The sequence below is a fragment of the Hippoglossus hippoglossus genome, chromosome 5 (genome assembly GCF_009819705.1).
Source record: "Hippoglossus hippoglossus isolate fHipHip1 chromosome 5, fHipHip1.pri, whole genome shotgun sequence".
NCBI lineage: Eukaryota > Metazoa > Chordata > Actinopteri > Pleuronectiformes > Pleuronectidae > Hippoglossus > Hippoglossus hippoglossus.
The window spans coordinates 19,068,569-19,314,154 of NC_047155.1; the positions used below are offsets into that span (position 1 = coordinate 19,068,569).

The 245,586-nt window shown below is 41.3% G+C and overlaps 6 protein-coding genes across 13 annotated transcripts; 5 read left to right on the forward strand and 1 right to left on the reverse strand.

Annotated features, from left to right (window-relative positions):
- The first annotated feature begins 78,957 nt into the window (after positions 1–78,957).
- dlgap4b (discs, large (Drosophila) homolog-associated protein 4b) lies at positions 78,958–194,084 on the forward strand. Of its 6 annotated transcripts, none has more exons than XM_034585695.1 (15): positions 78,958–79,436; positions 111,604–111,671; positions 150,948–150,996; positions 167,019–168,280; positions 168,452–168,663; positions 170,031–170,132; positions 170,841–170,991; positions 172,798–173,053; positions 173,409–173,561; positions 182,898–183,337; positions 184,027–184,115; positions 184,839–185,323; positions 187,436–187,527; positions 190,839–191,046; positions 192,507–192,697. In XM_034585695.1, exons 4-15 carry the CDS (start codon positions 167,093–167,095, stop codon positions 192,548–192,550), a joined length of 3,420 nt encoding a protein of 1,139 aa, XP_034441586.1. In that variant the 5' UTR covers positions 78,958–79,436; positions 111,604–111,671; positions 150,948–150,996; positions 167,019–167,092; the 3' UTR covers positions 192,551–192,697. The 6 variants fall into 6 exon arrangements, with proteins under 6 accessions (XP_034441586.1, XP_034441581.1, XP_034441583.1 ...); XM_034585690.1 differs by having other exon boundaries at positions 78,959–79,436; positions 190,839–191,009; positions 192,507–194,084; XM_034585692.1 differs by lacking the exon at positions 170,031–170,132 and having other exon boundaries at positions 78,961–79,436; positions 190,839–191,009; positions 192,507–194,084.
- A 4,870-nt stretch (positions 194,085–198,954) lies between these two features.
- LOC117762293 (flocculation protein FLO11) lies at positions 198,955–206,534 on the forward strand. The gene is made up of 3 exons (XM_034586883.1): positions 198,955–199,318; positions 201,670–201,911; positions 202,721–206,534. The coding sequence occupies exons 1-3, from the start codon at positions 199,300–199,302 to the stop codon at positions 204,287–204,289; spliced, it is 1,830 nt and encodes a 609-aa protein (XP_034442774.1). The 5' UTR covers positions 198,955–199,299; the 3' UTR covers positions 204,290–206,534.
- Positions 206,535–207,649: 1,115 nt separating this feature from the next.
- myl9b (myosin, light chain 9b, regulatory) lies at positions 207,650–212,574 on the reverse strand. Its single transcript, XM_034586888.1, has 4 exons — positions 212,488–212,574; positions 209,808–210,011; positions 208,659–208,820; positions 207,650–208,570 (listed from the first exon to the last, which is right to left on the reverse strand). Exons 2-4 carry the CDS (start codon positions 209,989–209,991, stop codon positions 208,395–208,397), a joined length of 522 nt encoding a protein of 173 aa, XP_034442779.1. The 5' UTR covers positions 209,992–210,011; positions 212,488–212,574; the 3' UTR covers positions 207,650–208,394.
- A 1,954-nt stretch (positions 212,575–214,528) lies between these two features.
- LOC117762292 (phosphatidate phosphatase LPIN2-like) lies at positions 214,529–227,619 on the forward strand. Its single transcript, XM_034586882.1, is given in 21 exon segments — positions 214,529–214,685; positions 218,287–218,487; positions 218,585–218,680; positions 218,790–219,058; positions 219,871–219,978; positions 220,132–220,182; positions 220,184–220,241; positions 220,464–221,238; positions 221,347–221,440; positions 221,895–222,082; positions 222,174–222,267; positions 222,370–222,439; positions 222,634–222,726; positions 223,050–223,108; positions 224,078–224,228; positions 224,333–224,481; positions 224,604–224,690; positions 225,167–225,319; positions 225,611–225,725; positions 226,593–226,696; positions 227,227–227,619. Coding segments are annotated over 20 exon segments (3,057 nt in total). The 5' UTR covers positions 214,529–214,685; positions 218,287–218,295; the 3' UTR covers positions 227,378–227,619.
- Positions 227,620–229,322: 1,703 nt separating this feature from the next.
- trim107 (tripartite motif containing 107) lies at positions 229,323–232,261 on the forward strand. 3 transcript variants are annotated; one of them, XM_034586884.1, is made up of 3 exons: positions 229,356–229,450; positions 229,690–229,744; positions 230,218–232,261. In XM_034586884.1, the coding sequence occupies exons 1-3, from the start codon at positions 229,371–229,373 to the stop codon at positions 231,790–231,792; spliced, it is 1,710 nt and encodes a 569-aa protein (XP_034442775.1). In that variant the 5' UTR covers positions 229,356–229,370; the 3' UTR covers positions 231,793–232,261. The 3 variants fall into 3 exon arrangements, with proteins under 3 accessions (XP_034442777.1, XP_034442775.1, XP_034442776.1); XM_034586886.1 differs by lacking the exon at positions 229,690–229,744 and having other exon boundaries at positions 229,323–229,450; XM_034586885.1 differs by lacking the exon at positions 229,690–229,744 and having other exon boundaries at positions 229,389–229,441; positions 230,202–232,261.
- A 412-nt stretch (positions 232,262–232,673) lies between these two features.
- On the forward strand, positions 232,674–244,545 carry tpra1 (transmembrane protein, adipocyte asscociated 1). The gene is made up of 11 exons (XM_034586887.1): positions 232,674–232,856; positions 233,984–234,167; positions 234,291–234,423; positions 235,460–235,546; positions 236,449–236,521; positions 236,647–236,726; positions 236,858–236,968; positions 237,069–237,129; positions 238,653–238,755; positions 239,041–239,121; positions 242,400–244,545. Exons 2-11 carry the CDS (start codon positions 233,995–233,997, stop codon positions 242,668–242,670), a joined length of 1,173 nt encoding a protein of 390 aa, XP_034442778.1. The 5' UTR covers positions 232,674–232,856; positions 233,984–233,994; the 3' UTR covers positions 242,671–244,545.
- Positions 244,546–245,586: the final 1,041 nt, after the last annotated feature.

Here is a 245,586-nt window from a genome sequence, read left to right on the forward strand (position 1 = left end):
TTAGTTTTTTTTCCCTCATTGTCGAGGTCCGGCCCAGTCTGGACTGTCTCCCCAGCAAAAACGTGATGGTGAAGCCGAGGCCGACCAGGATGAAAGCGCGCCACAGCTCCCTCCTTCATGAAAACCAGATGGGCTGTGCTTCTAAGCCGACAAAGAGCGAGTGGAGGCGGGTGGAGGGGGTTTGCTCTGTGCTCTGTGACTCAGTGGACGTGGAGATAGGATCCTCTTAAAATTGCAGACGTAAACACGCATAGGAAGCATTGAACAGCGAAGCAGACAAAACTAGACAGGGGGGGAAATGTACACAGAGATAGAGAGCAAGAGTTCCACTGCCAAAGCCAGGAAGTTTAGAGAACACACCCACACGGGTTCATTAAGCAGCCGTATAAACACGCACATGTACGGCAATTTCTTCAATATAGACATAAACACACATGTTCACACACACTTGCACGCAAACGCAGCAGGATGGGACCCCGAATGCTCCGTGTCTAATTCCTTCCTTGTGAGTGGGAGACCCCTACGGCAAGTGAACAGAACCCCATCAGTATTTACTTCAAACCAACACTCACCCACATAACCTCCCGTGAACACTTAGACACAGCAGCCCCCAGTCTATAAAACATGACTCACAGTGAGTCCACACAATAACTGTCGTTACGCAACTGGAAAGCACCAACTCTCCTCTTGGCAATCTACCCCCTGCAAAACGTCTTGGATCAATTACCTGACTATTTGCTCCCCGAGCCCATATTCATAAAGTTTATGTGTCGCGGCTTGTTTTCATTTAACGCAAGGGGAGAGGAACAATGTTAGCTGATTTCATTGAGTGTGTGCTGCTCTGGGATCAGACCCGAACACCTACAGCACGACTCTGTGACATTATTCTGACGTTTTCTGTCTCAGTGACGAGTGTCTGAACAGCTTTCTGCTGTAATCACCTCCGTCTTGATGGGACGAGGAAGAGAAGACAAAGGGGTGATCTGTCCCTTCTTTCACTTTCCCAGGGAGAGCGACCTTATCAGTGTCTGGAGATCTGCTGCTGTGACTGTGACATCATTTCCTGCCCCAGCCCGGGGCTTGTCAAGATTAGGGGGCCCTCAGGCTTGTGATTTAGACACTTGGTTGTTTCTTTCAACAAACAAAAGGCAAAGAACACCAGGTTTCTTCCCCTGTTGGTATCTGTCTACACCACAGATGTGTTTTTGTGTGAGGTATTTCTGGTTGTCTTTACAGAGAGGGTTTGAGGCGTGTTTTGAGTAGCATGTCAGACTGTGGAGCACTTAAAAAAAGAGTAGGGTTTTGTGGAGAAAGGCTGTACACTCGAGGACATTCCAGCAGGGTCAGAGGGAATCTGTGCATGTGTGTGCATGTGTTAACTCGTCTTTCATTGTTCATTCAGGTGCTGTCGAGTGATGCATCGTGGCATGTTCCCCAAATGTTGCCTGCTTTTAATTGTCCATCCATCAGTGTATTGGGTTCTCTGTATCATGCTCCATTTTTATGGCTAATAAAAGACGGCATAGAGACGCCCTCAACACTTTAATTTGCTTTCCATCTGTCCCAATTTAACAGCTTTGCTCCCGCTGAGGTTTTATAATGAGACATCACGTTTTAATACTGAGAGAAGATCTTGCTGGGTACGCTCCTTTCAGTCTCGCTTCCTCTCAGAGGACTAAAACATGACAACAGATCAGATTATTACAGGTTATCATTAAGGTTTAGAAATAATGTCAAATAACATGGTTGTGGCTGAGAGGGTAGAGCGGTCGTCCTCTAACCAGAAGGTCGACAGTCCAATCCCAGTTTTCCCCAATCCACATGCTGAAATGTCCTTGGGCAGATTCTGAACCCCAGAATTGCCCCTTCTCATATTCATAGTGCTGCATATAGATGCAATGCATGAATGTGTGTGTGAATGGGGTAATGGCAAAAACTGTTCTGTAAAACGTCTTGAGTGGTCATCAAGTCTAGAAAAGCACTAAATAAATGCAGACTATTTAAATACTCATTTGTTGGGTTGGGTACTGAAATCCAGTGCCAACAGGCAGCGGTTCCTATGTGGCTGTTACCTACTGGACCGAATCCCAATGCAGTTTTCAGTGCCTCATTTTGATGTCTCATCTTTGTACTAAAATTACATTCAAATTTCACTTAAATCTCACACTATCTACGTCTCTCTGGCAGCACGTAGCCTCAGCCTACATTCAGCTAAACATGACAGCAAAAAGCCTGAAGCTAAACAGTTAAAAGCGTGGCTGTATTTCCTGTGAAATGATTACGACACCCAGGACGAGCACCAAATGTTTAAAAACAGTTCTGTGTAAAAGTAGGAACATGACAAACAGCGTTACGGACACAAGGGATGCATTGTGCAGAGGGATGCAGTGACTGAATGCTTGTGTGATCCCATATCAAGCACATCAGCCCGCAGAGTGGAGACAATTGATGACGAGTTTGGAGCTGGACATTTTATTTGTAAAATGATTTAGTGTTAAATTATTGTAGTTGGGTTAGGTCTATTTATCATGTTATTTTGTTATGTAAATGTGTAAAGAGTTTTGCACTTATTAATACTGTCACAGCCCAAATGGTCTCCTCATTGGCAGTTTGCATGGCTGTCAGGCTTGAGGGGTGGGCTTACCGATTCACACACGACAGGGAGTTTTGAAAAAGAGGTGTATGTATCAGCTTCATTGGGAAGGATTGAGAACAGCTGGTAGACACACGTATCTCAGAGTTTTGTCTAAGTATTGTCTCCGTGTTAATGTCACAAATGAACTGTAATTAAGGAACCAACGCTAGGTGAAAACAAAGAGCGAGCAAGCCAGCGGGCCTGAGATTGGGTCCATGCCGGAAAGAAGACGCCGCCGGTAAGCTCGCCCGTCTTGTCCCTGGGCAGCCATGCCTTTGAAGCCCAAGACAAGGCTTAGAGCATCAAATCCCAGAGGGTTTGTTGCCATGATAATATTTGTATATTTAGTATTCTTGAAACAGAGTTAATTCAGTTTCCAATGTGCCTTATCAATACAAAAATTAAAAAATCATAATTTTTTTAAGAATAATATATCGTTCCGGCACCGTTTAGGCCCCGGAACTGTTTAAAAAGTATCGGTATTGGAAAAAACCCAAATGATACTAATCCTACTCATTTGTTGTACAGTGTAATGTATAGCGCAATTTACAAAATTATGGTTTTAAGAAATGAGCAAACCATTCTCCCAGAGGGCAGCAATGTGTATGTGCAGTAAAGTCGGGTTCATAATCCTCAACCTTAGATATCCTCCTGGTTGTGCTCTCCACATCCCAGATAATCCTCTCATCATAATGTTATATGGTAAAAATCCTGTTTATAGCAAATCCACAATATGATCTTCAATCTCCTGTGGAAAACAATGTGCTTTGCCAATGACCCCCACTCTGCCACAATCCAGGATATAGCCTGAGTCTATATCTGTGTGAGAGCTGAGTGGATCATATGCTGGGAATAATGGAACGTGCACGCTCTGCAGGAGAGGAATAATGCATTAAAGGCACATCTCAAACTGGAAACATCTTTACCATAACTGGAAAGAACAAAGCATATTTGTGTTGGTTTGTTTTCTGTAGGCTTTAACTGGACGATCAACTGGGTAATAATCGTATGTGAAGTAGTTTACAGATATCAGATCAACTTGCAGTGTAATAATGGGAGGCTATACTGTGATCTGAAGAGTCATCGTTTCTCCTGAGACAGTTTTGTCAAATTAAATGAAAGACGTTTCTGGCTCTGTGGAGTATGTGTCTGGCAGAAGTAGCCACTCAGATGCACTATTGATTATTATCATATGTTAAATTCTCATGGTCGACCCACTGAGTGATTCCACATGTTTTGGATAGTTGCTCTTTGTCTTGATGTGTTTTGCTGAGAGCCACAGCGCTGAGAGGCTCTAACCTCAGCTGGTCGAGTGTAGGGAGCAGGTGTTACATTCACAAGAGCAGACGAGCCAGAGGAAAAAATGGCTCTTGAGTGTGAGAAAAATGTTGTGTTTTCTTTTTCCCTTACCCGTGATTTACAAGAGTAAACGTCTAGACTCATACACACACACCTCAATGTGATGCTCATTACACACAAGCAAACAACATTCTTGTGGCGAGGATGAAAAATGAAAAGGCATTATTATCCATAGATCCTTTCTAATACTGGGTAAAAATGTATGACAAATAAATGAGCCAGGACTTCATATATCTTTTCAGGCCCAGCTCTACATTGCCATATTTCATTCATAATGCTGCAGTCGCAACAACCCTAAATGAACCAATCCAAATTTGACCAATTGCTGTCGTTTGAAGCGAATTTCACGAGTCATAGCAGTTTGCCACGCCAAACGTCGAGCCATGCACATGAACGTCACCAAACTCACTTACTTGTTTCTTGTTTTGAAGAGGCAGACATGTGTAACACTAATGTCTCACATTTACAAACAAAAAATACTTGTAAAGATCCTATTAACAATTCCCAGAAAGCTCAGGTGTAAACTATTTTATGCCATGTTTAAAGTTGTGGTAATTTTTCTATTGTTTTAATTTGCTGTATATATTGTGCATGATTTTATATTAGTATTGTGTTTTTTGTGTTTAATGGTGCTGGAATTTTCTCTTATGTATTTTTATTGTATATTTTACTTCCTCCTGGAGTATTTCCAGGAATCATGTTTGCTAGTCTGCACCTCTAGGAGATTTTACCTGTAAAAAATAAATTGACCTGTTAACCAATGAGAATGCGAGAGCAGTGGCAGCTGACCAATTGGTGGCTGCAATGAGGGACTCCTGATATCATTGGTTGCTTTACCCTTGTTCCACCAATAAGCTTTTGTCATATCTCTGGTTAAACACCTGCTCACCATTTTATTTACACCCCCCAACCTACATTACATTAGCATTCAATGTTAGCATCAATCTGAAAGTAGCCCGTCTTACCTTTTCCTTTATTCTTGTTTTATCTTACTCTATGTGTTTAAAACTTAGTCAGTTAGAGTTTATAGAGGTAACTTATATTAATATATATTTCATGCTGAACCAACAGATCATCCAACACTGCAGAAACTGCCACCACAATAGCATGGATACAAAAATTAAGAATGAACAAGAAAAGACATGAGTTCTATTGGTTAAGATCAACTTCATCTAACAAAATGCACACAATGAAAACATACAACCTGTGCAAATTCTAGGCAACTCGTTTTACAGTAAAATCATATATATTTTTAAGTCTTTCACCCTGAGAATAGTAATTATAATAATAATAAACTTTATCTCTATAGAATAATTCATGCATTAAGTGCAACACAAAGTGCTTTACATAAAAGCAATATATAACATTTAGGAAAAAACTAAATAAAAAACAGCCATCGGGTAAAACAATTTCAAATTTAGCAGTATGAGATAAAACCAAGAAACCATAAGGTAAAAAAAACATCAGCAGATAGCTATTGTAAAAAGTGTCTCAAGATTTTTTTGAAACTTTTAATTTTTAATGTAGACCTTCGGGAACACTGTTCCAGCTCTGGGACACGTTTTAAGTAATCATTAGGGCGCCCATGAACACAACACTGAGACAGATTTTAATTGTTAACTCTTACTTGTGTAAGCAAAGCTGTCGACACAGTGGTGTTTTGGGAAGTGTGGTATATGAAAACAATGCCTGCTGTCGGGCCATGGGAAACACAGAGACCCAAACATGCAGCTGAGTCAGAGATAGACTGCTGCACACACACTGTGTTGTTTCAGGTGAAGTGGGGGACAACAGGTGTGTGTGTGTGTGTGTGTGGGAAAGATGAGCGTAGAGAACATATCTTGATGCGTCTTACTTATATACTTAGTTATACACTGTAGTATATTGAGATTGTAATGTTTGATTATCACTAGATCCACTAATAAACAGACATAACTGAAAATGAGAGACAGTGAAAACTTTATTTAACAAGGCCACAGTGAACAGCACCAACAGCAGTTTCATGGTGTGATTCACAGACTTGACGTGAGTACAAAGGAGTGTTAATTCATTGTGGAAAGCCAGAGACAATAAGATAATAATTATGTGAGCTTTATTAAAATACCACTGCCACCACATGTCTGTGTGAATCTGTTCTGTCAGCTATCCCCACTCCTCTTTCCCCCTCATCTCATTCCCAGTATCTGTCTCATCAAATGTCTCCGCAGCGTCTCCTGGGACCATTTTGTTCTGACTGCCTTCCCCTGCTTTGATGTGATGCACTCATCCCTCTGTGCTCTTCTCTTTCTGCTATTTCCTTTTCCTCTGTTTCCCCCCTGAATGTGTCTTGTCTTCGTTCATTCATTCCTCCTGCTACTCTCCTCACCCTCTGTGTACTCCTCATCTCGCCTGAACCCGTTGTTTTTTGCTGTCTTGTCCCTGCTCTTCTCCTCCCTGTTGCACTGTGGGTTTAATTTTCCTACAGTGAGTCCAGGAGCAGCTGTTGGGAGGTAACTGTGTCTGAGTGGAGATAATCTGTCTGATTTATCACTTTGTAACTGGAACTTGAACTGGACAAAGTTGATAATCCTTTACTTGAAATTCTAAAGATAAAAAAAAGAAAATATACTGTATGTTTATATACAAATAATTTTTTGGTCTCTTTCTTGTCAACCTTTCTCAGATTCCTAAGATCATTTCTATTTTCTCCAACTTCCACATCATTTTAACGTCAACTTTGAAGTATTTATGGTAGCAAACACGGTGTTTAGGGCAGTTGTGTTCCGTTTCTCCAAGTCTCAGCTGCGTCTGCCTCCCTTGCCTTCCTTGAAATGTGGTTGCGGGCGCAGCAGATGTTTTGGTTAAACCATAAAAGCCGCAGAGTGATGGGTTGACAGTCTTAGGGACCGGCCCAGTGCTCCACAGGAACATAATTTACTGTTCCTGTGATAGAGATCAGGGAACAAAAGCCACGCAGAGCTAAGGGACCATATGAAAATCACTGGGAGGGAGGGAGGCCGTCAGAAATAGTTCCTTTGAAACATAGGATAGCATAAATATAGTTACACAAACAGTCACATCAAAGAAACAGCTTTTACTCTGCACTGTGGGTCGTAAACGTGCACCTTGCCATAAATCCACACTTTACTTATGTCAACATCGGACTTCACCACATAAATACTGATTTATCATTTTGTTATGTTTGTTTTTTATTTTTCTGGAGGGTTCAAAGTGAGCCCCATGGGGAGAGAACAATTTTCAGACCATCCGTAAATTGAGGCAGAGAAAAAAACACCATAATTTAAACTTGCATTTTATCAAAGCAAACAGTGACAATATACAACAGGATATGTGGACATGGACACTTTAACCCATCAGTGTGCCTGTGTCCTCTCCTTGTACGCACTCCCTTCACTGTGAGAAGCTGCAGTGTATGTTTTAGACCACTAGGTGTCACCTTTCATCAACTGTCTCACTTGTGACTGTAACTTGAGAAGCACAGATTGTAAATTCTCTGCTTCTCCACAAGACCACAAACGAGAGAGCTCTACATCCCCCCCCCCCCCCCCCCCCCCCCCCCAGTGCTCTGTTCAGCATCCACATTATCTCCTGACTTCAAAGCATCTGAAATGAAAAAGAGCTGACAAGAGTGGATGAGCGACCTCTCCTAAAAAGGACACGATGAATCGAAACAAGACGAAACCAAACAAGGACTTATGTTAAGTGTGTATTTCCTGCTGCCAGGTGAAGGCAGTCATTTCCGCCAGCGGGATAAATTGACCCAGATGTGACGTGGACGAGCAGCTAACAGCCTCATGACCTGCTCCTCACCTGCCTCCTTCTAAGGTATCATCATCACAAGACCAGAAAACATCTGGCTGACCTCGAGGTCTTCACATCTGTCCTCATACAAAGATGTTCCAAGTTTGATAGGAGTGGCGGACTAAAGTGGAACTCAGGGTGTCACGTGGTGGTACATATGGTAAAGAAAGTGATACAGTGTCGGAGCTTCACAGTATTTCAACCAAACCAGGAAAAAGTGAAATCAAACGGATTAAGTTCTGAAGTTTTAAAAACATCACACACACAGAAGTTGTCTCACGTCGTGTGTGTGTGTGTGTGTGTGTGTGTGTGTGTGTAGACACTCAAGTAGGCAGCTGTGTAAGCAATCGCCCTGACAGAAAGACATTAGTGGCAAGGAGCCCAGTCTTAAAACATGTGTTTACATACTTGCAGGCACACACACACACACACACACACACAGATGCATTCGCAGCATAGATCTTCTAATCTGTTAACATGATGATTGAAAACTAATTTCTCAAAATGTCAGGAAGTGAATAGCAACCTGATGAGAGGTGTTAAAGAAAAGCTGATATAAAATAATAAGTAAACACGATTGGCACTCATCAGAGCACATACCCTCGCCAAGTCGCCTTAACTTCAACTCATAGACATCAGTTCCATAAATGTGCCAGATTTTTTATTTTTATCAAGATCCATGAATGATTTCTTGGGAATTTGACGCCCCAACTCGCAATGTTGAAGACAAAGTGGATCCACCCCTCAGTGCGGATCAGGCGCAAGAGGTTCTTTCTTGGCCCATGTCCCTCCACCAAGTTTCAATAAATCAGTTCAGTAGTTTTTGCAAATGCCAAACAGCAATGAACACATAACCTCCTTAGTGGAGGTAAAACTGTGAATAAATGAATAAAGAATCATTTCTCACAGAGATTTTTTATTACTTATTTTATACAAGAAATGTCACATCCCTAGTGGAAATAATTTGGAATTTAAGTTGACTTGTCATTTGTCATCACACTGTCAATCTTTCTGGCTTGTTTATGTCTGCAAATCTGAAATCTGACACACAAAACTAGTTTCAAACAACTACACATGTGTTTCTTCCCTTTTTGTTGTTTCCTTGATGGGTTTACTGACACACCTGTCCGCCTGCGCCTGTGTTTGTGCAGGATTGCGAGGCTTTCCACTCAAGATGGCGTTAAATGCTTTTACGTTTGAAATGTGAAACATGCATCTGCTTGAAATGAAAAAAATAATTGACTAATAATAGAAAATCCAAGATTAATATAGTTCCTGCATCAGAAGTAAGGCAAACACAGAGGGTTATATAAATCCAAGGTACAGGCTGAGGTTTGGCTTTGGTAACTCAGAATTTTTGTAGCTTGAGTTAAAATCTGTTTGTTTTTTTTGTCAATATACTGTTCTGAATATTCTACTTATTAAAAGAAGGTTAGTTTCAGAACAGAAAAGGAAACAATTTCCAAGTAAATTATTTTTCTCTCACTGATTAAGTTCACAAATGTAAATAATTAGGAGACACAAAGCAGCTCAATTGCAAAAGCGACACTGTTCTTATGGGTCATATTGCTCAGGTTGTAAAAGGCTAATGACAGCTCAGCTCATCACAGAATACCCAAGTAAAGACTCAGGCACCAGGCAGAGGCAGCTGACCCCCACACTGGCCACGGGAAGCTATTAAAAGGTCACGACCTTTACTCTCCAGGGCTCGACATATCCCACAGCTGGAGAGAGGAAACAACAGGTACACATACTCACACGCTCATCAATGTCAGCGGCCAAACATCAGTGAGACAGCTTGGTTTGTTTGTAGGTTGACAGGCCTACAGGTAGGAAATGTGACCTCCGAGATCAAATGAATGGATTTTAAAATACGTTGCCCTACTTTGTACGACTGGCTTTGTCTAACAGTCCAACAGAAACAGCTCAATGTCATACCTTACTTCTAAGCCTCTAAGATATCAGCGAGTATCACATTTCTAGCACATTATTTCTCACACAATATTTAAATGTATTTTTCTAAGATGACGCAAAATGTTTTAATGGACATTCAGGGATGTAGCCAAAAGAAAAACTTGCTCGCTGTAATTCTTTCATGGGACGCTGAGAATAACTAAAGCCTGCACACAGACGGCTTCAAAGCAAATCCTTGGAAAGAGCTTGTCACAGACAGAACATGCTCTAACTGGAGCCACTCTGTAAAATGAAAGATTTAAAATGTAAAAAGTCAAAATGTGACATAAAGAAAATAAATGCAAGTGTTTGATGACATCTCTTTAGTTAAAGGTTTTGTCTGAAAACTAAAACTCAAGTAAAATCTAATATTTCAAGCTTCACAAATTCTGATAATATTTTGACTAACTTCAATTCTAGAAAGAAAAACCCTTGCATGGCACTTGGCTGAATTCCCTGGAGATGTGATGTCATCAGTGGTAATTTAAATGCTGTATATTATAAATATTGTATATTATATGAACTTTAGAGAACATGTTGCTTTTCAGGACACTTTTACAAAATAATAGCAATGTGGTAGCAACAAAATTTATATATATCCTACAGCTACAAGATGTTACAGACACGGTTAAAGGCTTCATCTGCTTGTATGTTTCCTGTTTGCAAAACTTTATTGTGCCCGTAACACCTCACAACCGAGATGTGCTTCAAATATTAAGTCTCTGCTCTCGGCTGAAGCACAGGAAGGTGTGAGCCTAGTCGTGCAGACTGGCGTTCAGGAACTCACACATTATTGTTTTACACACCTGGAGGCCAAAATAAAGTTGTCCTAGTTTATTCAAACTGGGTTAGAAAACCCCAAATTACCTCCTTAGTTGGTCTCTAAGAAGTAGAATTAAAAACATTGTTGGAACATACCTTGTGCTGTCACTTGATACTGTTTTCCATCTGCGCGTCCAACCACCAGAGGAGAATCATCCCTGTGCTGTGTGAAATCTGCTGCAACAACGCACCATGTCCTGTGCAACAGGTGTAGCCTCGGAGGAAGGGTGGAGGAAGAAAAGGAGGAGGGCTGGATGGTTATTTGGGGCGGAGGCAGAGCAGAGGCCTGTGGTCATGCTACAGCAAGTTTTCATCATCCATTTATTTACAGGCTTTTATTCTGTGTGTGGAGCTGTAAATAGGACACACTGCACAGTTGTTGTCACTAGAGGGTAGTATCATGTCTCAATTCACAATAAAGAATGTGGTGAGTATTTATGAGGCAGACTGTGCAGGTCAGGACGGATCAACACTTGATTTTGCTCTGATAATAATTCCATATTAAGGTCTTTTTTATACAAAGAAAGAAGATTATTGTAATTGACACTTTTCCAATTAGTCAAAACTATTACCTTGGTTGTGGACCTCTAAATCACCACCTATTTAGATTTAAATAATTTAGATAATTATAATTAAGATTTTAGAAAAAATTCATAATTTTGACTTATATAGCTGAATTTTGACATTGTCAGCGAAAGATTCAACTCAGTGTCTCATGTGTTTGACTGAGACTGTCATAATTTTGACTCACCATAAGATATATATTCGCTCTTTAAATCTTTAATTATTGACAGTGGTTCAGAGGCAGAGCTACAGACCTGATGTTCTCTTACACAGGATGAACCCAGGGGTTAAACTGAGCAGCCCAGGGGGCTCAGCCTCCACACTCAGGCTCCTATGTGTCCTGGTGAGGTGCAGATAACTCAAGTTAACGACAAGAACGCTCATTACCGTCAGTGCAGTAAAAAGTAAGAGGCCAATATACCACTTTTACCAAACCACCTGTTCATCCAAAATGTAAAATAACAATGATTTCAACAGTTTTCACAGTCTTGTGTTTGCACGTTTTACAGAACCACAAAAGAACAACATCACAAACTAATATAGAGAAGCTGAAATGAAATCGATCTGTATAGTCTGGTGATTATCTTGGTTTTTCTGAGTGGGATTCAGAAAAAACTTTAATGACAGATTAAGAAACTTCATGAAAATCACTTTGTCGCAAGTTAATCATTCAGAGAGGGAACAACACATCTGTGAAGAAACTAAAATAATATGCAGCTTCACATAATAATAAAAATGTGTTCTAATTTTATCTCAAGTCCCAGGTTTAGCACTTATCGATCCCACATGACTTTATAACCCCCAACATCCTCTCTCCTGAAAGAGGGAGCCCCTCAGGAACAGCAGCAGATGAGGGGCCCCTCTTTCAGAATCAGAGTAAACTGAAACAATTGTGAAATTACAAAATATACGTGTGAGTCATGACTCTGTCCTGGATCTTTTGAACGACTTCTGGACTTTTACCTTGTTTCTCTTGTGTTTGATTTTGTGGATTTGTGTCTCTGTTGTTTGCACCTTGAGTGAAGTTGTGTTTTCTTCTGTTACACATTCAGTCATTTCCTGTTTTATTTTGTTACTTACCCTTGAGTGAAATTCCTGTCTTTGACGTTTTTCCCTCCTTCACTGATCGCCTACACGTCCCCCCCCCAATGCTTAAATTGGTCAAATTGTCCCCCCCAATAAACTGAATTGTAAACTAGCCGATGAATAATAATAATAAAACTGTTATACTATGACGTCAAGCCAAAAAGCATCGCAGTCCGAAATAGTCACTATGAAACTTTGAACGATTAAGGAATTATGGTGTAGTGCAGCTCATATACTGTTTGAGCATGCAGTTTGTCCAATATCTCTTTTCCACCAAGGCGAACCAGGTTCCAGTTCCTGGTTGGTGCTAGTGCTGGTTCGCAGTTGCTTTTCAACAGGCCAGTGCCATTCAAAGAGCCACGTCATGACGTCACTGTATACGTCTGTATACGGCTCTGCTCTCCCAGCTAATAATAATGCTAACTTTAAGCACAACAACAAAGTGTTGCTTGTGCCTTTGCCTTTTTGTTTTTGAGCATACACAGACATCCAAACACCGATGGTCCAGCATATTTTTGCTGCTCATCGCGATCGCTACAGACGGCAATCAACCCTCAGAAATGTTGGCAGTCATTAACATTATTTGTTTCCATGAATTATATTCGCTAGTTGCATAAGACGCTGTTCTACTACTTCCGGTTTGAGGACGGTGGGCACAACTGTTTCCGGTTCAGGACGACAGACAGTGACAAGAAAAAAAACAAAATGACTGTCTATACGCGGTGTCTCCAGGATGTACCAAAGTTCACAATTAAAAACACTCATGTTCCCTGCTATTGCTAACGTTATACTACCGCTATCGCGATCCAGGTCTTTCAACCGCAAACAGTTAAGCTCATGTTCATCAGTATTCGGTTTTTGACAATGTGCATCATCCACCTACTGCAGTAGACTGGGTTCCTATTCTCAGAGAGCTGGTGTCCGTGGGGCTGATGATCTTTGCCCTGTGTGTCTCCTGCTCTTTGTCTCTTCTTACCATTTGAGCAAGGTGGCATTTTTACCGACTATTAGTGACAGTGGCTCTGGGAGTGCTGGCACTGGTCCCAGTGTTTCTCGCCCGCTCAGGACTTCCAGCCAAGAAGAACAAATGACACTTAATAGCCTGCCTGGTGAAGCAGATCAATAACTTCCAGACTCTGAGTTTTAGGGATTTTTCCACCTTGAACTTGGACACTTTTCTCACCTTCTATGATGATTATTTCTATCACACTCAAAACCTGCGCAGGCCGGAGGTGAGTATCATGAGGTGAACCTCTTTCCATTATGCATACAGACTATGGACTCTATATTATTCTGGACTTTTGCCTTCTGAATGAAGTTTTTTCATTTTGATTATTGATTCCTGGTTTATTTTGCGTTTTCCGGTGTCTCCTTGTGTTTATGTTTGTATTTGGATATATGTTTTCTCCCTGAGTTGTGTTTCCTGTTTTATTTTGTAGTTTCTGCTCTTGGTGTGTTTTCCCACCTCTACTTCCTGTCTTTGTCCTGTTTCCCACACTTGTGATTGTCTGCACCAGTTCCTCATGTGTTTCACCTGTGCCCAATGACCCCTGCCTCCCCTGAGTATATAACTCTCTGTGCTTCCCTTTGTCCTGGTCAGTTCGCCTTCATGCTGCTTCATGTCACCCACCTCCAGGGGTCGTAGTGGGGGGAAAAGTGGAACTGACTCCCTAGGGCCCCAAAGGGGAGGGGGGCCCTTAAAAAGCTTGAATGATTTTTTTAATTAACATTTTTTGATTCATCTTATTCATTTAATTTCTAAGTACTTAATGAAAATGGCTGAAACTGGCTGAATAAATCGATTGATTTATGAAATTAGTATCCTAATAGGCTTCCTGAGGTCACCTGTCTCACCCCTACAAACAAATGGTTTAGTCTTTGCCGCACGCGATCTATATATAGTCTATGCACACGATCGAAGTGATTGTTGAAATGTCGGTCAGAAAAGTGCAAGTTAAGTCTGGGAGTCTGGAAAGGAAAGAGAAAGAAAGGAAATGGAGGGCAGACAACTCTTAACAGATTTATTTTCACAGAAAGGTGAGTGAGCCCAACTAGTAATGACACAGTGTATTAGGACCGGGTCACACTGGCTGCGCCGCGTTTGTGTGTCGCAGATTCTCAGTTGTCTGATGTTGTCGCCGAGGGTTTGATTCGCCGTTACTGAGAGCTCATAGTAAAATAAGAATGCGAACTTGAACTGGGACGTGTCCGTCTATTTTCCCACATCTAGTCAAATCCCGCTCAAAAACAACTACCACTTCCGTTGGCGACCCTTCACAATAAAAGTCCTATACAGATACACTGGTTATGATGACAGGAAAACACAAATAAACTGACCAACCTTTCACGATAAGGCAACTAACTAAAATACCTTACTTGCTTTCACACTGGGTGATGATCCACCGCGGAGCTACAGCTGAGTTTATACCGGTTTATACCGAGGGTTTATATTTAAGATGGACATAAGTGTGTGATAGAGAGACAGGTCGAGCAAGAGAGGGAGACTGAGCAAGAGAGAGAGAGCCTATTGCCCTTAACCTGAAGTTTTTTACATTATTTTTTAAATATAATTACAGCCTTTCTGAGGTTTCTGATGTGATCACTGTATTTCCTTGTATAAAAGTAGTCCTATACACTTAAATAAATACCAGTACTATACAGTCCTATACCGTATGAAGCCATGCCTTTTCCACTCATGCAAACATTTCACACTAAAAACATTAAAAAAACTAATGAATGGATTCAGTCAACAGAAACGCTGGAGGTGAGATTACATTCTTTCATAAATTAATACTTTAGGTTCCATACGGCAAGATTTCATATTTACCTTTACAGATGTATGTATTGTTCATTAGTGACTACCCCAACAAACACCAGAGATTCATTTGTACAGCTGACTCTGTTATTTGTAGAAATTTATTTTTAAATATGCATGAGGGACATCATGAATCGAGAGAGGAAGGGGGCCCAAAGAGACTGCTTGTGGAAAGAGAAAGAAAGGAAACGGAGGGCAGACAACTCTTAACAGATTTATTTTCACAGAAAGGTGAGTGAGCCCTTTAAGTAACACTTGGTATATCATATACCAAGTGTTACTTAAAATGTATTGCAACTTTCAAACATCTGGTTATGAAAACAATGTCATATTGCCTTCTACAAATTCAACCCAATGGATCTGGTATTGTGGAGTAATGGTAGTAATCTAAAGCATTCATAAATCTAAGTTCAATCGTAAACCATCCTTAATTTTAGAAAACAAAATCAAACTACGTAACACACTCCAAAAATAAGGAAGCTCTCAAAACATAGAATTTCTCTCACTGAAAGACACAATGCATGGACGATGATTCGATGCTAGACCATAGACTGTATATATAGATGGACGTAGGGCCTGTGACGTCACCCGTTGGTTTCTGAAGAGTGAAAATGAAAGTCTTTAAAAATAGATCTAAAAACAGGGCTCATCAAAAAGTTACTTCAGGTTTCTGCCCAGATCTATATCAAATTACGAAAGAGATAAATAAATGTCTTTCTACGACTGGGATAAATCACATTAGACTAGAGTATGATCCTGGCAAAAAACGAGTCTCTGTGCTACTAATAGGAGACGTATTAGTATTTCACGGAAACTTGCTCAGATTTCAATCGGTTGTATCCTTTCAAACTCCAGAAGCTGGCATAATAAATTATCAAACTGAGGGTGATTTACTCAGTTTAAAGTTGCAAAAGTCTGCGGGAAAGGGGTATGTATCCTTTGATACTCCAGACGAGTCCATCTTGAGTGGAGCCAAAACATCTTCTAGAAGATCACAGGCTCCATATCCGGCTGATATAAATAAGGTGATATACAATATGTTTGTCTATACCGACATTATAGATTATCAAACTGTGAGTGACAGCTATGCTCCCCTCTTAAGATTGGTGCATATTTCAGATTCAAACAATCAGTGGATAGCAAACAACTTACTACCGCCCACACTACCTTGGACTCTGTAAAACGCACATCGACAGCATTGAGATATCGCTGAAGTCGGACCAGAATCATCACATTACTTTTACCTACAGGAAAGTAAAATATCAATTTAAAAGAAATGGCCATGTATCAGCCATATGTACACAATACAGACAAATACATTGCATACTAAACAGCACAAGTGGGTGGAGATTTACCGGGATACAGCGGTCTTGGTTCACAAAATGGCACCGTTCTTGGCAGTATTTTTCGTAGATTGTTTAGAATTGCATTTCCCTTTTTTGGAAAAAGGACTTACAGTTGCACTCCCGCATTTAAAGACAGCTGCTAAAAACATAATTTTTTTCTGATGTTATTACCAATGCTGTGAACAGCAACAGGGGCAACAAGAGGGCTCTGGAATAATATCAATGTCGACCAATAAAACGCCCACCAGGACAAAGGGGGGAGTATCCAACAAGCTAAGCACAGACAAAGAACAAATAGAAAGAGCATCACTAAGACAAGAAAAAATTGCAGGATTACGTCACGTACTCCTGTAATTTTTTGGGTTTGCTCAGTTCATTTTAACACCGAATACTTCCTCAACTTACAGCAATACAACTCCGGTTTCCGCAAGAGATTAATCATAAAGGATACAGCAGTCCCCACACTCCTCACCCCGGTTCAAGATTCACAAATCGTAACTAAACGGATTAATGATTGATAGTATTTCACAAGGAATGAAGCAGTGGGCGACACACTCCTTGCTCTTGTTTTGGTTTTTAAATGCTAATGCTAGTGCGTTGCTAAGTGTTCGCAGAGTAAGCACAGAGCAGCTTCACTCTGAACATGTTGTGAACCATAGAAACAACACACGTAACGTTATGTACCGTCACCGTTTTGTTCCTCACTGTGGTTCTTAAAGTTCTACTTCGCTGCTGTTTGTACGACTAGTGTCTTTCCAAGCTTTGTTTTCGTCACATGTGCTGCTGCTGCACCAGCTGCCTCGTGGCTAAACAAAGGACACAAAGAGCTGACAGCGTAACACAGTTCAGGAAGCTCATGTGTGTGTTATAACAGCATTTACATTGATACTGACTTGAATCACACAGCCAACACACTGTTAATGTGCTTTCAGCGTGTTTGTGGTTGTTAAAAAGTGTATGTAGGTAGCGTCATAAAGGATACAGAAACGGTAGCTCATATCTTACCAGAGACAGTCTTTCAATGTGCTTGTTAGAATAACAATGATCCCATCTACAGACGTGTTAGATAGAACAGCACATACAAGATTTGTTTTCTAGCAGAGGCTGCTGTGTCTTTGTATTGACTTTACACAGCAGGTATAAATCCCCTATAAACACGTGGGGATGCAAACAGACCCTCCAGCTACAAGACCAGTTTTAACAGAACTTTCTCTGGGGACTCTGAAGGAACATGTGAGAAGCAAAGGTAAGTAAAATTGCCAGGGTAATTAATACACATTTACAACTCTCAATTCAATGGTAAAAATTGTGCTGCAGAGTTTATGTACAGGCACAGATGTCCAACTCATTGTTGGTAAACATGTAGAAAAATTTGTATTATGTTCAATGATTATATTCATTTCTTTCTCAAATTACTCTGTTTTTACATTGGTCTTATTAGGCACACAGGCCACAGTGACTTGCAGAAAGATAGGGGTTGGCTCGAGTACCTTTCTCCACACATTTGGGGAGTCTCCAATGTCTTCAACACCAGTCAGAGAGAATGTAAGCTTTATCCAAGGCAAAAGACCACGCGTAGACACTGGAGGGAAGAGGATGTATCTTTCAACATTCCTGAGCCTCACGACTCGACATTCAACCCAAGACTCTGTGACCGCTGTTAGAGAGACGTCACAAATTTCGTAAGGGTGCTATAATTTCTGTTTTGTTTGGGGAGGTAAAAAATTGTCATTCACATTTCATAGTTGAACATGTGTCAGATTGTATTTTCAGAAGAGAATTTGATTTGAAGATGTAATGTAAACAAATGTAACTATGTACTAGAGTCCTTCCTATGGGGAAGAAAAATACATTGTCTACGAAACCTGCCTCCTTGAGCTTTGAGAGCTGCCCAGTGTGCCAACGGGTGTGTGAAATCACCCCAAGAAGTCGAGGAACTTCCTTTACCAATGATCAACTCTGCCAATACTGCAGCTTCTTTAGACAATGGAAGAGCCAGCCAGTTTGTGGAAGCACCCCTGCAGGGAACATTCACCTGTCTGCTGCAATTTACTTCTTTGGTGCGTCTTTCTTCAAGCTGGAGAAGGTACTTTTATATTATATATTAACATGCAAAGAAAGAGTAATTATTGTTATATCTTTATATTTATATTATAAAGGCAATGCACATCTGTGTCTTCCAATACAACACATTCCGAAGACATGCACGCATGTACAGTACCTGGAAGCCAGCATATTCCATAAATTGAAGATGGCCCAGGAGGTACTTCCACAACAGCTTAGCCAAAAAGACAGCATCATCATTGGAGGTGACATGAGGGCGGACTCAACAGGTAAGATATATAGACATGTCCCTGATGTTTCTTCATATATATGAAAGGCAAAGACTGGAGAATGTCTGGACCAAAATATCGGGACACTTCATGACTCAAAAGGTTTTTTCTTTTGTTTGTTTTTTTCAGGTCAGCATTGTGGCCATGCAGAGAGGGAAGCAGCTGATGCTTTTTAAAACCAAGTCAGGAGACACTCTGGAGATCCTGTACCAGAAGGATCTCTGTGCAGAGGTCACTGTGGACTCTATTTCCCTTCTTCATTGCAGTTGTTCTGGGAAATTTTCGCGAAAGAGCACCAGCACAAGCGTTTTGTCAGGGTTTAATATTTTCCAGTGCGTAGTTTCCACCATTTCCAAGGTGTTTTCAGTTATTTAGTATCTCCTCCTGTTTCATGTTTTCACACTCCGTGTTCTGTTTCGTGTTTTATTTTGTAGTCTCTGTTGCTTGTGTGTTCTTTCTTCACTTCCTGTCTGTGATTGTCTGCACCAGTCCTCATGTGTTACACCTGTGTCAAATTGCCCCTGCCTTTCCTGTGTGTCTGTATTTAAGCCTCGGTTCTTCCCTTTGTCCTTGTCGGATCGTCGTCGTATGTCTCTGGTCGTATGTGTTCTCGTGTCTACCCGTATACCCGTCCTTATCTCCTGTCCTCCTGTCCGGATCTCCTGCCCTGCTATCCCTGTACTTCTGTATCCCGTGTCTCCTGAGCCTCTGCACCTCTGCACCCCCCCGTGTAAGCTTCCTGTATTTTTTCCCTTTGTGCTCCCAGTTTGGTTTGTTAAAGATTCGTTTTGATTAAAATTATACCTTTGTAAGTTTAAACTCTGCGTCTGGGTCCAACTGCCCCCCACACCGTGACACGTTTGATGACATGGGGTCTCACGGCTGCAGGATGGGTCCTCATTTTCATCAGTATTCGGTTGTTGACCATGCGCATCATCTACATACTGCAGTGGACTGGGTTCCTGTTTTCAGAGAGCTGGTGTCCGTGGGGCTACGGATCTGTGTGTATATATATATATATATATATCCCCAGGGCAGCTACAGTGTGATGCACCTTGAGAGCAACACAATAAGTGACATCCAACTGGGGCAGGTGAGTGTCAGATAAATTGGTCGACCAGTTTCCACAGAAAATATTATTTGGTTGGTATATATATATAAAGCGCATAACACAGCGAACATTATACATTTAGCAAGGACAGGTAATGTTGCGTGATGCAATGACTCTTTTTTTACATTACTGTTCATGATGCATGTTCATAACATGTAGGACAAACACTGTTTGTGTCTTTTTTGTTGATGTAACAAAGCTGTGCAAAAGACAACAACAAAAATATATTTCCTCAACCCTTAGATATGATACTCTAATGTGTTGTCTCCACCATCAGAGCAACAAAGTTGGCGGGAGTTACCAAATGGAGCTTGAGGGCCTAAAAAGATCCTAGAACACCTCACAGAAAAGGGTATAACACTGGAATACATAGTCACAAGTCCAGAAATACCTAAAGGACAATGACATCAAGCAGTTTTATGAAATCTGGCATTTAAAAAAAGTTGAGGTTGTGTGTACTGTTGTGTTTTTATCGAAATAGGATTTGTTTTGTATGGTTATTTGTGAGTTCAAGTGTCATTATATTTATCTATTTATCCCTTTCTCAACCTTTACAATTTAACAAGGCTTATCAAGGAAGCTTGACAAGATAGCCAGGTACAAAGACTGGAAGTGACAGCGAAGTATCAAGACCCATGTGTACTGGACTGCTACATCTTCAAGCTCTTGTCCAGAGAATGTGGCTTAGTGGATGTCTCTTGTAAACCACCTTCAAGATGTCCACACACATGAAGACCCCATCTTCCCCAGGTGTGAACATCTAGTGACGCCAACAACTGAGTCAACAAATTGTGTGCATTTAATAAGAATCAGAGGAACAAAAAGTACAAAGATAGACCTATGAAGATGAACAACCAGCTTCACACACACACACACAACATTGTTTCAGCGTTTAAACTTCTATTTAAATGGTGATTTAGGTGTTGCAGGATAAATGACATTGAATGTGTGCTGTCACCAACACCATAATGAAAGAAAAGTCACATACTATATGTTTATTGAGAGGTAAAGTAATGATTTAAGTGGAATAGGTGCAGAGGAGTTTATTTCTTAGACAGAAAATTGTTGGAGGAACAAGCAAAAGAGAGGAACACATCAGAGTGTGACATTCACAAGGAGTACGAAGCCAGAATAATGACACATTTGTGCACATCATTTCAGAACCTAATCTGCTGAGTGTAGCGGTGCATCGTCATTAGCGCTTAAATTGATAATGAATCATCTGGGAACAAGTCAGTTCCTCGGGCCCATCAGCCATTGGTGCCCGTGTGGTACTCGCCCTAACCGCTCTGCCCAGGTCGCACCCTGATCCCCATGCAATCCTTTCTCTGCCACGCAACTTCAACGTGCATGATGCACAAAGCAAATGATAAACCTGCTGTGTCAGATAAGAACAAAGGTGCAGTACATTCATGCTACCATAATGGAAGGCTCCTTTTGCAGCCATGTTGAATGATTTAAGTGGTAGCATAATAGCTTCTTGTTGCCATGTAATGTTTTCGTCTTTTTTTGCTTTTGAGGAAATTATTTTAGGTCAAGGCGACGCCAGGTCAGAGGCAGCTTTCTGCTGCTCTTCAACAATTCATTTGAACACTTTAAAATTGCCATTTATCCCTCTTGTAGTTTTGTGGTTGTTTCCAAGCTAGCCACCCATCACAGCTCAGTCAGATTGATCTTTTCCCAGTCAAACACAGGCTCCGGTAATCTGTCCGCCACCATCAGTGATTGTGAATCTTTAAAACAGTGTGCTTCAATAACTGCAATCACAATCAATGGAGTATTTCACACTGGGCAACCTCTTATACAAAGTCTAATTTTGGGAGGAAATGTTTGTGTGTTAATGTGAAAAATCCACAAAGTAGCTGTTGGGATGCTTTCAATCAGCAGATGGATTATTCACGTATATAAATTTCCTTTTTGTCTCAATTTCTTTCCTTTGACTATTGAGTGTTTGTTTTCAACTTCAGAATTAACTCTCAACCCTCAATTTTCTTATTTTGATACTGTTTTGTTCAGGACGTGTTTTCTTTTCTGTTATTGGGTATTAACAAAATATATTCAGGTCCCTTATTTGACTTTAAACTCCAAGAATAATGAGGCAAAGACTGTCTTTGACACGTTTACTCTGCTGCAGCCGAGTTCCACACAGACTGTTGGTATTGGAATAGTTTCATTTTTTTTCGCTGTTGTTGCAAAGTGTTACTCAGGTGCTAAGGATCTACTTTGGTATTCTTATTTTCACTTTTGTGCAGTATTATGAAATCTGTGTGTGTGTATGTTGTGACTTGAAAGCGACACAACTATGGAAAATAATAGCAACATTTGAAAATGGGCGTAGTCAGACTCATGAGCAGTGAGTCATGTGATAATGTAGAATAGACTGCAGAGAAGTCGTGGGTAAAAAAGTCACCGTGTTGGCGTGCGTAGCGGCTAGTGTGGTGACATCACACGAGTATCTCAAGTGTTATCAATGTTTTATTGTTTATTGTTTCCATCATTGGCATTTTAACAGTTTATGCTTCGTTTAATTGAAGTGCGCATTGAAAGCGTGTCTGTCATTACACTTGCTGACTTTTCTTCTTCTTTCTCTTCTCCTCGTCTCCTTTGCCCGCCCTGTCTCCTCATTGTCTCCTCATTTCCTTCAGTACGTCCATGTCTGAGATTCAACTACTCTCTGACCTGAGAGTCACTCATCTGTGGTTTTCTGACTGGAGGCTGAGCGGGTCTGAAATCAGACACATGAAAATTAAGAAACATGAACTGAAATAAAGGAATAAACAACATGCAGTAAAATATATGAGGTAGGAGAATGTAAGGTGTGGGCGAAGAAAGGGAAAGCAGTTTTTACTCTGACAGCCCTGCATTTTTTTTCATTTTATAAAACGTAATTTGAAAGGAAGTCATACATGGAATGTAATTCCGTAAAAAACACCCTTATTTAGAAATATACTTAACAACTCTGTATTATTCTGTCGTATATTATTATGACAAGACAAATGACAGCGTGGTTAAAAAACTTTGATAATTATTCCAACCTCATAGAGAAGCTTCTCCAGTTTGTCCTCCAGCTCCAAGAAGTCGTTGGTGCTGACCATACCGCTCTGGAGTGTAGAGTCACATTCTCTGGCCAGCTCAAGCAGCTGTAGGTGAATGAACCTCATGGTGGAACACTCGTAACTGTTTTTTGTTGTTGTTGTTTGTTGTACAATGTACTTTTCTGTGGCTGCTGTAGCTCCATGGGGCAGGATTTCAGCATCCTCCTTGCTATCTTCTTCTTCAGAGGTCATGTCTTCCTCCTCATCAAGGATTCCAGCAGCCTCCTCAACATTATCTTCACTGCAGGACCAGAATTCCTCCTTATCAAGGCTTTCAGCAGCCTCCTCAACATTATCTTCACTGCAGGTCCAGAATTCCTCCTCATCAAGGCTTTCAGCATCTTCCTCGCTATCTTCTTCATCAGAGGTCATGAATTCCTCCTCATCAAGGTATTCAGCATCTTCTTCCTCGCTATCTTCTTCATCAGAGGTCATGTCTTCCTCATCATCAAAGCTTTCAGCAGCCTCGTTGACATTTTCTTCACTGGAGGCCATGACGTCCTCCTCATCAAGTCTTTCAGCACACTCCAGGATATTTCCTTCATTGAGGTGTAGCTTTGAGGACGAGTGGCTCTGCTTGAGCGGTGTAGGTCTGTCATACGCCTGAAAGTTTAAAAGTAAAACAGTTAGACTAAACACTACACTCAACAGTTACATTTTTCTCAGTCATTTTTAATCAGTGAGTATCTAATATTAAGAGATAGTTTCAACTTCTCTCAAACAGCAGTGGATAAAAACCTCACCTTTCGGAAGCGGAAGGCCACATAGGTGAAAGATTCATAGTTTTCTTCATCTTCAGGTTTTTCATCGAGCAGATTCTTCTCCTTCATTTGATTCTCTATCGTTCTCAGAGCAGGTATCCCCATACTCCAACTCGGGGATGTACAGAGGAACCTCACTCAGGAGGTTGTTCATGTCGAGTTTCTGAAAAAATGGATGGTCCATCACCTCATATGCTCCTCCTGGATAAGAAGAACAACAATCAAACATTTTGTTTGTATTTCAACACGTTAGGCCTAGCTTAAGATGTCACCTCCTTAGCCCCACTAATATCTTCCTTTGTTCTAAGAACACACATTCTTAGGTCTAGATTTTTCTTTCTCCAGACCTCGTCCATCTGTTCATGACCTTTTCTTTGAGGTCCACCAGACTAGTCTCATTCCTGTGAGATGTAGTGCATCCCAAACCATGAGGTATTCATCCACATGTGAATCATTTGTGAAAGCTGCCACTTACTTGTACCCAGGCGCTCCGCAGGGTTCTTCTTCAGGAGAGAGGTTATGAGGTCCTTGGCATCATCCGTCACATCATATTTTTCTTCTGGCCAAGTGAGCTTATCTAAAGATGATACAAATATTAGTCATGTGATCAAGTAATGAAATGATCTCTGAAGCTGCAGGGACTGGAAAATGCTCGAAGTAGATTTCCTTAAAAAAATTATTTAAAATTTAATATCGATAATCTAATCACAATAGCTGAAAGCTGCGTGTCAAGAGTTTTATGGACAAGTTAAATCATAAAATAAGGGGGATATTTTTTAATTGTCTTTAAGACACAGAAATGTTGAATGAGAACAGCTAGAATTGTAAATGTACAGCGGATGAATATGACAAGATGCTTAATTAGGGCCCGAGCACCTCCGGTGGGAGGCCCTATTTGCAGTCGTTGAGATCAGATTTTAAATCATATAGATTGCTGTCTTTGATTTGAAATGTTATCTTATTATTAGGGCCCGAGCACCGAACGGTGGGAGGCCCTATTGTATTTCGAAGGATTTGTATTTCCCTTTTGGGGCTTTTTCAGGGCCTAGACATGCTCAAATTGTTACCAAAGTGTGCAGGGATTTCAAAACCCCAAAAAGTAATTGTATTCTGGAGTAATTTGAAATGGGCGTGGAAAAATGGCTCAACAGCGCCATCTAAGGAAAAGACCCTCAGTTAGCTTTCACCGATCTTCACAAATATCATAGCCCAGGTGTATCATGACCAGACAAACAAAAAAGGTCAGAGGTGCATTGGGAAAAAAGCAACAGGAAGCCCGCCATTTTGACTTTAGTGGCCATATTGGCCATTTTCCAAATTTTTACTTTGATGTACTTGTCCCAGGGCTTTCATCAGATCAACTTCATATGGAGATGCCTGTCATCACAACAAGATGGAGATGAAAACTACCTCAAAGATCGATTTTTCGTCACACGGTGTGACCGTGGCGTGGCGTGGCGTCAAGTCAAAGTTTGATTACACGCCATCAAAACACGAGGTTCTGTATCTCGGACATACATGGACCAATCGAGTCCAAACTAGACATGTAAGACAAGAGTCCCGGCCTGATGATATCTATACAGAAATTATGACTTCAAATCACAGCGCCCCCTGGTGGAAACAGGAAATGTCTTGTTTTTTGCATGTCTTACACTTGGATGTATTCCTCCTCATCCACTGACCGCAACCATGTCAAACTGTATCAAACGGGTCTCAAGACATTGAAAATGTAGGCATAAGATTACTGGGACTTTTCGTCAAACGCCATTGATGGGGGAACAATAGTCTGTATGGGGGGGGGGAGAAGAGGAAAGAAGGGGAAGAGGGGGGAAGGAAAAAGAGAGGAAATGGAAAGAATAGAGAATTGAAACTGATCCTGGTGCCTGTCAGATGTTGTAGGATGCATTTGTTATTGTATTAATTAGAGTAATATGACCAAAATGACACTTTGCTGGAGTATGGCATAAGCAGCTGTGGATCCGAAGGTTGCTGGATCAATTCCCGTCAGCAACATGTGTCTATTTACCCAAACTGTTACCAAGTATTATGAATCTCGTAAATGTCACTTAGTTACTTTATATTGGTCAAATGGTCAAACATTGTGTTTGTAATGCTTGCATAGAGATGTGATTGTTGTTAATGAAATAATATTAATAAATCTTGTTTTTATAGCAATGTAACTCACATTATTAACAATCAGTAGTTGCATCAACACATATTTTATTATTATTTTCTTATTGAATAGATTAAGCTAATGTTAACTGTATATATATGTGTTATACACAGTTAATAGCTAAAATATGCTATATCTTTGGGAGAAATAAACAAGATAGTGCTGTAGAAAAAGTATACACATTTATTATAAAATACACTGGAAATCCTGACACAAAGAACCCCAAACAACAGTAACAACGAAGAAATGACTGAAATAAATGGACCAACAAACAGACTGGAGTGAAAAAATGACCTCTTTGTTGGAGGTAATAACAAAATAAATACAAAGAATGAAAGAAATCCTCATGTATTGGCCAATAAACATACAAAAAAACTAAAACCACCAAACATTAGAAGATAAAAAATACTGAACTATTGCAAAAACACTTTCTTTTAAAACTATATACATACATTATTTACACTCCAGAAGAATGAAATCATTTCTTTGCTGCCCTCTTCCTCCGCATGTCCTCCATCCACTGGTCATGTGGCATGTCAGTGTTAAAAGGACAGTATACATAGCCATAATATTGACGATGGCCATTTTCAAGATTCTGGGGCTGCTGACACTGACTGCATTTGTTTTTTTCTGTTGTCCGAATGTACCGTCTTTGGGCAGAAGATGGGGAGGGGAGGGGGCCAGCAGGAGCAAGCAATTTGACTGCAGGGCCTTGTGGGGGCAAAACAACAATTGGGCCACTGACAGGGCTGGATTGGGGGACAATAGGCAAAGGGGGCAAAAAAACAAATGGGCCACTGAAAGGGCTGGGTGGGGGGACAACGGGCATAGGGGCAGAGGTATGTGGACGTGTCTGCTGGGTGACCAACTGCCTCAGAGAAGGCAATCCTGGGCAGACAGCCTTTGGAGGATGAAGGTGTTGGGCTGGAAGAACAGACTTCCTCTTGTACACGGCCTTTCCTGCTGTACTCTGTGGCAAGTGGTATTGATGTTGGGGGCCAAGCTGTGGGGGTGCAGGGTTCAGGCACTTGTTGTGCCACTGGATGAGGGTTGTTTGATTGACTCAAACAACTGTAATGTAGTGCTCTGCATGACCACACCATTACCCAGGACCAGCTGCCTGATTTTGCTGTAGTCTTTGAGGATGAGAGTCCATCTTGTCAGAGCATAATTGCCCTGGTTTTTAGGGCTCTTATAGAGGTTGCACAGTTTTACAAAGATGGACTCTGTCAGGCGACAACAGTCTGGCCACTGTGCAGGGGATCCTGTTGATCCTACGACACAGCGTGTCATGCTCTCCACACCTGGTGTAAATTCTGCTCTCTTTTTGGAAACCCTGTAGCGTCCTGTTGTCAGGCGACTCTGGTTATTATTATTATTATTTTATTTTTTCAGGCAAATGAATTGGCTTTTTGAGGGCTTTAATTTACATTACAACTTCGAACCTGAATGTAATTCAGTTAATTCTGGAATATTGTTCAACTTTTATCATTTTCACTATTGTCAATATTATCATTGTTATAATTATTGTTGCTGTTGTGCGTCTCTGTGGCTATAAATAGATGCAAATAGTCAAAGGTTTATATCAGACAAATATTGACCAGACAACATTTTTCATTGATATTGAAACATTTATTTTGATTGAATCATGTGAACCACAGAAGCAACATACATTCAGAAACATGAGAAACACTGAAAAAACAATTACTAAGTTCTTACTTTACTAAATTACTAAATTCTTTTCATTCCTCTTCTATGGTTTGAGGTTTGGAACAAATGTTGTCTCCTGGAGGTTTCAGACTGGAGGGTCGGCACCAGTGGGTTTTTATCCTCTTCAGTTGAGCTTCAAACCAGAGATGTCTGGGACCTCGGGTTCAGGTTCTGGGACCTTGGGTTCAGGGTCAGAGACGTCCAATTCAGGGTCCTGGGACCTCGGGTTCAGGGTCACCGACGTCCACTTCAGGGTCTGGGACCTCGGGTTCAGGGTCTGGGACCTCGGGTTCAGGGTCACCGACGTCCACTTCAGGGTCTGGGATGTGGTGGTTGCATTCGTACATCTCTGTAAATGCAGCCTTGAGCTACAGATAAACAATGTAAAAAACCTTGCGTTTATGTTTACCTAAAGAAATTTGGTTTGATTTATATTTAAACTGTAACATATCATGCCACTATATATTTCTTTGCCACCAAAATGAAACTACACTGTTGCACGGTTGCGATAGTTAGGTTAAGTTCAGTTAAGGATATCAGAAAGATATCCTGGGTATGTTGAACTCGCTTGTAGTACAGGCCCCTGGAGAGGAGTGAGAAAAAGAGATGTTCAACACCACTTTGGCCATAAACAGATAGTGAAGTAGGGAGAGAGGAGGGGTATGACACTAAATGACAAACAGGAGAGCTGCTGCTTGAGAGCATGTATGTCTATGTGGTGCCTTCACCATCAGGTTGCCCCACAAAATAATGTATTTAAAGACCAAATGATCTGATTCATAAATTAATCTACGGATGCAGTAAACATGTCATCGTTAATATTCTTATAAGCAGCCATTTGTTGGTGTGAATAAAAATCAGTTATCAGTTGACTGGATCTTAGCACCTTGAAATTGTTAGTGTTCAGGAACTCGTCGATGATGGACTTGGACTTCCTCTCGATCTGCTCCTCAGACCAAGCAGGTTTCTGTATCGTCGGGACAACAGGCTCAGGTTCACTGTCAAGGCCAAATAAACAACAGTGTGTGTAATGGCAGAGAGTGAACGTGTCAGTATTATCGCCATGTCTGTCCGGTGTTGGGCAGCACCGTGCGTCTCACCAGGCTCTCGGACTCTGCTGAGCTCTGGCTCAGGTTTGTCCTCGGTGACCCTCGGTCTCCGGGGCTTGGCTCCCTCTCGCTCCCAGTCTCTTCACGGCTCCTCCGGGGTTTGACTCTCCCGCAGCTCCTCTGAACTGCTTCCCCTGGTTAACGGACCAGGCCGAGACGATGGCGGCGCAGCGAGAAGCTGCTGATCTCTGCCTGTACTGCTGCGACTGACGGGGGACTGAGGTGGGGGGTGGGCCAAGACCATGTAGGGAGACTTCCAGTGCCTTGTTACGACACAAAATCCAGGAAGCTCAATCGAGTCGCTCAAGCATGACGTTTCTGACTTAGAGGAACCATAACAAAACGCGCAAGTGTTTTTTCCCCAGAGTTTTTGGGTTGGTAGACATGCCAGATACCCACATTAACCTGTAGAAGCACTAACAAAGTGGAATTTGCATGCTATGTCCCCTTTAAATCATATAGATTGCTGTCTTTTTGATTTGAAATGTTATCTTATTATTAGGGCCCGAGCACCGAACGGTGGGAAGCCCTATTGTATTTCAAAGGATTTCTATTTCCCTTTTGGGGCTTTTTCAGGGCCTAGACATGCTCAAATTTTTACCAAAGTGTGCAGGGAATTCAAAACCCCAAAAAGTAATTGTATTCTGGAGTAATTTGAAATGGGCGTGGAAAAATGGCTCAACAGCGCCATCTAAGGAAAAGCCCCTCAGTTAGCTTTCACCGATCTTCACAAAACTCGTAGCCCAGGTGTATCATGACCAGACAAACAAAAAAGGTCAGAGGTGCAATGGGAAAAAAGCAACAGGAAGCCCGCCATTTGGGATTTAGTGGCCATTTTCTACATTTTTACTTTGTACTTGTCCCAGGGCTTTCATCAGATCAACTTCATATGGAGATGCGTGTCATCACAACAAGATGGAGATAAAAACTACCTCAAAGATCGATTTTTCGTCACACGGTGTGACCGTGGCGTGGCGTCAAAGTTTGATTACACGCCATCAAAACACAAGGTTCTGTATCTCGGACATATTTGGTCCAATCGAGTCCAAACTAGACATGTAAGACAAGAGTCCCGGCCTGATGACATCTACACAGAAATCATGACTTAAAATCACAGCGCCACCTGCTGGCTAAAGGAAGTGACATGTTTTATACTTTGATGAACTGCTCCTGGCTGCTTTACAATATACAGCTCAAATGAGCTGAGACAAGTCATAGGATCATGGTCAGAATTGTGACATTCCTCAAACCGTGTAAACATTGAGGTGCGGCGAAGGTTCATCCTTCGCCAAAGGAGACGATGTTGTCATAACTCCAGTGTGCTTCGTCCTATCACTGCCAAACTGATGTCTCATGATCAGAGACCAAGCCTGAACAGCTCTATGTGTCAATATTTCCTCAGTGTCATAGCGCCACCTACTGATTCGCCATGAAACAGGAAGTACTTTGTAAATCCACTCTGCATTATCCAACCGGCTCCGAACTACTGACCTATGATCACAATCCTGACCTGAACACATCCATATATTAATATTAGTTCAGGGTCATAGCGCCACCTACGTTACGTTACTTTACGTAACTTTTCGTTACTTTTCATTACTTTGTAACTTTTCGTTACTGTTAGTTACTTGTCGTTACTTTGTAACTTTTCGTTACTTTGTTACTTTTCGTTACTTTCGTACTTTTCGTTACTTTTGTTACTTTCGTACTTTTAGTTACTTTTAAGTTACTTTTGTACTTTTAGTTACTTTCGTACTTTTAGTTACTTTCGTACTTTTAGTTACTTCCGTCTGTCCGTATTTTATTATTTTTTTTGGACAGACAGACGGACGGATTTTATTTAATTTTTTTAATTTTATTTAATTTTTTTTTTTTTCGTCCGTCTGTCTGTCGTATTTTTTTTTTCGGACGGACAGACGGACACTTCATATATTAATATTAGTGCAGGGTCATAGCGCCACCTACTGATCAGTGTGATAATTATGTTGTTGTAACATTGTCCAATTGACACAAAATTGCTCACGCTACATCAGAGCCCCTACTTGAACAGATCTATTAGTCTGGCAACAGGATGTAAGCTTTGTTTTACAACTATCATTCGATTTACATAAAATGTTCACAGTGTGATGTGCAATTGATAGCGTGGACTGTAATGAGCAATTAGCAGGCAAGGATCGACATCGCGTGACGGACGCAGGAAGTGAAGCGTTTATCCTTGCCGCAGTGCGCAAAACGCATGTAACGCGGAGACGTGCGCTTGGTCATTGATTGCTCTCTCCACTAACCGCAACAGGCTTCAAAATGCGTGTGCTCGGGCCCGTTAGTGCTACAACGTAGCCCTAGTTGTGCATTATTTTTTGAATTTGAAATAAGTTGTTCTTCTCATTTGATCTGTTCTCAGCTTGGATGAGTACACGGATCAGTGAACGTGAAAAAGACAATAAAAAACAGATGGCTCTCCGCTTCCAGGGTGACAACCATTTCTACAGCCCAGAGGTGGCAGGGGGGGAATTGAAGGTAAATTGTACTAGAAGCAATGTTTACTATATTTTCTTTTTTGTATTAAGAATGTACAAATGAGTTAAAAGGACCTCTGGACCAGGAGACTCACACAGGCACGGGAGAACATGCAAACACAAGACCCAACCAAACTGGGGTTCGAACCCAAATCCTTCCTGCTGTGAGGCAACAGTGCAAACCACTTCTTACCACTTCCGCTTCATCAAATTCCTACCAGTTTATAACCCGGATTCAGACCTGGATTTATTGTTTAAAGAAAAAATATCACGTTTTCTTCATCTGTAGTGAGAATGCACTTTCATCGTGTCATGACGGAGGTCGAGGAGTTAAAAGCTCATTCAGTTTCATAAGATCTCATATATAATCAGGAGCTGGGTCATGAAGAGCTTTAAAATCAAACATTGAGTCAGTGTGACGTGGCTGAAATGAGTTTCAGATGATTCTGGAATTAATTCAAGATAAGACACAATTAGATAAAAGTTTATTGATCCACACAAAAGGGAAATTCAGTTGTTGTCAGTCATGATATGGAAGACAAGTTAATATAAAAAGGCAACTTGACTTAGACCATCTTCTTAAGGCCCAATCGCATTTCACCCCTTAGCCCTTCCCCTTTGTTTTCCCGTGTTCATGTGTAGGGGTAGGTGTCCCCAATACCTGTTGGGACTGAGGCGTAGGAACTGAGATTTTTGTGACCCTCACTTCAAACCTAGGGGTACCCACAATGCCTTGCGAATCACCGGCAAGCTGGGACCTGCATTAGCACAGATGTTATTTGGATATTATAGGTTTGTCACTTTAGTAACTGCAAACAATAGCATTGGTTTATATAAGATCTCAACATTTTTATTACAATGACATCCCCGGCAAAACTTTTGACTCGTCTGTTTACATTGACCACTACTGATGACGTGGCAGGTTTCTTGAAGGGCAGTCCCAATTCGTAGGGGAAGATTTCAACCACTACCCCTTGTGACTCTGTTTCAAGGGATAGGGCCAAGGATTGAAATGGGATTGGGCCGAACCAAGGTGTAGTCGGAAGAGATGTGTTTTCAGCCTGCGGCAGAAGATGTGTAGACTTTCTGGTGTCCTGATGTTAATGGGGACAATGAGATCAACGGACTTCTGGCCGTCCCCGACTGTGCCTGCTGTTTGGGTGGGTGCTGAGATTTTGAAGCATTTCGCGGAAAGTAGAATGAAAGTCTCCATGTTTCTTTTGCAGGTTGTCAGAGGTTGTGGAGGGATGGACTCAAATGCTGCCGCTCCGGCAATTTTACTTGATTGATCTTGGCTTCCGTGAGCTCAAAACTTTATCTCTTACTTGTGGCCCTTTCTTTTTTAAGAGCATAGGCAAAATGAACGGTTTTCTTCTTTTGTTTTTCAAGAGTGGAGGCAGTGTTACTAACTCTCTCCTCCAAGACGGCCCTTTGTATCTGCTCCTGATGTAGGGTGTCTTCAAGTTGGGCCTGTTTCCTCTTGCTCTCTGACTGTTGTGCCCTGAGCTCATCGACTATATGTTGGAGCTTAGCATTGATGGCTTGATTCTTCAAGATGGCATCATCTTTCTTTGGCAGGACTTCTTCATTCCGCCGATGGTGAGCTCTGTCTCTCTGAACTATTAGGTCATATTTGGCCTCCATGGCCTCTAACTTACACGTGATATACTTGTTCTCCATCCTGCGTGTTTCCTTGTCATACATCAGTTCCTCTGTGTCTGCTGGGCCTCTCTTTAGCCTCTGTAATTTCTTATATGCTCGAAAGAACCAGGCTTTCGCCTTCTTCGCTTGTTCCTCCATTTCACCTTGTAGCCTCTTGTTCTCAGAAGCCAGCTGTTGGTTTTCATGGGTCAGATTGTCCAGTTTATCTGCATCCTTCTGCTGATGGTTTAGGGAATCTTCAATGTGGGCCTTTTTTCTTTCTCTGTTTGACCGATGTGCTGTTAACTCATCGAGCGTATGTCGGAGCTCAACAATGATGGCTTGATTCTTAAAGATAATATCATCTTTCTGTGACACGGTTTCTATAAATTTTGCTTCCATGGCCTCTAACTTACCTGTGATATCATTGTTCTGCAGGCTTAGTGTTTCCTTGTCATACATCAGTGCCTTTATGTCCGCTGGGGCTTTCTTTAGCCTCTCTAATTTCTTATATACTCGTAAGAATCTGGCTTTCTCCTTCTTCACTTGTTCCTCAAGTCTGCTGCAAGCTTCTCTTTCCTCCTGGTGCTGCCGTACAGCATCCTCCAGTTCACCTTGTAGCCTCATGTTCTCAGAGGCAACTTGGTCATTTTCACTGGTCAGATTGTCCAGTTTAGCTCTGTATTCCTGCTGCTGGGACATGGCAGCCTCACGAGCAACGTATATCTCAGTTTGAGCATCTTTCAGTTCACCTTGTAGCCTCCTTGTTCTCAGAAGGCAACTTGTTGATTTCTCCTCGTCAATTTGTCCAGTTTAGCTCTGTATTCCTGCTGCTCGAACATGGCAGCATCACGAGCAAGGCATATATCATTTAGAGCATCCTCAAGTTCACCTTGTACCCTCTCGTTCTTGGAAGCCAGTTGGTGATTTTCCTCAGTCAGATTGTTCAGTTTACGCTGCTTAGAGATGTCTGCCGCATGAGCACGCTGTCTCTCACGTACAGCATCATCAAGTTTACTTTTTAGCTTATTGTTCACAGAGGCAACTTGTTGATTTTCACGAGTCAGAAAGTCTAGTTTATCTCTGTCCTCCCATTGCTTGGAGACGGCGGCGTCACGAGCAAGCTGCATCTCACTTAAAGCATCCTTCAGGTCGCCTTGTAGCCTCTTGTTCTTTAGCCTCTCTAATTTCTTATTTACTCGCAAGAACCTGGCTTTCTCCTTCTTCACTTGATCCTCAAGTCTGCTGCAAGCTTCTCTGTCCTCCTGGTGCTGCTTTCGGGCAAGCTCTGTCTCGTGAAGGGCATCTTCAAGTCTACTTCTTAGCATCTTGTTCTCAGAAGCCAGCTGGTGATCTTCATGATGCTGGTGGTCTTCCCCTGACCTGTTATCAGCCATTTCTGCCTTCATGTGCTCAATTGTTGCTTGCAGACCGGATGTTTGAGCTTGCTCTTGCTTCAAAGAGAGAGTTTTTGGGAGAGCTTATTTTTCTTTTCGCTCCTTCTTCAGGTCTTCTTCCATTCGAGCTCGATCTCTTTTTACACTGTTCACGTTCACTTCAAGAGCAGTTCTGGCTCCCTCTTTCTTTCAGGAGGTCTTTTTGGAGATCAATTTCCACTTGACAGCTCCAATTCACTGAAATGTGAACTGTCAATTTCTTCTTCAATTTCCTTCTTAATGTCCCGAAGAGAAGAGTCTAACGAGCTCAGCGAAGCCTGAAACATAAAATAATTAAATTAGAGTATTTATCAAACCATTAACATGTAATTTTACTACTATTATTGAATTTGAGTAAATAACACATTGAATTTAATGAGATCAGTTACACGTCTAAAGAAAACTGAATGTTATTAACCAAAGATAATAATTTACTAATTAATTATTTGTTTTATAAATTAATTCATAATTTATACATTTTCTAATTGTTGTCATTTCAAGTCTAATGTATGCAGCTGTGTTTAAGTCAAAATAAATAATTATTCTTGTGTATGAATTGTTTATATCTTTTTGTATCTGAAGACACACACTAACCTCATCAAAGTCAATTTCCTCTTCAATTTCCTTCTTAATGTCCCGAAGAGAAGAGTCTGACGAGCTCAGCGAAGCCTGAAACATAAAATAATTAAATTTGAGTATTTATCAAACCATTAACATGTAATTTTACTACTATTATTGAATTTGAGTAAATAATACATTAAATTTAATGGGATCAGTTACACGTCTAAAGAAAACTGAATGTTATTAACAAAAGATAATAATTTACTAATTAATTGTTTGTTAAATAAATTAATAAATAATTTACATTTACATTTTCTTAATGTAAATGTTGTCATTTATAATCTAAAGTCTGCAGCTGTGTCTTAGTTGAATTAAGTAATTCTTGTGTTACCTCATCGAAGTCAGAGGGATAGTCAAATTCCTGCAAAGTTTCCTTTTCAATGTCCTCTTCAATCTCCTCAATATCCGTTTCATGCTCCTCCTCAAGTTCATCTTTAATCTCCTCATCAAGTTCATCTTTAGTCTCCTCAAGTTCATCTTTAGTCTCCTCCTCAAGTTCCTCATCAATCTCCTCCTCAAGTTCACCTTCAGTCTCCTCCTCAAGTTCATCTTTAGTCTCCTCCTCAAGTTCCTCATCAATCTCCTCCTCAAGTTCACCTTCAGTCTCCTCATCAAGTTCATCTTTAGTCTCCTCCTCAAGTTCCTCATCAGTCTCCTCCTCAAATTCATCTTTAGTCTCCTCCTCAAGTTCCTCATCAATCTCCTCCTCAAATTCATCTTTAGTCTCCTCCTCAAGTTCCTCATCAGTCTCCTCCTCAAATTCATCTTTAGTCTCCTCCTCAAGTTCCTCATCAGTCTCCTCCTCAAATTCATCTTTAGTCTCCTCAAGTTCCTCATCAATCTCCTCCTCAAATTCATCTTTAGTCTCCTCCTCAAGTTCCTCATCAGTCTCCTCCTCAAATTCATCTTTAGTCTCCTCCTCAAGTTCACCTTCAGTCTCCTCCTCAAGTTCATCTTTAGTCTCCTCCTCAAGTTCCTCATCAGTCTCCTCCTCAAATTCATCTTTAGTCTCCTCCTCAAGTTCCTCATCAGTCTCCTCCTCAAATTCATCTTTAGTCTCCTCCTCAAGTTCCTCATCAATCTCCTCCTCAAGTTCATCTTTAGTCTCCTCCTCAAATTCATCTTTAGTCTCCTCCTCAAGTTCCTCATCAGTCTCCTCCTCAAATTCATCTTTAGTCTCCTTCTCAAGTTCCTCATCAATCTCCTCCTCAAGTTCCTCATCAATCTCCTCCTCAAGTTCCTCTTTAATCTCCTTTTCACTTGACAGCTCCGATTCACTGAACTGTGAAACATAAAATAATTATAAGTTTGTTGTTCATTCCTGTTCATTCTTAAACAATATTTGTAAATTAGCATATGTATCAAACCATTAACATGTTTACTTTACTCGTCTGCTTGTGTAGCTGAACAAACTAGACAAAATTACCAGTAAATAATACAGACAACACAGAGTTATTGAATTTGAGTTATTAATACATTGGATGCAATGAGATGAGTTACACGTCTAAAGAAAACTGAATGCTATTAACAAAAGATAATAATTTAATAATTAATTATTTGTTTTACAAATGAATTCATAATTTATAGGTTTTCTGATTGTTGTCATTTTAATTTTAAAGTCTGTAGGTGTGTCTTGTACGAGTTGTTTATATCTTTTTCTATCTGAATACACTCATTTACCTCTGCGTCCGACTGATAGTCAGATTCCTGCAAAGTTTCCTTTTTAATTTCCTCTTCAATTTCCTTCTTAGTGTCCTGAAGACTGGAGCTTCTGAAATTATGCGTAGCCATCACTGTTGATTTGTTTTTGTCTTCTGTTGATTTGTCACTTTTTCACCGGGAGATATTTGTTTTGTTTAGTTGTTTGCGTCTGTCACGTGTTAGTAGCGCTATCAACCCCGCCCCCCACTCGCTCTCGGTGAATCCAGCCTGCAGCATCCAGCATGCAAACACCTGCGTGTTTGCATGCGTGTGTGTGTTTCTGTATGTTTGTATGGAGGACGATACATGACTTAAGTATAAATAAATAAATGTATAAATAAATACCTAAATAAATGCATAAATAAAAAAGGAAATAAATACATAAATTAATAAATAAATACATAAATGTATAAATAAATGTCTTAAATATATTTACACATTTATTTATTTACACATTTATTTATTTCTGTATTTCTGTGTCTGTATGCTAATGAGAAAGGCGGGCCTAACCTCAGTCTCATGCAGGATTGGTCACAGGAGTGTGATGATCCAGTCCTACTACTTCTGCCTTTCAATGCTGACTGGTGTCCAGTAGCTCTTTTGCAGTGTTGAGCCAGTTCACACTTAAAATGAACTAGTTCAAGTTCAGAGGGTTAGGGTTAGTTACGCTTATTTTTTATTGGGTTGTTGACGAGTCATTTTTCATGATGTTTAAATGCAGCCTCGTAAACTCTGGAGCGAATCAAACAAACACTAAGTGACTTCATGTGCTGATCAGGTCCTGATAACTAGTGATGAGTGTTTATTAGTTGTAGTGAGAGCAGAGAGGAGGAGGACACAGAAACTCCAGCTCAGTACAAACCACCTGCAGCTTCTGCTCTGATCATTGAGCAGCTGAGACCAGAGAAACTCAGTGTTTTCACTGTTTCCACTGTTCTCCAAAGTCACTGAGCGGCTGCTTCACGGATCTCACTGCGTGTGTCCCTGGCTGGCCGGATTAATTTGTCCCAGCTGCCATTGTCCTTTTATTTAACTCATTATTGATTTTAATTGTGGCTTCTCTCCCTGCAGGCCAGATGAACAGGCATCGTGATGCAAGCTGCACCTTTTGCACCTGGATCACTTATTCTCTGCTGCTCCCATGTGGCCTTACTCTAGTGCTGCCTCTCCGGCTAATGTTTAATTCAAGATAATAACTGTATTTTCAGCAGGTACAAAGACTTACAAAGACTTTGTCCTCAGCTGTCATGTCAGTAAATCAACGTGAATTGAAGGAATGTTGAGCTGCAGGGAGAGAAAGAGGCGACAGTGATACTAAAGTGTGTGCGTGTGTCTACATTTTAAGCATAGACCATTTTGACCAGTCGTCACCTTTTCCAAGACTTGTTTGAGGGTTAATACTTGGTTTTGGGGTTAGAATTGGGTTTGGGTCAGGGTAAGGGTGAGGGGCTCGGGAACGCTTTTATGCCAATGAGTGTGCTCCCTAAGAATAAGAAGCACAAGAAAGTGTGTGTGTGTGTGTGCATCTCTCAGCAGTTCAGCTCTGTGGAATCGAGCTGATCATTTGCTCCATTCATGCATGGGATTATGATGACGCTGTGTCATGCGCGTAGAAATTGTACAGTTTGCCTGAACACACAGTGGAGAGCATTCCTTACACATGGCAACACTGGCTAAAAATAGCTCAGGGGCGACTCATTCACACACTATAGGATATTTCGCTGGGATCCCTGGACTCTCTGCTCCAGATTTGCCCCCCCCCCCCGTTACCTGACACATCTACATGCATCAACAACCCTCCTCTCATCAACACCTCTGTCTTCTTTGACCTGTTTCCTTGCCTCCTCCCTGTCTTCTTCTTTGTTTAGGTCTTGCAAACCAGCGACTGGTGGATTTTTATCGGACAGGCTGAGCAGGAAACCAGGCAGGAGGGAAAACCCTTTCACCAGCACAGAGACTCGCAGTCTCTCCTCTTCCTCATGCTTATACTCACTCTACACAGACACTGGAGTATTTCCCTGTTCACTCATTCTCACTGCATCTCAGAAAGGTTTTCACAAATATAAGCATGAGCCTCTTTATTGTATCTGGCTCTCACACGTGATGTTCTGATGATTATTTCTCTTCTTGTGTCTTCAGAGACTGAAGACGATAAAACATAAAACCCAAAGACTTGATAAAGTCAGAGCAGAAGTCAAATTTTACAAAGGTTCTCAAAATGCCAAATTAATAAAATCAATAAAGGCTGCTTGACCAAACTATCTCCGCAAATTCCAACACCTGATGCTTTTATCTAATGAGAAACTGCACCGAGACGATACTGAGGTGGCTCTTAATATAAAACAAGTCATACAAAATGTAAAGGGCATCCCAGGTTTACCCCACCTACAGTCCTACCTCGCAACACATTTCTACGTTTTTTAAATACTTAACAGGTTCTTTTTGAGCTGTGTGGAGGTGCAGTGGACAGCTGTCACCTCACAGTAAGAAGGTTCCTGGTTCGAATCCTCTCCAGGTAATCCAGCTTCCTCCCACAGTCCAAAGACATGCAGGCCTGGGTTATAGGGTAATTGAAGACTCTAAATATGTGTGAGAGTGAATGGTTGTTTGTTTCTATGTGTTGGTCCTGCGATACACTGGCAACCTGTCCGGGGTTTACTCCAGCCCCCCACAACCCTCAAAGGATAAGCAGGATGGATGGATGGATGGATGGACAGAGACATGTTCTGTAACGTCTCAGGCAGGAAACATGATAACTTTTCTACAAAGAAATCCTCCTTTCAGGTTTTCCTCGTTTATTCACGGGTCCTGGATGGTGATTGGCCAACTCAGTCGGAGGGAACTAATGAGCAGGCATGACTGGAACGCTGAGGTGGAGGACAATCAGTCCGCTGTTATTGAGAAGACAGGAGGGACAAACAAAGAAATGCAGAGGAGGAAATAAAAACAAGCAAGAACTCAGCCCCTTCCTGACATTAAACATTTCCTTAATAGTGAGGCTCTACAGATCACAGATGCATCCTGGGTAAGTTTGACTAAACCTTAGATGCACAACCTGTGATGTGAACGATCACAATAGATTAATGTCGGGTTTGGGTCACACGAGATGGAGAGAAGAGTTGGCTGTGTTTTTAAATTACTGTGCAATGAGTTCTGAAGTTCTGAACCCTCCAGCAGACGGTTGTGTTTCCTGTGCTGCGACTCACTGTACACAAGAAAACCCGAGAGATAACGGGTTTTTTCTCACGCCCATCAGTTCCCTAAATCTGGCATATTTAGGGAACTGATTCTACGAGTGTGTGAAATTTGTGACAACTCGATTTAATTCAACTTTACTCTGAGTTTTAATGACGATCTAAAGGAGGATGTAAATCAGGCTAATGCAGCAGCTTGGTCATGGTGGCGTTAATAACTATATTCCACACTCAGTCAAAGTCAAAGGTTAAATTTCTTTTAATGGAACTATATCTTTTTTTTTTTGTTTATATCGAAAACAGAATATAGAATTGGCAGAATCTTTATTTACCCCTAAATTGTTAGATTTTGTGGCTACAGCGCTACAGGCCCGCTCATTTATTCTGCAATACCTCAAGAGCACCCCTACACAACCCAGAAGTCGTGAGAGAGGAAGTTCTCCCTGTATTAGAAGTGAATCGTGGATATGTGTGTGTTGCTGTGGGGGGCAGGTGTTTTCAGCACCTCACCACCTCATAGAGATCCAACCCTCGGCCTCCACTGGCTCTCGCCTGCTCTACATGATGGATGGGCAGCTTAGCCTGGCTCATATCTCTGGAGCGGGCCATCAGGACACCAGGGCCATGAGAAGTAATCCTGTCTTTCACTGGCACCCGGCTCAGTGTGGTATTACGTGCACTTGAGCTGTCCTCTCACACACACGCACACACACCCTGCATTATTTTCCCTCACACACTCGCACATCACTGGGCACTCGGAGAGGTCACAGAGGCCACGTGTGACACAGAGTGCAGGGGGCGGTGCTTGTGTGTGTGCCTGTGGATGAAATGCGTGCAAGTGCACTTGAGGGTAATGAGCGGCGTTTGTTCGCCTGAGGATAAACAGATTGTGACAGCAGTGGGTTTAGCATTGCTCACAGGGGCAGCGTGGATCACAGATTGTAGCTGCTGACGAGACTGGCGAAACAGGTAACAAGAAAACATGCAACACTTTCATTTACGTCAACAGAACGATTTGGTGGTGTGCGGTTTACGTGGGAGGGCGTTGCATCAGTCAATAAAGATTGCTTAATGCGTTAATCCTGCTTGTGGTTAATGACAGATCCTGATGTTTGGAAACAGTACGGTCAGTTTCATTTGCTGTTTCTGTTTAACTCTATATTTCAAAACAATGCGTGACGTCATCGCATCAGTCGGTTTGCACGTTGAGGCAAGCTCAGCATTTCTCCGGCCATGGGGTTAGCCTTCTTTTTTTCTCAGTTGTGCTGCATAAGCATCACGTTAACTGATGTATTTACTGTCATGACGTGAAAAGTGAGGCCAAACCTATCGTGATCGCCCCCTGGTGGCTGGCTGCAGAACCTCCATGTTCGAGGGTCATACATGGCCACTAAAAAGTCTAAATTATTATTTATCCCAGTTTAAAAAGTTCTCATCACACGGATGTTTGTCCAAGTGTTCATGTTTCTGATATGTTTGGTTTTAATTAGTTAATTGATGCTATAGCAACGGGGTGTATCAGCGGGAACTCTATACCCTCACCCCCCGATCACTCAAGCTTCAAATGACGTCAAAAACACAAGCTGGACTTGTGTCCCTGATATTTTAGCCAAATTTTTGTCCAATGGAAGGAAGAGAAGATACGTCGTCCATTTTTATTTTTATTTACATTCATCATGCATTAGTGTGAAGCTCCAACAGCAGGTTGTGTTCTCATTGCACACAGATTTAGTTTGAATAGATTTTTACTGCAAATTGCTGTCACGTGTTTATAAAAGCTTTATACTATTGTATTGAACACTAAATATCGATATTGGACGATTCTGCCCCTTGTTCCTTACGTCCTCTGCCAACGCGTCAGTGCACAAGGACAGAATGAGTTCACACAGGAAAATCTAAAATGTTTATACCTGAATGAAATGCCCAAACTCGAGGGGGTATAAGGAGGGGGGGCATTTGTTTAATGCTTGTGTATAAAGTAAGAGGACTTGAATGACACTTGACTGCAGCTGAACAATTGTCTGTCACAGTGTCTTTAGTGATGGGTTTGAGAGCTTTTCCTCTGTGTGTGACAGCAGACAAGACGCCCCGGACATTTCCCCCTGACCTTCCTCTGAATGAGCTTTGACAGACTGCAAACAGCTGGGAAACTTTCAGTGCCTCTAAAATAAGACCCGCCCCCCCATCAAGCCCTTCACATATTGCCCTGCTGACCTGCACCACGTAGGCCTGAGTGCTGCAGGGTATTTTTAGGGTCCAGGCAAACCTCGAAGGATACACCATTTTTAATTCAAACACTTTGTGCAAGCAGGACTTTTGCAGTATTTTGGTGTTCGTATGCTTGGTTTCTATTTTGTTGATGTTCTGATGAGTGCTTTTCAGTTTTACACTCATTTACTCTGAGCTTCATTCTGAGCTTTTCTACCTTTGAATCTCAGAAATAGTGTAAAACTGTTCCTTTGACTTCACTTTACGTATTTAGCAGCTCACTAGTTTAGTTTAAGATGCGATAGTAAATAGAAAATCTGTAGATTACGGACTTTGTCTCAAAAATCAGGCAACATGAAGAGGTCACCTTCATTTTTGTTTAGCATTTCTTAGCCAAAATGATTCACCAATTGATTCTGAAAATAATCTGAAGGTTGATGAATACATGAATAAAATGAGCGGATCCCAAAAAACTCCTAACGAAAACTGCGACCTCCAGCTGGACAGATTATAAAAGACACCACACTTCTCCTGAGCAAAAAACTTTTTTTTTCTCGTTGAAAGGAACTTGGTAGAATATTACAGCAGAACACACATGACTGAAACAGCTGCCATTTCACGTAACACAGTACAGGAAGAAGGATGTAGTTCAATCTCATGTGTAATATTATATATAATATATTTATATCAATAGAAAAGAAAGAAAAAAATATATATTGCTCCCAGATATTGAGTATTTTTTTTTTTTTTTCATATGGCATTTCTCTGCTGTGTTGAAGTGGGTAAAGTAAAATTCAACGAGAGATTTACACACCAAAGGAAGTGGGACAATGAAGGTGACATTCCCCAAAGCACGGGAAGTCTGTGGCTTTTTTAAAATTATTAGGCTGAGAAGTAAACTTTAAACCTTTTTTTTCTCCGTTGCAATATAGAAATAAAACTTGAAACCGCTCTCAAAAAATGTATGAAAAAGAAAAGAACACAAGGCAGCTCCGCGCAAGAGCAGGCATGCAAAAATGATCATATTTTAAAAAGGAGTACTAAAGACAAAAGGTTGATGACTGCGGGTGTTTATGTTTGCGTCGTATGGCAACTGATGGAAAGCCAGTTTATGACAAACATGGTAAAAACGTGTGGACTGAAACGAGGGGACAACTCGATGCTCTGTAAAGTGAACTGGAGTCCTGAGTGTTTGCTGACAAACCACTTCAATGAAGTTGTTTCTAGAAATTGCTATAACATACTGGGTTATCAATTTGTTGTACTCTCTTTTTTTGTTTTTTTTTTGTTATTTCCTCTAAGGAATGAAAGAAATGTTAGGAAAAAAGCAGGTATGAAATATCACCCTGGACAGTTGCATCCAAGTTTAGTGTTTTAAATAAGCCACTTTAGGCAGCGTTATCTTATAAATGTCTCATGTTTCTAAGATATATTTCAATATATCTCTTTTGAAAAATAATTCTATCTATACTTGATCTTTTTAGTAAGTAAATCTCTTCCAGTAAATATTTTTCTATAAGTACAGCACCCCACTGTGGGTTGTGTGTTTTCCAAAAGCACCACATTTTTCTTACAATCAGACTGAATGTTACTTCAGTCATTAATGGTCTGAGTTCAGGATTAAAAGGATCCAAATAGCGCATCCTAAATAAGTCAACAAGGTCAGTTCGCCTTGAGACTGTAACTCAAGCCCGGCAATATTAAGCTTTAACTCGGAAAAATCGTGACCAGTGCTAAGAGGCCCGAGCTCGCTGCATCCCTGTCGACCAAAGGGTCACAGGGGTCAAACGAGGCCCTGCATCATCTGAAACATCATCAGTTGCCACAGACGTCTCAAACGCAGCGACTGGCAGAACCAGATCTGCACCCAGGACCTCTAGAAAATGCTGATACACCCCCCAGAAATACAGACGGGACTTGCCACGTGTGAGCAGGCCTCACCACACTTCAGCTATTGGAGCAGGAGGTCAGCACCTGAGGGAGGGAGCGAGGGAAGGAATGAAGGAGGGAGGGACATCATTTGGACTCATCTGGAGTGTCCATCGGTCTTTCACTGTTTGACCGATGTGCTGTTAACTCATTGACCGTATGTTGGAGTTCAACAATGATGGCTTGATTCTTAAAGATAATATCATCTTTCTGTGACACGGTTTCTATAAATTTTGCTTCCATGGCCTCTAATTTACCTGTGATATCATTGTTCTGCAGGTTTAGTGTTTCCTTGTCATACATCAGTGCCTCTATGTCCGCTGGGGCTTTCTTTAGCCTCTCTAATTTCTTATTTACTCGCAAGAACCTGGCTTTCTCCTTCTTCACTTGTTCCTCAAGTCTGCTGCAAGCTTCTCTGTCCTCCTGGTGCTGCTTTCGGGCAAGCTCTGTCTCGTGAAGGGCATCTTCAAGTCTACTTCTTAACAGGAGGACGGGGGAACCAGCCCATCTGTTAATGATGCACCGATGTTTATCTACAGACAGAACGAAGCACTTAAAGACAAGGTGCTCGTCCAGCTCGTCTGTGATGAAGGTGTTTAGCCTTCACCAGTTTGTCGCTGTTCAAATATCAGTGAGAAAAAAGAAAAGTGTTATCCTGGTAAATCTCCATCCAGGCATTTTAAGAAATGAGCTGGTCAAGTGTGAGGGTTTCTCACACACAGGACATCTGTATTATTTTATCAATTCAACTATTGTGTACATAGTAATGTCAAATAAATGTCTTTTTTTAATACCTATCTATAATATGCTTTAATGATCCTTATCTAACGTCACTACACCACAGGGTGTCACTGTTACGTTACATTTAGCTGACGCTTTTATCCAAGGCATTCCACAACAAGTGCATTCAACCATGAGGGAACAAACCCAGATCAGCAAGAATCAATTACATTAGCTTCAAAAAGCCAAACTACAAATGCAACACATAAGTGCAACTAAACTTACGTTTTTTGGTTGTTAGACATCATCTTCTTAACCAAGGTGTAGTCGGAACAGATGTGTCTTTAGTCTGCGGTGGAAGATGTGCAGACTTTCTGCTGTCCTGATGTCAATGGGGAGCTCGATCCACCATTTAGGAGCCAGGACAGCAAACAGAGTGGTTAGCTCGCAGTGAGGGAGCAGCAAAGAGGACAGTTCAAAAAATACAGTGAAAAAATATCAGTAAAAGTAATAAGTAAACATGCAATATCAATGTTTGTACGGTAGTGGTGACTAATGTACGATGATCATCCATTTCCTGTGAGTAACACGACGGTGTTGTAGTCTGTAGGTTCACACATCGTTTCACAGAAATAATACACTGTCAATCATCTTTTATATGTCTTTATTCCTCATGAAATCATGCAGTCGCGCTGAGATTATGTCTTTTCTAAGAGAGACATAAGTACAAGAAACATTTACAAAAACAGATTTCCCTAAAACAACATGGTCTAGACACTTCCCCCGGACATGACCACAAAGATAAAAGGGGGGTGATGACGGTGCCTACAGGTGGATGTGGGGGGGCTGAAGCAATACTGCGAAACTGGCATCGATACTGACGTCAGCAAACGGGAAAATTGTCTCTGCTGAAATAGATAGTGCCTGATAGTGTGGGTGAGTATTGTAGATGACTGGAGAGTGAGCCATGTCACAGGATGTATGTGACATTGATTCACATTGAGTGACTCCTGTATCGCGTTCATGAAAATGAATCAGTCCGTCTCGAGTGAATTTTCTAAAGATTTGGCCAAAAATGGTCCCTGGGACTCAAAGACGAACTGGTTCGATTCTGGTCACTGTAACCTCTTAAAGGGATAGTTCAGCCAAAAATAAAAATACCTTCACGTCACCCACACCTCCAGTGACATGGTGAGGAGATAATGAAGTAGTTTCCCTTTCTATTAAAACATGATTTGACTTGTGTGAATTCTGCTGCTCGAGGGAATTCTTTCATTGTTGGCACACGTGGTCACTTGCTCACAAATGTATGCAGACAAGACTGTTCTGGTTAGAGAGAGGTACAGTAAACACCGGCTGTACCGTATTTCTAGTTTTATGTGTGAATTACTTACTTTCCTTTTTTTGTCCTCACTGACACATGTAAAGTGTCCTTAGGTCTCTTAAGAGGCGCTAGTTATTATTATCATTATTATTATTATAAGAATAAGAAGTCCTTTATTTGTCCCGCAATGGGGAAATTTGCAATATTACAGCAGCAAAAAGACATCAGCAGTAATAAGTCAAAATAAAATATATATTGTGGATGATGGTGGCATCCGATCGTGATGGTGGATCCTGATGGTGGTGGCTGCTGACCGTGGACTAGGATTACAACAAGACTGCTTGATGTACAACATGTCTACTCAGATACTTTACCATTACTGACAATAATCCATCAATTCATTTACCTTCCATTATGCTACAAAGTGTTTATTCTCATAAATGCTGCAAACACTCTTATCTTCCTGATGTTCTCCGTCACACGTGGCATCTATTGCACGTCTGTCCGTCCTGGGAGAGGGATCCTCACATGTGGCTCTCTCTGAGGTTTCTACCTTCTTTTTACCCTGTTAAAAGGTTTTTTTAGTAGTTGTTCCTTACTCTTGTTGAGGGTTAAGGACAGAGGAGGTCACACCTTGTTAAAGCCCTATGAGACAAATTGTGATTTGTGAATATGGGCTGTACAAATAAAATTTGATTGATTGATATAAGAGAAGTATATAGAAATATAGAAAAATATGAATTGAGTTAAACTAGAGAAGAGAATATGCACAGTGAATGGATCGCACATGAACCGTTTCGATTGCACAGACATATGATTATGGCACAGTGAATATTGCACAGTTGAGTGTTAGCGGGGATCAAGCTGGGCCGGATAGGAGAGAATTCGTCTCGTTCTCCTTGTTGAAAGTTTCTTGCCCTTCTGCAGGGATGAACAGCTGAGGAGCAGCTGTGGTTATGGATCTGGGAAAAGTCTGTGGATCTCGGCCTGCGAGTGAAAGACTTTTGCCGCGGTCTTTTCAAAATAAAAATCATGTGAAAGAGGAAGTTCACAAAAAGAAAAACGTAAACTTAAGGTAAAAATAAAAATACAAACGTCTGGATGGTTGCTCCCTTTTAGCGGCTGGATCGTCTGGAGTAACCGGGAGAGGTTGTGGTCAAATCTTCAGCGCCGGGAATAAGCAATGAGTTGCAGGGATTCTCCGTATTTATTACCTGAGAGGTGTCCGGCCTCCCTCCAGGGGGGGCCGTGGGGTCTGTTGGCTCTCAGCCAATGGAAGGCCCGAGTTTAAACTTGGGCGGTGGTTAAAACCATGGGGGTCCCCAGAGGCATTCTATAATAATATTATTTTTTTTTTATAATTATTATTATGTGCACTAAAATGTTGAGGAGACAGGAGTTATTGTGTAACTCTCACTTGCTCACCAGCTCATCATGAACTTTAGCTGTAAATATCCTGTCTTTCGTGTCTGGTGCGCATGCGTCTTCTGTGCAGCTCTGGGATACTTAAGGAGTCTCCCTCGGCTCCTCTGCAGCGAGCACGGACTTCAGCTCTTGAGTTCATCGACACTTTCACTGAAGGTAAGTGGCAACTGCATCATTTTCAATGTGTTTCATACACAGGTAGATTCAAGGTGCTGTGCAGCAGGGACATTAAAAACAACACAGAGACAAAAGAAAACGTTGTGTTTCTGAATCATTGAGTGTTTACTTCCTCTTTCCTCGTGTCAGAACGTCACTGAGGAGACAACATGGTCCACGTCTTCACCAAATCCACCATGTCCACAGGAAATGGGCAGTTTATCCTCTTCAAGAATTTAAACAATTCATGGAAGATGTGCACTGATGACCAACAAACTTCTGAGGAGAAAGGTACAGCTCTTCTCTCATGACCTTTCAAAGTTCAAAATTGATCCTGCTAATGAATTTATACAAAGATTCTTGTGACTAAAAGAAACCAGAGTGGATCAAGTCCAATGTTTTCATTGATCCACGTCTGACACAAGCAGAAAGAATGTTCTTTACTGTGACAACTTTATACATTTATCCTCAAACAAAACGATGGAAGTGATTTACTTAATGAAAAGTCATCACAATTACACTTCATCCCGATTGTGTCTTTATCTATAGGCCCATTTGATCATTTGAATAATTGTGCATTATTTTTTGAATTTGAAATAAGTTGTTCTTCTCATTTGATCTGTTCTCAGCTTGGATGTACATCAGTGAACGTGAAAAAGACAATAAAAAACAGATGGCTCTCCGCTTCCAGGGTAACAACCATTTCTACAGCCCAGAGGTGGCAGGGGGGGAATTGAAGGTAAATTGTACTAGCAGCAATGTTTACCATATTTTCTTTTTTGTATTAAGAATGTACAAATAAGTTAAAAGGACCTCTGGACCAGGAGACCCACACAGGCACGGGAGAACATGCAAACACAAGACCCAACCAAACTGGGGTTCGAACCCAAATCCTTCCTGCTGTGAGGCAACAGTGCAAACCACTTCTTACTTGGCAGTGTGTGGAGCTCTCTCGGCCTCTGTAGTTCTCTCTATTGGCAGCTGATTTCTACAAGACGAAACAAACTACAGACATTTCTTGTTCAAAATATATCAACTGAAATCAACTTATGATTAAGTTAGGTTATTAGGTTAGGGCAAACTACAGAAGTGGTTGAAAAATGAATGTTGTTGTATGAGCTCATTCCTATGAATGAAACTGTTCCTGAACATTGTGTGTTTGTGTTCACAGATGGAAGAAACCTCATCCAAACCAGCCAGCTTGGGTGATAGCTACTGGTTTGAGAAGGTGGACCTCGGAGCCGGTGAATTTTACGGCCTGCAAACTGTGAGCAAACCAGTGCTTTACCTCTGCCTTTTAGGAACGAAGATTTCCACCAGCGGTAAACGTGAGGATTCTTTACATGTCACAGCGAAAGAGATCTGATTTATAAAGGCTTCATTCTTGTACAATAGGAAAAAGTCTGAAAGCAGCTTTATATGACCTAAGTTTAGTTTGAGAACATTATCATTAGACCTGATTTCTCTTCCTCAGAGTGAGTAGTAACTATACAAGTGTTTTTAAATGCTGAGAAGTACTCCACATACTAGTATACTGATATTGGGTTTTATCTATGGGTTTCCATAGATAATTTTTATTTGTTGGAATTTAACTGGGGCGGGGGGTGTTTTCTTTTATTTATGACTCCTGTATGTACTGTGAACATGTGCATTCATTTTTACAATTTATTTATTTTCTAAAAATAATTATATATTTTTATTTATTGAATTTTTATTTATTTATATTGTTGATTTAACTTAAATGTCTTTGCTTGTATGTGAGTTATATTTTATTTATAGTTATTTAAAATAAAGTTTATGTGTAACTGAACACTTTCATCTTCGGAATCTTTGCCTTATTTTTAAACAAATATATTGTATTGGAAATTCTTTACTAATATATGTCAAAAATAAAATCCATATTGTTCAGGCTCTTATGCAGATTTGTGACTTTTCTCTCAAACAAATTGTTTATTTTGACAATAAGTTAGATGATTGATGCTTCAAACCATCGCTTCTCTGACTTCAATGCAGCGATATTCTTTGTAGTGACCCAGCTTCATCAAATTCCTACCAGTTTATAACCCGGATTCAGACCTGGATTTATTGTTTAAAGAGTAAATATCACGTTTTCTTCATCAGTAGTGAGAATGCACTTTCATCGTGTCATGACGGAGGTCGAGGAGTTAAAAGCTCATTCAGTTTCATAAGATCTCATATATAATCAGGAGCTGGGTCTTGAAGAGCTTTAAAGCTATAAAATCAAACATTGAGTCAGTGTGACGTGGCTGAAATGAGTTTCAGATGATTCTGGAATTAATTCAAGATAAAACACGATTAGATAAAACTTTATTGATCAACACAACAGGGAAATTCAGTTGTTGTCAGTCATGATATGGAAGACAAGTTAATATAAAAAGGGAATAGAATAAAAAATAAAGAAAAAGAAAAAAATGCTGAGTGTGTACATTATATACAACAACGTATAAGTGTAACTTGACTTAGACCATCTTCTTAAGGCCCAAACGCATTTCACCCCTTTTCGCTCCTTCTTCAGGTTTCTTCCATTCGAGCTCGATCTCTTCAAGAGCAGTTCTGGCACCTCTTTCTTACAGGAGGGCTTTTTGTAGATTCACTGAACTGTGAAACATAAAATTATTATTAGTTTGTTGTTCATTCATGTTCATTCTTGAACGATGTTTGTAAATCAGCATATTTATCAAATCATTAACAGATTTATTTTACTCGTCTGCTTGTGTAGCTGAACAAACTCGACAGATTTCTATTGATGCTGCCTGGATCATATCTTCTAAACATAATGAAGAAAGCATAAAACAAGTGGCGATGCGGTGTTTTAGTTTCATGCTTCGTGAAGCACGGGTTTCAGTCTTGGTGACTAGTGCAAGAGGAATAAAAGAAAGTCTGGTCTGTTCCCTGTGAGTGACCTTACACTATTGTTGTCATTTCTCAGCCGCCAACGCAGAAAGAGACATGAAGTAAGAAAAAAAAACTTTCGATAGCCTAAACATTTGGCCTTTGAAGCAGGGATCTCATACACGTCTCTTACAGCCTTGATCAGCAGGAACAGTGTCTGAGTCTGAATCTTCGTCATTTTGTCGTCAAACACATTTATAATCCGCTTCAATATCGCTCCCCTCACTTAGATCCTCACTGTCTGAAACTTTACTTTAAAAACATGTCAGGCTAAGTGTGCTCACAAACAAACTACATTTCCCATAATTGCCCATAACAATGTATTTCCTCCATCACATGTCTTGCACCTCGATCACTACCGTGCAGACTCTGACTCTGTACAACTTTGCACATCTTAATTTACATTCTAAAGTACGTGGGCAGTTACGGTTGTTACACATTTCAGAAACAGTGGTAGGAACGAATTCTCATACTAATGGAAGAATTGTTTAAGAGGCTGGATAAGGTGGAAATTCAGATTTAGTTTTTATTTTCCTTCAGTGGCCCTCCAAGCCAGAAGAGAGAACCAGCATGGGTCAATGGCCAGGAGGTTTGATTTTTCACTCCGGTGAGACGCTCGGTGCGAATCCAGAGAGCCTTGCTCCAATATCCCGCCGCCCTTCAGGACCACGACCTCTGCGTGGCCTCCTACAATGACCTGATCTCCGAGGAGGATAAAGACAAGAGCGGGGAGCAGGAGGACGGGGGAACCAGCCCATCTGTTAATGACGCACCGATGTTTATCTACAGACAGAACGAAGCACTTAAAGACAAGGTGCTCGTCCAGCTCGTCTGTGATGAAGGTGTTTAGCCTTCACCAGTTTGTCGCTGTTCAAATATCAGTGAGAAAAAAGAAAAGTGTTATCCTGGTAAATCTCCATCCAGGCATTTTAAGAAATGAGCTGGTCAAGTGTGAGGGTTTCTCACACACAGGACATCTGTATTATTTTATCAATTCAACTATTGTGTACATAGTAATGTCAAATAAATGTCTTTTTTTAATACCTATCTATACTATGCTTTAATGATCCTTATCTAACGTCACTACGCCACAGGGTGTCACTGTTACGTTACATTTAGCTGACGCTTTTATCCAAGGCATTCCACAACAAGTGCATTCAACCATGAGGGAACAAACCCAGATCAGCAAGAATCAATTACATTAGCTTCAAAAAGCCAAACTACAAATGCAACACATAAGTGCAACTAAACTTAAGTTTTTTTGGTTGTTAGACATCATCTTCTTAACCAAGGTGTAGTCGGAACAGATGTGTCTTTAGTCTGCGGTGGAAGATGTGCAGACTTTCTGCTGTCCTGATGTCAATGGGGAGCTCGATCCACCATTTAGGCTATGTACCAATATTACAGTATCACAATATATTATTATTATTTTTGTTTTTTTCAGGCAAATGAATTGGCTTTTTGAGGGCTTTAATTTACATTACAACTTCTAACCTGAATATAATTCAGTTAATTCTGGAACATTGTTCAACTTTTATCATTTTCACTATTGTTAATATTATCATTGTTATAATTATTGTTGCTGTTGTGTGTCTCTGTGGCTATAAATAGATGCAAATAGTCAATGGTTTATATCAGACAAATATTGACTACACAACATTTTTCATTGATATTGATATTTATTTTGATTGAATCATGTGAACCACAGAAGCAACATACATTCAGAAACATGAGAAACACTGAAAAACAATTACTAAGTTCTTACTTTACTAAATTACTAAATTCTTTTCATTCCTCTTCTATGGTTTGAGGTTTGGAACAAATGTTGTCTCCTGGAGGTTCAGACTGGAGGTCGGCACCAGTGGGTTTTTATCCTCTTCAGTTGAGCTTCAAACCAGAGATGTCTGGGACCTCGGGTTCAGGGTCTGGGACCTCGGGTTCAGGGTCAGAGACGTCCACTTCAGGGTCCTGGACCTCGGGTTCAGGGTCAGAGACGTCCACTTCAGGGTCCTGGACCTCGGGTTCAGGGTCAGAGACGTCCACTTCAGGGTCCTGGACCTCGGGTTCAGGGTCACCGACGTCCACTTCTGGGTCTGGGACCTCGGGTTCAGGGTCTGGGTCTGGGAAAAACTTGATCTGAATAGTTATCTTACTATTGTGATTAAAAACTTGATCTAAAGCTCAATTCTAAGGCTGTTCTGTAAATAGTTTTCTAATAAACAATAAATATAGCAACTTCTGATCAACCCATATCCATGTCAGGCTTAATTACCCACTTCCGGTTTATGTCAGAGTACGGATACGGATCATTTAGCTGGTTGAGAAGATACAGATACAGATGCAGATAATGGTGTACTTGCTCATCCCTAGTTGAAGTGTTGCTGGGGTAATGTAACAAATACATTTTTTCCGTTCATGTTGAAAAAGACAACACGTCTTTGAATGCTTCCGAAAATCCTTACGGTAGTTGAATGAGCAGTTTATTTTTCAAAATCCAAGAATTAAATTTATCTGGTCATCCAACCCACTTGCCTAATACTATGTTTTGCCCCTGTCTTCTCTTTTTGGCTGGATAAAAGCTTTTCTACTTAGAAAGTTTTGTTTTTATCCACGATAAATTTTTGTAATCCATGTTCGGAAAATGTTCCTTACAATATTTCACCCATCGTAATCTTTTAACCTGTAGACAATTTATCAGACTGCATGTATTTCCCATTATCCTTAATTTTCTACTTCCCACTCCAAATGTTTAGAGATTCTTGAACTACAGTGTTCTGTCTTTTGTTTCCACTAGTTAGCTGTTTAAGCCTTGCAGTGAGAAATGGTGTAGTCAGTCACTTATGCAAAACAGCCTCTGCAATCTCTCGAACATTGGAAGATGACGACGCACCAAGTCCATACAATACACATTTTTGTGCATTTGCATAATTTTCTGTAAAAATCTCTTCTTTAATTTCTTCCATATGTCCTTCAAGACAACGCAATGTGAGTATATCAATGCAGGAGTGTCCTTGTCCTTTGTGCCGCAGAGATTTGTATAGATAATAACCTATTGTTACCTCTATAATTTCATGAACCATGGGGTCAGATGGTGTATCGCATTTAAAGTAGTCACGTTCCTCCTTATCATCCAGGTTGTCCAAACAGTCAAGATTAGACTGCGCATGTTTACAGCAGTCATCTTCTGGTTTCTCTTCGGGAGTAAGGAATGTCAGATTTCTTTTCCCCAACTCTGCATCAAATTACCCATCCAGGAGCTGAGTTGAACTCAGAGTCTGGAAGTTATTGATCTGCTCCACCAGATTATTGCAATGTTAAAGTAAAAATAAAATCCTGGATCTGCCCCAAAATTAAAGCCATTCTTCCTTGACCTATACCACATCCTTTTAAGATACAAATCCACAGGCAGGGGTGCAATGATAACCACTTTGGCAGAGGTAATCATGTCAGTCTGTACTTCAGCTATTTGTTAGTTACTGGTTGGTACATATGCCACTGCTGATATTTCTGTGATAAGCTCGTATTGTTCAGGTTTTAATTTCTTGGACTCTGTGCTGCTGCGCTAAATGGATTGCAACACGATCAGAATCAGATTTAGTGTCTATAATATACACTCAGCATACATGGGAGCAAAATGCTTTTTGTTCAAGAAAGAAAGAAAGAAAGAAAGAAAGAAAGAAAGAAAGAAATCAAATCCTATGCAGTTTGCCACAGTACGTCACGTTTGACAGTATCAGGAAGTTCTGTGATAATCATCACCTCAAGAGTCATTTGTTCTTCTTGGCTGGAAGTCCTGAGCGGGCGAGAAACACTGGGACCAGAGCCAGCACTCCCAGAGCCACTGCTGTATGTAAATGAGCGTGCTTGGTCAACAACCGAATACTGATGAACATGAGGACCCATCCTGCAGCCCTGAAACCCCATGTCATCAAACGGTTGTGCTGGTGCTCTTTCGCAAAAAATTCCGAGAGACAACGAAAGTTGAATCTTTCCCAGAACAACAGCAGTGAAGAAGGGAGATATAGTCCACAGTGACCTCTGCAGAGAGATCCTCCAGGTACAGGATCTCCAGAGTGTCTCCTAACTTGGTTTCAAAAGGGACCAGCTACTCCCCTCTCTGCATGGCCACGATGCTGACCTGTTTTGAGTCATGAAGTGTCCAGATACTTTGGTCCAGACATTCAGGTCATGATGCAAAATGTTTTAATGGACATTCAGGGATGTAGACACAAGAAAAACTTGCTCGCTGTAATTCTTTCATGGGACGCTGAGAATAACTAAAGCCTGCACACAGACGGCTTCAAAGCAAAGCATTGGAAAGAGTTTGTCACAGACAGAACATGCTCTAACTGGAGCCACTCTGTAAAATGAAAGTTTTAAAATGTAAAAAGTCAAAACGTGACACAAAGAAAATGCAAGTGTTTAATGGCAATTTGATGGCATAGCTTTTTGTCTGAAATTAAACTAAAACTCAAAAATATATATATTATATAACATGTTACAGACACGGTTAAAGGCTTCATCCGCTTGTATGTTTCCTTTTAGCAAAAACTTTATTGTGCCCATAACACCTCACAACCGAGATGTGCTTCAAATATTAAGTCTCTGCTCTCGGCTGAACACAGGAAGGTGTGAGCCTAGTCGTGCAGACAAAATAAAGTTTATTATAAAGTTTATTCAAACTGGGTTAGAAAACCCCAAATTACCTCCTCAGTTGGTCTCTAAGAAGTAGAATTAAAAACATTGTTGGAACATACCTTGTGCTGTCACTTGATACTGTTTTCCATCTGCACGTCCAACCACCAGAGGAGAATCATCCCTGTGCTGTGTGAAATCTGCTGCAACAACGCGCCATGTCCTGTGCAACAGGTGTAGCCTCGGAGGAAGGGTGGAGGAAGAAAAGGAGGAGGGCTGGACGGTTATTTGGGGCGGAGGCAGAGCAGAGGCCTGTGGTCATGCTACAGCAAGTTTTCATCATCCATTTATTTACAGGCTTTTATTCTGTGTGTGGAGCTGTAAATAGGGCACACTGCACAGTTGTTGTCACTAGAGGGTAGTATCATGTCTCAATTCACAATAAAGAATGTGGTGAGTATTTATGAGGCAGACTGTGCAGGTCAGGACGGTTCAACACTTGATTTTGCTCTGATAATAATTCCATTTTAACATTTTTTTTCTTTAAAGTCTTCTGTGTTGACAGTCAAACACACTTCAATCTGTGCAACAAAGAAGTGAGTGTCCTTTTGAAGACTCCACAGAGATGACACTGGACTTCATAAGAGCTCAGCTGGTGGCACAGGTCGCTGAAGGTCACCTCTTTTGAATAAATATAGCTGTGTACTGTCTCGTGCACGGCCCGACCCTGTTCTCGCTGCGCCCACTGTGCCTGCTTTCCTCCCAGCTCACAAAAATGGAGCTCTGAATTTGGGTCAAACGGCCCCAGGAGTTACACGGCTGTCTTGTTCAGACTGCAGCATCATTACATGGATCATAGTATGCCTTCTGCAACATGTATCCTGATCACACGCTTCTCTTCACCTCTGTGATCATGTTCTTCGATAACAATGTTACTCAGACTGAAAACTGTTGCATAGGATGAGAGAAGAACTTCACCGTGTTTTGTTAGTGCAGCTTATACAAGCAACAACTGCTCCTGACATGGAATCATACACACACAATTGAAGTGCATTTATCTAAACAAAGAAGATTGTTGTAATTGACACTTTGCCTCAACACAAGTCTCATTTTAATCCAAACTTGTGATAAATTTTCCATTAATTCACACTGAGAGCAGTATATTTTGTTTTCCTTTCTGTTAAAAATAATTATTAATATCACATTTTCCCTGGTGGAAATGTGCTTTCATACATTCACAATCTCCATCCAGTTAAAGTGCTGTGGTCTGAGAAACAGATGGTATGTTTTCAGACAATTAAATATTTGGATTTATTGGCTTCATATGCTCAACCAGTCAGTTTACTCCATACTCCATTGCTGCAGTTCACTCTTCTGAGTCAGTCTCAGCATGACTGTGCCTCCTCCTATAGAGAAGATGTTATCAGCAGCTCCCTGCTGTGTGGTTCATGCAGAGATGTAGGCTGCAGTTTAAGTCTGAGCACTAATCATTCGCTCTTTAAATCTTTAATTATTGACAGTGGTTCAGAGGCAGAGCTACAGACCTGATGTTCTCTTACACAGGATGAACCCAGGGGTTAAACTGAGCAGCCCAGGGGGCTCAGCCTCCACACTCAGGCTCCTATGTGTCCTGGTGAGGTGCAGATAACTCAAGTTAACGACAAGAACGCTCATTACCGTCAGTGCAGTAAAAAGTAAAAGGCCAATATACCACTTTTACCAAACCACCTGTTCAACCAAAATGCAAAATAACAATGATTTCAACAGTTTTCACAGTCTTGTGTTTGCACGTTTTACAGAACAACATCACAAACTATTATAGAGAAGCTGAAATGAAATCGGTCTGTATAGTCTGATGATTATCTTTGTTTGTCTGAGTGGGATTCAGAAAAAAATGGAATGACAGATTAAGAAACTTCATGAAAATCACTTTGTGGCAAGTTAATCATACAGAGAGGGAACAACAGATCTGTGAAGAAACCAAAATAATATGCGGCTTCACAAAAATGTGTTCTAATGATCAAGTTAATATTAGAAATTTTATTTCAAGTCCCAGGTTTAGCACTTACCGATCCCACAACATCCTCTCTCCTGAAAGAGGGAGCCCCTCAGGAACAGCAGCAGATGAGGGACCCCTCTTTCAGAATGAGAGTAAACTGAAACAATTGTGAAATTACAAAATATACGTGTGAGTCATGACTCTGTCCTGTGTGGATCTTTTGAAAGACTTTACCTTTTTTCTCTTGTGTTTGATTTTGGGGATTTGTGTCTCTGTTGTTACACATTCAGTCATTTCCTGTTTTATTTTGAATTCTTGAGTGAACTTCCTGATTTTGTCTGTTTTCCCTCTCTCACTAATCGCATGCTCCGCCTTGATTCTTTCCACCTTACCTGTGTCTTGTTAGTTTCTCTGTTTAAACACTGTGTTTGTTAGTTGACAGTTGGTGTTGTCAGTTTCCTGTCAGAGTTCCTCCTGTTTTCCCTCATGCTTTACTCATGTAAGTTCTTGGCCATGTTTTTTTACTTTATTACAAGAATAAAGTCGCAACTGAGTAAAGACATGAGCATGTTTAGGAAATAGGCAGTTAGGAGAACCTGTGATTGCCTGAGTTCCACTGCTTCTGGGTCAAAACATTTTGACCATTCTCATTGTGAAACTAGAAAACTATGAAAACCCTTTAAAAAATCATCGTCGTAACCACCAAAGTTCAGCCGACCACGACCAAACATTTCTTCCTCCACTAAAGAGGCAATTTCGTCGAGGTCAATTTTTTTCTTTGGAATTGACAGTTTCTTCAGAGTTGTGATACTTATGATAATGTGGAGCTTTAAAGGTTCAGTGTGTAAGATTCAGGTGAAAGGGATCTATTGGCAGGGACCGAATATAAAATAATCCTGGTGATGTTTTCACTAGTAATCATCTAAATTGTATGAATTGTTTTCTTTACCCTAGAACGGACCCTTTATATTTAAATACTTTATTTTTAAAGTATTTAAATTCTACACACTGAGCCTTCAAGTGTGACGTTATTTGATCTATAGCAAAGTGCAACTTAAGATGCTCCATATTCCTTATGTTAACTCAGGGGACAGGCTCTTCTTCTCATATTCACACTCTACAATGACAAAGACATTTATTTTGCAATATTATGACTTTATTCTCAATATCTCATACTTTTTTAAATTTCAACTTGGCTCTAAAACTCCGGCGACCTGACTTCCTTCCTGTGTAACCTTTTGTCTAAAGACAGTTTTTTTTGGGGATCTTTTCTCAAGTGTGACATCTGCATTTGGGTCATGTCATGTTGTAACAGCTAAGTGTTGCCATAAACAAGTAAAAAAAAATTGGTTAGTACTAAATAACTTGTTTTTCTGTTTACTGCCTCACCTTTATTCCACTTAAAGCACAGTGTACATGTAGTGGCAAACAGCTGCTGGTTATCACAGTCAATCTGACAGTTCAGCTTTCAAAGCTAAATTTACTCATGTTACCTTTTCCTCCCAAACATGGAGGAACTTGCTCGAGGCATTCAGAGATTTCCATAAAAAGAAACTACTAATGAAAGCACTTGATATTCGTGCAGAGCTGAGAGTCACAAACAGAAACTCTAATGAGCTGGGTTTTCATCGTCCTATGAGCTGTGGGTCTGAGACCGAAGTGAAAATATTAGGAATTCAATATATGTATGTGTTGCCTTTCAGATCTTATCGATGAGATATGTGGTGTGTGCCGATACCCACACATGACTGCACTCCTCCACAGGAATACTACTCATCCAGAAGCTAACTCTGACTTCAAAGGTGTGTATTTCTGGCAGAAATTGTTTGAGGGAGAAATACTTTTGTGTGTTGTATTAATGAAAAAGAAGCCTGGGTCTTCTAGACAATTGTAGTAAAACCATACTGATGATACTATGTTTTACATTTCATTTAAATATACAGCATGAAAGCAAAGCGAGGTTAAAAAACCTTTGGTCGGCTCACATCCGGCTGCAAACCTTCATCTTAACCTTTAAACAGCATCTCATGAGAAATGTTTGTGTGTGCATGGAGTTCGACCGTCGTGCATGTTATGAAAAGCCTCACCGCAGGCCCGATCAATGGAGACTGTCCTGCTGTGCAGGACAATAACTGGTGCGTATGAAGTGCTTGGTAATCAATTCGTTCAGTTGTCTCACCGATCTCCTGGTGCCAAACCAATACAAGCACAAATTACTCAAGTGAACACAGCTCAGCTGTAAGATGTTCGCCTTGACACAGTCTACAATTTAGCAATATTTAATTAAAACATCTTTAGCAGTAGTTAAGGCCCAAGTACAACAAGAGACCTAGTCAGTACCAGGATTATCTACCTAATAAATACACAAACATTTGTCTGTATGTGTTTGAAACTCACATCTCGCAAACCATTCATCTTATCAATTTCATACATGATATGTGTATTTCTAGTGGCCCAAAGAAGGGCAGTATTGAAGTTGGTGCAATTTTGATACATATGTTCAATATTAATACAAATTTAACAAACTGTAGCAGTCAGTGGAGGCAGGGCCGTTTGTCTTCAGTCTGTGGACCGATTTGAACATGTCTTCCTCTATGTCCTCTGGGAAACTACAGCAGAGGTTGGCAACTGGGTCAAACTGCAGTTTAAAATCGTCAATTTAGTTAACAGATTATTTGTATTTCACCACATCGGACTGACACAGACAGAATCACTTCCTGTTTGTCTTCAAAGTAAAGGTGTTGCTGTAATGCCTTATATCAAGCATTTATTTTGAAATAGCCAACATAGCAGTTCAGATCAAACATGTTACACAGGTGAACAGAAATTTCATTTTATGAAAAACATTTACAAAAAATGTGTGTAGATAAACCAGGTAGGATGAAGTTTTCTAACTTCACTCTGCAACTTAGACTGTTTATAAAAAGCTCTGCACGCAACATCCCGCACACAAACAATAAAAAAGTGACAGTATATTGTAGAACTGTATGAGGACTCACCGATGACAAGGAATAATTCTGAAGTAGCTCTGGAGCATTAACATAGGCCATTAATAGGCATAGGCAAGAAAACAGCCCATTCCAAACCAGCAGGTTGACATAGGCCACTGCACTAGTAATGTAAGTTGAAGCATTTCCTCAAACATCTTCCACTGCCACTACCCTAAAAAACGATCACAACAGGAGCAGTGACTTGCAGCCTGTGAGCGCGACTAAAACAACTTCAGCTTCATGAAAATATTGCACTCTCTCTCCTTCACCTCAAATACGCTTGCTTACCCACACAATATAATGCATCCAGACATCGAGTATCTCCTTACTTGTCAATACAAGTTTTTTTTGTATTTATTTAACCCAAGATCTCAAATGACAGATTTAACTCAAAGGGCTTCAGATTCATACACCACATGATATCCTCTCTCCTTAGACCTTCAATTCAGATAAAGAACATCCACAGGAAAAAGTCCTAGTAGAACAAAAGGTGACTTGAGATAGAGTTGATAAGATTCATCTAAAACTAGATAAATATTTCATAATTTTTTGTTGGTAGATGATAATAATTAAGGATCCCCTTTCAAGCTATGAAAGATGAATCTCTTCATTCTTGATGTTGTTAAGTCAGCTAGGTAAGGAATGCAAATTTAAAAGCTAATTTGTCTTTGGCATTTTGAACTAAGCAAACTGAAATGCACACTCTTTTCCAAATTGGAACAGTTGATCCAAAGCTTCCAAATATAAATGACATTCCCACTCTTACACTTCACACAATTCTCTGTCTTCCCACTCTCTCTCTGATACAACCCTGAATGACCCTGTCTGCACTATATCTGTATCACTTCATGAGCATTACCCAAACAATAACATAACATTTTTAATGGAAGCCTGTTCTTATTTCCAGAAAGTGCACGGCTGCCTCAGTTACTTTACCCACAGTAAACCGTTCTTTGTGGAAATGGCTGCTTTGCTCAAAAAGTGCTGAGCTGTTGAATGTTGTTTTTAGAAAGACCAGTCTTGAGTAATTGCAAACGGAGGGAGGTGATTTATGAAATCTGCACAGGCTAAAAGAAAAAGTAGGTGCTGAGTAAATGACAGAGGATGCAAGTTAAATCTGGGACAATGCAAAGGTGTGTAATACATGAGCAATAGCAGCCTCTAGTGGATCACAGGGTCTGGGTGGGTGGGCGGCCACTTGGTGGATTGTTGAATCACGTATGTGTGTGTGGGTTTGTGTGTGTGTGTGTGTGTGTGTGTGTGGGTTTGTGTGTGTGTGTGTGTGTGTGTGTGTGTGTGTGTGTGTGTGTGTGTGTGTGTGTGTGTGTGTGTGTGTGCGTCATGCATATACTGTAAAAGTGTGGGTGTGAACCTCCACAGCTCAGAAAATGTAACCTAGAAATGAGGCTCCACGCACCATGTGCATGTACACACACACGTGTGCCGGCTGGAGGTGGAGAGTATTACATTTTTGAGTCTGAATAAAATTTGAAAGCATTTGATTTAATTTGCACTCAGTACTGTACTCAGTAGGTTCAGTACTTTGGTTGCACAGTATGTGGAACTGTCATCACTTTCTCTGGGATGGAACTTTTTTGAGCCCTTCTCAGCAGATTCAGTGTTAATTGCTGTCCCTGACATTTACAAATGCAGATTTTAGAGGTTTCATCAGAAGACGACTCTCAGCACGCTAATGACTTCCAAAATGTTAACGTGTTAATTTATTGTATGTCACATGTATGTGACTCATATCTCTGCAGCAGAGACGGTGGAGTATTGAATGAGCACATATACACACTGCCAGCTGCAAGGCTGTGAGGAGACATGACTGATGCACTGAGATTTCATTTCTATCAGACGTCTGCTCCTTTTTTCCTCTGAAAATTTAATATTTCTCCAGACAGGTGGAAAGTAGAAAAGGAGACACAAAAGAAGATGTGGGGCCTGGAAAGGTAAGGCAATCCTATTTATATGGGCAATTTAATATTTTATATTAAAAGCCATATAGCAACATGTAATAAGTCAAAATTTTGTGCTAACGTAAATGTAACAATAACAAACCAACACATTACAACCACTGATCTGCCCAAGGCAAACTGAACATGCACAAATAAAGAGACACATACATGTAGAGAAACTAATTATGAAAGAGCAGAACAGTTTTCAGTTGACAAAGATGTAACAGAGATCAAAGTGAGAGGGAAAGATTGTGTGGGAAAAAATGTTCATAAAAAATAACAAATTCTCACTGGGATTCTTGTCTAAGATTTGAAGTTGCTGTCTGGGATAGTTGTAATGTCTTTTGTACAGTGTCCAGGCCACCACTATGGCAGCAAACCATGTATATACCTAAATCCAGAAAAACACAAATCATGTATTTTTGTCAAACTCAAACAAGGCAAAATATTATTTTGTAAAACCCCACCCAGTAAAATTCCAGATAAAAGTGTTTTCTCTGATCAAATCAGAAAATCATACACACAGGATTAGGTAACATCAATTTGCATATAATCAGAGGTTATCATTTTGAAATGAAGACCTGGATATCACTGAATGAAAAGGAAAAACAAAACAGATGGAATGACATAATCAAATAACTGAATCCCTGGGTAGCTACCAGCTAAATGCAGACATCTCATTTTCGCTGAAGAGAAGTGTTCTTTTTATTACCTGCCAAATCGCAAGCAAACCTGGCTTTTACAAGTAATGAAAGATGACACTCTGATTGGTTTATTGCATGCTGCATGCAAAACACACTCACTACTAATTAAGAGAAAAACCCTTTTGAAACCTACGTCTGGTGTAGCGACCTTTTTCCCCGCTGTTATACTAGCGAAAGCAGATTTGGACGGTCGCTGTGTGCTCTCGATCGATATGAGCCTCTTTAAACTCTACCAGAGATGGTCACAAGTTAATTGTCAGAAATAATCTTCACAGACTGTGACACTCACCTACCTGCATTTCAAGAGCTCCTCCAAGGTTGTTATTTTTCCTACTATGCAAATCCCCTGTATAATTTGAGCTCTGCCAAAATGTTTCTTCATTTTAATGTATTATCTATTTAGATTCACAAATTCCCCCAACACACACAGGATTAAACAAACATAGATGAGTGTTTCAAGATATTATTAAATGCCGTTCACCTGCGGATGATTGGTGAGTGTAAAACTCTGAATATGCACATCATGGCGAGGGAAAGTGATGAATTATCGCTTCATACTGAACACACTGTCCATAAATGTTGCTTGAGTTGACATGTTAACATTTTGAATGTAAATAGTGTGTTTTCATCAGTGGTCAGGTCCAAATTGAAAAGGGAACCTCTTCATTAAAAACCAGTAAAGCAATATATGAACAAGGTTCCTCTAAATGTCTCAAATGGGAGCTGAAACGTTAAGTTCATGGACACATAGCTTACTAATGCTGGAAAACAAATTAGGATTTTCATATTGAAATAACATTATTTGTTGTGCCTCATGAATGCTGTAAACACCAGACTGTTCTCCTCAACACAGCTGTCAAATGGACAGTTTCCTGTAAAACAACACACAGAGGCTTATTTAACACTCACAAAATAGACTAGACAATCCAAACAATGACTAAGCCAAAAATATAATTCCCTAAATTGTCTTCTCTTTAATAAATATCTATGATAAATGTCTGATTAACACATTTTTTATAACAAACACATTACCAGTCACTTCCATTCAGCTAATAGTGTCTTGGAAAGTGTACTGCTCTTGATAAATCACAGATTTTTGACTTAAAGGGGACATAGCATGAAAATTCCACTTTGTTAGTGCTTCTACAGGTTAATGTGGGTATCTGGCATGTCTACCAACCCAAAAACTCTGGGAAAAAACACTTGCGCGTTTTGTTATGGTTCCTCTAAGTCAGAAACGTCATGCTTGAGTGACTCGATTGAGCTTCCTGGGTTTTGTGTCGTAACAAGGCACTGGAAGTCTCCCTACATGGCCTTGGCCCACCCCCCACCTCATCCCCCCCGCCCCCCCACACTCGTTACGCCGGGTTTACACCGGAGGCAGCGAGGCTGCGAGGCAGCGCAGCGCCGTTCCCAAGCACGCAGCCGCCTGGCTGTTCACACGGGACGAGCATTTCTCCGCTGGTCAGCCCGCGATTCACTCACATGTGGCATTTGTCTGGATCGTTGGGACTGGGAGGCTGCAGCAGCTGCTCGGGCGCGACCGCTCGCTCTCCCGTGCGTGAGCTGGAATTTGTGTCAACGCCACACAGCCAGCAGTGTGGAAGACTTCCGCAGTGTTCAGCACTACTGTAACCCCGGCCAAACACACCGAGCCCCCCCACTCGTTACGCCGGGTTTACACCGGATGCGGAAGCGCCGCTGCGAGGCAGCGCAGCGCCGTTCTCAAGCGCGCAGCCGCCTGGCTGTTCACACGGGACGAGCATTTCTCCGCTGGTCAGCCCCATAGACTGTATATATAAGGTCAGCCCGCGATTCTGCTTTCTCCGCTTGTTGTTGTACCCGTTGAATGTCGGGGTTCGGGGGTAAATGATGGTCTTCATAGCCCCCCCCCCCCCACCTCTCTTTCTCTCTCTGTCTGTCTGCTTGTGTGCTTGTAGTGGATGGGCAGAGGGGGACATTTAATTATGTGATTGGGAAAATTAAAACTCCAGGACAACAGAAGGGGAATACAAAGTATGGGATGCATATTTGATAATTTATATCATATAAAATATGTAATTTATATCGTTTAAAATCATGGGGGGGAGGGGGGAGGGGGAGCTGGCTCATTAGCATTTAAAGGAACAGGCACTCAAAACAGGTCACTCTGTGGAGGGCTGTTTTATACAGGGTAAAAAGGGTGCTGTTTGAAATGATCCTTGTGGTATGTTGACCAAAGTATGTTACAGACATTTCATTAAGACCCCAAGGAACCATATCAACTTGTGGTAAAATGGGCATGCTATGTCCCCTTTAAAACAACTTCCTGGTGTCTAAAGCCCAATTCATGCCTCTGTGTCAAACGCGTAGACGTGTACCCTACACAGAACTCTACACCCTACCCTGATGTGCACCCCCCCAGAAATGTAGCAGCGTGTCGAGGCAACGCAGACCGAAAAGGCTGTGATTGGTCCGCTTGGTAGCATTGCATTTCCGGCAGACAGTATTTCCGGAATCTCCTGCTTTGCCTCAGTTTGTTTAATGGTCTTACATACCATCTTCTCTGATGTTTGTCTTGTCTTAGTTGCAGTTCTTTAAGAAAAAGTAATTCCTCTTCAACATCTATTAACTCCAACATGATAACACTCGCCATTGTTCTGAAGTAAAAAGATACGTCAGAGAATTTGTAAATAGGCGGACTGGAAACACAGTAGCATAGAAACTCTATGGCCACTAGCGTCTCAGCTCCATGACCACTCGCGTTTCGGCTGTGTAATTAAAGAGCGACGCACACACCTACGCACAACTATGAATGCTCACAATGGCGTAGGCCCCCTGCATAGCTACGTGCGTATACCTACGTGCGTAGCGTAGCTTAGAAGCAGAACCATGAATCGGCCTTAACCCTAACTGTGTCTCAATTAAGGGGCCACATCCTTGATGAAAAAGAAAATCCAGATTTATCCACAGGACTGGAAAGAATTATTGGTATTAGCATTAAATAAACTTTAGAAGAGAAAGGGAATATAACATGTACAAAACAAAAGTAACTCTCTCTATAGAGTTTTTTTTGTTGTTGCTGTTAATGGTGTTATTTTATCTGGATTTAGTCCATTTGCATTCGATGCACAGTTGGGAATCCCTTAGGAATACAGCAGTTTTCAACATGGTGTCAAAACAGGGGGGAGGACGCCTGAGAAGAGATGGGAAGATAAAGACACAAGCCTACATGAATGCATCTACACACATGCACACAATGTATACACAAAAACTTATGACAGAGTCGGACTCCACTTTGCACTGACATGAACAGATACGGAATTGGCACAAACCCTTGAAACCAATCCAAAACAGACATGTTACATAAGAACTTGACTTGTCAGGATTCCACACACGCTCAAAGAAGCAGTTTCACCAAGTTGATATTTTATCATCTAATGGACCGAATCTACAACTAGTCACTAAAACAAGATTCTGATGATGATGATAGTTCAGTATCAGTAGAAAACTGTGCTTTTTCATTTTCCTGAGTCACGTGCAGTTTATAGACAGACTTTATACTAGCTTATAACTAGTCCATGTTTTACAGTACACTTAGCATTTTTACTCAAACAATCCTTCATACAGATGTAAACTCCTATTGCAGTTAAAACCTATGCTTGAAAGTGCGTTACGTGTTATATGTTTACTGTGGGTTAAATGTTGAGGAATGTAGTATTTAGATTTCAGGCAAGAATTAAACCAGATTTATTTGGCAAATGCTGTTGGCCAAGGAAATTGTTTCCTTGGCCTCTCCAATGTTTCTTGAGACCACATAGACACATAGCGGGCAGGAGGAGACAGTTGAGTTATCAACCATACATTTAATGACCACCTCAGTTACAGCCTGTCTGTAAATCAACACCATGTCCTCTGAAGTACAGTAACACAAGCTTGTTTGTGTGAGTGGGTGAGTGAGCATGTCTGAACATGGCATATGTCCAAGCTTATTAACACAAGCAAGGTCATGCACAAGATCAGTGACACGATAACCAACACGTCAAATCATACCATGACACTCATTTAACCTTTGAATGAATCATTAGCAATACCATACTGAGAGCCGCATAGATTACAATGACTCTAATGGCCAGGTACAATAAATATATTGTACTCTACAGTGTGAGTAGTTCAGATTATGAAGGCGTAAAGAGGCAGTGAAGACAAAGAGACCAACACGTTCTGTAGTATTTCCACAAAGGCATAGAAACACGAGCATGAAGTGCTTCCAATGGCTTGTAGGCCTGAATAATGCATTAATGCACCAGTGCAGAACAGATGCATAGTAGCCCATGTATTTATAATACATAACAGAACATTCAGAGAATGAACTGGCAGCTGGTGTTGGTTCTCCCAGCTGAATCCTGCTTGGCAATCCCACATTCCTGTGGATTTTCCCCTGAGTCAGATTGTGTATTCCATATGATCCTATAGGTATTTCAATCCAACTTAAAAGGCTTTCTTAGTGATTTGATATTGTGTGTTGGAGAGTTTTTTTAATCTAGTTGCAAACTGCTGTCGAAGAGCATTTGTAGGGTTGCCAGGCCCTCAGGAAAAGGCCAGTCACTGTTTGGACCAGAATTTTTATCACAGAAAACAAACACATGGCCACAAAGGCCTCAGTCTGTTACTGGATAAACATTTCACATATGATCTTTGCGTTGATATTTTCCATTGACACAGTTAGTTAATGGTGCAAAGGCCTTTTAGTAATTTATTCTATTGCAAAGCTAATCCTGCAGTTTCCGATAGGCTCCATCTACAAACAACCTTGACAACAGAGTTGAAGAGGAGGACTTTGTTGTCACTTTCTTTACAGGATGACAAAAGCATTCAGTACCATCTATTGTTGCAATTTATCAGCTACGCTCATCTGTCAAGTCTCAACGTTTGTTGTAAAGCTGTTTAATTTTCTCCCAACCACCCTGCCCCATCTGGAAATGTCCATATTAGCATTAAGGAACCATCTGTGGCTGCGTGTCATTGGCCAGTGGCTCAAGGCTTTGGTTTTCAAATAGAAGCAATGCAAGGATGGTCGGGCTTTGGAAAGGTTTGTGTGGATATACACACAAAAAAAAGTAATAACTAGTGTCCCAATTTGTCCTCCAAGAGGATGTGATAAAAACAAGAGCGGTTCACTTGGGACCAGTTACTGCTCAATTATCTCAACAAACAGCCCAAGTCATCTCATGCTTTATCTGTGCACCCCACAGTATGGTCATGGTATTTGCATTATTTGTGTAGCTCAAGGCAAGGTGGTCTATTCATTACATATAGAGATACATCCAAACATTTATATTTCTTCTGCCATGCAGGTCATATATTTAAATTCTTTTAATCTGAGATTTTAAATGGAGATTTGGGTTTTGCCATGGACAGAACCTTGCCAGGGTGAGGCGGCAGTGGCAGCAGGTCAGCCACAGTAAGCCACATGTACCTTTCCCCATCACCTTTTTCCTGATCCTCCTCAGAGCTCCTGAGACATTCCCAAGCTAAAGGAGATAAATGATCCTCCTCAGCATGTTCTGGGTCAATCACCAGAGCTTCCTACCAGTGCCTGGAAGGTGACCTCACTACCTCCACAGACTCCTTTCAACGCAAAGGAGCAGCAGCTCCCACCGGCACCGTAGCTCCTTACCCTATAGTACCTTCTGATACTGTATCCATCCCCTCATTAGCCACTAGCCAAACTAATAAATAAAGGGTTTTGGTTCCAATCAGCCCCCCCCTCTTCACCACACTAGGCAAGTACACCATTTTCTTTACTGCCAATGCCACAACAATCCGCTCCATATACTCTCAATAATCAACAAGGTCCTGAGAAACTTAAACCACTTAACTTGGGGCAGAATCTCTGCCCCAACCTTAACAGAGTAATCCACAGAATTTTGGCAGAGAATCATGGCCTCAGACCTCCATCTCCACTGTGGGGGGGAAGACTGTAGGAGAAAACACGAGCAGCATGTGCTGACATCCACAGTCCTTGCAGTCTCCTTGTAGTATCTCGACATCCAATGTATTACGCATATGGTGTAAAAGAATTTTGTGATGCTCTGATGCTCTGATTTTGATGGGGAAATATTAAATATTAGTGTTAATTCACATTTGGAATCATTCATCCAGTGAGACAATTCATATTAGATATGTATATAATGCTCCATATTACAGGCGTAAACAAGAGATGTCAGTTGGAATTATGATTGTTATTCATTTTAATGTTTTTTTATGGAAGCAAGTCTAATAAACAAAAATGTTGTTTCGAGAGGTACAGATCTTTGAAAGCTAAGTGACTGAAATGCCCAAGGGAGCACAGGGACACATATTACTAATACTAATATGATCGAGTGTGTGTGTGTGTGTGTGTGTGTGTGTGTGTGTGTGTGTGTGTGTTTGAGAGAGAGCTGAAGATGTAAATGGTCTGTATTTATAAAGCACTTTTCTTGTCTTGATGACCACATTTAAAGCGCTCATGTAGAGTATGAGGAATAATGTGGGGCAGGAAGATATCTAGGACAGTAGAGGAAAAAAGACCTTCAACATAAAATAACTCATCATTACCACATAAGATTATTGTTTTACATTTAAATATGGTCTTTATGGGTAAGAGTTAACTCTTACCAACTCTTTCTCTCCCACACATTTAAGTCCTTAAATGTATGTGTGCATGTGTATTCTAACAGTGTATGTTTCAGGACCTTTAATTTGCCTGTTAAGTATATATGTGTACATTCCAGTTCATGTCAGTGTCTCTCTGGTCTTGAGTCACAGATCATGTGACTGGGCAGATGTTGACGTCTTCAGTATGATGATAGAGACACGAGCTTGAGAAGCGTAAAGTGAAATAAACCAGTTTGCTTTGAAGTGAGTGAGAGGCAGGCAGGACATTTCTCTGACATTTCCTCTGGTGACATTTCCAGTCTGATGTAGGAAAAACGCAAATAAAGAGAAAAGGAAACGTAGAAACAAAAGAGTGCACATTTCGGCTCCATTTCTCCTGACTGATTTTGGAAGCCGGTCCTCCTTTGCTCTTTTTTCACAGGAAATAATTGGTGCGACCTCTGGGAGTCTAACTCAGATCAATTAACTGTGTTTTTGTGTCAGAGCCGTCTTGTTACAGCCTGACTGAGGCAAAGGTCAGAGAGGCAGGTGGAATCCACTCAGCGGCGTAGTATGGGCGAGGCGGTGGTACGTCTGAGCAGCAGGTGAAAGTAAGAAGGCCTTACAACATGAGATTTCATTTTTTTGCTCAGAATGGGCTTGTAACATTGTCACTTTAAACACAGCACGTCTTTGGTTTCATTTCAAAAGACATAGGGAGTTCTCTGATTGTGGTGGCATGGAGAGAAACTTACAGAAGTACAGATACAGCAGGAGGATGAATATGTTGCTGTAACAAGTAGAAAAGGGAGTTTGAAGGCTACAGTGTGGCCTCGTTTGTGGATTTTTTATTTATTTATCTGGGGAGTGGGATCAAATTGGTTGAGAATGTGGCTTAATAGAAAAAAATATATATTTATCAACTGATCTCCATTTGCTCTGATTCAAAAAGCAAATGGCTGCTCAGTAGCAGCTGAGACATTCATTCATTTAATTCGTAATCTTCATGGATTTCATTCATTATCATGTAATGTATCATTTCTATTATATTAAGCGTAAATCCTACACATTCACGTAGTTTTAAGACATGAATGCCATATAATAATACCCTGGGTGCTTTCATCTGATTGCACAAAGATAAAACATTGTTCTCGTTTCCCTCTCATGTGACATTTCTGCACTACAATGCAGTTCTGATTGCTAAAAGCCGAGGTTTAGTCTGAGGCAGCAGCCTCCTCTGGACATCATCAGCCAGCGGCTTCTCCCAGCAGCTTGTAAACTCCACTGTGTTCCTGTCACTGGCCTCAAGCCTCATTTGTCTACATTCAGTGCAGGGTTCAGAGTCGGTGCAAGAAGAACCAGAATCCATGTCCTCACAGTCCTGCAGTGGCCCCTGAAACTCTACTCTGAAAAGCTCAGACATCTGTCTGATAATGTTTGTCTGTGGAGCACATATCTTCTACCAGCACAGTTTGCAATTGTACTGGTAGTAACCCAAGGAAGTGCAGTGTTGATTTGCTGCAATTCGGACATGTGATGCATTAAATGTTAATAAACTGAATAAACAGACGACCAGCGCTCTGTAGCCGCAGCGGCTGGGACTATGTAAGTGACATGGTTGATCATGGTGACAGCAACAACTAATTCAGACTCGAGCTTCACAGAACTTTGAATAGACAAATGAACAGCAGCGGGTCTCTATTTGACACGGCTTAATTACTGCAGGTCACTTTCAATGTTACAGAAAGAAATCTGCATTCAGCATCACCACAGGCCAAGCAAACTCATTCCAAACAGAGATATTCAGAACAGGCACTGCAGTAATTCTATCAATTGGGGGATTCAACTGCTTGTATTAACATCTGTATGATTAATGATTAAAGTATCTGTTTTTCTTTCATATGCATGCTGTCAAAATATACTGTGTGTGAGTGGCTGGATTTGATGAGCACCATTTGAACAGACCTGACTGGCGGCACAGGAGGTTAAATAGCTACAAAGGCTCAGAAATCATCACCTGAGTGACCACACAGAGATTTCTTTTGAATACTCTGCTCGCTGGATTCCCTTATCCTTGTTCAGTCATTAATCACAATGTTTGTTTCTTTATGTGCATAAAAAACCCACTCAGTCAGCCTCCTGCTCTTCGGGGCGCCAAGACCTGTTTTCTTCAGAAGTCATGTTTTCAGCCACAGCATGGCTCGGCTCTACGGATGGCAGTGCAGGTCTTTCTGTCTATCAGTGGGTCAGTCAGCCTAAATATCTAAACTCATGGGCTGATTTACATGAAGATTGATTTGGGCTTTCATGGCCTCTACAGGATGGATTATAGCTTTGGTTTTACCTTCTCTTTTCAAGTAGTAATATTGATTTGTCCCATCATTTGGTTTATGAGCAAATCAGACACAACATAATCTGCTAAACATTATCATGGTATCCTGTCATTATCACTGTTCAATAAACAATAGCATGCTGATGAAGCACCACTGTATTGTAGAGTGGTAATTTATTTGCAATAAGCTCTATAATACACCAGTTCACATTTATTTTTATAATCTTATTTTGTGTCATGGCCATGAGCTACATCAGGGATGTACAGCTATTTCTATTTTATTTTCATAATGCCCAAATCTGAAGATGTTCTCCAGCTCCTTTGTGTGGGAGTCGGCAGCGCCTGTATGAGTCAGTGAGTCCTGGAGGATAAATAAATAAATAATAAAACAAATAAAGACATTTCATGATAGCAGAGGTTATATGAGGTGATATGAACTTACACTTTCTGATATTCTAAGTCAGCAACAGATTTGAACCCATATACTAAGATAGAATCATATTAAATTGTGGTTTGCAAAGATGTTAGTCTAAAACTGGTCCAAACTAATTGAAGACTACACACACACACATACACCCTGGGTATTTTCTGTCACGTAATTGCCATCCTTTACAACTACAGCAAGTGATAATGAATCAAATGAGCAGAGATACATTTCGAGACCTCGTTTGTATCACATTTGAGAGGCGTTGACAGGGCAATATATAGCACGGAAGTCCCCAATAGATGTGTTAGATGTGAAACTGTGTTGTGCGCTAATGATACTTAATGTATGCCCTGAGAAATACACTAACATGATTATTTTTCTGAAAGACCACTCTGGCTGTGCAGGAGGGGGTCTTTGTGTGTTTTGTGTTGTTTGCTCTGGAGTCAGTGAAGTATAAAAGATTGTGATTGAATGGAAACAAGAAAACATACATTTGACAGCTAATGCTAGACTTTTATAGAATTACGTCCTTCCCCCAGAACCACGTCCTTCCCCCAGAACCAAATCAAATGAAAGGTGGTTTCATTCCCACCTGTTAAGATGGCCCAAGTACTCGATGTGTGTTGTAAATTGGCACCTCTTCATTCAGCGGGGTCTGCATCAAAATGAGTGATCTGAAAGGGGGACGGGTGTTTGGCAGGGAGAGATGACCAAAAGAGGTTGGTCGTAACGTTATTAGCATGCAGGCTGGTAGGACACATTTAGAAATGGAGGCATGTGCCATTGTTTATGTTTTCTGCATCATAGGCAGCGACATGATACCAAGCTGTTTTCTTTATAAAGTTGCTGTATTCCAGGGGAAAATGGTAAAAAAAATAATCATTCAATATTTTCACCAAAATGGCATTTGCCCCAGCTTGTCCTACGTAAATATCTTTCCTTCCTTAACCTTGTGCTTTTTTCTGTTGATTGGACAAAACATTTGAAGACATCACTTTGGGCTCTGGGAAACTGAGATGGTCAACAACTAAAATAAGCAACAGATAATTATCAGAAGCAAAATATGTGCGATGCAGCCCTAGTTCAGACACACCAAATCAAAGATAAAAGCTACAGTATTAAGAGTAGTAAGTCGGTTCGACCTATTATCTACTACTTACTATCTAAAGCCAGATAGAAACAACTATCAGGCTCAGGACATAATAATAATATAATGATGGCATGTCTCCTCCCTGTACCCTTTCGTCTTTGTCATCCAGTGCCATAAAATGTACGACAAAGTAAACTGGCTGTACATTTTTTGAACAAATAAATGTGAAGTAAATCATGTTCCCCTTTGTGTTTTTCTTCAGGAGTCAAAGCTCAACATACAGAGACATACAGCTCTGATTTGCATAAGATAACTGCCCTCCAACCTTTGTTTCTATGGATATAGAGCTGCCAACCATCGTCTTACTCTGCGCACAGTTAATGAGTGTTGTCAGGGTCTTTGATGAGCAGGTGCAGACGTGATGCACCAACAGGATCATCTCCTTAATTGGTCCAGGACACAGTTGGACCCGCGTTCATGGAACAGAGTGAAACGCTGCGACTGATTCTGACACGCTGTTTTAACTGGTAACCTCCTGATTTTATAGTGTGTGTGTGTGTGTGTGTGTGTGTGTGTCTGAGAGATAGATAGGAAAAGAGAGGAAATAAGAAAGAGAGCATCTGTTGAACCTTCACTTATTGTTATGCCACAGTCATTCTCTGCGTCCTTCATTTTAAAACCCATTTTTGAATTGCGATCAAATATATTCAAAACTTTCAGCCTGATTCCAAGTTATCACTCATTTGCAAAGCATTACAGTCATGTTGACTCCCCTTTAAGAGACACTCAGGAATGATAATATGTTTGAGAAATTCTAGAGAAGATTTAGTAAGTCACTCAGAACAGAAACAGCTCTCCTTTATTTGAATTTTAATTTCTCCACAGACAACAAAACTAAGTTGTACCTCCATCCAGGGTTTTAAATCCAAAACTGCAATAAGCTTTACCTGTGGACTGCTCTAATTAGTGTATTATGGGATGGATTTAATTCTCACTCTACATGCATACATTTCCCTGAAGTCTTATATTTGTATATCTTGTGTGTACATGTAATTATCTTGTGGGAACAAGTTACTATCTTTTGCACACAAGATATTTATTTTAAGAAGGTGTTTGTGTTTTAATCACTCAGCTTATCAAGTTTTATTTTCACCTGAGAATGTCAAACAATGAAATTCTTGTTGCTCTTGCACAGACACACTGAATTGTCAGGAATCATTTGAAATTTGAAATGGAAATGAACAAACTCTTAAAAGCTATAAAGGCAACTTAGTGTTGACTTCAGAGCATCGGCCAGTCATATCATGCTTGCACAGCCAATTGCCTATGTATGGGCTTAGTGCAGTTTGATATATATATATATATATATATATATATATATATATACAGTATATATGTATTTTTGGTCATGTTCAAAATTTTGTATGCCCTACAAGGAGGGTTTCAATGTATTTCTGAGTGCTATGGGAATAAAATGTCATATCATCATCATTGAATTCATATTAACCATTAACCATTGATTTTAGCACAAGCTAAATTATCAGATATTTTATATACGTATAACAAGGTGTAATGGTGCGATTACTCACTATCTTGTAAACCAAATGCTTTGGGAAAGCTGAAATAGACGCCTATTAAGGTGTTTGATTACTTGTGATTACACTCTCTCTCATGTGTGCTGTGCACATAACGCCCTCGCATACACCCAAAACTCACCTCCCCTTCTAATTAAGCAAGTAATCCTATCTTATATTCCCTCCTCACACGGCACAGATGCTGCTGAAAGACATGCTCAGAGAGGGAGAGAGCAGCAGAGAGCCGCTTTGATTCAAATGCACAAGAGTTGTGCTTATCTGCAGTTTCATATTGAAAAGGACATGATCAGAATACACGTTGAAGTGTCTGCCGCCATTAATCTTGAGAGCTTTTACCATCCGTTCGGTGTTGGATGATAAAATGTTGCTTGCACTGTGTCATGCTATTTTTGCATTAGTCTAGAATGTTAACTTAAATCCACAAGGTTGTGATTGGCCCATGAGCCCAGTCACAGATCATGCATGCTCTAATGTGCACCCTGAATGACAGGCACATAACAAGTGCTGATAAATAGGCTGAAGGGTCAGTATACATTTCATAGATTTTTAGACAGCCTAACAATATGGCAGCCCAATGGGATTTGTCCCAGTTTTCCTGATGCCATGTGTACCACTGAATGTACACACTGTTTGTCCTCCTACAGTTTTTTCCTTCCCACAGGTAACTAAGAGCAGTCTTGAAAACACAGACAGTGTGGAGCTACATACCTGTAACCTACATGAATATCTGCATCTGTTTACTAGTCAAATGACGTTCTAAAACAGTTCTCACAGTGTCACGACCTACATCCCTCGCTTTAGTCACTTCGAATCTACACTGATCTCATGCAGGGCCTCGCTGCAAGACGGTCTGCCTGTGGGGCTCCTCTGTGGGGTCGCCTCTAGTGCAGGTCTGCTACACTGCCAGGACAGAAAAGAAACCCAGCAGACAGACCCTCTCCCCATACTTTGAATCCACCTGGAAATCTGTCGTAAGGACTGAGAACTTTAATCCCTGTTAACGGTTCAGTTCACATATTTTGACTCAGAGCCCTTGAAAGGACGTCTGATGTGATCGATAAGCAACAACTTTGCCCTGCTTTAGGGAGAGGTGGTAACTGTCGTCTGCAGAAATTGATTGAGTGTGCAATGAATCCGCACTGTACATCCCCCACTAGCAGCCCTCAAACCTAATACAGATTTTTTTTTTTTTAGTCTGACATCTGTTTAGAACTGAACAAATTCAAAGTTCACTCAAAGTGTCTGTGGCCAAAATGATTCTGTCACAGGAAGCATTGTGTAGCGGCAGTGCTAATGAGAATCGGGAATGGGATTAGCCTCACTAACAGTGTGTGTGAGAGAGAAAGAGCTCTTTAGTTTGACCCAGCTTTATGGGTAAAAGTCGACCTTTTAAGAAATACTTGTATTTTCCCCTCGACCTTCACCTCCTGGCAATGAGAGTGATGGGATGTGACAGGTGGAAGCAGGCCTATTATAAAGCAATAACCCTGTAGTCCTGTGGTATTTGCTTGACTAAATCTTGTTTGGTGTCTCACCACACTTCATATGCCTCACTGTCTTTTTCTGTCCACAGACAATGGTGTATGTTTCCTGTTTTCCTTCTATTTTTCAGGATGTGATGAATTAGTTATAATACTAATCTCAGCTTATTTTCATTTTCTTCCAAGGTCACGTTAGACAGACTGACATAGTAAAAGAGGCGGTAGAAAGAACAAAGTGCTTGGCCTAGTTAGGACACACAGTGAGCTGTCCATGGTGCTGAATCCATTTAATAGCTCCGTCTATTCCTCTCTCTCCATTCACCTCAGTCTGAGCTTTGTTGACATGACGTGCACGCTCCATACAGATCTAAACAGAGGGTGACAAAATGAATTACATTCCGTGCACAGAAAGAGCAGTCTGATAAGAACAGATGGGCAGATCTGCAGTGCTATTTTGTATCCATTACAGTCGCCTGTTTCCCGGAACATGAGACAAATATCAGCACATCTTGTAGAAAGAAAACCAGGACTCAGTACATTTTTCTCTCTCTCTGTTCAGTTTATTCCATGCATGACTTATTTCTTATTGCCTTAAGAGGAAATAAGCTTTGGGTTGCCAAAGCAATACTGTTGTGTTGATAGTGAACTAAAATATGTAAGTTTTTTATTTTTTTAAACCGTCTGTATCAACTAATTTGTTTTTCAATTATTTTGTTTCATTTTCCTCTTTAACTCTTAAAACTAGGTAATTTGTAATCCATCACTGCATGTATACATCAAGTCATACATCCCTTGTATTTTATTTATTTTATATTTTCTTTCACATTTTCAGTAATGTGTGCAGTAAATTTAATGTGTAGATTTGTAATCACAATGCAAATATGTAATCGCTTCAGTGCAGGGTTTCTGCAGGTTTCTACGAGTTGACTTTAAGACTTAAAGACAACAAATATGAAAGAATATCAGATTTAATTGAAGATAAGGTGAAGTAACTACAGGCAGAGACAGTAGGTATCCATAGTCTTTACCGCAGCTAGGTTGAGTGTACTGAGATCAATTCTTTCAAGGGTGTTTATACACAGTTATCAGTTCCACATGTTTGTAGTATTTATATGAAGAACTACAACTTCAAGACATTCCCATCAATGCATGGCACCAAAAGATTTCTCGAAAAATATCGTAATTTCAGAATTTGATGGAAGCTGCGCTAAATGAATGTTAACATAATTAACGTCTACTTGGACATATTTAAAGGGTTAGTTCACTCAGTTCATTCAGTGAATGAAAATTCACTTGTCATCTACTCACCACTATTCCGATGGAGGGGTGGGTGAAGTCCACAAAACACTTCTGGAGTTTCAGGGGTAAACTGTTGCAGCCAAATCCAATACAATTGAAGTAACTAGTGACCACTTCTTAAATTGGCCATGATTTTAGCCTAAATGTTCGGTGTGATCCACGTGCGAATGGCTCCAGAGGAGGATATCAGAGGACATTAAGGCTGAAAACATGTTGTAAATGTACTCGTTTAGAGTCGGATTTGAATGTCGGGGCTTTCAGACACTTGGAAGGCACCACAGGAGCAGTATGGAGGCATTTTCTGTTTTTGTTTTTTAAGTTTGAAAAATTGGTCACCATTTACTTCTATTGTATTGGAATTGGCTGCAACGCTGTTCACCCCTGAAACCCCAAAAGTGTTTTGTGGACTCAAACACTTCACTCACCCCTCCATCGGCATAGTAGTGAGTAGATAATGACTGAACTTTCTTTTTTGGGTGAACTATCCCTTTAAGATCTAGTACGTAATATTCTCATGCATTTAATATTTTTTTAAGGCCTTGATGATGGTTATTTGATGATGATGTCATCAGCGTGATTTTCTCAGCTTGAGCCTGGAAACCAAATATGTCCAAAATAACTATAGAGTAGAGTGTACAACATTTATCATCTTCCATGTTGTTGATTAGTTCTCTTATGTATTCTACCAGGCTCAGTGAAGATGTACAAAATTTCAAGTAACTGCTCACTAGAGTAAAGCAGTGGTGAAGGAGTGAACGTGGGACTGATCTCGTGCACAGCCGTGATCATATTTACCAGCAGGAGTTACATTCACTCTCGTTACTGTAGCAAATTAGAAATTCTAAATAAGTAATTTCATTTTTATTTTTACTTTGCACGTTCTTTTAATGTTAAAATACAAATCTTCGAACCACAGCCACACTGTGTGTTGTGCTCAAACTGAACTCATGTGAGGAGGCAAGTGAACACAAACATCTAACAGTGAATGACTGGTAGCCTAAATACACTGAAGCCTTTCACTTGTGATTTACCATCTCTCTCGACCAACCCCCCTCCACTCTCTCTCCCTCTCTGACTCTCTCTCTCTCCACTCTCTCTCTCCTTCTGACTCTCTCTCTCTCTCTCTCTCTCTCTCTCTCTCTCTCTGACTCTCTCTCTCTGACTCTCTCTCTCTCTCTCTGACACTCTCTCTCTCTCCTTCTGACTCTCCCTCCCTCTCTGACTCTCTCTCTCTCTCTCCTTCTCTCTCTCTCTCTCTCTCTCTCTCTCTCTCTGACACTCTCTCTCTATCTCTCTCTCTCTGACTCTCTCTCTCTCTCTCTCTCTCTCTCTCTCTCTCTCTCTCTCTCTCTCTCTCTCTCTCTCCCCCCCCTCTCTCTCCCTCTCTCCCTCACTCTCTCTCGAGTTAGTTGGTGGGTTGCAGCAGTGTCTCAGTGTCTATCCTGGCTCTCCTGACTGACGGACAGAGGCAGTCCTCCTCTCTGCCTGTCTGCCTCTCTGCCTCACCGCCTGTCTGTCTGTCTGGCAGTGTGTCTGCCTCTGCGTGTATCTGTCTCTCGTCTCAGATGGAGAACGGAGCTCGGTAATGGAGACTGTCGTGGACCGGGTCTGTCGCTTCCTCCCGCCACCGGAGACCCGCCAACTCGCCGGACACATGATGCGTTAAAGGACGATACATCGTTTACCTCTTCCCCACGGAGATCCCACAGTGACGCTCGTTGGTGTCTTTTTCTTCACCTCCTCTTCCTTCCTTCCTCGTCCTCCTCTTCCTCGTCTGCTCGGGGAAGTTAGGCACCAAACACGGATAAATCCTCCAAGTCTCCTGTTTCCAAGCGGCGCGCTCCGCCGGAGGTAAAAAACAAACAAACAAACAAACAGCAGGGGGTGGGAGGCTGGAACTGGTGAATTGCTTCGAGATGTTTATGCACAGGATGTATTGTGTGTCTGTTTTATTATTTACATGAAAAGTCAAATGTGTGAGGAGTGAACATTTCGTCCAAAGTGGGAGGAAGGTGACTCATGCTGACTCAAACGGAGGAGTCAGTGTTTGCGCTGCGTCTCTGCAGGGTTTAAACACACACACGACAGACTATTCCTCTTTAACATGTCACTGTCACAGGACGTGTGTGTGTGTGTGTGTGTGTGTGTGTCTGTGTCTGTGTGTATGTATGTATGTATGTGTGTGTGTGCAGCTCCCCCCCCCCCCCCCCCCCCCCCCCCCTCCACGCTCCTCTCAGCTGTATTATGTTTAACAGGTAAAGAAATGGGGGATTGAGGTTTTGCAGTGTTCGATGACATTGGCCGGTTTGTCACATTGAGTTAAAGGTCCAGTGTGTAAGATTTAGGTGAAAGGGATCTCTTGGCAGAAATTGAATATGAAATAATCCTGGTGATGTTATCACAAGTGTGTTTAATCTAAATTGTACGAATTGTTGTTTTCTTTTCCCCGAGAATGGCCCCTTTATAGTTAAATACTTAGTATTTACATCGGGAGCGGGTCCTCTCTATGGAGGCAGCCATGTTTTTTACGGTAGCCCAGACTGGACAAACTAAACACCTTCTAAGTTTTTATGACAAATGAAGGCTACCACAGGTTCTCTTTCATGTTTGGAAGGAGAGGGTGAGGTGAGGGGTATTCAGCTGCAACACGAAACGTCACCACTAGATGTCACTAAATTCTACACACTGAACCTTTAAAGACATGTTAATCATATATTCTGAAGATATATAAGAATATATGAATATAGAAGTTATATTCCTATTTGCACTTACAAATATGTAAGACGGTCCTGTGTTTACTATTAAGTGCAAGTGCATAGTTAATTTTTGCAAACACATTGGACATAGTAAGCTACATTATGATTGACGTGGTCTCTTAATGATTTTTGCTTATTTTTCCTGTAGGATGAGTGTATTTCTTTTAAAGTACCTAAAGTTATGTTCATCAGTGAGCTTAAGGCTGGATGATGTAATAATTTCAGACCTGACACTCAGAGAGTCAAACAATTTTCAAATTCACTAGATCCAGAACACTGATAAATATCAGTCCCCTAAACATGCCTGATTTTTTTTCATCAAGATTCATGAATTATTCTCAGAAATCAATGAAAATGTCTCACATTGTTAAAGAAAGTGATCCTGGAGATGCCTTCTGATCTGGATCCACACCAAAATGTAGTGGTTTCTACCCTGACTCATATCAGGGAATTGTGAAACTCATGAAACCTTCCACCAAGTTAATGGTAATCCGTCCAGTAGCTTTTGTGTAATCTTGCTTAAAAACAATATACTTGTCATCAATAGCAATATAACGAAAGGCAATTTTATGTGAGTGTATATATATATAATGTTTCAGATTTTCTGTTCATAAAGAGTTCAAAACCACAACCTTCACTCAGGAGCAACAATCAGTCTTTAAACTTTAAAAATAAATAATAACATGACATTTATCCTGATTAATATCTATTGACCAAACTGAACATTTTTATCTCGATATCCATCTAACCCAGCCCTAGGTGTGCTGTAGTGTGTTATATGACAGGAGGCTGTACTCAGAGTGTAATGTATTTCAAAGCAATGCATTGTGCTAAACATTGCCCAGCGAGTCTCATCTGTCAGTAAGATTTGAGAAATAGGAGATCCACCACAATATCAGGTGGCCTTGCGGAAGCTTAGAGTTTTTATGTCTCACTCTGTCCTCTGTTAAACATCAAGAGGCATCATTTCACTGGGTAAAAGCCTCCAAATCAGGAACTCTTCACAGTCCTGAATCAAGTAGACTTTTACCTCACTCTGCTGAGAATGGAACGGAAAGCATTATATTTACTGACAAGTTAGTTTTTCGTAAAGAATGATACATGTGTGACTCTTTGAAGTGATTAAAAAGCTAAATCACCACTGGAGCATCCCAACAGTTAGCCTGCTGCCACAGATGATGATTTAGCTCAGACTCTCAGTCCCGTGTTTACAAGGTCAATTACTCCACAAACTCGAATGAATCACTCGTCCAGCTCCGTCCACTCAGCAGTCACTTCCCCACAGCATTGCTGAGCAGGGCCGGCTCACTGTATTGAGGATATAAGAAGACAGATTTCTGCAAATATGTTGTTGTCATGAATAATCAGAGGTAAGCGAAAAAGGACACTTCATTAATAACTGATCGAGACACGGCTGTGCTCAGCCAGAGATACCAGTCAGGATTAATCAATAGTGTTTTTCCCAACAGTTTAATCAAATCAACTCCTGCGCAGATGACATGTCGTAGTCTCTCCATGTGGCACAACATGCTTTAGTAGGTTGCAGTGTCTTTCATTCCATCAAATTAACAATGGATTTAGGTCTAGCTACCCTTTTAGCACAGCTTTTTGAGTGACCTGAAAAGCAGCCTAACTGCTGTGTTAGTGGCCTCAATTTGCTTCAACTGCAAAAAAAAAAAGCTCTCTTATCCACTGTCACACACACTACCCCCCCCCCTGCTAGTATGCACTCACTCAAACTGTGTCTCATCGCATCTCATCACTCTCAGCAGCTCTCTGCCCTCTCTGCTTGTCTCCCTCACACGTGCATGCGCATGCACGTGTACACGCACACACCCAAAGAGGCAAACCAGCCCACAGCCGTGTTGGATATTATTTGATAAATTATGTGCATCTTTACAACTGAGCATTATGACCTTATTGAACTCAATACAAGGGGCTCTGTGTATTTAACTCTATTATAAATACCTGTGTGCTCATGTCATATATATTGGCAAAAAGAAAAAACAGCATAATGGAACTTCTAAACCCCATTTCAAGGGCAGGTCATTTCTATTTTCTCTGTTGGCACAGTGGCTTCCTTTTAGGAGGATGGTATATTGCAAAGGGTCATTTATAATGTATAATGTATAGAGCAGTCCTGTATTAAATATCTGCAGAGTCGGGGGTGTGTATTCCAACGCTCAGGCAGGGGGGCTTTGTTACACCATATTGCATCAATAGGGGAATGAAGGCAATATGGGGGAGATGAGAAAATATTCTCCTTGTATCTCTGCAGAAAGTTTGCCCGGGTGTTGTGACAGTTCGGAGGAATGTGTGGGGATTAACTGGATTCTTTCATGTTACTGCAGTAAATATGAGTTGTAATGTCTTGGAGAAGAATCTTAAAGACAAAAACCTGAAGTTCAAAGATGAAAACAGAAATAGAAGTCTATGATCATGTATCAGCAGACTCAGATTCTGCAGAAACAGATAAAGTCGTAGAAGTCTATATTTAAATGGCCTCGCTAGAGAGATAAGATGTCGTCATCCCTCCCAGTTGGAAACTGTGTCTGCAGAAGGAACCAGATCTTTCTTATCGCTGCGTCTTTTTTAGTGCTTGTTCACTGCAGAGCCTTTATGAATGTGATCACATCATCTTGTAAATCTGTTTACAATATTGTTCCAGGTTGTGTTGGATGAAGAGTGTGTGCCTGTTTTGATGCGTAGCAGTTGACAGGTGTAACCAGGAATGTCAAAACAGAATAATTGACAGCGAAAATGTGAAACCTTCGTTGACAGTTGACTGGGAGGATATTGGACAACAAGGAATTTTTGTGCATGAAAATCAACAAGGAGACTTTAGATAAAGCTCACCATTAGTGATTTGTTTAGGAAACGGCAGTGATTGCCACGAAAGGTAATAGAAGTAAATGAAAGCATCATTTGTCATTCACATTATGTTCTGGCACATTTTCACATTCATTTGCTTGTTACCTGAAAAAATGACGCGAACAGTCACAAAACAGTGTGTAATTTAAGAAAATGGTCATGTCAGTGTGTCAGCGTTGCTCTTTTCTCTAACTTTCTCTTGCTCTCACCTGTCAGACATTCACAGTTCAGCTGTCACACAACTTGCTGATTCTATCTTCACTGAGCCAGTGTTATGCTTTCGGGTCTTTGCCCTTCCTCTAGTCGGTCATTTAGCTTTTTGTTCATGTAGAAGATCTTTTGAGCTGTAAAGGCCACAGTCCAGAGTATTTCAAAGAGTATGACGACGTTAAAATATGAAGAACGCAACAGGATATTGTCCAGTTCAGACATGTTGACAAGAGCAGGAAAATGTCCAGAACATTCAGCTTTAATAGAGCAAGCAGGAGACACGACAAAAGGAGTAAATTCTGCCTGTGCAAATCACATATTTTTGTTTACAGCAAATCAACAGTGGCGTCACTTTAAAACCAGTTGGAAAGAGGTCACTCGCCTCTCCCTCTCTGTCTCTCTATCTTCCACTTTCTCTCCTGAAATCAAAACAGTTTAGTGTGGACATCGCTGACATGAAGACAAGAACTTTTGACATCAATTACTGCCACTTCTACTTGTCCATAAAAAATCAAGCCTCTAATTAGACCTTACGTCTGACTTCCCGGGAGAGCGCAGGCTTGGTAATGGGTGACAAACTGTCTTTTCACCTGGCCTGTAGATAATAGTGGTGCCAGCTGTGCTGTGCTGTGCTGGGATACCAGGGTTGGCAGGGATTCAGAGTAGCAAGGGGGACCTTTATCACTGAGGCTGTTGTAATTCTGCACACAACATGTCTTGCTACGATGTTCCATATGATGCTAGGAAACACTCTTTAACAATGCAGAAGGAGTCTGGTCCTGGATCCACATGTCAGGAATAAAGGGAAGGAATCACAACCCAGTTTATCAAAAGGAAGGATTCTGTAAACTCCTGGATTATAAGTGATATTTTTCAATCTTCACTGTGTTGCTATTCATTACAGGAGATTATGCAAAGTTAATCTCTACAAACAGATTCTGCATTTGAATATGCAGGGACAAGATTTTGTGGCCGGAAGCCTTGAGGTTTCCTTTTCTAATTTGACCTATCATGTTTGAGCGGGCTTTGTTGGCCCACAGTCCTTGTAGAGAGCAACAGAGGCAGAACACATTGACCAAAATGCATCAGCTATCGACTATTTGATTTATCTGCATTCATATGCAGATATCTGTAAATAGAGATTAGCCAAAATGTTGTCTGGACCTAAAACAGCTAGAAAAAGTATCACTGTTTGTGTTTTGTGTGGAGAAATCGTCGACTCATGTGATAAAAGAAACTTGAATGGAAGAAGGAGTCTTGACCCAGAAATTAGCTGTCTACACTGGCAGCCCCAAAATAATGGCTGTTTCCCCCAGAGGCTAATTCGTTGTCTGATGATAACCGAGATTGCTGCAAGGTTAATAATTTGGTTTGAGGCTGCTGCACACTAGAGGATTTTCAACTCTTGACAGATTAAAAAAACGTGGGAGACCACAGACATAATGACAGATTTAACTGATTTTAAATCTTAAAATCGTCAGAACGCACACACTAGACAATTTGGCCAGAATGTAAAACCACACACTTGTCGTTTGTAGGGAACTATTTCACAGTGGAGATTGCAGAGACTTAGAAAATCACAGAAACTCACGATATCTTCTTCATCTTCAATTTTCTTAAGACGGTTGGCAAACAACCTTTAGGTGCATTACCAGCACCTTCTGAACTGAAGTGTGGGAAACTTGAACGTGACTTCAGAGGAAAATTAAACATTGCAGTCAAGCTGGAGGTCAGTTGGAAATGTATTGTTGTTTTTAGGTGTACAAGTACGCAACATCCGGTTGGTGACACTTCCTGGTCAGCTCGCTCTCATTGGCTAGGCAAAAGTCTATAATCAGCACCGATTTTACGCCCCCGTAATTGACGGAAGGGACAAATCGGGTCTGAAATCAGCCCGAATATCCTCTAGTGTGCAGCAGCCTTTAAGCAACAAAAACACTTCAAAGTTAGGTAAAGATCAGTACATGATACTGATGCAGTAAATCAGTTAAAGATTCAGCACTGAATGTCGGTCCGACGTGTTAATAAGACAGTGTGCAGAGTTTGCATACTGATTTGTAAAATGTTTATCTGCTGCCTGTTTAAAATGCAAGTCATGCATACAAATAAACATCCACAGTAAAATCTTCTCACTCCACATGTTCTATTCTGCAAAGCTTTAACTCTGTGGAACCCCTCAGGAGAATTATGCACTTCTCAAAGCTTCGCTAATGACCATATGAAATTATGCAAAACACCCACCGAAGGTCAACAAAGGTATACCTGGCAGAAATGAAAATGATTCTAGGGTTTCATTTCAAAGTTGTTGTCTTTTGATTTTTGCATGTGTGTGAATGTGTGTATGGTTACTAGAGGTGTGGAAATTTCTCGATTCTAAGATGCATCACGATGCAGACTTGGACGACTCTGCATTGATGCAGAGACGGAACATAATCGATTCGTGTTTTCCGCTACGTTCATTGTTTTAGCTATGTCCCGTCGCTTAATAATAACGACCAGCACTGCTTCAGGATCAGAACAAATGCACATTAAACGTCTGGTTGTCCTGTGTCAGTCTCTGTCGGAGTCTGTTTCCTCCTCACTCCCCCTCTGACCTGCGCTCACTTTACACCATCAGTGATCACAGGTTATTAGGACACGTACAGTGTACTTTGTGTTTGTTTGATTCGCTCTAGAGTTTATGAGACACAGGTTTAAACCTGCTACACAACACGAGACGTAACGTGACGCGCCCAGTCAGGAAATCAGGATTCAAGTGACCGGAACGATCCGGAGTCATGATCCGACATCATCAATTTATAACTAAATACATGTGATTATCAGTTTGTGTGAAGAGGGACAGAGACGAGCAGACACACACACCCTCACACAGACAGACAGACAGACACACACACACATACCCTCACACAGACACACACTCCTGCAGACAGAAGTTCTTCCCGCAGATTACGACGTAATGCGGGGCAGTAATTAAATTCCCGTCGCAACAGCTGTTATTTTGGCTTTGTCAGTGAAGTTATGGTCAGGTTAACTTTTCCTTTTCAACTGTTTTGGCTGAGAGAGGATGAGTTTTGCTTTAGGCGATTAGCTGGCTGTAAGCGAACAGAGCAAGAGAGCAAACAGCCCTGACTGAAAGAGTCAGTGTGAGATACTGTTACAATGGATTAATGTCAGGTTTCTGTCTACTTTTACAGTGTAAGTTGTATGTTTGTGAATTTGAAAGTAAGTGTTGCTTAGTGTAGCTGTGTATTTGGGATGCACTAGTATTGGTCACATATCAGCTCAGGTATTAGGGACAATAATTTTGGTTATTATTATTAAGAAAGTAATGAATCTTTCTGAATCATCAGTGTTTGCAAAGTAGAGTGAATGGAAGTCAAATAAATGATGAGAGGGATTTATTTATTCAAATCATTTTACAGTCCTCGTTTAACAAGGGCTGGTCTTATTTGTACATTATGTTCTTTTTGCACTGCCTTTTATTTTTTTCCTCTACTGTTCTTTCTCTCAATTTCTGCCTTTCCCCCTTCACCCTAATCCTGCCTCCCACCAGTCGTCACTCACCAACCCACCCTTCCTCTCCACCGAGCCACCTAACAAGGCTGTTCCACACTTGGCCCTGCATTAAGATGCAGACCCCCATCTCGCCTGCTCCTACTCAATGGCCCTAATCCTTCCCTCCTCTCTCTGCTATGAATGATAGCCTCAGCACCTAGCCCCCCCGTCTCTGGCAGGCACAGGCCCATCGCTAAACAAAATGCTGAGAAAATGGCCGCAGTCAAAAGATGTGTCTCGGTGAGGAGAGGTCAAGCTGTCAGCTGCTCAGTTATAACGGACGGAGCAGGGACCTGGAAACCCAGCAGAGTGAAAAGGTTCCTGTCAGCAGACAGTGTGTTAGCTCTGTTTCAGGTTTACATCCTTTAATCCAGGATATTCTGCAGATCTGGGAGTCTTGAAGGTTGTTAGTTGTTTTTGTGTATTTATTTCAGACCAGATGTGTGAATTTGATTGTGCAAGATATGCATTCATTCATGTTAAAGAAATTAATTAACTTTGATCCATTTGTGTACGGCCAAAATAAAGATAAAGGGTCTATCTCAATGTGGAAATTAACCAAATCCTTGTGTACATCTGCATTAGCATACATTTAATATTTTGAGATAAATTATTTAAATATTGTAAAACAGAAAACGCAATATTTAGCTACATGAAAATGAAGTTAATTTTAGCTCATTTGTTTGGCTGAGAATTTGGTGAATAGATCAACATCACTCTCATGTTTTTAGACTATGAAGCTGAAGACTATGAAGTATAAAAACATGGTCGATATGACTGCTCCCCAAAAGTGGAGCCAAATCATCTCGATCGCCACCTGGTGGCTGGACACAGTGTAGGTCATAAACCCCGCCTCCTACGTGTGAGCAGATGGGACATAGGCTAAATTAGAAAGTTAAAATACATATACAATTTTATTAGGAAGATGGTTTCTGTAATTTTAGGTATTTGTTTTCACACTGGTGTATGTCAAAGTGATAATTGTTCTGGTAAGTTTGTTTTTAATAATTTTTTCGATGATATATAAACTTGTTTGCCACCGTGCAGACGTTCTCCAAATGTGCAAGATGACAGAGTTTGTATCAAGGTTATATTTGCTTCATTTCTGGTTAGTCAGAGGAAGTGTTGTCTATGTAAGAGACAGTTAGCTGAGCTGAGGAACACCATCACCACTTCATCCCTCTTTCAAGAAAAATCACCACACACTTCCCCTGATAATGCTTGCCCCTGAAGCCCCACCCTTCTCTCCAGCCAGTTTCCTAATAGCGTGAGGGAATTGCTCTGTCGGAGAACAGGGTGAAACAATTAAATTAGAGGACACAAGAACAAGGGGAGAGGAGGCCCACCTCTGTGTTCAATTTACTTGTTAAATATACTCACTGTGCCTCGACAATTATCTCTCCTACTCTGTTTCACACACACGTGCACGCACACGAGCACATTGTGTTGAGATGAATGGACTCCCTTCGATATTGTTTGTGAATGCTACATAATAAGCTGATCTGTGTTGCTTGTACAGTGCAGGCAGAGAACATGTCTGACTGATAAATTGCACATTTTCATTGTTTCAATTAGTACTTTTGATTACAGTTGTTACCCAAAGAATCAAAACGTAAGAACAGTTTCACACAGTCTCAGATTATTTAGGTGTGTAAAATTACTTTGATCTGCACTTTTCATAATGCTTTATTTTGTAACTGTATTAATGAGCTATGCAGCAATCCAATACTAATAATACTACTAATACTAATAACTATAATACTTATGTAAAAATTAGATAGTGACTCAATTAGCAGGATCGGATATTGTTGATAATAGGTCCAATCGATGGGGTCGAAATGTTGTCACGAGTTGTCATGTTCACGAGACTGGCATGGAACATGTACACACCGTGGTCGGGCCTACACATACACTGGTAGAAAATTCTGGTGTTTGCTCTAATTATCCAGGGCTTGACCTCAGCACACCCCAGTGACTGGCAACATGCTTTTAAACACTTTTATGGTTCTCCTATTGCTCTCCTGTGCCCACAGAAACAACCGCTTTCACTCTTAATCCCTCTCCTCTCTCTCCTGTGTGTGTGTGTGTGTGTGTGTGTGTGTGTGTGTGTGTGTGTGTGTGTGTGTGTGTGTGTGTGTGTGTGTGTGTGTGTGTGTGTGTGTGTGTGTGTGTGTGTGTGTGTTTCACAGAGCTAAGCAGCCCTGCAGAACAACTGACAGGGGAACCACACAGAAGTGAAGCAGAACACTGTGTGACAGTTGTGCATAATTAGAGTTCCTGTGGGTTAAAAGTCAATGAGTAAATGAGTGTTTTACACTGTAAATTATTATCCTGCTACATTTGACACTTGTTGTTGATGATAGACCAGAATATGTCAGAGCAATTACTGTGATCTATGGTACATGAGAGCAGGGTTGCTGAACAGGGCATGTGACAGCAGTGAGACGTGTCTTGGGTCTTGAGGACTTATAACGTTTATTTACCGACAAACTACCTAAACTGCACTTTCGTTGCACAAAGCTATACCGGCTAACTTCTAACTCTCCAGTTGTAACCATTACGATCGCCCACCCACTCTCTCTCTCTCTCTCTAAACCACATGTTTGCATTCACTGAAGATATAAGAATCTGCAATTTAAATAAGGCAGTGATCCAATATAATGAGAAGAGAGAACCGCCACTCCTAAGCAGCTGCAAAATCCATGAGTTGTGAAGCACATGTATCCCTCCTCAGCTACTTTATCACGTCTTAGTGCTTTCCAGTGGATGATACCCATTTCTTTTTACAGTGTACTGATCTCTTTGTTTGTCCATTCACATTCCATTTTCTGTTGTTGCAGATTCTGGTCATCCATGGTGGCTTTCACTGGCCGACAAGTGAAACCACATGATTGTGTAGACACTCGGCTCAACATTAACACAATTGTTAATGTACTTACCTAGGTACTATGCGTGTTACGGGAGGATATCTCTGGAGGGCACACCAGAGAGATCAAGCCTTACAACTACTACCATATTTGCATAATGTTTATTATAAATATAGCCATACACACTTTCAATATCATTTTGTGTACATTTTTTCCTGAAGACTGGTCGACAAAACACGCCATGTGCAGTACAACAGTATCAATATACTCTCAGACATGCACTGACGTCCTGACATTTTCCTGAAATTTTCTGGAGAGGTTGTATGTGAGAATCCAAATGTCCAAGAGTCTGTTGCTCTGGAACCTTTCCAGATCTTTTCCAGAAAATGTCTGGTGGGCATGTTGATGACATTTCTTACATGTGACGGACCCAATACTGTAAGAATAGAAATATCTCACGATGCAAAAAGAAGTGCCGTACATGTAGAAGATACTGACAGACATGTCAACTTGGAAATACGAGAGCTTTTGGCATTGAGGGGCGAAGCTGTTGTCAATATGTTGTAATATGTCACAGAAGAATTTATACTACATATCCTGAGTCTTGTATGTTCTACTCAGGTGCCAACCCTCACCTGAATGTTCCAGAAATGTTTCTATTGTTGTGAAACACGTCCCACTCGGACAATCTCCTGCTGCGTTCTTCATAAGAAAGGCAAACTCCGGAGTTCATGTCTCCAAACAGCTTTACGGTGTTATTAAGTGATAAAACTGGAGGATGCACTTATGAGATTAACGGTGACAAATAATGATGCATAATTGCACAGTTGCAAAGGGCGTTTTTTTTGTCACTGATTTTACATTAACAAATACACCATTCACCACAGGAGAAATGACACAGTGTGGCACAATTTAATGGCACTGAAAAGAAAAGACACAGGGAACCAGGCTGCAAAAGAAAAGAGTACACAGAGAGTTCGGTTTTCCTCACTAATTGCCTGGCATGATGCTGACTGAGTTGGCGCTCTGCTGTTTGCTGGTACACAACCACACGCCGTATTAGATGCTGTATAACTGTGGCACATGTTTAATCAGACCTGGCCCTTTGTTTTGGATTTGATTGATTTGTGCAGCGTTGAGACATGTGTAGTCTCGAATCAGATTCATTCTAAGTGCTTGCTTCTTGAATGGAAGTTGGAGAAGGTAAGCTTGAAAATGTGTTTATTAGTGTTTATAGGAGACTTTATGCACATACTGTATGTTCAGCAGCAATGCATGTTTGCATGTTCTGGCATGGTGGGATTTGTATGGTTACTTCACTTGTCAACCCTACACCCTGGCCATCTATGCAATATTTAGCAAAATTAACAGTTTCCCCGGAGTTCGGGCTTCTCGTTCACACACGAACGCTGTTTTAAATCACTAAAATAGAGGTTTTTACAAAGTGCAGATTTTCAAAAGCTCTGGTTCCACTGTTTATGGATGTAAAATGGAGCGTTTGGGAGATGATGATGTCGCAGCTTACTTTGCGCATCCCCACTGTTGCTTTGTGTATAGAGCATTGTATTGAGTATAAGATCACTGTGCATGCTCACAAAATTCTTCTGTCTGACAGATGGTTAGTGTAGAATGTATCGCCACCTACTGGCCCGGCATGCTCGTTTGTAGTGGTTTTTGTGTTCTAGTCTGGACCGAGATGAAACGAAGGGGGGAAAAAATGTAAGAACAGACGTGAAAATATCAGCAGTCGTATAGACAAGGTCTGATTTTGATTAAAAGAAGGCAGTTTTCCCTCTCTACTCCTAAATCCCCTCTTACAGCTTTTATCTCTGCTTCTTTATTTCTTTATAAACTTAACCTTATTCTCTTACTCTTTTAGTCTATTTGGAGTTGGGAATTCTTATATACATTTGTGATGCAGTTTGATGCGCCCTGGGTTTGAAATATAAATAAACCTGCCATGCCTTCTGATATGTGTTGTTTTGGATTAATTACTGGAGTCCTCGGCAGCACAGAACTGCAGGTGACACATAAAGGATATCACAGAGCGAGAGAAAACAGTAGAAGGGAGGAAAGTGAGGATAGTGGAGATAAGTAGACAGAGAGGGAAGCTGCCAGCCGCAGAAAACAAATGAGCAATGATGAGTGCTGAAACTCGGGGGCACATATATGAACGTACAAAAGGTGTAAAATTCTATATATTATGGCGATGCCTACAACTACAACTAAAAAAAGAGCTTTTTCCCAGCATGCAACCGATTTCACAGATATTCTGGTGTATTGTTTTCTGTCAGTGTCAATCAAGTCTTTGTTGGATGTTTGTATTTATAAAGTGACTTTTTTATGGCTGCAAATCAAAGTACAATTTCCATGAGATTAGAAACCTCACTCTGTTTTAGGAGTGGCAGCTTCTCTACTAATGCGTATACCTCTGCAGAAAAGTGTCACCTTTATATAGATATAGATTGACATAAGATTTTTTATAAAGACCCTATAGTTGCAGAGATATACTTGATTCTACTATAAGCCAGACTTAAAGTGATAGTTCACCGAAAAACATTCTGCAGACTAGGGGGTTTGCCTCAGAAATTCTGCGGAAAGGCCGGAAGCTGTCAATCTCACATGTGCGTTAACACATACAGCCCCTCCGGAGAGTGTCTGGAGGTTCTCCAGTGTTCAGTGAATGTCTTAAAGCATCTGAAGTGGTTCAAGAGCAGCATTCAGTTTATTTTGCAGACCTTTTTGACCATTTTACAGGAATAGCAAGAGTTAAATACAGAACAATGTAAGATACTAAATACTATAGCAAGAGATCTAAGAAAGACTGAAACCATAAATGTACCTCCTCAGTAACCCTAACAGCCATACCAACCATCCATTAAAAGCTCAACTCTTTACTTTGTAACCTTAGCCTTGCATCACCGAGTGCTCATCCAGTCATAGAAGATTAACAAGGTTATCTCTGCCAGTGAAAATCATAAGCAGGTCTTGACTGAATGGCCTGAAGCGACCTTCCCCTGTCTGAGGAGAGCGCAGCTAATTATATCGGGTTTTTTTTGCAGCGTCACAGTAGCTTAGCAGCAGAGCGCTAATTCATGCTTACCCTCCTCATTCACTCTGGTCGGGCTGACTCACTGACAACTTGTCAGTGCATTTGAGAAGTTGTGAAGGGAGAAATAAGCCCTGTTGGCACTGGAGCACTTATCATATTACACCAGCTTTGTTACTGCACCAATGACAGGTGTGAGCAATAAGGATAAAAGATATTTTCAGGTTTCTGTCGGGAAGCAATCAACCGCAACTTTGAAATATTACTACTGGCTATACTTGCCATTTTACCTTGTGGTAATAATTTGTTCTTTGTTGTATTTGATATATGAAAAAGCTCAAATGTGGTCTGCTCGGTGGGGTTCATAGGATTAAAGTATGCACACTGATTGATGTATTAATTTAAAAGACATTGAAACCAAAGCATTCAGGGAGGGAAAGAGCTCATATACAATGCATAAAACCGTCATTTGTAAAAACAGAGCTTAATGACATAATAGTAAAAGAGTAAGAGGCCATACATATAACTGGAGTATTGTCAGTGAGAGCAGCCAAGCCTTTCAGTTAATTCAAACAATGAATAACGAGTGAACTGAGTGTTAGAGCTATGTGATCCTGCCTGCTGCATTCTGCACTGAAGCAGCAGAGGAAATGATTCTATCCGGTGACCACAACTCAGTGATTTACAAAGTCAAACCCTTCTCCTGCCTTGTTCATGTTACTACATTGAAAACATTTATCCCCCAAAATGCTTTAAAAAAACTGTGAATACACAACTGCATTCATTTTAAATTAGATTTAAGCAAAATTAATGAATTTTATATTTTTGTTTTGTCATATTTTTTCCTTTGGGCTACGTTGAGAGTTGTCATGGGGTCACTTTTGTAAAATTATGCTACATAAATAATACAAAATATGAAAATTCGGAAGAATGAACTAAAGTGCCTGGCTTTCGAGTTCTCTATGCCATTAAATGTTCAGTCATGCAATGTGCTGCCTACCTAATAGCATATTATATATATTATTACTACTGTACTCATCATTAACCTTTGAAATGCTGCATGATCTATGCTTTATGTTCCATGGCGACAATAACAATGCTCTCTGGTGGCTGTTATTTTAAACTGGCTGACTGAGGCCCATTTAAAATGAATTCATCACTCAGATTAAAATATAATAGTTCTTTCTGACTGCTTGATATTGTTAGTCATGTCAGTGTATTATTTGCTACTATCATGTAAATCATGTAACCATATTAAGTGCCAGTGACCTGTTTTCCTCTGTGCTAGTTGTATGTGTTGGGCTTTGCGGGCGCACCAGCAGCTCACAGCCAGCTTGAATTTGGCCCATATAAGTTAATGCCATAACAGAGCAGATTATAATGAAATCATGGTGGAACATGAGCAATTGTTTATACAATAAAATGAAAACAGACAAATGGCTTTCAGGGCAAAGGACTGTAATCTTTATAAATGACTGTGCTTCGGCTGAATCATTGGGCATTTCACTCACCACTGCCACTGATGCTAAATGCATGTCATGTGAACACATTTGTGCGTCTAGCCAGCAGTCATGCCCTGTGTCTCATCAATGGCGCCTAACCTTGTTCGCTGGCTGTGACAGGCTAACAAAGACAGAATGACTTGGTTGAATCGGTTCAGGGAATGATGCTAAATCACTAGTATAGCAAATCAACTGATCTCAGGTGGGAGAGTAGCACTGAATGCAGCACAGCAGCAGCTTAAACTGACTGAGCTTCTTGCCTTGTCTTGTGTGCATGTCTGCGGTGTGGGTATAAAAACATTTGTGTTGTTGTGACAGTTCTATGTTGCACTCGTGTCTTGTGTAACACTTACCTCTCAACCAGACTCCTTAGCTATTGTTATGGGCCAGGCCTGGACCTTCAAGAAGATGGCCTTGTGGGTATTATGTGCAACGTAGTAGACGTAGATGTTGCAGTTGTATTGTAAGTTTTGTTTTAGCTGCAGCCTCAGAAAAAGACGGACCGCCACCTCCATCCATGTTTGTAACCTGTTTTATGCCCAGTGAGGCACTGAGGGATAAGGCTGTGTATGTTCGCAGTAGTTATGCAATTAAGTGCCCAGTTCACTTCTCAGTTGGTCCGCACAGTTTTATGCTGCGTTCACATCGGGATCATTTATGTTTAATCGCGCAAAAGCAACTAGTAAGTATTTGCCTGTTCTTCGGAAGAGAGGAGGACGACTGGCTGAAGTGACTCAAGTTGCTGTGTTGTACATGTTGTGGCAACACGTCTGAATGACTATTGTTTCCAGCGCTTACCTAAGGCTGACCAGTGACCGCTTTGTCCGTTGAGTATCGTTCTCACGTCTACTTGCGTCTTTGCATTGACTTTGCATGTAATCTGGACGCATGGAATATTTACACCGCGTTCGGTGTGAACGGACCATTATTGTTGACACCAACGAGCCAGAGCTAAGTGTGCGAGCATAATACCTGTGGCCTCCTTACTAGGGTTTAAAGCTGAAGAGCTGGTGAGGTAACACTATGCTCACAATGACAAAATGCTGATGTTTAGCATTCTGATGTTTAGTTTGGGTTAGGGTTTGTTTGACAGACATCTGGTCATGAACCAAAGTATTGGAGAGATGAAAAGTTCGACTTAATAAAGTTACAAGATCAGGGTAAATTCATTCGAAGTAGGAAATTAATGAAATGAATCCAAAATATCCCAGATCAAAACACTGCCATCTTTTGCATTTGTCTGCGCAGTAGTGATCGGGGGATTTGTCGACCAATCACGAGTCAGTCTTAGCTGTCAATCATGTTTCACTCCTCTTTTATAGCATCTCATAACAAATTCAAACCAAACTTGATCATACACAAGTGTGATAACATCTACCTAAAATGATAGAAACCATTTTTGAGAAAAATCTATTTAATGTGTACTTAGACTTTTTACTTTTGGTCCATGCCCCATCCACTAACATAGAGCAGGTAGAGTTTGTGATCTATACTGTAGCCAGCCACGAGTGGGCAATCAAAATCCTTATTTCCTCATTTTGGGATCTGTCATGTCATCCATCTTTATACACAGTCTGTACCAAATTGCATGACAATAGTTATGGAGATAGTTCAGTCCAAGGACCTAAAATGAGGGAACAGCATGTCCAACCTGCGATATCCATCAGGAAGCCAGCGAGTTTTAGTTCATGTTCTATTGCAGTCAAGCAACATGTGTGAGGCTGATCAGGTTTGTGTGTCAGAGACTCTGTGACAAACCACTGGAGGCGAACTTGTATTGTGTTGCACCAGGGCCCCAGCAGAGCTGCAACCAGAAGTGAAGGAGGTCACACTCAATGCTTTTGTAAAGATGAAGAAGTTCCCCTGAGAATTGTTACTGTACAGAGGGAGCGCTGAAATGAATAAATGAGAAATAAATCTTGAATAAAGTTTGTTGGCAGATAAAGTGGCGGAATGTAACATTTTGCACTCGGAGCACCACGTGGAGCCATATTACAATATAGCACTGCCTGTAAAAAGCTGGTTATTGTTGCCTTAAGGCTGTTTTATACTGACAGACGTGTATCTTCCTCCTCCTGTGGTGACAAGTGCTTATCCTGATGTGAAATCCCAGGCAGTAACGCTCATGAATCTTGCCCTACAGTCTTTGGCAACAGAGGCTGCACTGCCTCAAGTAAGTGGTTGCAATATACAGCAAAATGCTGTAATACTGTAAGAGCATTGTATAATGTAAGGATCCGATGTATCTTTGGGACCTGACTTCCTCCAAGTAGAAGAATTATTGTAAGTGCCCAACAGCGGTGTAATAAGTTTATCACATTAAATCCCCCAAATTAGTTTATCAATTACTGAGCCATGCAGTTACAATGTGGTGCAGGGCAATTTTAAGCAATTTTTAATGATACCATTATGGGCAATGTTACAGCTTAATAAAATAGACAGGAAGTTGTTTTTGGTTTGTGCACCCAAATGTCCTAAAGCCAAATTGGCCTCAAATTTGTAATGAACATGACAATGACTTCCGTAGAGCTCCTTCGAGATGTGGTGGAACTGGAGCTTTGTATCATGAATATGAAGATTACAGACCTTCAGTAATGATGTGATTCAGTCACGTCGACATGGAGCAGAATCATCAGAATGTTTTCTTTTACAATATGTGCGATAAACAATAAGGTTGTTTTGAGAGCAAAGAGAAGCTCTACCCAGACTCTACCCAGTATCTGCTCCAAATAAAGTCTCAGTGTTTCATATATTCCTATGAGCACCCAGGTGTATGAACTGATAACGAATATTAGTAAAAATGTCTTCACAGTGAACATGTTAATTAATTTATAACCCCCACCATGAAGGTTATGTTTTCGTCTCCATTAGTTTTTTAATTAGCGGGATCATGCAAAACCTAGTCGATTAATTTCTATGAAATTTTGTGAAACAAAGAAGAGCCCATTCCATTTTGGTGCAGATTCAGATCAGCAGATTCAGTGCTGTGTTTTTTAGTGCTGTCTGTCTGTTTGTCTGTAAACAGGATTACACAGAAGCAACTGAACCGATTGTCATGAAACTTGGTGGAAGGTTGGGCTATGGGCCAATGGAGAACCCATTCACTTTTGGAGTGGAATTGGAGTTCTCTTTCTTTGGAACTTGCATGTGAATTTCTTAACAAACAATGCAGAAATCGGTATGAAAAAATCAGGAATGTGTAGGGTAGGGCCACTGGGTATTCCACACACTGCATGTACTTTATATGCATTATTGTGATAAAGTGGCCAATCAGCCATGGTGGAGGTATGTGCTCTTTGAGTGCCGTTTTAGTCACTCCACTGTTTGAAGATCAATGATGCAAGTGGTAATCACCCCTCAGACTTAACGAGACCAAGGTCATACTCTGAAGTCACGTGACTTGATATTGCAAGTAAATACGTGGACGCTTGCTGCGAGTGTCAATGATACTGTAAGAGGAGGTTGACCTTCATTACAGCAGTACAGTTTGCACTTGTCCTGGACTGTAAGCCAGCCACATGAGCCCCATACATATTTGATGCAAAACCTCACTCGACCTCTTTGAAAGTACAACAGACAGAACAATCCTCCTCAAATTTAGGCATATTTGGATGCGTTTGTCTCTAAAAGCTCTGTGGTACATGTAATTTATGTGTGATCCACGCCATCTTTCATGATCTTAAGTGACAGAGCAATTCTTGGCCCCATTGCTTTAAATAGGCCAAATGCTGACCTAATTGTCAGCACTGCTTTTGGTGGAAATGGGAGTATAGTACAAGGAGAGGAGAGGAGAAGAGGAAATATGTTACTTGAGGGTGAAAAAGACAAGTAATGGATGAAGAAAAGTAATGAAGAACTCCACAGTTGAGGGAGAATAAAGAGATGGGGGTGTGGTCTGCTGGAGGACTGTGTCTAGGTTTTCTTTATTGTGGAAATTGCAGCACATGGTCACCAAATGCACACACACACACACACACACACACACACACACACACACACACACACACACACACACACACACACACACACACTCAGGCCAAAAATAGCACGGCTATTTCAACGCTACCTCAGTGAAATTGACTTGAGGAGGAAACGGTTCTTCAGTTAATCTGCAGATGACAGAATGACAGGTTTTGTTAAGCAGAGAATAGAAAGAGATGTGAGAGCATGATGGTGAACTGTCGGCCTGCTGGTGGTGGGAAGGCACAGGATAGTGTGTGTACATGAGAGAGAGAGAGAGAGAGAGAGAGAGAGAGAGAGAGAGAGAGAATTGCTCTTTTCAGACATCTTTTAACGATTTTGTTCCCATTGCATCCTCTCTGCTCCACCCTTCTCACTCTCGTCTTCCCTGCCCCCTCACCCTTCTTGTCTCCCTCCCCTCCTTCTTGACCTATTGACCCGCACCATGTCCTGACAACACAAGGAACAGTCTGATTTTGTCTCCACACCAGCTCTTAGCTCTACCCTGCCGCCGGCAGTGTGTCGGAACATGTGGGATTTCTAAGGCTTTAAGACGACTGTGCTTCAACATTGCTGATTCATAGCGAGGCCAAAAAACACTGATGTGTTTTATGAGCAAACTACTGATTCTTACATAAGCTTTATTTGTGTCCATTCTCACATTTCCTCAAAAGTACAGTTTGGAAATGATTAATTTGTCATCTTCAAGTTATTTCAGCTAGCATGTGAATACAGCAACAGGAGTGTTATCATGGCAGTGACGGTTTGCTTAAGAGAATATATAAACTGTTACCACTGATGTGACTCACGCCACCAAAATCTGTTTTTTCCTCCTGCAGGATTTCATGCACTAGTTTGCATGAACATCACAGAACAATCTCAACTGGCATACGCTGCCATACCTGGGGACATTTGTTAAATTTGCATGGAAAGAAAAGCACTGTGAGATTCTCGACTGAGTCTCAGCTACTTAAGTCCGTTTGTCTGTCTTGTCTTGTTGATCCATTACAGCAGATCAGTTTGTTCTAATTTAAGAATGTTTAAAAGAAGAATAATCTCCTGAGTAGACACATGGAAAAGCAGAACTCCACAGAACAACAGCAGCTTTCAGCTTCTCAGCGTGGCGTCTGCAACAGGATTAGCAAATCGCTGTGACAGTCTGACATTTGAACCCTGGGGTAGGGCTAGCTGGCAAAGTGAGGCAGCTGATAGCTGATAGTGATGGGGTCCTGACAGTGCCTGTTGGTATTATTACAAATGTTTGTGCTGCACCAACAGTGTGTGTCATGGTTTTTACGTCGAGGGCAGATTTAAGATGGATTGGCAGTTCAAGCCTCAGGGGTTTGCCCATGATGCTTTGAGATAACAGCTCACTTCAGTTGACACTACAAACAGGAGAGAGAATTTGGGTCTGGAGATCTGTGGCAGGAACATTACCCACCAGGTAGTGATGATGTGCAAAGACAAAGCTCACTAATGGCTCCTTAGAATCACTGATCATGCACAGACTCATATACACAGTTCCTGATGAATAATAAATATCATAATTTACCTGTTCACATTTCATTCAGTCTGCACCACAGCTAACATCCTATTTTGTAATGTTTCAGAAGAAACAATCTGTTGAAGCCTGAAGATCGTATCTGATCTGTAAATGTATTGGGCTTTCAAAAATTCCTGTGAAGTGTCGACTGTTTGTCTCAGTGACAAAAGCATCTCAGCCGCAGTGAATGTGCAAAATGCTTTGCTGCAGGTCTGAGTGTGACAGATAAAGTGTGTGACTCCTGCACAGTCATTGTTTTGTGGAGGCCTCTGTCCTTTGCTGGATGAAGTTTATTTTATAGATTTTTCTTATGATATTGTTGCACAGGAACATTTCAAATATCAGGTTTTTGAAGTTACTAAAAATTAGCGGAGGTAACTTGAAAGATCAATTTGCTTTTAGCCAGAAGGACACTTGCAGAGCACGTACCTCTGCATAGGATCATTGGCTACTTAATCACCATTTAATTAATTTTTTTGAGATCAGATATATCCAGATCATTATCCAGCTCCACACAAAAATCCCCCTGTTCATAAATATTAGCAGTCTACACATGCCAGATTTTTTTTCATAAAGACCTCTCCATTATTTCTTGAGAAATTCATAAACGCAGTATCTTACAACGTTAAAGAAAAAGAAAATTGATTGAATCCACTCCAAAAGTCAATAGCTTCTTCGTTGGGCCATTCTCCATCCTTCCACCAACTTGAAAACCTTGTAATCCTTCTGACAAGACCAACTATATGGACTCAGTAAAGCGAATACCTGTGCCAAGGCCCAACAGTCCCCTTAAATTATATCAAGCTGCACCAAATTGTACAATCTCATAGATATCAGTTCCCTATATTTTCATCACGATCCATCAACTCTTCCCTATTAATATCAGTGGAATTGTAAATAAACAAAAAAACAAACATCCTATCTTACAATGTTAAGTGTGACATTCACAAAGATGTTCCTGGATTCTGGAAAGAGGAATTCCTGTCTCTACCCCCATAATCAAACCTGCTGCAAAAGTGAATTAGTTCTTCCTTGGCTTATTACCCCAACCTTCCTCCAACCTTTGGACAGGCCCATACCACACCCCTCCACCAAGTTTCAAGTAAATCTGTTGTTAGACATACAGAGAAGGAAACAACCTCCTTGGCAGAGGCAATTAGTCTGACCTCATTGACCCTCCTTTGTCTATTCATAAATGTGCTCATGCAACATACCAGCTGAAGGCCTCGCTCACCACAACAGTCCTCTGCCTGACCAGAACCTTATCTGAGGTCAACAAGAGGTCACACTGAGACTCATTTAGCTCATTAGAAAACTGTGCCTGCACTGCAGCAGGCCTGTGTTGAAAACCTGTGAGTCAACTTCACTCGGTTCATCAAGCACTGACCTCATTTGGTGACGAATGATGTTTTATGTATTTATGGAAAATTGTTGTTTAAACGCGGCTGAGGAATTTTTGTTGGCAACGAGGCGGTGACATCAGTGGTTTTTCATCCTGAATAATGTTGCGTGTTAAAAAACGAGGATGTGAGACGAGGGCCTCGACGTGAGAACATTATGTTAAGATGCTTTCGCTCTGTAGCTCAGATTACCTGAGCTGACCCACGTCGTATTTGATGATTAGCAAATGTTTCTGTCCATTTTTACTGCAACTCTACAGCGTGATAAAGCATTTTCTTTGTCAGTCATAATCAAACTACGTGACTTTAACAAATCAGATATATGAAGTGGCAAGAGGCTGAGATGAGACTTTGCACGCTGGAGCGTTTGGAGAAACTGGTTTGCGGTGTCTAATCTCCCGAGGTGAACTTTTTCAAAGAGCAAGAGTCTGTGCTGCTAATTCCATGTCATTGTAATTTTGTGCACCCCAGGCCCAGTTTTGTGTGTTTCATCATGCTAATTTTGTTTGCTCTGTATTTGCATAGTTGACACCTCCACAACAAACCTGGCAAAATATGCATGTGCCTCAAGTCAAAACATCTCTAAACAAGCTTTGGCAACTTTGAGTGTGAATGAATCTGAGCATGCAATAACAAAAGATACATTTTTTCATTTTCCATTTTTGATTTACTATTATTATTTACAACTATTTTACTATGAATGTTCTATATATTGACCAATGATAGTGTCACAGGAAAAGAGCATTCATTTAAATTATGTCTATGCATATATAAAGAAGAGGAAGTTTGTTGTGAGTAGTTTCTTAAAAGCACATAATGACGGTTTCTGGCTTTATTACCCCTCCACTTATCTTGTCTTACTTATATTCAATGAAAATAACATTATTTGTTTTAGTCTTATTTTGTGCTGTACAAATTGTCGTGGTGAATCCTGAAAGCACACACTCTGTCCACGGGTCAACAACTGAGCACTATCGCACTAATCACACTCTTTTGAATTTGAATTAGACTAATTAAGAATGTAATCTGTCGTAAGGGTTTTACTCTAATAACTGTATTGTGGGGAGATTTCATTTGTAGTCCTGCTCTGGAGAGCTTTGAATAATTTCTCTCTGTGTGTTAACATGCGTGTCATGTAGTGCAGCTGCATACACTGATTATCTGTGTTATATTCTCAGCATACAAAGCTCGGCCTGCTCATATGTTGTGACTGATTGAAGTGAAAAGGATGATCGTCCTCGCCAAGAGGCAACAACTGCTGAGTCCTTATGTCAAAACTTTCCCTCTGCATGTTTCAAACTCTCCATGATGCTGCTCTGTCACTGTCTCTCCTCTCTGCCACTATCTCTGTCCCTTGCTCCTCGCTCCCACTCTGTGGAGCGACCGCTACTGCTCTTTATCAGTGATGGGGCAGAGATACACACAAAGTCACTTCCATCCATCTTACACACTCTTTTTGATGCTCACACACACACACACACACACACACACACACACACACACACACACACACACACACACACACACACACAAGTAAGCCCTCATGCACGTGCACGCACACAAACTCACACAATAAGTTATTCTCGGCATACAAAGCCACCTGCTGTTTTCCGCTCCAAAGACATTTTGTCCTGCAAATTTAGTATATTTGTAAACACCAAACTCAACTATGCAGAGAAATTACATTTTCCACTATAAGTTTTATGAATTACCATTCAATCAAATTGTATTTATATGTATTTGTATAGCCCATATTCACAAACTGTCTTAAAGGGCTTAACAAGGTGTGAACAACCTCTGTCCTTAAAGGGATATTTCACCCAGAAATGAAAATTTAGTCATTATCTACTCACCACTATGCCGATGGAGGGGGTGGGTGCAGTGTTTGAGTCCACAAAACACTTTTTACACCATGTTTTATGCCTAAATGTCCTCTAATATCTTCAAACAAGATGTCTTTAGGGACCGTCGGACATGCTAACATACGCTAGCTTAGCCAATTCTAGTGGCTTTTAGGCTTAAGACACATTGTAATTGACCTCAGTAGATGCATAGGTTTCCTTTATAGTGTCTACTTTGCTGTTTATCTCTTGACTTTCTACAAGAGATCCAACCTCGACTTTACATATCCACCAAAACCGATCCAATACCAGTGCATTAAAAAAAAATTTTAACTTGCATAACGTATTTTAACAGGTGTATGCTACTACCCCTTTTTGCAAGTGATGATTGCTATTGCATTGTTGTTTGGCCATGCTCAGGTTAAACCCTTTGAAAAACAAATACTTACAGAGGACAAGTGTCATGGAGCTTCTTTTATTATCTAGTTTGACAGTTTTAGCTGAAAAACTAGCTATTAAATTAAACTTCCAGTGTGAAATATTGCCAAATTGCTGACATTGTAGCTATCTCTGGCTAATGCTACTCTACTGGCAATCACTTCTTTGCTGCTTTAAAAACCAAATCTGCCAGGGCCAGTACAGCACAACTGCTGTTAAGAAGTGGTGAAGAAGAAGTTTTAATCCAAATAAGTTTTATTTGGGTTAAAACTTATAAAAGAAAAGACACGGTATCAGTTTAGTGCATAGAGTGACATAGTCGCCAAAGCCCAAACCTCCATTTTTCAGCAGTATCAAAGTCATTTCTGATGCTGATGTCGGAACATCTCTCCTTGAAACTTTGCTTGAAAAGATGAGAATCCAACTTTTGTCCAATATAAACTACCTTTAATAGAACAGAAACTTAACTTAAACCAAACACATTGTTTCACATTGATTTAATTTCATTGCTTTTTTAATTGGACAGTTTTTATGTTTGCCCCTGAGGAGAAAAAGACAAAAAAGCACACAGAGAGAGAAATATGGAGGAAGGGAATATAACAGTAATCTAAACCAGAGAGATGAGACCATGAATCTCTGTGGTGATGCTGCCTTCACACCATTGCTTTCTCTTCCCTTGTCTCTTTCTTTATAACCCCCTTCCCCCTTTCTCCCCATAAGCATCACCTATCTGGATGCTGTCGCCATGGTGATTCTTATGGGTCTCTTTGGCAAGGTCACCTTCACCAGTGAGAGAAAGTCACCCAGAGGAGAAGCAAGGCAGCCGTCTTCACAGAATATAGAAAAAAATGTGGGAACTTGATCAGGAAAGAGATGAAGTGTGACTAACAAGCAGAAAATGAGATGGGACGGAAATGGAGGGTTTGACTGTGGGGGAGAGAGATGTCAAGACAGATGGAAGAAGATGGTGGAAAACAACAGGATAGAGGAGCGGGAAGGGGGAGGGGTGCATAAACAAACTAACAGCTCTGTTAAGCATCAGGCTCGTGTTGAGGCTAATCCTGGAGAAACATGTTTAGAGAACACTTTATGGAAAAAGAGTCCCATCACACGTGCATCTCTTTGGATGAAGCTTCAGATCACCTGGACAGAAATCACAGTATGCATTTGAAGAGACCAGCTGGCAGCTGGGATATCATGGTTTTTAACACACATTCGCACACCATCATTTCTCCTCATTTGCTTCTTTCCATTTTGCCTCCATCTGCCATGGCGCACCCGTCCTCCTCGCTAAAGTTCAGTCGCTCTGACTCTACCTGACTGCAGCCCTGGTCTGCACCTCCTGCAGAGTGTGCTGGAGGTGGCCCTCGCCTAGGGACATCAATATTTCAGGCTCTCTCGGCTCATGGGGTTACATGGGCCACTTGGAGCCCAGGGGAGACGTGGTGATGGAGAGACAGAGTGGGAGGGAGAAGGTTAGAGCTGAAGACTGATAGGTGAACAGTGCGGGTATGATATGGGAGGGTAAATGATAGTGTAGGAGGGAGAAGAAGAAACATTGAGAGGGTTGAATGGATATAAAGGGGGAAATGATAGTGTGCATTATAGAAAGATGGATGAGAGAATAAAAGGAGAATGGAAGAATCGTGAGGGTGAAAAGGGGGTGAAAAGATGGAGTAATTATTCTGCTTTGTTTTTGGATGAATGGCCGTCGATTTTATCGGGAATGTTCATCTAGCTGCATCAGTGCTTGATGAACTGGAGAATAAATCTTGGAGAAAAGAGTGAGAGAATGATACAAGGATAATTGTGATGATGGTAACAATGTGCGTATTTATGACTCTGAAAAACCCATTTGCATGAGGCAAACATTAAGTGGTTAATTATCTTGAAAACAAGGCAGTAACATCCAGGGGCAGATGAGAACAGAGGGGAGAAGTGGGCAAGAGACAGATGAACCACGGAACAGACAGAAAAAAATGGATGATGACAGAGAGCTTCCTGCCCCCTCCTGCTCCGTCCCTCTCATCCTTTTAGTCAGCGTGAAAGAGCTCCACAAGAACACTGTTGCTACGACTACAGCTGTTGCTCCTGTGGTGGTCATTAGGGGGTCGTTACCATAGCGAGGAGGTTCCTGGGGGCAATCAGAGGAGACACGCTGCACCCTCAGTGATGATCGATACGTTCATGTTGTTTTAAGCCTGTAAAGTCAAAGAGATCATGGTAGCGAGTTAGAAATGAAACACGATCTTTTACTGACCTATGAGCCAATAAAAAGTGTGTAATGACAAAGGTGTGTAATTTCTTAAACGTTCTCAGAGTGGGACTTTAATTAAACTGCATTGTATTCTTTGACTCTGCCGCTGCAGTGTTTTATATTATCAGTATAATAACACACGCCATAAAACCAAAGAAATTGTTAATATAGATATGTATGAAAAATAATGTAGATTTCATGTTTCCTGTTGAGTTTGATTTAAGTGCACAGGTACAAGATGGGATGCCATAGCAGTATTTTCTCAATCAAGACCAAAGCGCTTATAATCACTGTTCATTGACGAGGCATTCTGCAGGAAACCATGAAAAACCTTCATGATCGCACTTGTAAAGACAAAGAAGTGTGCACAAGTGTGATTGTGTTTTTGTTAGTGGCGACACCTATCATCAGGAGAAGACAGCAGAGTCACTGTGCCTCTATTTCGAGTATGAAAGGGAAGGCGTCGATATCACAGTTGGTGCTTGCAATGACAAATCCATCAAGCATATCTCCGTCTTAAGAGTCTACAGCCATACCAGAGGTTCTGTGACAGTGTACTGACACACGTTGCTTTGAAATGATGAATGTCGTCACACCAACATGCGCAAAAAAGGATAATGCTAACATGGTGATGTTTAGCAGGTTTTCGTTCACTTCCATTTTTAGCTAAATTAGCATTAAATGCAAAGTGCAACTGAGCATGGGAATGTGTTGTACAAATAATTTACTTTCTTTTCATCCTGACAGCAAAGGTTAGTTGCTGAGATATGTTAGCAGAAATCTCATTCTCTTGGTGGCGCTAGAGTAAAAAGTCCAACCGAAAGCAGCAAACCAAACAACCCACTGACATTTCTATCCCCAGAGTCACACTGCTAGCATATCTACAAATACAAATTCAATGTATGATTATGATCCTTTGTTTTATGCATCAACAATACATTTAATATATAGAATAGCTTGATATTATCCTTATATTACAGTATAATTAGAATTGTTTGACGAATTTTGAGATGACCAAACATCCTTTTGCTTAAAAAAAGTAGTGATGGACCAGTTAAAGAAGTAAACTATGCCAGAACATCATAACTTATACTGGGGACACAAAGTGGAGCAGGAAGTAGAGCAGGAAAGTGGCACTCGGAGCACAGCTGAACTAAAGTGAGTCTCTCTGAGAACTCCCCCTGGAGTTAGCTTCACTTACATTGTAACAGTGACCAGTGAGATATTTGACCATGATAGACCAATTATCCACTCTCACAACAGAAAGAATGAGGGAACACTAAGTGAACTCTGACCCGTGCTCATGCTCTGCCAGAACAAATTGAGCACTGTGTGTTGAAGAAATGAGCTTTGCTGACATGGAAGTGTTGTAATTACGAGGTAGTTGTACAGTGGGAACGTAGAGGATCCTGTATAACCGCATCCCGGTGACCTTAAAGTGTCCTGTGTGTGCATGAAAATATGTCAGGCGGTTGAATAGCAGCCACTTCTTCTGTAAATAGAGAAGCTGATAAAATATCTGTTGAGTGATATGAAGTATCGACCAAGTCCTTTGCAGTCGCTTCCCGACTGCCCCTTAATTTAATCACACTCTGACTCAAAGAGTTCACCCTCGAGCTTCTCCCTCAGTGCTTTTCCAAAACACTTCGAAAGACAACTGTCCTCATCCGGTGCCTGGGTGGTTTTATCAGCCGCTTCACCTAGCCATGACCCACCAATTTGGCTCTTGCCAACTGGTTACCCCAGCTGAGGCTCCACTCCTGTCACTGATACAAGATAGGAGAGGAACAGTGGGTAAATACTCCACATCCAAAGTAGATTATGGGGCATGACTCCCTTGCTGCACTGCCTGAGTCAGACTACCTTTATAGAAGGCCCAACTGGGAAATAAAAAAGAATGATGGCATGCAGGAGAGAGCGAGAAAAAGGAGTATGATCTCATATTTGTTTATCTGAAAATAGACTTCTTCCTATCGATATCTCAGGGAAGTAGTCACTGTTTGCTTTATGCCTTTTGGAATATGAGTATAAAGAGAAAAGAGACAAAGGTTTTTCTGTGTTGATTTACAAAGCAGCCTAGTCAGTCAGATCAAAGCAGGATGTAGAGTGATCAACTGCGAGTGTTAGCGGAAAGACGGAAGAAAATCAGATGGATAAAACAAGATGGATGCCCAGGGTTTATGGGAAAGCAGTTAGTTAAAGTGGTAAAAGAGAGACGTCAGTAGGTTAATGGGAAAGCAGCAGAGATGATGGGAGATAGAGAAGCGGGTGAGGAGCAGCAGAGACACTGTATGGCCTCTAGTTAAAACATTTACTGTAGATCTGGCTGGCTCAGACACAGGAAAGCTAGGCTAATGCTTATGTGTCACAGGAAAGCTGGGCTAATGTTTCCTCAGTGAGTCCCTGCTGCATTCAGGCCTCCAGGTTACTGTTACTGTTAGCACAACTCACGCCTTGAGAAATCAAAACAGCATGAGCCACAATGAAGGGTTTAGCTCATACACACGGGCAAACCAAGCCTGCAGTCAGACTCTGCTGTGGGGGTCTGTCACTAATCGCTGCTCAGTCAGTAGTACATTTTTATTTCTTATTTCTGCCTCAGATGACCCTCTAAAGCTAGAGCTATGCGCAATTTCATCAGAATTAATGACAATGTATGAAACTGCACCACATCAACACATTGCTTTAGATACTAAGGTAATCTGTGGAGTATTTGTTGTACATTTCATCAAGGCCTAACATCATGTTAAATGTCTCTACTACCTTGTAAAAGAAACCTTGCCTAGCTTTGCCCCCCTGTCACTCTCTCTCACACACAATAACATTGACTTGTCTGTCATAGTCAAATCTAAATTACATTTCATTTAGCTGACGCATTTATCCAAAGTGGCTTACAATAAGTGCATTTAACCATGAGGGTACAAACCCAGAACAACAAGAATCAAGTAAGTACAATTTGCTTCAAGAAAGCCAAACTACAAAGTCCTATATGTAAGTGCCATATAAGTGCTACTATATATATATATATATATATATATATATATATATATATATATATATATATATATATATATATATATAGTTTTTTGATAAAAAAAATGTTATCCAAGGTGTAGTTGGAAGAGATGTGTCTTTAGTCTGCGGCAGAAGATGTGTAGACTTTCTGCTGTACTGATGTCAATGGGGAGCTTGTTCCACCATTTAGGAGCCAGGACAGCAAAGAGTCATGATTTTGTTGAGTGGCTAGGTGTCCCTCGCAGTGAGGGAGCAACAAGCCGATTGGCAGATGCAGAGCGGAGTGAACAGGCTGGGGTGGAAGGTTTGTCCATGTCCTGGATGTAGACTGGACCCGATCCGTTCACAGCACGGTACGCAAGTACTTATGTTTTGAAACGGATGCGGACAGCCACTGGTAACCAGTGAAGGGAGCGGAGATAGTATAGGCGTGAGATGACCAGAGCCTTCTGAATGAGAAGGGGACGTATTCTCCTGATGTTGTGCAGCTTGTATCTACAGGAACGGGTTGTTGCAGTAATGTTGGCAGTAAGGGAGAGTTGACTGTCGAGTGTCACACCCAGGTTCCTAGCAGTCTGGGTGGGGGCTACCAAATGGCCATTGGCAGCACCTGGAGAAATCACGTTGCCCACTGGACTTTTAAAACATCAGTAAATGTTTTACAATCCTCGGCAGGCAGGGAGAACTCGTCATAACACCTGCTCTCTCTGTCATTCAGTGCACTGTATTTGTGATCATACATTTTTTTTAAATATACCTTTGTCATGTAGATACATGAACCCATTAAGTCCTTTGCAAATATTGTCATAGTGGAACAGTGCAGTCTATGCACATAAACATATGGACACCACAGCTGACTTCTGGCTAATGAAAGATCAACCCAGTGGTGGAGCACAAAATGATCTAAGGAGCAAATGAGGTCAGACATTCAGCCCTCATCAGAAACCACTGGGGAGCTGCAGCTTCCTGAAGTGGTGAGGTGAGGTGAGGGTCGCTGATCAATCGCAGCTCTGTGACACACAAAGGTTAAATTAGGTTTCGATGAGGGAGAGACTTTGAGCACATATTACTGCCAATGCTCAAAATCTTCTAAAGCAATTTATTCACATATCACACCCTCATTTCACATGTAGTAGCTACAAAGTCATTTCATTTTTCATTAGCGTCCAGACAGCACTGACCAAGAGACTGTGTGTGTGTGTGTGTGTGTGTGTGTGTGTGTGTGTGTGTGTGTGTGTGTGTGTGTGTGTGTGTGTGTGTGTGTGTGTGTGTGTGTGAGAGAGAGAGAACGAGTGAGGAAGGCAAACAAAATGAATTCATTATCTTCCAAACAGGACTCAGAGCAGGTTCCTCCTGCCTCTCTCTCTCTCTGCAGGCAACATACTCTCTGACCTAATGCCCCTGACCCACTGCTTGACAAATGTTGTGGGGCTCCACATCTCTAATGGTGGACTTACTACACTGATACACATTAAACGAGGCAGGTTCTCTACTTTACCCAAGTGTGAGTGGTGAGACAGCAGTGTTCACAACAGAAAACTTTCTTTCACATTGAGCTGTGCGTATTACAGTGATACAGTGATCGTATCAGTTGCAGGTACGGACTGAAACAATAATTCAGGCTGAGAATTTGACTCCATTTCAGGCCAACCTAACATAAACCTGAGCCTGTAGACTAACCCTGTTTGTTTATAATTTAAAAACATTAGGTAGATGAAATATCCCACAGGTCACTGCGAATTTTCATTAAACGGTGCTCTAGACTGGAATAATACAGTTACATTTTTCAGTCCTGATGTAGAGTGATCACAGTGAAAGTCTCTCGTCCGATGTATTGTGACTCAGCTATCAGCACGGCTCATTCACACCGGTTATGAGAAGGATTCGGATGTAATCAGATCAGAAAAAAATAACTTCAGAATTGTGCAGGAAAAGATCTTAAATAACAGAGGATACCCTTTATGGTGTGGCAGGTCCAAATGAACCACAGCAGCAGCTCTCCTTAGGAAATAATCAGGCCAATATTTCTGCTCGTGTCAGACAGACTGTAGTTTACTGTTGGGCCTGCGTCACACTCGGCTGCAATGGATGAAGGCTGTAATATTTAACGACAGAGTGCAATGGCGGCCGAAATTAGGGTCTGTTTTATGCTGTCAGTGGGATGTTTGCCCTGAAACTGCAGTATAGACCTCTGCAGTATTTTGTTTAAGCATCTATGATAGAGGCATTCGTTTTATCTTAGTGAAGGTCTGTTGTGTCACAGTGTCTGAAAAATAAACCCCAGGTACGAAACATAATTTTAAAAGATAAAATAGGAGTTTAGAGACCTACCTCTTTATTTTTTATAGTACACAGTGAAGCTTTGCCTTTATACTGTTGCTGAACAATATCCAAAAGTTATTTTATGTTTCTGCTGATTCACGATGTGGTTTCCTGGAGTCTTATTGCCTCAGGAAGCATGTTCCTAATCTAATCTATGGTTTTTAATTGAAATACTTTATCTCTCAAGATGTGCCTGTTGCCTATCTCCAAAAACTCTAATTGATTTTCCAAATAAATGAAAATGTTGTCAGGACAATAAGCAGTTTTGGAGACAATGAAACATATTATCAAAGGACCATAAGAATGTCCATATTTGCATATCAAAAATCCATAGATACTAAATTTAAATCGACGGAGCCTGAAGACATTTTCTGTGTTAGATGTACAGATTGTTATGATGAGTGAACCTGATGAGTCGTCTTTGTGTTGTAGGATTTCTTCCTCTTGGAGCCTGGTTCTTCTCTGACGTCAGCGACAGACCCTCCAGTCCCAACAATCAGGTACGGCACATTTGAGCCTCTGTTTTTCTTCAACCCATGGGCTGTGATATTCTGTCTTCATTTAATGACTTTGTTTACATCTTCAGCCCAGTTGTGAATGTGACTATAGAGCTCGTGCTAATGAGACAGTGTTCTCCTTGATGTTGTTACTTGACATATTGAAAGGCCTTAACTGCCAGTAGAATTAGCTCATAGGCTTCAGAAAGATGGCACGCCTTGACCTTGTCCAGATTGAACTACGATGCGTCTTCAGGGCATTGAGGCTGAACCCGGCCGTCAAACAGAAAACGAGTCCGAAGCTGTGGAAGGCAGAACTTGTCGTCCTTTGTGCGGGCTAATAAATCTCTGAGGGCTTTTGTTTGCTTAGACCAAAAACTGATCAGAATTGAAATGTCAGTGTATTTGATGCTAAGTAGTTTGAATGTAACATGAGTTACAGTAACTGCACCACTGCCGTGTGGTTGCATCTATGAAAGGGCATGTTTTGTCATGCAGACGCATGCACAATGTTGCCTGCAGAGCAGCGAGCGCCGACGGAACAAAGCCGCGGTGCTCAGCATCATGAGTGTCCTCTGTGGGCTTCCCTGAGGTCCAACTCTGAACTCTTGATTTCACACTGGATTAATTTCAATCTGAGCAAATATCTCTTCTGTAATACTGTCTATGGGAGAGCACAGTGCTGAGCAGACAACTATGTGAAGGAACTCTGCCTTCTTTACTTACAGTAGAGCCACTGCTTTCACTTCTTCCTATTAAAACAAGCCCTTTGTTTGCACTACAAAATAAAACTGTACATTTGTGGAAAGGACCTGAGGGGAAATGGAGAGAGTGCTGGGAGGAGTCATGACTGTGTACCTTGTTAAATTTCCAGTGACATTGATAATCCCTCTGGGGTTTTTTTCTTGCTTTTTTCATGCTTCCTAAAAACAAATCAATAACCTTTCTGCAGCTGATGCATTAGTGATGTTTTTGCTCCACCGAGCTGCTCGCTGCACAAAGTCCTACATAACAGTGGCCCATTCATCCGGGCACACTGAAAGCATCAAAGGGTGAAAAGTTTAAAAGCTGAACTATTTTTACAGTCTGGCATTCAAAAGAAGTACCTTTAATAATATTTGAGCAAATGCTGACCTCTGCACATATTGATTGGATCAATATTACCTCAAAAAACGACACTGTAGGGAGGGATCATATAGAAAGCAGCAGAGGGCAGGAGCTCCTCAAAATAAGAAAATCGTTTTCAGTGTGTTGGCGATGTGAGCAGCAGAAGAAATATCAGCCAACAAAACTTTCAGTGGTATTTGCAGTCACTGAAACACTTTTAGACTTTTATAAGAATCTTTTCACACTTTTTAAACTAATCAAAAGCATCATCGGCAGTTTTTTTTTCATTCAAGAAAAAAATAAACATTAATGCTCAAAACATATCTGCTGTATTTTGACTTCACAAAAAAGCCTCTACTTAGTTAACAAATACAAGTAGTCGCAAATATCTACATGACACAACCCTACTTATTATGCCTCTGCGCAGGTGACAACCAGAAGCCATCTTTTCGGGTTGACTGTCTGTCCATCCGTCTTGTGAACACAATATCTCAAGAATACCTTAAGTGTATATTTTTATTTCTGTATAAATATTCACTTTGGTTTACGGGTACACTGATAAGAGTTTGGAGGTCAAAGGTCAAGGTCAGTGTTGCCTAACAAACCAAGGTTTTGGTGTTGTGAACGCAACATCCCAGGCACACCAATTTCTTCAAATTTTATTACAAACTCTCCGATGGACTTCATTTTTTACAAATAAATGGCCATAAGAATCACCAACATATACCAATCAGAAACAACATTAGAACCATTTGCTTGTTTTAATGTCGTGACTGTGGCTGATCAGAGTAGGATTATAAAAATAGTGAGCTTATAAATACATTAGACTGTATATAAAGTAGAATCTAATACTAGCCTAGGCTAAATATCATAGCTTACAATATATGCTCTTTATATACACATCAAAACAATACTAAAATAGGTAAGTGGTTTCAATGTGGCTGATCTGTGTACATTATATTCCATGTTAGTGAACAATGGATATTAAATACTGTGTATATTTTCATATTTTCTGTGAGTGGGCTTGAGTTGCATTGAGGACATTTGAATTCACTGTTAAATGCTAAGTGTGCATATGCACAAAACATTTGATTTGAAATTCAAATGATTATTGTTATAAAACATAAATGCTAATTATGCAGTCTCTGTCGGCCTTAGATAACGTGTATTTATCTCCCATTGTTTATGTAAAGCATTTCAGTATGTCAGAGGGAAAGGACAGAGCCGAAGGAGTGCTTGTAATTACGTATGCAGGAGAAGCTATTGTACATGAAGCTGTTGCACAAATACATCCAGTATGTGTGAAAACCAAGGTGAGTTAACTGTCAACATGCACGGTTTAGCAGTGAGAACAGGGAGCGTCCACGTTTCTGACAATATGGCATCATAGTACATTTTGTTAATGTCTCCACAGCCTGAAAGGTATCCATCACTAAATGCCAGAGAGACACGCTGTCCCCCAAGCCATGAACCCATTGCTTTCATTCAGCCCACAATCAATTTGCTCCTCTATCTCCTGAGAGTCACAGTGGTGCATCTTATCTGTGATGCATTGTCGATGTGATCATGTTTTGCTTTCATGTGTCAGGGAAGAATGTACAATTCATCTCCAGCACCGAAAGAAAAAATATTCATTTGGAATCCAAATAAACATTTTTTTGCTCTACTGATAAAGTAAGACTGTCACTGCTCCTGTGAGTATTGGCTTTAGAATTGTTAATGAAGAAAACAAATATCTCAGTATTTTTCCCAGAGCTCAAGATTTTGTCTTCAAATTATTGTTTTGTCTCAACAGTCCAAAATCCCAATGATATTCAGAGATATAAAAAAAATCATTTCCCATATGAGGTGGAACAAGTGAATTGAGTAGTTCTGCGTTTTGCATAGTAAAGGGGACGTCTGATATTTTTTCAACATGGGCCCTACGTTTATAATTGGGTGTGTAAAAAAATGGCACTTTAAAAAGCTTTTCGGAATCGGCTCTGTAGAATCTATATCTCATGAGAACCCTGTGCTCTGTTCATTTGCATAGCGGCTCTGCATTGGTTTTAATGAAGTGGCTTTAGCCAATAGAACAAAAGTGCTGACACTTAGTGCAAGAAGAAGTATATTAGAAGTGTCTATACGATTTTGAAATGCAGCGCTTCATTACTGAGCCTTATACTGGAACAGTGAGTTATTAGACACTAAAAAGGCTTCTGTGCCATGGGTCATCCTCTTGTTTCATTTGCGGGACCATCACTGGGGAAAGAAGACATTATCTCCTACGAGTATTGTAAATGGTCTGTATTTACTGTATATAGCGCTTTTCTACTCCTGCAGACTTTACAGTATAGTTTTTGCCATTCAACCATTCATAGAGTGCAGCACTTTCTCTGTGAGAAGGGGCGATTTTGCGGTTCAGTATTTTGCCCAAGGACACACAGCATGTGGTAAGGGGAAGACACATAGATCAAACCATTGACCTTCTGGTTAGAAGACAACAAGCTCTACCCCCGAGCCACCGATACCACTTGGTGTAGCCGCTCCGTAAGTCTGTTTTAGGATAACATTGGTACTTTTGGTCGTACACTACATCAGATAATTCAACTTTGTACAACCTGGTATTGTTACTGTGAGCTCACTGTCACACTGTCAACTCTTACAGGGTGCTTTTCATACTATGACATGTCAAAATGTCAATTGTGTGTGTGTGTGTGTGTGTGTGTGTGTGTGTGTGTGTGTGTGTGTGTGTGTATTGCATTAACATGGTTTAATCCCCTGCTTGGCTTATTGGATACAAATCCTTCCTAAAGCTTTAAAAGCTCCTTTTCATTTATCTCTCTCTCTCTCTCTCTCTCTCTCTCTCTCTCTCTCTCTCAGTGCCTCTCGTGTCACAACATCTTCAGTTTTATAATCAAACCACATCCGATGATGGTTTCATTGGGTAATTTTACATGTTGGCCAGTTCCTAATTGACATTTTACTTTTTTGGCCATGATAATACTAGAGTCAGGACATGTGCAAACTGGTTTAATGTGCATTGCCAGAAATACTCACAGCATTGCAATAACCTTAAGTAATAACTGTTTAACTACCTGCCTGTAATTTATTTATTAATCTGTGGCACGATTTAACACCACCAGTTTTGATTAAGCTGTTTATAACACTATAAGCACCTGATGTCTGGTCATGTTTTGCACATAGTAAGCATATATGAATACATATTTTTCACAAATACTCATGACTTAAAACAATATCTTTTATAATTGGTTCTTATTTTGATAACATTCATCAGGCCTTTTACTGTTTACTTTTTTACTGTCTTTGACGTCGCAGTCATGGATGGGATTTAATTTTTAAATTAAGGAGTGAAACATGAGTGACAAAACCAACTAAAACAAAATACAGGAGGTTGCTTTTCTCATTGGCAATTAACAGAGAGAAACTGCTGCTTGATCGTCAATGAGGAATCAATACTCAGGACTCTCAGTGCACTCTGTAATACACAATACACTCTGTTTTTACAAACTCAATTGTACATTTCTACATCGTAATGTGCTGTAACTTGGCCAAACTTTATGACTAAATGATTTAATACGGCTGCTGGGTGGACTGAGGGGTGATGTGAATGCCATCTTTATTCTCTGTCTCTCCCCACATTCACTATGTATACAGTAGCATTAGACATACCATAATTCATGTGCCCACAACTACAATATCATTTCATTTAATCAACATTTCTGTAAATGTGCCAGTGATAGACAGCTGGCCTCTTTTCATCTGCAGCCCTTTGTCCAGATGTTACTACATATGTGTATCTACATATACAGAACCTAATACATTTGGTCTTGTCTCAGCAAGTACCTCTCTTTGGTCAGAAAATGACAAAGTACTTAAGCAGCAAAGCATTTTCTCTGTGTCTGTGTAACTGTTTGGTGCCGACAGTGTCCTGATTAGCCTTCAACTTCCACCATACACAGTAATGTCTGTGTAAAGTAAATGTAAGTGTTTACCTTCCGAGCCACCACAGCTCCTTCTTCTCAAACACTCATCTGTCTGTAAAGGGACTGGAACAAGAATAGAAAATCATTTAACAGTGATAGGACTATTTCCTGCTCATATTCATGTTGGCCAATGAAAAGAGAAAATGAAATTATCTTCTGTTCCTCTTTTTTCTCCCGATATTTGAAGAGTCTGACTTGGTCATAAGGGTTTCTCAGAGAAAATGAATATCAGGTCAATGTGCCTATTATTAACACGTGGATTCTATTTTAATAGCCTCAGCACCAATTACTGGAGTTCTTCAATATCAGTATCACACAGTGTGACCTAATTAAGGTGGCAGAGACAGATGCTGTAATTTCTCATGTATGATTTCATTACAGATAATATTTGAAGAGAGAAAGTATATTTTAATGTGAACTTGAGCAGAGGGGTGATTAAGAAAAGGCCTTATGAAATGTTAAAAGCACCACAAGGAGGCCATGACCTACTGTCGTGTATATCATCAATGTTATGCTATACAAAATAAGTTGCTCAATGGATTTAGAGTAAACACATACAAAATGTGTCTGCTCATTGTCAACAAATTGAACTATGTCGTCAGCATATTAGCGTATTCACTTCTTTTTCTTCTTCTACTTTTAAATGATGTCTCAAATTCCTGCCACTGGTCCGAACTATTCAAAATCTGAACTTGATCTAAACCGAGAACACCTCTTTTGGTCAGAAACACTTTTGGCCCGTTTGTCTGAAAGGGCCCTATGTTTATGAAACAATCGCCTTTTTTTTCAGTAATTCATTTATCTACAGGCGTGTGCAACAGTTTTATCATTCCTCCCACCATAAGACTGGTTTACCTGTTATTTTTAGCACTAACAAACAGTGATAGAGAAGATATATTTTATTTTATACCTGATGCTACATGTAACAATAGCAAGCTGTAGAGGAAAGCACTGCGACTTCACATCTGAGAGCCGTTGACAGCAGGAGCCACATCCTGTCATTTTCCCTGACTCCTTCCCCTCTGAGAATCTCTCTTCATGATGTCTCACTCCTGCAAATACTTCTCCCTGCCCATTCTGCACTCTCCCTTTCACACAAACCCCTTTCTTTACTCAGCGCGATAAATACTTGCCCCTCTATTTCTTCTCTTTATATCTAGTGACTGCTCTGTATTTTTCCCTCAATCTGCGAGGCCATCTGGTCCTCTCTCCTCAGCCTCAGTCTGTCTGCAGTATCTTTGCTCTCTGAATCCATTTGACAAGATTAATAGACTGAACCTCAGACAGATATAAGCTGCTCATTTTGATAGGGATCGTTGGGAGGGGATGGGTTCAGTGCTCATTGTGAGCAGATGAGCAGGCTTTTTCTTTTTCTTCTTTCCCTCAATGGCAGCTCACCTGGCCAATCAGAAGGATTCATGGTAAAATAAACTACAGCTTTAACATAAGAATTAATCTGAGAGGGAAACGATACATCATCGTGATGTTTCTTGTTTGATATGGACGCATGTCATGCAAACAAGAGTGACCCCTTTTTTCTCCCAGTGTCAGCCGAGGTCACAGACTCACTGAAACCACTCAGCTGGCAGGATAAACTGTAGTCAGATTATATACTGCTGCCAGGTCTGAGATCAGCTGTGACGTTATGTGATGGGGACAGTGTGGAATATATGGAATATATCAACTGCTAAGTACAGTCATGTCTTTGAAACATTTCTATTGTCAAATACCAATTTACATAATCAGGAACATCTGGAATCATCACAGTTTTTCTTTAAGAAAAATGGATTTCTAAGGATTTCTCTGCACTGTGTGTCAGTAAAAATTGTAAAAAGTTTATTCCCCTGTGATCATTTTGAGATTAAACTAGTATAATCGTTCGCAAAAACTTCAGGCCTTAGGCCCTTCAGAAGAGATCATGTCAAACAGAACCAAATAAATATTTCCAAAGGACTTCAGAACAAAAGAAATCAGGACAAAGAAAAAACAAGCACAGGGCAGAATATTTACTTAAGCGATGGTTGGAAAAATGACTAAAAAGAATTCAAAAATGCCGACTGTTGAATCCAATTCAATATAAATTCTCTGCCATAAAGTTTACTGTACATGGTTTTATATGACTGGAAAAGAGCCGTTCATTGAACGATATATTAAGGTCATAGTTAGTACTTGACTGCATTATATTCAGAAGTGTTTAATAATAAACATATAACTGAATTTACACATTTTTGACAATATCAACAAAAACTGATTGTTACGGTCATAAAGGTCGAATTTATGGCAGAGCTGTTACATTAAAGTGCAATAGGTGGTGTGGTTGTACCTAACAATGTGGTCCCTCTGTGTGTATGTTATATTGAAAGAGTAATATCGGTGCTGTGGTATAAATGTGACACTTTCTGTAACAGTCTTTAGTAAGTATCACTCAGTATGAGGGTGTTTGACTGAGTCATGGCCTGTCCGAGGTGCTTTTGTTGCATTTATGAATTGTGTCACAGGTCGTACACAATCTGCAGGCTGGTGGTTTCCCACTGCTAATTGACCTGTTCCCATTTCAGCAACTGCTTCACAGTTTGAACATACTAATGTAATCATGCCCGGTGTGAATGTGCACTTTGCCAGTCCACATTTTAAGATGAAGCCATACATTTGTTTTACTTCTGTATATTTATATTTAAAACATTGTGTGTAGTAGAACATTTTTTCTTTCCCTTTTCCCATTCTGTTCATTATCTTAGTACATCCTGTGACATAAGAGGTCCCACCACCAGTGTGGCTGCCAATGCTCAATAGACTTGTGAGCCCAAATGGCACATATTCCTGTCTCTGTCCTGTTTTTCTCTTATTTTTTCAAAAATAGGAGAAAGTATATATTTTTTATTTTATTACATCACACTCACAGCACATGCGCTCCTCTTGGAAAATTAAGATTTGACATTCAAACCAGGGCAAACACTTTTCGTTTATGACATAACTCACACCCTTTGGCTAAGCCTAGCACCCAGGTAAACTACACACAAGAGCAATGTGATGATTCACGCATGATGTAAACATTTAACTGCCTTTTTTGTGTTTATTTGCCAAATTATGGTTTCTGCCCCTCCAGAAATACTCAGTTCTTTGATTTTCTCCCACTCATCTCTTCTCACCCTCTACTTGTATTTTCCTTTTCCAGCAAACCAATTTATCATGCATGCTAATTAACGAGGGTGGCCTCAATTAAATTGGTAATTGGACCATATGGAAAAACCAAAGGGAGAGACATCATGGACATACATATATTGTCATACGATTTCTTTGGCAAAAATATCCCTGTTTACACAGCTGCTTTACTTCTTGCTTTTGCTTTATTGGTGCCATATCAAGACACGTGTGAGTTTTAGGATTTTAAACAATTTTTCTTTTACTAACATTTTTAAGACTTTAAGTCTTTTGCTGTCTTCTCCTTCTCCTTCTCCTTATGTGACAATTTGGGGGACAGAATTTCTTGATTTATAAAGCCCAACATAACAGTGGCATGCACTATTTTTAACCAAATATGTTATGTAGAGCACGAGACAGAAGCTGTTGACAGAAAATGGAGCGCGTATAGTACCTTTAAAGGGGTAGTTCACCCAAAAATGAAGATACACTCATTATCTACTCACCGCTATGCAGATGGGGGGACGGGTGTCCACAAAACACTTTTGGAGTTTCAGGGGTCAACAGTGTTGCAGCCAAATCAAATGCAATCGAAGTAACTGGGCTACCACTTCTTCAAAAGTAAAGAAAAATAACAGGAACAAAACTGAAAATGCCTCCATACTGCTCATGTGGTGTCATCCAAGTGTCCTTAAGCCCCGACATTCAAATTCGACTCGAAACAGCGTCATTTTCACCATGATTTTAGCCTAAATGTCCTCTTATATATATATACTCCTAGCCTGGAGCTGCTTTCACACTCACAAGCTGCAGAAGTTGCTAATCTCGTGATCTCGCCTAGAGGAGAAAGCTTGTGCAAGTGAACGTGAACGTGGCTCCTTTTATTTGGTAAAAATCTCTTCAATTTCCTGTGTAATTTAACTTTAAAATCGCTTATGAATTTTTTAATTACCCGTTATTATAACTTAAATTAATTATGTCATGGGTTTTCATTACTGAAGGATACAATCCCTTGAGTTGTTAAATTGTTTTACTACATCATTTGTTTTCTAATCACGTTTACTCGAGTCAACTGAAGATATTTTTCTATAAGCATGTAATGTCCATTCCACAAGTTCATAAATGCACCATTGTTGGTATAAGACAATAATGATGAAGACTATCGTGGCCTCAGGGCCATGACGGCTTTTTCTTGGTATTTCCAGTTCATTAATATGTTAATTTCCTTGAGTTCTGGTTGCCTGCTATGCATGACATACAGTGATTCATAAGGCTGTGTTACTGCTGCATGTGCTTGAAACTGCAGCATTATTGCAGACAAGGACGTGGATGACAAGAAAGACATGAATGGATAGTATTATATTCAACAACAGATGTGAATCTATGAATATCATTTCACATCCCTTTGTGCTGGGGTACTATGACTCAGACCTCTACAGCTCTGCAGGAGAAACTGTAACAGCAGGCTACTCACCTCCACAACTCTTCAGACGGGCAGCTTTTTACAGGCTTTTCTTCTTTTTAATTGGGAGACAGGGACTGTGCAGACAGGGACCTTTATTCTGCGTCAGTAATCGATAGGTGGGGAATATACTACGCTATATTAATGCTTTTGTTCTGAAGAATAGAATATAGGGACTTAGCAGTGATTAACCCTGGTATATGTCAGGCTCCAACTGTAATGTGAATGTGCAAATAACTGACGGACTATACATGCAGCAGTGGAGAGGCTCATTGACAAATAGACAAATCGGTCTGTGGAGGTGAGGGGGCTGGGAGAGCACCCTCACCTGCTATAGAGGATCAATCAGCGCAGGTGAGAGCTGTTAGCTGATTGGTCCTCGTGCTTAAAAGGCAGCATCTGCACTGCCTCAGGACGAACCCAGAGACTCAGACACTGGAGAGACGCCCGGACTGAGCTGCAAAGCCAGTCTACTTTATGTTGGTAGTTAGAGATTTATGTGTATTTGTTAATAAAGATGTTTAAGAGCAACACTTCCGTCTCTGGCTGTGTGTGGGAGAGCCCCGTGGCAAGGTCGAATGGCCACACTGGCTTTGCAGCTCAGTCCGGGCGTCTCTCCAGTGTGTCAGTCTCTCCAGGGTCTGAGTCTCTGGGTTCGTCCTGAGGCAATGCAGACGCTGCCTTTTAAGCACGAGGACCAATCAGCTAACAGCTCTCACCTGCGCTGATTGATCCTCTATAGCAGGTGAGGGTGCTCTCCCAGCCCCCTCACCTCCACACGGTCATTCTCCGTTAGTATGTTTCAGGAGTTGTAAACCTGTTCCCTATCAAGTGCCATTTAATTTTTTATAGCATCCTTCACATGGCTTACTTAATCATTGAACACATACATCACACTAATATCATGTGATGGCTGGAAATGCTTCTCTGTGACAATAATCTGATGTCAGATGGTAGTGATGATGATGCTACTCAGCTGGTTTTAGCCAAAACAACTTGCTGAAACAAGATTCAAACAAAACAGTATTCCAACACACAAACTGGGCGCAATTTGTATAGTTGGGCAATTGTACTGAAATTGGAGCAATTTTTTATGTCCGTTGTTTCACTGCAGACCAGAGAGATTAAACTGAAAATACCCTATCTTGTGCTGTATCAGTAATCTGCTCCGTGACAGTTCTTCAAGAAAAACAGACTCTTTGGAACAATTTTACTTTGTCCAGTGCTGCAGCTCCACAGGGGCAACAAGACCCTTTCTCAAGCTCCTTCTGAGTGAGGTTGCTAATATCTCACTCACCAAACTCTCCCACAAAACTTACCTTCATAACATTGTCTCAGTCAGATTGCGATCTTGTGAAGGCTGCTGCCTGAGCACCCAAACTCTGCCTTAACTTTATCAAAATGCATTTAGCACTGGAACTCATCCAGTTCATCTGCTTGTTTCCAGCTGTTTGTCTCCAGAAATTAGGATCAACAAAAAAAATTAGGATCAGTGTAAGATTTGACATGTAGCATGTATACCTATATATTATTCTAATGTGGTAGATCTTAAATGATGGTTTGTAAATTGGCCCTTTAGAGACAGATCAAACTGTCTTGTGGGTCGTATGCGTCCTGGGGGCTTGAGGTTTCCCACCTCTGATGTGTTTGATGCTTCAGCTGGTCTCTGCTAACAAGACGGGAGCACATCTTGTTTACAGTGTTATTGTTTTGGTCAACTATTGTCACCTCATCCACGTCTAAAGTGATCAACAACTTTGTGATATTTTAGTCTGACAACATCTGAGGCAACAGGAACTTTTTTCTCCTCAAAAAAAGAGAGGACATCAGAAAGCTATAAAAAGCTACAATAAACCCTTCCTGCCAAAATTGTACCATTATTTCAGGAAATAGAACGTGTGTTAATGCCTAAGGGCAAAGATTATTTGGTATATTTTGGTATATTTTATAATACATGACACCATGTATTTTGAATTCCCTCCTAAATCACACAGTGCATGGCTGTGACATTGTTTTCCTCTTATTGTCCTTCTGAGGATGAACACAGAACCGGCTCCTGGTCTGAGAACAAAAAACTGCACAAAGAAAAACATTTTTAAGACGCCATGCACAATTAATCCTCTGGAAGAAATAAAGGTTTAATCCCCTCTCCAAAAGCTGCTGTGCTTTGCTAACTGTAGCGTTATCTACATGTCATTCAACAATGCTTTTTTTTATTTATTACGCTGGACCGGTTTGTACCACCTTTTCTCTGAAACTGGGCTAATGCATTCCTTTGCACCAGAATGAACTATATTAACACTGAATACACAGAGGGTGAACTCTTCTTTCAATTATAATCAACAAGCACCTTTCACCAAGAAGTTCGCAGTGTCCTCCTGATCTAAGGCTGTGGTTTGCAATAAGGCTAACACACTCTGAAATGGTAAATAGACCCTGGGGGTGCTGCGAGGAGATTAAGGCCACGTCAACTGGCTGCAGCTCGAGCTTTGGCATCAACACGTCACTACAGGATGTCAACATGTTAGCCCATGTGCTCAGCTTTATTAAAGCACTGTCTTTCTTTGTGCGTCACACACACACACACACACACATACATCCAATCAGGTTGGCAGCAGGACCAAACTAAGGTCACTGGGTCACATTCCATTGTTACAGTCTCAATCCCTCACCTTTTTTCTGTCTATCTCTACCCTGCTCAGCCCACTAATATCAATATCCCCCCCGACCTCTGTCCGTCGTCTGTCCTCTGTTGTCCACCCCTGTGTCACTCCCCCCCCCCCCCCATCTGTCATTAACTGCTGCTGCAGCATTGTGTCCCAACCCTGTTCAGTGAGCGACAGTGGCCTTCCTGGGCCCATTAGCATGGTACGCTACAGTCTTTCCCGAAACTGAGACACGTGAGTATCACTGGCTTAGGATTTGAAACCACCTGCTGTCTGGTCTAACTCTGTGTTGGATGGATAGAAATGATAATGACGTGGAGAATGATAGGGGGAGTTGTGGAGTTTATATTCATGTGAATGTGGCATTTTTTGTTTGTTTATTTCCCTAATTTTTTTGTTGTCTCTGAGCCACAGTTGACCATGACCTCCAGAGGTCTATTCCAAGGGAGCAGGGGGAACACATCTGGTGTTTGGATGTGTGTGTACACGTCTGCTTCTCTCTGTGTGTGTGTGTGTGTGTGTGTTTGTGGATAGTGTGTATGTTGAGCATCCCATCTGGCCATGCAAAGAAAAAAACAGGACTGAAGCCTGGAGCGTGCAGTGTCGTGCAGTTCTGTGAAGAAACTCACATCTGTTTCTCTCCCTCACATACACTGGAAAATAAATAAAAACACAAATGTAAACAGCAAAATTTGGGGAAATGTAACTACATATACTGTATCATCAAGCACATTTTTCTACTGAAGCTTAGCATGCGCTCACACAGCTGTTATAGCCCATGACATGCATATCTTATGCTGAACGCACCATATTGGCCTTAGGCAGGTGTCCAGCCCTGAAGAAAAGAGAAGCAAAAATAGCATTTGTACACAAACACACGCACACTTGCATTCACATTGACTCCATCTCTTGAATAACCTCTCATAAATCACTGCTCCTTCTTCTAGTCTCAACTTGTGTTTAGTTAACCTCCTACTGAATGTTGCCAAACGAACCATGACTGAGAATATTACATTGTAATGGGATTTGCATCGACGTCACTGAGGCAGACGATATGCACACGATTCACCCATAAAGAGCGCAACAGCGACCGCCCACTTTTAGAAAGGCTCTGGTTCTGGAAGTAAATTTCCCATTAATTTTCTCCGTTGACGTTTCAGAAAATCCTTATAAAAACAGTTCGATATCCTATAAAAACTGTAGATTATCCCTGTCCAATGTAGAGTGCTTCTTCTTCTATTTAACCTTGTTGTTGATAAAGTGTTGCAACGTATTGGAGTTTGTGTCTTGTATGTGTATATGTAGCATTCCATGGAAGCGTAGTAGTTTAAAGTTAGTTTTGTTTTCTTTATCTCTAAAAAACTGCAGCATGTTAGACTGGGAAAGGTCGCTCTGTGTTGCATCATGTATTGTAACGGCAGACGTGAGCCGAGATCATTTTCGCAGTTGTGATTAACATTTCCATATGAGTGAGCTCCGCCAATCAGGGACGTAATTGATAAGATACGGACCATGGCTTCTACGGGAGCATATAACAGTTGCACATCTCATAGCTTGTGGTGAGTCTACATGGGATGGTTACAATATAATGGCTGATCGTCATTTTAACTTCAAGATCCATATTAATGAATTCAACACTGCAATATGATGTAAAAGAAGATGATGCTATGACTTTCATTATGGTATTTTGTTTTATTGGGGGGGTTTGTCAGGAGACAGAAAATCTTAAATTGACTTTAAATAGGGCAATTAACTCCAAATAAAAATATTTTGTACACATTTTAATATTTCCCTACTGTCTGAACGTAGGCTAACAATATTTCTGTCCTGCTCTTTGATGGATTTCAGGATGTTTACACAGCAACACCAGACAGATTTAGACTTATTTTAAATAAACATATCCTTGGTCCTCCTCTCAAAAGCCTTATACTCACAATATTAAGACAAACGATGTTTACACTGCAACACTGAGCTGTGCCTTAATTTTTATGTCTTGATCATGAGTCGGTAAGGATGCCGATATTTGGTACATGCTGCATATCATGTTTGTAGCCATTGAGTACTTATTTAGACAGCTTTACATGCTTCAAATACTAAAAAGTCAAATGGAAATGGATTTCTCAGACAACTCTGGGAGCTAATCATTTAATTAACTAGCTAATTACTGCTAAATCTGCTTCTGTTGTCATTTGATCAATGTCAGTGTATCTCCCTATATCTGAAATCAAGGATTAATTTTAAAAACATTAAGATGAATTTAATGATAGATCTGCCCTTGGAAGTTTGACAGGTTTCGAAAACACAAATTAATTTCTTTTACCTCTCTTGATCTTTTTACCTCTTTTATTGTACTTCTTTTAATCTTTTATTATTAATTTGTTGTAAGATTTTAAATAGTTTTCTCTAAATGTTGTTTCTGTTTTTTTATGTGCCTGTACAGCACCTTGACTAGTCTGTGGAGGGGCTTCATGAATAGAATTGCCTTGCCTTGCAACAGTTGCAAAGTGACTAACAAATTACATGTCAAATACATATATTATGCATTTTTTTAAGATAAAAATGATGAGATGAGCTGTTGATGTGAGCCTGAATTATTATTATTGTTTTTTATTGAGCTGATTTTGGCTTTTAAAGATCGTAAGGAGCTGAATAAGCAAATTAGAGGGTTGGTGACAAATCAGTGTTTTTAATTCTTTTCAAAGCTCCCTTCCAAGAAAGACGGCACAGGATCATTTTATTATGTAACATTCCTCTGCTGCAGAAAAATGTGGTTACCTGCCTGAAAGATGTGAGTCATAGGTCTGTTTGGACGGAGCAGCACAATATCTCATTCATTTCATTACAACTGTCACTGGCTATTGGGCAGAATACTCCCACAGACCTGCTGCTATTTTGAGCGCACTGTCAAAGTTATTAAGGGATGATAGCTCACTCAGACTGTGTTTTGAATCGCTGTTCATCCATAGATTTCATAACATCTTTCCTGCATGCCACAGTCATCCCCTCCTCACCCACACGCAGAGACACACTGTGTACTTTGCACGGGAAGTGGTGTTATCACATTCTGTGTGTCACAGCCATGCATTGGTATTAAATGTGAGAAAGAGAGGACCAGCAGTCTGGGAAATATGACTCAGATCGGGTTTTAAAAAGTCTGCAAGAGACATCACGTCAAGATCGAGAATTTAAAATTAGAAAGAAACAAAGGGAAAGATCTTAGAATAGGCTGATGAGGTCACCTAATTGTTTCAGAAGGGACATAAAGTACACAAAAACACCCAACACTACTTTATACTGTATCGTGTGTATGTGAAACTGTTAGGGCACATTTAATTGTCTTTATCCCTGTTATCTTCCTACTTTCCTCCGTGTTCCAGTTCACGAGGCCTCTAAACAAAAGGCAGAGTGAAATCGGCCTGACAGGTCAACTGAACCCAGCGCACTCTGACAAATATGGACTCTTCCTGGAAAGTGAATCGCTTTTCTTTTTTTCATGATTAAACTTTACTGTCCAGAAACTTGGGGGGGCTTCTACACAGTTTTTGAGTGATAGCTGTGTTGATTCACTTAATATCAAAATCCATAAAAGGAATCGAGGCCCTGTGGTAATGAATAGGGTAATGTACATTTGGGACTGGTGCAGTGGAGCAGAGAGACGAGCCAACATTTGAGCTCCGAATACAGAATCACTGTGGAATTTTGTTCATGTTATAAGACTAAAGGACTTTTTCTTTTTCTTTTTTTCTGACACCATTTGTGATTTATTGGTGTAAAGGTCAGTTTCCCTGATGATTGATATCTGGTAACTTGGGCTAAGGCCACAGGAGGCTCATTAAATTATTCAGTGTCCCTTTGAGTCCTGTATGGAAGCATCTGCATGTTTTGTGTTTTTTTTTTATTTCCCTCCTTGTATGTCACCACCAGCTGGAAATTTATAACAACATGAAAGCTGTTGCCCTTGAAATTATGCACGCGGGTCTAGCTACACATATTGTGATTCATTACTTTACTTATGATGATTGACCGTCTCCTGATGCCTTTAGATTCAAACGATGGTCGTGTGCAGGACAGGGTGGTGCACAATTTACGTGACTTTCCTTGAAACATGTAGGCTACTGTATTAAAAAGACTTAAAAATAGTCATAGACTGTATAGAGAGATAAATGGTGTCACCACTTCTTCCCAACGAAGCCAAAATATCCGACACGAAAGCTGCCATCTTAAGCATTTGGAAGCAGACTTTGTGCAATAGCGTTTGAAGGATGGTGCCGCGAACAATCACGAATCAATCTCAGCTGTCAATCATGATGTTTCACCCCATTTTGCGGCACCAAATAATTAGTTAATATCGAACGTAGTGAAAAAATTATCACTTGAGCGATTTTGATAAGAACAACCTAAAATGAGATCATATTTGAGATAAATTAATTTGACGTGTACTTTGACTTTTTTGTTTGGTCCATGTCCCATCCACTAACTTGGAGGAGGCACGAATATATTCCCTATATTGCAGCCAGACATCAGGTGGCGATCAAGAAGTTTTCTCTTCACTTTTGGGGAGCAGTCATGTCGTCCATCTTTCTATACGGTCTATATTAAAAACTCAGGCTTGAAGTCATGTATTCTAAGCATGCATGGAGTGCACACACAGACTAGTAGGGGTGTTCCTCCTGAGCACCTTTAAGGATGTGCAGATATTAGATATTTCCACTTTTGCATAAGCCGATTAGGAAACTCATTACACAGCATATAATGTACAGCACGTATGGAATATTTAACTTGAGGATTATATTAGATTGCCCCTTTGCTGTATCTGCTCTTCAATAGAAAATGCACTGTGGTAAAAACAAACAGGGAATATAAATTAGATTTAATATTTTTAGAATGTACATTTTGAACATCCAGCTGATAAAAAAACAGTAGGAATGCATAGATGAGCCGAGCTGTGCGTGTTGAAGTCTGCAGACTGCCGTGTTCGGTCGCGTCACTGGACAGTAGGAGCTTCCCTCCTCTTCATAAAGCTGCTGTGGCAAAGACGTACAGTAAGCTTCTCAATTGGCTTGGGATTGGTTTGAGTGAGACAGGCTCATGTAATATTGTCAAAGTGGTTAAGCCCCCGGGCGTCTTTAAAGAGCTTTCAGCAGCCGCACAGGGAGGGAGACGAGGGGGGAGAGAGGGAGGAGCCGGAGGGAGAGATAAAGAAAGCACCAGACCTCGAGTGCAGAGACCCTCCAGCACATATGAGAGAGGTGGAGGAAAGACGTCTCATTAGGCTCAAGCGACTTACAGTAGCAGTGAGGAAGAAGAACAACAGATAACAACGGGTGGGGTAGAGAGAAAGAAGAGGAAGTCGGTGCTCTCACATGCCAAACTACACACCTGACTGAGCTGTATTTTTTTGTGGATTGTGCCTGCACCTCTAAAGCCTCTGGCAGTGACGCAGTACTGTTCTCACTCTTCAAAAGAATCTCCCAACATCTCCGAGTGGTTATGGTTGACATCTTCAATTCTGCTTAGCAGTTTAAATGCGATGTGTTAAGTCGCGGTGGGCGGTGGAAAAAGAGAGAGCAATCCTGACACGTCTGAAGTGCTGCGTGTTTGGAGGAGGCGTGCACTTCAAGACGCTTCCCTCTGACACAAAGCCCGGACCACAGCAAAGGCTAGTGCGCTGCCACGGCTCACTCTTTAGCACAGTTCAGCTCAACATGGCCTACATCCAAGTGTACAAAAGTTATGCAGGTAAAAGTAGAGCAGGGCTCACGCTGCGTTGCTCCTACCGCTCCTTCCATCCACGCTAATTACATTCTCCTCACCCGTGAATCTTCAGCCTCAGCCAAACACCCAGGAGCACAACACAGCTTATTAATAAGCCGCCGAGGTCAGAAAAAAACGCCAACTCATCTCCATCTTGTCCTTTCCGTGAATCAGCTAAATCATGTATAACCTAAGCTCTGGGAACACATTGCAGTGACACATCTGTCAGTGAATCACCCATTCACGTCCGAGAGATGACTCTCTGGCGCTCTGAATCGCTTCAGGAAAGGCGAGGATTCGGGCTGACTTGTCGTCATTAAGTGAGGGTTCCTGCACATGAATGACAGCGTGCAGGTGGGAGCACCAGCCGTCGTGATCCTTCCCCGCTGCAGGTGACAGAGGATTATTCTGCGACAGGCCGGCATGGGTGTTTGTCTTATTTACACGGCTTGACACATGGATATGAAGTGGAAAATTTGAAGGAGGGCCTCAAGGAGCAGCAGCAGTTCTATTTATTTTAACCACAGGAACAGGAAGGCGTTCCTGAAGGAATTATGTATGAGTAAGAAAACTGCAGCGTTTTTTCCTCAAAATAGAAACTGCTGTGATACTGTTTTATTTCCATAGTTTGTTCAGTTTTGTTTAAGGTTATGGCTCCATACATTAAATGTATCTGCTACAGTAAGTTTATGTCAAGATAATAAGACTTAACAGTCTTAGTTATAGTGTTAGATATGCTGACGTGTTTCAATTAATTACTGGGTGCTGCGTTATTTCTATTTTTGTCCGTCTTTGTAAATTGGAATAAGCTGATTTGGTTTTTTTTCGCTCTACCTCATATGACCATGTAATCTGTCTTGTTTTTCATTATTGTAGCATCATTTCCCCATATGTGAAAAACACAGACCTCATTACATCATTCCAGATTTAATTAGGAAAGCATGTTTTAATGGTTGTAGGAATCTGAGACAATACGATTTAGTTGATTCGCTTAAATACAATCCAGAGCATGCTCAGGATTTTCTTAATCCCACCACAAAGATAAAGCCATAGCAGCCAAACAGAATGAGGACTCACTTCAATGAGTTGATTCTGTGCAGCCTCTCACTGCCTTAGTGTTAATGCAGCTTCAGCTGTTGTCAGTGTTGTAGTTGATGTTGCTTCAGTACAACATGTCCTTCAGCCTGTCTATTGCCAACAATAACAGATCAGCAACAGGAAGCAATAAGAATTACAAACTGTAAAAACTGTTGAAATGCATCTATCATAAAATACCTGTGTTAAACACTAAGTACATAAATAAATACAAAAAATATGATGTTAGAGATCTTTTATTGAGACTTTATGGCAATACTCCTTTTGCATGTCATGAAGTATCTTGGTTTTGTGCCCAAATCAACAGTATCAAAATATGCAAAAAACAATACCTTTACGATTTTGAGAAAAATGACTATTTCATATTTTAAAATCATTTTTATAAAAAAAAAACATACAGCCTAAAATGGTGGTAGGTTGCAGGCTACTATTAAATCTTCAAGGTCAAACAATGATAAATGATATAAACTCAACACATCACAGTGTGTTTCAATAATCAACCCTGATTAAATTAACGTTTATCAAAAAGGCATCTTCAAAGTTAAACAACTGCAGTGGAGTACAAAAGCCAGAATCTAATTCCCAAACCCCCCATTTCTTGAGCACCAATCACTGGTGCTGTTGTTGTCATATTTTAATGATAAACTCTAATGTTGAACCATTTTAATTTGTCATTTATCGTATTGATTATGTCAAAGGATCTTTACTGATAAGACTGTGAATGTAATTCATCTTTAGAACTTGCCCTTTGTGCACAGGAAGACTTTTGAACAGATATAATTGTGTTTCAACATGAAGAAGAGGCTGAAGGCTTCCTCTTATCTGACATGAGATTGATTTGAGAAACTTTACAACCCTGTATAATGTTAACCAGAAAATGAAAAATCATGTCATACCCTATTACCTGGTTTCATTAACGAGGTACAGTTTCATTCATGATTTTGCAAAGGCACGCCAAATAACTTTTTGTTGGGAATCATGAGAAAGTATCAGAGTGAGAGAGACTGAGACTTTGTTCTGATCTAGTGTCAGAGTGATCGGATCTCACCTGACATTAAGATGCATCCAGAATGTGTCTCTTGTGACGCCTTGTGATTGGATCTTACTTCCCAGCTCTATTAGCAAATAGTGGAGCAAGGAGGGGCTAAGTGAATCAATGCACACAGCTCCACTATAATATAAGATTATTATTATGCTCTGTCTCATCTTCTCAAGGGTTACTTTTTCCACCGTGTGAGAACATTGACGTGTAAGCATCCACAGCAGAGCAAAATCAGCTAACATTGACTCACAGATCAGTTTGGCATTTAAGCAACAGTCCAATGACAATTTAAAGCTTCGTCCCACTCCTGTATTGTCTAATTGACGTCAAATTGAATTATAGCTTTAACAGCTTGAACGGGTCAAGCACTGCTAGCCTTTCTTGCCCTGACAGCACATCACCGATACACCCAACAGTGCACGGCAGGAGATGAGACAATGACAAATTAGAGTGGGAGCAGTGTATTTCTATCCAGATGAGAATAGCCACACGTAGCTGTTCAGCTAACTACACCGACACAAATACAATGGTGATCAAACACCTTCCGCTACGAAGCCAAGATAGAGACTGTTGAGGTTAAGGAGGGTCCCATTTTGTGGCTGTTTTGCGTTTTCTGTCTGGATGGTTAAACTCTCTGTCCTGTAAGGATATCTCGTTGTTTTGGGGCGGACATGCAGTACATGAGGCAGAGTTTAATATAGTTTATCACAGAAAAGCAATAGCACAGGTTAGGCTTGTGTCAACAGAGGACAACAAATATAGACCTCCAGACAACGATGAATTATTAAAGCATCACATCATGTTTTTTGTTTGGGACTCCCCTCCTCGCTGGTGCAGTGAGCGGAAAGAAGTGTGTCAGTAGCGGTGACTGGGAACACTTGCGCAGACGGAGTCACTGCAGCACATTGTTGCCGTTCTGAAGGGTCCTCTGGGACTGAGTCACAGATGTGAAAATAGAGAAGTGGGACACCTTGTGATTCAGCTTAGACTTTCTCGACTGCAGAGACAATGATTAAACCCAGATAAAGTCAACATTATTTCTCTGATGATGATGTGAAATGATAAAGCCTGTCTTGGGAGGTTATGTGTGCGAAGGGACTGGTGCTACAGGCATTTTCCTGGACGAATCACAATAAGTCTTCGTAGGCTCAACTGCAGGACAAACTAAGCTGTGGTTTAGCTCTGCATTACTGAGAAGCAGCAAAGGCTTTGGCACAAAAAAGATACTAAAAGCCATTTTAAGACATTAACTCTGAAGAATGTCCGCATAATGGGTCCGGACTTTCTCTACGCAGTTTGCCTTTCCCTTATGAACAGCGCAGCAGGAGAGTCTTCACTCAGATGCGTTTTCATCAGCACAGGAATTTTCCTTCCAGGTGAGGAGGGGTGCAGCAGGAGGAGGCAGGACAAGACGTACTCATTCTGCTGCAGAGATCAAGTGTTTTTGTTCACAGCCCATCGACACCAGCGTCTTCCCTCATCGCCAAAAGCTCACTTTACATCTTCGTCTGCCTCTTCCATCTGTATGGCTCTGCTTTTTTATTTCAAGAAATTAGTTTTCTTTGTATTTTTGTCAGGTTTGGGTCTGTTGTGTTTATTGCTGTGAATCCTGCGCTGGATCCCCTGCTGTCTTCTCACATGAGCTTTATGACCAGAGGGCTGGCAGGAGAAACTCTGCAGAAAGTCCACAGACTCTCACTTGGACATTTATGCTCTCACATACGGCCCCTTTGGAGAATGACAAGAATGTCTGAAAGCCGCTTTACAGACCTCAGAGAGAAATCTTTCTATCGTTGCATCCTATAAAACTGATGAATACCTTTTTATAAAAGCAAAGAGAACGGGTACAAAATGTTCTGGAGGATATTGTGTTTTCTACAGCCCAGATTTACAAAAAGAATATAACATTGGTGATTTGTGAAGGAGGAGTTCATTTTCTGACATTAAATAAAAATATTTTTCTTCCAGGCTGTCAAACTGTTCTTGTTCCGTCAAATATAGACTTACAAACGTCAGTCACTTACAAGCACAGCTGTCAAGAGACAAAACCTCTCGTACGTAAATCACAACCAAGAGAAAGTTGGAAATCCCTGTGTTGTTTTTGTGTTAAATTGTGTTTTATCCTCACAAGGATTCCAAGAAGAATGGTGCAACAGAGAAATTCATCACAGTGCTCCATATTCTCAGCTAAGAAAATCAATCGCAGCCCGTTCTCATTTCCTGAAACTCCACAGGTCCAACATATCATCCATCTCACCCTTCCTCACCCTTCCCCATCATTGCCCCCAAATTAGCATGAAATGTCCTTTGTTAAAGTAGGACAGTTTGTTGACTGATGAGTAGATTCACACGTGTCGTCTCTGAATCCAGACGTTTTGGCACTTACTCTGGTTTCCGTGTCACGAGGGGAAACGGCTGTCAGAGATCAGATCAGTGATCAGAGAGGGGAGCAGGGAACATTGTTTTAAGTGTGATCAAAAAGCAAAGAGTTCCTGAATCCTAATTAACCCAAAAGAGGTAGAAGGCAGCATTTCAATGGTAGAATCCATATCTCTTTTTTTTTGCATTACAATAACCTTATTGTGATTCTGGGACTCCTGTATGAAGTGATACCAGGCAGCTGACACCTTGTGAAGCTCAGGGACCTTGTGATGTGTCTTGAAATAAGATCTGAGGCTTTACAGCATTGATCATGGAAGTCACTGTAATGTCTGCTGGTTTGTAAAGATGATTAGAACTGCAGTTTTTAACCTCAATGAACCAGCAACACTTTTAAAAATGAATTTAACATGAATAAATCTGATATATTCACTAAAATGCTGATAAAAGGTTGAACTTCAGCCTCATGTGTCCACCTGATTCCCGTATTCCCTTGTTAAAGTATTGCACTGAGTAGCAGTCAGGTCGTATCATAATTCAGTATGTAATTGAAAATGCTATCATAAATATTTTATTATCATAATCAAGTGAAGGCTGTTCCTACTGTAAAGGCCCTATAGCATCTCTGGTTTTATGCAGTTTCCTTTCATATTTTTAATTTATATAGCAAATTTTGGGTCTAAGTGGAAATTAATTCATCAGATTTAGTTTCGAAAATAGGTTTTCCACCAACTTTAGTTCGAGCTGTCTTCTTGTCGAGCTAACGATTTGGGTTATTGTGTTAATGGCCTAATACTAAGCCATTTTAGGCGTCAAATGTCATCAAGCTCACAACATGATAATGTTTCTGTGACAACCTCTGTCGCTGTTTTAACTGAAACACACGTGGACATCCACTAAATGTATCTTTGATTGAATTTATCTTCAATTAACATCTTATATGAAAAGCTGATGCTCACATGAAAGAACGAGAGTGGACCAGGTGTAACATTAACTGCCTCACATGAGTTATAGTTACACCAGTCATTACACAAAGTACAGGGGCAGCAAACATCTGTATGCCGCTGCACAGATGTGTGTTTATGGAACAACAAAGGGTAATCAGAGCTGCACAATTATTACATCAGACAAATCCATCCAGCATTTCCATAAATACATTTTACTGATTATTTATTTTTGTCTTTCAGGAATCACAGTGCCACTAAGTGTCACTGAGATATCATTATTTCTATTTGCCTCAGAGTATTAGAAATGATTTCATGATGACTTCAATAGCCTTCTCATCTGGATGGTACCAGATGACTCCAATTGTCCTCAGTAATGGTAGCTACTGATCATCCGCTTGTCCCTCGCAGCCAAACGGCGACGCAAATGAAATGATTATATCAATTTCCAGCACGCACACAGGTGTGCCCGCACAATCATGTTGCCGCCGAGCCGCAGCAGATGTTTGTGCCAGCACTCGAAGACCGTCCAGATGTCTGCTCCGAGCTCACTTTTAGTGAGAGGAGAACCACAAAGCAGACTACAGGGCAAACATGGACCAGTTAGACACTATTATTCTCGGGGGGGAAAAGCATATTGAGACCATTCTGTGCTTAGCCTAGATTCCTCTTTGTGCCCTCCTGTCCCACTTTCTTCACTTACAGTGGTTTTACTGCAGCTGCTTATTCAGTGGCATTATCTCTGTGAAAATGGTAGGATAAATATAATTGGATTGTTTGCATAGTTGATAAAATAGTGGTGGATGAAAAAACACAGATTTCTTAATGCCGTGAAGTGAACTTTTTTTTTATCTATGCTTTCCTTTCCAGGTCAAACTGGTATTAAAAAATGTATTTCTGGCACCTTTCGTCTTGTGGGACTTTAAGAGTTAACAACCTTGAGGCTGTTAAATTAATGACATGTCAGTGTGGTGCACATCAAGTTTCTGCAAAGGGCCGTGAACATATGCAGCGTTTGTAACCTTCCTGCAGTGGTGTCTTTTGCCTGGGCCACACTCCCTGGTGAGCGGCGCGTGACGGGCTCGCCGCGGTTCTGCTGCATGTCACGGTCGTTTGAGAAAATAGGCGAGTTCTCGACTCTTCAGAGAAAAACCGCACTGTTCACGCAGCCAGTTGTGGACGCTCTAATCTGGTAACATTGACACCGAAATGAAAAGTAAGCTGTTCCGCGGCGCACACACGTGCTACTTATGCAAACAGTGTGTCCCGGGCTTTAGGCCTCAATACCCATATTATTACATTTCAAACTAAAATGTTCTCTGTCCACTTAAGTGTTTTGGCTCCGTATCAGTTTCAATCACATCGGTACTAACACACCTGATAATGCAGACCATGTGACCATTCACGTGCAAATGTAGCCTAAATCACTGCTATAGTGAAAAGGAAAAGAGATAAATATTATAATACACCTGGTAACAAATGCATTGTCAAATACAAATAGCAACTTTAACAAGCTTCTTTTTACACGTGCTGCTGTCTTTACAGACCATTGTCGTGGTTCAGTAAATGCAGCACTGCTGTCAGTCTGAGTGGTCTCTCTTTGTCTATGACCATCCCATGGGCTTTTACAGTAGGCCAGCCTGTTCTTGTCCTACTTTCCAGCGGTGGCTGCCTGTCCTCCCTCCTCGCTGTCTGTTGAATGTGAGGAGCCAGCCCTCCCTTCACCCACCTCTCTGAGGCACCAGGCAGCAAAGCCACTAGCCTCGGAGACAGGGCGGCCTGGTCTGCATCCATCCATCCATTGCGTTTTCCTCTGTTTAATCCGATTCCCTCCTCTCGGACAAGTCTCCCCACAGACTCTCATCCATCTCTGGCTCCCCGTGAATCTGGGCTGTCTGGTCAGGTGGTCCAAGCACATCATTTGTTTCAGTTAGGTTTTATTTTGTCCCCCCGCCCCGGGTCCACTCTCTTATACACTGTTCTCTTTCTCTTTCAAATGGCCAGTCCCTGCGACGATGTGTTCAATATCACAGCGGCAGGGATAAGGTTCCACTTTTTGCCATCAGCAGCTGCTCTAAACCAATAAACAGGATGTTAAATTGAGAATCATTGCCGTAGCCAGGTTGTTGGCGGTGGCGTCAGCCATATTCCAGACAGCGGTAAATGCAGCTGGTCCCAACGGGCTATAATTGAATGCGACTTATTGTGTTACATCTATATATCTATGTTTCCCACTGGGGCTTGGAAAGTGTCTCCTGAGTTTCATCCTGCAGTAAAAACCGCAGAGGGTGTAATCACAGTAATGGCAGCTTAATGGCTGCTACCTGCCAGCCTAATTGAAGATTTGAGGTGTCATATTTGCGTCTGTTTTCATGGCTCGCAGATGCGATTGTATTCCCCAGTTTAAAAAAAATCTTTACACATCTTCCTCTGTGAAGCTTTTATGGCCCAGTCCCATCGCAACATGGGAAATAATCAAGTTACCAGTTAGACCCAGCGATCACATACAGTGGTCGGCCTAATGTGGACACTTGTTAACCTCAGGCTCACTTCCTATTACCCACATTGCCATTCACCAACACTGCTCATAGGCAGAATGGCCACATTGTTCTCTGGTAGCTTCACTGACATTAATTCATCTCGGGTGGTTGCAGAACTCGGCTGGTGGCTCTAACCTGTTGTTGCACTATTATATCGTTCACACTGCTCAGAACAGGCCTGCAGCTCCTATAGCTACCGTACAGATATGTGTTGATTACAGTAGCTCCCTGACTACCTGTATTTGCAGCTTATATTCAAAATACTAATACTTCATTCGAATATCTGCAGTGAATTAACCCTGGCCCCAAATCATTGCTCAGCCTTCATAACAAGGAATGGCAACTCTGTCAGGCTTTGCATTTGTCAACATGCTGAAACTGGCTTTAATGGGGTTCTAAGAGGAGCGATACTTAGTAGTGAAGAGATTAAAGGGTTGTGTCTCTTTTAAAAAAAACAAAAATACAAGAGAAAAAGTGTAAGGAATGGATTCAACTGTAAGTTTATTCCTGCAGGAGTTTTTCCACAGGTTAGGTTGTTCAGACATACATCTATCAGAGAGCCTTTCCTGATTTTACATGAATGAGAATTGTCTTTGAACTGTCTTGTAAGGTTTATAACTATTCTCTTTCATTCTTATGATTTTATACAAAGTTAGTTTTTATGTTTGCTTTGTGAAGCAAATTATAATTATATTTTTGAAAAGTGCTCTATAAATAAAGATTTCTGTCATTAGTATTACCAGCGCAGTGCCCGTTCCAAACATGCCTGTCTGGAATCAGCTGCCTGCTTCTCCTGTGGTGCTGCTGGTTGCAGATTTCTTTCTAAAACTGTAGAAGTGACCTGCAGTAATTGAGCTGCAGGGAGTGAAGTCCACAGAATCCTGAAGCCAGCGCTGCTGCACCGAATCAGTTCGCACATCTAGAGAATCGGTTATCATCGCCGTTGTTGTGAACACTCTGTTGTCATGATCGGCAATGTCACTTACGTCCATGAGTTACAGCCGCCAATACCACAGAGCGCTGTTCGCCTGTTTATTCAAACTTTATAAATATTGAACGTATGGTCCAAATCACACCAAATTCAACACTGCACTTTATCGGGCCCTAAACAAAACACATGCTAAGTTTGAAGCTGACAAGATGCAACGTTCTCGAGATATGTGAGACAAAGACAGACTTATTATTGGAAAGATTATTGTTTTTACTTTTAGGGGCATGTCATTATTTTTGCAGTGTTCATGGTTAATTTGGAAAAGACGACTGTGATTTGCATGCCAGCCTCTCAAATGGTTAATAATGCATGTAGCCAGGCTCCAGACACTTCTGGCAGTAAAGCAAGAAGCAGTTTTAAATTCTTGCCATTTCTCTTCTACATGAGACTTCCCCTAGAACCTGCTATTGTCACATATGTGAGTCAGCCTGGGGTCCATTTAGCCGGGACACCCAGGCCATAGAGACTGTGCTGTTTGTGTGATACATTAATGAATCAATATTAGACTGGATGATATCCTCATTAAACAGTGGCAGCAGTTAAGATAAATCCCTGATTAAACAATTCTCAGACAAATAAACGCACAAAAGGACTCACACATACAGACATATGCACAAAAACACACACAAGCGTCTGAGACGAAGATGATGCTCTGAAGTCAGAGTATTATTCGCATACCCACAGACATAAACACACATATGTCATTTTTAATAAAATGTAAAGAAAGGTGAGCTTTCATTAGCCTCAAGCAGGTACATTATCATCCCTTCACCTCTTCATGCTCATACACGGGGGCAGCAGAGATACATTTGTTACTCACTCTTAAAAGCAGTTTGATGAAATGACATGTGGTCCCTCGCTGCTCCCTCTTCCCATCTGTTAGTGGAGGCCCAGATTATGCTCATGTGTTTATATGCATGGGGTGTTTGTATGCGTGTGTGTGTGTGTGTGTGTGTGTGTGTGTGTGTGTGTGTGTGTGTGTGTGTGTGTGTGTGTGTGTGTGTGTGTGTGTGTGTGTGTGTGTGTGTGTGTGTGTGTGTGTGTGTGTGTGTGGCTTTGGCCGGTGGTAGAAGATGAAGCTTCATTTCATTTTTTATGTCCCTGACTTTTTTACCGCGTGCTATAACTACAGCCCTGGAGAGAAAGACAGACGGAGCATAGAGGAAGACAGGTGTCTCTTCCTCCAGTGCCTGCTTCTATGTCCCTTGTGTGTGTGTGTGAGTGGGTGAGTGTGTGCATGTGTATTAGCTGAAGGCATTGCATCTCTCTCTTGAGCCAGGACATGCAGAGTTAGCGTGCAGCGTTCACAGTCGGCCTGCGTTTTTACCAGCAGTCTCCATTTACACCGTCTGCCACTCGACTGTCCTTGGATGAAACATAAATGGATCCTCTTGCTTATGACAGGTACAGCTGATGGCAGCGTCCTGCAAGATTAATGTAAAGTCTTAATATTCAGACTTCTGAGAACACGTGATAAAAGAGAAGATTCAATATGGAATAAAAACACAAATATGTTAAAACATACAAACAGCCTCACGTGGTTGAATAGAACATTGACTGGTCTATTTTTTGCAGCGTATGTGTGACAAGCCAATAAGCTGTATGTAGTTTATCTTGTACTACATCAGACTCTGTCTTTTATTATATTCCATAAACAACTAGAATGGCACCGAGTCCATACCTCTCTGCCAGTGTCCAACAGTCCCCTCATGAAACCACATTCATCAAGAGCCATAAATTTGTCTCTGATAAATCAATGAAATGTTGAAAAACACCCTAAAAAGATTCCTGGATCCTCCCCAAGATCTGAAGCTGCACAAAATTTAATGAGTTCTTCCGTGGGGCAGGTCCCACCCCTCCACAAAATTCCATGAAAATTGGTTCAGTTGTTTTTGTGTGGTCTCGCTAATTAACAAATAAACAAACCAATCAACAAACAAACGGCATGGGGTGAAAACATTAACTTCTTGGCCGAGGTAATAAGAGCTGAAGAAAGTGTATCGATTTGAGGTGAGACTGAGTTTACAAGACAAGAGACTAGAGTGTCAAGATGAATTTATTTTAGCGGAGTGGTCCATGTCTAATTAATTTGGACAGCCAATATACTTGTACCCTTTCAGTTCTAGGAAATAAAAGCAACCAATTTGGAAACCAATTTCACTGTCATCAACCAGTTTGCTTCAGAGGTTCCTCAACTTCTTCATCCATTAATGACACAGGCAGAGAACAATGTGACTCTGACGAGATGCAGGAAAAGTGTGCAGGCTCTGTAAGAGTTTTAAATTGTGCTATCTTATATTTAACAGATATTTCAATTCCATGTTTGTGAAAAGAGAAATACATTTGAATTTAGAGGATTTTTCAAAGAATGAATTATGTTGTTAGAAGTTAATTTAACACCATCCACTGTGAATCATTGACCATGGTATGTTAAAGTATCTCAGGTTGGTGTGGGCGACGTAATGAAGTGAATTGTAATCTGACTATGCTCTGTAACATGTAAAGGGAAAATGAATGTAATATTCTACTAGGAACTCATTTAAACATCATAATCAAAATAATGTATTATTCAGAATAAGGTCAATAGTTGTTGAAGTCATAAATGTATTCCAAACATTCAAATGACAAAAAACTGTATCAGAAAATTTCCTATGTATGTGAAATTAGTTTTAAGCAACAATATTTACAAAATACCAAAATAATATTAATGTGTTGGAGACTGTGATTCGTGCTGGTTTGAGAATATTGAAGTAATTTAGTTGATTCATCTCTGGAGGAATGAAGACAACATTAAGACAGAAGTAAAAACTAAGTAAAACAAATATTAGATCTTCATCTCACACTAATCTGCTAATATCATCCATCAGGAAGCTGATTGAAAGTGGTTTGAAATACAACAGCTGACAAAGAGCAGAGTCAGAAATGATTGAGGGCAAATTTGACATCAGGTTAAAGCAATTATATTCAAAGAGATCCTGCCTCGAGGAAACCTCTGGTGATCCCATTTAAACATGCAGGGAACAGAAGGAAATGAAACAGAGGTTGTGAAAAACTGTCTCAAAATGTTCCCTGAACTTGTTCTTTAAACTTTTTTCAAAAAAAACTGCCTGAAGCAAAACTAAACCACCTGGAAATGGACCATAAAGGTACGGCCATGAAAGAAAAGATAATATATGCAGGAAATCTAACTTTTTCTGTTCAGCTATTGATACAATGCCTTTCAGTTTGAGAATATTTTACTCATATGATTAACATTGTGACACAAGACTGGGAAAAAAATTTAATTTATTATTCTAATCAATAAAGAAGTAAGTATCAGTTTACGTATGAAATATATAGGTTAGTCAGTTATCTGGGGGAGGAGGAAACAAGTATTTTGTATTTGCATTTTTCTTTCTGTGTGTGTGTGTGTGTGTGTGTGTGTGTGTGTGTGTGTGTGTGTGTGTGTGTGTGTGTGTGTGTGTGTGTGTGTGTGTGTGTGTGTGTGTGTGTGTCCCTTTTTTCCCTGTTTTGTATATATAATAATAGTCCAAATGCATTTGCTAGAAATAAAATCGACATATATAATATGTATATATTAGAATTGCATTTCCTAATGGCATCATTTATTCGTATTTATTCGTATTATAATAGTTAGCAGACTAATGGAACTAACTCAGTATCGCTGGAATCATTATGGTATATTACAGTTGTAAAGATGAGTATGAGCAGAAACCTGGCTTCTACTGAAAGACTTTCATTTTCAACTTATTGTTGTGTCTGACTTCTTAGCGCTAAGGACGTGCGCACCAACACTCTCTCTATTCTTCGCCCCCTCACTCTGAGCATGGAGGGAGCGAACATGAAAACAGACGTGAGTCCTCACACAGCGTCTGACCTGCTGAGAGCAGTTCAATGCTTTCATTGACGTGTTGCTGACGACTTGAAGTCAAACAAATGTGTCTGTGTTCGATTTGAAGAACTCTGTAATGAGTGTTTTGAGTGTTTTCTTAAAAGGTTTTTGTTTTAATTTTCTCAGATTAGATTTTGACAAATAAAATGATTGGGTCAAGACAAATTGGTCAAATATACGAAAATCCAAACATTGAATATTAGCAGACGAATGAAGAGTATGAGTATGTGAAACATTTTGATTATCGCTCATCAGAGGGATTGACCATCTACCAATCATTCAAGCCAGACGGCCTATTAATTATATTATCTGGAGGGGCTGTATGTGAGAAGACAAATGTCCGAGTCAGTTGCTCCAGATATTTTCAGGAACTTTTCCTGCCAGCCCTATAGTAAAATATCCAGAAAATGTCCAGGTGTCCCATGTGAGAACACAGCAGGGAAATTATGAAGTTTCTTACATGTGATGGACCTAAAAACTGGGGGGGGAAGGGTGAAAAAGAGGTGCAATACACAGTGCAGAAGAAGATGTCAACTTGGAAACACTGACACCAGTGTAGATGTTCTGGAAACAAAAGCATGTGATTGCCGCAGCAGAGTTTAAACATCGTGTTCTTCCTCCTGCCTGCTCTACCATGTGCCACCCCTCACCGGAATGTTCCACAAATGTTCCTGTTGTTGGAACAAGTCTGACTCAGACAATCTCTACAGTTTTCCTCTAGTTGCAAAATGCTGAAGACAAGGGAAGGTGACGTACTCTTTCTTCAGTAAATGCTGATGAGATTTTCTGTTACATCTGTCAATCATCACCTCATCAGCTCTTTTTAAAGTTACCTCAGCAGATCAGTTGCAAAGTAATATCACCGATATGTCAGTATCTCAAAATCAAAGGGACTCCAAATGATTATTTTGAAATTGAATATTAAGAAATTAAACACAATGATGCACTCACACCTCTCTCTCTCTCTCTCTCTCTCTCTCTCTCTCTCTCTCTCTCTCTCTCTCTCTCTTACACAAACAAACACACACACACACACACACACACACACACACACACACACACACACACACACACACACACACACATTATTCCCTTTAGTGCAGTGACCACATTTATTTCAGTTGCCATATCCGCTGGCAGCTACTGAGTCATTAGCAAAATTATAACATGCTGAGGTTTTGGGGATGAGCGTGTCATTCTCTCCAAAAGCGTTGTCACACTGCCTCACTTGTGGCATCCATCTTCAGTCACATTCCCATCTGCTCCCTGAATACTATAAATTGCATAAGTGGACGAGTCCATCCTCTCAATGAAGGGTTTCTAAAGGAGCCGGCTGTCTGTTGCCCTTTTCTCCAGCTTTTTCCTCCTCTTCAGCTCGATATAGTTTCTACAACATCTATGTAACTGTGTGCACACTGTGCACTTAGAGCCTTGGAACAATCAGGGTTGGCTTGATAATGCACCTGTACACACAGTGACCTTTAGGTGAGGCAGTAATTGGATTTCATGGTCGAGAACTGACAACAAGGGATTTGACTTCGAGCCCATTACTGTGGTTCTCATCCCTGCGTTTCGGAATAACTAACTAGGTGGCATTAAAACACACTCTTGTGTAATTAAAAAAATTAAAATATTTATTGGACAAGCAGGGTGGCCATCACTTTAGCAACAAGAGTAAGATAAAGAAAGTCTAGGGAAGAGACAAGTCATCCTCATGAGTATACAGGTATGTAGTGTTCATACACTGTTGAAGCTGTGGGCGTATAGATAAAGTGTCCTTCCTGCTCTCTGTCATTAGATACATTTATGAGCTTTTTTACCTGCAGCGGTCGTCATGTTGATTCGCTTCCTCCGTTCGTAAAAGCATTCTGGGAATAATGTCTACCTCTTCGTTTTTAGAGGGGTCCTGAATACACTATGGTTGAAGGGGTGTTTGAAGGGCTAGATGGCCACTACCCCTAGATCACAAAGAGAAATGGAATAACAGCACCCCTTCACAGCTACGCGCAAAACAAAAGGGGCAGTGCCAAGTGGTAGGACTAAGGGGGGAATTGGGACAGGCCCTTTAGCTCGCTCGTGATCTCTGAAAGTCCACAGAGGCAAAAAAGATTTAGGCTATAGGATTATGTCGGCTCATGTGATTCCCCCAGTTTATTAATATATACTGCGTCATCAAATTTAATGCTTTTATCCAATTATAATCTGCACATTTCCTGTATCTGTGCTAAATAGAAAAAAGGAAACTAGAATAGCACTCAGTAGAGCTCATAACTCCACCAAGGGCCCTACCTCTCAATACTAAAGTTATAAAAAAATTCTGTATCTGCCCATTTTCCCGGCAACCGCAACAAAATGTTTTAGCGCACAGTGCCGGAAAAAAGTCTAACCCTCCTATGAAAACAACTCATCAATATCAGGTATTCATTCTACAGTGGGTATCCACTCTGTAGTTTTTGTGTAATCCTGCTGACAAACAGAATCATGGCACTCAGTAGAGCGCATTCCTCTGCCAAAGCCCAACAGTCCCCTTAAATTCAATCAAGCTGCACCACATTTCCCACACTCATAGATATCAGCTCCCTAAAAATGCCTGATTATTTTCATGAATGTCCGGGAAATATTTCCTGGTAAAATTGTGAAAATATCGAGAATGCTCCATCTTGCAATGTTAAATAAAGTGATGAAAAATGTCTGGCTCGGCCCCCTGATCCAGATCCATACCAAAAGTAATTCAAAGAGCAAGTTTCTTTGAAATCAGTTCAGTTGTTTTTGTGTTATCTTGTTAAGCAATAAACAAACAAACCAACAAACAAACCTCCTCTCAGTGGCATTCAAAATCAACCCTCATTCATTGATGGAATCAATTTAGCTGTAAAATAGGAAACATCTAATCTAAAGTAACTGTTTCTCAAATGGGTCAAATCTCCATCTGGACCTTAGAGTCCATGCATCCATCAGTGAGAGAGATTTTCCACAGCCAGGGAACAGACATTTATAATGCATTCCTTAAATGAAGAGCCCCATCAGCAGATCCCTCCAGTCTGATGCCTCAATCTGCTTGCCAATCTCATTTTTAATTTATCTCGCTCTGCCCCAACAAACGCGGTGCCGTGAAGTGCAATTTGACATTAGTCCTTCAGAGCTGCAGTGGGCGACGAAGCGAGGAAAGAGTGGATTGGCAAGGGTCCCATTCCCGAGTCAATCCCCAAAACTCCATGAAGTGCTTTTCATTTGTCTTCTGTTCAAGTTCATCTGAGCTTTATGAACGAGCTTTAAAACGTGTGAGGATTTGCTCTGCCGGGAAGTGTGAGGAATCCTAATGGCTTCTTGATGTAGCCTCAGCTCTACATGGAAGAGATGAAGGAGAATCAGCTTTAGCCCTTACCTTTCACTATTTGTATCTGATACATTTAGAGTTACCGCTTACTTTAAAACCTCCTCTGTTCTACTTTGTGTATATTGATATTAGTAACTAACAGGGGAAGGTGGATTGTATTTTTGTTTGTTATTTAAGTTCTTCTGAATAAAACTTCAAAGCCAATATGAGATAACCTTTAACACTGCTAAGAGGTTTGTGTTTGTGTGGGCACGCGTGTGTATGTGTGTGTCTGTATAATTTCACTTGACATTTTATTGTAAAAGGTCGCAGCACTTTTGAGTTTTGTTTTTGTTGATTCTGAACCAAAAATCAAAACTATAATTACAGTGGTGAAACTGTTTTCTTTCAATTTGACAAGGGTTGTGGAGGTTCAGTGAAGAGTGATGCGTTGAGGAACATGACATGTTGTAGTGTCTCCACCTGCTTCCTATAAAGCTGCCTCCTACCTAAAGCTGACTGAGTGGGGATCGTGTTATTAAAACCAACCAGAGGGACGGAACATTTTCAAACCATCACCACCTCTAGGTTAAATTTTCCAATTTATGTGAGTCTGTTTGGACATTGTTTTAGTTTGTATGCCTTCAAGGAGACAACAGTTGTGGCAGGAGACATTATCCTTTTGGGTCCATCCATCCCATTCTTGTGAAGACGATATATCAGGAACACCTTTCTTCAGATTTGGCACAAAAGTTCATTCGTCCTCAAGAGTGAAATTATTAGATTTCGGATGTCAAAGGTCATTGTGACCATACTAAACACATTCAAATGTTACTAATGTTGTACTTAACATGTCTATGACTCAAAAATGATTACACTTATCATGGTACGATACACTTAATACCTTTTAAATGTCTTTATTACATCGATGTAAACTGCAACTTGCTGTTGGTTGAGACAGGCAGCTATGAGGCGGTAATGCTTTTGATTTTAATTTAGTCACATGTTCATCTGCAAATCCTAATACTTGGTGGAGGAAATGTGTTCAGGGTCAAAGCTAACATCCTATTGGCCATAAAAATAGTAATAGTGCCTACTAGTCAAAAGCCGTTTCATCCCTGATCCCCAGTGTAAACATAAGAGTAGACAGAACATATAAGTACGGAACATATCGAGTACTCAAAAAGTCTTTGTTTCTGAATAGCAGCTCAGAATTTTGTGCATCCAAATGTTTAAAGAGAGTACAGATTACTTGAGCAAACAGACAGAGTGAATAAGATAAAGATACCAGGACACTTTCTATAAACTTAAAATAATGTTTGCAGCCTTTTGAAACACAATTCTGAATATTCAGGCTTGCCCTCACGTAGAAGAGATAGCAGCAGTGATCTTTTATCTTTTAAACACTTAAACTATGGTCTGCACTTAAACAGCACTCTCATTTACCCGCAAACACACACACAGATGGTGGCAGAGCTGCCTGGGCTGCACATTGGGTTCAGCATCTTGCTCAAGGAGACTTTGAAAACCGAAATCTTGCGATTAATGAATGACTCACTGTGCCACCTGAGCTCGAGTCACCCACGTCTTGATTTGATTCAGTTCAGTTTGTTGCAACCAGTGTTGACGTCTTTCTATCCCTTCATCTCCATGAAAAATTACTGTTTATGCCGCAACTCAGGAGCAAAGGCAGAGGAACCATGGTGTTCTAGCACCAGAGCTGGATGCTTCAGTATGGTTTAATATGGGAGAATCTCTTGTTTCCTACCAGCTTTCAACACTGGCTTTATTCAAACATACAAAATATCGCCAACATTACTTCACCCAGGAATTAAGGACTTGCTGATTGAAATGTTCAGAGCAATCTTTCTAACGTAATTACTTGACTTTGCATTTGGCAGCTCTTTGGTTTGCAGCGGTGTTGCACTGGACTCCTCTTCATGTAAACAACACAATCAACGTCTTCCAGGAAAAACTGTCTTAAAATGCTTACTATACTTATATAGCACTTTTCTAGTCTTATCAACTACTCAAGCTCTACACTACACGTCACATTCGCTCGTCCACACATCAATCGCGGTCGACTGGTCGATCTCGACGGTCTTCACCGCGATCCCTGAAACTCTCTGGACTCACTGGCTGTGCTTCCCCTGCAGACCAGCTGTGTTTCGGTTGTCTGTTGTTCACATGGGCAGTGTGTCCAATACTGGCGGCGAAGCTGCTGGTATATCAACTGCATTTCCTTCAATACAAGTCGGATTATGTACTAAACTAAAAACCAGGACATGAAGACGTGCATCTTCCAGTGATGCGATAACAATCAAAGCCCTGTTAGAACAAATGACTGTATTCAGAAAGTGAAACGCTGGAGTGCTTTTACTTTGAAACTGGTTCGGGAAGTGTTAGAAATACGTTTGTGTCATATACAGATAAACATTATGTTTCACTGCAGAATAAACAGAAAATGATCTTTCACCTGAGTTTTAATGTTTCTCACTTGAATTTATTTCACAAACATAAATGGTTGCAACACTTTCTGTATGCGTTTCAAAATAAATCCATTGGTTTCTGTAAAAAAAAAAAACAAGGTTTTATTGTGAAATAGTGCTTCAGACTGTGTAGTACTGGTATTTATTTGAGTACACAAGACTACTTTTATACAAAGAAATAGTCATATTTATGGCCATATTCAAGTCAATGCCTATGTAACAACATTGTTCTGCAGTAGCGGCTCTTCTGCAGAACATATTGTTGGAATTAAAGTGATCTTGGGCTTGAAACGGTCGGTGTCCACTGTACTATACTATTCTGTTACACACCATTCACACACACTGCAGACTCCGACTCCGCTGTCAGGCAGTTTTGGGGGTTTAGTATCTTGCTGATGAACAAGCAGGGGATTAAACCATCATTCTTCTGGTTAGTGGATGACCCACCATACCTCTTGAGCCACAGCTGCCATTAGTGATGGTCAAGTTCTCAGCCCACCTTCCAGTGCGTTCATAACAGTTATAAACCTGGTTTTATGTACAAATGTAGCAAATTTTTTGCAGCTTCCAGTTTTAACAGCGACTATTGAGGCCAAGACTCCTCCATCTCTTAATTTTGCTCTGTTTACAATCTGACTGGTTTCTTTTATCACAGAAGTCAAATGTAATCTCAATTAAAAGCTGTCTGCAGATGGATGCAGATAAATTAATAAGCTGATGCATGTCGGTCAATGCGTTCCATCTCTTTTGCTCTCCACAAGGACTGTTTACCTGTGGGTAACCAAAACCTGCTCAAACATGATTGGTCAAACTAGAAACAGAAACCAAAAAACAACAGAAGAAACCAAAATCTAGTCCCTCGCCAACAAATTTTGACCCCGAGTGGAGCTTCTTCTCCCAAATCCTTGCTAATGGATCTGTTGCGAGATGCTGAACTGTAGAAACAAAATAAGAAACACCCTTTATTTAAGCACATGTCATCTACATTCACTAAAATGTTTCTATGTGGATTCTGTATGTTGCTTTTACAGTGAATACTTGTGTTGTTTGTGTGATACCATCAACTATTTCACAGATGAACAACAGACGAATGCTCAAAATATCAAAGAGAATATCCAACAGGTTTCACACTGTGTGTGTGTGTGTGTGTGTGTGTGTGTGTGTGTGTGTGTGTATGAAGCTTAAAACACTGAATGCAGCAGAATTTATATATTAATATCAAAGTTCTACCTTTCCACACACTGTATATTTGAGTGCTTGTGGGACTGACGAACAAAGGCGCCTTCTCACTGAATTTTCGAGGAAAAAAAGAATCCATAATGCAAAACAAGATTTCAAGTATGCAGTTTGATGTGTGACCTCGAAGAGTCGTTCTCCCAAAGATTTTAGATGGCACTTGTCAGAGTACGAGTCTTTTGTAGTCTGCGCTAACGGGCTCGGACGGCGACAATGGACATGACAAATAGAAAAGAGAGAGAATGTTTGACGGGTTTTAATCTACTCCTAACTGGGACGACAAGAGATAAATGAAATATACTCAAGCATGCATCCGTCCATTATCTATACCGCTTATCCTTTGAGGGTCGTGGGGTGAGCTGGAGCTTATCCCAGCCAACATAAAGAGACAAACAACCATTCACACTCACATTCACATTCACACGAGTCTTCAATTAACCTTACCCCAATCTGCATGTCTTTGTCAGAAAGCCGGAGAAGCCAGAGAAAACCAACACACAGGGAGTGTATGTAAACTCCACACAGAAAGACTGCACTCACATAAATAAATAATTGTGCAAAGGTACACCACACACACACACACACACACACACACACACACACACACACACAATATTGTGTCCAAGCACTGATCAAACTCCTCAGTGTGGACTCTGCAGTGTTATCAGACAGGACACATGGAGAGTGTATGACTGTTTGCAGAGGCGCGTGGTGAAAAGAGCCCTGATCCAACATTGTCTGAGCTTCCATTCCACTGCGGGGTGTTATAATAAAAAAAAATAAGTGACTGGAATATGGATGAGTGGGATCCTGTCGTGATTAAAATGTGCTAAAGCCAGTGCCTTTGTGCTGCACTCCAAGGTGTGTGTGTGAGAGGCAGATGAGCGATAGAGAAAGTAGGGCAGAGAAGAGTAAAGTAGACAACAAGGTGGAGCTGCGTACTGATACTTTGCCGGCCTGAGCCTGCACACGAGTTGCCCTCAGGCGCTGGCTCCCCATCAGATTATTTTAACCCGATTCGCAATGCAGCATGGTAAAGCCTGATCTTCAGCTCTGTGTGTGTGTGTGTGTGTGTGTGTGTGTGTGTGTGTGTGTGTGTGTGTGTGTGTGTGTGTGTGTGTGTGAAGCAAAGCATGCTCAGGTTCTGTTGTCTTTTCCTCAAGTTAAGCATATCACGGTTGTATGGATTCCTAGAAGACATAAACGCTGACACAGTTTTCCTCCTTCTATCTCTTTCAGGAAACCTCGTCCCGCTGTGATCGAGCCTTCGGAGAAATGAGCTGCCAATGTAAGTCTCGACCTCAGCACTGCACTTGCTTTTAAACTAATTAACAAAGCAAAATGAGCACAAACACTCATAAACAGAGTCGTAGCCTTGAACGCGTCACCTTTAACCCCCTCGCTAACTGTCAGGGGGTGGGACTCACTGCTGACATCATCTATCAGAAGCTAATTGCTATTCCCTGCAAACCCACTGACGGGACATCAAAGCATGAGTCACAGATTGAAATTTCAAACACAAACCTTTCCCTCTGCATTATGCTACCGAGTTGCCACTTTGGGGTTTTAGTTTGTCATCCCACGCACAAGGAAGGCTCGAGGTGTTATCAATAATGGATGAGGATGTGAGACTTTACAGCTTTTTTTCCCCCCAGAAGCTTCAGTGCTTGCGTTGAAAAACCTGGCAGGACCTGGCTCTCTGTACACCTGGAAACTGGTTGTTGGAGCTTTCCCTCTCCAGGCAGTGTAGTCGGTCAGAGCCGCTTACAGCAAAGATGAGAATCTGCAGGTCTCAGTGAATACGTGCGGATAAGAATGTGAGATGTTGGGAACAAGTTGACAGAAAAATGTTCTATAGTTTATTCACTTTAATGTGAAGTGACGTTCATAGGAAACTCCTGGGGAAAAACTTTCATATAGGTGCTGCATCAATAATCAAACTGAAGGCAAGAATCTGCACAAGTGGAATTGAGCAGTGTTTAGATCTACACCAGAGATCCTCGTCAGGCTTCGTCGAATCGTCATCGGAAGCAGAACAAGCAATTAAAAGCATAGACACAAACACATTCATCACTCAGGAATCTGCATGACAGGGAGTCAGTCTGCTCAAAGCAGAGTTGGACAGTTACTGTCTCATGGGGGACAGAGCAGAGCAGAACGATCTCCCTGGAACTTTATGTAGATCCTGATCCCTGCGGTGGAAATGTACACAGCTCCTGCAGAGGTTCCTCCTTCCTCGGGAGAGGGTTCCTGTGGTCGAAAAGCAGCTTGAAATATCTCAATCAAATATAGTCAAATATATTTTATACATCACATTAATCATCCCAAAAATGTATTCAGTATACATTAGTAAAAGTCCATACATAAATGATAAAACATTAATATATTAGGTTTTAAATTTGAATCCAGGCAAGTTCAGCCCAACAGTTGAGCAGAATTGAGACAATTTTAACCCCAAAAAATCAAAAAAGGAATAGAATGAAGGAAAGGAATGAAGGAAGGAAGGAAGGATGCACAATGCTGTGTAGAGATGGGATGGGGCCAGCACCGATGAACCGTAAATACACATCACTGACACGTCATCATTTCCTGCAGCAGCTGGAAACACACTAATGAAACTGAACCACAAAAGAAAAGTTTGTTGCTGTAAAACCAAAACAAGTCACTGAAATTATAACATCATAAATTGCACATTGTGTGGATCATGTGTTTGTTATGAGAGTGTACGGCATCCCTGAAGGGTCACAGTGAGGTTTTACTCACTTTTGCATTTCCTTGCAATACTTTTGAAATACTTTATACTGAAATATACGTTATTTTGCAACACCCTTGCGTTACTTACAATACAGGACGACGGCACAGATACAGTTGTCTGCGCACTATAATGCAATGAAATATCACCTATAATGAAATGAAGATGTTGCGTAATGGGAATGGGCAACATAAAGCAAAAGTATGACATGGTAAAGCTAAAGTAATCCTCGTCTGTGACCTTTCTGGGGCTTCATAGGAGTGAATGTTGTGTTTGATGGGGTTCTACAAGTTGCACAAATAACATCAACATCCTCATGAACATGTGAATCTGCCTCTTCAGTTCGGCTTGAGAAGGTTTTTATTTGGCTGCTTCTCCGATCTGTCATTGGAATGGAGCTGTAAACCTGTGCACTTAGTACTGAACCAGATTCAATGTAAGGATTACACCCACACATGAGCAAACCTCACATACAATGTCAAAGCCACTGTCCTGCATCCCTTCACACACACACACACACACACACACACACACACACACACACACACACACACACACACACACACACACCTACACAGTGTAGTTTCCTCAAATATTAACAGCTGCCACACGTCCTATATCACATGAGAACACGTGCACTCGGAGATACATGCATTAGCATACGCATATACTTGTTGGCATTCACACACATGCACACACAGACACCTCGGCAGACCCACACACATACACACATATCGCCAGTTCTCTGCAGGAACAGGGGGTCCTGCCAGCCGTGCTGCTGTGGTTAGAAGATAACAGAACGCTCCAATCACAGGTCTCCGCTCACTCCTTCCCATTAGACCCCAGATGGGAGTCTCCATAGCATGGAGCATGAGAGGGTGTAGCTGACATCACACTCACTATAGGCCATGCACGAGGTGTTAGGACTGGATCTGGAGGTTGCAGTCACAGTAGCCGTGCACAAAAGGTGCACATGATAACAAATTAATCATACAACTCTCACTGTGGTGGATTCATGCTCTCGTCTTTGAGGAGGTGAGACGTGCTCGTTTGCCGGGGGATGATCAAATCGATAGGTAGCTTCACACAGGAAAGGCAGAATGGATTCGACCGCGTTGCTGAAACACTATGATCAAAGCTGAGCTCGCGGTGTGAATGAGAATGTCGGGAGCAGAGCGGGGCTGCAAAGGACAGCTGTGATTGATGCATAACTGTCTCTAGCTGTCTGCACACAAACACAAGGAGGCTGTGGCAATTTCACTGAATCACAGTGTCGAACTTCTTTTGTCTCTTCTCTCATCTCTCAACACACGTGCATTTTGCTCGGACTGAACACTTGCAAGTGCTCATTCTGTGCTATTTTAAAAGCCTTTGTGTGTGCAGACAGTAAGAAACAGGCATTCCAATGTTTTTCAGTACGACCAGGACAGTGTCACAAGCTCTTACTGTCCTACACATTGAATATACTGTATCCTGGGAATCACTTCTTAATAAAACCATTTACTGCTGCCTCTAATTAAGTAAAGATGTTTTAGTTCAGATATGTTTGGAGTCGTGCAGTAACACACTACGTTCGTTTTTCCAGTTTCTAAAATAAGGTTTTAAGTAGGTTAAAAGTGAATCTACTGAATATATCAAATGTCAGGGATTTTAGTTGATTTATGCAAACTGAAAGTAAATGTGTTGTTTTATTTCCAATATTCTGAGAGCAGCTCGACACAAATCAGAAATCCACCACATTATTCTCCTGGTTTACAAAATAGGTTTGCAAATATGTATCCACTGAATATATCCCAAAAAAATATTATTGATATAAACTGAATTCAGTTTATTTGCTATTACTGCATGGCTGAAACTTTCTGTCTGTCTTTTTTTATTTATTTTTGTCTATCATCTATCTATCTATCTATGTAACTATGTATTTACCTATCTATCTATCTAATTAACTATCAATCGTATCGGTCGATCGAGCGTATCTGTCTGTCTGTTGTATCTGTCAATCTATCCATCCATCCATCATATCCATCTGTCTATCTATCTATCTATCTATCTATCTATCTATCTATCTATCTATCTATCTATCTGTCTATCTGTCCGTCTATCTATCATGTCCGTCTATCTATATCCATCTTTCCATTCATCCATGTATCCATCAAATAAAAGGGTGATAACAGCCACCTGAACATACTGGTAGGTTTAATAGGTCCCTACAGCCCATATGTTTGGGACAGATGTGTGTTGATAACAGTCAGATCGGGTGCACCTTAATTTGCTCCGTGCAAACATATTTAATATGAGGCATGACCCATCCTTTTTTCCCCCATTCCTCCTGCCTTTTGTTATTTATGATGCCTAAAAAGCATAGATGAACAGCTGGTTTCCCCAAGAGACGAGACGTGCTGCTACCTCTGAAATCTGTGTATTTTTAGTTGAGTCACTGCAGAGAAAACATTTGTTAGATGGATATGTTCTAATATGTGTGAGGATAAACTCGCTCGCAAGCACACGTATAACGTATAATAAAAATCGAATTAATGTCACTCCTTGTTACTTTGTCAAGGTCAACATCGTCTCTCACTGCGAAGTAATTTTCAGCAGAGCTGCACATTACCTGCTCCAGTGCAGTTTAACAAGGTGATGAGCCTCAGTGGTGATATTCAAAGCACAGTCGGAGGGAAAGTTTATAGGAGACTGTTGATAAAGTAATGAAAATGCCTCTTAATGTACAAATCACACAGCAGAGTAACACACCTTTATTTCATTGTTTACAGCTGTTCGGTGTTGGCTTGTAAATCCAGATATTGTTAGTTATTCCTTTGCTTAAAAATGTGAATTACATTTTCCTCTTTTTTCTTTCCATGGTGCAAAACCCTTTTTAACTGCCTCCTGTTAAACTTCTCTCGGGGAACATGTCCATGGGTTCTAAAACATGATTAGAGCCATTTCACCTTCCCAAAAAACAGGAACAGGGCATGTTTTATATCATGACACAGTGTACTTTGCTTGATTTGGTGCTACGAGAAGGAGTTGAGAGAGAAAGAAGTGGGGCAAGAAATTCTCTAGAAGTCATAGATGAACTCGTAAAGATGATTAAGACTATTTGAGCTCAGGACGCGCTGCAACCTTCACTGTGAAATGACCCAGAAGTATATGGCAGTGACAGCCATGATAAGAGCTGGTCCACTTCTCTAGACACATAAGGAAAGGTGCTTCAATGCTTCCTTTCTTGTCTCCAGTGGCATCGGGGACACTGGACCACTTTTTTTTAAAGGAAAGGAGAAAATGCTGTCTTATCAATTCACTGTGGACAATTACATTTAAAGCAACCCATGTCAATAACGTCTGTCATCAAATATTGACATCATGTAAGTGCCTAGTGTAAGTCTTCCTATAATCCTTTTAATTCTCCTTTACATCTTACGTCCATGACCGTATTCAACTGCAGTCTTTCGTTTACCTCGAAGGAGCAACCAGGCTTTCTTAAAGTAACTTAGAAATTGTTTCTCAAGCTCTCAAGCCTCAATTCTGTGAGTTTCTGTGAAATTTTATTTCAAACCATAGACTGCGTATAAAGATGGACAACATGCCGGCTCCTCAAAAGTGAATATGAAGCACCTCGATCGCCACCTGGTGGCTGGCTGCCGTGTAGGTCAGAAATCTTGCCTCCTCAGTGTTTAGGATTTTTCTTAACCGGCCGGCGATCACGGCGAAACGATCACATTTATTTAGTTATTAATCAATGATGTCGGATCATGAATCGGGATCGTTCCAGTCACTTTAACCCTGATGTCCTGGCTGTGCGCCTCACATCTCCCGTTGTGTGTAGCAGGTGAATTGCCTGTGCGCAAAATTTAGTTTCAATGAGTTCAAATATGTGTCTCATAAACTCTAGAGCAAATCAAACAAACTCAAAATAAACGTCAGTACTGTTCAGATCCTAATAACTTGTGATCAGTGTTTATTGTTAACATGTAAAGTGAGCGCAGGTCAGCGGGGGAGTGAGGAGGGAGGACATAGCAGGGTGACACAGCACAGTGCAATGATACCAGATTCATAATGTGCGTCTGCCCTGATCCTGAAGAAGCAGCGGCAATAATTCTGTAGTGGCGGGCCGTAGGGGAAACCCTGCTCCTCCATCTTAGTGGATGGGACTTGGACCAAACTAAAAGGTCAAAGAATACATCAAATATTTTTTTCTCAAAGATGGTTTCTGTCAGTTTAGGTAGTTCTAATCACACTGATATAAATGCTAATTGTTATTTGATGCTTAAAACGGGGTGAATCGTTATGGTTGACAGCTGAAGATGGCAGCGTTCAATATCCAGGATATTTTAGCTTCATTTCTGGACAGTGGGAGGAAATGGAGGCTCGTCGTCCATCAACAGCCTACTTACGTATCCAGCTGGCACAGAGCTACAGCCGAGTAGTGTCTCTGTGTCTTTGACTTCCTCGACACTCCACTTTGTTCATCAGCCACCAGTTTACTTTGACTCTCAGCTGGACAGAAAACATTCCACTCGTCTGAGCACGTTTTCTGGAAATGGATTCATGTGGCTTTGGTCCAACAAACACTCAGCCACAGCCTGTGTGGGGCCAGAAAATCATGTTGTTATCACAACCTGCTCGAAGAGGACGTTCTCCTTCTCCAGGATGTGTTGTGCTCAGACACAAAGAGGATTCTTTTCTAATGCATGTTGCACACACAGGGGCATGTTGTGTGATACATCCATGTGACTTTATCACATATTCCGAGGGCTGTGGATCCCGTCTTCTAAATGTCAGAGCTCTGTGTGATATAAAAGGGAGGACGGACCCTCTCCACCCATCCTGCTGGCTTTATGACTGTTGTCAGGACAACGGCTCATCCCTGGGCAGTTGACGGGTTGATAGGTTGAAAGATGGCCATTAGGGTATTATTGTGATGTCACATGGCGATTGAGTGGCACGGATGCAGCGTTGACCCACTTGGCATCCAGAGGGTACAAATGTCCCCCTCTCGTCACGTGACCACCCTGCGCATCTCGACAGGAAGTGACTTTTCACCCTTTCCGTCCATAGCAGGAAATCTCATTGCGCCGCATCTTCCTCCGCGGGGATCAAGGCTGCGTGGATGTGTTAGATTTAACTATGGCTATTGTGTGTCAGGCCAAGGGCATTTTGAAGTGGGTGAGGGTTTAGGGCTTATCCTGGTGGGATTTATAGCTGTGCTGTCGTTGATCATGACAGACTGTGGGTGACTGTTCGTAGCTCGCACACATGGAGGCAGCTTTCATCAAAGCTTTCAGGTCTTGCAAAGTTTTACACTCAACATATCTAACCTCTTCTTCCCCCTTATTTCAACAATGTCTTGCATTCTGGTTCACCTCAAATTTTAGGCAACATCCATGCTGCTAAGTGTTCGTCTGAAAATGGCGTTCAACAGGCAACAACAGTGTCCACACAAGCGTTTTGGCTCTGTATCAGTTTTAATCCCTGTCCATACTAACACGCCTGAAAACGCATATCACGTGACCACTCACATACACTGGGCACGCGTGTGTCAGTGAGGGCATTCCTGTCCTGCTGGACACGGGAATTGTCTCAGATTGCTCGAATAATAGCTTGTGAGGAGCCTGATGAATCTGCGAAGGTGACATCGTGACCGACGAAGAGACCCAATCAGCAAGCGCTCATCGTTTCTGCGAGTCCAGACTAAAACACAGCCCTGGTGTTTTTAAACTAAAAAGGGGCCAGCAGCGTCTCCAAATGTCTACGTCCTAGCCTCTCTAAAACTCAGGAGAAGCATGGATGCCAGACGTACCTCCAACAGAGTCGATGAATTTTCAAATGGAAACGTAGTCATATTGATGTAGCCTTCAAAGTGGCTCCCTGCTGTGTGTGCGAGAGTGTGTCTGAATGGTGTCCTTGCATTCAAGCTCCTTAATATATGTGCATTCATAAAAATGGGTTAGCGTCTGTGTGTGCATATGTGCACGTCTCTGTGTCTGTTTGCATTAGTCCTTCTGATTTGCCCTAAGTCTAGAGACAGAGGCCACAGCTGTAGCCCACAACCCTCTCCCTCCCTCCCTCCCTGCCTCGCCCTGTGCTTCACTGCACCCAGCCAGAGACACCCACCCCGTGTCCCTCCCAGCTATAAAAAAAACACACTCTCAAATTAAGTTGCAGTAGACCACGTCTGCCCACAATGTCTTCAGCTTAAAACTGGTGATATTAGTATATAGTTCAGTGTATGATCCTTTCTAACGTGACCCTAATTCAATAAGATAACCCACTACTCTTGCCTCCTGCATATTTATTATTTATTGAGTACACTTTTGCTGAGTACATATGTTTTTTTTCTCAGCAAATCAAGTTGGTATCCTCCAAAGTTAAAAGACATTTTTAAATTCTTTCTTGGTTCCTCTCTCTCTCTCTCTCTCTCTCTCTCTCTCTCTCTCTCTGCAGCAGCTCAGCAAAAAAACACTGTGGAAACACAAAGAGACTTTTCATCCTCAGAAGCCTTAGAAGTAACCTTGGAAGAATTCCACTTGATTTCGCCATATCTTGCACGGCTGAAGCAACTTATTAGCTTCTACTGAACAGCATGTCAATGTGTGGGTGCAGAGAACAAAGACTGGATTTTGTGACCAATCTCTTACACTGAAGTCAGACATGCACTGAACTCTGGACCTTTTCCTAAAAGTTTTCAGATGGCCTGTATATGAGAACGCAATCTCTGAGTCAGTTAATCCAGACATGTTCTGGAACTGTTCCCGCTAGCCCCCAAGTAAAATGTCCGGAAAATGTCAGAGTGAGCCCATGTGAGAATACAGCAGGTAAATGTACAGAAAAATTCAAGCACATGGCATGTTGATGGTGTTTCTAACACGTGACGAACGCAAAAATGGAAGAAAAAAAGTATCTCAGGATGAAGTAGAGGAGTCATTCACGTAGAAGTTGTCACCTTGAAAAGACAATAAGATTCAAGAGCCTTTGGCGATGAGGGCCGACGTCAATGTGCTGTAAACAAAAACACGTGATTTCCTCAGCAGAATTTATACATCATGTCCTGCCTCCTGCATGCTCTACCGAGATGCCTCCCGTCGCCTGAATGTTCTGGAGATTTTTCTGTTGTTACTAATGTTTGACCCCGGCTGTCACCTGCTGTGTTCTTCATATGTGAAAGGTAAACTCAAAATGTCCAAACCTAAGTTTAAGGACGTTGTCTGAAAATGGCTCAATATGGTATTAAGGGATCAGCAGCCAGTACATGAGGAATGATCACAAAGAATTGTGATTGATTGGGTTGTATTGGAACATGGCCACCATAACTGCCGCCGACCACAGTAGCTGTGGTTTATACCAATGTATTGTTTTGGGCTTTGGACCTGAACCATAGAGCAAATATTTACAGAGCAATTCTGTGTTTGTGGACTGTGTGGATTATAAAGTCAATGGAGAAACCACTCAAATCAACACTATAGTTTACATGCAAACCAGGATAGGTTATCTCATCAAGGAGCTGCAGGCAGCACCTCAGTGCTTTATTACACTCAGAAAAATGTTACTTTATCCACATAAATGTGAGGTTGAGCTTGTTTGGACAATTTTCTGGGTTATTTATTGGGAGTTGGATAGTTTTTTGTAACCCAGCTGCTGGCGTAGCAGTTAAGCTCTTGTGACGTATTTCATCAAAAATCTGAAATATTTGTATCTTTTTTATTTTTTATTTTTTTGCATCCGAAACGAATCTCCTCACACCGGCTGCTTCGGACATTCTGCTGAGTTTTTACTAGGAGACTGGCCAGAAACTCCGCAGAAAGTCTGCAGACCCTCACTTGGACAGTTGCGGGTTGTCAATTAACCAAAGGGTTGGTTTTCAATTCCCGCCTCCTTCAGTCTGTATGCCGAAGTGTCCTTGGGCAAGACACTGAACCCCAGATTGCCCCTGACAGATGTGACGTGTAAAAGATGTGTGATAGAATAGATGAATGAGACTTGTAGAGTAAAGATTTTTTAATAAGAAACTTGTGGAATAACCTATTTATGAAGTAGAATGAACCCCAAATTCAAGTTAGTATGAACCAACATTTGTGTAGAATATTTAACATTTTACTGGATTAAAAGAACAACACATCCTGTTGTGTAGGATTAACCCAGTGTGCCGTTGGTCTAAGAGTGACTTACGATGTAGTTGAAAAACTACACACATTGTTTTTACTTGACAGCAACAATGTATTTACAGACCTGAACTACATACAAATGTGACATTTAATTGACCTCTTGCCTTTTCGCTTGCCCCCCCTGCAGGCTTATTAGAGGTTAGCAACAGTGAAAGAAGAATAACTATAAGCTCAGTTGCTCAGTGTTTTTAAAGAGGAAAGATGCTTGTCTCCCACAAGTTTCCTAACACGTTTTGTGAGAGTCAGTTCTGCAAATTCATAAATAATCTCTACACTGTAGCAACAAGAAAGAGCCGCTCTTTTAAATGTGAAACACTCGTAACACTCTCAACATCTCCAGGTGGCACATTTAGCTGGGTTTTTCCTCATCCTAAGAAAACACCAACAACACCATACTCCTTTAATGTACCAACTTCAAAGCCAGAAATAGTTAGGAGGACATGGAAAGTTCCCGTGCCATAATAGGTAGTGAAGTGGTGCCACTGTCTTCCACTGAATTCTTTCTGGCTCGCAGTCTTCAGAGATGGGCTAAAATGAGTGGGTCATCTATCACAACAGAGGGGAGAGTGGTAAATTTATAGCTTTGAAAATAGGCCACGGCACAGCACTGATGGAATAGATAGAGTGTAATTAGGACAAGGTTAGCCTGCTTCACACGCACACGCACCCACGCACACGTACGCCATTTATTATTAATTACATGACACACATACATATAAGGGCGTGTGTGTGTGTGTGTGTGTGCGTGTGCGTGTGCGTGTGCGTGTGCTCGCTCGCAAACACTCAGAGGCGTTCAGTGACTGACAAATTATTCAATTACTTCTCACTTGAAGGAACGAAGCACCATAACTTGAATCAAAGCAAAAGGAATGTCTCATTTCTCAAGTAGTCCGAGACAGTTATTATCTGACACACACATACGCCTGACATATTCACACTCATTTATAGCTCACACTTCTCTCTGGGATAAACACATGCAAAGAACACTGCTAACTGACACACATCTCCTCCTCCGCTATTGTCTGATTACCTCGAATCAACCACAAAAATTGTCTCGTTTCCTTTTCATATCACTCTTTTTATTCTTCCTCCTCCGTGCAGCCTTTCTTGCCGCTCCCCGTCCCTCGTCTCACTCTGCCTCTTTATACTTCCTCTCCATCTCCCCAGTTTACGGCACATTTACTCATTTTCACACCTTCTCGTTCCCTTTAGATTGCTTTCATTTCCACTGCCGTCAAAAGCCACACCTTTCTCCCCACAGCTTTTCCTTCACCTTCTCCTGTCCCTTCCTCATCACCAGCAGCCTGCGAGCGCTCGTCTGTCTTGTTACATGTAACACACACCGCCTGTGGATGCACACACACACACACACACACACACACACACACACACACACACACACATAACTGCCCCCTGTCTTCCCGGGCATCGCTGTAAGCCTGTATGGAGCAGATGGGCTCAGGGCTGAATGACTGAGCTGTGCTCTGACAAACCGCCTGTGTTGCTCAGATGAGAGGATGATGTCCTTTGCACAGCCTCTAATCTAAATCTGGCCGCCCAAGGGCTTGTCAATCTACAAACTGGACACTAGTTGAAAAATCTGGCCACTCACAAGTTATGACATCGACCAAACAGAGACATTTCAATCAGTTTTACTATTTCCAATGTGGCTTAGTTTGGAAAGAAGAAATTCTCACTTTCAGTTTCAATTAGGAACAATTTCATGCCAGGAGATATGTGAATCGTGTAAATGGAACGGATGAAATCTGTTTTAACTGCTTGTCAAATTGACAGATGGGAGTTTACTGAAGGGAAATAGAGGAAAGGCTCAGGGTTGACATGAAGATTCTTGTTATGGTTCAACTGGTTTAGGTTTTTTAAATCAAAATTGATCCAAGTATTTTAAACTTTTATTTTGATGGGCTATTTAACAACTTTTTTTTATGCCATCCAAGCATTTTCATCCCAAAACATTGGGACAGCTAATTTTTTCATCTCTACCCCATTATTCATCTCATGGTCAGACTTCTTGTAGGAAAAGGCCCGACATAGAACCACTGTACTAAAACTATAGGTGATATAAAGAAGTTAAAACTAGCTCTGCCATAACTTGCCACAACGGTAAAAATCTGCTTATTCAGTGATGCATCAGTATAAACAATCTAATAATGTCATAGTTAATTTTATCTCACTTAGACGGGACATTTTTCTGCAGAAAAATAGCTTTTACTTTTAATATATTTGAAGTGATTATGTTCAAATTTGTATTTACAGTGTATTTTACATTTACTTTACATTTTATGAATCCTAACCCTAAACAAAGGATCTGAATACCGTCACTCCCTGATTTATGAACATCATTAGAAAAGATACTGAGTGCTATCGAGACAAATAGTGTCAGATATGACCTTTTTACTTTTGGTCTTTATTGAAGCATTATTTGACATTCACACATTCCTCTTCATCACATCTCCAATGCTCTGTCATGATCTACGAATGATTATTGATTCTGTTAATTCTGACGTGTATTCCCAGTATTCCCATAACCTCCCTACTTGCTGTATGAAAACATAAAAAACTTATGGAACTTGGCAGCTACACACTCCAACTTGTATTGACCGTGATCGCCCTCTTCTGGTTGGTATTATGAACTGCCTGTGGCTCTCAGGTTGTGGTTGCTTAGGGAATGAGTATAAGGTCATGAATTGGACATGGATCCAAACGCCCCTTTCCCCACTGAAGGAGCAGATGGCAGCTCCCCCCGGTGCACGAGGCAGGAAGATGCAGCCACCAGACGATCCAAGCAGGGCGTACAAACACACACAAACAGACACATTCAGGGAGTTGTGTGCACTTATTTGTATTTTGAAATGTGTATTATCTCTGAGTGCTGGACACACACACGCACACACACACTTTTCTACTTTAATGAAGGCAGAAGCTTGACCTAAATCCTTTTCTCTCTCTTCTCCCTGAGGGTCAATGCCTCTCGACCTCTATTAACATTACATTGTAGTGCTACTGTATGAGGATTACTACTGTAGGTGCTGATACCAGTGGTTATACATGACGCATAAACATTAGCAGCTGTAGGAGGGATTTTCACACTGCTCCTTTTACCCTGTGTAACATAAACCATATTAACCTGCAGGGACTTCCAGGCATGTTGATTCATCCTGGTGTGTTCAAGTCGCCATGTTGTTCAACCACGACTGAATATAACCATTTTCCAAAAGGAGCTGGGTCCAGTGGACACGTTGAATTTAGACATTTTTACATTATTTGACAAAGGGATCAATAAACCAATGAACAGAACAAGCTTTTTTTCATTACATGTCAGTGAAATTATGAACACCTTTATATTCTAATATTTAGTGTTAAATAACCTACAGTTAACTAGAATTTCATTATCGATTAATACATTTTCAAAAAGACAAAAAAATATATATTTTATTGGGTTGTTTGTTTTGCTTCAAAAAGTTATTTTGACCTTGGCCATTTGTAGGTCTTATTCTATAAAGAAAAATACTATTTCTTCTACCTATATATTACTTGTGTTTTCAAATTTTACAGTATAATCCTCTTCAATTACAGATCATTAACATAAAATGCTCAAATGTGAATTCTGAACGTGGTAAAATGTTTTCCATGTATGACTGGCAGCGTAAAAGTTTACGATCCCGCCGCCGTTAATAATGCCTCTATCACTGTCATTTGGAGTTGCGATGGCTGACACATTGAGGAGGGTATGCTAAGCTCAGCTGAGTGGCGTGTCACGGCGGGATATGAGGCAGTTAGCTAATGTGGTGTAAAAGGATTTAGAGGATTTGACCCTATCAGCGGAGATGGCACTCAGAGAGGCTCTGTTAATGACACTAAATGAGTCTGTGCCTGCAGCATGCTGATGATGGGAACATGAAAGCCAGGCTTATAAATTATATGGAGTTTTTTTTTTTGATTCACCTAATTGCTAGAAGTGTGTAAAAGTAATGGGATGTGTGCAGACATTATGTAAAGGCAAGGTAACACAATACAGTTCAGTTCCTCCTCTGAAACAGCGAATCACAATCAGGTCACACCGGCCTGCAAGTGAAGTGGAATCTTAAAAGTGAGCTGCTTCCTGTCACTGTAATAATTCTCCCCTTTTCTACTGGTTTTAGCTCAATGAAGGGGAGAAGATGTATATATTTTTCAGAAAACATCCTTCCTACAGAGTTTGACAAAGAAATGATGATATATATATATATTACTTTATAAACTCAAATTGCCCTTTTGCTGCACTGCAAAGCAGATTTACATTTGTTTCCTTGAGACAGGACAAGACAGAGACATGGCATTTTCCTATTTGATTTTTAATATTAAAGAATGGGACAGTGGTCGAAAGTAGTTGCTACTACTGTCCCCTAGTTGCAGCTTTGGTTGTTGCATAGCATTTTGCAACTAGAGGATATGCCCGCAAATTTGGTCTGTGGTTGTGTACGGCAGCTTCCAATACATGTATATTAATTTTCATTAATTCGTTGTCCTACTCATCTAATTTCCTCTGGAAAATGAAGATAAAATGTACTTGGGGATGAGTGGGCGCCCCGCATACAGAGGTGTTAGTTCCGACTTATAACTTTTCTGCATGTCTTTCCCCGTTCTCTCTCCATCTTTCACAGGTGTGAATCACACCTAAATGCTGTCCTGCCACAGTGGCCAAAGATATCTACAAAAAAGCTTTCATTTACTTCATGGAAATCTGCAGGAATTCGCTCAACAATATATGATATATTAATATATTTCATTCCAATCAGAATCTTATGTTGTGCGTTGTATTAATTATCAACCATAGAGAGGATAGGTTAGTGTGTACTGTATTAAATATGTAAGAAACTGTATTAGGTATTTGAATTATGAAAACTGATAATGTCAGAGAGCTGCCAGGGTTCTTCGAGCCTCCAACAGCTGCCAAAACTAATAAGAAATGGATTCAGGGAACATTTAAATAGCAAGAAAATCATTAATATCCTCTAAAGTCTCCCTGGTTATAGTCCACAAGCTGCTGCAGTAAAATAAAAGATTAATTTGTGGAGTTTCAGATGATATTTTGTCCCAAACCCGTTAAAATGTAACTATACCAACAAAGAAAAAGAAGCAAACTGAGACTGACTTTCAACAATGACGTGCGTCCTGAAGAGGAGGGCTCCTTTAGTCCAGCAGGAATGAGGAGAAGTTATCATAAATTGAATAAAATAATATAAAATAAAATAAACCTCTTAAACCAGAACACTGAATAATAATAAGAGTTTGTTTTGCTGAACATGTAAATGTCTCCCTTCTCTGATAAGAGGCCTAAATCAGTTGTTTCTGTCTGTTTGAATGGCGGTTCCCTGATTTTATTTTACAGACAGATACATTTTTCAATGAATTAATTCCATAAAAGCCGGTATCCATCTTTGCTTTACCTTTACATAATATTCCCCTCCCATTGTCATCCATCGTGCCATCCTCACAGCCCTGCCTGCCAGGGCATTAGCACAGCTTTACTACAGAGGACAAGGAAAACTGTAGCTGCCAACTCCCGCCACCCACTACCTGCTGGTCAAATCCTTTTCACTGGTCTCACTGTGACAGTCTGCGTGGCATCCTTGGCTCGCCATGTAAAGATAGGGCCGGAGCTCAGTGACCAGTGCCAGCGGATCCCCACCGGAGATGGGAACAGGAGAGAGAGGGAACAGAGGAGCAGGAGGAGAGAAACTGAAACAGATGGATTATTGGGCAGAGACAGAGTGCGACAGGCTGAAAGAAAGGGATCTCCCAAAAATGTGACTGTTTTGTGTGACAGCTAACCTGTAGAATATGCAGGGAGGCAGCGGGTATGTTGTTTGGATTATTTTGCTGGCACATAATTCAAATGCTGCGAGTGTATTTTTGCACATTAATGAAAATGTTTGGACAGTGATTAATTCTTCTACTTCTGATGTCCTTTTTCTGAATATAATTTAAAAAAAGATGAGATACTTGTTGACTGGCTGCTGTGAAGCTCCACATTGCTGTGGAGGTGTCTGGAGTTACAGATGACTGCGAGCAATTGTTCTTTTTTACGCATGATATGTGCCCTCTCACATTAGCTGTAGCTTGTCTTTCTTCCACATGTTGTTTATCTATTCATTTGCAGCAGCGTAACAGATGTTTGCTGTGGGAGGCAGTGGAAATCTGGCTCATTCACTGTCCACAGTGTTTCCCCCACAGCCCCACAGCTCGCCGGTTTGTTGTCTGGTCTGGCACATCAGTGGGCGTGATTGTGTTGCTGAGCTGAGAGGCGCTATTGAGTGTCTACTTTAACGAATTCAGAGCCTCTTCTCTCTTTTTCATGCCGTATTTTCCTGTCCTGTTTTTGTCTCTGTTTTCTAGGAGTAACGTGCAAGCTCATCAGTCAACTCTTCTTGGCCTGGGGGTCTTCTAGAGGGTCGGGCCTCCTCACCACCATGAAAGGGTTGGGAACCAACCGTAACAGACACCTGTCTGAATCCCGTGATCCCTCCTCAGGCCACCCAGAGGCCCTCTACCCTCACAAGACGAGCACCCTGCCACGCAGCCCTTACCTGCTGAGCCCCTCAATGGACCACTATGGCACCATGGACCCCCACCTCTACCCTTCAGCCAACCCAGACTCTTATCCACAAGACTGCATGCTGCCCCTCAACAACCAGCTGTCAAACAGCAGTACCTTCCCCAGGATTCATTACAACTCCTACGACCAGTCAGACTTCTCCCCACCTGGGGACTGTATTGGGGGGATAAGTACAGGAACCATGGGGCCATCCATGTCTATGGGCATGGGAACAAGCATGGGCATGGCAGGGTTGAGTGGACGAACACCTATGATAACGAGCGGCTCAGCAACTATATCACATCATATGACCAAGAGCCAGGCACCCCCCAGTCTGCTGGAGTTTGACAAGCAGCTATCTGCAGGGCATGATGGATTCAGCACATTGCAGTTCCATCGGTCGTCTGCTGTTGCTGCTGCAAAGCAGCGCACAGACAGTCCTGGTCGCATTCGTTACATGCTGCACTCAGTGCAGAAGCTCTTTGCAAAGTCCCAGTCACTGGAAAGCCAGAACATGAAAGGAAATATCAATGGACGCTCCACCGGCAGCGGTGGAGGCTCGTCAAGCACTGAGGACGGAGGGAAACAGAGTCGCAGATCCAAAAGTAAAGATCGGGGTACAAAATCAGAGGCGACTGCAAAGAGACGGCCACGCTCCAACATGTCGGGTTACTGGAGCTCAGATGATTTGGACAGCAGTGATCTGAGCAGCTACCACAACACCATGGCCATGATGACTCTAGGGCGTCCAAGTGGCCACGAGAGCCAGAGCAGGTACATCCACAGCGGCTACAACACCATCAGCTCCTCCAAAAGCAGCAATGAGATGAAGTATCAGGGACCTCCTGGGCCTGGGGGTGGAGGAGGTGGAGGACAAGGTAGAACAGGTGCTATGGTGATAAATGACAATGACTATATGAAAGGAGGGACCTGGTCAACGTTGAACATGGGCCAGCCGAGGCCGGTGATCCAGAAAGGCTCAGCTACTCTGGACAGGTCCATGCTCAAGTCCAAATCCTGCCAACAAGAACTAACCTGCAACTACCTACAGGTTGGACGAAGGGTGAGTGAATGTAATGCTTGATAAAAGTTGCATTGTATACTGTACATTGAATTTATATTTGCAGAGTATTCCAATGTGTTAGTTCATTTGAATTTCAAAGTATCCTACAGTGCAGTGATACAGAGTTAAGATCGATAAAGACTAATTTGAGCCTCTTAATGCTGCCTATAGGGTGATTGGAGCACATTAGGCCACAGCGGGGGTGCCAATGAAATCCCATGTCGGCGGATGCGCAGTGGCAGCTACGTAAAGGCCATGGGAGACATCGAAGACAGCGATGACTCGGAGGGAAGCCCGAAACCCTCTCCGAAATCTGCTGCTCGCCGCCAGAGCTACCTCAGGGCTACGCAGCAGTCTCTGAGCGACCAGCTGCCCCCACGCAAGTAAGAGAACAGACCGAGACACAGAGCTGTGCTTTATTACGCAGTACATATGAACGCTCAACGTTAAAGGCGAAACTGAGTACATTTCACAGGGTTGTGGCCTGCTATCAGTTTTAAAATGATGGACAGGCCTTCAAATGTAAAAGGCTATCATAAAAAAAATGGATAAGAAGAAATATGTGTAATGATGTAAAGTATTTTTTGGAAACAGCTATAAAACAGTCAGGATTGGTAAGGAAAAAAAGGATGTTAAAAGTTAAAGGCTCCAGTGATAATCTGTATGTAAATATACCTGAATGAAAAGCTAATGATTGAGTCTTTAAATCTTGGGCTAAAAAAGTGTTTATTTTCAAAGGACACGCAGTTAGAAATACTAATTGGTATAACCTGTCAACATTTAAAATAAAAAAGTTAAATCACTTCCTTTTGTGATGGTGAACGAGAAGGAAAACCACTTCACACAGCCTCACTACACCAGAAAGCAGGAAAATACAAATGCATTCAACATGGGCACACATAATCCCAGCTGTGCTTACTCATGTATGGAATTAAGTGGTGTCAGACTCCTGTTGTCCTCCACATGTCACATACCTCAGCGATGATTTACCTTCTTACTGCCGTTCCCACACAGAGCAGACTGCGTTGACATCTGCCGTCTGAGATAAATATGTTTCTAAATTTCTATCTGAAATCACACTGGCCCCAGAAATGTACAAAAGCTTAATGATTCAAGGTATTTTGGGCTTAGTGCCACATGGTTTCATGCTTTCACAGACCATGTCCCCTGCTTCTAGTCGATACAGTGAAGTCAACATAAGTAATCATAAGTGTTAAAATGTCCATTCCACACAATATTCAGACTCTTTAATTCAATTTTTTTTTAAACGCACCTCCCCTCCACATATATACATGAAAAACATCAGAGGGATTCATGCACTGATTGTGTGTCGTGTATAAACAATCAGGCAATGCTAACTTTTTTTATAATACAAAATATAATGCCTTATCAATAATAATTGAGTGATTATATGATGGCTATTACATTTCTGATCAACATAAGCTTGACCTTGACTTTTGACCACAGTCAGCTTAAAAAGTTATTAATCTAAAGATACCCCCCCCCCCCAGTAATATTCACACCAAGTTTTGTGAGAAACCATCAATTCGTAGTTGAGTTATGTTTTTCACATACACACACCAACAGGCATAAATAATAGTTTCTAGAACAATTTTAAGTCTGTGTTTAGACATTTAAGAATTAATTCTTACCTGACGCATGGGTGATTGACTAATCCTCCTCCCGCTGCCAATCCCTGACCATCCAACCCCACTTCCTGGTCTGCTGCCCCCTGATTTGGCGCGAGCAGCAGAACCCTGGATTACGCCTTGTTGCAGGGGGAGCTGGACGCCCTGTGGTCTCCGCTCCACAGTGTGTCCTCTCTGCACCAGCTGGGCAGGTCAATGAGCAGGTCAGTGGTGGATAGGTCTTTAAGTCACATCTCAGGGGCGTGGTGCAAAACACTTCTGTCTGATTTGGATGATCTGTCACTGCTGGCTTTGCACTGCCCCCCTCAGATGTATGTAGCAACTCCAGCTGCCAAATTCATGCCATGTTACCAACAACTGACAATTACCATTAAGCTTGTAACTATCTGCCAGGCGCTTTTAGGTGCTAAGTGGGTCTGACATTATTTAGATGAGGGACTGAAGTGACATCTTTGTGCAAAGAACATGGCCGGAGGTCTACTGACATCTTACAATCATTGTGTGCCAACAAAGAATATGTAAAACATGACTTTAGAGACACTTCAATTAAACCTGCACCTGTTCTTTGGCTTTGGCACCATGATAACACTGCGAGCTGTGCACGTGTCTGGTTTTGCATGCAGATCAGATGCTCCACTTAGTAATTCAGATTATATTTGGGCCACATTAACGCTTCCAAATGAGAATGGAAATGAAAGGGATGAGTTGAATGACAACCCTACGCTCCTATCGCTCTTTCAATTCCTGATTTTGCTGATCTTTCATGTTTCCCTGCATGTCCTCATATGCCTTCTGTTTTCCTCATGCGCTCCTGACATAGCTTTTAATTTTCCTCCTTATGTTTCACATCTTCAACACATCTCCTTTATCTCATTTCTCTTGTTTCTCCTCTCCTCTCACTCTCTGTCCAGCTGTCTTCCATCTCTCCAAGAGCTCTCCAATAACCGCAGCCTTGACAACCTCGACTGCATCGAGGGTACAGGCTTGTCTCTGCCACACTGGGACGATGATGAATTAAGCCAGGCCTGCAGCACCTTGGGCCGGCGCAGCTGCATGGGACAGGTCAGTGCTGGTCTGGAGACGCGGATCGTATAATGCTGTGTGTGCTCGATCCAGCAGACGCCAAATAATGATTTCCCCTTTTCTTTCTAGCTTTGCATATACATTTTCTTTCTAATGAGTTATGGGTCCATTTTTTCTTGCTTATAATTTGCATCACTTAGTTCCTGGCAAACGTTCTTCTTTCAAATCAGCAGTGGTTTTCAAAGAGCCCCTTTGTCTGCCGTGAGCTGCCCTCGTTTCCATCGTAGAATCAGCATTTTCACAGACGCAGCCTGATCGACGCTCATAAAACCAGCGTCATATGAACAAAGCAACCCTGTTTTCCTACTGTGTCACACATTAACGATTATAAACCTGCAAGCCAAATGAGTGACATTGGTAGTTTTAAGTTTAATTCATGGACTTACATAAGAGCTATTAGCCTCCCACTGACAAGGTCACTGGGATGATGAACAGCTGTGCGGAGCAGCTCTGATCTTTTTCAATGAACCAGTCAAATGAGGCAGTGCGAGCTATTAGTGAAGGATTTGCACCCGATCTCTGACACGTCTCTGCATTATGACAAATGTGCTCTAATTTATTGCCTTGATTTGCATGCACAGCGGCATCCCAGGCACATTTAATATTCATTATCACTGGAACTGGTTGAGGTCAACTTGTGTTTTTACAACTAAATGAATTTAAAGAGAGAAAACTATAAACTATAAAACGACTTCAAAATGTGGGTAGCTGTAACCCCACATCTTCTCTTGCTGCTCTTACACCCTTAGATCTTTTTATTACCAGTCAGTGAACCGACAAAATACTTTTGCTACACCCATTTTTGCTACGAGTCTTTCTCGGGCTGCTTCTGTCGACCAACAGAATATGAAACCCCTTCATCTGCGAGGCTGCTCTACAAAAGAAGCCTCAGAAATGACTCACACTTTCGGAGCCTGCAGTTGCTGTGTAAAACATACAACCGTACTAAAACTTTTCAAAGTGTTGTCTGCTGCCTCGGAATTTCTTTCATTTTCTTAAAGTTGGCAGCTCTTAGAGACTTGGCCAAGTGAGAAATGTCAAACAAAAGAGGAAAATGCATTTTAATGGTGAACTGACATCTCATCCACAGACCCAGCCTGAGGGAAATGCTAAGAGCAACACCGGTACAACTCTGTGCTTTCCACTACTATTGTAGTTTTTCACACAGTTAAACCTTTGACAATTTTGTGCCATTTTTATTGGATCCCATCAACTCTGTCTCTCAGGTGGAGAGTGTCATTAACAGACACACTCAGCTGAGCAGCTGCTGGTCACCTCCAGTTACCGTGGGCAAAATCAACCCATTCACTCACTTTCTTTATTTTTAAACACACCACTGTAGCCGTTTTCAGACATGACCGCAGGAGAATGTCTGGACAATCGGGTCCGGACTTTCTCCAGACTTTTCCTTTCACATGAGGAACGTAGCAGGAGATTGTCCGTGTCCAGGCGAGGGGCTGGGTCTGATTAGATCAGGCAGAAGGCAGGGTGTAACTTCAAATGGGATGTATTCTTTTTTTTTAGTTAGTTTTGCCTCAGTAACATGATAGAAACGTTGTCTACACGCCCACTCGCTCACCTTGAATCCTCCAGTAAATCTCTTGCTGTGTTCTCACATGAGCTCATTCGGACATTAGCCGGAGTTTTTGCCAGGGGGCATTGTTTGGAGCCACTGACTCTGACATCTGCAATCTCACATACAGCCCCTCAGGAGAACATCTGGAGTTCAGTGCATGTCTGAAAGCAGCTCATGTCTTTTCCAATCTTATCCTGTCGTCTCTCCAGCTACGGGACCTGGACATGAGAAGTAATTATGAGGACCGCAGCTCCGACTCCACATACAGAGATTCCCGCTCCCATTCTCAGGACAACCCAGAGCCTCCAGACCTGCCCATGCCCACATGCTTCCGATCTCGCAGCCACAGCTACCTGAGAGCCATCCAGGCCGGCTGTTCCCAAGACGACGACACGGCTTCCATAGACTCGAGCTGCTCACACCCTCCGATTGACACCACTGTCCGCACCTACAGCACCAGCACCGGTGAGTCACTGGCTCAATTGTTCATATATTTGACCTCAAAAAAACATATAAATAGGGACAATAGAAGAGTTCTAACATGATGCATTATGTGTTGCCCAGCTGAGATCGTCGAGATGTATAATAGATTCAATATACTGTAAATGTAATGGTTATTTATTTGATAATTAAATCTTGATCATTTCTGCGAGGCTTTCACCCTTTTTCAGACTGACTCAGACACACGGGCCCACATTTTTTTTTTCCATTACATTACTTTGAATGATCTTCATAGCAGTGGTCCTGGGTGGACACTAGTCCTCCAACATGCACACACCAGTATTTTTAGCTCAAACGCAGCCTCTTTTGCCCACGCTAGACGACCTTTCCACCCAATGGAAGACGTGGAAAGAGCAGTTTGGCTCTTACCTGATAGCAACAGGCTTGGACAAAGCCCCAAAGGAGAAACAACTTGCACTTTTTCTGCAGCGTTTCGGGACAGACAGACCACGCAGCCGACCCTCACACACAGGTAACAATCTGAAAACCAGCTACTCTCTACTAAGAAAAAAGATGTTTATCGTGGACTGCAAAATCATGATGTTCGGGAGGGTTGGCAGTATCATAAAACCTCAAATAAATGTATTACAATTCAAATTATGACAGGGGATAACAGCTCAAACATTCACTGAGCAATTGCCTTCCCACCTTGTTGAGTTTGCTTCACCAGAGGAACTGTGGATGTATGAGATGAGACACATTAGAAGCTTTGTTTGTTGACATCTGACTACTCTCCATTTCAGAAAGAGCCTGGATATATCATGTGCTTGTTAATATCACTGAGCATCCACATGGTGGCGCTTTTCACCACTCTTCAAAATACTCTGTGCTGCCTTCAAGAGAGTAGTATTTTTCAATTATTCAGTGGCTTCAAACACATTCACAACGCAAGAAAAGCATTTAAGAAATTATAGAGGCAAAAGTAAAAGTCTGTGCAAATTGTCAACAAATTATTTAATTATTCATTTAATTAAATACTGAACTTATCTGATTAAAACTGAAACTGAAACCAGAAGCCAACATGTGTATGGGTTAAAATGTGTTTTTCTGGGTCCGGAGTTTATCCGCAGTTTGCCTTTTACTCATGCACAGCGGGATGTGTGGCACTGCTTTCTCATTTTGTTTTTGTTTGTTGTTTTCCTTTTTGCGTCTGTCACTCATTACAAACGATATCAACACACCCACTCGCTCAAGGTGAATCCTGCAGAGTATCTCCTGCTCACCTCTCACATCTGCTCCTCTTGACTTTCTGCAGACTTTGTACCAGGGTACTGGCCAGAGAAAGTCCAGAGGCTCTCACTCGGACATTTGTGGTCACACATACATCCCCTCCGAGGGAATGTCAGGAGGAGTTTGATACATGTCTGTAAGCAGTTTAAAGGGATAGTTCGCCCCAGAAACAATGTCATTTACACCATAGTTTTAGCCTAAAGGTCTGCTGTGAACAGTTTTGTGGACTCAAAAACTTTACCCACCCCTCCATCGGCAAAGTGGTGAGTAGATAATGAGTGAATTTTAATTTCAGGGTGAACTATCCCTTTATGTGCACCAAAATCCACATTTTCTCTGTGGAGCTGTTTTGTCCGAGGCTCAGTGAAGGCAGCAGCAGACATGGCTCCACGCCTCCCTCAGGCTCAGAAACAGAGTCCAAACAAAAGACAGAGTCAGTGAGACAGTGTGAGAACATGTGGACACTGGTCAACATCTCTGTCTGCGGCTGACAGCAGGGTGAGTCTTTTCACTGGTCCTTTTCAGAATACAACTTCCTATTAGTGGAGCAGAATTTGATGACTTCAGCAATAATATCTTAATAAACATGTAGCTGCTGGTTCAGCCTGTCACTCATTCCTTTACTCATTAAAACTGTGTTGACTCTCAGAGACAAGCGTGTGTGTTGCTCTGCTCTATCTTCATTTGGAGGATATCTAACCTATTCAATGTAGGAAATATGTGGTGAATAAAAAGTGGGATGTAACTAAGACTAATAGTGTGTATGGGATGAGTTCACTTCTGCTGAGATCATGTTAAAATGCTTTTTTCACATTTGCTGTCAGGACTGGACGATATGGACAGAAATTCTATCAAGATAAAGATGTTCATATCAGTCGATCTTGATAATTATCAGGATAAATGTCCATTATTATTTAAGTTTAAAGTCAGATTGTTGCTCCTGAGTGGTTGTGGTTTTTTTAAACTCTTCTATGTGAGCAGAAAATCACAAACACTTGATAAACAGAAAAACATGTGACAGATCGGATGTAGATTAATTATGTGTTTTACCTCCTGACTGTGGTGCACAATACATAAGCAATATATTGATATTATTGAACCTTTATTATATTGCTTTTGATTAAAATGATATTGTGTTAATTATGGATTGTTTAATTGCTCAGCCCTGATTGTGGCCATAATTGAAATATTTCAAGTCATGCTTTCAGTGATGTGCTGTGAACCATTGAGTATTCTCCGACATCTCCAAAGCTTCAGGAAACTCTTCTTCCCACAATGCTCCAGCAATTCATTTGTGGTGAGGGTCAGGATAAAAGAGGAGATTTGCTGTTAAACCGAATCGAGAATATATTAAATCCACTTGTCTGTGGGACCATTTAGCTGCCTTCACTTTATAATGTATTTGCCCGTCTTCGTAAAGCTGCTTCTCTCTGGTTGCTGAAATGGAAAATTGGCCTCCACGCTGGATTATTTGTGGGCTGCCCTGCTTTTGTCCCACACGGACGACTGCAAATCCCATTTTCAGGTCACATTATTAAACAAGAAGAAGGCTATTCAGTCATATCGCAGTGTTGTTGTTGAACACATCGAGTGTAATAATTCATTGTGATACTGGTTTTGGCGACGAGGGAGTGGTGATGGTTTCAGGCAAGCTTGTCTTTGTCTTTACGGCAGTTGTTGGATTAAACAATACAGATGGGTCAACTGACAGGCAGCAGACAAGTTGGCCAGCAGCACTGAACTGTTAAATAGAGCATCACAATCCACCTTTTGTCTCCCATTGTTTCCTGTTGTCCAGTTCCAACGGACCGCAGCACAGCACCACTTGATTAAATGAGATTATACTTTATAATACATGTCAAATAGATCATCCGGCTTAATAACACTTGCAAACTTGGGTGAAAACTACCAGCTTCATTGTCGGATCTGTCTCACAGTTGATGGGACTGTTTGACGACACAGACACACACCAGCCAGTGCACTCGTGCTGCATTCATGTGCTCTTCTAATGATCTAATTACCTTACTTGGCCGCTGTTCGTCTGACTGGTGTGTTCATTTGAAGTCACATTGTGAAAACAACATGGATGCTACAAAAAGAGATGTATTTTATTGCTCAGAGCATTTAAACAATTCTTTTAATTTTTGAAATATTGTTTTAACTGACTAACTAATCAGAGTTACTGCTAATAAATAAATGTAATAATGATCTAGATCACTCTATGTATAAGGCAACCCAATACCATATGAAAAAAATCTATGCAAAAACTGATATGCAACACATGAATTTTTAACCAGTTTCTAATATTTACTTTAGTCCGCTATGTCTCTACATATATGATTTCAACATTTCGGCAAGTCATGTACCAAAATTTGTGCTGACTTTCTGAGTTGTTCCAATTGTTGTTCCCATAAATATCTTCCTAGTTATCCTCAGTTTCTGCCTCCACAGTGGCTTGAATAAGCAAGATGGGATACATAGAGAAGATTTTGTTATGTACCCATTTCTAAGCAAAGGAACTGAATTATTGCGAGTATGATGCTGGTTCAAGGATCTTATGATACATGCATGTAAACTACATTAAAATTTGCTCGTGTGTCTTTTAGATCAATTTACTTATTACGACTTTGGGTAAAGAAAATGACATCTTGATGTCTCTGTTGGCTTCAGCTGCACTTCTGTCAGAGCAGCAGAATTTCCTAACATGGAAATTCTATAATAAATAGGCAGAATGTTTTTTTTTTAAATGAATCCTGGGTCTTTGGAACCAAAATGACATGCACTACCAGCGGTGATGTCATCATTGTGGGGTCTGTGGTTAATAAATCATGTCTCCATAGTCTCCCTCGGGAAAACAGTAAAACAGGGAGAGCAAACTGCTGTGGGTGGCACAGTGGTGCTGTGTGGGGTTTGCATGTTCTCCTGTTGTGTGTGTGGGGGTTTTCTTCGGGTACTCGGGCCTCATTACCCAGTTGAAAGACACGCCTCTTAGGTTGGTGATTGGTGATTTGTCCCTATATGTCGGCCCTGTGATGCTCCGGCGACTTGTCCCAGTGTATCTTGCCTCTCGGCTGTCGGCTGGGATTGGCTCCGGCCCCACTGCAATCCTCAAAGGATAAGCTGTATGGATAATAGATGGATGGGGACTGCTGTTTGGGTTCTAGCACATTAGAGTTTCCTATTTTCATCTTTGCCCTTTCCCTGTTTGAGAATGTAACCAGGATCTAATCTGTTAATGCATTTCATTCCTGAGATGGTAACTTGGAACGATTTTATAAAGTGGTGAAAAATTCCACATTTTACGCTGCTGAGTGGAGAGCGGTCACTGGCTTGTTGGAAACGGTTTTCAGCAGATGTGGCCTCTCGCGGCTAATTGTTTTCCTTCCTTGAAAATCACATCTTGAACCATTTCTGGCAGTGGACAACAACACCACTGTCCAGATGGCACGAAAACAGCAGCACTCAGTGCCCACTCCAGATTCCACTTTAACATTCTGGCACAAAGCATGTGGTTGTTACTGTTCCGTCTGTAGAGCAACCAATATGTTCTACTGAACAACTCCTACACAGATTCAGCTTAATGAAGCAGAAACTGTACTTGGCTTCGTGTCCATTTTATAGTTGCAGAGGTATGTCAAGTGTTGAAGTTTATAAAAGGCCTTGTCAGTGTTTGTACTATTGTCAGTAGTAGTTCACATTTAAAGGATGTGTTTTATGCTGACACAGCGGCGTATGTTTGTGTGGCGGAGTCCTGTAAAATAAGCAAATGCACCCAAACTGTCTGATTAAGAGCCTGTGCCACTTGCGATCCATCTGTCTGTGGGAAGTTTCTGCCATGGCTGCAATTTCCAGCATTTCACAAAGCTGCTATTTTCTGCTTTATCATAATGTTATCGCTTCAAATTGTCTTTTACAATCATAGATTTGTAGTTCTGGTCATTGTTATGTCACCAGTTATTTACAAGTTTCACTGCTGACATCTGTGCTATATAACGATACCAGTGGCCACAGCCATAGAACAGTGTGAACAGTGGATGAACTCCAGACTTGTCAAAAACCTGTCTGATCACTCATGTGTTTGTCTTGTGCACTGTTTTCTATGGCAGAAATACTGATCCCTGTATCATGTAACATGAGAAAACACCTCACAGTAATATGTGAGGTGTCTATATACATTTTTAACATTAACTCAGGTACGCAAACATTACTGTTAAGGATCCCTTACGTGTGTTGATTTCTGATCAAGAAAGATACTTTAGAAATGAACATGGCTGAGTGTATTCATCTTCGCTCTATGAGACTTAACCATTGTTAGCATTTTGCTTGGAGCTTACTGCTAAATCCACCATGCTTTCATATTCACAATAACAATGCATCCTTTACTGTCTGTGCTGCAGACACATGAATGGTTAAAACAATGATAACAGTGCTAACATGCAGTTGTCTTAGTTTAGCATGTTAGCATCCATCACAACAACTTTTCATCCATCATTTATCCTCGTAATTTTCAGTTTTGGAATTTCCAAACTCATGTGAATCAAACGCAGTATTAACCATAGACCAAAGGGAAAGACTTGATCTCCCAAAATATCCTGAGGGGGTCTGATCCAAACTGCCTGGCAATCCATTTGGTTATAGTAGAGCTACAGTATGATGTTCTGGGCCAAAGCAGTGGGCCGACTGACCAACAATAGGCCAGCACTGCTGTGCACTGCTGTGCCTACAGAGGCCTAAAGGTCCTGTCAGTACTTCCTGGTGGAGAAACTACATCATGACGTCACTGTCCAGATTAACACAAAGATACATTAGGCTGCAGTTTATTTTACTTTATTTGCCAACAGATTGAGTTATTAGAGGCAGAAATCGGCCCTTATTGTGTCCAGCTCTACTACTTTATCTGCTGCCTAATCTCAGAGGCAGATGTCAGACATGGTTTTGGGGCTTGTTTTTCATGGATAAAGCAGATTCAGTCATATTAAGACTTAGGGGGGAATTCTGTTCAGAATGATGAAAGCATAGTGTGACACTTGGAGAACTGCAGGGCAGGTGTCCAAACAGCCAGTCACAGAGACAGTTATCCTGCACACTGGGGCAAAGGAGTGTTGACAGTGCTTAGCAGTCACAACAGTGGTGACCTTATTCTGTCCAGCATCTATCTCTGTCATGAGCAGGAACATGGACAGTGAAAAGCTGTCTCAGCAGGTTTTCCTAAGGCTATAGTAGTCAGAGGCTGGTGGATAATCTAGACTAGTTGCCTGTATTGTTGGGTCCAATAGACCCAACAGGAAACACATTTTTGACCCTTGTTTCTGGGATCTCCTTCTGTCTGTTCAAACTTTCAAGAAAAGTGTTTCCACACTGAGAACGTACCGAGCTATGGTTAAGTTTGATATGGTCCGAGACCACCTCTTTTGGTTGGACACAGTTTTGGTTCAGGTCGTTGTCCGATGCACCTTTCGCACCTGTAATTTTGTCAGCAGGTCCAGAACAAACAAGATAGGCGTGAGAGTGCCCTTAGCTACTGTTTAAGAAGGACCAGGGGGACCTTTAGGCCAGTAATGTTTCAGTAGTTCAGGCTGGAGAACGTCTCTGACAAGAGACTGACAGCTCAGTTCACAGTTCAGTGTGAGAGAATGATGTGTATGCATGTGGTCATACGAGATTGTTGTCAGGTGAGGTTGCACAAACATCAGAGGTGAAAGCTGTGGATTACACGGAACAACAAGCCTTTTGTTTGACTGTTTTCTTTAGCTGCTCACATGTTTGCTGCAGGGCTTTTCAAAATCCTTGATGTATTATGATTAGGCATGTATTGTGTCTGTGCAGGCTTGTGGGCACTTTACTGTATAATGGCTGAGCTTCAAACCAATAGAACAGACAACAATAGACTTACAATACCACAGTTAAATAGATTTTTCCTTCACATATATGTCACTTGTATACAAATTACGGTGTGGATGCATGGCACATCTTGTGGGGTCAGGTATCGAGACAAAAGTTTTGAAATGATATTTGGCCATTTCATTTGAGAAGTATTCATTTCAATTCATTTGACAGGGAATCAGCATAGTCTCTAAAAATGCTTTCTGACACATGTTTTGTCGAACTTGAAAGGAAAAAAAAGTCAAAGGCAGGAAGTCCATAAGTATTAAATCTATTTTATATCAGGTGTTAAGGAATGAAAACCCATGCTGTTCACATTTGAAAAGTTCTCGTGCTGTCCAACTGCTTTACCGTCTCTGTGCTGACTCTTCCAAAGAAACAACTGTTGGTACAGTGGAAAGCTTAATGTGTGGATTTCACAAGCTTTCCACTGTTTTTCCAATGTGGTGTGAAATAAAGCATCTGTTGGAGAGATTATGTAGAAGCGGCAGGGTTCATAATAATACAGTAAAAGTCCCTGTTTAGATTATAGGCTTTAGTGGTGCAGCATGACATTTACTGTGTGTGTAGTATGAGTGGGGTTTCTGTGGTCTCATTAGAGTGAATTTTCCTACAGCCAACAGATCTTTTATATGATCTCTACGCATATTAACAGTGTTAGCATTTTGAAATGTGCTTTTTGTGTGAATGAAATCTATGCAATGTGTCTCAACTACACACACTAGAGACTCGGCACGACTGTGCAGCCCATTAACTGGATCTCTTCTGATGCACTGTTTACGTCACTGGGTGAATTCCTCTTCACAGACAGGCCATTTATTTCTGCTCTCGCTGATACACATGCTGTCTGTATGGGAAAGTATCCATGGACCCCATCATACATGGCAGATGTGGTCGATGGATGAGCTGAGGGATGAGTGGCTGTCCTGGCAGAAGGCAAAGCAAAGAGCGTTTGTTTTTTTTGCACAATAAAATCATCTTTTAAAAGTTGCGTGCTGGACACATGCTGTGTGGATTTCATGTAAGCCCACATATAAGTTCCCTCTCTAAGCTCAGCTTTAGGTTTTTAACCATGTATATATGCTACCATGTGACCAAGCGACTAAGCAGTGTGTAACAGTCCAACTCTGGTAAAGCTCAGCAGTTTGTGTGCACTGGCTTTTAGCTTCACCAGCTCTGTGAGTTTTTGGTGGTTTGTCAAATTATCATTATTGATATATTTTTTTACTTTATATCACACCAAGCCACTTAAACAGCAACCATATTCACAATAGAAGAGAATGGAAGGTGTTTATTATACTGTGCATATCACATAAAGCTCTTCTTATATCTGAGCAGTTTCTTTCTCTCATTTGTCTCCATGTTTAATTTACTGCACCCCGCTCTTGTGTCCTTTATATCTGATTGGCACATTCCATACCGGATTTGCTCTTCAGAGTCAGATGCTCAGCTAACTTGATTTACTGATTTTATCACCCGTCTCATGATCAAGGCTCTGAAGTGCAGTGTGTGATTCCATTGGTCACCTGTGTGAACGACTACGTTTGGTCAGTGCTCCTCTGATTTGATTTTCTGCTTTAGGCCTCTGATTTACTGGCGTTCCCTGCAGCAATGTCCTTGCATGTTTCTGTCCAGTATGAAGAGCTCAGGACATGCTAAGAATATGTATTGATAGGCTATGTCCACATATTTTAGTTTTATAATGCATCACTTTTGCCATTATTACTCCTGGTGTCCATACTATGCTGGACCCGTCACAACTCTTCTACCTGCAGTGACTGCAAAGCATTGCTAACCATTAGTCTTATCCACTTTGTCATCCCTAGTATGACTCTGGTTCTCATTCATAGTATTTTCTGCAAATATGCAACCAATTTGCTTCCTGTTTACAATGCTATGTGCATGACCAATGTATACATGTGATATGTGTTTTTAAGTGTATTGATGGTGATTATTTCTGATAGGGAACATAAACGCTGATCTGGACGGAGCACTTAAACATCTGGATGGAGCACTTAAACAAACATCAGTGTGAAAATAACTACCAAAAATGTGTTTGTTTAGACTTTGTACTCTGATCCACGTTCCCTCTGCTAACATGGAGGAGGTGGGCTTTTTGACCAATGCTGCAGCCAGCCACCAGGTGGCGATTGAGCTTGGGTAGCAGCCATGTCGTCCATCTTTGTATATGGTCTATGGTGTGGATGTTTTAGAAACTGAAATTGTAGCCACTCTTCAACCATTCATGGAATCACAGGGGGACATTTGACACGTTATCTCTAGATTAACCAAATCAGCCACAGTGCATGGAGTGCACTCTACCTGGCAGCCTTATTAGTCAAGTGATTAGCCTAAGCCACACGGATGACTTCTTTGAGATGGTGTCAATTAATTTGGAACCAACTTATAGTAAACATTTTGTAAACATTATATACGGAGTGAAGGGGGTGTCTGACTTTTTTTTTATAATGAATGGAACGCCAGGAAGAGCCTTGACTACATCCATACAATTATGTGATACCACTAAGATATCTTCTGCAATTGGTTCGGTCTTTTATTTTTTTATTCATTCTGCCTGAACATGACTGCGCCTCAAAGGTTTACTGAGGGGAACATCTCTTCCACTGTCATTAGTAATTATTTTTCCCTCTCTCTCATCTCTATCCCCCGCTCCATTATCTCTTTACTCCCTCAGTCTCCACCTGCATAACCACCTGTAAGAAGATTGCTCCTCCACCAGTGCCACCCCGTACAACGTCTAAGCCCTACATCTCTGTGACAGTGCAGAGCAGCACGGAGTCAGCCCAGGACAACTACCTGGATCAGCAAGACCGGAGGTCAGAGGTCAACAGCCAGTCGAGCCACGCTCACAGCAACTCCTCCGACAGCCTTGATAGCACCCGTGCCAACAGCCTGGCCCGCGGTATTCGCCGCCCCCCGCACATCATCCCCACTCCTATTGCCATCCCGAGAGACCCAATTGCCCCCAGCCACGCCAATGCTTCCACGGAGACGAGTGACTCAGTAGTCCAGATCGAATGCCTGAAATCAGGACTAAATAAAGGGAATCTAGTGGCAGACGAGCCCTTATTGGTCCCAGTACCCAGACGGAAACTCTCCTCCATTGGCATACAGGTATGCAGTGAAACTGTACAATCCAGGGCTGGTACAGTTGTGTCAGAGCTCTCACTACATATGAAAAACTGAAACTGTTTTTGAGGTCTGGGTCATTCCACATGCACAGTTTAATTAGGAAAAATTATATTCTTTGGTGTGTCACTTAAAGCCTAAAACTGTGCATGTAAGCTTAAGGTTTCATTACGTTTTCATTAGAGTGGGTTATATACTGCAGTATAGAAGGCAGAAAATGCTTTTCTTGTTATTTAGTCACTTTCTTTAGTTTCCCAACCCTGCACATTAACAGAACTCAGTCAGGGAAACCATTAACTGAAATTTTTGGGAAATCTAAGCACAAAAATATATGTATTTCCATGTTTTTATACCTCAGCGTAGGCAACAGCCATGGCCAAAGTCTTTGGTTTGTCCGTCAATCCATTCGTCCGCTCAATTCTTGGAATGAAAATCTATTTTAATTTAGCACAAATGTTTTCTTGGACTGAAGGATGAACAGATTAGAATTTGATGGTCCAAAGGTCAAGGTTACTGTGACCTCACAAAAGCCATTTTGGCCACAACTAGAACTCACTGGGTAGCGACCTATGAGATCACACATGCCACAATGTTTTTCTGAATATATAGCTTATAGCTTTAACCAGCTAGTGACTATAATTTTTCTCCATATCACTATTTATTTTTCTCCTAAGGTTGACTGTATCCAGGAAGTTCCACGAGAGGAGACCCCGCCACTGGCCAAGTTTCAGTCAATCGGAGTACAGGTGGAGGACGGGTGGCAGTAAGTCCTCTTCCTGTCCTTGTAACAACGTGAGGAATTTATATTATAGCCACACACACTGTTCTGACTATTCATTCTCTTTGCAGGAGCTCTGTAGATGTGAAATCACATTGTTTTCACATGTCATCTTTTTGTCTGAAAACCATCTGTGTGTGTGCGTGTGTTGTGTTGGTAATGTCATAAGCATTTACCATATTAACTTTTCTCTTCTTACTGTATATTTGTGTATTTACTTCTTGGTTGTTGCAGTGAAGTTGACATTCTGTACGTTTGATGATTTGAATTCCAGGAAGTTATGAGGGAGACTTCCTTTTCTATTTTCACTTTTTGGCATGCTGCATTTAGAGTTTTGTATATAACTTAATATGATTTGCTAATTCCTTACATTGGATTGTCCTGATGTTGTACACACATGACAATCCCTCAGGTTCAATAACATGGCCTTATCCTGTGCCTTTCCAGTCTTATCCTCACTTGATATTGGTTCATATTCTTCAATCAAGCACTGCTGGAAATGATGTGAAATGTTTATCCATTTAAAAACAAGAAACTGGCATTTAGTGATGTGAGATCATCATATATCATATATGCAAGACTCCATCCTGTATATTTATAACTCTGTTGACCAGTAGAAGGGACTTGGTCTTAAATGTTTGACAAAGATTAAAATTGTTGTGTTGAAAAGCCGCTTTGTAACAGTGAGTCTTGCCTTATGTGTTTCAGGAACAGTCGCTCCAGTAGCATGGCCTCAAAACAAGAAATAGACTCAGGCACACAGGACATTCTTATTTCCCACGTCAATAATACCAAACCCTTTGAAAATAAAATCATGGTCAGTAGTGCCAGCCAATCCATGAGCCCCCCTCCTAGACAGGACTCTTTAGACAACGGGGACACCACAGGTGACATCTCCTCACCGCCTCCGCCCAGGCAGATCCTCAAACGCTCCACCACACGAAGTAGCTCATCCTCCTTCTCAGAAAGTTTGGACCCAGCACTCGACCCCTCGTCTCTACCGCCCCCGGACCCCTGGTTGGAGAGCGGGAACGGCAGTAACAGCAGCGTGCCCCCGAGCGGCGGAGGGGGGACGCTGTGTCGGAGAGACGGCCACTGGTTCCTCAAGCTGCTGCAGGCCGAGACGGGACGCATGGAAGGCTGGTGCCAGCAGATGGAGCAGGAGACCAAAGACAACCAGCTCTCCGAGGAGGGTAAGGCTGGCACGGTACTCGCAGCAACTAGAGGAGCTGTATTCATAAAGCATCTTCCTACAAAGATCAGCTCCTCATGACAGAAAATTAAGTATTTTCACACAGTTAAGACCAGATCCTGGTATAAAATTTCTAGAAATCTCCGCCCTGAAGGGAGATCCCAAGGTGAAAAAGGGTTAGGAGAACTTTTAGGAGAGTAAAAGTTTCTTGAACAGAGGAGAAAGGACATTAAGTTATTATTTAAAATAAAATTCCTAGCTGTTTGAAAAACAATTTAAGTTTGTGTGCAGCAATCTCCGCTCTCGCTTTTCGACTGCATCACAAACAGCTGCTTTTCACTCTCCTCACTGGTGCACACAACCAGAGGGAACAAGGTGTCAGTTTGCTGAGCTGTACTCTCCCACGCCTGCCTCTTGGCCTGTGCTCTAACACAGGGACTGAATTTCCCTCTTAAAATGTCTTTAAGCTCGTCATCTAATTGAGATAATTGTAAACACTGGTCATCTGCCCAGTTGGGTTTTGTGGTTCTTTTACTGGCTTCCCTTACTGCTTGCTGGTGTACGGTAGATTTACATGCCAACCAAAACAGCTTCTTCTAAGCCAGGAGTCGGGGGAACGTCCAGCCTCCAAGATTGTTTGATCTGGCCTGCGAGGCAATTCATAAATCAATTCATAAATAAAGAAAAAACACTCATGCACATGCAGACTTTAAAGAGGTAGTTCAACGAAAAAGGAAAATTCACTCACCACTATGCTGATGGAGTGGTGGGTCAAGTATTTGAGTCCACAAAACACTTTTGGAGTCTCAGGGTTAAACAGCGTTGCAGCCAAATCCAATACAATTGAAGTAAAAGGGGCCCCTTCTTCAGACGTAAAAAAAATGGCTCCCTCCTGCTCGTGTGGTGTCATCCAAGTGTCCGCAAGCCCCGATATTCATATTTGACTCGAAACGGTGTAATTTACATAATGTATTGACATACACATGTCCAAGCAAAATTGGTATTGTACAGTGGAATATCCTTAACTGAATCAATATTGAACTAAATTGAATATAGACCTTGTGAATTGGAATCGATTAGTAATAAACAATAATTTTGTACGGCCCTCAAAGGATGTTATAAAAGATTAAAATGGCCCTTGATAGAAAAAAGTTTCCCCACCCCTGTTATGTATAAAAGCTATAGAGTGTGTATCAATGGGACCTCGACACTGCAGCTTCTTCCCCCCGATCGCTATAAGCTGGCTTCAAATGTGCAAGATGGTTGGTTCATATTTTAGTTTCATTTCTGGATAGTGGGAGGAAGTGGAGATGCATGGTCCATCTTCATAAACAGTCGATGGTCACGTTTTCATTCCATTTCTGAGTCAGACAAGTGGAGGCACTCTGAATGAACCCAGCGTCTTGAGCCTCCCCCAGAGGTCTGATACATCTGTCTGACCTCAGCACATGGTCCACAGCTCCCTCATAAGGTTCTGCCTCAGGCCCGACAATCACTCCATCAGACACACACAGCATGGAGGGGATGAGCCAGTAATACCTGAGGTTAACACACACAAGCAGGCCTGTAATCCCCAGAATTACACAAATCTACTCTGGAACTGATTAAACCTCCAGATTAGATTAGTGCTTCAACATCAGCCTGACAGGGCATACAGCAGTGGACACACACACACACACAAATCCACACTGTACACACAAACAAACAAACAGTGGAAAGGCTTTGGATGCTCAGTTTTTCGCAGAAGTGCTGGATCAATAGATCAACAAAGCTCAACATCCGGGTCTCACAACACAATAATCACATTAATATAACTTTGCAGTTCAGTGATCAGAGAGGACTTCCAATTTTGTCAGGGCAGATGTTTGCCCTAGTTTTGACACAGCAACAGACAACATACAGTAAGCCGTTTTCAGACATAAACTCTTTTCCTGACTTATGAGGAACACATCAGATCGTGTGCTCTGCCATGTTTCCTGTCTTAAAGCAGAACTAACTGGGTTTGTGTATCATCCATAGCAGAGATAACAGGATGTTTCTGAGATGAAAAATCATGTACAAATTCACAATGTGTTGATTTTTTTATTTTTCTTTCCTTGTGTTGTGTCTTCAGTGCTGGGAAAAGTCCGCAGTGCAGTGGGAAGCGCCCAGCTCCTAATATCCCAGAAGTTCCAGCAGTTCCGGGGCCTGTGTGAACAAAACGTGGTGTGTATTTTCCTTTCTGTGACACATCCACTCCACAGGTTTGCACAGGCGAGAAACGGAAACTCACATCCACAGTCCCATTAAGTTAAACTCATGGCTTTATTTTGGTTATTCTTTATTCTCCAGGATATTCTTTCCTTGATACACATGAAGGCTTTCACACAAATTAAAACTGACTAATACGCCATGATACACAGCATGTTAAGGCACAGGGTCCCACCAGTACCCAACACAGGGAGCTTATGATAAGCCAGTAAGCCATTCCTCTCAGGTGACGTGTTTTACTGAAAATGGCATTATACAAATTGCGGACAAATACCAGCACATGACACCACAACAATTAAGCATCTCAAACTAGAGCAGCACTCAGTGAGCACATTCCTCCGCCGAAGTCCAACAGTCCTCAACCAAGCTGCACCAAATTTCACACACTCATAGATATCAGTTCCCTAAATATGTTGGGGTTTTTTTTCATCAAAATCCATGTGACAGGGAAAAAGTTAAAATATCCTCAGTGTTAAAGAAAGTGAAAAACGTTTTGTGGCGATCTTTCCAGTAGCTTTTCTGTAATCTTGCTAAAAAAAAAAACAACGTTTGAAAACACATCAGCAGAGGTCATAAATAAACGGTCTGCTCTGTCAGTGGATATGATGTTCTACTTGCCAAATCTTTGTCTCTTTTCCAGCTTCACTGAACTTATCTTAGGAGAGGTTTTTATTTGGAACACGTTGAATACAAAAAAAATATCAATATATGCAAGTAGGAAAAAAGCAATCAAGTGAACAAATCATGTCCCAAAAGGAGTAGGAAGAAGTGAAAATGTGCCCTGCTCCCTTTGACTGAAATATGGAAATCCAGTTCAGTAAGAGCAAAACATTGGATTTAACGATTGAGCATAAAATTGTACACGGACATAAAAGTAACCAAACTACGATGGTGTTTCGGACCATCAGGCTGAGACACACATCACACATCACAAGAGGATTTCAAGGCCACATCGACACTTTTCTTTCAGCCTCTGCTAAATGCTTTCATTAATAGTGTTCTATTTAGAGGTAGAAATGATTTCAGCCTCATCAGTTAAGGAAATCAGCAATGAATGCTTCATATTTGTTGATGTAACTGTGTCACAGCCTGTCACCCAACTGTCTTCATGTCTTTCACTGCTTTGCAATGACGAAAACGATTTATATTCATATTTTGGACACGATGCATATCTTCATCTGTACTTCTGCTAAATAAGGAATACAGTACTATCCTCCTGTTCACTGATCTTCAGTCAGTCAATTGACATGATACTTTACATACATGTGGTTTATCTGCATTGTCTGGACATAGCTCACAACAAATTGTGAAGAACAGAGTAGAGGCTGCACAAACAAGATGAGATGTCCGGGCAGGATTTACTTTAAATCAGTCTTTATATATATAGAGAGAGAGAGAATGAGTTTACATGGTAGCGATGAAGCATTTAAAATGTCTCATTTTCAGAATCTGTCTTCATCGAAGGGGATAAAAGCCGACTGTGATCCTTTTCCTGATGTGAACATGGCTCCCTCTAGTGGTGAATAAGAAACGGGCAGTGTTTGTTTATGGTACAGTAATATTAGGCCACAATTAACATAGTTGATAATTGACAGCCAGTAACAGTAACCAACACCAGATTTAATTTTAATTTTTGTATTATTTATTATTACTATTATTAGCTGTTGGTAATAAGATCTTATTTTTTGTCGTTGAAGAAATCCTCCTAACCTATGAAACCACATTTAAATCCACAAGATCTAGATTTTTATTTGGATCAAATTGCACACACTCATCGATACCAGCCCCCTTAATATACTGGTATTTTTTCATCTTAACTCAGACATGATTCTCTGAGAAATCTATGAAAATGTTGACAAACAATGTAAAAAAAAAGATGGAAGACCTGGATTCTTCCACCAGGTTTTGTGGTAATCCGTCCCGTAGTTTTTGCGTAATCTTGCTCACAAACATAACTTGAGGTGATGGCCCTGACCTAAATCAACTGACCCAGATCCCCCACCTACCGACTCTATTTTTAAGGATCATCCTAGTTTTTATTGACAAGTCAAAGTTTATTCAGCTTTTATTTGCAAAGTCAATATTTTCTTTTATTATGGATCGCGCATCTGATCCATCTCTGCTGCCAACCACCATACTTTCAGTGAAAGAAGACTCATTCATCTCTTTCCTGTCATCTCAAGGCCAAAGAATCATTTAACGGCTGATTTGTCTGAAACCAAAGTTCAATTTGCTGAGCTTTGAATGTCCTCTCCACACAAGGACAGTACACTCACTGAAAGACAAACTAACTACATGAAGTAGCCTCATAACAAGAAGTGACGGCTGCTTGTAATGCCAGACCAAAGGGACCACCTACGGACATCCAAGAAGAAAGAAAGGGCAGAGAAAACACTGTAGATCTGTATATTTCTATTTAATTTAAAGTACATCAATATAGTTTGCATCCTATACCAGCATGTGTCAAATGAATGAATGTTTTGATCTCGGTAGGTAAAGAAATTCAGAAAAATTATCCTTCAGCTCCAATGCTTTTCACTCTTTAGATGTTTTCAGCCATGAACTACTGAAAATGTCCGCACCCTATATTTGGTACATTTTCCGGAGTTCAAGTCTGAAAATGGCAAAAGATTAAAAAGCATTATTTTTCTTTCACATATGAAGAACGCAGCAGGAGATTGTCCGAGGTGTTTACAACAACAGTAAAAAAAACATCTACAACATTCAGCGTGGCATCTGGGTGGAGTGTGCAGAAGGCAAAACATGACGTATAACTTCCACTGTGGAGATCACGTGGTTTTGTTTACAACGCTGTGACGTTGGCGTCGGCCCTTATCACCAAGAGCTCTTTAATCTCCTTGTCTTTCAGAGTTAACTTCTTCGTCAGCGCCCGACGTGTTTGGCTCCTCTTTTTCACCCTAAGATATTTGTACTCTTTTATTTTTATTTTTTTTGCGTCTGTTGCATGTTAGAAATGTCTTCATCACGCCCACTCGCTCGCTGTGACATTTTCCTGCTGTGCTCTCACATGGGCCCACGTAGACATCATGCAGACATTTTACCAGGAAACATCCAGGAAAAGCTCTGGGAAATATCTGGAGCAACTGAATCAGACATTTGCGTTCTCACATTCGTAACATTTCTGGAAAATGTCCTGATTTCAGTGCATGTGTGAGAGCAGCTTTCAATATATTTCATATAATCCACACCTCAACATGCGCTTTGTCCTCTCTCATCATAATTCATTTCATCCCTCTCTCCCTCAGATTGTGAATGCCAATCCACGACCCACAGCCCAAGACCTGGCTGGTTTCTGGGACCTGCTGCAGCTCTCCATCGAGGACATCAGCCTCAAGTTTGACGAGCTCTACCACCTCAAGTCCAATGACTGGCAGCCCGTGCCGTCGGCAGCCGCCCAGTCGCCCCCTGAGCGGAAGGTACTTCCCATCCCTGCTGCCCAGTGCCCTGGCTGGGGTAGGAAAGCCGCCGAAACCGGCCTCTCTCCTCCCACCACCACCAACCATTGCTCCCCCTCTTTTTTACCCCCCCGTCTCCCTTCAACATCCTGCCCTTGTCCCTGTGGGGGATGAACTCTAACAGGGCCTCCCTGTGCGACGCAAAGGGGCTCGAGAAATCCCTTTCAGCATGCATGGAAATATTCATCTCAAAGTGGGCTGTCGTTGGTGTGGTTTTTAAGTGATCCCCACTTTGAGCATGCATGGGTCAGTCTGATGTGGAGCATGGCTGAGATGCACCGGGACAGAAGGCAGTCTTCTTGCTTCTGCTCCTGTTCTGTTTACATTTCTGTGCTGGTGTTTATGTGTCTTTGTTGGTTACTGTTTGTGGAATTGTGGTCGTATCTGTGTCTAAGACGTCATTCAGACCTGGTATTAACATCCTTCCTGAGTGATCTGATCCCAAGTGGACACGCAAATATTTCCTCAATGCTTCCTGAGATCCGATGCCTCAGACCACATTCTGAGGTGGTCTGGGACGGATGTGGCCACAATCTTTCCGCTGTGTGAACGCGTCCTGGGACACATATAAAAGACCGCTTACTCAGCTGATGGCTCTGACCTGCTACAACTTCACTGTGAATCAAGCGTGTTTCCAGCTTCTCAGTGTCCATACGTGGATTTGTATTTGTTCCACACCACAATATCAACACTGACACACACATAATGATTGTTACTTTTCCTTAAATTGGTAAAAAAATCTATTATCATAGCACAGCTGCACGAGATTCAGCCTCTTCTTCTCTCTCGCTCGCGCCAACACACACGTACACAGTGACATCAGACACATCGGCAAACACAAACAACATAATTTGGTCTTTGCTGGCACAAAGTCCGCACGTGTTTATTTGCTTATAGAGCCAAGAAGTGAGGTCTGGTCACAAGTGGCCAAAGGAGAAACATTTAGGACACATTTTAATGTCAGGTGGAGCCAGATGAACTTATGGCCGTGAACTTGAGATCAGATCTGTCAGGATGGATGTTAATGCCGGGTCTGAACAGGGCCTGTCTGACTGCCTGTCTGTCTGCCTGCCTGTCTGCCTGCCTGTCTCTTTTAATGCTGTAGCTGAGTTGCATATTAACTGTGTCTTGTGATTCTTTTACTGCCTTCATGTTTGACACATGTACCCGTCATTTCATGTTTCTCTTTTCTTTGAAAGTTGTCATTCAATTAACTTTTTCCTCAATGTTTGCCTGTTTTTTTGTCTACACGCTCTGTGTTCTCCGTGTTTCTCTTTTGACAAAAGCTTTAACAGAAACAATGAGCACTGGCCTAATGTCTATGTCCAGAGTCCTGTCTGCCAAACCTCCCCAAACAAACTTGAAACTTCTCTCATTGCCTTACATCTGTCTTTTTGTCCCCTACACCCTCTCTCCCTCTGTCCTCCTCTGTCCAACCGTCTGTCCTCACTCCCACAGGACGAAGAGAAGGTGGCCTCTCCGGCTTCAAAGAAGCCTGGTAAGGGACGCCCCTCGCTGGGCCGCGAGAAGAGCGCAGACAGCTCGTCCACCTCTTCCTCGGCCTCGGCGGAGAAGCAGAGGCAGGAGGCTCGCAAGCGGCTGCTGGCTGCCAAGAAGGCGGCGTCGTTTCGGCAGAACTCGGCCACGGAGAGCTCGGACAGCATCGAAATCTACGTCCCCGAGGCCCAGACTCGCCTCTGAGAAGAGACAGTGACACACGGGGAAGGATGTGTGGGGGGGGGTTCTGTTCAGAGAGCTGGATAAGTAACGCTGAAATACCTGCAGAAAGTAGAGGAGGACTTCTGCGATGCAAATGAGCTACTCGGAGTAGACATGGATGGGGGTGGGGGTGGTGGGGGGAGGAGCGGCGGGGGGGGGGGGGTCAGTTCGGGCATTTTTGGCACATCCGTAAGTTTAAAGGCTGGTCCTGGTGACGTCATACACTATCACCTAATGATTCATTTCATCTCGTGGACCTGACAGCAGGAGACTTGTCGGTGAAAACCTCGGTGGGAGAAGTCATTTCTTTCTTGTTACTACTCTTGATATCATACAATTGTTAATGAAGATATTGTTACTATGACGATTATATCCTAAAGAATCTATATGAAGACTGTTTTAAATGTTCCTCTGTCTCGGCTATAAGATCTATTATGTGGACAGGAGACGAGCGCTCGTGCTCCTCTCCCGTACGTCATCGTCTTTCTCTTCCCAGATCATGGGCCATCTTGTAGCTTTGCACAGCGCCGCCTTGTGGCCGTCCCACACACCGCCCACACTACATCCACTGCACGACACTCTGCAAACCCCCACCTATCTCTGTCCGTCTTCCTTCTATTAATTTGTTTACTCATCCTTTGTTTTGTATAAAAATCCGATTAGATTCGATTATTGTGAATATTTTTGGGATGACGAAATTGAAAGTCAGGTTGGAGGGGATATTATCTAGTTCCTAGCAATTAACTCTTATGTTTGTGTGTTTTTATGCCAGAGTATTTTTTTAAAACACTGGTGAGGATCTGTTAATGGTTGAAATGAAAGCACATCCGATCATTAGGGCATCCGTGGCCGAGCATGAGGATCTCAGATTGAGTCAGAGTTTAGTCACAACATTTACTGAATATTTTCTTCTGTAGGTAAAACGCCCTCTCTCATTTCTTTTGCTTGTCTCTGTTCCATTAACTTCCTGTTTGTGCTGTAACCCTGTGCAAGGCTTCTTTTAAGTGCTTCTATTAAAATCACTTAGCATTCAACTCACAACATTTCAAATCAATCTAGGGCTTTTATTAAATTAACGCAGCCGGATGAGTATGCAGGATACGGTGTGTTTTTGTTTGTGAGGACACACGGTAGAACTTGTGTCCTACTGTTTTTTATACTGTTTCAAAAGCATTTGATTTATTTTGCCACCGTCACTGAACAAAATCTTAGTTTTTTCGTTACCATTATTGTTTTTCCCTCCATTGAAGATCATCCAAAGTGTCTGCACTTTTTTATTGAAAGAGAAAATATTTAATTAAAGCATTACATACATTAGTCATTGTGTTTTCATCTTTCATTGAATGCTGCCTGCTTTTATTTTCCCATGGAAGACTGCACAAGCCAAAGATGAATTCGCTGATTCAAATTCATCTCATGTGTTTAAATGTCAACAGCAGGGAGCCCAGTGGTAACTGCTCACTGTGAAAATAGATGGAGTGGAGGACTGTAGCCCAGTGTGTATTCCAGATTCAACGTCTAGATACGCACATGTCCAGGAGCCTGAGTAAAGGACACATTGTTTGTGGAGAGCTCCGGGTCAAAGGGAGCTGGGAAGTTCAGGAACAACACAGTTTAAGTGCAACATGAAATATGGTTCAAAAAGACTGAACAGAGTTTGTGTCTCAATCAACATCGCTGCCATCCTCCTCTGCATGCAAGTTTTCAGTGCATTGTTACGTACCCATACAATGAAAAAGCATTTACTTATAACAGAGTTATAACAAAGAAAGACAGAGTGCATACCTCCACCAACAGTCCCCTTAAATTCAATCAAGCTGCACCAGATTGCACACTCATATATCAGTTCCCTAAACATGACTGATTTATGACTGAGATAATGATTCATGAATTATCGTTTTCGCCAAGGAGGTTATGTTTTCACTCCTGTCTGTTTTTTTGTTGGTTGGTTTGTGAGCAAGATTTTTTTGAAACAGAAAAAACGGACTTTCACAAATCTTGATGGAAGGATGGTGTATGGGTCAGGGAAGAACCCATTCAATGTGGTGCGGATCCAGATCAGGGGTGAATCCAGGATTATTTCCACTTTGGGAGATATTGAGACATTTTAAATTTTTTCCCGAGGATTAATTCCTTGATCTTGGTGAAATCAGGCATATTTATGTTTGTGTGATATTTGTTGCAGCTTGATTGAATTTGAGGGGACTGCTGAGTGCCATTGAAGTTCTCTGGGAAACTTGTGAAAATGTCAAAAAACACTATCTCACAAAGTGAAAAGAAAATCCTGGATCTGCCCCAAAACAGGTTCTTTCTTGGCTCACGTTCCATCTTTTCACCAAGTTGTGTAAAAATCTGATAGGTATCCTTTCCATAATTCTGCTGACAGCACTGGTTTACACATATTTACAGAATCGCCTAGTGCATTTTGAAGTGTAGTATTTCACACTAGAAGTAACGACAGCCCCAACACGCCTCAGATCAGCCACAGTTGTTTTCCTGTCTTCCGTTCACGTTAGATTTCTTCCAAATACAGTAGTAATTATTATTAAACTCAACCAAGCCTCCTCTTCCTGATTACTTATGTTAAACTGCAGCACTGTCATTCCACTGCTTCCACTGCTGCAATGCCGCCTCCTCACCCACTGTGACTGGAAAAAAAAATGCAGCCTGGGGCTTTGAATTGGAAAAAGCCAGATCACCGCCATTCTTTCTTTATCTCAGGCCAGAGCTTTCTCTGGATGGTGGCTCTTTGTTTGCCTGTTGTGTTTGCCTGCAGGGGATGACTCTCAGCAAGGGAAAATGACTCAGGGGTGTCAATAGCCTGTTCCCTGGCTGCTGTCAATGGCCCCGTCCATTTGACGGAGGTGGATGGTATCGTTAGCACCTGAAGGCCTTTTGTTTGACTCAGCCGAGGGGCTTGATTTGATTTCTGACTGCCAGGAAGGGGCCGTATGTGTGTGTCTGACAAGTTGTTTTCCCAAAATAAGCATAGTGTAGTTGTCTCTTGTTTGTGTGAACAGGTTAGCTTATTGTCGATTGACATTTCCTCACTACATCCACCCTCCACATTTTTAAGAATATGTTGAAAGCATTGCATGAATCGTATCATTTTCTGTTTTATGTCTCCTTCATTGACTGCAGATTGTTTTTTCTGGTCCAGACCCTGCTGTCAACCCTCTTCGCACACACACACACACACACACACACACACAGATCTGTAGGTCTGTGCCTGACTGGAACGCAGATCAAACGCAGTGTGGCATCTGAAATACGCTGAGGGGGGGAGGGCAGGAAGACACAGAAAAAGCTGTTCTATGACCCGAGCGTCAAACTCTGAAAAGCGATGCTTCTTTTTATTTCTTCCAGTCTGCTGAAACTTGGGGATGTGCAAAATGCCAAGAGATGTCAGTGGCATACTTAAGGAGATGAAAGTGAGCTCATCTCATACATTTTGACAAGACTTCTCCCTCCAATACACACACACATACACATCACCGGGACACACCTCGGCCTATTTCCTGGGTTGGGGTATACATGATCCAAACAGCTGCACTATCAGGAGAGGGGGGGGGGGGCTCATTGTAAAGCCATTGATTTGAGGGGTGATAATGGCCCCCGTATAGAGTTGATAGATTTGGCCTTTTAAAGTCAAAACTGCCATTTCAAAAGCATTTGCTTAAGCAGCAGTTTGTTTTGGTGGAGCTTCATTTTCAATTTAAGACTTGTGTTCAGCTGTACTCTCTTAGGAGCTTCCTCGAGCCGCAGTAAACAGTAGTCTTCTGGTTATGTTATTGTCCCTAAAATGTGAAGAAAAAGCAATAGTCTGTTAAACAAGCGGAGGGAAATGTCACACTTGTATAGCTTTACTTTTCCCTCCACAAATAGTTTTGGCATCATCACATATTACGTACGGATTGTTTCATGTCTTTGCCACCTTTTCTACATTCCAGGACAGAGAAGAAGTTGCTCCACTGCGAGTGGCAGACAAAAACAAACCCAGAAAAGAGAGTTTACCTCAGCTGGTTGAGCAGTGAATTCACTCCCACACACAGTCGTCCAGACCCCTGCCTGCAAAAACACAAATGGGTCATTAGCATCTCTGCTTTTGTTTGCAGAGGCATAAACCTGGGGAAAGGGTGAGGGGCCGAATTTATCACACATACATGATGTAGCAAAAAAGTGTCTAGATCAAATATTTTATGAGGCAAGCACATATTTTAAAGAATAGGGTCTGTTCTGTATATTATTATATAGGCTGTGTGTATATCAGGGTTTGTGGGGGTTTAGAATAAAAGGGTTATTATGTTTGAGACTAAGTTTTGTGCGTGCGTATCTTTCATAAAATGAGACTTTCTAGATTCACGTCACTATACTCTGGTAACATTTAAAAAGATATGTGCAATACTGAGTAAAAATGGGTTCTTTGATATTAAGATGAAACTGATAATATTGCATTTTCTTCCCCACTCTTTGCTTCTTAAAGTTGTCTTCTGTAAATAAGAACAAACCCAGACTGAAAATCCTCCTCTTTTACAATGCTCTAGATATTTATACTGTTTCGAGGTTGTTCAAATGTATAACAGAGAGACGCAACATTCAATAAACACAGTACTTTCTCAAAAAAACTTGCTTTCTGTCTTGTGGATAAGTTATCGTGATTGTGTGTTTTCTTTTTTAAAGATAATACTTCATATTGATTGTAATTGCCTTTAAAAAAAACACTTTAATAGGTAACACAGGAAATTTGTTCAACTGAAATTGAAAAAGTTACACTTCAGAAATACAAAGTCACACACACGTTTTCTCTCTGCCTTGTGTTGACTGCCATAGTGACAGATAATGTATTTAGACACATAATACTTTAGTGCTACATTTTAATGACTAAGCTCTCATTCATTTTATTTTAAGAAATATCAGATGAGCAAGTATTATGTGTACATGTAGATGTATTATCAGTATAAATATAAGAACAATATACACACATAATACTTAAGTTTCACATTCCGATTTTTAAATCATGACTCATCCGGGGACATTTCTTAAGGAATAATAGAAGAACGTGTATATTGTGTGTAAGTAAGTATGTGTACACATAATACACATGACACATAATACTTTGTTATCCTCCAGTGGCTTCATTTTGAAATCATGACTCACTCTCATTAGGTTTGAGACAAACTCCTGGAGGCTGTCAAGATTCTCCATATCCCTCATTTATTTTTATTTTCGCAAAGGAACCTAAGAAATATTAGGAGTATTGTGTCAATTTGTCAACACGTATACAGTTCTCTTTAGATTACATACTAGCTCAAAATTGTAACTGTATACCACAGTTTAATATTATCCTATCCTCAAGAGGCTTTATTTTTAAATCATGACTCACTCTCATTAGGTTTTAGGGGATCTTTGACTAGGATTCACCACACATAGTTTTAGAAGAACATAAGAGATATGAGAAGGAGTATTATGTCTATGTGACTAAATATAAGGAATATTCAGATACACAATACTTTATAGACTACATTAAACTAGTTCTACATTTTAATTGTATATTGCAGTTTTATATTACAGTGGCTTTATTTTTAAATCTGGACTCTCCTTTGGTTTGTGGGAATTTCTTTGTATTTTCTTGGAGAAACCTGAGAAACGTTAGAAGATTATTACGTGTTTGTGTTAAACGTATTGTCGAAATATAAGAAAGATTTAGACACATAAATGTTCTACATTTTAACCGTATTTTGTTTTAAAACCAGACTTTTGAGGATTCCCAACATCCACCCCCCCTTGGTTTCCAGTTTCCTCACATGTGCAGCATCGCGACAGAAATGACTTTAATAACAGTGTGAAACATGTGGGGGATTCTCTCAGGAACCAGTCAGATGTGGCGACCAGTCGACGTTTATGATTTACGTAACTAGAACATTTTGTTACGTAAAAGCCTGATCACACACTGTGGCGCCCACAGGAGGAAACCATGCGCCTGAACACGCCGAGTTACAAACACGAGCGCGATGGAACGAGTTCAAAAATAAAATGTGCGTCGTTGTCACAACAACGTTACTTTCAATGGCCGCACTATATTTTGAATGAAACGCTTCTCTCCGTCAGTCACAATGAGACGAGGCTCCTGTCTGCCCTGTGTGGCGGAGCGCGGCGATTGGCCGACCGCTGCCCAGGGATGCGGAATGGAGGGCAGGGATTGGCCGGGGGGGGCTGTGGAGGAGGCGGGACCACTTCAGCTGCGACTGTCAAGATTGGCAAAGAGCTGCTGCTGCTGCTGCTGCAGGTAAAACAAGAAGGAGCCGAAAACACTCATGTAGTGCGATGGACGCGGAGTGTGCGGGGACGTGAAGCCTGGTTGTGTTGCGGGAGAAAGACGAACGTGTTTGTGCGGGAAGAGGAAAACAAACAAACAAAAAGAAAAAGCGCAACACCGCGTGCGTCTGAAAGTGCCGCTGCGTCAACCATCGTCTCGGGCACGTTTTGTAGGGAGCAACTTGGACAGCTGCGTGTTTCCAGCGCACAACAAAGAATGAAAGCATTCAAACGAGGTGAGTACACACACACACCACACACACACACACACACGCGTCGTGTTTTTTAATCACCGCCGCGCACGTTTCACTGGCCGCCACAACAAAAAGTGTCCGTCCGCCGCGTCCTCGCTGTTGGCTGTGCGTGGCGTGCGGGGGCTTTGTGTGCAGCGTGTGTGTTTGAATGTGGAGGGAGAGGAGAGCTAGCCTGCTAGTTATCTGAGGAGGAGGAGGAGGAGGAGAGGAGGAGGCATGGTGTCCATCTGGCGGAGAGAGGCTGAGCGACATGCGGGAGGCTGTGCGGTGCCTGTCTGCCTCCTTTGTGCGCTCCAGATGGCCAATTTCGGTTTCGTGCGTGTTTAAACGCAACATTTGGTTTTTATTTGTCGAGGCGGCCCCTCGTGTTTTCTCTTGCGTGACGGCATCGCTTCCCTCTGTAAAAAAAAAAGTTTGGTGTCTGATGCGAGGAGACTGTTGTTGTTAACGGTCACATTCGAGATCTGCAGCTGGAGCTCGGGAGACTTTTCAGACTCTGAAAGGAACATGTGCTCTTTTCCTTCCTCCCGCAAGAGAGCGTGGCTCGGGTTTGTAGACGAGATGTTTTTGTAAACAACAAGTTGTCCAGTTTGACAGTTCGGCCTCTGTGAAGCGACTCCGAGCTGTTTGGGATGTGACATCTGTCTGAAATCTGCCCCTGCTGCTTTTATCAGATCTATCCCACCCAGTTTCCACCCCACGTTGGATGGGTGCAGATGTTTAATTGCGCCAGATATAAAAGGCTGTGCAGCTCTGTTGTGGCCTACACAGGGACGACCTGAGCCGACTGTCAAACCCCGTGTCCAACAAATGGCACACTCGAGTTTGTGTACTCGTGTATTATATAAGAAATGACAGTTTTGCTTCAACATTAAAATAACACAGTGTACAAACGATCACAATAGACTAAAACCATGGAGGATTAAGTCTAAACGTATATAAAAAAAAGTCAAATATAAAGTGGATTTGGAGTAATTGCAGAACCAGTGCCTAATCGAAATAACACAGGAAATAAAATGAATTACACAAGACGGTAAACTAACACTAAACTAAAAGAGCAATAGAAAGTAGTGAGTTAATAAGAGGGTATGATATTAAACATAATATGGTGATAAACATGATAAACTTAGCCCCCATTTTCTCAAAATCAGAGTACTGCTACTGAAATCAGTGTTTCACTATTTATTATAAATATGAAAGCTTTATATAATATATATAGTTTGCAAATCACATACAGAAATCCAACTGCAGTGCGATGCACCAAGTAGTAAAATGTCACTCGGAGTTAATTTGATAAGAGGAAAAAAACATCTTTTCAGAATTATATACAGAATCTGTGGTTGTTGTTTTTAAGTCATTGGGAACATAAAGTTTAGTCAAAGTTATAAGTTGTGGTATAAATGTCATGATGAGGTCCCACTAATATCCATCTGACAAACTGGCCCAGCTCTAACACAGTAAATGGAGGTGCTGGTAGAAGTTTGCTAATTTACCAAAGTTGGGAGGGAAATCCATTCAATTAAAATTAGCATTTGTATGTTTTGAGCCCCCCCCCCCCACCACACACTAACTACTCTAACTCTGTCTCGTACATGGCTCGTCGTAGAGGAATGCAGCATTGAAAAGATTTTGTCAACCGCTCCAGCAGTCTCATCGTCAGAGCTGGCATGAGGTGAAAACGGCCTCCTCCTGCATGGTCAATAGATTCCTGGGCTACTGTGATGTTGATATGCACACAATCTCCTTTGTGGAGACAGGCGCTGCCCCGGGGGGTCAGGTTTCACCCAGCTCCAGAGAAAGACATTTACTGCATTCTGTGGCCCACCCCTGGGACCAGGCATGCTCCATTTTGAGGGGGAGATTCCCTCCAGTGGCCAAACGTGGATTGAAAAGGAGACTCACAACAAAGTTCAAACCTCAGAGCTGTTGTATGAACATGTTCGGTGTGTACATGAAGCCCCGGTGTACCTCACTCTAGACCGGGGTGGATCTGGAGGTTAAAAGTAACCGACCCTTGTGAACTGAGAGCGGGGGCAGTTCAAACAAACTGTTTATTTTTCTGACCAGCCTGAGCTCACATGGCTTCTACCACTGTGAGAAAATAAGGCTGTACCCCTTTTCTGTAGAGGCCCAGCTGAGCATATAACTATTCAACCATATATTCATGTATATTCTTCCATCTATACATCTCTTAATATATCAAAATGATACCTCTAATAAGTAGCATATTTAATATAATCTACTGTTGAAGTGGTCTGCCATGTTCTGGTAAATGACAACAGTCAGAGCTGTGGCAGTGAACATGACTAACGACCGGCCTCCTCTCCCCTCAGCTCTGGAGGAAGAGCAGCGCCCGGAGCAGGAGCACTCCTCGGCCATGTCGGACAGCGATGACGGCTCCCCACTCGACCTGTCAGGAAGGGGGCTCCTGGGGAAGCGCCGTCGCCGTGGCAACCTGCCCAAGGAGGCGGTGCAGATTCTGCGGAGCTGGCTGTACGAGCACCGCTTCAACGCCTACCCGTCAGAGCAGGAGAAACTCAGCCTGTCAGGCCAGACCAACCTCTCAGTGCTGCAGGTGAGGAGCTTTCATTCAGTCTTGTATTCCTTTATTTATTTTTTGTTAGATTTTTTTCCAGCAGCACTCAGGAAGTATCACATTCTGGTTAAATGTATCTTTATGTTTAACTTGCTCATATTCCTTTAATTATGTTGAATCATACATATTATACAAATTTAACATGAAATTGCATATTAATGCTCTCTCAAGTGGCAGCAAAACAGTAATCACATGTTATTGTCACACTAAACTGGATGACTCTTCCATGCTTCCCTTTCACTTCATTGCATCACTAGTATGCATTTCCTCTTTCCATGCGGGCCCACACAAACACACTGGCTGCATTAGATATGGCATTACAGATCAGCATGAGGCAGCAGCGCGCTTTCTTGTTTTGTAGTCTGTTCACTGGAATGCCTTTGGCTGCCTTCTCTCTGGCTCAGCATATTTGAGCTCAGGCCCTCATTACTGCCAGCTTTCTGACGTCTGTCATCTGTCTCTTTCTTCATTGTGTGGGGGGCTGGTACCACTAGAGGGTGTTAAGTAAGGCCTCATCTCACGGATGGAGATGAAGAAGAAATTGTAGTTGGTTGCTGAAATCACGGGGCTCAGGTCGTTTTTAGATTCTGAATGTTTTTTTTTGGATCTGGCTAATTGAGAGCAGACTGAGGCTGTCATAAATCTAGCATCAAAGTGTTGCAGTAAATTACACGAAAAAGAAAAATCTGAAAGTACATCTTTGATGTTAATTTAATTATTTTGAAAGTGAAAATTTCAGTTTTCAGAATCAGCTCTGCTCATGCCAAACATTTTACCTCTCTCCCCAGATATGCAACTGGTTCATCAACGCACGTCGCCGCCTCCTCCCTGACCTGCTTCGCAAGGATGGAAAAGACCCCACCAAGTTCACCATCTCCAGAAAGGTTGGTGGTAAAAGCGATGGCCACTCATCCAACGGAGGTGGAGCCAGCTCCCCTGAGAGAAACTCTTCCCCAAGTTCATCTCAACAGCGCCCGTCTGTCATCCGCTCCGCCCCCACGCTGGACCTCAGTCTTCTTGGCAACACGGCGACAGCCATCTTGACTGGAGCAGGCTACCCGGGTATAGAAGGATCCGTGCAGGCGCTCATGAGGCTGGACACACAAAGTTTGCTTAGGGAAGCAGAGGAGCAAGGGGTTAATCATGCTTGTCTTACCAGCACAACAATGGCAGCTAGCCCCAACAGCGGCCTCTTCAACACGCCTCCCCCAACTCCCCCTGAGCTGTTCCCCACTCAGGACTTCAGCGACTTGAGGCTCCTAGTGGACGCGGCTCTACAGAGGGCAGCGGAGCAAGAGAACCTGAAGAGGCTCCAGGAGAGCCAGAGCAAACCAACAGAGGTTGTAAAGACTGAACCAGTGGAAGCACAGTGCAGTGCCTACAGCAGCGAAATGGGCCCCACGCCACCTCCAGAAGACAGCCAACAGGTGATGGATGCCTCCAGAGCTCAGAGTCTGATGGAAAAGGCGATGGCAGTTTCTGTGTCTGCTGTAACTTCGGGCAAGACTCCAGTGGCTCAGTCCCCAGCAGCCCCTGTACTAGTTCCAGCTTCTGTCTTGGTCTCAGCCCCGAGGCTGTCTCCTCTCCCCATTAATAAAGTCATCTGGAGCCCCTTGGACAAGGACACAGCCAGAGCCTCCAGCCCAAACCAGCCTCAGCTCCTCCTGGCCCATCTGCCAACCTTAATGCAACTGTCGGCTTCTGTTTTTGGACAGCTGGATTCTCAGAAAGCAGCGGCTGCTCCTTCATCAGCGCCAGTCTCGAGCTTAGCTCCAGCTCCACTGCCCACTTCTATCAGTGCAACAGTGCCAGCTACAAGCCCAGTCTCTGTGCCATCACCAGTCCTCGTCCCAATAAGTCCCACCTCTGTCGTGGCTTCACATCCAACTGTAGCGCTTGTTCCAACATCTCCTGCCGCGGCCATTACCTCTCTCACATCCCCCAGAGGACTCCCACTTTACCTGCCATTCCACAAATCCCCTCTAATCCCTGTCACAGTTCCGAGTGCATCAACCGTCTCAACCTCAGCATTGTCTCCAGCCCCTGCTCCCCCCCAAGTCTCTGCCTCTGCCCAGGCTTCAGTACATGTCCCAGCTTCAGCCCTGACGTCCTCTGCCTCTCCAACGATCACACCTCTCGCAGGCCTCATCTCCCAGCTCTCTCCTCCTCTTCAGCCCTCTTCCACAAGCGGCATTAGTAGTAATACCCAGAGGAATTCAGCGGTGGCACCCAGCGTGTGGAGCATGGTCCACGCTGACACCAGGCAACCCACTTCTCTTCAAGTGGTAAAGACCCCTATCACTGCAGCGTGGGGCCCACAGCACAGTCTGCACACAGTGAGTGAAACTGTTAACTAGGAGCTGGGACTGGACAGGAACCCTTTTTGTATTTCTGCAGAGGAGGCTGGACAACACTGTAAATATGAGAATGTATCTTCTTCATCACCAGTCCTTTTTTTGCATTAGAACCTGTGCCTGCAGGACACACAGCAATGAAATGAAGTGTCGAACATGAGGTGTTTTTAGAGACATGCTGTTTCAAGCAGCTTTTATTGTTTTTAATATACTGTTCTTGATGGACGCTTTTGCGGCGCAATGTCTCTCCAGTGCAGAGTAAATGTATTGCGCAAAGTTTTTGATGCCATTTTCAAAACAACTTTCCAAGTTCCAATTCACGAACGAGGAGGAAAATATCCCGTAATTGTACAAAATTTAAATCGGTGTATTTGTCAGCACCAGCACAGTTGGCCTCTTCAGTAACAGTACTGGACTTTGATGAATGTACAAAAGGCACTGACATCGATGGCTGAGCTGCCTTTCACCCATCATACACCCAGGATACAAAGGAGGATGTTACTGGGGTGTTTTCTACATACAGCAACAACTCCTCAGTAGCTGTGCAATTCAGATTTAGTCTTTTCTTAATCCACTACATATTCCTTTTTCTTTCTTTGTGGCGCGATGAGCAAAACAGAAATTGATTGTACTGCAGCAACTTTGACTGACTCGCCTCAACGTGTCTGTCACTATGTCTCCATCTTCCTGTTTTTTAATAGCTGAGGGGATTCATCGACTCTCATGATTAGTCATCTCAACCACTCAACAAGCACCACATCTGTCTTTCTGTGTCGTTTCAGTTCTCCACGTGTATTCAGCCAAACAGTAGTATTTTTATCTAACTGTTTAAAGCCCATCTGTCACTTGCATGTGTGACCTTGCTCCGCTTGCAAGGATTGTTGTGGGGGGGAACTGTGAGTATAGGACATAGGGGAGAAGGTCACATTGGATCTGTTACACAAATCAATTTCAGCAGAGAGGTGAGCAGCTCTGGTGAACCGATGACATCGAGCTCTCACGGCTCCTGAAATGAAATGTTACACCCGCTGTGAGACGTGGCACCTTTTTATCTTTTAACGTTGGATCCTCTCATTTAGAGGAAACCTAAATTATACATATTCCCCTGTCGATTGATTGATTGGGTCAACTTCATTCAAACCTCGGATGTCTTAATAGCGCTAAAGCAAATGTAGCAGTTGTACTAAAGTAGCTGATGTGATGTTCTTCTATTTTCCAGGAAGGTTCAGCAGCATACATGTGTAGTTTTTTTTCTGTCATTCCTTTTCCCCCCAGCCTGTTTAGAAATGGGTTCTGTTGTTGTTCTAATCATTCCTGAAGCTGTAGTTTCTATGAAACTGTCTTAGCATAAACCACAGCATATGACCGAATTCCGGCTGTAGGTCTATTAGCGGTAGCATCGTGTGGAATAATCAGGTTCCCATGGGAAATAATACTGTAGCAGAAATACCATGTTTACCAGAGTCTCTGAGCCTTTGTTTGGTTCAAACGGTTACATTTAGCATGTGCACGGACCCAACATCTAATGTGAGGTCGTTATACTGCTGAGCACTGACCCCAGCAAATCTCTCCATCTTCTTGTTCATGGCAGATGTGGAAACTTTCTTTTTGTACTTGGTCTTCTCACTGCCAGTTATCATCAGTACATGTCAGTGGAGGGTTTTTTCTTTATTGTCACAGGTACCAGACTGATGTGCATTTATACCTCAATTTACACAGGTCATGTCAGGTTTGGGTCTTATGAGTAATATGTTGTTGAAGAGTAGTCATGATACTAAGTATTACAGTAATATTTTTGTTATTCATTCTACATCATGCCACTTTGACGACACCTAATCAGTTGTGATACTGGAATGGAAAAGGCTGGCTAAAGATTAGGGAGGCAGGTTTTATACAGTTATTGTTTATTTGGGGTTTTAGGCGAAAACCGACGCTCCAATCAGAGCCGACAATGTATTGATGCATGTAAATATTTTTTTTTTTGTATGTATTGGCATGATCTTTATCTCAAACTGTGTAGTGTCTTCTCAGCCAGATGCATTCGAAAAGGTTTTTTCAAGTTCATGTGGTGAGTCAGGACTGACGGTCGGACCGACTGGCTGCTGTGCCTTAATACGACTGAGGGATAACCCCCATGTCCCCATTTTTTTTATATATATAAAAAGATAGTCGTGCAATATATGCCTTAAAGTTTAAATGTGTGTTTTGTATCAGCATTTCAAAGAATAAAAGTTCAGTTTTTCATAAATGCTGTATCCTGTCAGTCTTTTGTTGCATTAGTAATTTGTAAGAATAATCCAACTGCATCATCACTGGACGTCAGAGGGCTTTAAAACAATTCTCTTTTCATCTTTCAGTAGGCTTGTTTATTCTTGGGAAACATTTAGACTTGTCACAGTTGGCTCCTCGTAACGTGCATGCTGACTTACTGGGACATTTTATAATTAACACCCGTACATTTCCTACTGTGACGATCCACACAGTCCTAATGAAGCTAAATTGTTGTATACCAGGTACGGGGTCTCAAAAAGTATAAAAATATCTAATATTCAATAATCTAAATTTTAGGCTGTACAAAATTCTAGTCTAAAATGTTTAAAATGTATGTAGAGGCCTTAACTATGTTATGGTAGGTCTTAATTATGTTGTTCATTTGAAGGTACTTCCGTTGTGCTTTGAAATGTCTCCACGTGTTGTAGTTCTTTCACAACAATTCAGATATTAGCACACTTTAATAAAACTACTAACAAGACCAACATTGAACTGATAACTTTTAAACATCCCGGTTTATTATTGATCTCAGTCCACTTGGCTTGGCTGTGGTAAAGACTGTGATACCTACTGTCTGTAGTTTGAGATAAAATGGTGTTTCGAGGATTATTCTCTACCAGGATATTTAACCTTATTTTTAGGGATTATTGGGAAGTGTAAATAATTCTGGGGCTCTCATATTCCTTCATATCATATAGATGTTAAATTGCATTCTTTATGATCTTAAATTGAACGTGTTGAAACCTGCAGAAACAGATTTGAAATCGCTGCACACAGTGCTCGCAAACATTTTTTTCAAAATTAATAAAAGTGTTCATCTTTGTAACAGACCTACAATTCAGTTTTTGTCAGTGATATCAAAAAATAATCTTGCAGTAATTAATATTTAGTTGGTGTTTGTTTAGCCATCGTTGTGAGGTAATGTAACGGAGAGGAAATACTTTAGATAAATTATCCAGTTGGGGGCTTTTACACTCTGGTATATCTGGCTTTGAATTTCAAAGGGCTAAAACTATGAATGCACTAATGGCATTTTAAGCCAATGAATTAAATAAAATGACTTAAATGACTCAAAAACACACTCATGTTCAATGCGGTCAATGGCATGAACAAACTTACTTTATTAGCCTGAGCAATATCAAGACTGAATTCCTTCGAACAGTACAAACATACCTGATCCTTCAACCAATACACACACACCCAGCTGATGGGAGAGAGAAATACGAGTTTAGACTAAAAGCTCTAGTTACCATTTCTTCAAGTGGACGTACTTGCCACGTTTGATTGTCAAAAAAATTATAAACACAAATATAAGAATCACTTTATCCATTTCCAACATACAGGGACACACTTGTAACAGAAGGAGATTTCATTGCCGTGCTTGTGCAGGTGTGGTAGCTAATTGGCAGGAAGAGGTAAACATAGCTGGTACTGGATGAAGCACTGAATCCGGCAGTCCAAGCAGCCCCCGCACACACTGACCGTCCGACCACGTTCCCTCCAACAGGTCAGAGAGCTGCAGTCAAAGTGGATGAAGCTGCAGTCGAGACGCATATGCTGTGATACACCTCTCCTTCATGGATAAACCCTTCAATGACGATTCAAAAATGAAAAGTGGTGTATTGCAAAATATTTGAATCCCAAGTTCCTACCTTTGAGAAACTTGTAGATGTAATGAAAGGCAACACGTTTAACTTCTGAAATTTATATTCCTACATGCTTTCCTATTCAATTTCTCTAAAAACCTACGAGGTGCACAAAGGTAGGAGCTGGGGATTGACTTGTGGTGTGTGTGTATGTGTGTGTGCGGGGGCCTGAGGCAGTTGTTTCCTCTCCTCTACTCGTCATCCTTGTCTTTGGCCCCGTGTTTCAGGATGCGGGTGAACTCTGCGTAGTTGAAGTTGCCCTTCTTGTCGATGGGGGCTTCGCGGAACAGCTCGTCCACCTCTTCATCTGTGAAGCGGTCACCCATGGTGGTCAGCAGTTCTCTCAGATGGTCTTCATGGATCACACCTAACAGAGGCAAATAACCTCAGTGAAGTTGACAAAACACTGACAGTGCCATCATCTGTGTATATAATATTTGGGGTTATATTCTCACCAGATCCCTCCTCATCGAAGCAGGCGAAGGCGTTGCGGATGACGTCCTCGGGGTCGGTTCCATTGAGCCTCTCTCCAAACATGGTGAGGAACATGGTGAAGTTGATTGGTCCTGGTGCTTCACTCATCATCCCCTCCAGGTATTCATCAGAGGGGTTCTTACCTGAGGACGAACAACACGGTTACAGCGACCTACGTTTGGTTGGGACTATGCAATACATTCTCCACGCTGTTGTTGTCACTGTGCATTGTTCCTTCTCCTGCAAAGTTGGTAAACATCACATTCAAATTTGAAGCAGCAGACCCTACATTTCCCACAATACCTAGCATCTTTTGCAGACTCCCCACCATAGACTGTTTATAAAGATGGATGACATGACAGCTCCCAAATGTGAAGCCAAAGCATCCCAATTGCCACCTGTCGGGTGAATGCAGTATAGATCATCTACCCTACCTCCTCCATGTAAGTAGATGGGACATGGACAAAAATCTATGTACATGAGAAATAGGTTTAACTCAAAGATGGTTTTGTCATTTTAGCTGGTTCTTATCACATTGGTGTTTGTTCAAGTGTAAATTTTCCAGTAAGTTTGGTTTTAATCATTTATTTGATTATATTAAAACGGCTTGAAATGTCATGATTGACAGGTGAGACCGACTCGTGATTGGTCGAGCATGTGTATTGGCAGGACCTCGATCATCCTCCGATCCCTACTGCACAAGCTTTGGTTCCACATGCACAAGATGGTGGCGTTTGTATCCTGAATATTTTGGCTTCATTTCTGGATAGTAGGAGGAAATGGATATGCATTGTCCATCTTTATATACAGTCTATACTTAGCTCCCCTTATATAAATGCCCACGTCTTTCAAACACTCCCTTCCAGTTTGTAAAGCAGGCTAGCTGTCATGAATTGGTGGTCTGCACTCTCTGATGACATCATTAGGGATATCTCAGCAGCTCTTGGTCGAGCTACAGAAATCATGCAGCTGCTCACAGGTGGAGTTGTACTCCTCATGATGAGTAAACTAAAGTTTATGTGTAAAATTGGTGGTTTGCCCCTTTAAAAACCAGCTGTGCGTCTCTGCTTTTGAACCTCAGGTCTACTTTTGTAGCCATAATAACTCATCCTGAGCACAGAGCTGTTTACCCAGAGAGGCCAGCATGTCGTGCAGATCCTCCTTGTCAATGAACCCGTCTCTGTTCTGGTCGATCATGTTGAACGCCTCCTTGAACTCCTGGATCTGAGACTGGTCGAACATGGCGAACACGTTTGAGGTGGCCCTCTGGGGGCGCTTCTTGGTGGTCTTTCCCTTGGCACGTTTGCTCGACATGGTGGCGGCTGGATCTGGGCCTGTGCACATTCAAGAGACATGATTCAGAGGTTAGATAAGACTGTGCTTAGGCTGTACTGCCAATGGTAGCATGACTTTCAGCATCCATTTGAAAAGGGGAGCTTCATTTTATTTATATTTTTGCATTACACTGTACAAAAACTGGAGTACTGCATCCATGACGCCCTTTTATCTTCTCTCTTGTATCTGCCACAAGCAGGAGAATGTTCCTCGCTTCCTCTCTCGAGAGTCACATGCTCCCCGAACATCGGGTATAGTGATGGGTGTGAAAACGACATGTCTCCACGGTGCACACTGCAGCTAACTTCAGCTCCTTCCACAATTAGACCTGTCATTCACATCTGCAAGGTATTGTCATTCGTGTGTGTGCATGTGTGTGTGACTCTTTGATTGTGTTATACCCAGCGGGGAATAGCAGACAGAAGACAGGCTGGACAGACAGGAGGGAGTGAGGGGGTGAATGTGTCTGATGAATCCCACAGAGGTGTGACATCATGCCATGAGCAGCACTGAGGTGACGGGAATATACTGTATGAGCTACCAGCTCACAATTACATCATTTCTCAGGTGAACTGTAATTTATCATGTGGATTTAGGCAGTAGGTGTATATGTATATTGTATTTTTGTTAGACTTATGAGACTTCAGTGGGAGGGGGTTAGAGTGGGCTCTGTCGAGATAAGACATTCATTTTATGTATTAATCAGCAACTAAAATGTGATGATATGAAGCAGGTAAGTATGACTGCTTCCGGTACATTTGAAGACCTTTCAATATTAATATTCTGAAATATAATTCTTCTTTATTTAAATCTGTCAATAAGCAAACAAACTTAGTTTTTGTGCTGCCGTTTCCTGTATGGTTCACAAAGGCGTCACAGACCAGCACGTGAAGACTGAGTTACAGTGGATTTGCCTATCTTGCCGTCCTACTTTCCTTCTGTGATCTCTGTGCAAATGAAGCAACAGTCTAATTTTTATTGTCAATGCAAAGCAGTTTGACCAGGGTTGTGTCCAGAGTTCTAAAATACATTATATTAATTCGAACACACTCAATGAATATCTAAGGTATCAAGAGTACTTTAAATCCCCCAAACATAGATGTGTTTGTTTGGGTTGTCAGCAGCCGATTCTCTCCTTCCTTTCCCTCACTATGCACACATGTTGCAGGAGTCTTTCATTTCATTCTACTACTGTTTGGCTGCTTCTCTCTCTCTGTGTGCCAGACATAAGGAAAAACATGGAAGGTGTGTGCTGCTGGCTCGCAGCCTCTCCCATTCTCCACCTCACAGTCACTGAGGAAGCTGGAAAAACAAACAGCCTCTACAGCTCATACTTAAGGTTTCAGGAACAGAGGATTTCCTCCAGTCTGTCCCACCTAGATGGTAAAGTCGTCTCATAATGCAACACATTTTCTTTCTGGAGACACTTGAAACAATTGATCCTGCAGTTGTTTGAGTGTGAAATTCAAATGAACTGGCTCCAGTGTAAACAGACACTGGATTTTAGTAATCTATACTATGCATTCTTGTCTAGCTCCGGTGATGCAGCACTGCTCTGTCTCCTGGGACCTGTGGACGTTTAACGTTTCATTAGTGGTTCTGTTGCAAGCAATCAATAAGTTAGATTTCTGAAAGATTCTAGACTAGAGTGATTAATTCACAACTGACATTTTCAAGGTGCAAAAAAACTAAATCCAACTATTTTTGATCCCAGCAACGTAATCATCTGGCTTACATGCCTCAGCTTGGCTCGTACTAACAACTCTATTTGTTCCCTGGCCACCACAGTTCCCCTGTCCCCTTCTTATGCCCCCGATGACAGAGCTTCTCTGTCCTTCGAGAACACACACACACACACACACACACACACACACACACACACTGGTATCACCAAACAGTCAGAATGTTATCATCCCTCACTCATGCAGGTCATGTAGATCATCACTACTGTGGCGATGACTCAGAAGGCTGACGGTTCAGGAATTCCAAAAACAAACAGAGTGAAGTGCAAGTTAAGCTCTCACCGTCTATAAAAAGACATCAGATGAGTGTGTGTGTGTGTGTGTGTGTGTGTGTGTGTGTTTTCTGTGTGCATGCATGTGTGTTAAAGAGAATGTGCAGTGAGACAGCTGCATTCAGAAATTCCTCTGTCTACTGTGTCATAGGGATGAGATGGAAGTAAACAACTAAGCGTAGAGTCGATCTAAGGTGCACATGCTCCACAGGTCTCTCTTCGCCTTCATCAACAGATGAATAAAGGTCTGTTGTATCTTATCTGGTTCTGTTCATCAAAGCTGCACTTCAGAGGCTCCCTGTAATTCTGTCCTCTCCTTCATCCTAAGCACTGACAGTTGAGCATTGTACTCCTGGACTCACAGAAATCACACTCTCAGACTCCTTAAAAGCCATCAAACATAAGCATTTAGAATCTAGTCATACAACCCAGTGGTTAAAAAAAGCTGCTGTCTTTCTCACCTTGGCTTCAGGTACAAGTATTTGGGAGTCCTTCAAACTCCTTTTGTCTGGGTCGGACACAGCAGAGGAAGGGAAGCAGCCAGTCCTACTGAAAAGTTTGTTTAAAGAATCAGACTCCTGGTGGGTTACTCCCCTTTCCACCCCAGCCAATGGAGAGGCCGGCCGGTCCCATACAAAGACAACCCAGGCCAGGCCATTTCTCCATACAAGGCAAAAGAATGCACAGGCTGCAGGCTGCTACTGCCACAGACGCGGCCCGGGATGTTTGGGAAAAGGCAGAAATGACAGGAACTACGATAAGGCTGCCTTATTTAGAGAAAAGTGCCTAAACATTTCGAGGAACGCTCTGTACGGCTGGAGTGTGGAAACATGGGGGAGAGAGTTGTGAGCAGATGCAGAGCAGTTTTGAAAGGCAGCTGCAAGACTATGGCTTTCCTTAAATAGGCAGTCTGGCTGTGCCTGAGGCCTGAATGTGCAGGGAACACCTTAATTTATGTCATGGAGGCAACATCTGGTTTGTGGTGGCCCAGCGTTTTTCACATTAAACACAAAGGGGGAAACCTTCCAGACATTTAAAATAAAAAGTGTTTCCTGTTTGGGCAGCTTACTTTGACAAAGCTGTGTTTTCACGTTCATAATATGTATTTCATGTCCTTAATTGGGCAGTGCAGAATGTATGTTGTGGGAGGACTGCACGGCTCTTGAGTTGGTTATCTTTAATTGTAGATAATACATTTCATTTGAACAATCCTTTCCATTTTTGAGCTTGTCCATTATCCGTAAGTGTCTGTATTTAATAGTAAAATTACTATTTAGGATTTTCATTGTTGCTGTGTGTCGATGGTGATAAGATATTTTGATACAGATGCTTTTTACATACTTAATAAACTGGATACTACATTTACTACTTCATCTCCATGTTTGTGTCTTTCATCTGTTAATCTTTATATTGAGTGTTTCCAGCAATATATAAAAAAAAATATTTTTCCCTTTAAAACAGTGCATTGTCTGTTTTTATTTGTTTCATATTCCGCATATTCATATTGCAGTAAATAATCAGAGCAGTAAAAGGCGACTTTCTTTGACTGGGATTAAATAATAGAAAGACAGAAGATGAGTGAAAGAATTCAAGCAACAGAAACATTAACGGCTCTCAGTGCAGGTGCAGTGACGCCCCCTACTGGACGAAACCAAGTATTGTTTCTGAAACACTGAAAAACCCTCAATAAATGATGATGAGGACAAAAATAATAATGTTGGCGGCCTATGAAATTATTTATACATACAGGCACACCCACATATTCCATTGTCCTTTAGAATAGATCATAACGTAAAATGTAAAAGCAAGTAAAGATAGATAGATTTAGGCATCCAGGAGCAAACAAAACAGTCAAACAGTCAAACACAAGAGCATAAGAATGATACAAGGTCACAATGAGTAAAGAATAAGTAGACTGCAGTGAGATGAAGGTCTACAGCCACTAGAACTGCTACAAAGCTGTCACTGTAAAAACAAAGTATGTGCTCATGGAGATATTGACAATGCACATATTTTAAGTATCAGGTGATTGAAAGACTCAAGTAACCCGAGGCCGAGTATTGAAGCCAAATATAAACACAGATTTAAAGATAATTATCTGAAGCTCCTCAGAGATTGATTTTACCTGCACACAGTAGGAACAGAGACTTTCGTTATCATGTGGATTTTGTGCTTGTTTTGTGTTTGTATAAGACACTTAAGGTTAAACATTACTCGTCAGTTTCAGGGGTTTTGTCACTGATTCGTCTTTAGTTCAACTGTGAGACTCTTTCCTCACATACAGTCCTATTAAATTGACTAAATCCACATTGCCAGTAACTTTTAACAGGTTTATGATTTTTATGAATCGCAAAATAGAATAACCTCATTGCGTAGCTGACGACTTTTACAGAGAAAATTAAAAACCTGAAGAATTTTAGCGTCTTTTTCTAAATTTGCTTACGTAATAAAGTTGGAGGCGGGACCTACTTTCTTTTCCCGTTCGCTCATTGGCTGCTGGAGTGATCGACTGGTGTGGTGCGCAGGCGCGGTGGACCTGGAAGCGTTCGGGATGGCTGTTGTTTTGTGCATCTGACGAGCTGCTCGGGAAGGTAAACTGCTCTCATCACTAACACAGGAAGAATAAAGTCTCTGACACGTTCAGCAGACCTCCAGCTGAGTGAGTAGTCAGGGGCACTGTGGTTGTAAACATGTCAAAGATTCATTTTCACTCGCTGTAACTTAAAATGTCGCTTTCTGACCCATCGAAGAGAGGTTACAACACTTCGCTGTCAACTAAAGCTAGTTGCTAATGTGGTGTAAATGTTTTTTCTGGTGTTTTCCCCTCGGTCTCTTGGCTGCAGTGGTTTTACTGGTTTGAGAGTTTGTATTGTTAGAAGTGAGACGGTAGATAGTTTCGGTCACTGACGCCGGATTGTGACGCACAGTCTCTAACATGGCAACCATACGTGTTAAAACTGTTGCGGAAGTTACGTAGAGTTTGTGGTCAAATAGTCACATGCGTGCGTTAAATACGTATCCGCACTCAGGTAGCACACACTGGGTACTATGGGATTTAATTCATTTCCATTTGTTGGATTGTGTCTTCTCTCTCACTAAACTAGCCCCCCCCCCCCCCCCCCCCCCCCCCGAAGTCATAGACTTTTTATTTTTACAGTGAGTAATAGAAGATGACACATACTGTCTTGCTGTGTTTGTGTCTGCTTGGAGACAAAGGTCAGTCGAAGCCTAGACATCTCTTTCCACATCCTTGACACAGCACACACTTGGCTTAGCGTGTGACCAGTGACTAATGACGGATGGGCTACTGTCCTCTAGTGATGAAACTCGACAGAAAATGAATCATCAAGAACTTAAATTCTTGATCACACACTAAAGGATTTAATCAAGCAAATGTCCAGATTGACTTTTCTTCCTATTCGATGCTCAGAATTTTGGATCATTTTAAACTGAATATTGTTTCGTTTGGGGTTGTTGGACATCTGGAGACGTCACACTGGACTTTTTTTTACAGCACCATCATCATCATCATCATCATTCTGATTAACACATAACGAGGTTAGATTTCTTCTGCAACCCTAGTGTTGACGACATCAGTTTGAATTCCTCAATGAGAAGTGAAATTAAAAGCTGTGAATATTGGAATTATGCTAATTAACACTGTTGTGATGCAGAGAGAAATGTGTTTAATACATCAACTACAGATCCAACATTTGAGCCATGTACACCAGTATGAACCGCCACACTTTTCCCTCCTGTCATTCGTCTACAACACGACAGTTTCACAACCATTGTCTCCTCTTAGCTTTTGTTCTTCCTGCTTTTGAAATAGTGCTGACTTGGCAGTTTCATTGATGCATTACTTTAAATCATTTACAATTAGAAAAGATGGAACAGACACAGAAAGGGTCCACGTGTGTTATACATCGAGTTTTTCAGCCGTTAAATAAGTTACAGGACAGACGCGAATGGGTTTTTTTTTACTACATAACAGGGCTGATTAGCTACATCAACTCTAATGTTAAACATCATTTTTCCTATCAGACCCACCTTTTTATCATGTCCTCCCCGTCAGGCAGCACAGGCAGCGCCATCCATCAAAATTAGCGAGTTATTTGCTTGATTTCCTCCCGGGGCCTGTGAAGGATTTTCTTTTCTCCCAGTGTTGACAGAGCATGACCGCCAGAGAGTCCTCTCATCTTTGATGGCCCAGAGAGCTGTGGTCAAGCCCAGAAAGAGTGTGGTCCATCGGTTTGTGTGTGTGAGTGGATTCTCATGCCAAGTGTGTTTGAATAGACCGTCCAGGCCTTTCAGAAACTGCTGGTCTGGCTGTCATGTGCAGCGCAAAGTGAGGAAGTATGAATTCGGTGTGACAGCGGGGTTTGTGCGAGTGTGTATAGAGTGGGCCTGTCAAATTGTGTGAGCAAGAGGAAGCATTGGTGTGTGACTGAATATACTAGGACTCTCTCATAGATTGTTATATTTTCCATCCGCGCTGAGAACACAGAGGACTGAAGTGCTGTCATTTCTAATAACCACTGATCTGATTTAGCTAGACTTATGCATCTATGACTTGGCTTGTTTGTTTTTTGGGCCAGAGCTAACAAAATGTAGCCTTACAGCCTCTGAAAAACATGTAAGAGTGCCCGTGGGTCGTGGGGTTGAGTAGCCTGAGCTTTGAGAGGCAGCCGAGGATTGTGGGGAATGGAGCTGACAGGTTCCTGTGGTGGAAATGGAGGTAAAGTTCCTTGACACCGTTCCTGGGTTCCTGTGGCGGGAAAAGACTTTATATTGGTGGCGTATGGCAGAGAGGAGGTCAAGGGAACACAGCCGGTTTGGGAAGGGACATCTGCATCCTTCTCTGTGGGTAAGGCATGAGACCATGTGTCCATTGTGTCGGTGTGTGTAACGTGTTACATCCCAGTTCAGTGTTTTATTATCTTTGTAGGAGGTTATCCTTTCACGCCTTTCTCTGTTTGTTGGTTTGTCTGTTTGTGAGCAAGAGTACGTAAAAACTACTGGATGGATTGCCATGAAACTTTTTGGAAGGATGCGATAGTGGTCAGGAAGGAACCCATCAAATTTTGGAGTGGATCTGGGATTTCTTTTTCACTTTCTTTTCAACATTTTCATTGATTTCTCAGAGAATAGTTCATGGATCTTGATGAAAAATCAGGCATGTTTAGGTGACAGATGTTTGTGAGTGTGTTTATTTGTTGATCCAAATACAAAACTGCATCTAGTGAAATTAAATGTGGTTTCATTAGGGGACTGTTGGGCCTTGGCTAAGGTATGCCCTCTCTGACAACTATTCAAGTTAAAGCTTAAAAGTGCAAAAATTACAGTAAAAGTTACATCCAGTTTAGACATTTGTTTTTGCAGAATCAAAATACTCACCTCAGAACTTTTGAAATATAAAGTATTTCGAGGTCGCAGCCTGTGATGGTATTTTCTTTAAATAAGCGCTGTACAGACACAACAGGCACTCGTGAGGCCACCTGAGGTAACATACTGCTCTTAAGCCTCAGAGGAGCTCATCTGATGGTCTATTCGTGTTGATGCAGGTACAAACTAGGCCATGTGATGTTTTTCGCCCCCTTTAGCGAAGTTTCTCTTCTTGACTCACTGAGACATGTTCTGTCCTGCTGCAGAGAAACTGATGCATCATGGACAGAGTTTCTTGACCATTCTTTTTAAATATCAACCAACTTTTGAACGATTGCCTCATAAACTCTTTGCTGTGTGGACATTTAATGGCCAAATGAGTCATATTTTGAACGTACGAGTTACTCCACTTAGTGAATCTTTTCACATAATCATCATGACTGACTCGGAACAATGACTTCAGTAGTTCCTTTTGTCTGTGACAAACCTCTAGATAAGTGCCTTTATTAGATCTCACCTCCCAGCTGCTGACCTTTGGATTTGCAGTCATTCATGGGAAACGTCTGCTAAAACTCTGAAATCTTCTCTTTTCTTTATGTAAAACAGGTACTCTCTTTTGCAAATGTTTAATGTTTGCTGTGTTAAGCATTTTCAAATGTACTACATGTTTTTTATTGAATGACCACTGTAACGTGTTGAGTTATATTCACTCTTAATGGAGGACATTGCTGTTGATTGTTGCTGACATTGTAAGAAGAGTGTAGGAACAAGCACCAGTCTACACAAAGTACTGAATATAAAGACTTTTTTCTTTCTGTCTCATGCCACTGGGCCTCACTATTCTCAATTCTTTTTTTCTTTTTTTTTGCTTACAGTCCCAGACCATGAATATTGTGGGCCAGTTAGCAGAGACGGTGTTTGTGACGGTGAAGGAGCTGTACCGTGGCCTTAACCCTGCCACGCTCACCGGAGGCATCGATGTCATCGTGGTCCGGCAGCCCGATGGATCGTTCCAGTGTTCCCCCTTCCACGTCCGCTTTGGCAAGCTCGGAGTTCTGCGCTCGAAGGAGAAAATTGTGAGTTTTTTTTGATTCTTTGTACTCAGATCTTCATTTTCTGTTGCTTCGTGGTCTGTTTGCTTTTATATAACTATGTTCATCATTTTGTTTTTAGGTGGACATTGAGATAAATGGAGATTCTGTTGACCTGCACATGAAGCTGGGAGACAATGGAGAAGCTTTTTTTGTGGAACAAAATGGAAATATGGAGGTAAGACAACCAACATTAATTGCCATTAGTTTAATCTCTGTAAACAAATGTTTACCCTTTTTTAAAAAACATTTTTAACATTTGATATTTTTCTTTTGGTCCCCCTCAGGCCCAGGTCCCAGCGCATCTCTGCACCTCTCCAATTCCCCTTGAGGTCCCTGAGGAGACAGAGGAGACACTCGAGGGATCCTCCTTTGCCGGGTCTGGTGCTCGCAGGAAGAAACGCCGTCGCAAACGCATGCGCTCCGATACTCACCTGAGAGAAGAGCACTCGTCATCAGATGAGAGAGAACGAGAGAAGGATTGGGAGAGAGAAAGTGATCAGGCTGGACCGGAGAGTCCTGCTCAAGAGGATCTTGTCTCAACGTTACAACTCAGGTCAGTAGTTGGGTTTTTATGGTGAATCATATCATATGTTTTGTGTCTTATCTTCCTAACATCTACTGTCACTACCAGTAACCACTGACACATTATGGCTGAAGTCGCCAGTTAACATAGAACTCTTTTCCATCAAAGTAAAGACATTCTGCTTGTAATTGTCACCAGTAATTTGTGAGCATATTATATGGCTACAATGTCTTTTTCTGCCAATATATCTGATGTATCTGATCTATTTGCTGAAATTAAAAACTATTTTTACAGAGCACAATCCAGGAAAACATACTTAGGGTCATTTAGTGATGGTGTTATCATATAGTTTGTCCAGCAGAGTCCACTCTGACGCATTTGTTTACAGTGCTCGTATCCATGTTTGTTGCACAAGTAGCAGAGTAAACATCACAGCCGATCAGACAGTTGTACAGAGTCAAGCTAACTAGTTTGTGAAAGACAAGTTAATAAACATATATATACACGAAGAATATTGGCCGATATATATATCAACATCGGAATTCTTTACTGCCGAAAATCTGTATCATCCCCAAAACTCCAGTATCTGGGGCTGTAATTGTCCCCCTTTAATTAATCCACAAATTCACATAGCAATGATGTATGCAAAGCCAAATACTATAATTAGATTTTATTATATATACTATTTTGGTAAAGGTGTTATATAATGACAATAATATATCAAATTTCAGTCATTATTTAATTCTCTGTGAAGAAAAGCCACTGTGATGTTGATTCTCCTCTAACAGTGAGTCAACGTATTCAATACTCAAACCTCAAAATCCTCTTGTGTTTGTGTAAAGTAAATCAGTGTACTACTCGCTGTCTGAGGAGCTAAGTGAAGAGTTGAGTCCCACGCAGACCAGAGACACTCGCCCGCACTCGGACGGAGAACAGTCGCCCTTGGAAAGGTGAGGAAGCTTAGCTTTTACAATAAATTAGTGAATTGATTTGTTTGTGTTTTAGCAGTTTCACTGGCAGGCAGTTTGAAATCAGTGCTCACTGATTTATGCGTGTCCTCTTCCTTACTTAAAATTTTTTCTGTATTTCCTTCTCCTTAGCAGCAGCGTGTTTTACAGTCGGCCGTCTTCTCCTAGAGCGACTCAGAGCTTTTTCTAAAACCGAAGATTCCCCTGGACCTCAGATGCAGTGGAACTGGGGAGGTTTTCCCATGGTACGCCAAGCAACACACACACACACACACACACACACACACACACCACACCACACCACACACACACACACACACACACACAGACACAAAACACACAGACACACACACAACCACACACACACAGACACACACACAGATGAAGCTTTCATGTCCTGTCTGTGCTGTGATGAATACTGGAGATATAAGACTCTCATATTTCTCTCTCTGCTCCCCCCCTTACAGCTGTGTCAGTCAGAGAGGACACCAGTGGACTTACAGCCCATCTCCCATTCTGGGAGTTCTCATTTCTGCACAATTGAGAGACAGGACTCCTTTGATATGGGCTTGGAGCCTGTGATCAGCTGTGGAAGAGTGGGCAGCGTAACAGTGGTCAGACCACAACCCAGGACTCAGTCACTCGACCTCAGCCTCGCCATGCACAGCACTCCTTTATCCATTGAGACAAACTCTCACAGTGAACACTCCACCTCTAAGTCTCCATCATCAGTGAAGACGGATGTGGACTCAAGACAAACACTTGAAACCACATCAGGAGAAGACGGGAACAGAGACTCATCTCTTTATTCTGCTAGTCTGAATAATGGTACTGACTCCCTTGATAGCAAAGAAAGCACAGACACTATTGAGCACGTTAGCACTTTGACTGAAACAGTTGGTACAGTTATGGCGGTCGGTGTGACCACCGTAGAAACAAGTGCAAGTAGTACAGCGTCATCACATCTACAACAGCAGGGGGCCTCCTCTGAACAAAGTGAACGGGGTTCAACCAGTAGTGCCCCTGTCAGTGAGGGGGACAGTGGGATAGATCCCTGTGCCGATGGAGGGGAAGAGGTCAACGGACCGGGAGTGGTGCAGGCGTCCAACGGAGACACTCTGCCCAACAGCACTGCACCAAAAGATAAAGCTGGAGAAGTGAGGGACGACTGGCCTGCTGCAGAGGGGTCAGCAAACTCATCTGAGATGTCTGCCAAAGTGGAGCAAGAGGGCAAGAAGAGAGGTTGTTGCTTTTTCATTCAGGAAACATTGCAAGCCTCATTTTAGACTAAAGAAATATCTTAATGTCACCTTTGTTCACTAATTGTTTTCATGTGTCATTCGGTCACAGGTAAACGGAATCACCATCTAGAACCAACCGATATTTACTTGGATGATTTGACCTCACTGGACCCAGATGTGGCTGCACTCTATTTCCCAAAGAGGTGAGAAGTCACATTTGGATATTCCTCCCATAATACACTCAACTTGTGGGGGCTGTGCCTCAGGGGTTAAAGCAGTCGTCCTCTAACTAGAAGGTCGGCAGTTCGATCCCTGTCTTCCCCATTCCGAATGCCAAAGTGGTCCTTGAGCAAGATTACTGACCCCAAATTGCCACTTCTCATAGAGAAAGGTGCTGCACATAGATGCACTGTATGAATGTGTGTGTGAATGTAAAACTGTACTGTAAAGCACTTTGAGTGGTCAAGACTAGAAAAGCAAATAAATAAATACAGACCATTTACTATCTTTAGACAAATTAATTGAAAGACACTAAAATACATTTAGTAATTGCCACAGTGTCCACAGTGACTGGTTACCATTGAAACATCTATAGTGCTGTGGTTTCTATAAAATGTTTCCTCATTGAAATGATATAACTGTGTGTTGTCCCTGCAGTGAAGCAGAGGGAGCATCTCAGCACGGGGCGGAGCAGGGCTCACTCTCAGGGAGTCAATCCCCTCACTCAGTGGGCAGCGGGGCCCTAGACAGCGGCACAGAGTACCTGTCAGACTCCACCTCCTACAACATGGACATCAGCATGTCCCTCTGCGGACGAGAGGGCGGCACCAGCCAGATCACCAAAGGTAAATGGGTTTTTACTGTGTTTGTGTCGCTACATGAGGAAATGGGACAGAGTTAAATCAGTCACCATGATGCTTTTTTCTCTTACTCCAGAAAAGTTTATGGAGCACATTGTGACCTACCAGGATTTTGCTAACAATCCAGGGATCATTGAGGATCCAAGTCTTGTCATCTGCATCAACTCCAAGTAAGAAATAATGAAATTAAATGAAAATAGGTAATGAAGTGACTCAAATTTTCAATAAGTTAATGTCTATGATTGTTCATTAGCTGTTTTCATCTTCCACAGCTATTATAACTGGGCAGTCGCTGCCCCAATGGTCTTGTCAATGACAACTTTCCAGAAAAACCTACCCAAGGTATTTTATTGTTTCCAAATCAGACACAATAACTTACTTATTAAGTTCTTTAAACCATAATCAATGTTTTCATCAAGTTCTATTTTGTTGTTCTACATGATATAATTACAGACAGACAAGATCTTAGTTAGGTGGTGACTATGATGTGAGGATTCATTTAATCGTTGCCCTCTTTGTGGATGTGTGTCATACAGACTTCGATAGAGCGGTTGGTGAAGGACAAGATGCCCAAGAAGTCTGGACGCTGGTGGTTTTCCTGGAGGAGAAGAGACATGGACAATAACCAGGTAGATACTTAAGAGCTCCTGTTAATGGTTATTCATTGGAATATGATGGTGGAACTGCACAGAAAGAAATGATACATGTTCGGACCTAAACAATAACTATACACAATAACCACAAAACAGAAAGTTAAACAGGGTTGTTTTTTTTGAGGAGTAGCCTTGTTAGCTCGGGTTGGTAATAAGAAATAAGAGCATAGAGATGGAACAAATTAACAGATTAGATTATAGGCAACTTTTCACTGCTTTGTCTGTTTGTAAAAAAACACTATTGCCACTTTGGTTATTATGTTGTAATGTTGCTGATAATATAATTTTTTTTTTTACAGCTAAAAAATTCAACGGAGGCACCAGAGGAGCAGCTGGTCAGTGTTTCTTCCACAGTGAAGTAAGGCACCTCACAAGTTATCAAATCCTGTATGATCTGTTTCAGCTGGTCCTGCACATGTACAGATGCTCCACAGATTTCTTATGTTTGAGCTTAGAAATTCAGTCCGGTGGCTGGACAGACACATACTGCCAGTACATTTTTATTAACCTGTATTTTGTGTATTTGAATGCTAATAAACTCCTGTGGTTGTAGCTCCTAGACAGAGGTACAAAAACATTAACTAAGTATTAAGTAAAGCTACAAGCAGTAACAAAAGAGGATTGTATGTCGAGACATTAGCTGTGGTGTTCTAGTCCTCATCAACTTATCGTTGTCATCGATTTAGAGCTGTGTAGGGACAGTGTCACATCTTCTGATTTCTTTATATTGTAAGGATCCTGTTTTGACAAAGACAATATCAGAAGCAAACAGTAACGGAAAAAAACCCAAACCAGCTCAAGCAGACCTTTCAAAGATTTTACAAACTCTGCTCATGACTTGTTGTAATTATGTAGCTATATTTTTGAGAAGATGTCTCATCTTAAGATGAATTATCTTATGCAGCTGAAGAACCTCCTCACACAGGGCACCACAATACTAAAACGAATGAATTGGGGGGAAATTGAGGGGAATTATTAGATGGTTTCGTTTTTAATCGAGAAAGATATTTCTGAATCAATTCAAAGCATCATCCTGTAGTTCAAATTTGGGCCTCCAGGGTACGCCAAAGCTACATCCATAAAAGGGTGTTGCTCTATGATTATTCTCAAAAACAACTGTCATGACTGTTGATGATCACAAACTATAAGTATCTACGTCAACATGTGACAAACTAAAAACTTAAAACAGCTCAAACAGAAAATACATTATTTTATTCTCATGTACAAATAATTTCATTTGTCAGTGTTTCTGTCAGCATTATTAATAATGAACAATGATTTGAAAAGAAACATAACTTATTCTGAATCATATGTGTTGTTTCCCTAGAGCCACACTGGATGACATCGAGAGTGATGAGGCGGCGGGGCTCGGACGGAAAGCAACGCTTCCTTCCAGCCAATCAACAGACACCCTTATTGCTACTCAGTGTATCAGCCAGATGTACCGCAAATCACTACGCCTGACCTCTGAACAGATAGTAAAATAGGCTTTCAACTACACACTCATTATACTGTCAAATATACATTTACAGGTTTACGAATGTATTTATGGTTTTGTGCACTTTTCTGCTGTCTCACCCAGGAACACTTGAACCTGCGTGAGGGAGCCAACAAGGTGGTGTTCAGTGTGACTACGCAATACCAAGGCACCTGTCGCTGTGAGGCTGCTATCTACCTGTGGAACTGGGACGACCGGGTCATCATATCAGACATAGACGGCACCATCACCAAGTAAAACAACCGTGATTGCATACAAGAAGTCCAATAGACTATTTTTTTAAAACGTCATTACTTCCTATGAAAGATACACTGTCCCCGTGTTATGAGTAGTCTTGACTTCCTGTCTCTTGCAGGTCTGATGCTCTCGGCCATATTCTACCTCAGTTTGGAAAAGACTGGACGCACAAAGGCATCGCCAAACTCTACCACAAAATACACCAGTAAGGGAAATTAAAGTTGTCTTCATTTAGTTTCCTGTTCCATTCTTCCTTTGTTACTGTTTGTTTTAAACCGATTTTTCCCTCACACATGACTCACACCATAACAAGTAAAAACAGATGCGAGACACCTCCTGCTGGTGATTTCATTCTGATGTCATTCTAGATGCATTTGATTTGTCTAATCTGCATCACCCTGTTGGCCTGTTTTCCACATTTTCATGCGTCTTATCTTGAGCTCTTAAAATGAGGGCAGCTGTTGAGTTAATTGAAAAAAGACACAATTCCATTTGGGGTGCTAATATTTTCTCACACATATCTGAAGAAAAGAGATACACTACATGTGTGATGTTGAACGAGATGATGAAAGTGTTTAGGGGATTAATGCTGCACGTCAGTTACACGCACAAGAACTGGAAAACATGTTTTGTTCATTTTGTGAAACTAAAATGCAAATGTGGTTGTTTGTTTCCTTGCAGAAATGGTTATAAAATCCTGTATTGTTCAGCGAGGGCTATAGGTATGGCTGCCATCACAAAGGATTACCTGCAGTGGGTCAATGACAGAGGCACTGTGCTTCCTAAAGGCCCTGTACTGCTAGCTCCCAGCAGCCTCTTTTCAGCTCTACACAGGTAAATAATGCATACCACTAATATGCATTCCAGATGTTGTGCTAATTATATAAAGTGTTCTGATTCACAGTAATATATAGGATGTAGAGTTTTACTTCTGTTTCTTTGTCATTAAATATCTCATGAAATCACCAATGTACAGAATAGTTGGCACTGCTCATTACCTCTTGGGGGCACTCCTCTGAGATGAAGAGGTACAGATTATGCTCGGTGACTACACTGTGAAATAAATAAATGTGTTCAAGGAGGAAAAACATTTGAATGATTCACTGTCCCTCTAAACCTGTGCAGAGAGGTGATTGAGAAGAAGCCAGAGGTGTTTAAAGTTGCTTGTCTCAGTGACATCAAGGACCTGTTCAACCAGCAGAAACAGCCATTCTACGCCGCCTTCGGCAACAGGAGCAACGTGAGTAAAATTAAAACCTGAAATATCACACATCTTTCTTTACAATGTAAAGTCCCTTGAGTAAATGCATCTTGTGATTTGGCACGTTACAAATACAACTGAATGTATTGAGTATTTAGACACTTGGCTATGACACTTCAGCATGATTAAGCTGTTTCTACACACTGACTGGAGCCCATTGGTGGTAAAGTCAACATGATGTGGAAAGGCACACACCTGTCTATATAAGGTCTCACAGTGGACTCTGTCAGAGCAACAACTTCCACATGAGGTGGACGGAGTTTTCTGCAGAGCTCAGATACAGGGTTTTGTAGAGACACAGATCTGGTGAGTTCCCAAGATGCACAGAGACCCCCATGATAAAACCAGTGGCAGCACTCATAAAGCCTCCCTTCTGCACCTTTTAGCACCTTTTCACTCTCCTCACTGTCGCACACAGCCAGTGGGGATAAGGTGATAATTTGCTGTTCTGAAATAGCCCGCGCTTCTCCGCTGTAACACCGGGGCTGACTTTTCCTTTTAAAACTGTTTAATGCACATCATCTAATTGAGCTAATAAACACAGGTTGTTGGTCCATTTAGGTTTTGTGGTTCTTTTACTCGCTTCAATTACTTTTTGCTGGTTAGTGGTAGATTTACACATGAACCAACCCTGCTACTTATAGTCTACAGACTGGCTCCATAAACTTTAGTTTATGAGTTTTTTAGGTGGTTTAATGTGTCTGTCACTGAGGCCACTATACAGCTCTAATTGATAGAGTGCCAAGGGAGTTCTTTTTTAATCTTAACACAAGGTGGCAACATAAAAAATGTGCAAAAAGTAAAGAGGTCTGAATGTACTGTACGTTGCTGCCCTCTCTTTTGCAGGATGCTTACGCCTATAAGCAGGTTGGAGTGCCTGACACCAGGATATTTACTGTCAACCCAAAAGGAGAGCTCATCCAGGAGAAGACCAAAGGCAACAAGTCCTCGTAAGTGTGCGACACAATGTGGGTATGGAGGGATAACATCAGAAATGAATGGGACGACTTCCAATTATCACTTCTTAATCCCAGACTAGTTTTCAAATTCAGATGAAGCGCTTGATTTTCACCTTCAACTCCAGTGGCTCTAAACATCCCACTATTAAAACTGTAAATTGCACTCGCATTGGTCTTGTTAAAATACTTAAGAGTTTTGGCTTGACTGTAGACTTATGTTCAAGATACTCAACTATCAATTCAAAACTTTAAATCAAATTAGGTGTCTTGAATAGAATTAAAGGATCTCTGTCCTCTCCTTTTCTGTTTTGTCACTCAAACCCTTAAACCCAATTTGTGTAATTGTGCTTAAGGGAATGTTTGTTGCCCCGTCTCTCGTGGAAAATCGCTCTTAGTCTGAACATTACATTCATATTTAAAAATAATACAGGTTTTCCGCATTTAAATAAAATAAAATTTCTAAGCAAAAGTTCAGATCATTCAAAGTCTGTTTATCATAATAGTGTGTGTGTATTTTGCAGGTACTGTCACCTCAGTGAATTGGTGGAACATTTCTTCCCTGTGCTCTCTGCTGAGGGCAGCCTGTCCTCTGCCTTTGAGTATCCTGAGTACAGCAGTTTCTCCTATTGGAAGGAGCCTCTGCCAGAACTGGACCTGGATGCACTACTGTAGAAACACGCCCACATCTAACAAAACACACACACACACACACACACACACACACACACACACACACACACACACACACACACACATTAACACTCTTGCTCAGTTCTCTCAATTTCCAGAAAGGTATTTCAATGGATTGTCCCCAGCCTGCCTGAATGTTGCCTTTGATAGACCTGCCTCTATTATGAGCCACTGGATAAACTGGAACATAAAGAGGCACCTGTTCTTTTTTACGCTGCACTCAAATGCAGAATGCATTTATACAATAAAACAAACCATTTTGCATTCATCTCAGTGCCCTTATATTGTCTATAGCTGTTTACACACTGACCCAAATGGACAAATATGGCTTTAGACTGTTTCACTGACTGCTATTGTGTGTAACACCATCAAAGTCTTTCCTAAATGTTAATTCAAGCAGAATTTTTGTTTTATAACCTCAACACTGTCATACATTTGACATGGACCAAAATATTTTTGTACAGAAATAGAGAAATTAGATTAGAACATTTTAATTGAGGCCTAAATTCCTGCGAATGCCAAAATGGTGTAACTGTTGTTCCCTGTGACAGACCTAGAAATGAAATGCTTATACCAAATCACCATAATGTGACTAACTGAAACAGACCCACCCACACGTAGCTGCAAGACCAACTGTCCCTTTATTTCATGGACGTTGTTTCGATTGTGTTTGTGTATTCATGACAACAGAGAATGTCTTTGTGTTTGAGTGTTGTGAGGAGGAGGAGGAGGAGGAGGAGGAGTTTTTATAGCTGCACGTACCAGGCAACCAAATATGGTGTGTGAGTGTATTTAAAACAATTTGATTTATTCTTTATTCTTCTTCGTCTCCAATAAGTATGAGATACAGTAGCTGGAATTTGTCCTGATCAGTGTTTAACATTATTAGTTTAGTCTTAAAGTAGCCGTAGCCTCAGGAGTGAAGACCCTTTAAGAGCAACAAGGACTGAGTCAGAGCTCAATATGGAGTTAGAGCTGCTTGTAAAGTGCAATAGATTTATTTTTGATTCAGAACACAAGGACTGTTATAACAAAGCTGATCATTGTCAACTAACACTTTGTCATTGTCTTCCTACGAGCTTCGGCACCACCATGTTTAGAAATGTTTGTACACTACATGAGGCGAGGTGGGTCAGACTGACGATGACTTTTACTCCAGATGTGTAAACACATCGAGGGAGTGGTGGGATTTAAAGTAGTGATTAACCTGGCGCTGTGCCTTTATACTACCACAACACTGTTTTATTTATTGTCTTTGCATATCTTTCATCATCAAACTGTGTGGGGATGCATTAGAGACGAATGATGTTATTTTAAAACCAATTTAAAGAAATATAAATTAAATTAAAACACAACAATGCCTGCTGTCTTTTTTGTCCAGTTTAAATGTGACATGAGGGATAATGTTAATATTTACATTCAATATACATTTGCATTGATACTGCATACATTCAATTAACTAGTGCTTCACATTTTGTGCATATATGATGAAAAAACATGTTTAATTTAAAGTCATTTATAGGGCATGACATTCACTCCTTAGTCTTTATTGCTTTTATGCCTTTATTCAAAACAAATGTAAAAAAGAGAGAAAAAAAAACGGAGAAAAGGGAAACGAAGAGAAAAACAGTAGAGAGGACTTTTTTTATACAATACATTGTCCGGTAAAAAAAGGAGCTTACATCTTTGTGAATATCGATTTCTGTGAGTTAATTTTAAAATTAGTTCATTTTTAGTTAAATATTATTTTATAATATTATATTATTTTTCCTTTGGTGAGGCAATTTGTATTTTTTATTTCGTTGTGAAATAATAATATTTATTATTACTATTATTATACTAGATGGTGGAGCAGAGTGGACAAAGCTCTCGTTAACTCACATAAATGAAGTCAGGCTGTAATGAGGAGTTAAAGTTGACTAAAGCTCCAGTGGGACTGACTGAGGTTCTGTTTGTGAAGCCGTTGAGGTTTTGAATGCGCACGCCTGCGTCAGTGCGTTTTATTGACTCGTCAGACCAGGAAGAGTTGACACCGAGACAGTGCTGGTGTTTCAGGTAAGTCTTTGAAGCGCTTTGATGTGTTATGCTTTTCTTTTCATGACTGACAATCTATATTTAGACTTTTGTAAACAATTACGCACCTGCGATGTGCGTGAAATTGTGCGCACGTGTTACGAATAATAAAGTAAGCGTCCTGTTTTTACACGGAATCAAAGCCACGTTAGATTGAAATCAGATTTATGTCCTAAAGCAGCAGAGTCAGACTGACAAAGTAAATCTGGTTGATTTAACAGCGATATCAGTCGCCTGGAGGTCCTGGTGGAAATCCATGAAAACGAAACTCAACCAATAAGTAAACAGATGCAGAAATATGTTTGACCTATAGAGGCTCTTAACCTGTCATAGCCACTAGAGACATTTTCCTTCGACTTAGGTTCATCATGCAGAATAGAATATAAGTTGATGCGACCTTGTTCTGGCCTGGAAACCCACATTTTGAAATATGTATTTTTGAGTGCTACTTTCCATGCATGCAAATCCAGTACTGTTACCTCATGTTGTGCTTTGTGACGCTTGCTGTTGGTGTTTCCTGGTGGAAATGATGCAGAAGTTAATAAGTTACCACTGAAGACAAAAGGTTAAGTCCTTTGTATTGATTTGTGTTTTAGGCTGTTAAAATAAAGACTGGAGCAATGAGCATTTTTGGTCTCTGATCATATCTTGAGTAGACTCAAGATATATATATATATATATATATATATATGTTATTTTTAAGTACCCTTTAGTTAATATGTCTTACCATGAGTTGTCTTTTCCTCCAGTACCTGACCCCCATGTCTGTGTGTGAGACGGAAGCAACCCCTCCGAACATGAATCATTTAGAAGCTTTGGAGTTGGAGCTCACCTGCCCCATCTGCTTGCAGCTCTTCTCTGTGCCGGTTTCTCTTCCCTGTGGTCACGTCTACTGCTTTGCCTGCCTCCAGACCATGGGAGAAGGCCTTGACCAGCACAGCTGCCCTGAGTGCCAGGCAGCGTATCAGGGAACCACAGCCCTCGTGAAAAGCTTCAAAATGCGCAGCATGGTGGAGACCTACAAAGCCACTGCTGTGAAAATTGGCTCCACTGCAAACCCTTGTAACGTCGGCCAGGTAGCAGTCAGGAGTCAGGATAGCTCAGATACAGACAAATCAAACACAAAATACCACCAGGACTCCACAACAGCTGGGGGGAGCCAGGATGGCAAGGGTCATGATGGCTTGCAAATCGGGTCTGGATCCACAGGGTGTCCTCTTCATGTGGACCAAGAACAAAGCAGTGAAAAAGCCAAAATGGAAATGTATGAACCTAAATTCAGACTGGCAACTCAGGTCACAGAGTTGAACCTGAAGTTGGAGATGGCAGAGGGTGTTTTGAAGAAAGAGAAGGAATGGGAGTTAGAAGTGGCCACTGCTAATGCTCACCTGAGGGAGAAAACATCCAAACTGTTAGAGAAGATAAAGGATTTGTCCCAGGGCTATGTTGCAGAGGTGATGCAGATCATTGAGGAGGAGTTGGGTCCAGGTGAGGCCACGATAGTTGGTCGAGTCAGTCAAGCCTCTGAGCTGACTAAGCAGCTGAGGCGGGCGATGCTCCGAGCTGAGTCCCTGTTGACTGAAGAAGATGAGACTGCATTAAATGACGAGATCCAAAACCTACAACCGCACATTGTGGAGTTAATGGCCAAACCAATGGATGAAGAGGAAGACTGTGTGCAGTCAAAAGTCAACCCTGCACGAGTCTGTCCCAAGCTGGAAAACATGAACGCTGAGCTGCGGGAAAGACTTGGAGAGATTCAGCGCTCTCTTCGCAGCACCCTCAACCCTTCAGAGGTGACATTTGACCAGGAAACGGCCCATCCCAACCTCGTTCTCTCAGAGGACTTGAAGACGGTAACTTTCAGCGCTACAAAACAGCCCTACCCCATCTCCCCTCAGAGGTTCAACAACTTCTATCAGGTCCTCAGCACTCAGAGTTTCTCTGAAGGTGACCACAGCTGGGAGGTGGAGCTTGAAGGCTCCCCATGGATCATCGGTGTGTGCTACAGTGGGAAGCTGGCACGCACCGGGCTGCCCTCTGCCCTGGAAAGCAGCCAGAGCTCCTGGTGTCTGATGTGGTTCAACAACCTGCTGACGGCCTTTGAGCAGGGTCACAACGTGCCGCTGAAGAGGACCTCATTGTCAAGCAAGCTGGAGATCAAGCTGAGCTTCAAGACCCATAGGCTGAGCTTCTACAACATCAGCGCCATCAGCGGGAAGACTCATGTGTACACGTTTAAGGCCATCCTGACTGAGCCTGTACACCTGGCATACAGGATGATGTCAGGGCACCCAAAAGCACGTGTCACTGTTTATTCTTAATACATTTATATTACCTATATTGTTTACTTCTTAGCAAATGTGCTGCATTGAAGAACAATGTAATAATATTAGAAATCAAATCTGAGACTTGAATTGTATTATGACAGAATGTTTGATACTTTAGAACTCTGTCCTCGTTCCTCAGATAACTTGTTTCAAATAATTTATAAATACTGATGGAACCTCTGCTTATTAGGTTGGTTTTGTTTTGTGTGATAATGAAATACAGTGCTTTAAATGATTTGTCTAGAGATGTCATTAGTTTGCTAATGCACTCCTAGTGTAATGGCAAAAAGACTGAAATATATTATGTTTTCTGTCAGACAAATAAATGAATGAAAAGATTTATAAGAAAATTGTACGTTTTTATAATATATTGCATGTTTATATTATTACATCCTTGGGAGATGTGACTCTCATAATAGGCATTTTACATTTCTTAATTTGAACTAATCTAAACAAACTGAAGTAGATCCACCGTCTGTCTTTTTTTATGTTTTTTAAAATGTACTCAAACATTTTATTGCTAACAAACAGATGAACAAAAATAGAAACTTATGGTCCCACAACAATGGATACATGAAAAAAAAAAAAAAAAGATGATAAATAAGTAAAATGTGATATGATAAATTTATAATAATAATATAAAATTATGATAAATAAATCCATATAATAGTGCCTATGTCTAAGTCTATGGGTGGAATCACAATAAATCTGTATTTGTCGCAAAAGAAATGACAACAAAACAACAAAAAATTGTCAACTAAAAGTCAAATAAAACATAAAATATTTATCTAGAAAATATAAAATAAAACCATGAGACAGCCTCTGAAAGGACTCCTACGTCACACTGTGATCTCGCGAGACCTGGCGCGCTTGTTTGGAGCGGGTGTCAGCTGATCCAAGAGAAATGAGTGAACGAAACTATCCGGAACAGCCATGTTTCCTATCGGTGATCGATGTGCTGATCGGTTACAGAGACTGTGAGCATGCGCTGAACTTCTACACTTTCTAGAAACATTTCACAACACGTTGCTGCCTGGAATCTCGCTCCTCCCGAATCGGTAAGATGTTGTCTTGTTTACCAGCCGCGGCTCCGTTACGTCCACCCAGCGTCACTGCACTTGCACTAGTATCACGTTTGTTTTGATGCTAACGTTGAGCCAGAGGCAGCTAATGTTATTTACCGAGCCGTGTTTACTGTCAACAACGCTATCGCTGCTGTGTTTGTCTCCTTTAGAAACACAAGGAGGATGAGATTTTAATTAGAAAACATGTCTTTTTCCTGACCACAGCTAGCAAACTGGAAGTAGCAGCGTTAGCTAGCATCTGTAAATCCCGAACTGAAAGTGTTCTCATTCAGCGCGTGAAGGGATCATGTGTGTGGAGTCATGCAGAATACGTGTAAGTAATTGCCAATGGCGTTAGATTAGTTTGACTGTGTTAACACCACACAGAGCTCAGAAAGCAGCCAGTCGTGTTACATAATGTTTGTCCAGTGGTGGCAGCTGTGACAGGAACCTTCCATGTTTCAACAGTACAAGAGTTTAACTCCTCCTGTCTGTTAAATGTCTGTGTGCTGTGCTTATATGATCTAGTTTATATCCCCTTTCATTCAGAGAAGAGTAGACCTGAATGATCTTCTCTTCTCAAACCCTACTTCAGGAGCTAAACCTTGATGGGATCCATGATGTTTACTAGAGTTAAAGTGAGAGGATATGAACATAACACATTTATCCTTTTCGCAGCAAACTATTGATGTAGCTGGTGGATGTCACCACCTTCCTGTATTCCCCTAAATGAGGAGACCCTTCATTGTTGAAATAATATCACGGCTATATGTTTATTTGTATAGCCTTTCCCCAAACAAAGTTGCAAAGTGCATACAAAATTAAAAGAAAGTTGCGTTAAAATGAACTTGAACTTGAAAACAAATAAATACTTTGAAATGACATCGAATTTTGTAAAAATCAGGGACTGTGGTGGGATAAAAGTACATTAAAGCTTGGATTTAAATAAAGATACTGGCATCACCTGCCATATTTCCCCAGGCAGGGTGTTCCAGAGTCTCTGAGCTCTTCATTTCAAAAGCTCTGCCCTCCTCAGTCTTAGTCTTGTGTGAAGTAAAATGACTGCCTCAGCTGCTGTGAAGAATCCCTTCCAATGAATATCTGATTTTATTTCCCCTTAGTCTCCGACACCATGCTAGCCACAGTGACAGCTGTGGTTAGGTTTGCTCAATACAATGGCAGTGTTACACCCACACCCTTTGAGAACACTTCAGCATTCACCACCTGGAAACCCGGTCCTGAAGAAAACATCACCAGACCTCACAAATGTCTGCAAGTTCTGTACGAGGACATCGGGAACTCCAGGTAATCAGAAGAGTAATTTACTGCAGAGGGAATTGTTCAGTAAAAGCTAAATGCATCTAAATGACTGTGCCCAGCAGTCTACACAACAGTGTCTGTCCCCTGACGTTCCTCTCTCTGTCCTAGGGTTCGGTTCTGGGACATTTTACTGCTCGTGCCTAATGTGGCCTTCTTTGTCTTCCTGATGTGGAAGCTGCCCTCGGCCAGGGCAAAGATTCGACTCACCTCTAGCCCCATCTTTGTCACCTTTTACTTGCTGGTATGATACAAACTACACAAACACCAATATACAGTATTCAGAGTAACAAGATAAGATATAAGATCTTGTTACAGCAGCAGATAGTAAAAAAGAAGTAGAGAAGAAAACATGTGAAAGTACAAAATACAATAAAAAAGGCAATAGAATAACATAATCTTTTTTTATAGATATAAAAGTTTTCGAGAATATGTACACAATATGTACCTTTCACTAGAGACACAAATATTATTAGTAGAGAAATGTACTAGAGCAAAGTGCAGTGGTACAGGATGATTGCATCAGGATGTATATACTGTATTTGTGCATGATGTATAAGGAGATATTGAAATAAACATATACATGTGAAAACTTTGACTGTTATAAGTATGTAGGCAATATCAATATTATTATATAATGCTATATAATTTCACTGTAGTAAAATAAATACTATATTAAGTATGTACAAATTCACAATAGTGTACAATATTATTGAGGAATATATGTAAAAGAGGCATAATATCATTGGTATTTTGGATCCAGTTCTAGATATAGAATCAAGCTTGAAATTGTGCTCACACTAGTGATTGTGTGTATTCTATTCTTTGAAATGGCAAAACAAAACTCAGAGGAAATGTGGACATCCCCGTAAAAAGTCCTTTGCGGTAATTCACTTGTTATGACTTTAACTTTCACTTTTGCCTAGCAGCAAAGACAAAGGAACCACGTACTGATAAGGTTCTTTATTTTTGCTGCTCTGCTGTATAAGCTGTTCCTTCTCAGTGACAGGTGCTTACACTATTGTTTCCAAAATGTACTGCACCTGTCTGCTCAGGTTTTCTTTCCTGTGATAACAAACAAAGACTCTAGAGAGGGAGATACCCCAGCTCTGCTGTGTCTGGCCACAGAGGAACACTGCTCATTGTTTGTCACCAGTGTAAAACTGTGCATTGCTGCTATCATTTATACTTAACCTGTGATTCTATTCCAGGACAGGTTTCATTGCTTTCAGTAGAACACAATAGAGGACGTCTAACATGTTGTGTCCTGTATTTCTTAGGTTTTTGTCGTAGCAGCAGTTGGAATCACCCGGGCCATAGTGTCCATGACTGTCAGTGCATCCAGTGCTGCCACCATCATAGACAAAGTAAGGATGGAAAAGTAAAGTAAACATGTCTTTGTTTTGTTTTTTAAGTCTGTACATGTAAGTAAAAAAACAAACAAATGGGTGACGACACCACTGCCAAATTTCAAAGCACAGTATTGGTGCCTGCTGTGTTCAACAGATTGACAGGGCTTTAAGGGTGTTACAAGTTTGTTTAACATCAGTTATGTTTTCAAATGAATCTGTAAAACAGAGCTGAATGCTCAGTTACAATCAGAGGAAAACATACAAATCATTAAGTCAAACCTTTTGATTATACTAGACATGTGAGTGTATATATATATATATATATAACATATCTGCACTCAACACAAGATGTCCATGTTTACTGCAAACTACAGTGACAAGATTGTCATTAGTGGGAACATGTAATCTGGAGCAAATGGGTTTAAACCGAGGCATTCCTTTCTAAGTAATGTTATTTATTTGATGTAAGAACTTGATGGGGTTTTCCAATCGAATGGTGTCTTTACTGTTCATGTTGTGTGTGACGGAATGCAGCATTGCAGCATAAATTTTTAACCCTCGCTGAAGTAGCAGGCACCATATCCTGTCACAGATGTCTCTTTTATGCAGTGGCCAGAGGGTGTGATATGAGCTGCAGCATGACTTTGCAGAGCTTTCATGTCTAGAAGCCAAAGCATGGCTGACATTCCTCACATACCAGACAGGTCCCTATGAGGGTCACACTGACGGACATAATGTTCCTGCAGAACTCTGTCATGGCTGCGCTGTTGGAAGAAAAACAAACAAACGTGTAATTTAATAGTCTTTAGTGTAATCTCTTCTGTAAAGTAATGCACATGCTCTGGGTCCTGGTGTGTGACAGCACAGCCTGTTGTCTTGGCCACACTGGATTCTCATGATGTTTGTTGTCTCTGTAGGTGCTGTGGGAAATCACCCGATTCTTCTTGTTGGCTATTGAGCTCAGCGTTGTGATCTTGGGACTCGCTTTCGGTTAGTCTGATATGCTGGTTTCAGTTCTCATTTATACTTTAACCATTTATGGTGTTTCTGTCTCATTTTCGTGACTGTACACTGTGTGCCTCTCGGTCAAGCCTCTTTCTTTGTGTGTTTATCAGGTCACCTGGAGAGCAAATCCAGCATAAAGCGTGTGCTGGCTATCACTGCTGTGCTCGCTCTGGGCTACTCCATCACACAGGTAACAACACATGATGAGAGATTAAATAATGATACAATTTTTGACAGATATATGATGATAACATTGCACTTAACATTCTATATTTATCATTGTGCCATGTATGCATTCAAATAAAGAATTATTAATTTTAGGGCACACTAGAGATCCTCTATCCGGACAGTCACCTCTCTGCTGAGGACTTCAACATCTACGGCCACGGAGGACGCCACTTCTGGTTGGCCAGTTCCATCTTCTTCTTCCTGGTCAGTAACCTGTAGCTCTGCAGTATTAGCAACATGAGCAAACATATTAATACTCAAAATTACTAATGTTTAATTGACAATGTAATGTTTTTTTTTATAGGTGTACTCTTTGATTGTGATCTTGCCTAAAACTCCAATAAGGGACAGGATATCTCTGCCATGTAAGTTACACATTTCATTACGTTAGATCTTAAAAGGTATTTATTATATTTCAAGTAAATATAATGAATGGAAACAAGAATTTACTGTACTCTCTGACATGTTATCTATACCTGTGTGGCCCTATGCTGAAGATGTGGCCCTTTTTATAACATAGTGAGTTTAAGAGTTGAAAAGTAATTGGAAAGATACACATAGGATCAAACTAAATGATCATATTTAATGTTTTTGGAAAATCCATTGTACTCTTTTCTGTTTTTTTGGGGGTTTAACAGGAGTTTGAATCTGCTGGTGAATCCTCTTAAGTTCTGCTCATGAATAATAATAATAACAAACTTTATTTATATAGCACTTTTGTATAACAAAGATTACAAAGTGCTTTGACAGCAAAGCAAGAAAAGTAAATATATGAGAAATAACAACCAGCAGGATGCAATGTGACAAGGAGGCCAGACAACCACGTTTAGGTCGGTAACAAGGTATTGTTTAAATTAAATGAATAAATATAGAGCTATGTCACATTAAAACTTAAACATATAAAAGCAGTAATATGACAATAAAAATAAATGAACAAGTACAATAAAAGGTGAAAAGAAAACGATAAAAATCATGACATCACATGAAAGCAAGTCAATAAAAATGGGGTTTAAGAGGTGATTTAAAAGAAGTCACTGACTCTGCCAGCCTTAACTCCTCAGGTAGGCCGTTCCAAAGCCGAGGGGTCCTGATGGCAAAAGCACGGTCACCTTTAGCTTTCAACCTCGACTTTGGAACAGCCAGCATTGCTCCACCTGAGGATCTTAAGGCTGCATGCAGGCACATAAGCGGTCAAAAATTCGGTGATGTAGCTTGGGGCCAGTAAAGTCTTAAAATCAATTCTAAAACAGATAGGGAGCCAACGGAGAGAAGTGAGGATCGGGGTGATGTGATGTTGCCTTTTAAGACCAGTGAGAATTCCTCTCTTGATTGTTGACAAGGAAACATGACAGTCTGCATCCTGGAGAGTATATTTGACCAGCTGTGCAGTCACGCAAGGTTTTTTTTTTTTTTTTTTCATGCCAAGGATTTTCTGCTTATCTCCCAAGACGTGTGCCTCGTCCTGCACATATCTGCGTTTTTTTTAGAAAGTACCCAACAATTTTTTTGGGCAAACCAACTTTTTACAAGCCTAATTATCTTCTCAAGAGCAACTTTAAACTCTCAGTCAACATAGAGCCATATCTCTGCTCTTTTGTACATTACTAATATCGAAACGCACATCTGCCAAAAAACCTTTCAGTACCCTTTTAGAATCTTTGTTGCTATGTGTTAAACGGTTTTTGTCCCACACACAATTCTTTCAATATTGAAGGAAGCTGAGACTTTCATTTAGTTTCCATTATTCTACTTCACATTGAATGTACATAAGCAGGAAATCCTGAAGAACAGAAAATGTGCTGCTGTTCAAATACTTATGGTCTGGACTGTAATTGAAAGCAGTTGTTCTCTGTTGTGCATTACGCTTTGTTTTGCTTCCTCCGTTTAGCGAAGAGGAGTTTCTACGTGTATGCTGCCATCCTGTCCTTACTGAACCTGGTCCAGGGCCTGGGCAGCGCTCTGCTCTGTGCTGAAATCATAGAGGGACTCTGGTCAGTATCATTCTCATGAACATTGTGTGTAGCATCATATTTGTTTACAGAACAGTTATCACATAACTATGGATATAAAAATGTCTGTGTTTGCATGATCCAAATTTTGAGTAAATTGTTCTGCTAATGTCACTGTTGTACGAAGAGAAATATAAGCTACCTTCAATTTTTTTGATTGAGAGCAGCTACAGCTTTTGGGGGGGATTATGTGGGGTAATCTTTTAAAACAAATATTGAGGATCAGCAGCAAACTATTGATTGGGCTTTTTGTCTTTCCTGATGTAGCTGTGTGGATGTCACCACCTTCCTGTATTTCTCCACATTCGCTCCGCTCATCTATGTCACATTCCTCAAAGGCTTCTTTGGGTAAGTACAGCGAATCATACAAAATAAACCATAAATACCGCACTTGATAGAGCACAGGAACTTGGAGGCTTGCAGAATCAGTGACTTCTTAAAACATATATTTAATAAAATAAATTAAATAATTAATTTCCCTTATTAATTGTAGTGCACATTTTTCATCAAATAGAGGTGTTGTTTGTTTTATTCTTTTATTTCTATTGTTTTAATGGTGTATTTTAAAGGGGACATATCATGAAAATTCCACTTTGTTAGTGCTTCTACACGTTAATGTGGGTATCTGGCATGTCTACCAACCCAAAAACTCAAAAAAACACTCGCGCGTTTTGTTATGGTTCCTCTAAGTCAGAAACGTCACGCTTGAGTGACTGGAATGAGCTTCCTATGTACTGTGTCGTCACAATACACTGGAAGTCTCCCTACATGGCCTTGGCCCACCCCCCACCTCATCCCCCCCGCCCCCCCACACTCGTTACGCCGGGTTTACACCGGACGCAGCGCAGCGCCGTTCTCAAGCGCGCAGCGCCGTTCTCAAGCGCGCAGCCGCCTGGCTGTTCACACGGGACGAGCATTTCTCCGCTGGTCAGCCCCATAGACTGTATATACAGTGCCTTGCATAAGTATTCACCCCCCTTGGACTTTTTCCCATTATGTACTGTTACTAACTGGAATTCAAATAGACTTAAATAAACTTTTTCCCGTTTGATCAACAAAACATGCATAGTACTTTGGAGGTGCAAAATAAATTTTATTGTGACACAAACAATAATGAGAAAAAAAAAGTTGACATCTGTTGGGTGCATAAGTATTCACCCCCCTGTGTCAATACTTGGTAGAACCCCCTTTCGCTGCAATTACAGCTGCAAGTCTTTTGGGGTATGTCTCTACCAGCTTTGCACATCTAGAGATGGAAAGGTTTGTCCATTCTTCTTGGCAAAAAAGATGAAGCTCAGTCAGATTGGATGGAGACCGTCTGTGAACCGCAATCTTCAAGTCTTGCCATAGATTCTCTATTGGATTGAGGTCTGGGCTTTGACTGGGCCATTTTAAGACATTAACATTCTTTAATCCAAACCATTCCTTTGTAGCTCTGGCTGTATGTTTAGGGTCATTGTCCTGCTGGAAGATGAACCTCCGCCCCAGTCTCAAGTCTTTTGCAGACTGCATCAGATTTTCTTCAAGGATTTCCCTGTATTTGGCTCCATCCATCTTTCCCTCTATTCTGACCAGTTTCCCTGTACCTGCTGAAGAGAAGCATCCCCACAGCATGATGCTACCACCACCATATTTCACTGTTGGGATGGTGTGCTCAGGGTGATGGGCAGTGTTGGGTTTTCGCCACACATAGCGTTTTGCATTGAGGCCAAAAAGTTCAATTTTGGTCTCATCTGACCAGAGCACCTTCTTCCACATGTTTGCTGTGTCTCCCACATGGCTTCTGGCAAACTCCAAACGGGATTTTTTATGGATCCCTTTCAACAATGGCTTTCTTCTTGCCACTCTTCCATAAAGGCCAGATTTGTGGAGTAGACGACTAATAGTTGTCCTGTGGACAGATTCTCCCACCTCAGCTGTGGATCTCTGCAACTCCTCCAGAGTAACCATGGGCCTCCTGGTTGCTTCTCTGATTAATTTTCTCCTTGTCCGACTCTTCAGTTTGGGTGGACGGCCTCCTCTTGGTAGGTTTGCGGTTGTGCCATATTCTTTCCATTTTCTTATGATGGATTTTATGGTGCTCAGAGAGATGTTCAAAGCTCTGGATATTTTTTTATAACCTAACCCTGCTTCATATTTCTCCACAACTTTATCCCTGACCTGTTTGGTGAGCTCCTTGGTCTTCATGATGCTGTTTGTTCAGTAATGATCTCCAACAAACTCTGAGTCCGTCACAGAACAGGTGTATTTATACTGAGATTAAATTGTAGACAGGTGGACCCTATTTACTAATTATGTGACTTGTGAATGCAATTGGTCGCACCAGATCTTTGTTAGGGGTTTCACAGTAAAGGGGGTGAATACATATGCACTCAACACTTTTCAGATTTTTATTTGTAAATAATTGTGAAATCCATGTAATATTTCCCCCCACTTCCAAATGATGCACTATTTTGTGTTGGTCCATTACATAAACTCACGATGAAATAAATTTTAATCTGTGGTTATACCATGACAAAATGTAGAAAAGTCCAAAGGGGGTGAATACTTATGCAAGGCACTGTATAAGGTCAGCCCGCGATTCTGCTTTCTCCGCTTGTTGTTGTACCCGTTGAATGTCGGGGTTCGGGGGTAAATGATGGTCTTCATAGCCCCCCCCCCCCCACCTTTCTTTCTCTCTCTGTCTGTCTGCTTGTGTGCTTGTAGTGGATGGGCAGAGGGGGACATTTAATTATGTGATTGGGAAAATTAAAACTCCAGGACAACAGAAGGGGAATACAAAGTATGGGATGCATATTTGATAATTTATATCATATAAAATATGTAATTTATATCGTTTAAAATCATGGGGGGAGAGGGGGGAGGGGGGAGCTGGCTCACTAGCATTTAAAGGAACAGGCACTCAAAACAGGTCACTCTGTGGAGGGCTGTTTTAGACAGGGTAAAAAGGGTGCTGTTTTAAATGATCCTTGTGGTATTTTGACCAAAGTATGTTACAGACATTTCATTAAGACCCCAAGGAACCATATCAACTTGTGGTAAAATGGGCATGCTATGTCCCTTTTAATGTATTATTACCTCAGCCAAGGAGGTTATGCCATTTAGTTTGTTTGTTGGTTTAAGCAAGTCTACACAAAAATAACTGAACTAATTTCCCCTAAACTTGGTGGAAGGATGTGTCATGGATCAGGGAAGAACATATTAAATTTCGTTCTGGATCCAGATCAGGGGGCGATCCAGGGCCTTTTTTTCGCCCACATTCTTGATCATTATGTTTTACGACATTCTCACTGTTTTCCCAGAGAATAATAAACGGATCTTGATGAAAAAAATCATGCACATTAAGGGAACTGATGTTTATGAGTGTGTGGAATTCGGTGCAGCTTGTTTGAATTTAAGGGGACTATTGGGCCTTGGCAAAGGTATGCGCTCCACTGAGTGACATTGTAATGTCTATTATTTTATTCCCTGATCTTATTTGCCTTAGTCCCGTAATGATTTAATCTTCTTCCAACCATGTCAAGCACTTTATAACTGTGTCTGAAAAGTGCTTATTATTATAAAAAGCACTATTATCAGTTGAACCTGTTTCTTCCTGCGTGTGACCTATTTCTCCTCTCCCACAGCTCAGAACCGAAGATCCTGTTTTCCTACAAGTCGCAGGTAGATGAGCCGGACGAAAGCGACGTCCACCTTCCCCCCACAGTGGCTACAGCTCTTGGTCGTAAGGAGATGACCGACCAGGGCCTGTTCTACTCCTCTACACAGATCGATGGCTCTGGTCCCGGCAGCTCTCGCATGGTGGGAGCACACCTGGACGATGTTGCCTCTGGACCCTACGGCTCCAGCAGCATTAACAGCATTGAAGCTGACCGCTGGAGACCTATCAATGCGTGAAAGGATGAAGAGGAGAGATGGTTTTCCAGAGGGATTTAAATGTTATGCACATGGCGTGTGTTAGACAGGAAGGCATCCAGTGGAGTTGCCCAAAAAAAGCAAAGCAGAGCAGAGTATTTGGACATCAAGGAAGGGTTCTTGTACTTTCTCTGAGGCCAAGATGAGTGGACACTTGAGGAGGGACCTTTGCTAAGCATTTAAATGGTGGACTGAATTAAGCAACTGTTTTTCTAACACTGTTGCTAGAGTGCACTGCTGCTGTAGCTCCACACTCGGAGTACTGTCCCCGATTGTGGCCCCTGAGAGACTCCATATTGATTGTGTTCCACTGGCTTTTTAGATGTGGGGACTTTGGGACTCATCTCATCACGTTTTCTGTCATTCCAGCATCTTCAGTGATGACGTTTTAGCCCCATTTTAAGTCCCCACGTCTTTCAAATCTATCTAACATTCTTTTGATGGCAACTCAGCATCTGTACATTCCCACTGAAGCCTTTGAATAACAGCATCTCTACTGACTTTGTTATGTGCTGCCTTGTTCTAGATTTGTGACTCTGTGTCACCGTGCCTCTTTATCCAGGGCAACAACTCCAGTGTACTTTGTCTTCTGAAATAGGTGCGGTTCATCCTGTTATCATGTGAACCGTGTTAGCGTGATGTGTGTCCCCGCAATGTAATGAGGAAATCTGTATCTCCTAAATGCAGCTGTTGCATTCATTTTAAAATCCACAAGCCATCTGTGAGGCAGAGACAAGAATAATTCTCTAACAAGTTAAATAGCATCTCAGGCATAAGCTCTCTCCTCTCATGTCTTTCCTTCTTTATTTATTCCTTTGGTTTTCCTTTAATTTCTTGCACCTGATTAATCATTCCTGCTACTGAAAGCACATTTGTTCGCTTCATAGTCCTTTAGGAAGTGTCGTCTTTTGTGTGATTTAAACAACAAATGTGCAGAAAGCTTCAAATTCAGACCTGTGCTGCTTTCGTATCAGCATATCTAATTCCGCTTTCCTTGCTGCATCATAGGATACTGATGCAAAGTTGAGTTTTTATTTTGCTGCTAATCTCTTAAGAGTTTTTATAAATGTTATGAAAAGTGGTAAAATTAGACCAAAAAGAAAATATTGCTCAATTTTATAGTATCAAGTGGTGGTATTTATATAGCTTCATTATAGACATAATTCTCATTTCTAATGAGCAATAACCGCTCAGGCAGTTAAGTCAGCGATGGATGATAGATACTTTAGACAATGTCGAGGATAAAGCAGCTGCACTGTTGCAGGTAATTTTTTTTGAAGTTTGTGTCTTGGCTCAACTCATGAAATCATACCTGCCATGCGCGGTATTATTACAATAATATACTTGATTCTTTTGAAACCACATCACATGTACTTATGCCTACCAAGGAGATATTATGATGTTGGTTTTCCCCTGAAAATACTATTATGTTAGGTGGGATTACTGAATTTAAGCTATCAGGGTTCATAGATAATGGCAGAAAATGTAGGGTTGCATTTATTTTTTCACCATGATAAAGAAAAACAATTAAGAAGTGATATATTACCAAGAAAATACAGTATTTACCAACCTCTTGACAATATTATATATTCATATTTGAGTGCTGGTGAACGCTGCTGTATTACTTGGAGTTGCAATAGTGATTGGGAAATTAGCTTGCTGTTTTATGACGTGGGTTCATTGGTGTGGAGTTGAAGTGCACTCTCTGGATACACAAGATGTTTGTTTGTGAAATCATTTAGCAAATGACACGTAAATGGCCTTTTTTAATTTAACTGCATTGATTGTATAATATTCAACTCGTATTAATGCAATGTGATGAGCATTGCATGAGCATCAGAATAAAACATGGACTCTCTCATGTGTTTGTTTTAGGGCGATTGGACACCACATCGAGGGTTGCTTTGGTAATATAACATATTGAAGTGTGGGATAGGACTCCACCTTGAGGTTTCTTGTGGCAACTACACCCTACTTATTTATTTATTTCTGAATCAGAATCGTTTGTCATTAATTATCTTGTTTTTGTCCATGTTATTATTATCCTAGGAAATCCACCTTCCCATAAATTAAAATAAACCAAATTTAGCACATAGGTCCAGTCCTATTCCAATAGTCCTCGACTGGCTTTGTGGGCCAATAGTCCTGATGGTGGCGCTACAACAACTGTCTAAAGTTTAAAAGTTTGAAAATTCATAGCAAATCAACAGTTAGTTCTAAAACGTTCACCTTCAAGCCACTTTAACCAAATTGTTGGCCCAATTGAGCAGAAACTTCCATACACTTTAAATTAGAAGCAATTATGAAGACATACAATACACCAACCTATCTCCTCCCACAGTTTTGGATCGAATCACACTTAGCTTGCCACACTACATCGTCAGATTGTCTTCCCCAAAAGATCCAGCCAAGTTTTCGATTTTTCTAAAATTAAGCCCACAGTGCATCAAAAGGTTTTACAGATACTTGAAATGTCCACTAGATTCCCAATAACAGAATTTTAGAAAATGTTTTGAAATGTATCATGTGAAATGTGTCACCTTTTGCAGTCAATGGGAATACAGCATCTTTAAACATCAGTTTCTCACTCATGCAGCAATCAAACTTTGTGAAAATACATTAGACATCTCTATACTGTCTAGATAAAGTCAAGAAATTATCAAAATGTTATCTCGATAACTGAATTTCTTACAGTAGTAGTGACTCATGACTTTCCCTGTGTGTCTAAGGTTAAGAGTTCAACCCCTGGGTGATGTACAATATCTCTGCTTCAAGAAAAATGCATTAAAATGCCCGGCCCTGATCCACTGCTGCTTATAGCATAACAAACATTGTAAGTAGAAAAATTGTAAGTGAAAAAACTACAATAAAATGAAATATATACAAATATTGTTTTTT

Bases quoted from the DNA above. Each gene is read 5' to 3' on its own strand.
- dlgap4b (XM_034585690.1), top strand. From the start codon at position 167,093: ATGAAAGGGTTGGGAACCAACCGTAACAGACACCTGTCTGAATCCCGT. The intron at 183,338-184,026 runs GTATGCAGTGAA...TTTTCTCCTAAG, and splicing joins TCTCCTCCATTGGCATACAG to GTTGACTGTATCCAGGAAGT. The intron at 184,116-184,838 runs GTAAGTCCTCTT...TATGTGTTTCAG, and splicing joins CAGGTGGAGGACGGGTGGCA to GAACAGTCGCTCCAGTAGCA.
- tpra1 (XM_034586887.1), top strand. From the start codon at position 233,995: ATGCTAGCCACAGTGACAGCTGTGGTTAGGTTTGCTCAATACAATGGC. The intron at 234,424-235,459 runs GTATGATACAAA...TGTATTTCTTAG, and splicing joins TTGTCACCTTTTACTTGCTG to GTTTTTGTCGTAGCAGCAGT. The intron at 239,122-242,399 runs GTAAGTACAGCG...CCTCTCCCACAG, and splicing joins TTCCTCAAAGGCTTCTTTGG to CTCAGAACCGAAGATCCTGT.
- LOC117762293 (XM_034586883.1), top strand. The intron at 201,912-202,720 runs GTGAGGAGCTTT...CTCTCTCCCCAG, and splicing joins CCAACCTCTCAGTGCTGCAG to ATATGCAACTGGTTCATCAA.
- myl9b (XM_034586888.1), bottom strand. From the start codon at position 209,991: ATGTCGAGCAAACGTGCCAAGGGAAAGACCACCAAGAAGCGCCCCCAG. The intron at 208,821-209,807 runs GTAAACAGCTCT...GTTCGTCCTCAG, and splicing joins CGACATGCTGGCCTCTCTGG to GTAAGAACCCCTCTGATGAA. The intron at 208,571-208,658 runs GTGAGAATATAA...TGCCTCTGTTAG, and splicing joins CTTCGATGAGGAGGGATCTG to GTGTGATCCATGAAGACCAT.
- trim107 (XM_034586884.1), top strand. From the start codon at position 229,371: ATGCGCACGCCTGCGTCAGTGCGTTTTATTGACTCGTCAGACCAGGAA. The intron at 229,451-229,689 runs GTAAGTCTTTGA...TTGATTTAACAG, and splicing joins AGACAGTGCTGGTGTTTCAG to CGATATCAGTCGCCTGGAGG. The intron at 229,745-230,217 runs ATAAGTAAACAG...CTTTTCCTCCAG, and splicing joins ATGAAAACGAAACTCAACCA to TACCTGACCCCCATGTCTGT.